This window comes from Carcharodon carcharias, chromosome 1 (assembly GCF_017639515.1).
Source record: "Carcharodon carcharias isolate sCarCar2 chromosome 1, sCarCar2.pri, whole genome shotgun sequence".
Lineage (NCBI taxonomy): Eukaryota > Metazoa > Chordata > Chondrichthyes > Lamniformes > Lamnidae > Carcharodon > Carcharodon carcharias.
Window position 1 is genome coordinate 181,218,059 of NC_054467.1, and position 235,052 is coordinate 181,453,110.

General features: G+C 42.7%; 1 protein-coding gene across 1 annotated transcript; it reads right to left on the reverse strand.

The window, feature by feature from the left end:
- Positions 1-224: 224 nt before the first annotated feature.
- LOC121275700 (sodium channel protein type 3 subunit alpha-like) lies at positions 225-204,778 on the reverse strand. Its single transcript, XM_041183284.1, has 22 exons — positions 204,749-204,778; positions 193,360-193,445; positions 191,032-191,235; positions 189,661-189,721; positions 186,858-187,002; positions 184,958-185,146; positions 169,201-169,312; positions 166,931-167,178; positions 162,968-163,153; positions 151,675-151,858; positions 137,870-138,039; positions 132,238-132,493; positions 128,268-128,437; positions 116,961-117,332; positions 108,899-109,072; positions 106,644-106,760; positions 79,654-79,926; positions 77,386-77,439; positions 62,271-62,412; positions 52,169-52,272; positions 11,211-11,481; positions 225-1,231 (listed from the first exon to the last, which is right to left on the reverse strand). Exons 2-22 carry the CDS (start codon positions 193,376-193,378, stop codon positions 225-227), a joined length of 4,458 nt encoding a protein of 1,485 aa, XP_041039218.1. The 5' UTR covers positions 193,379-193,445; positions 204,749-204,778.
- Positions 204,779-235,052: the final 30,274 nt, after the last annotated feature.

The window sequence follows — 235,052 nt, forward strand, 5'->3', positions numbered from 1 at the left end:
ATCCAGTTCCAATGTCATAGGTGAACTTTCCCAAATAAACGGAATACTTAGGTTATAAAGTCAAATTCATGCATAACAATGACACCAGTGGAATGTAAAAATGTTGGATTAACAAACGTAACGGTGACCAATGTTAAGCCTCTCAAAGGTTCTTTTTTTAACCACCAAAGATACCCATATCTTGTGAAGGGCTTCGCTTTGCCACAGTAAACGTCAACTGAAGATCATGTCAAAGGCGAGTTCGGTCTGCTGGAACGTAGACTGCGAAGCGATTTTCTTAGCGAGCTGTAAGAACTTTCAAGTTTCTTTTTGGCTGTTTTATGGTATTGACGGACTTGCCACTTTCGAAATGCTTTCTGGATGGTCAAGGCAGCCTTGAACTCCTTTCGAATCATTAACGTAGTAGTGATCGTTACCATGGTGCTACGAATAGGGAATACTTTCATCGACATTTTATAAACATCCCCACTGAGTTTTTTGAGTGGCTCTGACTCGGTTACTTTTCCGACGATAACAGCACTGAGAGCTTCCAGGACGTCCAGGCAATGCAGCATGTTGCCATTGGTCAATGGTAGATTGAGAGCCGCAAGTTTCACCGCGTTAGGCTTTGGTATTCGTAAAGGAGATTTCAGCTCATTTAGGAAATCGGAGAGTTGATCATATGTAATGAATTGTGTCGCCTTCACATCATAATTACTCCAGACCTCGTAAAACATATCGACGTCTTCATCAGTCACTCCAGCGAGTTCTTGCTCTTGGGCTTCGTGGAAGTTTTCTAAAATGACAGCGACGTACATATTGATTATCACGATATACGCGACAACTATGTACGATGTCATATACGTGAATGATACAAACTGACGCTGTACAGGAGAATTAATCATAACGTGAAGAATCTCATTCCAAGCGGCGGCTGTTGTCAGTCGAAATAGAAGCATCATACTGTTTCCAAAAGTTTCGAAATTCACCATGTCGTTAATTGGTGATTCTCGGGGAAGATCTCGGAACAAGCTCATCCCCAATATAGAATAAATGAACATTACAAGGCCCAGGAGCAGTCCAATGTTGAAGAGAGCCGGGATAGATATTACCAATGTAAACAGCAGTTTTCGAATTCCTTTCAAAGATCTTACCAACCTCAACAATCGCGCAAGTCTTACAATTCGAAACACCCGTAAAATAGTCGGTGAAACGCCTTGCTTTTTGGATGCGGATGAGTCCAACAAAATTCCTGAAGGAATGATGACAGCAGAGTTATCAGTACATAAGAGAGGGCGGTTAAACACCAAATTATCTTAAACACACACTAGAATTATCAATCCGCATTAGATTGGAGTTGATTCTATCAAAACAAACCAACCCCAAATAACATTTTTAAAAATCTCGTCAAAGAATGACACATGGATAGTGTACGGGTGCAAGTTGTTCTTCCTTATCTCGGGATTGTTAAATTAAGAAAAATGGTTGCATATTCTGCGATTGTCTGTAGAGCGATTATAATATTTAAAAACAAAGCTTCGCGCGAAAACTCTTAGTTCTGATACGACCCTGCACTTTAAAAGTACCCAAGCGAATCAGCCCAATCTGAACCAGTTCAAGAGCAGCAGAGTGTGCCTTAGGGATTTATCGCTCTTATCCGGTTTGAAATATTGAACACTGAGCAGTAGAACTAAAACAAAGGAAGCCAGTTTGCAGGCTTTTTTTGCGGAGTGCAATTGAAAAAACAAAAGCAAAATACTGTCCGTATTGGAAATCTAAAGTAACAGAAAATGCTGGAAATGTTCAGTCCGTCAGCAGCATTCGTGGAAAGAGGAGCCGAGTTAACATTTCGGGTCGGGCCTTTCATTCTTTCTTCTGTTCTGATAAAAGGTCACCGCCCTGAAAAGTTAACTCGGTTTCTCTCTCTCTCTACAGGTACTGCCAGACCTCCTGCGCGTTTGCAACAGTTTTGTTTCTATTAACGTTTTTACGAGTATCGTTCATTAAATAATCGTTAGTCGTGTTGTACATGTCGTACTTGCTGTAAAGTGTGGCTTCACTATCCGCTAAACGTTCTTCAACTGACTATTCGTCCCATTATTTCATGAACTTTAATATTGCTCGCGGGTTCTGATTCTGCAGTTATAATTGAACCTACTTCATTCCAAAACAATGTATCACGCTAAACTCATTTGCGAATATGTAAACATAAAGACGTATAAGGGCTACACATTGAATTATGACATGTTCTCAGGTATTTGTACTTCTATTTATATTGAATATAATTCATAACATAACGATATGATGTGAAATAAAGTCTTTTTTTCACAGTATTCACACTGGAATAAACTGCAAATTACACAGAAGAGTAATAACTACTCAAGAATAGTTAACTGTTTCGAAGACAAGTCACATTGTACTGGAAACGTTAACTCTGTTTCTTTCTCCACAGAAGCTGCCAGACCTGCCGAGATTTTTTCCAGCACTTTTTGTTTTTATTTCAGAGCTCCAACATCTGCAGTACTTTGCTTTTATAATAACTACTTTGTTCCCTTAAATGTTTTGCTTTGTAGAGATATAGTGAGGGTCAGTGCTAATATTAATGTTAACTACAGCCATACTGACGATATCCATCTGTGTTATTGTAAATATAGATTTATCTTTGAAAAAAATCACACATATTAATAATAATTGACATTACACCAACCACCCAGATAATATCTGATGAAAGTGAAACAGTCACAGTTAATTTCATTACATATTTAACCAGGACTGAAATCAAAGTTTTCACCATATCTATTAAAACAAAGCAATCTTTGTGTATGTCTTAAAAGGGCTGACAGATATATTATTGCTTGGAATTTGTTTATGATGAAGGATTTATAGTGCTTTTGACATGGGGAAATCATATAAATTCTATAAATTAAGATTGAATAGAATTATTTGATAGTTTTCTTTAATTTAGAGCACTTCACTCCTATGAGGCTATGCTGCTTAATTGCAATCTGTCATTCTGCTGGCAATTTTAAAAAAATGCTGTAGAAATATTTTTGTAGCTTTTACAGAGGTTGACTGAAAGCAAAAACAGATTGTTATTGGGTTGATTGGGAGTATTTGAAATATGATCCACAAAACATCCATACTAAAAATTGTAACATGAAAGGAGTAGAAAGTTATAATTTAAGACCTCAATATCAATGCCATGGAAGTGATACACATGTGGAGGGGGCCCAAAACAATAAATGGTATTTATCCAAGATTGTTGAGCACGCCTGGTGAGAAGACTGGTGAGACACTAACAGCCATTGTAACGGAGAAGAGAAATAAATGAACACTGGGCACATTATAAATAGGTTAATGTGGTATCCATATTCAAAAAGAGTGGTAAATTAGGCACAGGCAGTTACATATCCATTAGTCTTACTTAATTTCCATGTACAATAATGAAATTGATTTGCAGGAGGAAACCTGAGGATTTTCTGTACTACACTGACCTAGCAAACAGCGGGCACCATGGCTTTAAGTGGGAAAAATTCTGGCTGATGAAATGCCCTGATTCTTTTGGGAAGTGACAATCCAAAACAGAGATGGTAAATTTGCAATGCACCTAGACATTCAAAATGTAGTTATTAAAAGTACATTTGAAACATTACTAGTTAAGATCAAAGGTCTGGGAATTCAAAGAAGCACTTGCATTTATATAACATCTTTTATGTCAATTAAATACTTTTGAAGTGTAGTTACTAGTAAGGTAAGAAACATTGCAGCTAATTTATTTGTTCATGAGATGTGGACATAGCTGGAAAGGCCAGCATTTATCGCCCATCCTAATTGCCCTTTAGCAGGTGATAGTGAGCTGTCTTCTTAAACTGCTGCAGTCCATGTAGTGTAGTGTATTAGGAAGGGAGTTCCAGGAACTTTGACCCAGTGACACTGAAGAAGATAATGACCAGATAATCTGTTTTCGGGATGCTAGTTGAGGAATAAATATTGACCAGGACACCAAAGAGAACTCCCCTACTCTTCTTTGGAAGGTAAAATAGATAACAATGGTTACTGGTTAGAAGTGTCACACTTGGGCGGAGATATGTACTGACTAAGGTGGGCAAAGCCCATTGTTGGGATCACCACTATTTTAATTTACATCAGTTACTTTTTTAAACTCAATGTGAATTGATTAAACATACAGATGATATCAAACTAGGAGGGGCAGTCGTATAAAAATAATTAATTCTGAGTATTAGTTTGCACTAGTCACCTTGAATCTGTAGGTCAGTATCCATTCTTGCATCTTTCTCTTCTTGTTAGAAATTATTCCTTCGCTTATGCATTCAGCCAACTTAACTAGCATCACTGTATCACATTGTTGGCTACTGAAATGTATTCAAAGGATTGTATTACAGCTATTGTAAATTGATGCTGTTTCTGTAAGGCTGCCTGAGGAACAGTAGAAAATGGGCCAGAGAGAGAGGGTCCATCCTCTAACCACTATAATGTAGCACCCACACTACATGCTGCAAGCAACAACTCTGGAATATCTACTCCAGGAAAAGGATTATTTTTAGAGCAGGCAGCGCTGGGTGAAAGATCCAGCATGAATGAGGAGCAACAGCAGGATGCTGAGAAATGGGATTGATGGGCTACTTTCTGAGCACCAACAATTCCTCAGGTTCTGTCAGCATGTGCAAAGTGCCCTGCTAACTGTACCCTCACAGAGATCTTTGGCTGCATCACAGAACTTCAACTCCACCTGAGGCACGTGGCTCCTCAATGGCATCTACAGTGAAATTCTCTTGACAAAGAACTTAAATGCCGCGGACAGCTTTCTCAAGAACACCATATGACGCTACAAGGGTCTTTGGCTCCCAATTCTTGAGTCAAATCTCATTGAGTTCTCTTCAGTAACGAATGGTTTGGTCAGGAATTTGGTGTTTGGCTTTGATGATCTCACACTGGGGGCCCAATGGCCTTGAAGTTCATGTGCTATACAGATTGCGGTAGAATAATAACTGACCTTGGATCTATAAACCATGGTACTCTGAAAAAAGTAAATGGTAAAAAATTCAAGGCAACTGTGATTTTTATGAGCATGTGCAGCACCTTGCCAGCCATAGAAGAGATCCTGTGATTGCCTCTCTGATGAACTATAAATGTAAGGGTAAGTGTACAAGGTGGCATGTTTCATGCATGTGACTATTTGGGTAAATACATGTCCACCTTACTGTTCCTGACTTGACACCTTCATCCTACTGCTCCCCAAGGATAAGTGAAATTCCGAGAGGAGTGCCACACTATGCACTAAACTCAGGCAGAGTATCTGGAAGTGAAGCAAAGCTCAATTCAAAAACAAGCAATAAATTAAACATCTAGTCCAAATAAACTGATAAAATAACAAAGGGAGGAGCAGAACCCTGCAGACCAAGAGGCGGCATGGCCTCCTCTGCACGCAGAGGATGAACCCCACAGAGCTGTTGGTCATAGGCACATCACTAGACCCAGGGTCTCAGATGGTGCACATGCTACCTGCAGATGAGCGAGAACCAGTGTCACTGATGCCTGCGCATATTAAGGGAACTGGTCACACACATATGCCACCTTCTGCATGATTTGGCACCACGGGGACTCGGAGGACATCCACTGCCAGTGCAGTTAAAGTTACTGCTGCACTCAATTTCTATGGCAGAGGCTCCTTCCAGGGCTCCACTGGGGACCTTTGCAGGACCTCGCAAGCCTCTATCCTCAAATGTATCCAGGAGGCCATGGATGCCATTTTTTGCTAAGGCATAGAACTTTGTCAACTTTGACACAGGTCAGGCAAGCCAGGAAGCAAGAACACTGGGATTTGCTTAGATTTTTGGATTTCCACAGATGCGGGGTACCACCGACTGCACCCATATGACTCTTAAATCTCCCTGGCAACAAGCAGTCCAGTATATGAACCACAAAGGCTTCCATTCTCTCAGTGTTCAGTTGGTCTGTGACCATAACAAATGGGTCATTCAGGTCTGTGCACAATACCCTGGAAGTGTCCACAACTCGTACATCCTCAGCAGGTCTCAGATCCCTGACTTCTTCTAGGGACAACACAGGATGGCTCCTTGGGGACAAGGGCTATGCACAAAAGATGTGGCTGATGATGCCCGTGTGATGGCATCAGACACTTGGTGAGAGAAGGTACCACGAGGCTCATGCAGCAACCTGGAGTTTGGTTGAGCACACCATTGGCATCCTGAAAATGAGGTTCTGGTGTCTGGACAGATCTGGTGGAGCACTGCAGTACACTCCCCAGAGGGTGTCATGAATCATCATGGCTTGCTGCATGCTACACAACCTGGTGATGCAAAGTGGAGAGGACCTGGATGATGAGGAGATGGAAGAGCCGCACATCTCCTCTGATGAGGAGGAAGTCAAAGGCGATGAAGATCCTGAAAGGCGAGGGTGTAGGTGATGAGGGCATTGCACTGGCCAGACAAGGCAGGCATAATTGTGAAGCCCTCATTGCCGCAAGGTTCCAGGAGGATGATAATGAGATGCAGTGAGGACAGTCCTGAGATCTTCACATTACATCTGGGAATGTCTGACACTGTTTGGCTGAGGGCAGCGCAAATACGCCCTGTGAAGAGGCTCATATCATCGAGATGCTGCTGAGAAACAACGGCCACATGGACTTTAAGACAACTTGATCCTTTGGCAGGCTTCATCAACTATTCCCTTCAGCACCACACCTTCACCTGTCAGGAATGGTGTAGAGATGGGGGACAGCCCTGCCTCAAAAGTGCTGATAGCAGACAGAGAACATCATGGACCCAGTGACGCTTGTGGACGAGATTCTTGCAGCAAACACAAGCCACATGGAGGTGCATGGATCACTAACCTGGACAGTGGCTTTGAAGCCAGACAGTCACTGTGCTCAAAAGATTACACTCTGCGCAGGGGAGGGGTCCTGGACTGTGACAGTAGCATTCATTTTGTGCAGGGTTTTGAGTCAAGGACCTGGCTTGTGGACCCCCCTCAGCTACTTCCCAGATGTGCCTACGAAAGCAAGGAGAGATAATCAGTGCATGGCAGGGGACTGTGAATCATGGCAACTCACTCACAGCATGTAGATTGATGGATGTTGAATCCTCACTTGGTTGAGCACTGCCGACCTCACCGTCAGCACAGGACTGGGCCAGATCATCGTCAGCCAGCTGGATGACTCTATTTTCAAAGTCTGTCAGGACCTTGGTGTCAGGCACTCCTCTACCGGTCTGCGACCTCTCCATTTTGTTGTGTGCCAGTGTAAGCAGGATGCTTGCAGACCAGATCAGAAGGATGCTTGGCATTAGTGGGTGGTGAGTGGTGCCATGGATGGGATGAGGGCACAATCCGCAGGGCAGATGAAAGTGTGTGTGAGAAAATGAATGGTGATGTCCCTTGAACTGGCAGTGAGTGGGATCCCTATGGATGTCTGATGAGTTTGTGAGTGTGTGAGTTGAGAGTGATGATAAGAGTGACTTACCCTGGTGGAAAGGAAGAGATCATTCAACCTCATTCGGCACTGGGTGGCTGTCCTGTTTTGCAGACTGACCAACGCTGCCACCACTTCCCAAGCTGGATTACTAACCTTGCTTGCTGGTCTTCACCCAGAGTGGGGGTAGAGGACTTCATGGTGGGCCTCCACTGTGACTAGTAGCTGTTCGAGGGAGGCATCCTCAAATTTGGGGGCAGCATATTTCCTCCCTTTGGCAGCCATCAATTCTCAGCAGCTCCCTATCCTTTGTGCAGCTGTGCCTTTTAAATATGGCGCCCAGTTTACTGAAGTGACAGCAGGGCGGGCGAATCAGAGGCCGACATCAGCGATCCAATGCAAAACCCATGCCCCTGCATTTTTTAAACAAAGTGGTGCACGATATGGCAGAAAAAGCCACCATTGCTGTTGGCGGGTCAAACACCGTTTTCCCTGCTTGATATTGGACTTGATGATTTCTGGGACGATTCCACCCTTTGGATTACTTAGAACCATAGAACCATAGAAAGATTACAGCACAGAAGGAGGCCATTCGGCCCATCTTGTCCATGTCAACTCGAGGACACCCAGGTGCCCTTTCTAATCCCACCTTCGTGCACCGGGCCCATAGCCCTGCCGCTTACAGCACTTTAGGTGCAGATCCAGGTACGTTTTAAAAGAATTTAGAGTTTCTGCCTCTACCACCAACTTGGGCAGTGAATTCTAGACACCCACTACCCTCTGCATAAAAAAGTTCTTCCTCATGTCCCCCCTACACCTTTTGCCACTTATCTTGAATCTATGTCCCCTGGTTCTAGAATTCTCCACCAAGGGAGAAAATTCTTATCCTGTCCACTCTATCTATTCCCCTCACAATTTTGTACACCTCAATCAAGTCACTTCTCAGCCTTCTTTGTTCTAAGGAAAATAAACCCAACCTATCCAATCTCTCCTCATAGCTACACTTTTCTAACCCTGGCAACATTCTTGTAAACGTCCTCTGCACTCTCTCCAGAGCTATTACGTCCTTCCTGTAATGTGGTGACCAGAACTGCACACAATGCTCCAGTTGTGGCCTCACCAGTGTTGTATACAATTCCAACATTATTTCCTTACTTTGATATTCTATACCTCTGCCAATGAAGGAGAGCATTCCATATGCCTTCTTTACAAATTGGTCTACTTGAGGGACCTGTGTACTTGTACGCCAAGATCTCTCAATTCATCTACCCCTCTTAGTATATTCTCAGTTATTCTGTAATCCCTGTAACTGACCTCCTTAAATGTATGAACTCATATTTCTCTATGTTAAAATCCATCTGCTACTTTACCGCCCACTCCACCAACCCATCTATATTGTTTTGGAGATTATGGCTATCCTCTACACTATCCACTACTCGACCAATCCTTGTGTCATCTGCAAATTTCCCAATCGTGCCCCCCATGTTCACGTCCAAATCATTAATATATAACACAAACAGCAACAGTCCCAACACCGAACCCCATGGAACACCACTTGAGACAACTGTCCATTCACAAGGGCATCCATCAACCATTACCCTTTGTTTCCTGTTACAAAGCCAACTTGTTATCCAGTTTGCCACATTACCCTGAATCCTATGGGCTTTTACTTTCCTGACCAATCTGCCATGTGGGACCGTGTCAAATGCCTTGCTAAAATCCATGTACACAACATCCACTGCACTACCTTCATCAACCCTTCTTGTCACTTCCTCAAAGAATTCAATCAAATTTGTGAGGCAAGACCTTATCTTAACAAATCCATGCTGACCATCCTTGACTAGTCCATGCTTTTCCACATGACAGTTAATCCTATCTCTCAGGATTGATTCTACTAATTTGCTCACCACCGAAGTAAGACTAACTGGCCTATAATTGTTTGGCATTTCCTTTGATCCCCTTTTAAACAATGGAACTACATTCGCATTTCTCCAATCCTCCGGTACCTCCCCTGTATTTAGACAAGATTGGAAAATCATCCTCAGAACATCTGCTATCTCCCCCCTGACTTCCTTCAGCAGCCTCGGAAACAATCCATCTGGCCATGGTGACTTATCAACTTTCAAGATTTCAACTTTTTGATTACTTCCTCTCTCTGTGTGCCATTCAAAATCTGCTGCTTTATAGATAGACAGCAATGTTATCGTACCAATAATATAATGTTTCAGAATATCTGTGGCATTAAGGTCACCCCCAAATCAATAAAATTAGTATCCTGAATGACACTGGCTCCAGGAAACTGCAGGACTCCCTTTATTCCCCATTGCCGGTCCAGAACCAAACATAATCAAGTATTGAGTGAAAGGTGATTGGTCTGATCTTTATCATCCTTAACTTGGAGATCGAGTTAGTCTTAGTCTTCTTAGTCTCAATCTTAGTCGTCCAGATTGACTACAGTGACTGAAGAGATTATGCTCATTTTAAAATGTTGAATTTCATTAATTAAACAAAATTGTTTCTTATTCTCCAAGAGTTGTTTGTGAGTGCTATAAATAATAAGAGCAGGAATGATGTCATGAAGTTAAGGCATGGATGCAATGTGGCTTAATTTTGGAATGATATTCTAATTTTTATCCGATCTACAATTTTGATTGCTATTATGTGGGTCTTTAGTGAGTGGGAAGCATTTTACTGCAAATAATGTTAGTGGATTAGACTCAATCAGACTTGATCCAGCTATGATCCTCTACTGGTTATAAGGTAATTGGACACTTTCAACTGAAAGGTATAGAAAAGGTTAAGCGATTGCAATTCACAAAATTATCAACATTAAGGGAAAGATCCATTTTGTAATTCTATATGAGAGGTGCAAGGAGTAATTTCTAAATTTCAAACTTCCAAGGAAGAGCCCTGCCTTATGGAAGCATAAATGGAGAAATTCAGGCAGCATTGCACATCAGTTTGCTACCATTTAACTGATATGCAGAAAATCAGACTTGCAATGCAACTAAATTTTGCATATGTACTCCCATTGGGCAAGACTCCAGATGAGGACATTTAGAAAATTAATCCTACAATATGACCTTTATAATGATGCATATTTATGATTTGGAAATAAATTTAATTGATTAGGTCATTTTCCCCCAAATGAAGTTGCCTTTGATTCACAACATCAATAATCCTTTTTCTCACCACGTAAAGTAAATATAATGCTTTTTCAAGGAAGCATCTGTGGCTAGCTACTTGTGCTTTTTTGATATGTGGGCTGAGTAAGGACCACATGGCAAAAAATAAGATATATTATTTACAGACAGCCCAGCCATTGATAAAATAATGTCAGCTATAACTAAAACAAATGAAAGATATCTCCTTGCACATTACACAATGCTCGATGCATGTAGGAGGGGTACTCAATGTAAAGTTTCAAAACAAGCTCTTTCCGTATTATTGTGAACCTAACATTCTACAAAATAAATCTAGCAAATAACTAACAAGATAAAATAATTTTTTTCCACTGCTTTAAGAAAAATACAAGCCTTGGTCATTCAAAAAGTCAATCATGAAAAATATGACCTTGAATTTTATTTGCCTATTTGGTGTGGAGGGGATGATCCTATTTGGATCACCATGAATTTATTCTAAGTTGCTCCTTGCCTGGTTCACCTGGTACTGTACTTGGGTATTTCCCAACAAAATTGTTTTCCATTCCCTCCCTTAAACAATCTTTCCCTAAAATTGATTTTTATCACATCAGAAAGAACAAGAGTTAAATGGGACTTACCTACAAGGGAAAGAACGACGACTAGAAAATCAAAGATATTCCAGGCTTGAGTGAAATAGTATTGGCGTTGGCCTAATAGTTTTAAAATTGCTTCAACTGTAAATAAAGCTGCAAATATTAGGTTGAACCAATTTAAAACTAAGGCGAACATTTTTGTCTGTCCGTAATGATCACATGCCATCACCAGCACATTCATTGTTATTAAAGCAATGGTGAATGGTTCAAACCATTTATGGCTCACTAGCTTGTAGAACTTGAAAAGTATCTTATTCTAGGGAAGAGAAACAAACAAAAATTACAAAATATCACATCAATTTCTGCTACATATTTCAAACAATTTTTGGCTGTAATAATTGCAATCTAATTAAGATTTGACTGACACTACATCAAGAACATAGAAAAACTCACAACCAAAATGAAAATTGGAGAGGCAAGTAAAACCCATATTTTTTTCCACTTCATAATGCCTTTGTTCTGTATCGTGCAGGCAAATATAACTTCACTTATTCATTCATGTGTGCTCTGTCCAAAGGCAGACCTTTGGTTGATTGTCTGTTGATACTTCATCCTGAGCAGTTTTCTTGGCAGTTTTTGTCAGTGGTGGTTTGCCATTGCCTTCCACTTTCAGGGCATGGTGAAGAGGCAGGTCCCCAAGCCTATGCTGTCGGTGTTATTTTGAACCATGTGCTAGCCATCTAGCCAATTGAGCTAACCCTGGTTTTTTGGGCTGGAAGAAGGTTTGCAGTGGAGCTCTCCGGGGTAAGTGTTGGTACCTTGCTTTTCCCGATATATGTTAATGATGTAGATATTGGTGTTCCAGGCACAATTTCAAAGTTTGCAGATGATATAAAACTCAGAAGCATTGTGAACTGTGAGGAGGATAATGTGGAAATTCAAAAGGACATGGACAAGTTGATGGAATGGGTGGACAGGTGGCAGATGAAGTTCAATGCAGAGAAATGTGAAGTCATTTATTTTGGCAGAAAGGACATGGAGAGACAGTATAAAACAGGGGTAAAACTCTAATGGGGGCACAGAAGCAGAAGGACATGGGTGCATATGTACATGAGTAATTGAAGGTGGTAGTACAGGTTGGTAGAGCGGTTAATAAAGCATACAGTATCCCAGGCTTTATTAATAGGGGCATGGAGCACAAGAGTAAGGAGATTAGTTGAACTTGTATAAGACACTAGTTTAGCCTCAGCTGGAGTATTGCTTCCTGTTCTGGGCCCCACACTTTGGGAAGGATATGAAGGCATTGGAGAGTGTGCAGAAAAGATTCACAAGAATGGTTCCTGGGATGAGGAACTTCAGTTATGAAGTTATGAAGTTAGATTGGAGAAGCTATAGAGCTTGGAGGAAAGGCTGATAGGAGGTTTGATAGAAGTATTCAAAATCATGAGGGGTCTGGACAGAATAGATAGGGTGACATTGTTCCCACTCATGAAAGAATTGAGAACGAGAAGGCACAGGTTTAAAGTAATTCATAAAAGAAGCAATAACTATATGAGAAAAACCTTTTCACGCAGTGAGTGGTTAGGATCTGGAATGGAGGACCTGAGGGTGTTTTGGAGGTAGGTTCAATTGAAGCATTCAAGAAGGAATTAGACTGTTATCTGAAGAGGGAGAATGTACAGGGTTACAGCGACAAGGCAGGAGAATGCAACTAGGTGAGCTGCTCATCCGGAGAGCCAGTGCAGACACGATGGGCCAAATGGCCTCCTCCTGTACTGTACTGTACCAAATCTGTGATTCTGTGATGTTGATTCAAACACTACTCTGGGATTTGAACATATCATTTCAGTACTGCACTGTTGGAGATACTATCTTTCAGAGGAGACATTAAATTAAGGGTCTGTCTACATCCTACTAAACACAAAAGAGTAGAGAGTTCTAGTTTATTGGCCAACAGTTAAACCTAGATGGATTGTTGTACGAGCCCATACTTGCAAATTAGCTTCTGATGAATAACAGTGTTTAATTTGTAAGTTGTTCAAATGGCCATGCTATTCTCTTTCAATTCCAAAACATCCTATCTAATTGATTAAATGGCCGCCAAGCAAAGGAAGCAAGTCGGTTGATGTTCTTTCTTCTGATATTTCCTCACAGGTAGTTTCAGGCCATTGTGTTCAGATCAACATCTAGTCTGGGGTAATGATTCTTTGATTGATACCTGAGTCAGGCACAAAGACATCAGTTGAGATTGTGAGTAGGAATCAACTTCAACACCACTCATTCTTTTTAATCTTTTTGATAGGTGGCACCAATGCCTAGAGTTTTCAGTTATGGGTTTACATTGGGCTACATGTACTTAGCAGTTCAATTAATCTACAGCTAGATTCCAACCAGCTGATCTAAGCCAGAAACTCTATGGAGGTATTTCAGCATGTAAAAAGTGAAATGTTCATGGTTCAATAAATATGAAGAAGTAGTTATGGAGAAGTGCTGTTATTGTTTTGATGTAACACAAACAATATAATGTTTCATGCTGAATACTCTTCATTTTGTTATTCTTCATGAAATAACATTCTGTTCACTTATAACCCAAGTATTGGCCTGATGGTCCTGTAGCCTTTATATTCAATTTATCTATCAAAGAATCATGTGGTGGCATGTGACATATTCCAATAGCCGTTGGAATGTGGCAAGGATTCTCAATTCAATTGCTAAATCTTGCTATTGCTTATCTAGAAATTGGGCAGGTAAAGGCACATGCCTGTTCGTAGCGGAAAAAGGGCCACCTATGATTGTTTACATTTAGCATGAAACCCCAAAACACAAATAGTATAAACTGATAAGTGCATCAGCTCTATGTTACTAATTTAGCAAATTAATCACAGACTAATTGAGCCATGCATTTTTTATCTGGGTGAATCAGTTAGGTTCAGATCAATATTAAATGTATAAAATAGTTTGGGAGTGAAGCTCTACATACTGAATTCTGATAAGTGCTTTGAGATCCTAATCAAAATAGTTTCATTTTGGTTTTCCACTGGCTACAACATAACTGATTTTAAATTGATGTCAGCACAGTATATTTTATTTTCAGCTCTATTTTATTCAGCATTTAACTATAACTTTTTTGGTACTATTGCAATTGCATAGATTTTCTCCATCGATTCTTTGTCACAGTGGCTACAGTTCGCAGCAGTATGGATGGCATAGAAACTCCACCCAGCAGGAGTCTGATCATAGAATAGTTGATCTTGGATTCTTCTGAACATAATGCTGTGACTTTCTGAGGAGGTTCTCCTGATTGTCCAATGTGGATTTGTCAGAGGCTTGAGAAATTTTCAGAGAAATGGTTACTGCATTTATGCTATCTCTCTGAGTTTTCTGCAGTCATTCACCAAAGTTATGCTGCACATTTGGGAGAATCCCCACAACAATTCAACCCCAATATACTAGGAAACATTACCTGCATTGTCAAATAGAACATTTATTTTAATTAAATAATTTTAAATAGTTTTGAAATGGTGGGAGTTAGAAGAGCAAATATTTAGACAGATTTCTGAGTGCAAAAGCAATAGGGTAGTCGTTGGGAATTTCAACCACCCTAATATAAATTAGGATACAAACAGCATGCGGGAAGGACACAATTGCTCTGGAGAGAGTGCAGGGGAGATCTACAAGAACATTGCCAGGGCATTAAAATTGCAGCTATGGGAAGATATTGGATAGGCTAGGGTTGTTTTCCTTAGAACAGAGGAGGCTGAGGGGTGACCTAATTGAGATGTACAAATTATGAGGGCCCTAGATAGGGTAGGCAGGAAAGACTTATTTCCCGTAGGGTCAGTCATGAGGGGGCAGAGATTTAAGGTGTTTGGTAGAAGGGTTAGAGGGAACATGAGGATAAACCTTTTCACCCAAAGGGTGGTGGGAGTCTGAAATTCATTGCCTAAGCTGGTGGTTGAGGCTGAAATGCTCAACGCATTTAAAAGGTACCTGGATCTGCATCTGAAGTGCTGTAACCTGCAAGGCTATGGACCAGGTGCTGGAAAGTGGAAGTAAAATGAGTGGCTAGTTTTTTTTTCTCTTTTTGGCTGGTGCAGACATGATGGGCTGAATGGCCTCTTTCTGCACCATAATCTTTCTATGGTTCTATGGTTCTAGTTTCTTTAATTGGGTGTTTTTCCATATTTCAACTGCGATAATATCCTCTTATAACTGATGTAAAGTTCTGCATATTTCATTGACATAATAATCCTGAGGCTGAAAATCTGCAGTGCAGCAACTATGCCAGGATTGTGCCTCACGGGTACCTCCACGAGACACTGACAGACTTTCCAGAGATTGCCTCATTAACATTGGAAACTCCAAAACAAGGTTGGAACCCAGCATATCTAGGTCCCGACTTAATTCACAACGCTTCCATTCCACTCCTGTTGGCATGGCAATGCACTAATTCTTAGCGCTGCAGGGTAGAAATTGATATGTATTGTGCCTGCTTTTCATATCAATTTAGCAGTGGGTCAGCTTTTGCCCAATCTGAGCAGGTATTAGTCCCATTGCCAGGTTCATGGGAGCAGATGCCTAAAACAGTCATTAGTTCATTTGAACATGTCAATTAAGGCCCTAATGTCTGTTAAAGGCCATAAGATGTAGGAGCAGAAGTGGATCATTCAGTCCATCGAGTCTGCTCCACCATTCAATGGCTGATCTGATAATCCTCAATTCCACTTTCCTGCCTTTTCCCCATAACCCTTGATTCCCTTGCTGATTAAAATCTGTCTATCTCGGCCTTGAATATACTTAACGACCCAGCCTCTACAGCTCTCTGCAGTAAAGAATTCCACAGATTGATGACCTCTGAGAGAAGAAATTCCTCCTCATCACTGTTTTAAAATGGGTGCCCCCTTACTCTGAGATTATGCCCTCTGGTCCTAGACTCTCCCACAAGGGGAAACAACTCTCAGCATTTACCCTTTCAAGCCCCATAAGAATCTTATAGGCAGAATATTGCTGTTGGCATGACACGCTGACGCGTAAAATGACACGAGATGACGTCCAGCATGTGTCTCAATGTCATCTTCATCATTTTGATATTGCGTTCAGCGGGCGCACGCCAGAGGCAGCTACACACCTGCCGAACTGTCAACAGCCTATTAAGGCCATTAAGAAAGCAATTTACCTTATTAACAACACTGCCCATCCAAACTTAAAGTTGGTGGGCAGGCGAAGAGCCCAGACGGCCTTCAAGTTTTCCAGGAAACCTCAACCATGGGCAGGATGAGGTTTCCTGAACGTATTATAAAATCAATAAATAAATTTTGTAAACTTCACAAACATGTCCCAGCTCGTGTGACACTGTCATATAAGAAGCCATGTTTAAATAATTTTTCACTTTATTATGTAAAAACTTTTATTATTTACTTAATCTCCCTGAGGCAGCTCCATGTAGCTGTGATAATACTCAAAAAGCTTTCCATTGACCAGGCCAATGTAGTCTTGTAAAGAAGATATAAGGATATTTGTAATGTTATTGGAAATTAGTTTAAAATAGAGTTCTAGTGGTGTCTGTGTCTATGTGTGTTTGTGTGTTTGTCTGTGTCTTAATTGGATTAAAGCCAGCCGCTAGTCTAGAGGCTTTGATGTATACAAGAGAAGTAGGTTTGGAATGTTAATTAGGTAAATTACGAGGTTAAGAGTAAAGGGGGAAATTTGCATTTTTAAATAAACCATTCAAAAGAATGGGTGAAATATTACACCTAGCCCAAAGAAGCCAAACAATGTGCTTATTTTTTCCAAAGCTTACTAATAAAATTGGTGTTATGAAAGAGTTTTATTGTTAGAAGAGGTGAAGTTCAAAAAACCTAGTGATACAATAAGAATTTGCATTCAAAGAGGAAAATATGTATGAAGGAAGAGAAGGGCATTGGTAAAAGGAGAGGGATTCTAAGATCTAAAGCCTCCTGGCTATAAACCTCAAGCTGCTGCCTGCATGGATCCAGAATTGAAAGAAATTCATTTTGAATGCAACTGTCCAGAGAGTGTGCTTTGCCAGGGGTCTGTTTAAATCTATGGGCAGAATTTTCTGCCTGCTGCCAATCTCTGGCGGGTGGGGAGCTGATCCCCGCCAGAGAAGCGGGCCCCGCTGCCATTTTACGTCAGTGGGCCAATTAAGGCCTGCCCAGCGCGACATCCGCCAGGAAATGCTATGCGCTCCCTGTGCAGGCTAGGAGGGGATTCCCCAAAAGTGAGAGTGCGCTCTTTCACGCATGCACACAAAAGAGCGCACATCTCCCTGAGGTTAAGTGCTACCTCAGGGAGATCGCTGACAGTTTTAAAAACATTAAAAATAGAAAAAAAAAATCCTTAACATGTCCCCCTCATGTGACAATGTCCATGAGATGGGTCATGTTCATAAATTACACTAAAACTTTATTAAGCTTTTTAAAACCCTACACGAAACCTCATCCGCCAGTGGATGAGGTTTCATGTTTTTTCTAATTCCCGCCGGGGCTCCTGGCCTGCCCGCCAACCTTAAGGTTGGACGGGCATGTCCTTTAATTATTTCAATGATCCTGTCAATGGCCTAATTTGGCCATTGACAGGTTGGTGGGCCCGCAGCTGATTTTGCCTTCCTGAAAATTTAAGTAGGGCGGGATGATGTCAGGGGTGCCCCTTGACATCATCCTGCGTCATTTTATGCATTGGCAAGCAGGCCCCGCCCCCTGCTTGCTGACAGCAAAATTTAGCCCCATGTATTTTACCGTTGTCTTAATGGAGGTGTAACTGAGAGTCAGATTAATTAGGGCATTTTTTATGAGTTATTAGTGTAATAATTTGTAGACATATATATGTGTTTACAATCTTTTAATTAATAAATGTTTAATTTAGTTTTATAAAAACCTCTTGAGGCTCAGTGGTCTCATTATAACTGAATTCGAAGCCTGCATCGCGAAACATACAAATCGCAAAAATTGGTTATGACAGTTGTTTCAAGTTTTAGCATTTACTATCGGCTGTGTCATAATAAGTCTTCTTGATGGTTGCAGCATGTACTATCTACAGCGGGGGTTTCCAAACAGTGAATTGCAACCTCCAGTGAGGTCATGGGATGAGCAATTGGGCTCATGAGCTCCTCCTCCTCTGAAGCAGCAATGGTCACCATGGAGACAAAACTAGGCCCTAAAGAATACACTGTAATTATTGTCAGCCCTGTGACCTGTTCTTTGGTGAGAAGGGCCATTCTTTTCAGGGAATCCCCACACACATGATTATTTTGATCTTTGATTTGGTCCATTTCTACTGACAATTATAGTTCTAAATGGTACAATTTTAAAGGGGGTGCTGGAACAGAGAAATCTGGATTGATGTATGTACACAAATGTTTGAAGGTGGTGGGATAATTGAGAAGGCTGGAGTGCTGTCCTATCAGTCACTTCTTAAAAACATGAATTAAAAATCACAAAAAAGCTGACACTGGGGGGCACCGGTGAGGAAACCTTCCTCTACAAGGTAGTCTTATAGGGAAAGCTAGCAGGCCTGCTAGGTGCTCTGAAACTGCAGCTGCCCACTGTGTGCCTGCCTCCAGGCAGTTGATCTACCTCTTACCGCCGGGTTGAGAAATTGGAGGCTGGCTGAAAAGTTCCAGTTGGCATCCTAAACTTAACTTTAACAAAGCTAATTCGGCAGGGGGTGGGGACACAGAATGTTAGCAGAATAAGGACACATAACAATATAGTTAAACAATCAAGTCAGAGGGAGTACAGCTGAAATAAGTTTCAAGGGAAGAAGGCAAGGCTGGTTGGCCTCTACTTTAATGCCAGGAGTATTGCAGGTAAAATGGATGAGTTAAGAGTGAGGATTGACACGAGAAATTGTGATATAGTAGCCACCACTGAGATATGGTTGAGGGCAGGGCAGGATTGGCAGCTCAACATTCTGGGATATAGAATCTTCAGGCGAGACAGGGGAGGGGGTAAAAGAGGAGGATGCATTGCATTATTAGTTAAGGAGTCAGTTACTGCAATAAGGAGAGATTATATCTTGGAGGGGGCATCGAATGAAGCTTTGTGGGTAGAGCTTAGGAATAAAAAAAGGGCAACCAGGTTATTAGGTGTTTAATATAGACCCCCAGATAGTCAGCAGGAAATTGAGGAGCAAATATGTGCGTAATTTGTGGAGGTGTGTAAAAACAATAACAATAGGGTAATTATATTAGGTGATTTCAACTTCCCCAACGTTAATTGGGATAGACGTAATGGCTTGGATGGAGTGGATTTCTTGAAATGTGTACAGGAGAACTTTTTAGGTCAATATGTAGAGGGTCCAACAAGGGATGGTGCATTGCTGGACCTAATTCTGGGGAATGAAGCCGGACAGGTGGCTGAGGTGGTGTTGGCGATAGCGACCACAACATAGTACAGTTTAAGTTTGTTATGGACAAAGAAATCGACAAGTTGCAAAAAAATGTCTTGGATTGGGGGAGAGTGGATTTTAGTAAAATAAGGCAGGATCTGGCCAAGGTAGACACAGTTACTCGTGGGGCAATCTACAGAGGAGGGTATTCAAAAAGGAAATGGGGAGGGTACAGGCTCAATATGTTCCCTCTGGGGTGATAGGAAGGAGTAACAAGCCCAGAGAACCATGGATGACCAGAGATATTCAGGAAACGATGAGAAGGAAAAGAGAGGCTTTTAGCAGGTACAAGGGAAGCAAATCAGCAAGGCATTAGTGGAGTACAGACAGTGCAGGGTGGAGTTTAAGAAAGCAATTAGGACAGCAAAGAGGGGATATGCGAAAGCTCTGGCTGGTAAAAGTAGGGAAAATCCCAAGATATTCTATAAGTATATCAATGGGAAGAGGATAATCAGGGAAAGAGTAGGGCCCATAAGGGACCAAGGGGGCAATCTATGGGTGGAGCCAGAGGACATTGCTAGAGTGTTGAATGAATACTTCATGTCCATCTTTACCCAAGAGAATGAGGATGAAGGTATCGAACTCAGGGAGAGAGACTGCGAGCTTCTTAAGCAAATTGATACAGGGAGTCACGAGGTATTGGAGGTGTTGGCAGGCTTAAAAATGGACAAATCTCCAGGTCCGGATGATTTGTGTTCCAGACTGCTGAGGGAGGCAAGGGAGGCGATCGCAGGGGCTCTGACCTGAATTTTTAATTCCTCTCTGGCCACAGGGGAGGTGCCAGAGGACTGGAGAACAGCTAATGTGGTTCCACCATTTAAGAAGGGTTGTAGAGATAAGCCAGGGAACTACAGGCCAGTGAATTTCACGTCAGTGGTAGGGAAACTATTGGAGAAAGTTCAGAAGGAGAGTATCTATCTTCACTTGGAGAGGCAAGGTTTGATCAGGGATAGTCAGCATGGCTTTGTCAGAGGGAGGTCATGCCTAACAATTTGATTGAATTTTTGAGGAGGTGACCAGGTGTGTGCAAAGCCTTTGACAAGGTCCCACATGGGAGACTTATAAAGAAGGCAAATGCACACGGGATACAGGGTAATTTGATAAGGTGGGTTCAAAATTGGCTTAGCTGTAGGAGACAGAGGGTGATGACAGAAGGACACTTTACTGACTGGAAGCCAGTGTCCAGTGGCATACCACAGGGATCTGTGCTCGGTCCCCTATTATTTGTCATTTATATAAACGACATAGATGCCTATGTAGGGGGTAGGATTAGTAAGTTTGCGGATAACACAAAGATTGGCCGGGTGGTTAATAATGAGGTTGAGTGTCTTGGCTACAGGAAGATATAGACGGGATGGTCAAATGGGCAAATAAGTGGCAGATGGAATTTAACCCTGAAAAGTGTGAGGTGATACACTTTGGAAGGAGTAATTTGACAAGGAAGTATTCAATGAACGACATGACACTAGGAAGTTCTGAGGAACAAAGAGACCTTGGCGTGTGTGTCCATAGATCTCTGAAGGCAGAAGGGCACATTAGTGAGATGGCGAAAAAGGCATATGGGACACTTGCCTTTGTCAATCGAGGCATAGAATGCAAAAGTAGGGAAGTCATGTTGGAGTTGTATAGAACCTTGGTGAGGTCACAGCTGGAGTACTGTGTGCAGTTCTGGTCGCCACATTATAGGAAGGATGTGATTGCACTGGAGGGGGTGCAGAGGAGATTCACCAGGATGTTGCCTGGGATGAAACATTTAAGTTATGAAGAGAGGTTGGATAGACTTGGGTTGTTTTTGTTGGAGAAGAGAAGACTGAGGGGCGACCTGATTGAGGTGTACAAGATTATGAGGGGCATGGACAGGGTGGATAGGGAGCAGCTGTTCCCCTTAGTTAAAGGATCAGTCACAAGGGGGCATAAGTTCAAGGTGAGGGGCAGGAGTTTTAGGGGGGATGTGAGGAAAAACTTTTTTACCCAGAGGGTGGTGATGGTCTGGAATGCACTGCTTGGAAGGATTATGGAGGCAGGTTGCCTCACATCCTTTAAAAAGTACCTGTTTGAGCACTTGGCACGTCATAATATTCAAGGCTATGGGCCAAGTGCTGGTAAATGGGATTAGGTAGGTAGGTCAGTTGTTTCTCACATGTCGGTGCAGACTCGATGGGCCGAAGGGCCTCTCCTGCACTGTGATTCTGTGTGATTCTGTGAAAGCTCATAATGATCTGAATTCCTGTCCATCTCATGGGATAGGGTGGCCTTCCTGGACTCGGGGAACAGTGTCCCGAGACTGACACGGTAGCTGGTGTAAGTATTTTCAGCCCCCCACCACTGCCTCTGTCCTTGACTTCGGCTGGGGTGGTGGTGTGGGGGTCAAATATTCAGACCATAGAATCATAAGGGCACAGAAGGAGGCCATTTGGCTTATCAAGTCAATGACAACTCTCTGTAGAGCAATCCAATCAGTCCCAGATGCCTTGAAAAAAATCCTGGGGAAGCAGTTATTTCTAGCAGCCTTCATGGCACAAATGGGATATTCCGGGATGTCACCAAAGCATAGAGGATTCAATTGTGGAATTTTGTCCAAATACTGGACACAGACGCCAGTATAAATGAAGAGTTACAGACAGAAGGAATGAGGATGGAAACCATTTTAGCAGATCTAGATACTATGGCAGATGACAGGGTTGGAGTAGCAATAGTAGGTGAATGAACTCCAGGAATGCTTGGGGAACAGTTAGCAAGTGCTTCAAGTGTGACTCAAAATATCATTGGGCAATGTCCAAACTTGTAGAGCAGGGTTCTCAAAGTTATTCATAACACTGACAATTCAGAAGCTGAAGATGATCAATCTGAAGGAATTGTACTAGTCACAAGAAGCTTTAGTCTGTTTATGAGTGTATTAGTTGTGGATTCATTTAATTGTGCAGTGTTAGGAAGTGGTTGTACATCAACAGTGTATAGAACAGATAAGCTTAATTGCTAGATTTACTCAGCAGTGCGGATTAACATAAGATCAGGGAGTGTCTAAGTTCTACTTGTTTTAGGTTTGGGGATAACAATGCATTGAGGTGTATTCTACAAAGGGTGGTGATTCTATCAAAATAGCTGGAGTAAGCCAATTTATTAGTACTTATGTAGTCTTTAGTGAGATACCTTGTTGTTAAGTAAGCCTTCCATGAAAAAGGCAGAAATGAAATTGATTAGACATGGAACATGATAAAGCTGTTTTTGGAAAGTCAGTGGATCTGCAGTTTACGCAGTCAGAGCATTATGGGATACAATGATAAAAACTGATGTTTTTAATCAGAATGTTAGCGAAATATTAAAGGCATCAGGTGATTAGAATCAGAGATGGAAGAAACAAATTGTCTTAAAGCTGCATAGACAATTTGCTCACCCTTCTTGTCAAAGATTAAAAATCCTGTTAAAGGATGCAGGTATGGTTGATGAGGGGTATACAAGGTTTATCAATGAGATTAATGCAAAATATGAAACATGTTAAAAGTATTGGAGGACACTACTATGTCCTATCCTAAGTCTTCCATTGGCATTTGGCTTTAATTAAGCATAGGTCTAAAGGTGTGGGATGAAGACAAACATTTTCAATTTACAATTTATAGACATGGCAACCAGATTTACTCTTTCCACATTAATACATGGCAAGGACAAAAGGGTAATTGTAAATAAAGTCATGGAGAAATGGATAGGAACTGGACTAGGGGCACCAGCGATGTTTCTGGCTAACAATCAAGATCAGTTTGCTAAGGCCAAGTCTAGAGACATGTGTGAAAACATGAACTTTGGTGGTCATGGAGGAAAGTCCTTTCAGTAATGGACTTTGTGAAGGAATCACAAAGTGATAGATGAAACACTGAATAGAATCTTAGCAGATTAATAAACTGCAAATTGACAATTGCACAGGCTCATTCAAAGAATTCATTCAGACGGTTGGATAGTAAAGCTCCTATCAATTAGTCTGTGGGAGGCATCCCCAATCATCTTCTATGCTGAGTGGTAGTCTGTAATAACTTGATGGAGCAGCAGGTTTGGTGAAGAAAAGGCTAAACTTTATTTAGGAGACATGTAGAAGCGCTTGCACGCTAGACACGATCTCTCCATCAGAAGCCCTGACCACAGGATTACCCACACAATAAGCTTACTGTTCGAAGCCCTCATAATTGAATCATATGATGAATGATAGACAGGAGGGAGGTGCAATACATCTAGTTACTACACTTACTCCCCCTTTAAGCTTCTTACATTTATGATAACAAAAAATGTGAAAAAAGCCAGCAAACATTTGTACAGTCTCTAGTGATTACAAATCAAATCTCTGAGGAGCTTGGTGGAAATGTTTAGAGCAGCGTAGATCTATCGAAGGAGGTTCCTGAACAGGATTAATGGGATCTCGAGCTGCACTAGGAGATAATCATTGGAACTGGGTAGTTCTGTATTTGGCAATTCATTAGCTATATCTGGAATATTAGCTCTAGGACGATCACACGCCTCAGAAGTAGGCAGCAAAACATTTATCACAGATTGATCTTGCATTTGTTGGGATGTTTCTGTAGCCCTAATATGATCTACATGTTTATGTACAATTCTATCTTCGATTTGTACTTGAAAAGACAATGGACCAGTCTCTGAAATGATGGCTCCTGAAGTCCAACAAGGTCCACTTCCAAGATTACGCACATACACAGGACGTACGAGCCTTGCTGTGTAGATTGTGGTTCAATTTTTGATTATTTTGGTTCTGTGTCACCTTCCCCTCTAGATTTAGAAACACCAAGTGTAAACACGTATGCAAATGGCATTTCATAGTAACTCTGACAGTGTGGAGCCCGTAGTAGTATGTGTTGCTGTGTGGTAACTTAGGAGAAACCTGGAAAGGCGAGGCTCTAGAGTACCTCCAGATAACTTCTTCATATCAGCTTTAAAGGTCTGGACAGCTCTTTCAGTGAGACTATTGAATGAAGGATGCCGGAGAGCGGTCTTTATGTGCTGGATACTATTTAGGTCTGTGGATCTCTTAAATTCCATGCTGGTGAAAGCTGTTCCATTATCAGAGACAATAATTTCAGGTAAACAATGTATACTGAAGGAATGACGCAGCTTTTCAAAAGTTGTGGCTAAAGTTAGCCTTTTTACTTCATAGACATTGAGCTATTTTGAATGTACATAGATGATTAATAGGAGCATGGTGCCTAGAAATGGTCCCACACAGTCAATATGCAGTCTAACCCAAGGACAACCATGTCATTCCCATGGGTGAAGAGGAGCTGAAACAGGTAGCTTCTGGCAAAGGGAACAGTGATTAACCATGCCCTCAATGTCACTGCCTATTCCTGGACACCAGACACAGCTACGTGCCAGCATCTTCATCTTCGATATGCCTGGGTGTGCACTGTGGAGCTCTGCCAAGCGTGACTCTCTAACCTGTTCTGGGACCATGACTCTTGAACCCCACAGCAACTCAGTTCAGTGTTTCTGGAATAAAATGGTTGTAAGTTATCAGAGACAAGTGTTCTTGGCTATCCTTGTGAGGTAAAGTGAGTGCTATGTAACTTTAAGAGAATGTAGTTGGTTGACCATGTGACTGTACTGAGCAATTGCTACACAGCAGGGCCTTCTTGGGTGACTGTAAGTCTAGAGCTGGAGGTGGTTGAAGAAGCACACATGGTGTTAGTGCTCTGTTCTCAGTTCCAATAAACCACCAGTGTTTGTTCAATTAATTGGTCACTCTGTCTGTATTGTTTCAAGCACCGACTAATATGTTAATATCAAGGGCGCAGCTGGTGTTCACTGGACAAAGCGATCCCAATAACCAAAAACATAAAACCTTGTAAAACAACGTCTTTGACTTTTGACAGTACTGGGTCTCTGTTCATCCAATTCTTGATCTGTGTGGCACATACAGGTGATGAATCCAAGAAATTTAATAATAATACTAATTCTTGTGGAATGGGTGTATTGACAAGATGATTCCACATTGGCTATATGTATGTCAGGGCCGTACATGAATGTGTACTCACAAGTTGTTGGCATCAAAGCCCAATGTTGGATTCTCGCTGAAGCTATAAGTGGAATAGATTTGTCTTCACTGAATAAACCAGTCAGCGGCTTATGGTCAGACACCATTGTAAAATGTCACCCGTGTAGGTATTGGTGAAACTTCTTGACATCAAATACAACTGACACTCCTTTTTCCAGCTGAGAGTAGCCCTCTTCAGCTTGGGAAAGTGTACTTCAAGTGTAGCCAGCGAGTCTTTTTGATCTGTCCTCCATGAGGAGAAGCATCACACATCAACACTAGCTCTTTAGATGAGTCATAATATACCAACAAAAATGATGAATGAAACAGTTTCTTCGCTGTTACAAAGCTTTCTTCTTGCTGTGAACCCCATAACTAGCGGTGGTTCTTCCTCAGCAACAAATGTTGTGGTGCCAGTACAATGGATAGATTAGGTAAAAAATGGCTATAGTAATTTATCATACCTAGGAAAGATTTAAGCTCTGCCACATTAGAGGGCGATGGTGCATCTTTAATGGCTTCAACCTTGTCTTCAACAGGATGCAGCCACACAGGATCCATTCTGTGACCTAGGTAGGTTACCTGCTTCCATAAATCTTCTCATCATTTCCTTAAGATTGGCTAAATGTTCAGCTTCGGTCAGTCAGTGATGACAATGTCATCTAAGTACACAACCACACGTCGAAGTCTCTGCAGGAGACTCTCCCATGGTTTGCTGAAAAATAGCGTATGTTGATGAAACTCCAAAAGGTAATCAGGTGTACTGGCTGAGCCCTTTTTGGGTATTAAGTGTCATGTATTCTCTTGACGTGCTATCCAATTCCAATTGTTGATAGGCCTGACTCATGTCTAATTTTGTATATGACTTGCCTCCTGCTAACTTGGTGTACAAGTCATCAATTCAGGGAATGGGGTATTTGTCTAACTTTGTCAGTTTGTAGTCACCGTATATACGTATAGTCTGGTCTAGCTTGACAAGTGGGACTATGGGTGCGGCCCAATCAGAAAACTCGACAGACTGAATATTACTAGGTTTTCCAACTTGCACAACTCTGCTTCCATTTTTTCTTTTAGTGAGTAAGGGACTGGTCAGGCCTTGAAGAAACTGGTGTTACCTGGGCATCTACATGAATTTTAGCTTGCATGCCCTTCAGTTTTCCTAATTCATCTTGAAAAACAGTGTCATATTTCTTCAAGAACTCTGGAATTCCATCAGGCTTCAAATGGAATATTTCTGACCAGCCAAGTTTTATTTTCTGCTGCTAATCTTGCCCCAAAAGACTGGGCCCCTTCCTCTTTACGATTATCACAGGCAGTTGGGCTGTCTGTTGTTTGTAGCAGACTGGGACAGCAGCAATGCCTTTGACCTGAATGGATTCTCCAGCATAAGTTCTCAGCTTGGTGGACGTCAACACCAATATCAAGGGCTGACTCCCTTCACTGAGGTACTTGAACACATGCTCCCCAGGAACAGTAGGTGAAGCACCGGTATCCACCTCCATCTGCAGTTGCTTGACATTCACTCGCACTGTCACTGTAATATGGGCTCTGATTTAACAGCAGTCACATGATACAGAGAGTATACATCAGTAGTAGCAGCCTCAGCCTTTGCTGTATCAGTTAGCTCAATTAGATGTGTTTGTTGTTTTGCTCCTTGCCTATCCTTTGTTCTGCACTGCCTAACCAGGTGTCCTTTCCTGTGGCAATAATTGCATTCTGCCTCTTTGAATCTAAAAACATCTGCTCCATGATTTCCTCCATATCTGTAGCAAATGCATATCTTGTTAGCTGATGTTACCATTAAGCTTCCAATGTCTTCGTGCAGTGGGCATAGAATTGTGTTTAAAATCTGCTGTTCTGTTTTTCGTGCCACACTCAGCGCAGGTTCCTGCCCAACATGGAGCATGGCACCATTATCTACATGCTGCAAAACCTCCAAGTCTTTTGTGGCACTTTGCATAGCGAGAGAAACTTCTAGGGCGCACTTGAAATCAACGTCAATTCGATTAGCAAACGACGCTGTGTGCTGTCGTCCTGACTCCACGTGCAAGTCTGTCCCACACATATCATTCAAGGCACCCCTAAACTCACAGTATTCAGTTAACTGTTTCAGATTCACCACAAAGGTAGCAATGGACTCTCCCAGGGCACAATCTCTTGAATTAAACTTGAATTTCTGCACGATCACAGATGGTTTGGGCTGAAAGTGCGTTTTCTCGAGTTCCACTAACTCACTGTACGACTTAGGTCAGGGCAGTTAGGTTTTCAGTCAGGTTATACATTTCGCTTCCACATTCACCCAGCAGGATAGCTTTACGTTCTTCTTCAGCAGTTATCTCGTTCGCAGCGAATTAGAACCCCAGTTGCTTGACATACTGACTCCAATCTTCAATGTTACCATCATATGAATTGATTCTTCCAAACAGCAGCATGATTGCTAAGTGTTGTTCAACTTCGTTTTACTCACCAGAAGTCAGTTTTATCCTCATTGTCAAATGTAATAACTTGATGGAGCAGCCAGTTTGATAAAGAACAGGCTAAACTTTATTTAGGAAACACATAGAGGTGTTTGCACGCTAGGCGTGACCTCTCCCTCAGAAGCCCCACCAACAAGATTACCTGGGCAATAAGCTTATTGATTGAAGCCCCCTTAATTGCATCACATGATGAGTAATTGACAGGAGGGAGGGACAATATATCTAAGTTACTGTATAGTCCTACTAGAGGGGACTGTGGGCAGAATTTTTAGGTCGGTGGGTGGAAGCGATTGGCGGGTCTGGGATCAGCCGGGGATTGGACCGCCCGACTGTGATTGGCCCCTGACCGCGATTTCACACTGGGGGGGGGGGGCAATTGATAGCCAGCCAGCATGAAGCGCGTGCTGAGAAGCTCAGCACTGCTGTGGTGGGGGTGGGAGGAGGGTGGGCACTGATGTCAGCACAGGTGCAGGCGAGTGCTGACAGAAAGCTCCCTGAAGGCAGTGAACTGCCTCAGGGTGCTGAAGACCTGAAAAGCATTAAATAAAGTTATTAAAATCAGGAAAAAAATGTCTAAGCATCACAATCAGTCACCTGAACACAGACATGATAAAAATGCTGTCCATAGATTTTTATTTTTCTTTCATTTAATAATGGAAACCTCATCCCACCCTTGGATGAGGTTTCATGAAAAATGCAGTCAGCCTGGTCGATTCGCCCATCCTCCAACTGTAAGGTTGGATGGACCATGAAAAATCGGAGACAATTGCACCTTTAACAACCTTAATTGGCCTCTTAATTGTTGGCAGGCACACTTCCGACTTCTGTGCGTGCCCACTGACTGAAATATCACGCGAGCATGGGATAACATTGGGACACTCGCCCGACGTCGCCTTGCGCGAATTCGTGTCTGATTGGTTCGGGCACACGCCCGCCCGCCGACCTAAAAATTCTGCCCTATGATTAGTTCCACTTTTTCTGCACATTTGAATGATATACATGCAAGGAGAAGCACTTTCATCAAGGCTGAACATTTGAAGAGCTTTAAACCATTATAAATTTGCATGAGATAGACTCTAATTCTGGGAATATGGTGTATTATAAAAGAGAGGGCCATAAGGACTGGAAAGGTTCTGGTAAGGTAATAGGGCATGATAGTAAGATAGTGGCTATCCAAAATGGTAATCAAATGATTAATTTTCACGCCTCACAGTTAATCGGGATGGATTACAAACTTTCAGAATCTGAGCAGCTAATAGAAGGCGATGAGGGACCCTGTCCTTCTCATACTCATGTGTTTTGCAATGACAGTCCTGAGGAACAGGATACAATAGATCAGAAGCTAGATGGTGGTAGGCTGCATGATCAGGATGCACAAGAGAGGGCTATCACATTGAAAAGCCAAATGCCTAAATTGGGTACTCGATTGACATAAGTTCCAAAAGGGTCCAATGCAGGGATATATTGTGGAATGTGCAGGAAAAGCTATTAGCAAATTTAAATATTGGTTAAATGTTCAAGCTGATGGTCCAGAAGTGAGGTCCATGGACTAGTAGGATGGAGTAAAAGAATGGAAAGTAAAAAATGCACAGTGTGTAGTGGGTCTCTGGGAGAGAGAGAGAGAGATGTTAGAGTAGTTGGCCCGAAATACATCAAAGTGCAAACAAAGGCCACAGCTTGAATAAATTATACAATGAAAGGAGGGCTACAGAACAGTCTTTAGAGAGGACTAGAAGCAGAAGTCCTCATGACCATGAAGTTTTGGTGGCTACCTATCGACTAGAGGATAAACTTAAAAGAGAGGAAAAACTAAAGGAATTAGATAATTGGATAGAATTTGGAGTTTATTTTGAAGTACCAGATTGGGGACAGCAAGCCATGTCGCATAGATGGATTTGTATGGAAAAGGTCCTTTCAGGTGGGACTCATAAGGTTATAGCAAGGTTAGTTGTTTGGGATTATGAAGAGTGACTGGCTGATAGATATGTTAGAATGTGCTCTCCCTCAGAGGAACAGTAATCCTGAAAATCATCTTAGCTTCTTTTCCCACATGTTCGTGGGAGCGTGGATCAATTGACATAAAAGCTATGTTTCTGCAGGGTGAAAAATTTCAAGGAAAGAGTTTCCGAAACTTTCTAAAGAGGCAAGTGATGCAGAAAGAAAACCACGGAAACTAGACAAATGTGTTTTCTCGCGTGAATGATGCCTCAAGGATGTGATATTTTTCAATAAGATCTATTTTGCTAAGAGTGGGCTATGTTCAACTAAAAGCAGGTCCCATAATGTTTAATTGATATCAAAAAGGGAAACTTTCAGGCAGCTTCATGATTCATGTTGATGATTTCTTAAGGGATGGCACTGTGGAGTTTGAAAAATGTTTCATCAATAAGATTAAAGTAGAATTTAATATAGGAAGTCAAGTTTTAGGGGCTTTTAAATATATTGCTTTAGATAGTAAACAGAATAGGTCTGGAGTAACTTTGAATCAGCAATCTTATTTAGAGAATGTCACTCCAGTTAATCATGCTAGGTCATCACAAAAAGATGATATCACACCTAAATAAGAAACAGAGCAGTTGAGAAGCTTGATTGAACAGTTGAACTGGTCATGCACTCAGACAAGACCAAATGCTAGTTTTGATGTACTGGAACTAAGTACAGCGTTGAAGCACCCTAAAGGCAAGGATGTTTTAAGGTAAAATAAAACATAAAAAAAAATTAAATATGGAGAAATGCATACTTAAGTTTCAAAGCTTGGATAACCCAAAGAACATGAAATAAGTTATTTTTAATGATGCCTCTCATGGCAATCTACCTCTTGGGTATTTAAGTGCAGCTAGTTTCATAATATTTTTGGTAGGTAAATGTAAGAAAATTTGCCTTTTAGCCTGGGAAGCTAAGAAAATAAAAAGCTTTGTTAAAAGTACTTGAGCTGCAGCAACACTGGCTCTTGTGGAAACAGTGAATATGGGATTCTATTTGTGAAATATCATAGGGGAAATTCTATATAAGGGTTGTACTGAAAATAGTTTCCCTATTGAATATTACATAGATAATCATTCCCTGTGGGATAAGATACACTCTACAAAAACTGTAAGTGAAAAAAGATTAAGGACATGCCAGCATGAAACAAATGTAAGAGAGGAAGAAAATCCCCAAGGGTAAATGGATTAATGCAAGTCATCAATTACCTAATTGTTTCATGCAAAGAGGTGCGTGTGCCAAGAAGTTAATGGGGTCCTAGAAGAGGGGCATTTTGTAATATAATACTTTATATATTTATTATTAATTGGAAAATTATTCTTTCTTTCAGCTTTGGTGCACTAATTGTTAAGTTTTATTTAAAAAATAGAAGGGAAACTGTTAATTGTATAAATTAAGAGTAAGGATAAACAGGTGGAGGGAATTCATTATCTGAGCACATACAAAGATACACTTATTGACTCCACTGGAGTGGAGAGAAGGCTGAGGAGCTGTACATTTGTAGTGTTTCACTTTATGAGTAAATCTAAACTGAGTAAAGGTTGACTTCTGGTCTCCTCCTTTATCAATTGGCTGATGGAAATTAAACATGAAGATGGCAATTTTAAATTGGATGGATTGGGAGACAAATTTGTCAGCTAACAAAGAGAAGGGTGATGAGAAAACATGATTTGTGGAAGGACAGGCTACGGACATTCACGTCTAGCTGAACTAGGTTTCCAGATTCTGAAAGATGTGAGTCCAGTAAAGACAGCTTTGAAATAGCTGAGTCCGGAGATGACAAAGGCATAGATGATGGTTTCAGCAACAGTTAGGCAATTTCAGTTATGAAGGTGGGTTATGTTAATGAGGTGGAAATAGGCAGTCTTTCTGATAAAGAGGATATGGGGGTGGAAGCTTAGTTTAGGATCAAAAAGGAGGCAGAATTTGGTAATGGTCTGGTTCAACCTGAAACAATGGCTGGAAAGGGGATCAAAATTGATGGTTAAGGGTATAGAGTTTGTGGTGGGGTTCAAAGACAATGGAAATTTTAAAATTAATTTCACTGCTTGCAGTTACATGACTGCATGTGGTTTCACACACTTTGACTAATTCAATTTGGATGATTTTGCAATGCTGTTATACAGTTTATGTTGATATCAAGCTAAAATTGACTTAAATGGATGCAGATTATGTTGTATTATTCATCTATAAATGGAAAAGATAAGATTACATAGACCTCCTACAAAGACCTAAGCAAGCCTTAGAAGAGCTTATAAAGCCAGATAAATGATAATCCAATCATAATATAATAATGCATGGAAACAGAGAAAAATATCAGGCAATTTTAGAAGAAGTCAGTTACAGACCAATCAAGGGTAATTTAAGATGAAAACATCTCAGTATTAGATTATTACCAGAGGCTATGGATAGATTATGGAAACTCCTTGGAATATAACCCAATATGCCCTAATTCTGACTGTGTACAGAAAGAATGTGGGTTAGAAACTGAACTACTAGTTTGGTTAGACTAACTTTCTGTGACCTTAAGTAACGTCATCCAGACATTGAAAATCTGAATTAAAAACGGAAAATGCTGGAGATAATCTGTATTTTCTGTTTTATTTGAGATTTCCAGCGTCACAATAAGTACTTTGCTCTTGTAATTGAAAACCTGAATAAGACTCTGGCACTTTTCTTTTTCATACAATTAATATATATACACCTGGAATTGCAATGAATATTTTAATCTGTAAGAAATAATTTATTATTCAAAATTATATAAATTATTTTGAAATGGTGTCAAAATTCTTCATTACTGAATGACAGTAGCCAATTGAACATTATTTTCGCAGTCAAACTACGGTATTGGTAAAATGCTGGTCTGCATGAAGACCATGATATTGGCCTGAAATTCCAAAAATCTCCGACGAACATCACAGATTACAGTTTAATGGGTCACATTAATTTGTGACAACTGTTCGCTTAATACTGAACAGTTTGACACAGAATTTGCTTGAAGCTGGGTGGAGGGATGATGCAACTGCAGAGATATTTGATTTCCATTTGCTTTTTAAAAATCTTTTCTGGACTATAGTGTTTTTTTTCAATGGATCTCATTTTATTTTTTGACTGGGCTCTAGTAATCAAACTATTTTGTTGCTGATGATTACCAAAGTGTTTTTATAGTCTATTTGGCCCCTCTAGCTATGAAAACTGGCACTGGTAAATCTGAAAACATCTCTCGCTCGCACACATTTCCTTCATTTCTGTTTCATTCCTCCTTCATTTCTCTTTTCTTCATCTTTTGGCTTGGCTCAGTTGTTATATTCTTGCTTTTGAGTCATATGATGATGTTCAAGTCTCAATCCAGGGACTTGAATACGTTGTTTCAGAATTGCTGCCCCATGCATTGCAATAGTAAAAGGGCATAGGGCGGGTTGTCATTAACATAAACCTGTGTTCCAGCTCTCTACTACCTGTGCTGTCTGAAAAGCCAGGGCCTGCCCACCACTGGGGGTTGGTTGCTCAGATTCTCCCCGACTCTAGTGCAACTCTTAAGAAACGTGAACAATCAAAAACAATTTTTTTTATATGCAATCTCTGTTTGCAGATTTGTGTAAGCTCCTGACCTGGACCTCTTGGTGGGCCCACTTCTACTCGGAAACCATTGTATCTCTGGAGGCCAGAATGTCAAGTGAAATACACAGGGTTCCAAATGTGCCAGGCCAATGGGAAATCCAGATATAGAGCATCAACACTAATGGCTCCGGACATCTCTCATTTCCCTCCCACCCACCCCGATGACAATTGCATTTTAAGAGGAAGACTGAGGCTTCAGATGACAGGCTAGGAAAATCCAGGAAGAAGCAGAAACCTTGTGCAACCAGATGCCTGATTTTCAAGAACATAAGTGTAGAAGCAGGAATAGGCCATGAAGGATTACAGTTTCTGGGCTTGAGGTCCTGGGGAACAAAAAAGTCAGTATGAGACACTTTGATGCATCTTGTGTTCAACACAGCGATGATGCAAGAAGGTGGAAGAGGAAAGTTAAAGGAGAGCATGAGAGAGGTTGAATGTTAGACATGCAAAAGGCTCACTTATCAGATGACAAGCTCTTAATTCTATCTTGGAAAAACTTGTCATGGTAAGTGATCCCTTCAGGGACTGAGGGAGGTGTTTGGAGATTTTTGTTATAGTTGGGAGCAGTATTCCAATCTTGAATGGATGTGGGTTTTATAAAAAGTTGAAAAGTGTCTGGCATAGAAGCAGAAATGAACTTCTTTATGACTAGAAGAGATAAAGTGAATTGCATTCATGATCGCAGAAAACACAACGCAGCAGGATATAAATTAATTATTTTACTATTTATTTATGATATATAAGTAACTTTTTTAAAACCATGTCATTAATTGCATATTGGTTGGCCAGTTGATACATGCAACTCTTAATATGAGGGTGGTGGGTATGTGCCTCATGGTGGGCGCCATTTCTTTTTGGCAGGAGAATGCACTCAGAGAGCTGGCGCAGGAATGTTGGGCCGAATATCCTCCTTCTGTGCTGTAACCATTCTATGATTCTATTTTATAGGAGATGATATCTGACGGCACTGACATCAGACAAGCCATGATGTCAGATTGGTGATGACATCAGTCTGGCAATGATGCCAGACAGATGAAATGCCAGACAGATCAAACAGGAAATGATGCCAGATAGGTGATGAGATTGAATGGATAGCACGAACAACACTATTTGTTTTAAATTAGATACATGAACCCTATATGATGTTGTGCCTGTCTTTTGTCAGATTACAAGAAGCAAGGTAAAAAATTATACAAATCTTTGCAAAGTCGGTGAAATAGTTTGGCCACAATGTCAAGCCAATAGGAAAATGAAATGTGGTGTATAAAAGATAAGGGCAAATATAAAAATCTAGAATTTCCATTATGGAACGTTGAGTACAGCCAGCCCTTGCACATTGCACATGCCAACAGTAGGACAGATCAAAAGAATATTGCAGTCAATAAGTGCATAAAAATGACAGAGAAGTATGCTGATACATTTAAAGGCTTGCCATGTGTGGCAGGAATGCAGAGTGTATGATTAACTCAAGCAAAAGTTGATTGAATTAGGGCCAGATAACCAAGGAAGAAGAGTTTAGATCTGCAGGTAGCAGATAATTACAGTGCAACAGAAGCCAGTAAAAGACAGCTACAACACTTATTCAACACCAGCAACATTATAAATAATATGGGTGGAATAGAGCTGATTCTTCAAACAGTGAAACAAATCAGAATTAGCTGGCCAAAAACAGATTGTGAATTGTGGAAATTGAGGTAAATTGCACCAAGTGGACAATGTCCAGCCTATAGCCAAATGTGTCTCTGTTCTGATAAAATTAAAACAATTATACTAAATTATGACAAGGCAAAGGAAAATATCCTTATGAATCAAGTAAAGAACCAAAAGAAACTTATAGCAGTCTGAGGGTAAGAATGCGACAAGCAATGACGTCAAACAGGTGATGATCTGAGACAAAGGAGATGTTGAATGAACAGTTGATCACAAATGCTCAACCAAGCATTTGCCCACTAAATATTGTCGTTTGTGTTTTGTGATAAAGTTCATTATGAGCCAGATGTAATGGAGAAATATAAATAATAAAGCCAGTGAAAGATACAGAGCAATGGGTCAGGAAAATGGTAACAGTAGTTAAGTTACATAGTGGATGAGTCAGAAATACCCTGATGTTAAAGAAAAGAGGAACATTATCCAGTGCAAAACATTGAGGAAGTAGTGTCACAGTTATCAAAGCTAAAATCTTTTAACACGCTTGCTATAACTTTTTGCTATGGGCAAGTACAATTAGATGAAGATACATCAAAGTTGTGCTTGTTAATCCTTTTGGCAGATATGCCCTTTGGTATCATTTCAGCTGTGGAAATTATTTAACACATCATGACACAGGTGCAGCATGACAATGAAGGGGGGATGTCATAACAGATAATATCCTGATTTAGGGAAAGAATGAACAGAAACATGACTAAGATGGAAAAAGTCCTCAAGCTAAATATGAACAAGTGCATGTCTAAAGTAATATAAGCCAGACACATTGAACGCACATTAACAACAAAGGGATTAAAAAGAAGTGGAAGCAATTAAATACATAAGAAAATAAAGCAATAAGATCTGCAATGGTATGTATTGCACAGTGAAATCCTGCCTAACTTGTTGGATGTCACAAATAAATGTTCATGAAAAAGACAACCAGTGCCACTGAACTGAAGAACATGATGGGAACTTTTTTTGATGGAAATCTAGTGCTGAAATATGAAATCGTGACCAAACTAATGAAAATGACCATTTACGTTTCCCATTCAAGAGGATCAAACAATCATTATGCTTCATGAGAATTTATACCAACTCAATGCAGGGATAGTCAAACTAGAGAAAGAGTTTACAGTTCCACCATTATGTCTATCTATGATATTTTGTGGTGGAGAGTGGCCATAAGCTTCTGGAGACAATTATGTTACAGCCAGTTCATTGAACTTTACCTAATGTACAGATTATGGAGAGAAGTTGGTTATTCCTAGCCTGATTTTTGGAGGAAAAATAGAAATTAGGGACCAATTTGAGGGTATGGTCTCCTGCACCTAGTTCCCCAACCCTGGAAGTGTGCTGGGTATCAGAATTGCAGCTAGTGACCTGAGAATGTCGGGGGAGCACAGCTAAAACAGCCATTAGGCTCTATGAACATGCTTATCAGAGAAAGTGGTTACAAAGGCACATGGGAGCTTTGGTTTTATAAATAGAGGCATAGAATTGAAAAGTAAGGAAATTATGATGAACATTTACAAACACTAGTTCAGTCTCAGAGTATTGTGTCTAATTATGTCTAATTATGCTTTAGAAAAGATGGGAAGGTTTTGGAGAGGGTAGAGAAAGCATTTATGGAAACTTATCTAGGAATGAGGAATTTGAGTTACATGGATAGATTGGAAAAGCTAATACTGTTCTCCTTCGAGAAGAGAAGCTTGAGAGGAGACTTGATAGAGGTATTCAAAATCATGAGGTATCTAAACCAGTGCTTCCCAAATTTCTTCCACGTGTGACCCCATTTTAATGCGTCAGAATTTGTGTGACCTCAGGGTGCAAGTTTGGGTGTGTGGGTATGAGAGTTGTTCAGTGGAGGGAGGGAGGCTTCAGTTGTTGAGTGGAGTGAGCGAAAAGGAGTTGAGTGTGCTTCATCTCCCCTCCTTCACCCCCGTCCTCCTTCTTCAACCCCTACATCTTCCCCTCCCCCAGCTTCCCCTTATTCACCCCCTCCTCACCCTCCCCACATTTCCCTCGTGGTGGAAGTTGATGAAAAGGCCGGGTTTCGCCCAGAAAGAAAGACACCGGCCTTTTTTTGCAGCAGAAATTGGGCCTCAGAGAGCAGTTCATTAGGCCACGCTCACCAATAGGGAAATACACAAGGATTTAAATATGCTTCTCAGCTGTCAGAAAGCAGCTTGAACTTCATAGCAGCTATTGCTGCCTCGGAGCTCACTACATCAAAATCTCACATTGTGACCCTACTGTTGGGGCTGACCTACAGTTTGGGAAGCTCAGGCCTAATCAGAGTCGGTAGAGTGATACTTTGGCAGAAGGGTTAAGAAACAGAGGACACCGTTTTGAGATGATTGGCAAAGGAACCAATGGTGACATGAATAAAAATTATTTTATGCAGTGATTGCTTAAGATCTGGAAAGCACTGCCTGACAGTGTGGTGGAGACAGGTTCAATAATGGTTTTCAAGAGGTTTTGAAGAGAAAAATGTTGTAGGACCAGGAGAAAAGAGCTGGGAAGTGGGATCAGCTAAATTGCGCTTATAGAGAACCAGCCTGGGTCTGAATGGCCTCCTTCTGCACTGTAACAATTTTATGATTCTAACACCTGTTTTAATGCCCTACTGCCTAATTTGGCAGAAACTGGGCTCACCTTACAGTGCGCATGTTCCGCTCAGCTTTTTCAGATCTATTCTTAAAGGAAGCATTGGAGCTAACAGAAAAACAGGTAAGCTGTTTTCTCTTACCTCAATGCCAACTCTTCGCCCGGCTCTGCAGGCTGCTGCCAGCCCACGCCAGGACTTACTTGAGGTTCATTTAGTGATTGACCTGAGTAATTTTGCAAAGGCCTCAACTGGTGAACTGGCATGAAAGAACTCATGAAAGGTCAACGACCTGAAACATTGAGCTGGATTTTCACTTTCAAGGTGAGTAGCGAGTGTCTTGAAGTTTCCTGGTTCGGCCCACCCACCTTGGGAGAAAGTTCCTGCAAAGACAGGGTTTTCATTGTAGGATGGGGTGGGTGTGGGCTGCCATTGGGCCAGTTGACCCAGAAAAGGGTTCAGAGGCAGCGTCAGAAACTGTCGGGTGCTGAGCTGGGCTGTTTAACACACCCATCTTGGTGCTCTGGGACTTTAATCCATTTATAATGAAAAAAGTAAGGCCCTTTGGCCCTCATCTCTCACATCCCCTCACCTCCCACACACTCCCCATGCCCCATCCATGCCACCCCATGCCCCCCAACCCACCCCATGACCCATTATGCTCCCATACCAAGGTATTCCCCCCGCCCGCCCCCTATGGCCCCTCATGCTTTGCATGCCAAGCTACGGTCTTTCCATGCTCATTCACCACTATACACTGTTTGAACCAATGGACCCCCAGAGTGGCAACAGGATGTGTAATAACCTCGTTAAAAATTGTTGAGCTTCAACTTTCTTATAAAAAAACCTTCATTTTTACCTCAAGCCAATAAATTGTCAATCATTGTAAAGAACATATTTTTATTTTTTTTGGACTGTGGCTTTAAAATTGGACTGTGGCTTTAAAAACTGCCATGGTTTCACTGGAACAGGATGAGGAATATACAATGTTGCTATCTCCTGGAACAGAGTGTGCCAGGTTGGACAAAATGTTGCTGGAAAAGGGGTCCTGAACTAAGGGGAACTGCCTAGCAACAACATTTTAGTTGTTCCTGATCAGGTGACCAAGGTTTTGTGTGATAGCAGTGAACAGAGAGATCCTAGCCTGCAAAAAGAACACACCTAAAATGTCTCCCTCCTGCGTGTGTAAGATTCCAGTAAATCTACAAGGCTAGCAACCTGACTTTTTCTTCATATCTCTGTAACCTGCTCTCTCTGAAAAAACCCCGGTCAAGAGGAAAAGGGGAAAATCACCAGGGGAGACATTGAAAAGCAAGTTTTCAACCAGTGAATTACAGATTGAAAGTGCTGGAAGACCATCTCATGTCATTAACAATGAACCATAAGGAATCTGGAAGACATCAATCAAAATCAACCCATCTAATCCTGTACTCCAGGTTGGTGCTATTGAACTGTTTTATCTCATCCTTAAAATCCATAAGGAGAATTTTCTCCCCATCGGGCGGGCCGGTCGTGGGTGGGCGCAGGTGGGTGTGGAGCCGATTGCCGCCTGCGATTTGCTGTGCACCGCCATTTTAGGTGGGTGAGCCAATTATGCCTGCCCATCGTGATGTGCGCTCGGTAGCGCTTAGCGCTACCTGTGCGGGTGGGGGGGAGGTGGGAGAGTCAGGGCCTACATTCTTTCACGCATGCGCAGCTCCGTGCCTCAGGGAGATTAACTTCAGTTTTAAAGTTTAAAATAGAAAAAGCTGAAAATCATTTCCACAGTGTCACATGAGCTGGGAAATGTTTAAAATTTTTTTATTAATTCAATAAACCCTTCACAAAACTTCATCCCGCCCATGGATCAGGTTTCATGAAAAATAGGAAGGCCCCCTAGGCTCTTCGTCTGCCCGCTAGGGTTGGACGGGCAGCCCTGTCAATTTGTTTAATTAGATTATTAATGGCCTTAACAGGCCTTTGACAGTTTGGCGGGCGCACAGCTGACTCCGGTGCGCGCCTGCTGAATGGAAGATTGGAAAGGCGCGCAGCAACGTCAAGACATATGCCCGAAGTCACCATGCATCACTTTATGCATTGGCCTGCACGGTCTGCCTCCGCAAGCCAAAGAGAAAATTCAGCCCCATATTTTGTATGTCTTATGTCTGTGTGTCTGTTTGTGTATAGGGGTTAAAAGGGGTAGAGTTTAAGTTATAGAGTTAAAAGTTAGGAGTTCATATTTATTTCTTTTGCCACTGGTTAAAGACAATTTGTTTAATAAACAGATATTTATTTGTTACGTTTACAAACTTGGTGCTTGTATTCTGTTAACCTAAATTAAAGAGTTAGGTAGAATTGGGCAATTTGGTGGTCTAATCAAACTTTTCACATTCATTTCGGCTCGGGGGGCAGTGGGGCTTGATATAACAGCGTACTATCCCCAGTGAGTCGTCACAAAGTTTGTGGGCTTAAGTCCGGGATATTTTGGAACAAAAGACAACAACGATTTGGGTATAGATTTAGCAAGTAATAAAAGCTAAAAGGAAACACCAGGTTTGTACTATCAAAAGTAAGATGGCACTGAAACTGTTAAAACCTTGTTGCAAGTGGAATAGATGTCTCTGACAGTTTTACAAGGGATCCCAAAATCCTACTCTTAAGGCAGGATCTTCCAGTCAGCAAGTGGGGGCGGGGCCCACTCGCTGACATGTAAAATGAAGCAGGGTGATATCTGGTGGAACTCCCGACATCATCCCACGTCATTTCCATTTTCAGGTCGGCAGGTTAATCGAATTGGCAGGCAAATTAAGGGAAAATTTTTCTCCCCATTGGGGGGGAAGTGCGGGAGCAGGAGCGGGTGGGTGCGCCTCCAATTGGCGTCCTTGATCGGGGGCGCGCCTCCGTTTTACTTGAGTGGGCCAATTAAGGTCCACCCAGCGTGACATCTGCCAGGAAACGCTATACTCCCTGTGCGGGTGGTGGGGGATTCCCTCAGCTAGGAGTGCACTCTTTCGAGCATGTGCGGGAAAGAGTACACAGATCTGCCTGAGGCTAAGCGCTGCCTCAGGGAGATCGGCTCCGAATTAAAATTTGCAATACAAATGATAGAAAAATTTCCCTGACATGTCCCCTCATGTGGCACTATCACATGAGTTGGGACATGTCCATAACTTTTATTGAAACCTTTATTAAAAATTTAAATACACTCATGAAACCTCATCCCGCCCATGGATGAGGTTTCATGCTTTTTCCGAAGCCCGCCAAAGCTTCCGGTCTGCCCGTCAGCCTTAAGACTGGATGGGCAGGTCCATTAATGACTTCAATTAGTTTCTCAATGGCCTCAATATGCCGTTGACAGATTGGCTGGTTTGTAGCTGACTTGGCTGCACCCCTGCCGACCTGAAAATGGAAATGACGTGGGATGATGTTGGGAGTTCCACCAGATGTCACCCTGCTTTATTTTACATGTCAGCGAGTGGGCCCCGCCCCCGCTTGCTGACTGGAAGATCCTGCCTTAGGAGTAGGATTGCCTGCCAAAGCTAGGAAGGCAGAGAGAACCAAAGAGATAGCACAGCATTTAAAACTGGAAGGGATACCTGAGAGACCGAGTTCTCCAAGGGGTGATTCATTGGAATGGGCTCAAATTCAGTTCCAAATAAAAAAATTGGAACTAGAGGCAGCAGAAAAGGAAAGAGAAGTGGCATTCCAAAGGGAATTAGAAATAGCAAGGTTAGAAAAGGAGGAAAGAGAGAAAGAGAGAGACAGAGAATTCTAGGCAAGAGAGAAGGTTAAAGAAAGGTAATACCAGCTTAAAATGCTGCCAGTTAAAAAATAGACATCAGGAGGTGAGGCAGGACTTATGTCCAGATCAGAATCCTTGTGAAAATAGTTAAATTTGTCCAAGGTCTTTCAACATTTGAAGAAAGAGATGTTGAAGCATTCTTTATTTCATTTAGGAAGATAGCTAAATAGATGAATTGGCCAAAGGAAAACTGGACATTGCCCATGCAGAGCAAATTGACAAGTGGAGCACAGGAAATATATACTTCACTGTCAGAGGAGGATTATGATGTGGTGAAAAAAGCCATTTTGAGTGCATATGAGTTGGTCCTTGAAGCATACAGACAAAAGTTTCAAAATTTAAGAAAACAGCCTCAGCAAACTTACATTGAATTTGAAAGGATTAAGCAAAATAGTTTTGACAGATGGATACGAGAATTAGAAGTTCTCAGATACACCATTCTCTTGGTAGGATTTAAAAACTCCCTACCTTCTGTAATAAGAATCCATGTGGAAGACCAAAGGGTTGCAACTGTCAGCCAGGCAGCAGTAATGGCTGATGATTATAAGCTGATCCATAAAACCAAACCTTTTTTCCATCAACCCCATAAATTTGAAAAGGATAGAAAGTGGGAGAGTGAAAGGAAGGTAAGAAACCAGGATAAAGAATGGATAGCTGGGAATACTTAGAGATCTCCTCCCCAGATCAGGAAGGAAGGTACTGAGGGTGGAGGTGAAACTTGAAGGCCAAAGTGTTACCACTGTAATAAAGTGGGACACCTTCGTTTAGAATGCTGGAAGTTGCGAGGTAAGCCAATGGGACTTATTGGAGTTTGTAAGAGTGAGTCTGAAAAAGGAACACAAGAAGAAAATACCATGGATCAAATTGTAGCTTTAACTACAAATAAGGCACTGGAGGTAAACAAAGGGAAGATAACCCCTTTTTCATCAAATGATGCAGCTAAACCCATAACTATATTATGGGGCACAGGAGCTACTCAAACTCTTTTGCTGGAGAAGGACCTAGTTTTCCCTCCAGGGAGTTCACTGAAAGCTAAAGTATTGGTAAATAGGATAAGTGGAGAGCATATCCCAGTTCCATTGTACAAAGTGCAATTGCAGTGTGGATTGTTGTCTGGATTAGTGGTTGTAAGAGTGGTTCAGAAATTATCCGTGGATGGATTTGATTTGCTCCTGGGGAATGATTTGGCAGGAGTGAAGATTATAGCTTTGCCCATAATTACAGAAAGTCCGAAAGAGGCCAAAGAGACAGAACTGTTACAAGAACAAGTTCCTGGTATTTTTCCATCATGTGCGGTGACCTGAGCAATGGCTAAACAAAGTCCATCACCAGAGGCCAAAGGAATACCACGAGCAGATGTAGCCAAAATTTTCTTTAAAGACGAGGATAATGCAAAGGAAGTGTTCGGCAAGTTTTTCTTAATTGAGGCTCAGAAAGCAGATCCAGAGTTAAACAAGTTAGCGCAGTCAGCTCACACTGCAGTTGAGGCTGAAGGAGTTCCGGGGTGCTATTACCTTAAAAACGGAGTTCTGATGAGGAAATGGAGACACCCTCACAAGGTCTGTAAATGAGGAATGGACAGTTGTCCATCAGATAGAGGTACTGCCCAAATGTCGTAAGGAGATATTGCGAGTAGCACACAAGATTCCCATGGCAGGACACATTAGAATACGAAAAACCCAAACATCAATAAACAGGCATTTTACCTGGCCAAGACTTCAAAAAGACGTAGTGCAATTTTGTAGAACATGTCATACATGTCAGGTGGTAGGTAAACCTCAATATGTAATTAAACCAGCACCTTTAATACCCATACCAGTTTTTGAAGAACCATTTAGTCGGGTATTAGTAGTCTGTGTAGGACCATTTCCCAAAAGAAAAGCTGGAGATCAATATATCCTGACAACCATGGATATGACAACACAATTTCCAGAAGCTATTCCTTTAAGAACAAATACAGCGAAGGTGGTAGTGGAAAAGTTAACTCAGTTTTTCACTCATTATGGCCTACTGATTGAAATACAATCTGACCAAGGTTGTAACTTGGTGTCTAAAATTTTCCAGGACATAATCAGCAGTTTGGGTATCAAACAACCAAAATCTACTGCTTATCAGGTAGACGCAGGTAGCTATAGAGAGATATCATCAGACTCTCAAAACCATGATTAAGACCTATTGCCATGAATACCTGAAGGATTGGGACAAAGGATTAGATTTCTTACTATTTGCTACCAGAGATTCTCCCAACAAATCTACTAGTCCATTTGGATTGATCCATGGTCATGAAATAAGAGGTCTATTAAAACTGATTAAGGAAAAATTCCTAAAGCAGAAGGATGAATCCTCCATGTTGGATTATGTGTCCATGTTTTTAGAAAGATTTACAGCAGTATATAAAGTAGCACGAGAGCACTTAAAAATCTCACAAGCCAGAATGAAAGAATGGGCAGACAAACATGCTTCAACTAGAACGTTCAAAGCAGGAGACCAAATGTTGGTATTATTACCTTCGTAGGGTGAATCCCTGAAAGCGAAATTCTGTGGCCCCTACAAAATAATTTGGAGGGTCAGTGCAGTGACTTATCTGATAGATACTCCTGATCGTAGGAAGAAAAAATGGTTATGTTACATAAACATGGGTTGAAGCAGTATCATTGCAGAGAGATGATCAGAAAGAGCAAGTGTGCCAGGTAGTAGGAGTAGTGGAGGATGACAAAGACAGTAAAAGTCAGATAGAAGGAGAAGTAGACAGTCTACAATTTGACTAACCAATACAAAAATAATGGGACATTTAGATATTGTGTTCTCATATTTAGAGGAAGGACCACAGGAAGATTTAATAAGGTTACTTAGGAAGTATAAGGAAACTTGTAGGGGTACACCTGGATGCACTATTTTAAATAAACATGATGTGGATGTAGGAGACTCAGTGCCGATCAAACAATATCCGTATCGGTTGAGCCCAGAAAAACGAGCTCAGTTAGAAACAGAGATCAAATATATCCTGGAAAATCAACTGATTGAGTCCAGCCAAAGCAGCTGGAGTTCACTGGCCATGTTGGTTCCTAAGCCGGATGGATCCACTAGATTTTGTTTGAACTACAGGAAAATGAATGTAGTAACGAGGACAGATTTGTACCCAATTCCTTGGTTAGAGGATTGCAACGATAAGGTGGGCAGTGCCTCATTTCTTTATAAAATTGATCTATTGAAGGGGTACTAACAGGTGCCATTAACATCAAAGGCTAAAGAAATATCCAGCTTTGCTACACCAAGTGGATTGTATCAATGTCTAGTCATTCCCTTTGGGTTTAAAAACATCCCAGTTACATTCCAGAGACTTATGAATCAAGTCACAGCTGAAGTACCTAACTGTGTGATTTATTTAGACAGTGTCGTAATATATAGTAACACATGGGAAGAATATGTAAAGCAGTCAGAGGACTTGTTTCAGCAATTGCAGTTAGCTGACTTGGTCATAAATCTGGCCAAGAGCAAATTTGTAGAAGCAAGGGTAACTTACCTAGGTCACATTGTAGGACAAGGGCAGGTGTTGCTGAGAACAGCAAAAATGAACACGCTAACAGAATTTCCCATTCTTAAAACCAAACGAGAAACTATGAGGTTTTTGGGAACGTGTGGATTTTATAGAAAGTTTATGCCTAATTTCAGCGCAAGAGCTGTACCTCTAACCAATTTGTTAAGAAAACAGGCTAAAGTGGTATGGTCAGCCGGATGCCAAGCAATCTTTGAAAAGCTGAAGGCAATCTTAATAAATGAACCAGTGTTGGCTGCCCCTGACTTAAGCCAACCTTTTAAAATGGCGGTTGACGGTAGTGACTTGGGGGTGGGTGCAGTTCTATTACAAGATGATAAATTAGGAGTAAAAAAGCCGGAGGGGTACTTTTCCGAGAAAGTAAATCAATATCAGAGGAAGTACTCTACCGTAGAAAAAGAAACTCTAGCACTGTCTTCAATACTTTAAAGTTTATGTCTGACACAATAACAAGGAAACTCTAATCTACATTGACCATAATCCGCTGGCGTTCATTGAGAAATTTAAAATTTGAAATGCGAGACTGTTTAGATGGAATCTATTGTTTCAACCATTCAATGTAAAGGTTGTTCACATTGCCGGTAGGGATAATGTGATCGCGGATGCATTGTACCGGGTGTAAATTACTGAAATAAGTAGAAGGGGGAAGGGTGGATGAATGAATGTAAGTTTTGTGTTTTGTTGTCCATGTGTCACATACCTTGTGGTGAAACGCATTTTTTAAATGGCGCTTCATCCTCTTTAAGGGCGGAGGCAGGTAAAGAACCTATTTTAATTTTGCTTGGACTGTGGTTTTAAAATTTGACTGTGGCTTTAAAATCTACCATGACTGCAGCTGAAATTCATGTTCACTGGAACAGGATGAGGAATATACAATGCTGCTATCTCCTGGAACAGGGTGTGCCAGGTTGGACAAAATGGTGTTAGAAAGGGGTCCTGAACTAAGGGGAACTGCCTAGCAACAACATTTTAATTCGCTCCTGATCAGGTGAGCAAGGTTTTGTGTGATATCAGTGAGCAGAGAGATCCTAGCCTGCAAAGAGAACATACCTAAAACCTCTCTCTCCTGTGTGTGTGAGATTCCAGTAAATCTACAAGGCTAGCTAACTGACTTTTTCTTCATATCTCTGTATTTGCTCTCTCTGAAAAAACCCCTGTCAAAAGGAAAAGGGGAAATTTGCCAGTAGAGACATTGAAAAGCAAGTTTTCAACCAGTGAATTACAGACTGAAAGTGCTGGAAGACCATTAACAATGAACTGCAAGGAAACTGGAAGACATCAGTCAAAATCAACCCATTTCATCCCGTACTCCAGATTGGTGCTATTGAACTTTTTTTTATCTCACCCTTGAAATCCATGTTTTGTATGTCTTACGTGTGTGTATGTGTGTTTGTGTAAAGGGGTTAAGGAGAGGTCGAATTTAAGTTATAGAGTTAAAAATTAGCAGCTCATATTTATTTCTTTTACCACTGGTTAAAAACAATTTGTTTAATAAACAGTTATTTACTTGTTAAGTTTACAAACCTGGTGTTCATATTCTGTTAACCTAACTTAAACAGTTAGGTAGAATTGGGAAATTTGGTGGTCTGATCAAACTTTTCAAATTTGTCTCAGCTCAGGGAGCAGTGGGGCTTAATATTACAGTGTACTATCCCCAGTGAGTCGTGACAATCATCCAGACCCTTCAAAGTATCAATAGCAGAAACTGCAAGTGCTTGGAACCTATCTTGTGTAAGTAAATATTGTGCAATTAACAGCATAGATCAGAAAGTCAGAGCTGTCAATCATGCAATGTTTTCTCTGGGGATCAGGTGTTTCAACAGCCTAATGGAGATTGCCAGCTCTGGCTCTCCAATCAATGCTGTCAATTGCATAATATTTACTTACACAAGATAAAGAGGTTTCAAGTGTGTGCAGTTTCTGCTATTGATACTTTAAATGGTCTGGATGATTGACACTTTTATTGGCCTGTAGTAAAAAGAAGAATTTTTAAGAAACTAAATTTATCAATGAATGAATTTTTTAAAGCTTCTCTTTTTACACATCCTCTTGTCACTATGAGATTCATTGGTTCTATGCAGTGGATAGTGGGTGAATGGGCATGGAAGTGACATAGCTTGGCATAGGTGCATGAGAGGATATGGGGGCGGGTGGGGGGCATATCAGCTTGGAAGTCCATGAGGAGGACCTTTTGAACTTACCTTTCCAAAGGTTCCTTCATGCATGTGTCACAGCTCTTTGAAAAGCAGGCCTGACTCCATGAAAACTGTGGAGGAGTAGGACACACCTACCCTGCAATGGAGCCGGCCAGGTCAGGAGTTCAGGGTGTGGGATCTTGACCCAGCCCAGTCCTTAAAAGACTCTCCTGAAAACCGGAAACCCTGGGAATGGGGTTGAGAATCCTGGAATAGGGTGCCGGCCACCATTTTCATCTCTGCACGCAGTCTCCCCGACTCCATGAAAATCCTACCCATTAACTCTGTTTCCCTTTGTGTGACTTGCTGAGTACTTCCAGCATTTTCTATTTTTATTTCAGATTTCCAGTTATAGTTATATAGTTATAGTTATACAAGTACACACTTTGAATTTGACATCCTAGTTGATATTTTCCAGGTGGTTATTTTTGAAAAATGTATTTGGAATGCTGTTCTGTAACACTCAAAAAACATTCAGTTGTTAAGGAAGTGTAATTGGCTCACTCCAGTGATGTCAGCCAGGGAAATCCCCATGGAGTGTGCTCACTGCCCAATCTTGATATTGATATTATTCGTCTATTTCCATGCTGGAGGGGAGCCTTCTTTTTTTCAAACAAGTCTGTTGAAAAACTTGCCAGATTTATAAAAAAAGAAACTCAAATGCAATGAGGTATTGTTTAATTTGAAGCTGAACCACAAATCATGTTTTTTTTGTTTTTAATTGGCTGCTGCTGTGGAAAGGCAATCTCCAATTTATTCCTCCTTGTAAGCAAGTGTAAAAATGGGTGCTAGTCTGCACACACATGGTTTAACTTGTATTGAACAAAAAGCCTGTTTTCCCTCTGAGCGTATGTAGCAGGCATAAAAATAATTATAAGGATTGGATGCAAATATACTAATGACTTACTAGTTGTTTTGTGCATTGTGAATTGGAGTGCTTGGCAAAAGTGATGGTGGTAGAAAGTAGGAAGCTGGAGCAGTGGCCTAGACCCCTATTGATCAAGATGAAGCTGCAGAAATAACAGCCCAGAATTTGCTGGAGTGGAGCATCTTACTTTGCGTTGTATTTGTTAGATTTTTCTTCTTCATCCTTCAGGTTGAAAATGTTTTATGCTGAAAATTGCTGAAAGTGAGACCAATGGGATATCTGAGACCTTGGTGACCGATGGAACGAACAATTTATTTCCTTAACAAATGTGGTTTAAGGATAGAAAAAGAAGCAGAGGAATGACAATGAAGGAAATAGGTTGAAATAGAATATAATCAGCTACAGAAAGAGAAATAAAGAAAGGGAAATAAATAAAAACAAAAATGCTGGAAAAGCTCAGCAGGTCAGTCAGTGTCTGTGGAGAGAAACAGACATTTCAGGTCAAGTGACCTTTCATAAGAATTTCAGATTACCAGCATCTACAGTATTTTGCTTTTGTTGTAAAGGGAAAGAGAAAGGAAATTTCTAGGAACTATTTAGTACTGGTAGGAATGAGACTCCACAATTTAAATTATTCCCTTTGTTGGATGGAGAGGCTGAGTGGCATTGCAGGGACATAAATCTCATCAGCAAATGGTCCTTATGCTGTTAAGTACCAGCCCCTCACCACTCTCTGAAGTGAGTTTACTTTTTATTCATTGTGCAAATGCAGCTACTTGTAAAACTTTGAGGGGAAGTTGAGGGTGAGTTGCCATTTTTGTAATGATAATGAAAGGCTGGCGCATTTTGTCTAGTGATTTGCAATTCACATGGTATCTTTTCCTTGCCACATTGCTGGATGATTTACAGCTGAATGACTGGAGGCACCATTAAATTCGCCATTATGTTGGCAACAGATTCTGAGCCAATGGGCAGAATTTTACGAGCCGGCGAGCGGGGCAGGGCCCACTCACCAACGCGTAAAATGATGTGTGGTGACGTTGGGGGGAACTCCTGACATCACCTTGCCCCATTTAAATTTTCAGGAAGGTGGGAGCGCAGCAAAATCAGCCAACTGAGGCCATTGCCAGGGTTAATTAAGTAATTAAAGGACCTGCCCGTCCAACCTTAAGGCTGGCGGGCAGGCCAGGAGCCCCGGCGGGAATTAGAAAAACATGAAACCTCAACCACGGGTGGGATGAAGTTTCATGTAGGCTTTTAAAAATTTTAATAAAGGTTTTGTAAAAATTATGGACATGTCCGAACTCATGTGACATTGGCACGTGAGGGGATATATAAGGGAAATTTTATTTTTCTATTTTTATCTTTTTTACATTTACAGCCGATCTCCCAGAGGCAGCACTTGGCCTCAGGGAGATGAGTGCGTTCTTTTGTGCATATGCGTGAAAGAGTGCACTCTCGATTTTGGGAACTACCCCCCCACCCCCAGCCCGCACAGGGAGCGTGCATAGTGCTTCTGTGTGAACGTCACGCTGGGCGGGCCTCAATTGGCCTGCTAACGTAAAATGGCGGCGTGCCTCCGATCGGGGGCGCTAATCGGAAGTGCACCTGTACGCGCCCATCCTTCAACTTCCCCCCCAATGGGCAGAAAATTCAGCCCAACGTTTCTGAGGAGTGTCCTGGAAGCTTCCCACGGAACCAGCACACTCTGCAGCAGTTTGCATTCTCTGGGGCAGATGGGGGCAAGTGAAGTTAGTATCAGAGGACATTGATGCAGACATTCCAGTGTTTATGCTGTAATGTCAGTCTTGTGGGTTTTCGGGTCCAGTTTTTATGTAAGTACACACCTAGTGGAATTTATTTGCCCAAAACTATAGAACAAGTGTTCTATCTGCCATGTGGGGAAGTTCCAGATTTTTTATTTCTTTTATGTATTCACATGGTCAGCCTTATGGCTTAACTGAATACAGTGAAATAAAAATTAATGGGTACATTCGATATACCTCATCACACAAGGACCTTCATAATATTTACTAATAAAATATACACTTATTTTACATGCAAGCTACTCCATTATCACTTAATGGCTTTTTCTGGTTGTATTATTATTACTGGAGTTGTTGCTAAAGGGAACGAGTCACCTGTTTAACATAGCAGCTCTCATTTATTTTTATTCAGCCACTTGGGACATCAATATTCATAAATTAAAATAAAAATATAAATCTTTGCACGGCCTACCAATAGCACAGTAATTGAACAGTAAAGGTTTTCTTCCTAACAGACGCAAGTTTCCAGAAATAAGATATATGTAAGACATCATATATAAGATAAGCAGAATTGGAAAGGTTTAAGATAGTGTTTTTATTTTAAAATTCCATTCTCTCTGAGCGATAGAGGAACTTTGTCCTTAATAAACTGATAGAGGAAATTAGAAGGTGTCACTTCATTCAGAAACAAGATGGTAATACAACAAAATAATGGTGGGAGGGAGTTCCTGCTATGTGCTCACTGTTGATGTGCTGGTCACAATCTTCCCAGGACCAGCTGGAGCACTGCCCCAGTTGGCTCACTTCAAATGCAAGTTGGGGTCCTGCAATGCACGTGGGACTCCATTTGTCATTTTGGAACAACATTGAATGGAGCATATGATGCCTACACACCACACAATATCAGCTTGCACGCCAGCTGAAGAGGAGTAAAGAAATAAATTTGTGTTTACTTTTGTGGGGTTGGGAATAGCTGCAGTGTTCCTCTAAGCTCCTCCACAAAATCAACTTAGGCCCTTGCTGTTGTCAATTGCCTCAACCCCTCCCGAGATTGGCCCCTTTCACTGCTTGTTCCGCAGCCTGATACCCAAATTCACTCAGGCCAGGATTTTACGTCCCGTGGGTAGGTGCTTGCCTGACCCGATCAGGCAAGCTTCCTGATGTCATTGTGCACTCTCGCGATATTTCGGTCGGCAGGCACGCACGAGAGTCAGCAGCACGCCTGCCGACAATTAGGAGGCCTATTAAGGCCCTTAATCAATCAAGTTATTTCTATTTTTCACTGCCCGTTCAACTGTTTGGTTGGCACGCGGGTGAATTGGCTAGACGGCCTTTGCCTTTTCTACAAAACCTCATCTTTGAGCGGGGTGAGGTCTCCAACAATAAATAAAAAAAAACAAATAAAAATTTTTAACATCATTTTTAACATGTCCCTCTTCATGTGACTGAGTCACACGTAGGGACATGTTTATATCATTTCTAAAATCTTTATTTTTGTGTGTACAGTTCTCTGAGGCAGCTATGTTCACTCAGAGAGCTTTCAGTGGGTGCTCCCTCACGCACACGCAGACTTCAGTGCTTGTCCTCCTCCTTTCCTGCCACCCCGGCAGCGCTGAGGTTCTCAGTGCGCGTTTCACGCTGGCTGGCCGTCAACTGGCCAGCCAGCATGAATTTGTGGCTGGAGGCTGAGAGCAGGTGACGGACCGTTTCCTGGCTGTTCCCGGGCCCACCGGCCATGCCTGCCCGATGAACAGAAATTCCTGCCCTCAGGGTCAAAGTCTAGCCCAGACACACAGATACATTAATAAAGCAAGGAACCAACACTACACATGCAAATGTCAAGATAGAAATCTCCAACAGCTTAATGAATATGAGAATCAAATGTATAATCTGCTAAATCTTATTCGTCATTTCTACAAAATTACAGGATTTTATTAATGCTTAATAGCTAGAAAATAACCATGTATGGTAAAATAAATGCATTTTTGTGTGCCATTTTTATGAATTCTTGTTATCAAAGCATACCTTGGGAGTTGGAATTTTCTTAACTGGTTTAGCCTTAAATAGACGTTTAAGTGTGCCATAAAATCTTCTTTGATCTTCAGTTAGAACTGTAACTAAAGCTCCTTCTTTTCGTGACTGCAACAAAAGCAATGGGAAATTAAGAAATGCATAAAATAAGACAAAATCTTTACTTATCGCATCACAGATTTCAGCTGTGATTACAGCATTTTAACAAAATATTGTCTGCCTTTTGTGAGACGTGCAATTTCTGTTGTGTTTTCTTTGATTTATCAGCACTCCCTACGAGAATATCATTGACAAATAAATATATGCCTGTTTTCAATTACTGAATCATATACGACAATTAAACCAATTCCCAACTTCAACATTAATAAACAAACAACACTGAAAATATGTAGACAAGGTGCCTCAGCTAAATAACGCATGGGCCTGAATTTTTCAGTCGGCGGGCAGGCTCAGCGGGAGCGGGCGGTGGCGGTTGCGTAGCCGACTGCCACCCGCGATTGGCTCTGTGCCCCCATTTTACATGGGCGGGCCAATTAAGGCCCGGCCAGCGTAAGATACAAGCGGTAGCTCAGCGCTACCTGTGCAGGCAGGGGGGTGAGGGAGAGTCGGGGCCAGCGCTCTTTCACGCACGTGCACGAAAGAGCGCTTCAATCTCCCTGAGGCACGGAGCTGCCTCAGGGAGATTGAAATGCTTTTTAAATAAATAACTAAATGGATCAAAAATTCAATTAAACATGTCCCCTCATGTGACTGTGTCACATGAGATGGGACACGTTTTCAGAATTAAAAAAAATTTTAATTCATAAAAGCTTTAGGAAATCTCATCCCACTCGTGGATGAGGTTTCCTAAAAAATGTGAAGGCCGCTTGTCCTTTTCGCCTGCCAACCAACTGTAAGGTTGGATGACCAGTGTAAACAATGACCTTAATTACTTCCTTAATGGTCTTAATAGGCTGTTTAAATATCAGCGGGCACGCAGCTGACTCTGGCGCGTGCCCACCAAACGAAACATTGCGATGATGTCAGAATTCACGCCCAACGTCATAGCGCGTCATTTTAGGTGCTGGCGTGTCAGGCCCATCGCCGCACGCCAACTGAAAAATTCAGGCCATAAATTTTAATCACCGTAGCTAAGGTTCACATTTGAATTGAAAGGAGGAGAAAGAGAATAGAACTGACTGTGTGATCAAATACTAGCAAGTCTTGTGTATATGCATTATTTCGTTTGTTTTTTGGCTCAGTGCAAAATGACACTAACAAAGTGGAAATGGCAAATGGCATGTGTCACAGTGGCTGTTAAGAGTGTTGGGGAGGAATCACATGAGTTATCCTTCATCTGATTTGGGAAGGTGGTGAGACATTAGATATGCAGAAATATGGTGGCAATCAATTCCTCTAAATTCTCGCTTGTTTAAGGGCTTGCTTGATTTTCATGAATGTATTATAGATGGAGTTGAGGAAGGGCTCTCCCATTTTTATGCCCGGGCACGCCAGATGCCAAGTTTCCATGTACATCAATAAAATCTGGCAGAGGACAAGGCCTCAGTAAGAGTTGGAGGTAGGAGTGCATTTAAAAGGCCCACTTACTCTGAAAGCTAGGTGCATTAGGTCCTGTAAAGGCCCTTGTAGTTTTAAAAAAATTTCCAGTTGGTACTTCGGCTTTCATGAACCTTTGGGTCAAATGCAGTTATTTAAAAACAAATATCTTACCTTGAATTCCTTGGCTGGCACCACAGCTTTAACCACAGAGAGTTCTTTGAGTTGGGCATGTTCAGAGGAAAAGGGGGCCAGCAGAAGGGTGTCAAGCAGGTCAGGTTGCCTGTGTGACAGTAAACCCCAGTTTGGGAGACATTGGTAGAGGCTCCTTTTTCTAAAACTAGCCGCTAGCATACCTCCAAATGACATTACAGTCGGAATGCCTGTCAAATCTCTATGCTGGTAGCTTCTTCAGAAACATCCTAATCACTTCCTGTTGCACATTGCATGTATTAAATGAGATGAAGGCATGCGAGGGTGATGAAGAGCTGGTATTGCGGTTTTATCACAAGATGCCACCAACCATTTTTGCAGGCTCTGCTAGGCCCAGACGGAAATGATTGTGGTAACCTGCGCCCTCAGAATCTTGATCAGGAGAGGGTCATTGTGCATTGAGCCAAACCTTAGGATCAGATACAAGGAGATTAGAGCCTACCATGCAGCATATATTCTTTTTTTCACTGAAGTCGGGCCAAGTATATAATGGTGGCCAATCTGCAGGACTGAGTTTACCATTCAGCTGCGAAAGTTAGAATCTACCTCCGAGGTTTTCAATTTTGCTATTCAAAATACATTGGATACCTTAATAATTAATGTCACCACATCATAAGATGCAGAAGTGATTAGAGAAGGAAACATACCTTTTTTTTTAAGGATTATCCTTTGGGTCCAAATATGTAGAGGGAGGTGAGGAAGGAGCAGGGATAGGGTTTGTAATGGCTGCGAAACATGAAAATGAGGGGAATTTAAATTTTTTGTCTTCATTTCCTGATCAAGAACCAGCCATATTGAAAGGCTGGCGGGCTACCATGTGGAAGAGCAAGAGATTGTGGAGATTGTGGGGGCGAGATTGCAAAGGACTTGGGAAGATCAGGGGGAATTATAGAGCTACAATATGGAGTGTAACCATAGATCGCATAGATCACAATGGTAACTGAGTGGATCATGAACAGAGGTGGAAAGTTGGCAAGTAGTGGGTATTTGGTACAAAGGAGGATGGTGGTGTTTCTTCTTGCCTTTAACACTTGTAGTGGTTTATGTAAACTTGAGGGAGTAAGTATTTATAATTTTGTCGGTATTTTAGTGTTTGTTGCAAATTAATATGTAAGCTAAACTTTTAAACCGACTGAAGGTAATTATGTATAAATAAATATAAATAGTGGTATAAATAGAAATTAAGTACCTGTAAATGATGCTTTATTAAATTAATAATTTCAACCATTCAAATTAATTAATTTAAAAAACAAATGATTTAATTACTGCAGTTCCTGAAGATGTTGATCCAGTGAGAGAACCTCAAGTGGTAGAGCTACGTTGCTGTAACTGAAAACCACCTCAGTGACTTAATCTTTAATCACTTGACCTGTATATGTTGTGGATTTAAATGATCTTTGTAAATAGGAAATGAAAAAAAACTAAAGGAGGAAATGCAGTGATTGAAGGTATAATCTTTTCTACTGCCTATTAGGGGTCACATGATTGTTCTTGACGAATGAGACTGAAGGGTGGGTAATCCAGAGGGGGCGGAGCTTTCTAGTTATGGACCTAGTTCAAGCATGTAACTTCTAAATGAGCTCTGTATTAGGGTTATCTGTTTCAAGTAGAAACCTGTCCTGTACGTCAAGTCATTACATTTGGCGACGAGGGTAAAATAGCTCTGACGCTGCACCTCGTCTTGTGAATGTGAATACATCAGTTCTTAGGGAAAAAAGAAAAGCATACTCACCAGTCATGCCACTCTTTGGCAGAATTGACCCTTATGACGCATCCATGAAAGACTGGAGCCAGTAAGTAGAGCGCCTTGGTTTTTATTTTATGGCAAATGAAATAACCGCGGAGGAGAAGCAGAAAGCAATCCTTCTGAGTGTCTGTGGTAGCAAGATACAAAACCTCATCCACAGTGTGATGGCCCTGAATGTGCCCAACTCTAAATCTTTTTACGAATTGGTAGACTTCGTGAAGATACATTTTCAGCCGAAGCTATTGGTAATAATGCAGAAATTTATGTTTAACTCCAGAGTAAGGGCCCCAGGAGAGTCATCACAACTTATATAAATTGAATCAGTTGACTGAGCACTGCAACTTTGGAGACACACTCATGTTGCGGGACCGGTTAGTTGCGGAGATCACGATGACACTATTCAGCACCGTTTACTTGCAGAAGTCAACATCGATTTGAAACGTACCATGGAAATAGCGCTAGCCATGGAAAGTTCCGTGAGGGGCTCACAGGCTTTACTGAGTGTGCAACTTTTTTCAGTTCGGGTGGGAACCTACCGCCGGGCGTGGTGTTAAAACTGGAGAGTGAGAGACAGGCTGCTGCTCAAAAAATGAAAAGGCCTAGTGGAAGCATTTCAGCAGCGACTCTGAAGTTAATTGGCTACAGATGTGGGGGTAACCACGTGCCTCAAATCTGCAGATTCAAGGAGGCAGAATGCCATTACTGCCATACGAAAGGACATGTAATAAAGCAATGCAGGGCGAAATCGAAATAGCCCACAAGACAACGGACCAAAATGAGTGAAGTGAATAATATAACAGAACCTGAAGCTGCCGATACCGATATGTATTCCTTGAACAATGTTAAAGCAGTAGAAACTGAACCAATAACTATCACCATTCAAATGAATGGGAAGCCATTGGTCATGGAGGTAGATACAGGAGTCTCAAGCACAGTGGTGGGAAAGCACACATTTAAATACCTTAATGAAAGTACCCAGCCACTGAATCTGGAGCAAACCGTGGCTCAATTGAACACATACACTGTAGCGTCCATACAGGTAAAGGGCGTCGCCACAGTACCTGAGTCCTATAGGCAAAAGGCAGCCCAGCTTCCAGTGATCATAGTGACAGGTGAAGGATCTAGTCTTCTGGGCTGTGACTGGTTACAAAAAATTAAGTTCAACAGGTCTGAAATATTTCAAGTGAGAATGGGAGAAATTCCTGAGCTATTAAGGAAATATGACAGTGTATTTCATGATGAATTGGGAAAGCTAAAAGGCTTACAAGCAAAAATATATGTAGATTCGGAGGTGACACCCCATTTCTTTAAGGCCATACCTGTGCCTTATGCCCTAAGGGAGAAAGTTAGGGCCATCAAAGGGGTGCCCCCGCCTTCCAGTGTCACTGAGCTCAAGTCTTTTTTGGGCATGATCAATTATTATAGCAGTTTCTTGCCAAAATTGTCAACAGTGTTAGCACCATTACACTTTTTGTTAAAAGAGAATCATTGTTAGTCATGGAATTCGCAACAAGAAGTCTTCGTAAAAGTTAAGAAAGTATCATATTCATCATGTCTACTGGTACATTATGACCCATCAAAAGAATCAATATTAACCTGTGGCGTGGGAGTGGTGTTATCACACAGGATGGATCCGAAAGGCCAATTGGCTATGTCTCCAGAAGCTTCTCTGCAGCCGAGAAGGGTTATTCACAACTAGAAAAGGAAGGGTGATCAGTAATATTTGGAGTGAAGAGATTCCACCAGTACCTGCATGGATGATATCTCACCAATGCGTCGGACCATAAACCATTAATAATTCAGTGAGGATAAAGCCATTCCGCCAATAACCTCAGCAAGAAATCAATGTTGGGTTTTGATATTATCTGTCTATGAGTCTACCTTTATGCACTATCCAGATATGCATATTGCAAATGCGGACACACTCAGTCGTCTCCCGTCATCAGATAGCATTGTACATGTTCCAGTGCCACAACAAGTTGTGCTTATACTGAGTTTCTTGGACTCTTCACCAATGTGTGCGAAGCAAATAAGGAATTGAACATACAGAGATCCAATTTTGTCAAAAGTCAGAAACCTTGTATTGCAAGTGTAGTCGAATTCACTAGTATCTGAAGAGATAAGACCATTCCATGCTTGTAAAAGAGTTAAGTTGTCAAGATGGAATCTTGTTGTGGGGATCAAGAGTCATCATCCCTCCGCAAGGAAGAGAACCACTCTTGACAGAGCTTCACAGTGTACATCCAGGCATTTCGACGATGTAGATGCTTATCTGAAGCTACGTCTGGTGGCCAGACATACTTAGTGACATTGAAAGCACAATCAAGCACTGTCTTCAGTATCAGCAACAACAAGAGTTGCCCGTTTCAGCTCCACTGCATCCATGGGAGTGGCCTGGTCGACCCTGGGTAAGACTACATATTGATTATGTAGTTCCATTTTTAGGCACAATGTTTTTATTGATCGTCGATGCACATTCTAAGTGGATGGATGTGTAAGAATTTAGATCATTGACATTGAGTGCAGCTATTGAAAAATTGTGCCAATGTTTTAGTACACACGGCATACCGGAAGTCATTGTTCCGGATAACGGTACAGTCTTCACTAGTACAGGATTTCTGAGATTCATGAGTTTAAATAGAATTAAACATTTTAAAACAGCACCATATCATCCCTCATCAAAGGGATTAGCTGAAAGACCTTTGCAAACTTTCAAATCAGGAATGAAGAGGTTGTCCTGAGGTACTCTAGAAACTTGACTTTCCCCTTTTGTTCTCAATGCAATGGGTTTAACACGGTCTGAATTATTGATGAAACGCCACCTACGTACAAGGTCAAGTCTGGTGTTTCCAAACTTAGAGGGGGAGGCAGAGAAGAATCAGAGTAATCAAAAATTGGATCACGACATTTGTAGCAAAGCTCGAAAATTTACTGTAGAAGATACAGTTTTCATGTGGAATTTTGGAAATGGACCTAGTTGGGTTCCTGGTACAATAGTCTCTAAAACTGGTCCCTTGTCATTCAAAGTGGAAGTGGAAGTGGAAGACTGGGTTGTCAGAAAACATGTGGATCATCTAAGGAATAGAAAGACACTTAAACAATCAGCTATTCCGCCTGTAATAGATGTCGAACCATTAACCCTGAGGTGACAGATTGACCTAGAATAAACATAGCTGATGTCTCTGTTGAATTGCCTAACCATAAACTGCCACTTTCTAATATGTACCTGACAGGTTTCTACTTGAAACAGAGAACTTTATTACAGATCTCTTTTAGAAGCTACATGCTTGACCCAGGTCCACGGCTAGAAAGCTCCGGCCTCTGGATTACCTGTACTTTGGGCTCATTCGTCAAGAACAATCACATGACCCCTAATAGGCAGTAGGAAAGGTATACCTTCAACCACTAATTAAATACAACTTTAGTTAACTAAATTAATGGTAAACTTTCTCTCCTCGTCCTTCTTGACCTGTCCATTCCAACTAATGGCCCTTCCACAGCCATTCACCCAGTATACACTAGGTAAGAAGCAATGAGCCCTTTGGTAACAATTGCATGTGCAGAACTGTTAAAAACACACCCATTCACAAATCTTCTTTTGAAAAAAAAATCTGCTGTTTCAACAATCCTGAGATCTGTGCACTATGAGTTAGGGAGAAGGTGTCCCAACTCCATCAAAATTGTGGGGGGCTAGGAGATGCCTACCCCCACAATAGAGCTGGCCAGGTTGGGAGTGCAGAGTGCAAGCTTGCTATCTGCGCCTTTATCTCATGCCACCAAAAATTGGAGGTGCAGGAAAAGCGGAGGGAACATGGAATTGGGTCCCGTCTGCCATTTTAAATGGTCCTGAAGTTGTTTTTAATCCTGGCCTGAGCTTTTACTGTTGTTCTCTGTCTCCCTACCTCTTTGTCTTCCTTCAAAGCACACTTTAAAATCTACTTCTTTGACCAAGATTTGGTTCAACTGTCCTAATACTTCCTTATGTGGCTCGGTGTCAAATTTTGCTTGATAATAACTCCTGTGAATCACCTTCGGAGGTTTTACTATGTTAAAGGCACTACATAAATGCAAGTTGATGTTGTTGCATAATATGGAATAGCAACATCAAGCGTTCATGCACTGACCCTTGTAGAATTCCACTCAGCACTTCTCCAGTTTGACCTTATACTTCTCATGTGTCCTCGTTAGTTCCTAGTATTTAACCAACTTCTTATCTGGTTCCATATTTTAGCCTGGGTTCCTGTGGCTTTTAATTTAATTAGCAGCCTTTGATGTGGAACTTCATTGAAAATTTTCTGTAAGTCCAAACAATTACAGATCGTTCCATTCTCTACTTTATCTGTAGAATCCTCAGAGAAATCAAGAAGTTCTATCAGGTTAATCTTTCCTTTGCAAATCCATAGTCACTGGTTCTGACTTAGGATTGAAAACGCAGTACATTATAAAGCATATTTTACCCAGTACTGAGACTCTGAATTAGTCGCTTTCAAAAACATCTACTCTTTCATAAACAATTACGTATTCATGGCTGTCCAGCATACAAATTTGTGCTACTTCTCATTACATAAAGAAAAAGTAAGGCATTAGGGCCAGAATCTACATTAAAATAATAGCATGGCACTTGCCGTTATCTGCAAATTAGACACTGACTTCAGGAGAGAACAGATCTGTAGGTAATACAAAAAACCTCGAAGTTGGTGTGCATGATGCTCCATTCCAACATTAGCTGCTCAAAAAGGACATCTCATTGTCTGCCTTATCATCCAAATGTATTAAATGGTGTGAAGTTCCCATGTGTGCATGGCAGATATAGACTAAACCATGCTACAGAAAGTTGAGACTTGTCCACTTCAGTCCAATTACTCTTTTTTAATAGCACGCTAATTCTTAATTAATGCCAAACAACCTCACTGGCATTGAGAATTAACTTTTACAATCGTGGAGTCTTATTCCTTCAGAGTTTAATTGTTTTTGAAGATTTAAATTTGTTTTACAATTTTTTTCTGTCTCTTTTTCCTCTCTTTCTTAATCCAATCTTTTTCCCCTCTCTTCATTTCACTTTCTGTGGTTTGATGGCATTGAATCCAATATTCTATCTACACTTCCTGGTTCGGAATCTGTGCTGCTCATTAACAATACATCGGATTGGTTAAGGGAACGTACTGTTGCTTGCCCTTTTCACACACATTCCAGATATCCTGAAGAAAGTACTGCACCATCTACATCTCTAATTTACAGCATCTTCCAGTGTGAAAGGTCAGAGAGCTGAAATGGCCAAGGGCAAGTCTAAAAAACAACAGGTCCCATTTTTTCACTGGCATCTGTCATTTATGGCCTAATATTATATAATTATAATAGTTTATGCCATAAAAGACAAGTAATTAGATGCATGTTACTCTACAAGCTAATGTGAACTTTATGCAAATAATACATATTAAACTCCACTCATTGGCTGAATCCTCTTAGGAGTGGCAATCGCCATCGGATTCCCACTGTGCTCCTATTTTCTTGCACAGTGCCAGAGCTTTGCCTTTCTTGTTTGGACTTCTGAACCATGCCTCTTCAGAAGTGCGGAGAATACCTGTTCTCTGAGTCTTCCCTTGTAGTACATAGTACACAATTGTCAGGAGGAGCCAAGTCACATGCCCATTTTACGGCACTTGCTGTTTTAGTGTGGTAAGTCTTCATTCACTAACACACTGAAAAACTTTCAGACACTTAAATAGCTTTTCAGTGTGTTAGTGAATGTGTGAGTGAGGCAAGTGTGTAAGTGTGAAGGGTGATAGGATGACAGGGTGGTAGGGTGCCAGCTAGGTAGGGTGGCAGGTTGGGTAGGGTGACAGGGTGGTAAGTAGCAGGATGGGTAGGATACCAGCTGGGTAGTGTGGCAGGGTGGATAGGGTGACATGGTGGTAAGTGGTAGGGTGGATAGGGTGCCAGCTGGCTAGGGTAGTAGGTGGGTAGGGTGGTAGGTGGGTAGGGTGGTAGGTGGATAGGGTGGTAGGTGGGTCAGGTGGCAGGGTGGTAGGTGGCAGGGTGATTAAAGTGCCAGTTGGGTAGGGTAGTAGGTGGGTCAGGTGATAGGTGGAGGATTTTGTATATTCTTTCACAGGACATGGGCGTCACTGGCTAGGCCAGCATTTTAATTGCCCATCTCTAATTATTAAGTTTAAGGCATCTGTAATTGTTTGGTCACTTTTCAACTTAGAAAATTCACTAGAAGGCTTTTGCCCTTTTAATTATGCATGTTAAGAATTGATTTTTAAAAATTAAGTACTATTTTTGCATCATTATCTTATTACACCAAATGCATATTCCAAGACACCAAAACAAAATGGCTGCCCACAACCCTCTGAAGCTGATTGGAGGCTTTTAGTATCACTTACAGCTATCAAACAGAGCAGGGAGGTGCAGGAACAGAAAGAGAAGAACTTTTAACTGTACTCATTATGTAGATGGTTTGTACATACTGCAGTGAATGGATAAAAAAATATAGAATTTGGTAGTCAATTGGTTCATCCACAAATAAAACAATTATCAATCTTCAGAACAAATTTAAAAGAAAAATGAAATTTCCTTATTAACAATATTTTACAATACTCACCCTTTTATGCATGGTGTTAAAATTATCAATAATTATACCAATGAAAAGATTTAGAGTGAAAAATGTTCCGATGACAATAAAAGCTACAAAGTAGAAGAGGCTGTATGGATTTGCACCCATTTCTGGCTGAAGGTCAATCTGCAGAAGACATTACAAATGTTAGTGTTTATTGCCCAGTGAAATTGTCAATATTTATATTGCAAGGAGTAAAAAAAGACTTCCAATTTGCCTTTAATTTCTTCTAAAATGGCAAAATGTTGATATCCCCGATTATTAGCAATCATTAATTGGTTACTCATCACTCTCAGTTACATGATCAGATTGTAATTAAGTAGCATCTTTGAATGTAAACTCCACAAAATTCTAATGTTAAACAAAATATTGTCCATTGTCTCATATTAGGGATAAAATAAGAATTGCTTTCAAAAGATAACCAGCATCTCAGGGACTCCTCGGGAAATCCTGGGGGCTAAGTTTTCAAGATGGGGTTTGGAATTTGATGCCTGGATAATTTCCGTGTCCTGACACCGCACTGTATCTATGTTGAACAGATGGTGCTATTTTCAAATTGGGGGAGGCAGTGGCAGAGTGGTACTGTCACCAGAGTAGTAATCCAGAGGCCCAGGCTTATGCTCTGGGGACTTCAGTTTGAATCCCACCATGGCAGTTGCTGGAATTTAAATGCAATTAATAAATCTGGAACTAAAATGCTAGACTCAGTAATAGTGACCATGAAACCATTGTTGATTGTTGTAAAAACCCGTCTGGTTCATTAATATCCTTTAGAGAAGGAAATATCCCGGCCTTACCTGGTCTGGCCTACATGTGACTCCAGACCCACAGCGATGTGGTTGACTCTTAAATGTCCTCCGAAATGGCCGAGCAAGCCACTCAGATAAAAACAAAAAAACTGCGGATGCTGGAAATCCAAAACAAAAACAGAATTACCTGGAAAAAATCAGCAGGTCTGGCAGCATCGGCGGAGAAGAAAAGAGTTGACGTTTCGAGTCCTCATGACCCTTTGACAGAACTTGAGTTCGAGTCCAAGAAAGAGTTGAAATATTAGCTGGTTTAAGGTGTGTGTGTGGGGGGGGGGGGGGCGGAGAGAGAGAGAGAGAGAGAAGTGGAGGGGGGGTGTGGTTGTAGGGACAAACAAGCAGTGATAGAAGCAGATCATCAAAATATGTCAACAACAATAGAACAAAAGAACACATAGGTGTTAAAGTTGGTGATATTATCTAAACAAATGTGCTAATTAAGAATGGATGGTAGGGCACTCAAGGTATAGCTCTAGTGGGGGTGGGGAGAGCATAAAAGATTTTAAAATATTTAAAAATAATGGAAATAGGTGGGAAAAGAAAAATCTATATAACCCCCTTTCTGTTTCCCCCTTCCTTTTTTTTCCAATAAATTATATAGATTTTTCTTTTCCCACCTATTTCCATTATTTTTAAATATTTTAAAATCTTTTATGCTCTCCCCACCCCCACTAAAGCTATACCTTGAGTGCCCTACCATCCATTCTTAATTAGCACATTCGTTTAGATAATATCACCAACTTTAACACCTATGTGTTCTTTTGTTCTATTGTTGTTGACATCTTTTGATGATCTGCTTCTATGACTGCTTGTTTGTCCCTACAACCACACTCCCCCCTCCACTTCTCTCTCTCTCTCTCCGCCCCCCCACACACACACCTTAAACCAGCTTATATTTCAACTCTTTCTTGGACTCGAACTCAAGTTCTGTCAAAGGGTCATGAGGACTCGAAACGTCAACTCTTTTCTTCTCCGCCGATGCTGCCAGACCTGCTGAGTTTTTCCAGGTAATTCTGTTTTTGTTGAGCAAGCCACTCAGTTGCACCAACCACTATGAAGCATACAAAAAGGAATGAAACCGGGCAGATCACCCAGCATCGACCTTGGCATCAGAAACAACAATGCCAATCTCGGCCCTGTTGACCCTGCAAAATTGTCCTTAATAACATCTGGGGGTTTGTGCCAAAATTGGAAGAGCTGCCTCACAGACTTGTCAATCATCAGCCTGACATAGTCATCCTCACAGAATCATACCTTAGAGACAGTGGGTGGAATTTTCCATGCCCACTGGTGTTGGTTGTGTTTTGGCAGCGTGAGCGGACAATATAGTGAAAAAGCCAAAAATTGGTTTCAAAACATTGTGAAACCAGGTTGTGATCGTCGACTCAGCCTGTTGATGATGGGCCGTGTTTCCCGCCATCGGATGTCAGGAACCTCATTGTAATACACCTGTATATCATTATAAGGCCAACCCGCTGGAATCATCCCCCCCTCCCCCACCCCCCGCGGATTGTCTGCCCACATTGGTGGGAAAACAAGCCAACGTTGCACAATAGCATATACAAGGTGTGCACTTGGCAGCCTGCACTTTGAGGGTAACTCAGAGGTAATTGCACAGTAACATTGTGCAGTGCTCACGAAGGTCGCCTGTTGGACTTCCTGGTTGAGGCAACTTGAGGGGTGGGGGCAAGGGTTGCCCTGCTGTTGAGGCAACTTGGGGAGGGCAAGTGCTGCCCTGCAGTTGAAGGTAGTGCAGAAGCACATGCCGTGTGGGGGGAGGGAAGCGGCCACACATTAGGGAAACCTTGTGTAAAGTGACCATTCCTCTGCAGGTTAGACAGTTCAGACGTAGCCACATTGACATGCGTGGAGCTGTGCCTCTAGCTTATCTGCCAACTCAAGCAATGCAGAGACATGAAAGTGGCAACAAATGCTCCAGAGCTTTTCACCCCTTGGTTACAGACTTCAATCTAATGAGTGTTTTAGTGGACTGCAGAACAATTAGATGACTGGGCATGTTGTACAATCCCCTTGCGAAAGCTGGCCATGGAGCAGTTGCTGCTGGAGGAGCTCAAAGCCCCTTGCAATGTCATCATTCCAGTCTGGACCAGTCTACCCCATGGTTCAAGCTAACATTGCAGCCTTGCAGTGTGGGTTAGGAGAATGCCTGCGCCTGAGCTGAGAGCACAGCATGCAGTCCAATGGGCAAAGCTGCCGCCAATCAGTCAGGTGGAGAGGGGTGGAAGAGGGTGGAATGTCGGGCAGCAATGCAGCGCACTAAACTCTGGCCATCCAAGTGGATGGGCAATCTCTGGGATGCGTTAAGGGGCCTTCAGACTTAAACAGGGCAGTTCGTACCAAGCTAACCCATACATCTCTCTCTTTCAACCTGCAGGACGAGTTCTGGCGCAGGAGCATGGAGCCTGGTGAACTAGCTGTATGCATTATGGCATATAGAGAGCAGAAATGATGGAGAACAGAGCAAAGATGACAGAGAAGAGAGTGACAGAGGCGCCTGACTGTGCAGAGCGAGGAGCAGCATCCTCAGGGAGAAGGGGTGGCTGGGGCTCCCACACATGCTGTTGAAGAGCCAGAGCGAGCTGTCACTGGTCAGCGACTAACTAGACCCAGGGACTATAGGTGCCGCCTATCATTCCTGCAGATGGCTGAGAACCAGTGTTGCTGAAGACTACGCGTGGTTACGGAACTGGTCAGTCACATCTGCCAGCGACTGCAGGATTTGATGCCCGTGACAGTGAAAGTGACCACAGCGCTCACTTTTTACGCCAGTGGCTCCTTTCAGGGCTCCACAAGTGACCTCTGTGGGATCTCTCAAGTCTTCACCCACAAATGCATCCATGAGGTCACGGATAACATCTTTGCATGGGCACACAACTTTGTGCATTTCGCACAGGACCAGGAGAGCCAGGATGCAAGAGCAATTGGATTTGCCCAGATCTTGGGTTTCCAACATGCAGGATGCAATTGGTTGCACTTGGGTGGTGCTCAAATCTCTGTGACAACAAGCGGTCAACCATGTAAACCGCAAGGGTTTCCACTCGCTGAATGTTCAGCTGGTATGCATCCTACAGGTCTGCAACGGTTCCCAAGGAGTGTCCACGACTCCTACATCCTCAGTCAGTCACAGATCCCTGCAGTCTTCCAAGGTCCACAGAGGCTGCAGGGATGGCTCCTTGGAGACAAGGGCTACTTGCAGAGGACGTGGCTGATGATGCCCGTGCGGCAGCCTCAGTCTGCAGCAGAACAAAGGTAAAATGAGGCTCGTGGTGTAACTCGCAACTTGGTGGAGCAAACCATGCCGAAAATGAGGTTCCGGTGCCTGGAGTGGTCTGGTGGAGCCCTGCAATATAGTCCACAGAGGGTATCATGCTTTGTCATTGTCTGCTGCGCCTTTTACAACGGGGAGAGGAGCTGGCTGAGGAGGAGATAGAGAAGCTGGAGGTCTCCTCTGATGAGGAGAACTTTAACGAGGATGAGAGTGAAGAGGCCCTTGAAGGCAGCGATGACAACGATGAGGTCCTTGTGCTGGCCAGACAAGGCTCGGGAGGCCCTCTCATAGCTGCTAGATTTGTGGAGGATGATGACGACATGCAGTGAGGAGACACCATAGATCCTCACATTGCATCTATGAATGTTTGACTCCAGTCTGGCTTATGGTAGCACACATACCCTCTGTGAGAATGTCTGACTCCTGTCTGGCCAAAGGCAGCTCGTTTGCGCTCTATGATCAGGGTCACATCATGGAGATGCAGCCATGAAACTTTAAAAGGATCTGATCCTTTGTCCGCCTTCAGCACCTGATCCCTTCAGGAGCACAGCGTCACTGGTCACAGATGCTGAAGAGTTGGGGGCCAATCCCACCTTAAAGGTGCTGAGAGCACATAGAGACTATGAGAGAACTCTGTGATACCTGCTCACAACATTCTGGCAGCAATGACAAGTACCATCGAGGTGCAGGCATCAGTGATGTTTCCAGGGAGTGTGAGGCCGGACCATTACTTTGGTCTGAAGGCCGCACAGAGCACAGGGAAGAGGCCCTGGACTGAGACACCAGCCTTTATCTTGTGCAGAAAGGTTTCACATCCAAGTAACATGAACACTTCTCATCAGAACAAGGAGGGAAACATTGTTGAGAGTTTATTTACAATATTGGACATTATGTACATGTGATTAACAGCCATGCCCAGGCTGTGCAACTACATCCTAAATAGCCAAGTGGTTATGGGACTGGGTTTGTAACCCCAAGATCTAGAGTTCAAATCTCACAATGGCAAACTATGAAACAATGTAACTTCATCTAAAACAGATGGAAACGGGTTTGTACTCGAAAGAGTTACATCCTCTTAACGGCTTGGCCTAAATAGCCAAGTGGTTATGGTACTGGGCTTGCAACCCCAAGATCAAGAGTTCAAATATCACAATGGGAAACAATGTAACTTCATCTGAAACAGATGGAAATGTGTTTGTACTCAAAAAGTTACAAGGAATTAAGATGTTAATGAGTCAGCCATTGAGGCTGTGTTAGCTCGAAAGAGTTACATCCTAAATAGCCAAGTGGTTATGGGACTGGGTTTGTAACCCCAAGATCTAGAGTTCAAATCTCACAATGGCAAACTATGAAACAATGTAACTTCATCTAAAACAGATGGAAACGGGTTTGTACTCGAAAGAGTTACATCCTCTTAACGGCTTGGCCTAAATAGCCAAGTGGTTATGGTACTGGGTTTGTAATCCCAAAATCAAGAGTTCAAACCTCACAATGGCAAACTGTGAAACAATGTAACTTCATCTGAATAGGAACAGATGGGGGGAAAAAAAACATGTTTGCTTGGCCTAAATAGCCAAGTGGCTATGGTACTGGGTTTGTAACCCCAAGATCTAGAGTTCAAATCTCACAATGGCAAACTATGAAACAATGTAACTTCATCTGAAACAGATGGAAACGGGTTTGTACTCGAAAGAGTTACACAGCTATCACAATGCTGACTGTGATACAGATCACTCCCTGGTGTGCACCAGGGTTAGAATGCAACCATTTGTGCTTGGCCTAAATAGCCAAGTGGTTATGGTACTGGGTTTGTAACCCCAAGGTCAAGAGTTCAAATCTCACAATGGCAAACTATGAAACAATGTAACTTCATCTGAATAGGAACAGATGGAAACGGGTTTGTACTCGAAAGAGTTACATCTTCTTAACGCTTGGCCTAAATAGCCAAGTGGTTATGGTACTGGGCTTGTAACCCCAAGATCAAAAGTTCAAATCTCACAATGGCAAACTATGAAACAATGTAACTTCATCTGAACAGGAACAGATGGAAACGGGTTTGTACTCAAAAGAGTTATATCTTCTTAACCTTCCTTACCCTGCCGCTACGTCATGGTGCTCCCCGGACATCCACAGCAGAGGTGGTGGCAGCCTGCTGACTGCTATGCCCCATCTGTGATGACCTTAACAGCATTCTCAGGAGGGCTGAGATCTGGAGGGCCCCGTCCTGCTTTCGGGGTCCTTCTGTGGCAGCCTCTTTGACCTGTGTAGTTGGAGCTGCAGGGAACACAGGAAGAGGGGATTCAGATTGGCTGGTTACTTCCAGTGTCACCTGGGTGGGTGGCCCTGGAGTGTGCACCTGCTGATCCTCGCCTGTATGGGTGCCCAAGGGCCCCTGGCTGACTCCTTGAGGAGAAGAGGAAGCTTGAATAAGATCGAGCTGCCCTGCACCCTTCTCGCATCCACACTGTTGGAGGCAGCTTTGGCATCAGCAATGGAGTTAAGCCTGCGCAACAGTGCAGGAGTTACTGCCTGGACCAAGGTTTCCATGGCAGCTGCCATCCTGCCAGTGTTGACCTCTGTGTGTTGACATGCTGGAGCCATCACCTCAGCCTGAAGGCAGATGGACTCCTCCATCGTACCTTGCAACCTGAGGAGTGCAGCAGACTTCCTTTCCTGATGTTCCTGAGCTTGCCTTCACAGCTCCAGCACCATCTGACTCAGATTCAGCAGATTTCTGGCCTCCAGTAGTCCTTCAAGTGCTGTGACCTGGGAAGTCCTTGCCGCTGCCTGCTGCGGATCAGATAGTGCGATGGGCTCACCAGGTTGTGATCCCGGGGTTACTATAAAGCTAGGTCCCACCAAGGTGTGTGTCTCTGCGCTGGTGGAGGGTGTGGGTGAGCGCTGTGACAGGACTTCAGGGAGGGTGCCTTCTGATTCATCTTCCGTGGTTTCTTCAGGGCTTGATTGGGGGCCCTGGGTCATGGACTCCATCAGCTGTTTCCCAGATGTGCCAGTGAAAGCAAGGAGAGATAATTAGTGCAGGGCAGGGGACGGAGGCACAGAATACATCACACATGGAACGGTTGTCTGATGGACGTTGCACTGCTGGGTCCTCACTCAGTAGAGCAGTGTTGACCTCAACAACAGCACAGGAATAGTCCGGATCCTCACCGGCCATCTGGTTGAATCTATTTTCAAAGTCCATGGGGACCTTGATTTTGGGGCATTCCTCCCCAGCTGGCAACCTCTGCCTCTTGTTTTGTGCCAGCTTGTCCTGCATGAATAGAGATGGAGAGAGTGTAAGTAGGACGCCCGCCAAGCCAGATGATATGTATGCCTGACATATGTGGGTGGTGAGTGGTCCCATGGACAGAATGAGGACAATGAAGGTTGTTTTCCCTGCCCGCTACCGCACTTAGTCCAATTCTGGGATGATTCTGTCCAATGTCTCAGACAACACCATCATCATCATGTCCCACTAACAGGACAGACCCAGCAGACGTGGCAGCACAGTGGTATACAGTTGGGAGGGACTTGTCCTGGGAGTTCTCACCATCGGTCTGAACCCATGAAGTCTCATGGCATTCGGTCAAACATGAGCAAGGAAACGTCCTGCTATTTATCACCTACCGCCCTCCCCCAGCTGATAAAAGGGCACTTCTCCATGTTGAATGCCACTTGGAGCAAGCACTGAGGGTGGCAAGGGCGCATAATGACTCTGGGTGGGAGACTTCAACCAGGAGTGGCTCAGTAGCTTCACTGCTGCCCGAAGAGTGCAGGGGGAATACCAGGAGCAGGCTAACCTAAAAATGAGCTTTCAACCTGGGGAAGTTACAACACAGGACTACTTGCATGCCAAACAGTGAAAATAGCATGCGATAGACAGAACTAAGTGATTCCACAGCTAACAAGTCAGATCTAAGCTCTGCAGTCCTGTCACGTCCAGTCGTGAATGGTGGCGGACAATTAAACAACTCACTAGAGGAGGCTCCACAGACATCCCCATCCTCAATGATGGGGAAGCCCAGCATACCAGTGCAAATAATAAGGCTGAAGCATTTGCTACAACCTTCAGCCAGAAGTGCCAAGTGGATGATCCATCTCAGCCTCCTCCAGCAGTCCCCAGCATCACAGATACCAGTCTTCAGCCAATTCAATTCACTCCACGTGATATCAAGGAATGGATGAAGGCACTGGATACTACAAAGGCTAGGGGCCCTGACAAGACTCCAACAATGGTACTGAAGACTTGTGCTCCAAAATTAGCTGCGCCCTTAGCCAAAGTATTCCAGTACAGCTACAACAATGGCATCTACTGTGCTATGTAGAAAATTGCCCAGGTATGTCCTGTCCACAAATAGCAGGACAAATCCAACCAATTACCACCCCAACAGTCTGCTGTTGGTCATCAGCAAATGATGGAAGGGGTCATCAATAGTCATATCAAGCAGCACTTACACTTGGTCAACTTCCTGACCTCATTCCAGCCTTGGTTCAAACATGGACAAAAGAGCTGAACTCCGGAGGCGAGGTGAGACCGAGTGTGGCATCAGGGAGCACTAGGAAAACTGGAGTCAATGGGAATCAGGGGAAAACACTCTGCTGGTTGGAGTCATACCTAGCACAAAAGAAGATGTTTGTGGTTGTTGGAGGTCAATCATCTCAGCTCCTAGGCTGAGATCCTCAGGGTAGTATCCTCAGTCCAACCACCGTCGGCTGCTTCATCAATGACCTTCCGTCCATCTACAAGAACGCATCAGAGGCTGGGAGTTTTGCAGTGAGTAACTCACCTCCTGACTTCCCAGAGCCTGGCCATCATCTACAAGGCACAAATCACGAGTGTGATGGAATACTCCCCACTTGCCTGGATGTGTGCAGCTCTCACAATACTCAAGAAGCTTGACACCATCCAAGACAAAGCAGCCCACTTGACTGGCACCCCATTCATTACCACCAACATCCATTCCCTCCACCACGGACGCACAGTGCCAGCAGTGTGTACTATCTAAAAGCTGCATTGCACCACCAAGGATCACTTGACAGCACCATCCTAATCTACAACCTTTACCACCTAGAAGGACAAGGGCAGCAGATAGATGGGAACACCACTACCTGCCAGTTTCCCTCCAAGCCAAACACCATCCTGACTTGGAAATATATCACCGTTCCTTCACTGTCGCCGGGTCAAAATCCTGAAATTTCCTCCCAACAGCACTATGGGTGTACCTAGTTCAAGAAAGCAGCTCACCGCCACCTTCTCATTAGGGATGGACAATAAAAGTACTGACCTAGACAGTGATGCTCATGTCCGTTGAAAGAAATAAAAGATTGGGCCAGTGTTGAGCTCAATATCCAATTAGTGGTGCCTAGCTTTACCAGCAGGCAGGAGTTGCCTGCAGAGCATAAGTGTCAAAGGCACCACGACAGGGCCTGCCACTCTCTTGTAGGAGAAAGGAGGTAGTATGTCGGAGGGCCAGCAGCCTCACTGCGCACGGAAGTGGCAAAACAATCAATTGAAAGGTACCGCACACAACTTGGTACAAAATTCTCAATGCCAGTGATTCCTCATCATAAATAAAAGTACTTAATTATCTCCCACATTAAACCCAACCGCTATGTTGTAACAGGCAGGAGACCGTTTGGGTTTGGTGATTTATCAGTTGAAAATTGCCTTCTGGTCCTCCCTGGCCCACTAACACACTCCTCAAGAAGCTTAACAATTGGAGGCGAACAGGTTCCTATCTCTCCTGATTTCGCCCTCACTTTGAAACTTCTAACACTTTTAGGAGGCAATGAGGCATGGACATGCCATCCAGCACCGCTATTTTCAAAGTGCATCCACTCTTGCTCTTGCCCCAAGGGAAATTGAAAATCCCAGCCCAGGAGTTAGGCATTAGCGTACAGCCTATGTGAAGTAGATATATTCAGCCCCAATGTGATAAGAAACCAGCAGTGTGTTCTGTACAGCTGCATACATACTTTTTAGAAGCTTTATTTTTTAACTTGATATTTATTGGCGATGTGAAAGTAAAACACAATGGGGATTGCCACTGGCTGATATGTCAAACTCTGTACGAATGGATATTCTCTACCCTGATGTTATTGGTACTTTTACACATTTGTAGAGAAATTAGCACTGGTTCATTAATTACAGCTGGTCTAGTTTGACATCAGTATAGTGAACTTCTGGGCATTACAAAGGAGTCCCTTGAAATGCTGATTATTTTAGGAACATAGGAAATAGGAGTAGGAGCAGGCCATTCGGCCCATCGATCTTGCTCTACCATTCGAACAAATCGTGGCTGATCATCTACCTCTACATCACTTTTCCTTACTTTTCCCATATCCCTTGATGTCATTAGCATCCAGAAATTGATTTCTGCCTTGAACATGCTCAATGATTGAGCTTCCACAGCCCTCTAGGCTTTGGCATTCGAAAGATTCACTGCCCTCTGAGTGAAGCAATTCCTCCACATCTTAATCTTAAATGGCCTACCCCTTATTCTGAGACTGTTTCTAGATGCACGAGCCAGGGAAAACATCTTATCTACATCTACCTTGTGAAGCCTTGTAAGGATATAGTAAGTTTCAAAAAGATCATCTCCCTTTCTTCGAAATTCTAGAGAATACAGGCCCAACCTCCTCAATTTCTCCTCATAAATTAATCCCTCCATCCCAGGGATTAGTTTGGTAACCTCAATACTCTAGATGCAGTCTCACCAAGGTTCTATACAACTGCAGCAAGACATCTTTACTCCTGTACTTAAATCCCCTTGCAATGAAGGCCAACATACCATAAGCATCCCTAATTGCTTGCTGCATCTATAAGGCATAGGAGCAGAAATTAGGCCAATCGGCCCATCGAGTCTGCTCCGCCATTCAATCATGGCTGATAAGTTTCTCAACCCCATTCTCCTGCCTTCTCCCCGTAACCTTTGATCCCCTTACCAATCAAGAACCTATCTATCTCCCTCTTAAATACACTCAATGACCTGGCCTCCACAGCCTTCTACTTGCTAGTTCTTAGTGACTTATGAACAAGGACACCCAGCTCCCTTTGGACATCAAAACTTCCCAACCCCTCACATTTAAGAAATACTCTGCCTTTCTGTTTTTTCTACCAAAGTGAGTAACTTCACACTTATTCACATTATATACCATCTGTCATGTTCTTGCCCACTCACTTAGCTTGTCCAAATCCCCTTGAAGCCTCCTTGCATCCTCCTCACAACTTAACTTCCAACTTAGTTTTGTGTCATCAGGAAATTTTGAAACATTACTTTTGGTTCCCACATCCAAATCATTGTTATAGATTGTGAACAGCTGTGGCCCCAGCACTGATCCTTGTGGTACCCACTAGTCACAGCCTGCCATCCTGAGAATGACCTGCTTGTTCCTACTCTCTGTTTTCTAACTGATAACAAATTTTCAATCCGTATCAATATATTACCCCCAATCCCATATGCTCTAATTTTGTTTACTAACCTCCTATGTGACCTTGTCAAAAGCCTTCTGAAAATCCACATCCACTGGTTATCCTTCATCCCTGCTACAAGTAACATACTCAAAAACTCCAACAGGTTTGTCAAACATGATTTCTCTTTCATAGATCTATATTGACTCTGCCCAATCATATCATTATTTTCTAAGTGTCCAGTTACACATCCTTTATAAAAATTCTAAGAGGGCTATAGTTCTCTGTTTTCTCTCTCCCTTCTTCATCAGGTAGTGGGGTTACAATTGCTACTTTCCAGTCTGCAGGAATGTTTTCAGAATCTATAGAATTTTGAAAGATAACCAACCACCAATGCATCCATTATCTCCATAGTCACCTCCTTCAACATGTAGCTCATCTGCTTCAGCGGATTTATCAACCTTCAATACCATTACTTTTTCGAGTACTACTTTAATACTAATTTCTTTCAGTTCTTCATTTTCACAAATCCCTTGGTTCCCTATCATTTCTGGGAGATTTTTTGTATTTTAATGAAGACAAATACAAAGTAATTGTTTTGTTTCTCTGCCATTTCCCTATTCTGCATTATAAATTTTCCTTTCTTCACCTGTAATGGACCCACATTTGTCTTTTCTAGTCTTTTCCTTTGTCACACACCTAAAGAAGCTTTTACAGTCCATCTTTATGTTTCTCACTAGCTTGCATTCATATTCTCTTTTCTCTTTCTTCATCGGTTTCTTGCTCGTCCTTTGCTAGATTCTTTTTCTGACAACCTTATAAGCCTCTTCCTTTGATTTAATTCAATCTTGAATTTATTTTGATTTACCTTTCCTGTTGGGTTTTTGTGCCTTAGAGGAATGTATATTTGTTGCAGACTATGTAATAATTCTTTAAATACTAGCCATTTTCTGTCCACTACTAAATCTTTTCATGCATTTTCCCGATCTACCATAGCCAAATTTCCCTTCATACCTTCATAGTTTCCTTTGTTTAGAATAAAGACCCTAGTTTCAGAATGAATTATATCAATTTCAAACTTAACATAAAATTCTAGCATAATATGGTCACTATTTCCAAAAGGGTCCTTTACAATCAAGTTATTAATTAGCCCTTTCTCATTACACAATACTGAATCTAAAATAACCCAATCCCTAGTTGGTTCTTTAACGTACTCATCCAGAGACCCACCTTGCACACAATCCAGAAATTTATCCTCCACAGTATTAGTGCAGATTAGGTTTATCCAGTCTATGGGCTGAATCTTCGGCTTGGCAATTAATTAACTAATTAAGCCTATTGAGAAAGCTGCCGGTCCAACCTGAAGGTTGGCGGGCAGGCGAAGAGCCTAGGTGGCCTTTGCATTTTTCATGGAACCTCATCCATGGGCAGGATGAAGTTTCATGAAGGGTTTATAAATTAAATAAATTTTTTCATTAAAGTTCATTGACATGTCCCAGCTCATGTGACACTGTCACATGAGGGGACACGTCTTAATTTTTTTTCTTTTCTATATTAAAATTTTTGGAGCCTAAACTAATTTCCCTTAGGCAGCTCTGTGCCTCATGGAGATTTCTGCGCTCTTTTGTGCGCATATGCAAAAGAGCGCAGGCCTCAACTCAGGGAACCTCCCCCCCTGCCTTAATTGGCCCACCCACGTAAAATGACAGCGTGGACCCGATTGGGGGCACCTATCGGGTCCGCGCCCAACTGCCCCCGCACAACATCCCCCGATGGGGGGAAAATTCTACCCTATGTGTAGAATGAAGTCGCCCATTATTACTCTATTATCCATGTTACATGCACCTCTAATTTCCTGATTTATACCACGCCCAACATTACCACTATTGTTTGATGGCTTTTGAACTTCCACCAATGTTTGATGCCCCTTGCTGTTTCTTAGCTCTACCGAAATGGATTCTACATCTTGATCTTTTAATCTAAAATCCTGTCTCAATAATGTACTGATTTTGTCTCACGTTAACAGTGCTATCCTACCTCCTTTTCCTTTTTGACTATTCTTCCTAAATGTCGAATATCCTTGAATATTCAGTTTCCAGTCTTGGTTATCCAGTAACTATGTCTCTGTAATGGCAATTAAATCATATCTGTTCACTTCTATTTGTGCCTTCAAATCATCTACCTTGTGAATGCTGCATGCATTCGGATAGAGTACCCTTAACTGCCTTTTTAAATTATCTCATATTATGATCCTATTTGATGCTCGCCTTTGCTTTGTCCACCTTCTGTTTCACTTCAATGGTACAACTTGCTTTGCACTAATGAGAGGCATTGAAGAGCCTTTGAAGTACAGATTATTTAACAATTTTGTGTCTTTTTTTCCCTGAGACTATCAATTTCCTCTTTGCCTCAGTAACTCTTGTTTCTATGAGATATAAGTAACCTATATCCACTGACCTGCTTCCAGTCTTCTGCCATATTGTTCATTGTAGCCACTAGGACACATGATGGAGACTTGTAAATGACTGTTCCACATCTTCTCTTATTATTGGGAAATTGCATGGTTCTACTTGACAGCTTAGGTTGGCAGTTCAGCTTGTATTGTCCCACTGCCCATGGTGTTCCAATATGTTGTGTCTCTGGGCCACTTACGCAGATTATTTTTAATAGCTTTTCTTGTAAACCTAACAAGGTCAAGTGTAGTGCCAGGATATGATGTCATGTCTAACAAATTTAATGGATATTTTTGAGAAAATTATTATTTTGTTGATGCAGAAATTTGTGATTATGATATGTTTAGCTTTCATCAATGCTTGATGCAACACTCTGGATTTCACACTCTTGGCCTACCAAAATCCCACTTCAATGGATGTAGCTGGTGAATTAAATGGCCAGCTGCCTCTGTAAACCACGCATGCATGAACACAGTCCCACCCCCCCAGAAAATAGGAAATGGCATGTTGGAGGGTGGGACTTAGAATTTTTGGCCATTTCTGGGATTTTCGTTATGACAGAAAGCCCCCTCATAGAATTGTGTCACCTAAGGAATTAGTCCTCAAAATAGGAATAGGATGCACGTTTCTGAACTAGATTGCAAACTGGTTGACATAGCCAGTGTCATCAGCAAAGTGTCATGTGGATTAAAGATCAGTTCTGAAAAAGAGTCATATTGGACTTGAAATGTTAACTCTGTTTCTTTCTCCACAGATGCTGCCAGACCTGCTGAGTTTTTGCAGCACTTTCTTATTTTATTTCAGATCTCCAGTATCCACAGTTTTTTGCTTTTATTTATCACAAGGATTAATGTTGGGCCTTTGCTATTCATACAGTGTATATAAATAACTTGGAACTTGGGGATAGAAACAAAGCTGTCCAGTTTTCAGATGACACCAAATTGGAAGAATAAATCCAAACGATAGGAAAAGAGACAAATTGAAAATAATGGAATCCATTTAGGTTAAGCATTCGGCTGGATGAGCGGCAAATGACATTTAATGTCATCAAACCAAACATAATAATGCCATGGGATGAAAATAACCAATGGATATATAAACTAAGTGCTACAAGACCCAAAAAAAAAATTAACCTACCCCACGAATGTCAGCAGCATTTGCCATAATTTCTAACCAACCCTCAAATGTTGCCTGTAAATATAAGAATGAATACAAAATGATGTGGTTAACATGAATCTTGTTAAACATGTTAATATTATAACTGAAGCTAATTTTAAATATAGAACTGAATTTCATTACTGAAGTAATTCTACTGATGCAGGATCATTGACCTGGGACATGAACTCCTTTTCTTTCTCCACAAATGTTACCTGGCCAGCTGAATGTTTCCAGTACATTCTGTTTTTATTTCAGATTTCCTGCATCTGTAGTATTTGAATTTGTAATTCTTCTTGGCATCTAAGTCCCAGTTTTTAAAAAATTGCGATGAATTTGCAGAGTGTTTTACTTTTCTCTGATTACAGTATTCTGATCAGTTGCTATGCCATCCAGGTTATGTTAGATATTACATGCTAAGATGAAATCAAAATATTGCAGATGCTGGAAATCTGAAACAAAAACAGTAAATGCTGGAAAAACTCAGCAGGTCTGAAGAAGAGTCATTTGCACTCGAAACATTAACTCTGTCTTTCTCGCCACAGATGCTGTTAGATCTGCTGAGTTTTTACAGTATTTTCTGTTTTTGTGTTAGATATTATACAGGTCCTGCTGCAAGCTGTGGATAAGTAATGTGTTATACTGCCTGTTCCTTGTATAAAGTATGCTTTAATAATGTCTGCTCAGTGAAAAGGCAATGAGGAAAGCTAACATTCCAAAAGCGTCCCTTTGGAGATCAAGCAGTTAAAGAAAATGATTAAATTCAGCACCTTTTTTGTCATTTGGATTGCTTGTTTTCAGTCTCGGGTTAGGACCTATCACCTAGTCCAAAGATAGACTTTGACAGAGTATAACATACTTCATAGAGGTTTCAACTAGGATTCAAAGAGGCTTCCCAGAATGATGTAAAATGTAGCAAATTCCACAAATTTCAAATATGTGTCCAGTTTACATTTTGCAAATTTTCAGACGTGCCACTCAAACCCAGACGATCTGGTCCAAAACTGGATGGGGCACAACTACACCTAGGAGTGTTTGATTTTGAAATGAGGCAATAAAAATAGAAAACAATTCAATTCCCCAACAATTACATTATTTACCCTTTATTGGAGATACACACTTCATATAATCAAATGGGGACATGATTCATATGGGGAATACAAACCCTTATTTTATTTTGCAATAGTGTGGAGAAGGAAAAAAGAATGCAACAACACCAGGAACCTAAGAACGAACAGAATACAGTGAAAAGAGGAGTAAGTGCATTAGAAACCCACCTAGCAATAAAAGGACAAAGTGAATGATGTAGTAAGAGTAATTACTCTTGGAATTAGTCAGCATTTAAACACAGAATAATTAGCTGATTAATGAGGAATTGATGGTTCAAAAGAAAGTTAATTTTTAAAAAACACTCACATGGTCCTGTTATATGGTGCTTATTGTACTAATATTACTGAGGTAAGATTTTCGCTACCAAGGTGAATAGCTTGAGTTGGGAATTTCCCTGTTTCCACAATACTTGCTGTAGTATAGTATAACTTGCTGTTAATAGCTCACAACATCCTAAGACAAACCAGTACTAAAGGGGCCATTAGAGATAATGATAATATCCATGATAGAAAAACATTTAATACATTTCCTTTATGGATTTGTCATAAAATTGGACTATCAATTTCTCCTGTGTATGATTTACTTATATACTTAGAAGATGGGGGGCGGTTATCTTAGATGGCCAGCATGTGGTTCAGAATAATGCCAACAGCATGGGTTCCAAGTCCTGTTCCAGCTCAGGTCAACTTGGGTCCTACTTCCTTACCCTACACCTGAGTGGAAGGCAATGGCAAGCTATCACTGACAAAAGCTATCATGAAAGGCAGCTCAGGATGAAGCAGCGGCAGACAATGAGCAAAGAACCTGCTTTTGGGTGGAGTACATAAAGATTTTCTTCTTACACCAGATTTAAAGCTAATTAAAAGTAAGGCTCAATGAAATTAACAATTTTAGTAACAACCTGGAACAACATGTTTTGTGATCCCTCCTAAATTTTGCCATTCTATAAATGTATGCACCAACACCAGAAAGAAAATTTGTGAATAGTTTCCACACTGTCCCTTGCGTTTCATATGAAAAAGATCACAACGTTGTTACAGTTGATATAAATTCTTCTCAAAAAACATTCCTATGTTTGAATACAGAACATCTTATGGCATAAATTGAAGATCTTTAGCAAATGCATTTTTGCTTACTTACCACCTGGAGCAGAGCCATATAAGCAGCTAATACATTATCAAAGTTGATCTTGGGGTTGACCCATTGGTACCCAATATCTCGATATGCATCACATTCAGATCGATTATTTACAATACTAATGGGAAGACGCTCATTATTTTCATCCACACATTGAAAGAAGGTTCCACCGAAGATCTGAACACCAACAATGCCAAATATCAGCCAGAATACAAGACATACGAACATGACATTAGAAATCGATGGTATTGAAGCAACCAAAGCGTTAACAACAAGCTGTAAGACAAAATAGAAACAGTAAATTGTATATTCTGCAAACTGAACAAAACGAGGTTAGTTTGACAGCAAATCCGCAGTTTACAAAATTAAAAATAATTTTATTTATTTGTTCATGGGATGTTGGCATCACTGGTTAGGCCAGCACTTGTTGTCCACCCTTAATTTCCCTACTTGGAATAGTAATAATAATTGGCTGTAATTCCCGGTGGTGTGGCAATTGTGTCAGATTGCCACCCTGCTTGTAATTACTTACCTTGAAATCCAGCCTCTCCTATCTAACCCGACCTTCTGACTCAAGCTGGGTGAGATCACTCCAGCACAGGGGGTTCCCGAGGCCAACAGTTGAGGGTAGCTCAGTCAAAGGTAAGTAAGTCACACTTCCTTTGTTATGGCACTAACTGTAAGTGTGTAAGGTAAGTGAGCAGTATTGGCGGGGGTGGGGGGTCAGGTGGTCCAGGCGGTGGTTGGCTGGTCCAGGTTGTGCGGGGGTTTGTGACAGGGGTCGGGTGGTCTGGGAGTGGGGAGTCGGGTTGTCAGAGGGGGTGCAGGCTATAGGCCGGGGGAGGGGGTGGGGTTGCAGTCAGGGGGTGCAGTCGGGGGTGGGGTGCAGTGAATCAGGGAGGTGCAGTCAGGTGGGAGAGTGCAGTCTGCAGGGGGGTGTAGTCGGGCATGTGCAGTTGGTGGGGTGTGTAGTCACGGGATCCCATGCAGGTCGGTGGGGGCGGGGGGGTGGTAGGGGCATTCAATGGGGGGTTTGGTGGTGGAGGGTAGTTGGGGGACCTGTCGGGGGTGTTGGGGGGTTTGGGGGGCCTTTGGTGGGGCGGGGATAATAGGGTAAGGTACTGTGAGGGGTGGGGGGATTCCCATGCTGCTTTGAGGGTGTAGTGTGGGGGGGGATGGAGGATAGTTGGGTGTCCCGTGGTGGGGGGTAGTTGAGGGAAGTCATTACTCCCAGAAGCTAGAAGTGGTTTTAATTCTTCTAATATTTTCTGGGTAACTATTACTGTCAGACAGTTGGAACCATCCAAAGTTTGCGATTTAAATCTCATTTTCAGATGTTTCCCAGTGCAGGACAATTGGCTATTGGAACCTTCTGGGCAATTGCTGTGCAATCCTTACTTCCAGGGGTTGGTGGAGGAGGGAAGGCAGCCCATTTCTGGGGTACCACCCACCTCCCCCCCGCCACAAATACACTGCCCTGGAGATTGGAATTTACGGGCCAATGTGATTCAAGCTATTTACCCAACAGTGCTTCATGCGTATCTTTGTAGTTCAAATATATGTCCCAGCATTAGTACTGTATATTAAAAAAGATTTATAATTTGAAAATACAACACTTTCCACAAGCACTTTGGTATAAAATTTGACAAACGTAAATATAAGGCAGATGTCTGTATTTGTCAAATTATCTTGAATGGATATCGGGGCCATTTAGATTCCTTCTGCCCAGCAGATACTGGGCAGAGCTGGAGTTAAAATTCAATGGGTAAATTTACCGCTCTATTACTCCCTCATGGACATTGTAACACAGATGTTTTTTTGGCAGTAAGGTTGATGCATAGAGGAGTGTTAGAATCATATCTCTCAAGACTGAATTTTTCTTTTACATAATGGAAGGACATGGCATTATCTGGACTTTTGGATGCTAACCTGGGATATTTTTAAAAAAGGTCATAAATTCACTTTGGAACTGTCAACAAGCAGGCCCCTTCCAAGAAATCATCTGACCTTTATGGTACATGAGGAAGATTTGGTTGTTTGTTTTGAACAGCAATAACGTTGATTGATGGGGGAAAAAACTGAAAAGGCAAAGGTTGGCAACTTGCTGGAAATCACACGGGGGAGAGAAAAAAACTTCAATTGTGAACCTGCTGGTTTTGAAGGCAGTCTTGTTGGGGAATAAGCTGAGGAAGGAAGGCTCCAATAACTGTCTGTCTGTCTCTCTCTACCGTGCCTGCAATTGTGTGTGGCTATCAACCTGTAGCCAGAGAACCCTCATCTGAGTGTAACTGATCTGCATTGGGACCTGCAAAGCTGAGACCAGTTGGTGAGAACTTCCAGACATCCACTGGGACCATCTTCACAAGAGGGAACTCCAGGTTGACTGCATCAAGAGCCTGTGAACTTTATCCTCTAAAGCCCATCTCTGCAGAGAGACTCTATCTGTTTGTCGTGTGTGTGTGTGCGCGTACACGTGCGCTGGGGGAACTCTTTAGGAAGAGATAGATAGTTTTGTTTTATAATAAACAATTGTTCTGAGTTTATTGAAAGAAGCCTGGTTGAAGACTCTTTTATTCTGGGCACCAGTAGGGGAAATAAACAATTGGCTTTTTTGGTGAGAAAATTTAAACATTTAAATTAATGGTACAGCCTGTGGCATAGTGGGGCTAGATAATATGCACACTCCCCCCATCCTGATGGTAAGAAGAGCCAGGAGCTTATACTGGACAGTCTACTGGGCAGAGAAGCAGCCACAGACCCTCTGCTCAACCTCTGCCCACTCAGCTGCATCATTCACCCTTTCACTTTTGCTCAACAACTCTCAGAAATCCACTTAGGGAATGATGCAGATTGTTGTAATTTTTTTTCACTGTCGTCCATTCCTGAAAAATAGAATATAAATGGTAGTCTTGCGATTGTCCTGATGAATGCAAGACAAAAAGCTTCAATAAAATTATTTTTTCAGCAATGAATACAACGGTTTTGCAAAGCTCACCAAAGATGATGACCCTCCTGAGGAGTGTGAAAGACCCTACATCTCCTGTCCTCTTAACAAGGCATTTATGGCATTCATCTGAGGCATTCAACTGTTGGAGATGGATCACTGACGGCTAATTGCTTGTGTCAAGAAACTATCATATTTTTCTTAATATTACTGTGGGATACTTTAAAGCAGGCTTATGTTGGTGCGTGTGTATGGTTCTGTGCATATGGCTAATTTAATTAAATTAGAGATGATTAGACTACAAGGTTTAAATTAGCAAAGAAGTTAGGTGTAAAACAGGCACTTGAAATGGAGATGAGTAAACTTGGGTGAGATGTCAGCAGAGAATGGTGTGAATGAAATTTACATTTTTAGATAAGTAGGAAAGGTGTTTGATTTTCAAGGGGACATGGAAAATGTTCATAACTGGCAAGATAAATAAGGCAAGGTTATTATGTTAATTTTTCCCAAAAATGCTGGCCGTAATGAGAACATGAAAGATTTTTATATTCTGGGAAAAGTAACTTCTAAAGATAAGTGGAAATAATGGGTTTTACAAATTAAATTGGATAAAATATATTTAAAGAAGGATGGAAGGCTCTGGCCATGTGAAACAGACTTGGGGAAAAAGCCTCTAACCACCTTGCAGAAGTTTGTGTTCCAGTAACCAAAGTTGTGTTAAAAGCCTTTGGAAGTCCATTGTCCAGTGGGTGCTTCTGGTAATATTGCTGGATGAGTTTACAAATTCAGAATCCATTTGGACTGTTGCCTTAAAGGGGGTGTACAGTTGGGAGTCTGGTTAAGTAGAAATTTTGGGAACTGTTATAATTGTATAACTGTAATCCTGTGTGTGTTTAAGTTTGTTCTTCTATTGTTAATAAATGTTTTAATTTAATCTTTAAAATCTCTAAAGATGGCAGTGGACTCATTACTTCTGACTTCAGTGCACAAGCCTTCTTGTAATAAATACAAATTGCAAAATTGTTATGATAGCATGGCCAACTTTCCCCTTGTAGATTTGGTCAGTCTGGCAAATACCACCTGCCAAATCATAACACTTGGACAATGGGACCCTGGTTTAAGATAGCTTTCCAGACATGGCGAGATTTCCTGGCCCCAACCGCCGCCAGGATCGTCCAGTCCTGCCGAAAGTCAATGGACTTTTGGCTGGGCCACTGAATCTCCTGTGGCAGGTCCCACCACATTGGGCCCATAAAATCCCAGCTTTGCAGTAATCATGTTACAATTGGAATATAGGATCATGTTTGAATTACTGGCAGTTGGAGAGAATGACAAGCTTACACGTTTGTGTGTTTTGAGTACATGCTCTCTCTGTAGAACTGAGCAAACAGCTAAGTCTCTTCTGCTTCTCTCTCTTTCCAAACAACTTGCAAGCTTTGGGCCCTGTATGCTACTATTGCCAGCAACAGACAGGCATTTTAAACAAAGAACTCAACTCCACGGCTGTGTCTCCTGAAGAACCAACACAATCATCTACACCTTTAAATCAGAAATATCAAGACCATCGAATTTGGCCTGAAGCCAGCCAAGTCACCAAACTATGAATTGTATACTCTTTACCTTTCTTTTTTACAGACTCTAATTTGACCAGTAATGTGCATTTGTGTGCAAATGTGAAAGTCAATGCCTGTTTTATTCCTTGGGTCATTATAAGTATAATCAAGTTAACCTCTTTGCTAACCTCATGAAAACGTGTCCAAATGGCTCTTTTATGATCACAGAGCAAACAATTAAGTACTCACTGAATTGGCAAGTACAACCTTTTCAAATAAAAATCTTATTGTGGTCAAAGGAAGAGATGGGAAAGAGGGTAGCCATTTGACCCCTCCTCACCTGGACAAAACATATTACAACACATAGAGGAGACACTTACTTTGCTCTTTGTTTTGACATTGAAAGTGTGCTGTGACTTTGCCACATTCAGCAAACATAGCAAATTCTCTACTGTAATGTTTTTCTTTTGTATTCCCAAAAATTTGTGAGTTATCCCATATTTTAGGACTAGCAATGTCATTAATCCAATGTGATGAAACTAGTGTGGAAATAATTTAATTTCCATTCTTAAGGGCCCACAGGAGTGTTATAAACACCTGTCCATCTCCCTCAGAGCCCAGCATGCACAAATCAGTTGTCAAGTTTGGAACAGTTTTGCACAGCCAACAAAGAGAAAATGACTTCATGTCCCTGAGCTGGATTTATTTCCCTGTAAATCAAATTTTTAAAATTGTTTTTTTTAGGAATATACATGGCAGAACATCTGCAACAAAAACATCTGGATTTTGTACATTCTTTAATGCTTATTCCCAAAGCTGAGTTTGAATCTTGAATCTTGGAGATGATGAACATATTTTTATGTCAAACTTTGTAATATCCAGTTCTCCTTTGATGAAAAATCATTTATATTGTGCTTATGAACAAGAACTTGCTTATCTTCAGTTCTTGTTTACCATATTGTTTTATGGGCATGCTAGATATTCAGATGGAATTAAGAGCAGAGCACGCTCCCAAGGGTCAGATGTGGTGAGACTATAATTCACCCAGGTGTTAAAACCAAGGGTTGAATATTCCTGGCTGGATTGGAGGAGTGGGCAGAAAAATAGGGGTGTTGCATTGGGATGGTTCCCTGACAGATGCCTGCTGCCAGGGATGTTTCCCAGGGTGGCCTGGGAATGGACTAGTTGCCCACTTCATGATTTGCATGCTTAAGACTCCAATTAGGGGCAATTTTTCAGTGCCACTGGCATTTTGCCAGTGGTGGAGCAGCTTCCCAACCATGTGTGGAGGCTGTCAGCTAGGGGTTGGCTTCCATGTCGCAGGCTGGAGGGCCCTTGGAGTCACAGAATTACAGAATTGTTATGGTGTAGAAGGAGGCTATTCAGCCCATCATGTCTGTACTGGCTTTCTGGTGCATTTTAACTTGGTGCCAATCTCCTGTCTTTTCCTCATAACCCTACACATTGTACCTATTTAAATAACCATCCAATGTCCTCTTGAATGCCTCAGTTGAACCTGCGTCCACCACACTTCCAGGCAGTGCATTCCAAACCCTAACAACTCGCTGTGTAAAAAGTTCTCACCTCACAGTCGCTTCTTTTACAAAACATTTTAAAATTGTATCCTCTGATTCTCAATCCATTTATGAGCAGGAACAGTTTCTTCCTATGTACTCTATCCAGGCCTCTCATGATTTTGTAAACTTCTATCAAGTCTCCTCTCAGCCTCCTCCTCTCCAAGGAAAATGTCCCAACATCCCCGGCAGAATTTTCTGCTGGTCGGGTAGGCGGGCCCGACCCAATCTCCAGTGGGCGCTGAGCTGATCCCAGCCAGCAAAGCGGGCTGCAGCGCCATTTTACGTTGGCGGGCCAATTAAGGCCGCACAGCGTGATGTCCGTCGGGAAGCGCTCTGCGCTCCCTGTGCGGGCGGGGGGGAATCCCTGAAATCGAGAGTGCGTTATTTCATGCGCATGAAAGAGCGCACATCTCCCTGAGGCTAAGTACAACCTCAGGGAGATCGTCTGGACTTTGAAAATGATTAAAAATAGAAAAAAAAAAATCCCTTACATGTCCCCCTCATGTGACAATGTCATATGAGATGGGACATGTTCATAATTTACACAATAATTTTATTAAAATTTTTAAAACCCTGCAGGTAACCTGTTTTCTCTATTTGCCGCTGGGGCTCCTGGCCTGCCCGCCAGCCTTAAGGTTGGATGGGCAGGTTCTTTAATTGTTTAAATGATCCTGTTAATGGCCTCAATTGGCCATTGATAGGTCGGCGGGCCTGCAGCTGATTTTGCTGCGCCCCCGCCTTCCTGAAAATTTAAATGGGGCGGGATGACGTCAGGGGTTCTGCCCGACGTAATCCTGTGTCATTTTACATGTTAGCGAGCGGGCCTCGCCCCCTGCTCGCTGACGGCAAAATTCTGCCCCTCCAATCTATCCTCATAACTGGAGTTTCTCATCCCTGGAACCATTCTCATAAACCTCTTCTGCACTCTCTCCAATGCATTCACATCCTTCATACAATGTGGCACCCAGAGCTGTACACAATACTCCAGCTGAGGTCTAACCAGTGTCTTAAATAAGTTCATCATAACCTCTCTTGTACTCTATGACCCTATTAATGAAGCTTAGAATACTTTAGAAACAGCTCTCTCTACCTATACTGCCACCTTAAATGACTTATGTACATATACACCGAGGTCTCTGTGCTCCTGCACACCCTTTAGAATAACATCCTTTAATTTTTACTATCTCTCCATGTTCTTTGTACCAAAGTGTATCACCTCACACTTCTCCGCATTGAACTTCATCTGCCATCCGTCTGCCCGCTCAACCAATGTATCAATGTCCTTTTGAAGTTCTACACTGTCCTCCTCACAGTTTACAATTCTCCCTCGTTTTATGTCATCTGCAAACTTTGAAATTGTCCCCTGCACACCAAGACACAAAGATCTAGATTATTTATATGTATCAGGAAAAGCAAGGGTCTCAATAGCGACCCCTGAGGAACTCCACTACAAACCTTCTGCCAGCCTGAAAAATACCCGTTAACTATTATTCTCTAATTCCTATTGCTACTGTCCCTTTTATTCCATGATCTATAACTTTCCTCACAAGTCTGTTGTGTGGCACTGTATTAAACGCCTTTTGGAAGTCCATATGCACCAATTCAATGGCCTTGCCCTCATCAACCATCTCCGTTACCTCTTCAAAAAACTGCAGCAAGTTAATTGGACATGATTTTCCTTTAAGAAATCCATGCTGACTCTTCCAAATCAATCCACAGTTTTCCATCTGACTATTAATTCTATCTTGAATAATTGTTTCTAGAGGTTTCCTCACCACCAAAATTAAACTGACTGGTCTGTAATTGGAGGGCAGATCTTTACAACCTTTTTTTACAACCTTCTGTTTGTTTTTTTGGGGGTATTTTTTTGGCTTTTTTGCTCTGAGGAAGTCATCACGCCAATACTGTCTGAACCAGGCACCAGCGCAGATACTCACATGTCGGTGGGCATTGGTTATTCAGCTCCGCAGGGAATGCACAGCAGTGAGGGCACATCACACTCTCATGAGCTGGCAGAGGCAGAGAGGTCTCAGGGAGCTGACAGTGGGGGCACAGCTGGAGACCAGAACCATGCTGCGTCTGAGACAGATGGCGAGCCTCTGGAGTCATCTATGAAGGTGGCCCCATGCTCCAAAGAGGAAGCCACTGATAGGAAAGGCTGCACCTGTGGCCCAAATGCAGAAGGGGCCTCCCCCCCCTCCTTGAGAGGCCTACCAGCTTGGCCTTTCTGCAATCATAATATAATTTTTTACCTCTGAAGTTGCTTTCATTTTGAGGTGCCCCCACAGAATCTGACCTGCCTCAGCAGCACCTGCCATTCTTGGTGGATCCAGAGCTGCCAATCCTCTGACTGGGTCTGTACATTGGAAGCCCACCTATGAGCATGGAGACGACTAATTAGCAATCTGTCTCCTGGAATATTGCTGAGCTGGTCTTGAACCTCACAAGAGCAGGATCTGGACCCTCATTTGGTTCTGACAACTCTGGGGTCCTGAAGCCAGTGGGAAAATCTGACTCCAATTTTTTAATAAATTCTTTGATGACTATTATAGGCCTATATTGGAGCTTATCCTTCCTCAATGTCTTAAGTTGTTCACATAAATCATGTTTCTCCACTTTTTAGCACTTCCATTAACAAAATTTTGCAGTACACTATGTTTCTAAGTGGTAACTGCACAAAGTATAAAAGTGAATGAAAAGTAAAAGCAAATCATCATGAAATTGTTTTTTGATTCTTCCAAACTTTTTAAACACCTAACCAGCTACTTTATTAGAAGTGCAAGGGACTGAAATTCCATTATACGGTCTCTGTTATTAAAATAAAGTTCACAGATGCCATCTCAAATTGTGAGGACAGGGTCATTAGCAAGATTAGGACATGCACATTAGTGGCAACCATCCCAACATAAGCCTATAATATTGATGCAGCTGCATGCCAGCCCACAGGAAAGAGTTGTGCCAACTCTGTTTCTTCCAAAAGAGTTCTTTGAGTTTTCCTGCAAGGTAATGGAACTCTTCCAAGGTTGATTATCCACTTCTTCCATCATTCCAGTGCCTTTCGTCAGGCCAAATGGGACTAGATCTGTTTTCAGCAAGCGTAAGTGCAGTTGGACTTATCAGAAAACAAACTAGATGGGGTTTCCTAGGAGAGCACGGGAGCTCCCCCAAACAAACACCATTGAAATAGATGAAACCAATAGATTGATCCATCCATAGGTCCCCTTGGTGGAACTTTACATCATTGGGATTGAATCTTAGTGGAACTGGGTTGAACCACATTTCATTCATCACCATTCCAGCATCTTGGGCCTCAAGAATCTAGCAGTGGAAAAATGGCAGAACAGCAGCAGTTGTAAGTCAACTTTTGTAAGTAGCCCTCTGAATGTACATTTTTGGTGATACAGTACAAACAGAAAAATGGTACCAAGCGTGGCAACATGTCACTGACAGTATGGATATAGTCTTCATTTGGAAATCTGGCAGGAGGCCTGAAAAAATATCCATTGTTTAAAGAGAAGTACAGACCGTAAATATTCCTTCCAAGTAGAGTTTGCCCACAAGGGAGAACTGAAGTTAAAACAAAGTGCAAACAATGCTTACCGACACAGAACTGCTAACAAGAATGCAGCAAGTAATGTTTTAGAAGAGAATATAGAAGGAGAATGTAAATTGAATCCATACGTGCTATGATGACAGATTGAATATACTACTAGAAGGAACTTTCAAAGTTCAAAATATTACATCCCAAACAGACCTTTCCTTTCTTAAGGTGCCTTTCACAACCTCAGAATGTACCAAAGTAAATTAGATACTTCTGAAGTGTAGTCACTATTGTAACATAGAGAAATACAGCAGTTCAATTTGCTCATAGCAAGGACCCCAAAAAACTAGGGGAAAATGACCAAATAGTCTATTTTTTAAATGCTATTGGTTGAGGAATAAATATTGGCCAAGTCGTGAGATCTTGTCTGAAATTTGACACCTCTGGCAGAAGGGGTACCACTGCCAGTATTGCAACTGAGTCTCAGCCTGGATTGTGTGCTGTAGCTCCTGGAGTGGTACTTGAATCTATGACCCTCTGTTTCAGAGATGATATTGCTACCACTGAACCAAACCTGACATAACTCTTATATAATGGTGGGGTAGAGGGTGGGAGCACAGCAAACCACAATCCCTATATTTGAAATTATTCAATCTAAATGATGAAAGAAGGTTGATTTTTTTGGTGGTGGGGGGAAGGGGATATGGAGAGTTATTTTTATTCACTCATGGGATGTGGGCATCACTGGCCAGACCAGCACTTATTGCCCATCCATATTTGCCCTTGTTCAGAAGGCAATTTAAGAGTCAACTGCATTGCTGTGGGTCTGTAGTCACATGTAGGCCAGACCAGGTAAGGGTAGCAGATTTCCTTCCCTAAAGGGCACTAGTGAACCAGATGGTTCATATAGAACAATGGTTTCATGGTCATCATTAGACTTTTAATTCCAGATTTGTTTTTACTGAATTCAAATTTCACTATCTACTATGATGGGATTCAAACCCAGGTCCCCAAATCATTACCCTGGGTCTTTAGAATACCAGTCTAGTGACAATACCACTATGCCACTATCTATCACAAATTACATACTCTACAACATGCATGCTATATTGCGGAAACACAGTGATTTCCCTAACTACATAATAATGGTAATGCAGTACTTAAATATAAAAGTGTTCTTGAGTTCTCATACCCTTCACAAATCAAGCAGAATTCAGTTAATGGACATTGCAGTACAATAGCACTTTCCTTACTTACAGCAAATAACAAGAAATTGATAAACTGGAAGATGTTGATGCTGATGAAGATGAGGAATTATAGGAGGTGGTACCAAGCACTAGTGATGAAGGTGTACTGGTGGTGTTGGTTGATACAGGGTGGAATGATCCTCCTGACTTTTATGGGAATCCAGATCTTAGTGGGCCCACTTTCAAACAAAGGCAATTAAAACAATAAGATTATATTGAGAAATCATTTGGCTGGGAGTTGAAAGCTCAGAAATTTACAGTAATCTCCTGGATGAGTCAAATGTGGAACAACAGTTTCCACTCTGCTATCTGTGATTGAGTAGATGGCAACAACAGTGGCATATTCAATGTTACCTCACTTATGCAGATTTTGTAGATGCATCTCTCATGAATATTCATACATGTTTCTACAAGACTTGTGAGTCAAAACTTAAAAATAGAATGATGGCTTGTTATAGATCACTTAGGAATGGTTACAGACAACTAAGGGAGAGGAATCCTGAAATCTGTTCTGTACCCATACCTTAATCATGTGCCAGCAGTGGCTCAGTTGGAAGGACTTCTTGCCGCTGAATCAGAGGTTGTAGGTTCAAGTCCCACTCCAGGACTTGAGCACAAAAATCTTGATTGACAGCCCAGTGTCATACTGAGGGAATGGGGTTCATTAGATGCAATGAAGGATTAAACAATAAATGGCTTGAAATGGCTCCAAAAACAGCACCATGCTCAATATTGAGCAAGTCCAGCACATGAATGCAAAAGACAAGGCTGAAGTATTTGTATCATGACGCCACCACCAAACACACCTTTCCTTCAACGCCTCCTGTCGGCATTCCATAGGGACCATTCCCTCTGGGACACCGTTGTCCAATCCTCCATCACCCCCAGCACCTCAACCCCTTCCCATGCAATAGCAGAGGGTGCAACACCTGCCCCTTTACTTCCCACCTCCTCACCATCCAAGGGTCCAAGCACTCCTTTCAGGTGGAGCAGTGCTTCACTTGCACGTCCCTCAATTTGGTCTACTGCATTCACTGCTCCCAATGTGGTCTCCTCTGCATTGGAGAGACCAAACAGAGATTGGGTGACCGCTTTGCGGAACACCTTTGGTCTGTCCGCAAGCATGGTGCAGACCTTCCTGTTGCTTGCCATTTCAACACATCACCCTGCTCTCATGCCCACATGTCTGTCCTTGGCCTGCTGCAATGTTCCAGTGAAGCTCAATGTAAACTGGAGGAACAGAACCTCACCTTCCAATTAGGCACCTTACAGCCTTCCAGACTTAACACTGAGTTCAACAACTTCGGATCATGAACTCTCTCCTCCATCCTCACCCCTTTTTGATCCCCTTTTTTCAAATATTTTAAAATTTTTATATATATTTTTTTCCCCACCTATTTCCATTATTACTTTAAAAAAAATTATTTCCATTCATTGTTTTATCCCCACCTTTTAGCCTATTTCAATCTTTTTTCCCACACCGTCCCCTCTCCCAAACCCACCCCCACTAGGGCCATTTGCCACTTGCTCATTCTGCTTTCTACTCTTAATGTCACCATTAGCACTTCCTTTAGTCAGTATCACCACCATCAACACACCTTCAACCTTCTGTTTATGACATCTTTTGCAATCTCTCCTTTTCCTCCACTTATCACTGGCCTTCTATCCAGCTTCACCTGTCCCACCCCCCTTAAACAGTATATATTTCACCACATTTTTACTTCTCTTTAGTTCTGAAGAAGAGTTATACTGACTCAAAACGTTAACTTTGTCTTTCTCTCCACAGATGCTGTCAGACCTGCTGAGTTTTTCCAGCATTTTTTATTTTTGTTTCAGATTTCCAGCATCCGCAGTATTTTGCTTTTATCTGAATTATTTGTAACCATCTTCAGATACTGAAGCAGTCTGTGTCTGTATGCAATAATACCTGGACAATATCCAAATTTGGGTTGACAAGTGGCTAGTAACATTTGCGCCACACAAGTGCCAGGCAATGACAATCTTCAACAAGAGACAATCTAACCATTTCCCTTGACATTCAATGGCATTACAATCAATGAATCTCATACCATCAACATCCTGTGGGTTACCATTGACCAGAAACTGAACTGGACTAACCACATAAATGCTGTGGCTACAAGAGCAGGTCATAGGTTTGGAATTCTCTGGTGAGTAACCCACCTGTTGGCTCCCCAAAGCCTGTCCACCATCTACAAGGCACATGTTAGGAGTGCCAGCTAGACATGCCAGTGACTTGCCTGGATGAGTCCAGTTCCAAGAACGCGCATGAGGTTCAACACCATCCAGGACCAAACAAGCTGCTTGATACGCACTCCATCCACCACCTTAAAGATTTAATCCATCCAGCACTGGGCAGTTTGTACCATCTACAGGGTGCGCTGCAGCAACTTGTCATGGTTCCTTAGATAGAGCCTTCCAAACCCTCGATCTTTACCATCTGGAAGGACAAGGACAGCAGACACATGGAAACACCACCACCAGCAAATTCCCCTCCCAGCCACACACCATCCTGACACTGAAATATATTGCCGTTCCTTCACTGTCCCTGGGTCAAAATCCTGGAACTCCCTCTCTAACAGCACTATGGGTGTATCTACACCACAAGGACTGCAACTGTTCAAGAAGATGACTCACAACCACCTTTTTGAGGATGATTAGGGATGGGCAGCATATGCTTGTCTTGCCAGCGACAGTCACATTCCACAAACAAATGAAAAACAAAATGAGGCCCTGTCTGTGCTGTCAGGTAGATGTAAAAATTTCATGACATTATTCGAAGAAGAGTCGGGCAGTTATCAATATTTATCCCTCAATCAACATTTCAAAAACATATTATCTGGTCATTATCACATTGCTGTTTGTGGAAGTTTGCTGTGCACAGATTAGCTGCTGTGTGTTCTATTGCAGAAAACCTTTGGTAAGGATAGAACTAGACCCAATCTTTACAGATTTTTATATTTATTTACAAAGTTACACATTACAATCATAGACCTCCTAACTAACAACCATAATTTCAGTTTGTATCCACTTGTAAGAATTCAAGTGAATCACTGGTTAATGCCCACCCTTCCATTCTCTTCTCTTGTTCATCCTTCAAGCTGAAGATGCCCATGTTATCATTATGGAGTGTTTGGTAGGGTTATGGTGGGTGCATAGGTGACTGCTAAGGCCAATCTGAGTTTGAAAGGTTTTGCTGCAAGTTGGACAGGATAGTGCAAATGATTGAGTTTTAGACAAGTTGCTGGCTTGGAATTCTCTCTCCTGTTTTTCTCTCTGCCCCGATATGCACTTGCTTTCGATGGAGCTTTGCCACTGAACAGTTTTGTTGCATTTGTCGTTTCTAACAGCATGAGAGGGTCATCAAGATGGCAAGATGGCAGTTGATAGCAACCTGTAGCAGCCTGTTGATTGCTTCTTCATTGATAGATGAAGGCCAATTGCGTATGTGGTTAAAATGTTCTACCCATTTTGCTAGAATTTGGGCTTTGTCTCTGAGCAACGTTGACCTGTTGGCACCAAGGATTGGTGATGAACTAGTGGAAGGGGCCGGTAGACAGGTTTCAGGGCATCGTAGAATCCCTTCTGGTCTTTGGAGTCAGCCTAAACTGGAGTTTAGAAGAATGAGGGGAGATCTCATTGAAGTATATAAAATTCTGACGGGGATGGACAGACTGGATGCAGGGATGATATTTCCTCTGGCTGGGGTGGGGGGGGGAAGAAGTCTAGAACAAGGGGTCACAGTGTCTGGATACTGGGGTAGACCATTTAGCACTGAGATGAGGAGAAACATCTTCATTCAGAGGGTGGTATAGAATTCTCTACCAACAGGGCCTGCGGTGGCCAAGTCACTGAGTATATTTATGAAGAAAACAGATAGAATTCTGGACTCTAAAGACATTAAGGAGTATGGGGAGAGCATGAGAGTACGGCGTTGAGATAGAGGATCAGCCATGATCATAATGAATGGTGGAACAGGCTCGAAGGGCTGAATGACCTACTCCTGCTCCTATTTTCTATGACTGAAGTTCATCTGCTTCTGATTCAGCCAAGTTTCTTGCATCTCTCAGAGCTTGCACTGGACAGTCCTGCAGAAATTTTGGTAGGCATTGTGCCTGTATAGTGAGGTCTCGTCATTGAGGTAAACCCTGTAGAGGCGAGGTTTCTCCTCTAGTAGTTTCTGGGTTACCTCACTGTCTTCATCAAACCAATCTTACGAACATACAAAATACGAGCAGAAGTAAGCCCCTCAAACATGCTCCGCCATTCAATAAGATCATGGCTGATCTATTTATGTTTCGAATTCTACATTCCCATTTAACCCCCAATAATCTTTGGTTCCCTTGCCTAACAAGAAATTATCTACCTCCACCTTAAAAATATTCAATGACCCCACTTCCACCACCTTCTGAGGCAGAGTTCCAAAGTTGCTCAATCCTCTGACAGAAAACATTCCTCCTCATCTCTGTCCTGAAAGGGTGATCTCTAATTTTAAAACAGTGACCCCTAGTGCCCACAAGAGGAAACATCCTTTCCACATCCACCCTCGTCAATACACTTCAGGATCTTATATATTTCAATCAAGTCGCTCCTCACTCTTCTAAACTCCACTGGAAACAAGCCTAGTCTGTATAACCTTTTCTTATAAGACAACCTGCTCACTCCATGTATCTATTTAGTAAACCTCCTCTGAATCAGCTCCAATGATTTTACATCCATCTCTAAATAAGGAGGCCAAAACTGCAGACAGTATTTAAGATGTAGTCTCACCAATGCCTTGCATAAGTGAAGCATAACATCCATACTTTTTGTACGATTTCTCTTGTAATAAAAGCTAGCATTCCATTAGCCTTCTTAATTACTGGCTGCACCTGCATATTAACCTTTTGTGACTCATGCACTAAAACACCTAGGTCCCTCTGCACCTCCGAATTCTGCAGCCGTTCTCTGTTTTTATTCTTCCTGCCAAAGTGAACACCTTCACATTTTCCCACATTATACTCCATCTGCCAGATTTTTTCCCACTCACTCAACCTATCTATATCCGTCTGCAACCTCCTTACGTCCTCTTCACAACATACTTTCCTATATATCGTTGTGTCATCTGAAAATTTAGTTACCATGCTTTCACTCTCCTCATCTAAGTCATTGATATAAATTGTAACAAGTTGAGACCCCAGCACAGACCCCTGCGGGACTCTACTTGTCACATCCTGCCAATCAGAAAAAGGGCTATTTTTGCATTCTCTCTGTTTCTGCCAGCCAGTCAATCATCTCTTCATGAAAGTATGTTACCCCCTAGACCATGGGCTTTTATTATCCACAATAACCTTTGATGTGACCTTATCAAATGCCTTCTGGAAATCCAAGTACAGCACATCTACAGATTCCCCTTTATCCACAGCCTATGTTACTTCTTCAGAGAGCTCCAATAAATTGGTTAAACATGATTTCCCTTTCATACAATCTTGATGCTTAGGAGGGATAGGGCCAAGGGTCTCTAGAGCAGTGGAGCACACTATATCTCTAAAAGTCACTCAATCATCCTCAATGCATTGACTGTCCTTTTTCACTGTACACAGGCGGCTCTCAAGTTTCTGTGAGAGAGATTCCTTCATGACTACTGTTTGAGCCTTGAGACATTGAGACCCTTCAGGCCCTTCATGCCCTGGGTTGTTGAGTGAGGCAAATCTCAATGTTTATCTTTGAAATGATAAGACAGTTGACAGTTCAACAGTTTACATAGCTTTCATTATACACACATCCTGCCTGTCTATCTACCTGGTGATGACATAGTCATATATTGGAAGGCAACGCATAGAAAAAGGGCGCATCCAACACATCTTGCTGCGATTAGGGTTCAGAAAACTATGTGGGTGATGAAGAGCTTATGCTCAGCACAAATCTTCAGCAAGAGGAGATCATTGCTGTTACAACTGCCAACCCCATTTTTTTCCAATGAATCTTCCCATGCCTGATGGTCTGCACCAACACTTGTGTTGGAGTCACCAAGAATGATTAGCTTGTTTTACTTTGGCACAGCAGCAATCAAGGAGTGAAGTTCATCATAGAATTTATCTTTGACTTTATTAGGGTTTGTCATAATCGAGGCATACACACTGATCAGAGTTGCTTGCCTGTTGCCTTGCGGGGGTGTTTAAGCACCATCAGACAATCATTAACACCTTTGGGCAGGCAAGTCAACTTAGTGATGGGATGATTCATTATAGCAAAGCCTCCACCAGCTTTGTGCCATTCTTCTTATCCATGGCCACTCCAAAAGAATGTGTCACCTGCACAGATTTCCTTGTGCTGACCCTCCTCAGGTAGAGGAGTCTCGCTGAAGGTGTTGTATCTATCCAGCTCTCTATCAACAAGAGGTGAGCAGTGTGATCATGAAAAGGGCTGCTCAGTCGTTCAGGGGGCTCCTGAATTTCATTTCTGCATCCTTCTAGTAAAAAAACAACCCTATGGCTTGAGCCGCCTGTGTGCAGGTTCATGGCTACAGCTCCCATAGAATCCACACCTGTTGCTGCATCACTCACCAATTGCCTCAGGACTTGTGACAGCTAGATGATGGATGACAGATGAAAGAATGATTTGCACGTGAGTGGATTATAGTAAGGGAGAGCTGTGTATTGTCAGAATCACTCTGTCATCCTGACCTACCTTGGTCTTGTGGCAAGATGAGTCTAGACAGCTGGAGATAGATCTGGATGGAGTGGGTGACCAGGATGTCTTTCTTCTGTGTCTTGTTGAGCTCTACACATTCCACAACACAGTGCTGACCCATCTTCAAGACCGCTGGACCTGAGATTGGTCTCATCCACCCAGTCTGCCAGAATCAGTCTTTGAATACCAGGGTAGACAAATCCCTAAGTTGCCAAGGGTAGGAGACTGAACCCACATGTCAAAGCAGTTTACCCTGGTGTTGTCAGTGTTGCATACTAACAACTACTTTCAGCCACAGGTGAGAGCTGGGTGCAGGTGAGACCAAGAGAGGTTAAGTCACTCCAAAGAGTGTGGTGAGCTTGCCTGCCTACCTGTGAGAGGTGCTACCCCTCCTTTACGCCCAAAATATCCACTACCTACATACAATTGAACACAAATAATATATGATCAACACTATTTCCTACATTACAACAGTGACTACACTTCAAAGCACTTCATTGGCTGGAAAGGGCCTTGGAACATCTGGTGGCTGTCAAAGCTACTATCTAAATGCAAATCTTTCCTTCTATTCTCACAAAACTACTGACCACCTAAGTTCCTTTCTTGGCACCCATGTTAGCTGATATTGTTAATTTTCTCTCTGCTCAGGTACTGTTCCTCTTCTGTTCAAATCTGCTATCAGCACTTCTCACCAACAAAAAAATGTATGATTCCTCTTTCTTTGTAAACTATCACCCTGTCCCAACCTCCCTTTCCTCTTCACAGACCTTGGACATGCTGTCACTGCCCAAACCAGCATTCAGCTTTGCTGGAACTCCATGTTTGAATCCGTACAGTTAGGTTTCTGTCTCTGCCACTGTGCTAACATGACTCTTATCAAAGTCACAAATGCAATGTGACTGTCCCAAAGATAATCTATCCCTCCTTGTCATTCTTGACCAGTCTGCAGCTTTTGACATGGTTGACCACAACATCCTCCTCCAACACCTCTCCATCTGGGTGGGACTGTTCTGTCCAGACTCCTCATGATTTTGAATACCTCTATCTGATCATCTCTCAATTTTCTCTTCTCGAAGGAAAATAGTCCCAACTTCTTCAATCTATCTACACAACTGAAGTTCCTCAGCCCTGGAACCATTCTAAGATGCTGTATGCTTTATTAACGGTTCTCTCAACTTGTCTTGCCACCTTAATGACTTATGCACATATATCCAGGTCCCTCTGCTCTTGCACCCCCTTTAGAATTGTACCCTTTATTTTATATTGTCTCTCCTTGTTCTTTCTACCAAAATGAATCACTTCACATTTCTCTTCAATGAATTTCATCTGTCACTTGTCCGTCCATTCCACAAACCTGTCTTTGTCCTTTTGAAATTCTACACTATCCTACTTACAGTTTACAACACTTCCAAGTTTTGTATTATCCACACATTTTGAAATTTGGTGTAGTGTCCACCAAGGTCTAGATCATTAATATATATCAAGAAGAATAAGAGTACTAATACCAACCCCTGGGGAACTCCACTACAAACCTTCCTCCTGTCTGAAAAACATTAATTAACTGCTGGTCTCTGTTTCCTATTGCTCAGTTAATTTCGTATCTATTTTGCTCCTGTCCCTTTTATTCCATGATCTCTAACTTGGCTCAAAGGTCTGTTGTGTTACACTTTATCAAATGCCTTTTGGAATATCCTTATCAGCCTTCTCTGTTATCTCATCAAAAAACATATACAAGCCAGTTAAACATGGTTTGTCCTTAATAAATCCCTGCTGGCTTTCCTTAATTAACCCGTATTTGCCCAAGTGATAATGAATTTTGTTCCAAATGATCTTTACTATAAGCTTCCCTATCACTGAGGTTAAACTGTCTGGCCTGTAGTTGCTTAACTTTACATCCTTTTTTTTGTTAGTATTGTTACATGAGTGTAACATTTGCAATTCCTCTGGCATCAGCCAGACTCACTAAGGAATACTGGAAAAAACCTGCAGCACAATGTCGCAAAATTTTGGTGTACGTGCTCTCCCATGGTCACTCACTGTTCTTTGTTGGTTAGCACTAATATGAATGATGAAATGCCTTCAGGAACCGCAATACACCTTCTCTTTAAGAGGTGCAGGCTAGCTTTAAATATTGCTAACAAGTATTGGTTTTAGGCACCCCCGTTTAGGTATATAGCAAATCAACAGTGTGATTAGTGCTGGCTGCAAACAGAAATCATGTAACTGAGCAAGAATTACAGTCCAGTTAACCTAACGTCAGTCTTGGGGAAAATGCTGTAATTTATCATTAAGGAAGTCTTGGCAATGCACTTTGAGAGTTTTTGAGGATGTAACTAAATGTAGATGTAGCATATGTAGATGTAGTAGATGTAGATGTTGTGCACTTGGATTTGTGAAAGATATTCAATAAGTTGCCAAACAGAAGGTTAATATGGGTGAAATATCTTAGCATGGATGGAGCATTGGTAAACAGACAGGAAGTGAGTAGGGGTAAACAGGGCATTTTCAAGTGGTAGGCTGCATCTAGTGGAGTGCTGCAAGGATCAATATTGGGGCCTCAGCTATTTACAATCTATATTAATGACTTAAATGAAGAGACCGAAAGTAATGGATCGAAGTTTGCTAATGATCTAAAGTTACGTGGAAATGAAAGTTGTGAGGAGGAAATAAAAAGGCTACAAAGGGACATAAATAAGTTAGCTGAGTGGGCAGATGCAGTTTTGTGTAAGGAAGTGTGAGGTTATTCACTCTGGTAGTAAGAATTAAAAAAACAGAATATTTTTTCAAAGGCATGTGACTTCTAAATTTTTATGTTCATAGAGACTTTGGCATACTCATACAAGGAACACAGAAAGTTAGCATGCTGGTAAAGCAAGTAATCAGGAAGGCAAATGGCATGTTGGCCTTTAATGAAAGGGGGGTGGATTACTAGAATATGTAAGTCTTGCTACAGTGTATAAAGCTTTGTTGAGACCACAGCTGGAGTACTGTGCACAGTTTTGGTTTCCATAACTAAGGAAGGCTATACTTGCCTTGGATGTGAGGTTTACTCAATTAGTTCCTGGGATGAGAGGGTTGTCCTTTGATGAGAGACTGAGAAAATTGGGCCTATGCTATAATAATAATGGTATTTTATTCAAGAAGCATGTTCACAGCCCAACGGCTGAATTGCAGTGTAACTTACATCAAAAAATTCATATAAAGGCTAAGTAATCAGGTTAAAAACATGCATTCATGTAACAATGATGCATAACTCTCTGGAGTTTAGAAGAGTAAGAGGTAATCTCATTGAAACACTGAAGTTGTTTCCCCTGGTTGGGGAATCTAGAACATGGGGGCACAGTCTCAGGTTAAGGGGTCAATTATCTAAGACAGAGATGAGAAATTTCTTCACTTAGAGGGTTGTGAATCTTTGGAATTCTTGACCCAAGAGGATCGTAGATACTCAATCGTTGAATATATTAAAGCTGAGATAGACAGATTTTTCATAACTCAGTGATCAAGGGATAGGGATAATGAGCAGGAAAGTGGAGTTGAGGCAGAAGGTCAAACATATTGAATGATGGTAGGCTCCAGGAGTTAAATGGTCTGTTCCAGCTCCTATTTCTTATGTTATGTTTTTACATCAAATGGGCACAGCTTAATTGCGCACCTCAACCCCAGCACCGGTTTTTGGGGGCTATCTAATTTAGCTCTGGCTGTCTTTTGGATGACACTTTGAATGTAAGCTCTCTCTGACTGTTGAGGTAGATGTAAAAAAATATCATGACACTAGTTGAAGAAAAGCAGTGGGTTTTTCCTATTGTCTTAGACAACATTCATTTCTCAACCAACAGCACCAAAAATGATTAACTGGCCATATATTTCATTGTAGTTGTTGGGATCTGGCTATGCATAAATTGACTGCCATGTTTGTATGACAACAATGCTAATTAATTGGCTTTGAAATGCTTTGCGATGATCTGAGGATGTGAGAAGCACAATATAAAAGAAAAATGAAGTATCTGTACTTGCATTTATATAGCACCTTTCATGCCCTCAGGATGTCCCAAAGTGGTTTACAACCAATTACCTACTTTTGAAGTATTGTCACTGTAAGAAAAACAGCAGCCAACTGGTGCACAGCAAGTTCCCACAAACAACAATATGATGCTTACCGGATGATCTGCTTTAGTGATGTTGGTTGAGGGTTAAATCGTGACACCTATGCAAACTCCTGTGCTCTTCCTTGAAATAGTGACATGGGATCTTTTTTATCCACCTAAGAGGGCAGATGGCGCTTTGGTTTAACATCTCATCTTCACCTCTGACACTGCAGCACTCTCTCAATTTTGAACTTGAGTATCAGTCAGGGTTTTGCGCTTGAGTCTTTGGACCTCAATCTTTTGACTCTAATGCATGAGTGGTATGACTAAACCAAGGGTGACACCAAGCATATGCATTCCTCTCCTTATTCATTAAAGCAGCTCAGTTGATCTCTAATGGATTTTTTTCCATGCAAATGTTCTTTTTATACTCTAATCCCAGCAGTAAGGGTCTATTTCAGCTTCACTGATGATGGTACTCCAATTAATATGTTCTTCTCAATTGCCTTAATTTTGTACATAAAAGCTTTCTGTACTACTAGGTCATTAACATCAATACCTTTTATTTCCAGTACAGAACATGTACGATACATAAATCAAAAATACTAATCTGTGGTAAAACAAATGAAAAACATATTTAAAACTGAGGGATATTGTGGTGGTACAGTGCGTTTCAGATGCTCTGTGCTGTAGAATGATACTATGCTGACATTTGATCATGATTCCACATATGGGAAGAAGATTTCTCTGTTTGCTATTTGTAGTGAAATTGTAAACACATGTGTAAAGAATGCATTTATGATTTCGCTACAAATAGCAAAAGGACAAAATCTTCTCCCAGCATGGATGACCAATTTCAGCCTTTCCATTGTGAAAATGGTGCTAAGCCACTTAATCACAGGGAAACAGAGAAAATCAGGAATATTAAACCTGATCTTGTGATAATCTTGTGATAATCATTGAGTAGGAAAGTAGAATGTCGAAAGTACTGAACAGTACATATGTTGAAAGTTCAGGTTATGAAAAGTCACTTTGAATTATATCAGTCCAATTAGGATAACATGCAAGAACATTTCCTTAAAAACCTTGATCAAAAATCAGTAATTGGCTCCATTTACATCAGCACGGGTTCTGAGGTGGAATTTCCTGTGGGTGGGTGGAATCAGGAAGTTGCACTTGAAATTGTGCACCCAATTTATCAATTTCTATTCACACTCAGATTCCACGATCTCATTAGCAACTGGCAGAATGTAAAAATGGGAATTAATTAGCAGAAATCAGTGTAAACAATTGGGGCCAGGGGAAACTCGCTTAACTCACATCATGTATTCCTTCATTATGTATGAAAATTACAATTTCATGTCATTTAACTAACATTCGTGCACATTACAGTAAGTTCAATGTGACATACATTAATGTCATAAAAATATATTCAATAGAGCTACAGGAGCCCCAAGGACCTGGAAATGGTGGCCAATCTGGGTGGATCACTAGCTTAGAAGAGCTATAGTGAGGCATTCATAGTGGGCAGATATACCTCATTCAGTGCCTGGCACTGATTCAGCAAACAACCTGCCATTTTGGACCTCACAGGTCCCATTAACATCCTCTCTTAAATTATCCCAGCTCTTATATGTGTTCAACTGGCCAAGGAACATCCTACTGGTGCTATTTAAAAGCACCAGATTGGGACTTTCACATGAGATGCTTTTGCTGCAGCACATTTAGTACAGTGTTCTGCTTTATTGGAAAAGTAGCCACTTTATTTGAGTCAGAAGGGAATGGTGCTGGATTTTTCCAAGGCGTTGAGTAGAGTTTGAAGGCATGCCGGCAGAAAGCTTCTTATCACTCATGGGAGCTTTAGTTGTGGTTCTTTTTGAGCTGCAGCATAGTAGGGAGATGAAGCACAAGCTACAGAGAGGGGAAGCTGTGCACAGAGGGAGGAAGAGGATGACAGTCAATAGAAGGCAATACACGCCAATGGTCTTCAGGGAGCACTTCACCTACAACTACCGCAGGCAGGGGCAGACTAAGGTGGTCACAATTCACCAAGAAGATGGTGACTGACTGTTTTACCTTCTCCGACTCGACCTGTAGCTGCAGCAGGTTGAGGATGGTGCTGCCAGTGGCCGTCAAAATCATTGTGGCCTCAATTTCTAAGCCTCAAGATCCTTCCAGGGTGGAGTTGGCAACAGCATCAACATCTCATCATGCATCACTGCACTACAGAGGTCACTGAAAATATACACAAGTCTTGTCTCTAAGCAGACAGAAGTAGGAGGAGCAGCCAGGTGTCAGGTTAGTGGGATTCCCAGTGTTCCAGGGAGCCACCAACTGCCTGCATATGGCTCTGTGGGGAAGATGTGCCAAAAACAAAAAAGGATCCATTCCGTTCACGTGCATTTGGTGTGCGATCATGTTAATTTGATACAGACTGGCAGCAGTCATGATACTTTTATCCTGCACCAGTCAGCTGTTTCTGCCATATTCGAGCTACCACAATGACCTAGAGGGTGGCTGCTTGGTGACTAGAGCTATCCTATCTACATGTGGCTCATGACATCTCCTCCATCTGATCATAAAGGACAGTGCTTGCCAATGAGAACCATGCTGCAGCCAGGAACATTGTAGAACAAACATCATTGTTTGAAAACAATGGTTCAGCTCCATGCTCCCCTTAGGGTGGAGCACCCTACAAAACTCACTGCAGCATGTCCCAAATTCATGGTGTGTGCCATAAAACATGGTTCTCATGAAGGTGCAGTTCTTGATACCAGATTTTCAGCAATCACCTCTGGAGGAGAGGAGGGAGGCAGGAGTGGTGGGGAGGAGGAGCAGGAGGACAGGAAGGAACCATTGATGTGGATCCAATGTCTGTTAGTGGCTCACTAGGCTCTGGTTCTCCTGAATACATTCCCCACACCATCATTGGTCCACAGTTCTCCTCCTTTCCATCCATCTGCTACTGACTATCACAATGTTTTCTTGGCTAAAATCCTGGTAGAAAAGGCACCACAAAAACCATCTATAACAATTTTATCCAACTATTCTTCCAGTAATATATCCTAAACTGAACTAACACCCTAGTGATTTCCCTTGGTGCTTGTTTTGTGGGTGCCTTTACCTGTCCTATTAGTGCTACCCCTGTGGCTGCAGCATGGCTGGTGGAAGGATACTGAATTTCAGTGGGGGAAGCTGCAGATGGTCTTGCAGGATGACCTATAGCAACTGTGACCCTTGAGGGCCTGGCTTTAGCCTGCACCATCTTGGCATAGCAGCAGCAATCTGGGCTGACTGGCCGACAGGCAACAGCAATTGCACTGTGGAAATAGTTTTTCTGTATCTCCCCTATCTGTTTTTCTTAATATCTTGAAAACTTTGATCAAATCATCCCTTAATCTTCTAAATTCCAGGAAACGCAACACCTGTTTGCATAACTTCATCTTGTAATTTAACCCTTAGAACCTGGGTATTCTTCTGGTAAATCGATACTTCACTCCCTCCAAGGGCAATATATCTTTTCTAAGGCGTGGTGCCAGAACAGAACACGAAACTCCAGGGATTATTTATTTTATATATATTCGTTCAGGGGATGTGGGCGTCATTGGCTAGGCCAGAATTTATTGCCCATCCCTAATTACCCTTGTTCAGTGGGTATTTAAGAGCCAACCACATGGCTGTGGGTCTGGAGTCACAGTTAGGGCAAACCAGGTAAGGAGAGAAGACTTTTTTTTATTATTCATTCATGGGATATGGGCTTCGCTGGCTGGGCCAGCATTTATTGCCCATCCCTAGTTGCCCTTGAGAAGGTGGTGGTGAGCTGCCTTCTTGAGCCGCTGCAGTCCATGTGATGTAGGCACACCCACAGTGCTGTTAAGAAGGGAGTTCCAGGACATTGACCTGGTGACAGTGAAGGAACCACTCATCACTTACAGCCAGTCCAAGTACCTACCCCTCAGCCAATTTCCTAACCATGTCAATAATTTGCCTTTAATTCCATGACTTTAATTCCAATCTCTTATGAGGGACTTCATCAAATATGAAATTTCAGTAAATGGTACAGATGCCTTCTCTTTTATACAAATAACCCTGTTGCTGAAATTTGATCCAAAGTCACTGCCAGGGCAGACTGATGGGTGGCGTTCCATACATGCTGCATTTTGGTGTTGCAGTTTTTGGTCTGAAATTTCAGGCCTGGCGAGTTAGCAGTGGAGAGACCATTGCCGGGAAAGTGGGTAACCTGCAAGAATGACATTCTGTAATATAGTAATGAGTTGTTTAATCACAAGGAGTGAGGAACAGACACAAAGAGTAGTGATGATCATTATAAGAATGGTTTACAGTAGGAAACAGCTGCTTAATGCCAAAGATAAAGGCTGGAATTTCCCGGCCCTGCCAGCCAATTGACTTCAGCGGGTTCAGAAGATTTCCCCCCCAGCAGGCGGGACTAAAAGATCCCGGCCAAAGTATACAGGTCAGTACATTGCACTTGCAGCTGGAGCTGTACACACTGAGGGAAAGATAAAAGTACAACTGATTGGATCAAAGAAAATCATATAATTTGTGTAGGAATTAATAATACAGAGGCATTTAAGGGCACCTATATGGATCATATGGTATCCTGAGTTTAATTAATCAGAATATGCAGCACAAAAGCATAGAGGTACTAAACAGATAAAAATTGTTGGTTATGCTGTGGTTTAAATATTTTAGGAAGGTAAGAGAAGAAGTTGAGCTAATACCAGAGATAATTGTTTTATTTTATGAAATAAAACTGGTGTCCCGCGAATGCATAAAATCCAGCGTGATGACTTGGGTCGCAAACCCGATATCAACACGCTGGTTTCCCATAATACAGTAGTCAGGCGGGTGCTCACCCACCATTTTTTAAAAAGTTCTTTAATGGGAAATTGAGTTTGTTAACGAGCCAACTGATGCGAATATTACACTGCCCACACCATAATGCAGTTGACATGGGCAGGGGGAAGAGTGTTGAGTCTGCTTTTCCACCAGATGAGATGGAAAAGTGGTAACGGAGGGGTACATCCTTTGAGAGGTGCCCTATCTGCATCAGGGCCACCCCCCTAGATGGCACACCCACTTTGTGCTTCCCCCCACACCCTGGACCCCGGCCTCCAAAACCTGACACCCCCACCACCACGCCCCCATCTTCCCCGAGGGCGGCCGATCCTAAAACGTCTAGACTCACCTCACTCCAGGACCCATGCTGTCTTCTTCATGGAGATGCTTACGGTGCCAGCAGCGCCTACCACTGATTGCTGGCAGCTCTTGAGGGCGGTAAACTTATTTAAAACTTTTTACAAAGTTAACTGAAATAGAAGTAGATGCTACCAACCCTCATTCCTTCCCAACGAGAAATGGCTCGCAGAGGCCTCAAAGCACGCAGTGTCCTGAGCGATCTTAGTGATTTGAAGGCTTGAATGCTGTTGCCTAACATACTGAGCCACCCTATCTGTAAGAAAAAAAATAAGTCATTGTCCATGTTGCAAATTAATTATTTTGCATGATTATTTAAACACAGGTAAAACATATAAAAATGTATTCTCTTACTTTTCAAACTATTTCTGATATTTGAAGCTTCTTGGAATTTCATCGGGATCAATTTTTCTTACAGAGAGGTAGATGGGTGTAAGTCGAGCTGAGTGCGGCTCCGTTTCGGCAGGGACGGGGCCGTAAAATGCGGCACGCCATTCTAAACCCCATTGACTTCAGCGGGAACGTAAAATCCCACTGCCGTAAAATTCTGCCCTACTATGTTGAAACGTTTTGTGTTGAGGACTCGTATTTTGTAATGTATTTTAAATTGAAATATAACTCCAGAAGAAAGTTGTTCAGCCACATGTAGCGCAATTATATGGTGTAATTTTTTGACATATTGTACAAATTATGACAAATTATGAGTATTGTTCCCCTTTTGCTGACAGCATTGCAAAATGGCGAATCTTGATATGCAAGCTCATAAACAGTCTGTCAACAGGCTATTTTAATGGGTGGTATCACAGCTGAACCTAATTCTGTCCTCTCCTGACACTTGCACAGATGCACTTTCTAGTAGGAGTCACGAGATTGTTGTGTGCTGCAGGAACTCTAGCTGATTTTTTTCCCCTCTCCACAAAATTATGCGTTTTTTTATCATTTAATTATTTATTTTAACAGACATACTTTAAGGCCAGGATCTTTAGGTCAGTGAGCGGAGGGCGGGGCCTGCCTGCTGATGTGTAAAATGACGTGGGATGATGTCGGGCGGAACTCCCATCACCCTGCGTCATCTCAATTTTCAGGTCGGCGGGTGCTCAGCTGAATCAGCTGTGCGCCCGCCAAACTGTTAATGGCCAATTGAGGCCATATAAAAAGTAATTCGGATAATTAATGGACCTGCCTGTTCAACCTTAAGGTTGGAGGGAAGGCCGGGAGCTCTGGCGAGCTTCAGAAAAAGCATGAAACCTCATCCATGGGCAGGATGAGGTTTCATGAGGGTTTTTAAAATTTTAATAAATGTATGCTTTTGTGTCACATGAGGGGACATGTCAGAGAAATTTTATTTTTGCACCTTCACTATTTTTAAATTTGGCACTGATCTCCTTGAGGCAGCATTTAGCCTTAGGGAGATGAGTGCGCTCTTTCGTGCACATGCACGAAAGAGCGCACTCTCGGCTGAGGGATCCCCCCACCCGCACAGGGAGTGCACAGCGCTTCCTGGCGGACGTCACACTGGGCGGATCTTAATTGGCCTGCCCACGTACAATGGCGGCGTGCCCCCGATCGGTGGCACGCGCGCCTGGGCCTGTTCCTGCACTTTCCCCCCAATGGGGGTAAAATTCTTCCCTAAGGCATACTAGATAGATTTTGCTAGAAACTTAGTGGCACCGTAGGCTAATGTACTTTGGTACTATATGCCATGAAGTGCACAGTCTTCAAGTTTACTGCTGTGATTTCAATGCAGTGAGCTTCTGATCATGCTTAGCCCACTAATGAGAAGCACCAACCAGAGCTAAAGCAGTCCTCTTCTGGGACAGAGAGAAAGTTGGTGGGGAAGTTACCTTGTTCAGTTTCCCTCTGTCTTCTAGAGGGCAGAAGCTGTTTCCCAGCCAGGAAATAATGCATGGCACTGGGGAACTTTCAAAAAGGCAAAGAGATAGTTGTAATAAGAGGAGGATTACAAATAAATAAAGCGAAGAAAAACAAAATCTTCTGAAGGATGTTTCTAATCAAAATAATTTGTTTGGTCTTTACAACTCTGTTTACTCTTTTTAAGACATTTGTCTGCAATGTGATAATTCACTGTTGTAACTATGTAGCTAATCCATAGATGTGTATCAGGTGTTTTGTGCGGAGATGTTACTCCAGGCAATTCCCATACAGCTTACATTTGTTAAAAAGACACATTGTCCTTTGAACATTAATGTCTTCTGAATAAACAACCATGCTACATGTTGTGAAATGATGTGCAGATGCTATCTCATAACTGCAAGCCTGAGAACAGAAGCAAATTGCATTTTTACTAATAACATGTAAAACAGTCGAACCAAGTTTAAGATTTTTAAAAATTCCCATAAAGAACTTCATACGAATTAATAAACAAAAACTTACCACAACAAGAAAGAAATCCAGTAATGTCCAGACGTTTGAAAAATAGTCTGTAAGACCGAGGCCTAGCACCTTAACAATCATTTCAAAATTGAAAAAGAAGGTGTAAAAGTAATCCAGGTACTGCAGTGCCAGCTGGACCTTTATATCATTTTGCAAGTATTTATCATCTAAAGTCTATAAAGAAAAAAAGAAACATTCCAGCAATACAATTCTTCCAATATAGAGGTAGTTAGGACCTTTGAATGTTTTTTTTTGGTACAGCAATTGGAAGGATGTGTTAACACATTGGGGTACAGTTTTCCCCATATACAGTACTTTATGCGCTGAGATGGCCAAGATGGGTTTAGCCACCTTTAGCCCCTGATACGGTCTTGGTAAAGGAGTTGAAGTGACAGGAATAACTGCTCTGAGGATTGTTAAGGCCATGATTAACTATTAAATCTCCTGCCAGCACTTATTTAAAAGGCTGCAAGTCATTTTATTGCCTAGTGTTTCAATTAACAACCTCTCCTAACAGCAATCTGCTGAACAGGAATAATGTAGTTGTTACCGGGGCTTTCTGGTGCCACTTAAAGCCATACTCAGCTTTCACTGTTCACATGCTGCAGGAGATAGACTGTGTTTGAAGAAGATTTTGAAACGGATTGGGAGTCTTTCCGGGACACTTTGTCAAGACTTTACCAATGCTCTGACAACAGTTTCTGAAATTCTCTAAGGACTTCATGTAAAGAGAGTGCTGTGCCACTCTACCTTATTGGAGACCTTAGAGAAATCATCAGGAGAAAGAGAGTGCATGGTCTTAGGGATCCTGCTAGGGGTCTCCATTTGTCTGGAGGAAAAATGAGAATCATGAGGCCTGGCAGAGCAGCTCCAGCTGCTGCAGGAGAGGGAGGGAGACGTGGGACTGGAAGACAAGGTGGAAAAGATGGTGTCACAAATTGTGGCTCTCATTAGTATCTTACAATGTCCAACATTTTAGAATTCTGTATCCTTCATTGTAGGGTCCCAAGGCTGAGAGATAAACATAGGCTGCAGACATTAGAAAAACAAAGAAGGGGATAAAATTAAAGAAAATGCATGGAAAAATAAAATTAAAAAATCCTAGTGAGGACTGATATTTTCTTTCAGGCTTTCACTGATATTTGAATCTCACAGTTCAATAGCAGAGAACAGGAAGAAACTGTTGAAAACTATAATACAGAAAATGACTAAGTACTTAATTAGGAGTCATGTTATATTGAAAGGATTGGAAACACATTCAAAGCATGTTTATAAGGTTTTAAGAAAGTACAAAAAAAAGTCTTTCAGCAATGTCATGGATTGATTAGAAACAATGCAATGAAGCGAGCAGGGAATGTTTTCAAAATTAGCTTATGATTTTGCATAAATGGAACTGTGTATAATAGGCTTAACCCACTGTTTGAGAAGTGAATCAACCTACAGTTGCTATTGTGCATTTGAATTTACACCAGCACAAATGTATTATTGATGTAGCTCTAGTTAAAATCCATATAATTTGCCTGATCTATATTATGAAATAGAGGTCAAACCACAGTTGGTCTCAGATGTAATCCAGTTTCAAATACCAGCACAAATGGGGTATTATTCAAATGCAGTTCAAGTTTGTTAGCCACCAACAGTGATTGGTATCTGACAGCTACCCAGGCAAACAGCTGCAGCTTGCTGTCTTCCTTCAAGATTCAAAAACAGGGGAGAGGCTGCAGGAGAAGAGTCACCATACATATATAATATATATATTATATATATTTATACATATATATGTATATGTACAGCTGTACAGACGCTTGAAGAATCTGTTTGTAATCCTTGTAGCACTAAGCTGTTGCTTTGATGTGCATTTTGAAAGGAGGCAGGCACACCTGATTGTGTTACCGTAATTCAGTCAGCACGCAATAAAGCATTCAGTTGGACTGCAGGACTTTTAGGTTTCTGTCTTAACTGAGTTAACCTATATGTTTTGAATGGGCCATGCAGGGAAGAGGGTTACAAAATGCATTAAATAATGAAACAAAGGCTGAGTGCTTAAAATAGCTCTATCCCTGTTTTAGAATGGGGTTTCCTTATGCTATATTCACTTATTTTACTTTTTTATATAAAGGGCTTGCTTCTCTTCACATAGGAACAGGAGTAAGCCAGGTAGCCCTTCAAGGCTGCTCCGCCATTCAGTTAGATCATAGCTGATCTGTTTCTTAACTCCATTTACCTGCCTTAGCTCCATACCGCTTAGCTAACAAAAATCAACTGATTTCAGTCAGGAAAGTTCCAATTATTCCAGCATTCACAGTCTTTTGGAGAGAGAATTCCAGATTTCTATCACCCTTTCATGAAGAAGTGTTTCCTGATTTCACTCCAAAATGACTTAACTCTAATTTTACCATTATGTCCCCTCAATCTTGATCCCTCCAGAAGAAATAGTTTCTCTCAATCTATTCCGTGGAATCCTCTTACATTTTAACACGTTAGATCTTCTGATTTGTACGTGAAACAGTGGCACAATATACTGGATTTCTAAACTACAATTGAACAAAATATTTCAAGAGAGTGGTCACAAGGTAAGGTGAGCAACCCTCAAAAAAAAGAAAAAAAAAAGACTTGCATTTGTATAGTGCCTTTCATGATCTAAGGACGCCACAAATCACTTCATAGCCTATGAAGTCCTTTTTGGAGTTCAGTCCCTTTTTAATGTAGGAATTGCAACAGCGATTTGCTCACAGCAAACTCCCACATACAGCAATTTGACAATAATTAGATAATCTGTCTTTGTGATGTTGCTTGAAGGATAAATATTGGCCAGGACACCATGGATATCTTCTCTGCTCCATTTTGAAATAGTGCTATGGGACATTTTCTGTCATCCTGAGAGGGTAGGTTGGGGTTTAATGCCTCATCTGAAAGACAACAACTCTGACAGTGCAGCAGGCCCTCAGTCCTGCATTCAAGTGCCAAATTAGAATTTTGTGCTCAAGTCTCTGCAGTGGAACTTGAACCCACAAGCTTCTGTCTCAATACCAACTGAGCATAGCTGACACTAAACTGTATAGCAAGCTCCTGACCTAAACTGTGCTCTAAATTGTGCTTTAAATGTGAAGGCTAGAGAAACATTTCATTCTCACTCAGCTCCTAGTGACAAGTTAAGGTGACATCAGCACAAGCCCGAGATGAAAAACTAATTTACCTCTTTCTGTTGGAGGTCTGAATTGATGGGACAGAGAGTGAGAGGTTAGAGGCTCAAAATGTAAGAAGGATCCTTTGTAAGGTAACAAATGTATTTGTCCAATAATGTGAAAAGTGTTAGAGGAATCTCCTGAAGTATGAGAATTGGCGAGGATTTGGGCAGAATAAAAAGTTAACAGTTATTCAGAGGTGGAGAAGTGTTTGGAATGAAGAAGGAAACCAGGATTCTTGAAGAGGTTTTAGTAATGGAGGAAATGTTGGACTCAGTTGGAGGCATTATGAGGTCAAGATATTGATAGATGTAGAAGTATGAAGCATGGAATTATTTTTCACATAACTAACTGAGCCACTTCTAATTAGTCCATTGCTTAATATTTCTTAATGACTAAAGGATTGAAATTGCTCTGTGCTATAAGTAATAACAAATCTCATTAAGATGTATATAAAATTGTTTTGTCAGTTATTCTAACAAAGGCATTATCCTATTTGTCTTAAATGGGTTAACCACATTACATAGAACTACATAGAACGTGCAGGATAGGAACAGGCCATTATTCTCAACTGGTCCAAAGTAGTGCTTACAACAACTTGCATTTATCTGACACCTTTACAGTAGTAAAACATCCCAAGGTGCTTTGCAGGAGTGTTATCAAATAAAATTTGACACTGAGCCTGGTAAAGAGATATTGGAGCAGGTCTTTAAAAGCTTGGCCAAGGTTGTAGATTTTAAAGTCTGTCCCAAAAGAGGAAAGAAAGGTGGAGAGGTTTAAGGAGGGAATTCTGAGCTCAGGACCTTGGTCCTGAAGCATGGTTGCCACTGGTGGGGTCATTAAAATCAGGGCTGCTCAAGAGGCCAGAACTGGAGAAGTGCAGGTATCTCAGAATGTTTTAGGTGTGGAGGAAATTACAGAGACAGAGCTGAGGGGGCAAAGTCACAGAGGGATTGGAAACCAGAATGAGAATTTTAAAATTGAAAATTGCTTAACCGGGAACAAATGTAAGCCCATTAGCATGGGGTGAAGGGGATTTGATGCAAGTTAAGCCATGGGCAGCAGAGTTTTATATGATGCCAAGTTTATGGAGGGTAGAATGAGTGCATTCAAGTTGTCAAGTGTGGAAGCAATAAAGTCTTGGATAAGATTTCAGCAGCGGCGAGAGAGTGGGCTGATGTTACAGGGGTGGAAATAGGCAGTATTAGTGATAATGAAGACATGTGGTTGAAAGCTCACCTCAGGGTCAATATAACACCAAGATTGTGAACAGTCTGGTTCAGTCTCAGACAGTTGCCGGGGAGAGGATGTAGTGGATGGCTAAGGTACAGAGTTTCTGGCGGGTCCAAATACAATGGTTCCAGTCTTCTTAACATTTAGTTAGAGAGGGAATATGAGAATTAAAGAACATTCAGGTGTAAAGTAGAGCTGGGTGTCATACTTGTGGTAACTGATGCTGTGTTTTTGGATAATGTTGCGGAGGGGCTGCATGTAGATTAGAAATAGAAGGAAGTAAAGGATAGAGGAGCGGGAAGAGAAGCCTTTGCAAGTGATAATGTGGCTATGATTAGATAGATAAGAATGGAGTTAGACAAGTGCATTCACCCAGCTGGATTAGAGTGGAGAGGTGGTGGAAGGGGATGATGTGGTTAACCATGTCAAAGGGTTCAGACAGGTCGAGAAGGACTGGGAGGCACAGTTTACCTTATTCACAGCCACATAGGATGTCATTTATGACTTTGATAAGAGTCATTATGTACTGTGGCAGGGGCTAAAACTGATTGGAGGGTTTCAGGCATGGAGTTCTGGGAATGGTGGACATTGATTTGGGAGGCAACAGCATGCTGAAGGACTTTGGAGAGGAAAGGGAGGTTAGGGATGAGGTGGTAGTTTGCAAGGAAGGAGGGATCAAGAGTTGGCTTTTGAGGAGAGGAGTGATGATTATACTCCACACGATCTTTCATATACTCCTATTATCTTTTCCCACGTTTCCTCTATTTTCCCTCTCTTCTTTTCTCCCTTATGCTTTCTTCATTGCTACATGTAATGCTCTTTCACCCTAATTTCTTCCATTTTGTTTTATCCCCACCTCTTCTTAAGGCACAGCCTATGCTTGGATATGATTCAATGAACAAGGCTGCATTCTGGTGCCTTATCCAAATGACAATTATTCGTGCATACCCCTAGACAATGAGCATCTATAGCATATTTGAAATAGGGCTTTACAGCTAAGCGTGGCCTGTCCTTATCTAATGCCTCCACAGACATTTTCTAGCAAACATCCGTTGATTGAGATCATGAGTATGATGCCAGTTACTTCTGTCCCTCCATAGCCCATGGGTACTGAGGATAATGTGATGGCTCTTTTACCAACTTGGCTAAGATCAGGAAACTCTGCATAGACCAGAAATCAAAGCTGAGTTCAGTTTTGTATTGGGCAGTTAAGTTATTAACTGGACATCAAGGTACGGACAAGGTATATTCCCACAAAGGCGAAAGGTAGGGCAAACAAATCCAAAACACGATGGATGATGAAAGAGATAGAGATTAAGATGAAACAGAAAATGTGTGCTTATGACAGAGGTCAGTTGGATAATACAATTGAGCACCAGGCCAAATATAGAAGATGCTGTGAGGAACTGAAAAGCAAATAAGAGAAGCAAAGAGAGAGTATGAGAAGAGACTGGCAGCTAACATAAAACAAAATCCAAAACTCCTCTATAGGCAATAAATAGTAAAAGAGTGATAAACGAGGAGTGGGGCCAATTAGGGGCCAAAAAGGGGATTTAGGCATGGAGGCAGGAGGCATTGCTGAGGTATTATATGAATACTTTGTACCTGTCTTTACCAAGGATCAAGATGTTGCCCAGGTAATGGTGAAGGTGGAGGTAGTTCAGACACTTGGAGGGAAGTTATGGCACTGGCAATAATTTTCCAATCTTCCTTACATTCAGGGATGGTGTCAGTGGATTGTAGAATTGCAAATGTTACATGCTTGTTTTAACAAAAAGGATATAAAGATGAATGCATCTGCTATAGGCAAGTAAGTTTAACCTCTGTGGTGGGGAAGCTTTTGGAAACAATAATTCGGGATAAAATTAAGTCACTTGGGAAATTATGAATTATACGGGTTAATTAAGGAAAGCCAGCACAGATTTGTTAAGAGAAAATTGTCTTTAACTAATTTGCTTGAATTTTTGGTGAGGTAACAAAGATGGTTGATGAGGATATTGCTGTTGATGTAGTATACATGGATTTCCCAAAGGCACCTGATAATGTGCCGCATAAAAGATTTGAGAGCAAAGTTAGAGCTCAAGGAATAAAAGAAGCAGTAGCACATGAATATGAAATTAGCTGGGTGACAAGAAAGAAAAAGTAGTGGTGAACAGTTTGTTTTTCAGACAGAAGGAAGGTTTGTAGTGGAGTTCTCAAGGGGTTGATGTTAGGACTCTTGCTTCTTCTGATATATATTAATGACCGAGACCTTGATATACAGGGCACAATTTGAAAATTTGCAGACAATGGAAACTTGTAACAATTGTGAACTGTAAGGAGGATGTGTAGGACTTCAAAAGGACATGGACAGGTTTGTGGAATGAGTGGACAAATGGCAGAAGAAGTTAGATGCAGAGAAGTGTGAGGTGATATGTTTTCGTCCAAAAAATACAGAGACAATAAAAAATAAAGAGTTTATTCTAAAGGGGGTGCAGAAGCAGAGACCTGGCTGTATATGTTCACAAACCATTGAAGGTGGCAGGACAGGTTGATAGAGCTCTTAATGAAGGATACACCATATTGGGTTTTAAATAGAGGCACAAGTTACAAAAGCAAGAAAATTATGTTAAACCTATACAAAACACTAGTTTTCCTCAACAGGAGTATTGTGTCCAGTTCTGGGCACTGAACTCTAGAAAGGATGTGAAGGCATTAGAGAGGGTGCAAAAAGATTGACAATAATCGTTCCAGGGATGAGGAACTTCGGTTACGCAGATAGATTGAAGAAACTGGGACTGTTCTCTTTGGGGAAGAGAAGGTTGAGAGGTGATTTTATAGAGGTAATCAAAATCATGAGGGGTCTAGACACAGTAGATAAGGAGAAACTGTTTCCATTGCTGAAAGGATCAAGAACCTAAGGGCACAGATTTAAGGTAATTGGCAAAAGAAGTGATGACAACATAACAAAATTTTTTTTTACATAATGAGAGGTTAGGATTTGGAATGCACTGCCTGAGAATGTGATGGAGGCAGGGTCAATCGAGGCATTCACGAAGGAATTGGATTGTTACCTGAAAATAAAAATTGTGCAGGGCTACGACGAGAAGGTGGGACAGTGGCACTAGGTGAATTGCTCCTGCGGAGGGCCAGCACTGACACCACAGGCTGAACAGGCCTCCTTCTGTGTTGTAACCATTCTATGATTCTATGATCAAGGAAGAACATTAAGTTCTCAATGTACATCAGGGATAACTTCTGAACAAGTGGCATGTTTCTCCTAGGTTTTACATAATTGACATAATTCCTTAAATACTAAGTGCTATGGATGCTAGATATATGTAAAGTATCGGCATTAGTGGAATCATGTAAGAACATTAATTGTGACTCCGTAAGTTCTATTGTATAATGATCACCTGTGTTGAAGCTAAATAAGGTACCAAGATTTCTGGGTTTTTAGATATCCTAGCAATCAGGTTTTTGAGTAAGCATTTGATTTGGTTACAGATGAAAGCAGACCTGGTTGCCAAAAAAATCAAATTCAAATATAAAGCAGCACCAGATCCAAACAAGGGCATTGTAATGTGATGGTTTTGTGACCTCTAGTCCATAAATGCTAAGACTAAATAAAGCAATAGTTTTTCTTTCAACCTATTAGTACTTACCAGTGTTAATGTACTCAAAAGTATGACAAAGAGTACACTCCCATCAAACACACGATTATTCACCAGTTTGAACATCAGTGTCCTCACAGCCAGGAAGAGTTTTCCTATGAATGTAGTTTTAAGTGGATTACAACAAGTACATTTTTCAGTGCACATGGTCGGCAAGCAGGGTTGCATTATTTTGACTTCTGTTTTGATTTCCTCATTCTTTGCGGCTTCTTCTTCAATTGAACATGCTTGCTTTTCATCCTCTGTTTTATTATCTTCACTAATATCATTTGACTGTTTTGCTATATCTGGGCAATTCATGTCCACAGCTGGTTGAGACAATTCACTTTCCAAATCCTGTTGCACTTCCTCCACTGTCTCTAGCTAATGTAGTAAAGAGTTATGGTTGAACAACTTTACCAAAAGAACATACGTTGCAAAAATGATGAATATTACAAATTAATTCTTCCAGATATACATAACTACATAATAGGATGTGACAGGATCTGTATTCACAGTGTTTAATAATGAGCTTATATCAGAATATAAACAGAAAATACCTGGAAATAATCAGCATGCCCAGCAGCATCTGTGGAGAGAGAAACAGATGGTGGAATTTAGTGGTCCCAGCGATGGTGGATCAGGAAGTGGGCAGCACTTCTGCTCGTGGTGGGACTGGCTGGACAAAGGTGATCACATGGTGGCCGGCCAATAAATGTGGTGAAGGTATGGTACCCGGCCAATTTTGCGGCAGGATGGGCAGGTAGTCACCAAACCCGCCATCAGCTAACAAAGTCAGAGGTCTGGGCGCCATTGTTAAGCAGCACCTTGACATACTCACAGTGATGACAAGGCAGCAACTCCAGTCATTCAGAGGCTGAAGGGATCCAATTCCTGACCAAACCTCCAGGCTCAGCCTTCTGCTCTGCAACTGAAACCCAAGATCATCGCCCTGATCTCCAGACTCAGCCTTGTTCATCCTGATCAGTGATGGGCCTTGAGAAGGGAGAGTCCATCTGACACAGAGCAGAGAAAGGGTGGCCATGTGGTTCAACAATTCCTCCCTGCAGGTTCTCCTTCAGGCTGCTTGGGAATGATGGGAGCTGTGCTTTCTCACCAACGGCATCAGGAGGACCTCCCACCTGAGCAAGGAAGCTTGAATGGAGATTTCAGTGGAATTTAGCAGTCGTGGGGTCCACAGTCACACCTGGATGAATGTAGAAAGTGGATCCATGACGTCTTTCACACCACCAGGGTGAGTATAACAGAAACATTAGAATAATGTGGCTCCCATTAGGGCAACAAGCAATGTGTCTCAGTGAGGGGAGGAAGCGAGAAGATGGGCAAAAGAAGCGTAAAGCACGGCAGTCAATGCAACATGTGGCCCGGATGTATGTGGGTGAGAAATTACAGCTCATGCTTCCATCATTGTACAAGTGGCGTTAGAGTGGAATGTGGATGGATTACCCAGAAAGTGCTATTTTCTGTCAGAGGAATGCTTGCTGGTAAGGGGTTAGTTGTCCAATGAGTGGAGACTCATCTTCCTCTTCTGCCTGCAGGAGGAGTGGCCGACATTAGAATGCTTACACGTACCGTGGAGGAGGTGGTGGACTTGGCTGGAGAGCAGGATGGCTGTGCAATTGTGGATGGCAAAGCAGAAGTACAGAAAAAAGAGTGAGGAGGCATCAACCTTAGTGTTGAACAGTGGGCAGAAAGGAGATGCATGTCAGAGAGGGATGGTTAGGGGGATTGTGAATAATGCTTTCTGTTCTCCAATGTAGGTCCTTGTATTCTGGAGGTACAGCCTGATTCATTGTTTGTGACCCTGCAATCCATCTCTGAAGAGGAGAGCTTTAAAGCATCAACGATGCATCGTCACATCTTTGCCCTGCAACCTCTACCAGCAAAGATGCAGCCGCCTCTGTGGGAATGTGATTGTGGTTAGTGTTGGGTTGACAATCTGGTGAACAAATTACAGACATGCTGGAGCAGCTGTTGGAGGCTGTGAAGCTGAGGGTCCTGAGAGTTGGAGAACAGATGACGGGCCACATGAAACCTTCTGGAGATGCAGCGACATGCAGGGGAACATCTGGTGGAGCTGCCAGAGGCATTGTGTAGACATGCTGACATTAAAGGAGGACAAGCACTTGACTTTCTCCATGAAGAGGTTGGTGACTAGGCTATCATGAAGAGCCAGATTCAGCAGACCAGTCAGTAGCTGTCAGATATGCACTCAGACCTGCATATCATCACGCTGGTCATGGGCTGCTAACAGCATTGGATAGCCAAGAGGAGGACGAGGTGCCTAGACCTCCTTCCAGGTGCCCCTGCTCCTCAGGTAGTCAGGGAAGTGCCATTGTGAACTGAGAGGGAGGAAGAGCACCAGCCTGTTTTTCATGGGTGTTCCTCTCAGGTTTCTCCAAAGGTTAGCAGCTGCTCCTCAGCCCTCTGCTAGTGACCCCAGTGCCCCCAGTAGCAGTGGCCACAGGGGATATACCTGCACCAGTGCAGGAGCAAGGCCCTCCATTCCTGGGGTAACCAGAGGATGGCCGCCAAGGTCATCTCTGGCATCGAGGCATTGCACTTAGCAGCTTGCCTTCACCTCAGATTTAGATGTCAGGTTTGCATCACATCGTAGTGATTGTAACGGTAACAGAAGGAGCAGGTAGGTGCACCAGGGTGAAACGTGTTCAGACTTTTTATGACCATATATGTTAGTGTTTGATTAAATAGCCATGTTTATTTTATTTGTGTGTGTTGGCTGGTCTTATTATCATGACCTAGTTAGCAGTGCAAGTGCCTGTAGAATAAATAGCAAACCTGTGTGGTTAAGGCGGAGTAGTGATCTCCCCTTGGTTAGGGTGGAAATCATGGAGTAGCTTGTTGACAGACATTGGCGAGTCGCTCTCAGGTGGAGATGCAGAGACCTTGTGGGTGTAAGTTCTGGAGCATAAGGCTTTATCAAAGACATCATGGCTGATGGTAACTGTTGAGAATGAAGTCTGACAGGCCTCCCTGTGACTTTCCATCACCCTCATATCAGGTGCAGGAGTCCCAACCGACTGGCCTGCCTGCTCTGATCCCTCCTCCCCATCCTCCTCACCAGATGGGCAGTGGGGCCCCTCCAGGTCCGTTGTTGGCAAGGCCTCGCCCCTCTGCTGTGTGGCATTGTGTATGCGTAGCAGGCGACTGTAATCCTGGAGACCCTCTGAGGTGCATACTGCAGAGGTCCACCAGACTTGTGCAGGCAGCAGACTCATTTTTAACAAGCTGATGGTCTGCTCAGCAGTCGCCCTTGTTGATCCATGGGATTTATTGTAGCATTCCTCCGCTGGATCTGGAAGGTGCTTCAATGGTGTCATCAGCCTGATCTCTAACCACTAACACCCAGATTCTCTCCATCCAGCTATGCAGGGTTCTCGAAGAGCTGTGGCACCTGGGAGTCGTGTTGAATGTATGCATCATGAGAGCTCCCAGGGAACTGAGCACACACCTGGAGGGTACGTCTCCTATGGTCGCACACCAATTGCATGTTAATGGAGTGAAACCCTTTGCTATTGATAAATGATGCAGACTGGTCCCAGGGAGCTCTGATTGCCACATGTGTATACTCAATAAGCCCCCCTCTCTTGTGGGAAGCACATGATGGCCCCAAAGCCCACAGATCTTTCAACCTGACTCTCTGGGTCTGTTCTATATCAAACAAACTCTCTGGCCCTTTTAACCAGGGCATTCATCATCTCTTTGATGTGCGGCTGCCCATGTTACCCTGTGGAGTCCTGGAATGAGTTGCTGAAGAAGTTTAATCTCACTGTCACTTTCAAAGCCACAGGCATTGGCTTCCCTCTGAGTGCCAGGGGCTGCAGGTCATCATGCAGCAGAGCACATAGGTCAATGATGGCCTTCTCAAGACATCTTCAATCTCCACTGGCAGCAGCTCTCAGGCATCTGCAGAATGGAGAGATGAGACATGTAGACTCTGGGACATGGCAATGACCTTTGTCTGACTAGCCCCTGGTTTACTCTCTCCTGACCACCCTCAGCATCTGGTCCAACTGAGCTCCTTGATGGCCTTCTGCAATTTGGGCCTCTGGAGCCAGTTCCATCCTTACACTGTGCTGCTTCTCCCTGCCTGTGCCTCCAGGAACACAGGGTGGATGAGACTCATGTTACCTCTAGAGTCTCAACAGTTGTCAGGACCAGGGCAAGGGTGTGTCTCCCAGAAGTTCCCCAGCCTTCAACAAAAACCTGGCACTTGTGGTTGATTTGCCTTTTCCACAGCCACAAAGATCCAGCAGCCAGTGTGACCTGCCCTCGACCTCCCTATTATTACCCTCAACCTTCCTGAGATCACCCTGTCCTCCCTGAGATCACCCTGTCCTCTCTGAGATCACCCTGTCCTCTCTGAGATCATCCTCGTCCAACCTGAGATCACCCTGTCCTCCTTGAGATCACCCTGTCCTCTTTGAGATCACCCTGTCCTCTCTGAGATGACCCTCATACCCCCCAAGCTCAGCCTCAACCTCCCTGCGGGGACCCAGTGATCCCTGCAATGACCCCGTCCTACCCACAGTGAATCTTGTCTTCCTGCAGCAACACTTGTCTTATCCACAGTGACTCTTGACCTCCCCCACGATGATACACAGTCTCCTCTCCCCTCTTCCAAGGACATTTCTGAGTAGTGGCAGGCAGTTCCAACTGCCTCACCTTCCACCTCATAGACTGACTCGCTTGCTTACTGCCAGCTTTAACCAACCGGGAAACTGAAGGCCCGTGATCCCCGTATGTCTCACACTTAATTTCAAGAATCACTATAAGTTCAAGTTTAATGAGTATTAATGACATACACAGCCATTGAAATGACCTTCCTGCCATGTGGCGTCAGTGTTGCTGTCCCACTTCATGCGGAACAGTGATTCCTGCGTGATTCAACACCATGCCAACCACCCCCTGCTCGCTCCCTGCTCCCTCAACCAGATTTACATTCTGCCCAGAGTTAATGTTATAGGCAAATGAACTTTTATGAGTGTTATAATAAAACGTCATCAGCCTGAAGCTTTGAGGATAATTTCAAACTCCAACCCTCACACTTCATGTTGTAATGGAGAACGGATGGGTGGGGGAAGGGGACAAAACCACTTATAGGAGATGGGCTGTCAGTTAAATATTTTAATGAAGCTGCATGCCTCAGATTTTCTCTCTTTTCAAACTTGAACATTAACTGGCCATGTTTTCCAGGTCCCAGGAAACCTGGCAGCTAAAGGAAGGTGTGAAGATCTGGGTGGAAGGGGAAATTGCTTTTTCAGCACTGCTGTGGACCAGGAGGGGCTGGAATGCTTCCTCCCAACAACCAAGCAAACCTGCTGACCTCTCCCCGACAATTGCTGATCACCTCAACATGTGAGCATTGATAAGTCACTGTAAACAATGATAAGCCCCGACGGTTAATGGTCTTCCTCCCATGATCACTAATCTTGACTCAAACATGGATCCACCTTCCTGCAATCATTGATCCCATCAACTCCACTATTTCTGATTTCAATCTCTCTCCAACCCCCTGAGATCATCCCTTGACACTCCAAACCATGTTGTACACACCACCCCCCAACCCCTCATGGTCTCTATCCTGAGCAGCAGGAAGCCTACCACAACCTGGGCTGCAGCCTTTCTCTAGGAGCCTTCTCTGTGTAGTAACTGAACTTATCTTGTTATCTATCAGGGATCACGTGATGTTCTGGGAGGCTCCGAACAATGAGCTCTAAGTGCGGGCAAGCCGGGGGCGGGGGGAGGTCTTCCTGATGAGAGTCCTGATTGAACATATAGCACCTGAAAAGCTCTCTTATTAAAATTTATCTGTTTCTTGTTGAAACCTGTGTGCTCCTCGATTCATTACATTTGGTGACGAGGTTAAAATAGCTCTGACTCTGCACACTGCCCCGTTACATCAAATCTTAAGATAAAGAAAAGACTACTCACCAGTCATGCCACTCTTCAACAGAATTGATTCTTTTGATGTGACTATGGAAGACTGGAGCCAGTATGCAGAGCATCTTGGATTTTATTTCGTAGCGAACAAAATCAATGCGGAAGAAAATCAGAAATCCATCCTTTTGAGTGTACGTGACAGCAAGACATACAATTTCATTCGCAACCTGACGGCCCCAAGCATGCCCAATTCTAAGTCCTTTTATTAGTGAACCTCGTGAAAATGCATTTCCAGCCAAAGCCATCCATAATAATGTAGTGTTTCAAACTTAATTCCAGAGTTAGGGCCCCAGGAGAGTCCATCGCCGGTGTACGGTTAAAAAAGGAAAAATGTACATTTCAAGCGCCAGAAGTTACAGTCACAGGGTCACAGTGTGGATCCCATGGGTTTGAATCCAGTAGAAGAGGAAGTTCAGGCAATAAAAGATGCGCCCTCATCATCCAATGTAACTAAACTTAAGTCCTTCCTGGGTATGATCAACTACTGTAGCCTCTTCTTGCCTAACTTATCAACTGTGTTGGCACCATTACACTTGTTGTTAAAAATGAATCACCGTTGGTCATGGAATTCACAACAGGAAGAAGCCTTTGTAAAAGTAAATAAACTGTTGCATTTGTCTTGTTTATTGGTACACTATGACCCATCGAAAGAGTTGGTGTTAACATGTGATGCCTCTCCTTATGGTGTGGGACCTGTGTTATCATATAGAATGGAAAATGGATCAGAAAGGCCCATTGGCTATGTCTCCTGAACCCTCTCCACAGCCAAAAGGGGTTATTCCCAGCTAGAAAAGGAAGGTTTATCGGTGGCATTCAATGTGAAAAAATTCCACCAGTACCAACATGGGTGACATTTCACCTTTGTGTTGGACCATAAACCATTACTGGGTTTATTCAGTGATGATAAGGCCAAACCACCAACAGCATCAGCAAGAATACAACGTTGGGCTTTGACTTTATATGCGATTAAGCATAATTTTATGTACCACCTTAGCTTACACATTGTAAATGTGGACACACTCAGTTGCTTCCCGTTACCAGATAGCATTGTACATGCTCCTGTTCCACAAGAAGTTGTACTATTACTGAATTTCTTGGATTCTTTGTCTGTGTGTGCAAAGCAAATTAAAAACTGGACAAACAGAGATCCAATATTGTCGAAAGTCAGGGACTTTGTTTTGCAAGGATGGTCAAATTCACCTGTAACTGAAGATTTGAAACCATTCCATGCCAGAAATACAGAGTTAAGCTGTCAAGATGGAATTTTGTTGTAGGGTTCAAGAGTTTTCGTCCCATCACAAGAAAGAGAACCACTCTTGACAGATCTTCACAGTGCGCATCCAGGCATATTAAAGATGAAAATGCTTGCGTGAAGCTATGTCTGGTGACCAGGCATTGACAGTTACATTGAAAGCACGGTCAAGCACTGTCTCCAATGTCAGCAACAACAGAAGTTGCCTGTTTCAGCTCCCCTGCATCCGTGGGAGTGGCCTGGTCGATCTGGGTTAGACTACATATCGATTATGTAGGACCATTCTTAGGTACCATGTTTTTTGTTGTTTGTAGATATACATTCTAAATGGATGGATGTATACGAAATCAAGTCAACAACATCGAGCACAACTATCAAGAAGCTGTGTCACTGTTTTAGCATACATGGCCTACCCAAAATTGTTGTTTCTGTTAACAGTACAGCCTTTACCAGCACAGAGTTTCAGAAATTCATGAATCTGAATGGAATGGGACATATTAAAATGGCCCCTTACCATCTTTCATTGAATGGTTTAGCCAAGAGAGCTGTACAAACTTGCAAGCCTGGTATGAAAGGTTATCAGAACGTGCTCTAGTATCTCAACTTTCTTGCTTTCTTCTCAGTTATTGTATTGAACCATGAACACAGTAAAGCTCGCACATTCAGTGTCGGTGACACAATATTCATGGAAAATTTTGGAACTGGATATTGTAAGAAGTATTTGGATGTGCAATTGTGATGCCATGGCATACAAGGATATTGGCTTAGTGCTGGAAAATGGGATTAGAATATTTAGGTACTTGTTTGACCAGTGCAGACTCGATGGGCTGAAGGGCCTTTTTCTATGCTGTAGACCTCTATGACTCTCTGACTCTATTGTTGGGTTCCTGGAACCATTGTCTCAGAGACTGGTCCATTATCTTTCCAAGTCCAAGTGGAAGATAGAATCATTCGTAAGTACGTAGATCATATTCTTGCAAGAGAGACATTCCAACCTCCAACTATTCTGTCTGTGATTAACATCAAACCATCAATTCCTGAGGTGACAGATTGACCTAGAATAGACATGCCCGATGTCTCTGTAGAGTTGCCAAACCCTGAACTGCCACTTTCTGATGATGTGTCTCATGTTGCAGTTCCAGATCCTGTTGAGGAACCTCAAGTGGTAGAGCTATGTCACTCTAGCCGTAAAAGGAGAGCACCTCAGAGACTTGATCTTTAACCACCTAAAGTTGTATATATGTATATGTTGCTGGATATATATATATGGTTCCCTGTAAGTAGAAATTGTGAAAAAACTAAGGGGGAGGGAATGTAGTAACTGAGGGTGTAGCCTCTCCTGCTATCTATCAGGGTTCACGTGATGTTCTGGGAGGCTCCGACCAATGAGCTCTAAGCGCGGGCAAGCTGGGAGGGTGGGGCTTCCTGATGAGAGTCCTGATTGAGCATGTAGCACCTGAAAAGCTCAGTGTAATAAAGTTTATCTGTTTCTTGCTGAAACCTGTCTGCTCAGTTGAGTCATTACACTTACCTGGCAGGGAGCCAAGCCTGTCAATCAGGCTGGCTTGTTTGAGGGAAACCCATTTAAAGAAAAGGTAAGTTTGGAGGCCAGGAATCCTCCTCCCTGCTTGGACATCCCACCCCAGTGAATACTGGGGTCATTAACCCTTGCTTCTTTCTCCACAGATGTGACCTGACTTGGCAAATGTTTCCAGTATTTTCTGGTTTTGTTTCAGATTTCCAGCATCCACTATATTTTGCTTTTACTGCACTTATGCTTATATTGAGGTCTGAATATGCACTAACCAAATAATATTAGAATATATATCATTCATTGTTGCTTGGAAATGTTACTGCAGGATTTGTTGCTCTTAGCAATTAAAACATGATTGTTTGTAGTTCCTTGTTGTGAAGCAAATGATACCATAGCACTTAAAAAGATTAACAACTCTAGTAAACTCGTTGGACAGTATAAGGGGAGCAGGTTGGCAGAGGCTCACTGGAGAAGGATCAGGGCTAGCCTTTCCTCTCTAATAAGCGTACTGCTACCCTCTTATTCTTCCTTATAAAACATTCATGTCCTTGAAAACAAAAGCTTCCTCATTTATGATTTCATCCTCAAGGAATGTATGACATCCTGGACTGAACCAAAATCTGGTTCACAGCTGCCAATTCCTTTCTTCTCAACAATGCTGCCCTGTCTGGATTCAAATCCCCAATTTAACCTATGCTGCAGTGCATCTCCAAATCCTCTCTCAGTCTCTCTTCCTACTTATTTGGTTCCTTTCTACATTTGAACATCCTTTCACGACATAATAATAGGGCATATCCTCTCGGAAATAATTCTTTTGCCTTCAGCACTCAAACCCTCATCCGTAATTTCTGAATCGCCATTGCTGATAATTGTGCTTGGGATGGAATATTGGGTACGCCCACAGCGTACATTGCAACCCTGTGTCCCACTGTGTTAAGCATAACTCCTCATCTTCTGAGTGCTGAGTTTGCCTAGCAGGGATGTAACTGAGGCAAACCAGCATTGTTCATCAGGCAAATCTGAAAAATTGCACTAAGTTCCTCACTGTTGTGAATAGTATGGACTAAACTTGCTTCTTGTCCATATGAAATGCAGTCATAAAACTTGCCATCCTTACCCTATCTGGTCTATATGTGACTCCAGTTCCACACAAATGTGGTTGATTCTTAACAGCACTCTGAACTGATCCAGCAACTTAGCTGTATCAAACCACCAAAAAGACTGCAATGGTTCAAGAAAAATGCTTACCACCACTTCCTCAGGACCACTAGGAGTGTGCAATAAATCTGAAGAATGATAGGTACTTCATAAAACAGTAATGTTTAAATAGAGAAGTGGAATTTAGTTGACCAGGTTCATAGATTAAACTTAGTAATATAGCCTATAGTAATATAGCCTATAGTAATAGCCTATAGACTATATTACTAATTACCAATAGGTTGCTTATATTTTTTTCTAGGTGCCTGTGTGTCATAAAAACTGGAAGAGAAAATTTAAACAAGACAAATAAGCAGCATACATTTCATTCTGGCACCTTCAATCTCTAAGCTGTGTCTGGAATCTCACTTACAAAATGTCTGCACATTTTCTTATAGAACAATTGTAACTGCACTTCCGCAGTCATTCATTGTCTTGAAACATTTTAGGATATTTCTCCGAAACACAATAGGATCTTGCCAATTTTATTTTAAAGGCTTGTTCCACAATGTTAAAATTAATTGAAATATAACGACCTTGAAGCTTCAACACAAATCAAGGATGGATTGGCTGTGTGCAGCAAGAGTTTGGAATGGAACCTGGTTCCACGAGGAGCAAAAACAGAAAATGCTGGAGAAACTCAGTAGATCTAACAGCATCTGTGGAGAGAAAAAAAGCAGGAGCTAACGTTTCGAGTCTGTATGACTCTTCTTCACTCTGAAGGAGAGTCATAAGGGCTCGAAACGTTAACTCTTTTTTTTCTCTCCACAGATGCTGTTAGACCTGCTGAGTTTTTCCAGCATTTTCTGTCTTTGTTTCAGATTTCCAGCATCCGCAGTATTTTACTTTTATCTTACTGGTTCCATGAGGACACTGTTTTATCACTCCATCTATTTTCCGGTCAAGGGATATGGAAGATAGGTGGATCTTCCGTTCCTCCCACAATGTTGGGGGTTGCTCCAGTGATACTCTTGAAATTATACAATTTAAAGACCTCAGCAAAACTCGGGTGACCTAGGTCTCTTTAGGGGTTTTTGAAAGGCTTTAAACTTTTACAAGACTGAGGTGATTAATTTCCTATTGCCAGGAGGAAGCAGAAGACTCCAAAGTTTGTTTTTATATTTGGTTCAGAAGGGACTGACAAGTATGGGCTGGGGTAGGAAATGGTGGAATGTCCTCTTACCACAAAAGTGACACTTCCCTTGCAATTTGAGACAAAGACCTACTGCAAAATGAATTCTATTCTGCCACTTCTTCACTGCTGGAACTGCCACAGTGGAATTTTGGGCCCGGTGATTACAAGACTAGATATTAAGTCCACATAATGTGTAGAGGTGCATTCATGTGTTACCATCAAGACGGCTGATCCATTTTCATACTTCCGTCCGCCAGTAGCTGGATCACACATTGCACTGATTGTAGGCACTTCATTTTCGCCTATTAGAGGGAGTGCACCACTACAGAACATTGGCAAAGCTGCTGGCTCAACAGTGCTTGATGATTTTATTTCATTTTGCGCATCTACGAGAAAGAACATATAGCTTCAAACAGAAAGATACTTTGCTTATCATGGAGTATCATCAGATTTGAAATTTGCATAACAGAAGTCAAAATTGAAAAATCAGCTGTCTTACTAATTTCCTCATGAATGTTTTATCAATGGCAAACTCCTTCACTTTAAAACAGCATTACATTATTATTTGTATAGTACCAGTACCAGAAAGGTCATCTTCCATTGCTCCCAGCACTAGAACAATGCTCAGAAAAGAGCAATCTGGTGGTCTTACTGCAGCTTTGAAGATGGTCAACTTCAATGCAATTTCCAAGTTTTACAATACATTTTTGATAGCACCAGCACCAGAGTAATGGTTACAAACAAACAATGACTTCGGGAGTCGTGGAATAAAATGTATTTGGGATCGACACTGTTGCACGGAAAGGTTGGTTGTGGGTTTGTGTCTGTGATTCTCATATGCTGAGCCCTCAGACTCAAGCCATGTTGAGAGACATCGAGTGGAACATTCAGTTTATTCCAGTCAAAGGGAATGCAACTCGGACAGAGGTTGCAGGTGGCAATTGTTGTTGGTACAACAAGGGTTATTTTACTAGAAGGCCACAATGGATGATTGATGGGAAGAATATAGCTGCTGTTTGTCTATTGTTACCAGTGTGAAGCCTGAGCCATTTTGAAGAACAGGCACAATTTATATACAGCTGGTGAACTGAATGTTGAGTGAAGCCTTTTGTTTAATTCCATTAAAAATTGATTCAGATTTGCTGTGCTGTATACTGACTTTTTAAAAGGGATGATTTCTTAACAAAGTAAATGAGATCAGAGCCTCAATATTAACAGGGAGGCGAAATGGTGGGTGGAAGCCTACTAGTGTGCAAAGAAGACAAAACCATGGGAGTAGAGGCCCTCAATCTCAACAGCATGGCCTCATTTAAATAATTCTGGACACTCACTGGCAAGGTTTAGATTGCCTAGCTGGTAGGAGGTAGGGCAGAAGCAAAAGGCTAGCATACAAGTACAGCAAGTAATTCGGAAAGTTAATAGAATGTTATCGTTAATTATGAGGATTGAATATAAAAGTAGGGTGGTTATGCTTCAGTTGTATAGGACACTGGTGAGACCACATCTGCAATGCTGTGGACAGTATTGGTCACGTTATTTAAGGAAGGATATAAGTGTAATAGAAGCAGTTCAGAGAAGGTTTATGAAACTAATACAAAGAATGGGCAAGTTATCTTATGCAGAAAGGCTGGACAGGCTAGCCTGTGTCCACTGGAGTTTAGAAGAGTAAGAGATGACTTGATTGAAACATATGAGATCCTGAGGGGTTTTGACACGGTGGATGTGGAGACGATGTGGGAGAATCTAGAACAAAGGGTCACTGCTTAAAAATAAGGAGTAGCCCATTTAAGACAAAGATGAGAAGAAATGTTTTCTTTCAGAGGATAGTAAGTCTTTGGAACTCCCTTCCTCAAAAGGCAGTAGAAGCAGAGTCTTTGAATGTTTTCAAGGCAGAGGTAGATAGATTCTTGATAAACAAAAGAGTAAAGGGTTACTGGGCATTGGCAGGAGGTTATAGCCAGATCAGCCATGATTGAATGGCGGAGCTGGCTTGAAGGGCCGGGAGCCCTCCTGCTGCTCCTAGTTCATATATATGTAAGGGATGAGGCTGTGATCAGGATGGGTGATGGAGGCTAAGGCTGCACTCGGGGAGTCAGTGATGGTGGTAGGGGAGAGAAAGGGGTCATGAGGTTGGGGAGGCAAAAATGTTTCCTTGAGAGGCTGACTAGGGGAGAGTACCCCTTAATTGTTCTGCCCAGCGTGATGTCCACAAGGAAGCGCTATGCACTCCCTGTGCAGGCGGCAGGGGGAGGGGGATTCCCTGAGCCAAGAGTGCGCTCTTTCGCGGAAGAGCACACTCTCCCTGAGGTTAAGTGCTGCCTCAGGAAGATCTGCTCCTGTGTGAAAAAATTTTAAAAACAGAACAGATAAATTCCCCTGACACTGTCACATGAGTTGGGACGTGTCCCTTATTTTCACTGACACTTTTATTAAAAATTTTAAAACCTACATGAAACCTTATCCCACCCATGGATGAGGTTTCATACTTTTTCTTAAGCCCGCCAAAGCTCGTGGCCTGCCCGCCAACCTTAAGGTTGGACGGGCAGGTCCATTAATCACTTTAACTACTTTGTCAATGGCCTCAATTGGCTGATTCTGCTGAGCTCCTGCCGACCTGAAAATTGAAGTGAGGCGGGATGACGTCGGGAGTTCAGCCCGATGTCACCCCACGTCATTTTATGTGTCTGCAAACGGGTCCCGCCCCCCCACTCGCCGAGCGGGAAATCCTGGCCATGATTTACCTGGGAATGCAATGGGTTGACCTTATATTGTTTGATTCCAGTATTTTAAACCCTGACCCTCTCCTGCCTCTTGTGAAGAGCTGGTGAGGTGGCAGAAGGTGGTTTAAAATTGGGGCCCATATGTTAGATAATTCCTGAAAATAATTTGATGTCAGGGACACATACAGATATTCACACTTTGTTATATTATTCTAGTTGACATATTTGATATCAATGATTTTTAATAATTGGCTTCATGCTTAGTGGTGTAATTTCTACGTCAAATTTTTGATTTAATTTCTAAGCAAGGCTTTATTAATTGTTCTCAGTATCCTATCCAATTATCAGCAAACTATCTAACTACTACCATTAATTTATAACTAACCAGCCATAATAGAGTATACAATTGTATTTTAGTAATATGGTATTTTGTTCAAGAAACACATTCACAGCCCCAAGTCTGAATTACAGTGTGATTCACTTCGAAACTTCATATATGTTGTAGGAAAAACTTAATTTCTAACCATTTTTTGACAAGTAATAATGTTTTACTATATGTATAATGTATAATGTATTAATAATGTAATATTAGTAACTTTGGTAACTGGTTTTTGACATTATTCAAATGGACTTTATAAATGCTAACATTCATTTTAAAATTCATTTTAAAGCAATATTAAATAGCAAATTGCGGATGCTATCAATAATATGCATAGGTTTGCACTCTTGGAGTTATATTAATAATGTGCAACAGCCAACATGAGAATATTCAGGCACCACATAATGGCGAAAGGATCTGCATTTCTGAACCAGACAGGACGGCAACCAGAGAACACAGATTAAGATGATTGACAAAAGAACCAGAGACTATATATGGGAACATTTTTTTGACGTGCTGAGTTGCTGTTATCTGCGGTGTACTGCCTGAAAGTGGGAAGAAAGCAGATTGAGCAGTAACTTTCAAAAGGGAATTGGATAAGTATATTTGAAAGGAAAAAATATATACGTGGCTGTGGGGAGAGAGCAGGGTTTGGGACTAATTGGATAATTCTATCAAAGAATCAGCATGAGCATGAAGGGTTGAATGGCTTCCTTTTGCGCTCTGTCATTCTATGCTTTTATGAATTACAAATTTTATTTTTTTGTGAAGAATACTAAATGTAAACACATTAGATAAAAACTTTGGACTATCAATTATTGGATACATTTGTAAGATATTCCTCTGCTATTTCAACTGAGGTATTGATAAATATTTCTGTTGAATTTGTGAAGATAAGAATGTATACAAATTCAAACATTGTACACAAATATAACCAACAGTAATTTCTAACCAATTGTATTATAATAAATACATTTGAAATATATTTGCAATGCTTCCGCTACATGAAAGAATTTGATAAAAAGCAAAAAAAAGTACAATTTGTTTTGTGCTTAAAGGCTGATATGGAAAGCTCTCAGACTCTTACTCATCTGCTGTCTTGTATTGCAGTTTGATAAAGGAACTTCATCAGAAGGGTGAGCATTGTCTGCTTCTGAAGTATCATTTTGCTCAGCTGGTTGTATTTTACCCAAAGATGGTTTGTTTAGTTTTCGGCATGTTAACAAAAGTAGGAAGCTCTTAATATAATCTTTATATGGAACTTTCTTTTCTTCCTTTGTATTTGCAGTTAGTGTATCCCCAGAAAAGAAATTGAGAAGAAGAGCCAAGAACAAGTTTAGCACCTGCAGAACAGTATTGAAGAATTTAAAATCATTATTAATGGTTATGATGAAAAAGGTAAAATTTCAGAATATGTCTTAATAATGGTTCAGGCAAGGTACATTTTTAAAAGGACAACGGATGATATACGATGGTTTTGATTTCATCTAATCTCTCTTCCTGCTTTTTTTAACTGTTAAAGCCAATAAACAGGTTAATGATAATATTACCCTAAATATTGTGTTCTACCTCAGTTAGATTGTTAGAAGCAGTGCCCAATGGGTGGAAAATAGGTACCCAATTTATCGGAAGTCACTCTTCTGCACCTCCTAATGGGTTATATGTTGCATGGCAGCACTTTCATAAGTGGCATGGTTATATTATATTTTGATTATTTAATCACTTGTTCATTTTTTAATCAAATAAAATTGCTTAATGTAAAAGGAAAATATTGCAGATGCTGGAAATCTGAAACAAAAACAGAAAATGCTGGAAAAACTCAGCAGGTCTGACAGCATCTGTGGAGAGAGAAATGGAGTCAACGTTTCAAGTCTGTATGACCCTTCTTCAAATTGCTTAATGGTTTGAGCTTAAAATGGTGATAGTGGGTGCTAATTTTGGCTAATTATTGGCTACATTTGTAAGACATTCCTTTTCTATTTCAACTGAGGCATTGATAAATATTTCCGTTGAATTAGTGAAGATACGAATGTATACATATTAAAATTCTGTTCACAAATATAATCAACAGTAATTTCTAACCAATTGTATTATAATAACTACATTTGAAATATATTTGCAATACTTTCTCTACACCAAAGTATTTGATTAAAAGTAATTAATTAATCAGAGGCTAATTTTTTATCAAATAAATTTGCTTAATGGTTTGAGCATAAAACAGCAGTGGTGGGTGCTAATGTGTGGGTCTACTACTTATCAAAGACAGGAGGGAGACTTTATGGATTCTAGAAGATAATTTCAGTAGCTAAAATAATTAAGAGAAAATTAAAACAAAAGCAAAATACTGTGGAAGTTGGAAATCTGAAATCAAAATGGAAAATGTTGGAAATACTCAAAAAGTCTTGTAGCATCTGTGGAGAGAGAAACAGTGTTAATGTTTCAGCTCAAGGACCTATCTTCAGAACTGAAGGATGATAGAAAAAGGCTTTGAGCAATGAAAGGGGAAGGTGAGGAAGAAGAAAAAGAGGGCTCTGTGATAAGATGGAGGATAGGAGAGATTAACTGAGAAAAAAATTGCATGGTACAAAAGGCAAAGGGAGTAGTAACGGTTGTAATAAAGAAACAAAAGATACGACCAGAGTGGGTGTGAATGGCAGAATAATGAATAGCGATATCCAAAAGCAAAGACACGAGAAACAGGGTTAAGGCAGGCACATGCAAAAAACGCCAGAAACAATATGTTAGGACAAAGTTTATGGTCTAAAATTTTTGAACTCAATGTTGAGGCTAGAAGGCTGTAAAGTGCCTAATCGAAAGATAAGGTGCCGTTCCTTGAGCTTGTGTTGAGCTTTGGAGCACTGCAATTGGCCAATGACGGAGATGTCAGCATGACAGCAATGTGGAGAATTAAAATGGTAAGACACCAGAAACTTGGGGTCATGCTTGTGCACTGAGTGAAGCGATTCCACAAAGTCTGTGTTTAGTCTCCTCAATGTACGGGAGACCACATTGTGAGAAGCAAATACAGTATACTACATTGAAAAAGTACACGTAAACCACTGCTTCATCTAGAAGCAGTGTTTTGGTATTTGGACAGTGAAGAGAGAGAAGAAAAGGGCAGGTGTTACACCTGCAATGTTTGAATGAGAAGGTGCAGTGGGAAGGGGACAGGGCATTGGGGGTGATTGAGGAATGGACCAGGGTATCACAGAGGGAATGGCCCCTTCAGAATGCTGACAGGGGAGAAGAAGGGAAGATGTATTTGGTAGTGGCATCACACTAGAGGTGATGGGGATGGCGGAGGATGATCCTTTGAATGTGGAGCCTGGTTGGATGGAAGGTGAGGACAAGGGGAACACTACCGCAGTACTGGAGGGAAATGGATCAAACATAGTTAAGAGCCCTGTCAACCATGGTGGGGAGGAATCTTGGATTGAGGCAAAAGGAAGATATATCAGAAGCACTGTTTTGGAAAGTTACATAATCAGATGTGAGGGAGACAGAGAAACAGGGAGAATGAAATGGAACCCTTACAGGTGTACAGCACAAGGAAATGTAGTTGAGGTAGTTATGGAAGTCAGTGGGCTTATAACAAATCTTAATTCATTAATAAAATTCCAGGAATAGAGACAGAGTAGTCAAAGAAGGAAGGGGAAGTGTCAGAGATGGGCCATGTGAAGGTGAGACAAAGGCAGAAATTGGAATCAAAGTTGATAAAGTTTTCCAGTTCTGGGTGAGAGTGGGAATTGGCAGTGATACAGTCATCAATGTACCGGAAAAAGAGTTGGGGGGTTGTTGGCGGGGCAGTGGGGGCCTGAGCAGGACTGGAACAAGCAATGTTCCACATCGGAGGCGGTTCAGAGGAGGTTCACTAGATTGATTCCAGAGATGCGGGGCTTGTCTTATGTGGAGAGGTTGAGCAGTTTAGGCCTATGCTCGCTAGAGTTTAGAAGGATGAGAAGAGATCTAATTGAGGTATATAAGATGCTAAAGGGGTAGACAAAGTAGACGTGGAGCGGATGTTTCCCCTTGTGCGGCATTCTCGAATAAGAGGCCATAGCTTTAGGCTAAGGTTTGGTAGATTTAAATCAGAGATGAGGAGGAATTACTTTTCTCAAAGAGTCGTGAATCTGTGAAATTCACTACCTCAGAGTGCAGTGGATGCCGGGACGTTGAATAAATTTAAGGAGGAGATAGATTTTAAATTAGTAATGGGTTGAAAGGTTATGGAGAGAGGGCGGGAAATGGGACTTGAGGCCGAGATGTGATCAGCCATGATCGTATTGATTGGCGGGGCAGGCTTGAGGGGCTGAATTGCCTACTCCTGCTCCTAGTTCTTATGTTCTTATATCCTATGAAAAGGCAGACATAGTTGGGTTATATATGGGAACCCATAGCAACATTGTTTATTTAGAGGAAGTGAGATGATCTAAAAGAGAACTTATTCAATAAAAGAACAACTTCAGCTAGGCGAAAGAGGGTGGTGGTGAATGGGAACTGGTGGGCCTCCATTCAAGGAAGAAGCAGAGAGCCCTCAGACGTCCTGATGGGAGATGGAGGTGTAGAGAGATTGGACATCCATAGTAAGGTCAAGAAAGCTGTTAGGACCAGGAAACTCGAAATTGGTGAAATGATGCAGTACATCAGAAGAGTTATAAATGTAGGTGTGGAGAGACTGGACAATGGGAGAAAAAATAGATTCAAGATAGGAAGAAACAAGTTCAGTTGGACAGAAACAGATTGAAACAATGGGTCTACCAGGACAATCGTGTTTATAAATTTTGGGAAGGAGGTAAAAGGGGGCTGTTTGGGTTGGGAGGCTATGAAGTGGGAAGCTGTGGTGGGAAGATCTCCAGAGGAGATGAGGTCAGTGACAGTCCTGGAAACAATGGCTTGATATTTGGTGGTGGGGTCATGATCCAATAGGTGATAGGAGAAAGTGTTGGACAGTTGGCACTCAGCCTCTGCCAGTAGAAGTCGGCAATGTTAACTCTGTTTCTCTCTCCACTGATGCTGCCTGACATGCTGAATATTTCCAGCATTTTCTGTTTTTATTTAAGACAACCTTTGTTCTGTTCATTGGCCTGGACACATTACTGAATTACCTTCTAGGTAAGAGAAATGTAGAGTGAGAGGTGTGAACATAACCCAAAATGTACCAGAAACCCAATGGTCACACTTCAGGTAGAGAACCTAAAGCTATTGCCTCAGGATAGGTGTTGTTGGGAGGGTAAACTCTGTAGACCTCAGCAGTGTGAGATCCTGGGGATTTTAACAGTCTCTTGCCTGACACAATTATTGATAGAAAATCATGTGAGATGTAAAACTGGCTGCCAGCTTTCTGCCACCTGTATTTTGCCAGCAATACCATTAAGACTACTCCCCTTAAAACCAATTGCTAATCATATCAAACCTCAGGGAAATGCAAGTGCAAGAGCATCTTCTATAGTCACAATGCTGGTTTGAGCCACATCCTGAAACTCTCAATCTTATGAATGATGTTCTCAGTGCCCTGTACAATGTTAGTTCCTATTTCTCATCTACATGTTACTTATCTGACATCCAGTACTGGATGAGCAAAAATTCCCTCCAGTTAAATATTTGGGAGACTGAAGCCATTGTCTTCGGTTTCCACTGCAAACTCCATCCCCTAGCCCCTGACTCCATCCCTCTCCCCGGCAAATATCTGAGACTGAACCAGACTGTTGAAACCTTGGTGTTATATTTGACCTCATGGTGAGCTTCCGATTATATATCCGCACTGTTACTAAGACTGCCTATTTTAAACTCTGTAACATTGCCTGACTCCTCCCTGCTCATCTCAACACCTGCTGATACCCTCATTGCTACCTCTATGTTTGACTATTCCAACATACTCCTGGTCGGCCTCCCACATTCTACCCTCGGTAAACTTGAAGTCATCAAAAATTCTGCTGCCTGTGTCCTTACTCACACCAAGTCCCATTCACCCCTAACCCCAGTGCTCACTGGCTGATATTGGTTCCTGGTCATGCAACGCCTCAATCTTAAAATTCTTACCCTAGTTTTCAAATCCTTCATTTCTCCTTATCTGTAATCTCTCCAGCCCCACAACCCTCCAAGATAACTGCGCTGATCTAATTCTGGCCCTTGAGCATTCCCGATTTTAATTGCTCTGCTATGGGTGGCCATGCCTTCAACTGCCTAGGCCCTAAACTCTGGAAATCCCTCCCTAAATCTCTCTATCTCTTTCTGAATTTAACATATTGTTTAGTGCCTACCTCTTTGGCCACGCTTTTGGCCATCTGTGCTAATACCTGCTTATGTGGTCAAATACAAGTTGTCATAGTAGATAAACTCCCTGCAATTCTAGAGTCGCAACAAATTACAGCTGCTGTGTTGGTTGCAAAGCTTCCTCAGACAATAGATCATAATAGACTGATAATATACATTCCTTATTTCAAAATTTATGCAAAGCAAAATATACATTTTAATACAATCACAGCTGACTACAGACCAGATTAATGAATACTGAAGAATACTATAAATTAGTATTTAAAAATCTGATTTATAATTGGCTATAGTTAGTTTACTATATTCAAAGGATAATTTTGCATTGCACTCTATATTTTTAGCACGTTTTCCTGTTCCTTTTAAAAATATTAATACCTTAAGAATATTATGCTAAGAACAGTAAATAGGTTCAACATAATCTGAAGCCACACATTATGCGTACTTACCAGAAAGTTTCCAGCTATATATGTTAGCAAGAACAGTGGGAGACAAAAGTACATCTTTGAGCAGCGCATACAGTCATATAAAGGTTCTATCCATTCCCCACATAAAATTCGAAACACCATTATAAAGGAATTGTAAAAGCCTCTGAAATTCCATCTTGGTATTTTGTTGCCTTCAAATGCCTCCTATAATATCAAATGAAAAACATGGGGCGATGTAAAACAAAGAAAGTGATTATCGCAGAATGCAGAATAGTGAAATACTCATCTTATTCTATGAGTGAGAAAGATTTGCTACATCCAGTGTGCTGAAGTCACAAAATGAGTTGTGAACTACTTTATCACCTATGGAAAACACACAACTATTGTTGTTTTCTATCCTGTATTCTGTTAACAATTGGCATAATCCTAGAAATAACTCTTGGTAATGCTAATGGATAAACATAAAATACGTTTATATAACATTCCTCCGTCCTCTATTTTGCTGGAGATGTTAATTCGTTTAAAATAAACAAGCTCAAATCTCTACATTACAACAGTAAACAAAGAAGCATGAAGCATTCATCTGTTAATAGCATCAACAGTAATTTCTAGGTTTGATTTAAGATTTTTTAATGGGGATTGCTACAAGTACTCTGAAATTATGTTGTGGGCTGCCTCTCACCAGATGTAGCTCACAGCTACTTTGAAGGTCCTTTCTATGGGCATTGAGTATTATAATTAAAAAGCACTCTACTTCGATATTATTAGCTTCATAAAGGTCATCGAGTTGGTACAAGTGTTTGATGTCGTGATATAACTATTCTGTTTCTTAAGGAAATTTTCAAATTTATTGTCAGCTGTGATGACACTTGTGCTTTGGGGAAAAGCCTATATTTGCTTCTGAGGTCCCTTTAAGTACAAAATAAGACTAAGAAAATTATGGCATTGTGTTCTTACACTTTTGTGAAGTCCTCATGTGATCAGGGTTGCTATGGAACTGAAGCAAAGGGTATATGGATAACTGATTAGATATTGGATTGCAGCTGATCTCAGAACACAGAAAAGACAGATATCTGTGTCTAGAACAGAACCTGTATTTGAGGGGAACAGAAAAGTTGTCTTTTAAAAACAGCTAATACAGTTAAAAAGGTCAGAAAGCTGAAGACAAGGAGATCAGGGATGGTGGATTAGACAAGACTACTGCTGCTATTTCAGTTTTTTCAGAGCCAACCAGACTGTTTAGCGGATTCAGAGAAAGGAGTCTCTGGAGATTCTTGCCATCATGGCTGTTGTGAACCTAGGTAACGAGGTTCTACCGGGTTGTGCCATTTGGGTGTTGATCATACAGGAACTTTGTATAGAACATGGCTGCTGGCAAAAGTGATTTGATGGCCAAATTGATTTAGAGATAAAGCGAGAGATCCTACGTACCAGAGGCTGAGTTAAAGAACATTGGAACTGCACTTGGTGCCATATGTGTGCAGGGAGTAATGTGGATACTTGTGGTTTTGTAAGAAATATCTTTGATATATTGACTATTAAAAGTGAAATATTTGAAATATAATTTTCCTGTTAATTAATGTTTGAAGTGTGCTGATTTTGGTTTGATTGTTACAGTTAAAGTTTTAAAAAGTGAATTTGTGTCCATCAGTTTTCTTTTTCTTGGCATTGTGAGGATTCCTTTCTTTTAAAAAAGTTATCAGACTCTATGGGGATTGTAACACAGCCTAAATACAGTCAAGTATCTAGTTTATATTTTCTACGCAAAAAATGCAAAATATGCAAAAAATGGTCACTTAGCTGTGGTATAGGAGGTTTTCTGACACATATGGAACTATTTCTAGCCAGCGCAAACTGCACTGTTGGAAGCCTATATCATGATGATAGCATCACTTAAAGCTAACTTGTGCTGCTTATAGCTAGCAAAAAGCAAAAGGGGGAGGTGCATCATGTCTGGAGCAGGTGTGACAGTTGTGCAGAAAATGAGTCTGTCCTGGGAACCATGGAAGAATGACGCAACATAGACAGAGTGGGCTCGAAGGATGTGTGATGCTGTGCTGGATGCCTTGGTGGAGGTGGTGGGAAGGAGGAGAGCTGTCCTGTATCTTTTGGGTGGGTAAGGGGCCCTCTGGACACATATTCAGAAGGCAGTAGAAGCAGATAGCCATGGGGTGCAATGCAAGGAATCAAGCCCCAGAATCTGGATGCAAGCAGTTCATTGACCTCATGCAATTAGTTAAGGTCAGTGAATGCATCTTAAAATGCCTCACAAACACTGCTCAATTCATCACATCCCATTCATTCATTTATCAATAATAAACCTGACATTCATATGCTTCACCTTACCCTCACACAATTAACACTACTACATTCATATACTTCACCTTACCCTCACACACTTAACACTGCTACAAGCCTTACACCCACATCCCACAGGTAACTGGACCATGACCAGCAGTGGGACTGAAATCACTGAAGGTGATGATATCCTCATACCTTATCCTCCTTCTTAGCTCACACCTCCCCCTCATCCCACACTCTCTTCTGAGACGGTGTAAGCATGCACCTCTTTTATTCATCCTTTACCGGCCCCCTCCACTCCTGCCAGCTCCTGCCCTTTCTCCAAACACAAAGTGCAATCTGACCAGGCAGTAGAGAGCAGGAAAGACTGTGATGATGAAGATACATTGTCACTTGATTTCACACTCACAGCCACCAGCTTGGATTTTGACACTGTGCCTTATTTAGAGGCAGGATCTGCATGTGGGAGACACAGGGCATGAGAGGCCTGCAGAGCAATGGGCATGGATAGACACCTTGATTATATCACCCTTCATTCTTCTATATTCAGGGGAATTCAAATCAAGTTAATATAACCTGTCTTCATAATTTAAACTTCTGAAGCCTTGGTATCATTCTTTAAGCACTGATGTCATTCTTCTCCTTCAACCTCCTCTATTATGAAAGGTTTTGATGGGATGGATACAGAGAGAAGGTCACCTCTCAGTCTTGTTGGGAAGAGCATAACTGGAGGCCATCAATATAAGATGGTTACCAAGAAACCCATGGGGCATTCAGAAGAAACCTGTTTACCCAAAGAATGGTAGAAATCATGGGGAACATAGGAACATAAGGACTAGGGGCAGGAGTAGGCCATTCAGCCTGTCAAGCCCATTCTGCCATTCAGTATGATCATGGCTAATCATCCACGTCAATGCCTTTTTCTCACACTATCCCCATATCCCTTTACATCATCAGCATTTAGAAATCTGTCAGTCTCTGCTTTAAACACAGTCAATGACTGAGCTTCCACAGCCCTCTAGGGTAGAGAATTCCAAAGATTCATAACCCTCTGAGTAAAAGAATTTCTCCTCATCTCGGTCCTAAGTGGCTTCCCCTTTATTCTGAAATTGTGACCCCTGGTTCTAGACTCACCAACCTCAATTATTTACAATATATATTAATGACTTGGAAGAGGGAAATGAATGTACTATTGCCAAGTTTGCGGATGGCACAAAAATAGGTGGGATGGCAAGTGGTGAGGGTGACACAAAAAGTCTACAGAGGGATATAGACAGGTTAAGTGAGTGGGCAAAAACTTGGCAGATGGAATATAACGTGGGAAAATGTGAGGTTATGCACTTTGGCAGGAAGAATAGAGGAGCTGAATATTATTTAAATGGAGAAAGACTGCAGAAGGCTGCAGCATAGAAGGATTTGGGAGTCCTTGTGCATGAATCCTGAAAAACTAATATACAAGTTCAACAGGTAATAGGGAAGGCAAATGGAATGTTGGGAATGGAGTATAGAAATAGGGAAGCCTTGCTATAACTATACAAGGCACTAATTAGGCCACACCTGGAATACTGTGAACAGTTTTGGTCCCCTTTTCGAAGAAAAGATACTGGCATTGGAGGTAGTCCAGAGAAGGTTCGATCCCGGGTATGGAGGGATTTTCTTATAAGGAGAGGTTGAGTAGGTTGGGCCTGTATGCATTGGAATTTAGAAGAATGAGAGGCGACTTCATTGAAACATATAAGATTCTTAGGGGGCTTGACAGGTTAGATGATGAGAGGTTGTTACCCCTTGTGGGAGAGTCTAGGACCAGAATCTCAGAGTAAGGGGACACCCACTTAAAACAAAAGTGAGGAGGAATTTCTTCTCTCAGAGGGTAGTCAATCTATGGATTTTTTTTACCACAGAGGGCTGTAGAGGCTGGGTCGTTAAATATATTCAAGGCTGATATAGACAGATTTTTAAATCAGTAAGGGAATCAAAGGTTATGGGGAAAAGGTGGGAAAGTGGAGTTGAGGGTTATCAGATCAGCCATGATCTCATTGAATGGCAGAGCAGACTCGATGGGCTGAGTGCCTACTTTAGCTCCTACGTCTTATGGTTTTATATGATCTTACCTGCATCTACCCTGTCTATCCCTTTAAGTATTTAGTAACTTTCAATGAGGTCACCTCTCATTCTTCAAAACTCTTGAGAATACGGGCCTAGTTTCCCCAATCTCTCTTCATAGGACAGTCCTGCCATCCCGGGAACCAGTCTGGTGAAACTTTGTTGGATTCGCTCTATGGCAATAATCCTACTAAGGTAAGGGGACCAAAACTGCACACAATACTCCAGATGCAGTTTAACCAAAGTTTATTTCCCATTCATTCATGGGATGTGGGTTTCGCTGGCTGGGCCAGCATTTATTGCCCATCCCTAGTTGCCCCTCAGAAGATGGTGGTGCACTGCCTTCTTAAACCACTGCAGTCTATGTGGTGTAGGTACCCCAGCAGTACTGTTAGGGAGGGAGTTCCAGGATTTTGACCCAGTGACAGTGAAGGAACGGTGATATATTTCCAAGTCAGGATGGCGAGTGTCTTGGAGGGAAACTTCCAGGTGGTGGCGTTCCCATCTATCTGCTGGCCCTTGTCCTTCTAAATGGTGGTGGCCATGGGTTTGGAAGGTGCTGTCCAAGGAGCCTTGGTGAATTTCTGCCATGCATCTTGTAGACGGTACACACTGCTGCTACTGTGTGTTGGTGGCAGAGGGAGTGACTGTTTGTGGATGTGGTGCCAATTAAGCGGGCTGTTTTGTCCTGGGCAGTGTCAAACTTCTTGAGTGTTGTGGGAGCTGCACTCATCCAGGTAAGCGGTGAATATTCCATTGCATTCCTGACTTGTGCTTTGTAGATGGTGGACAGGCCTTGCGTAGTCAGGAGGCGAGTTACTCGTCGCAGGATTCCTAGCCTCTGGCCTACCCTTGTACCCACATATGGCTAGTCCAGTTCAGTTTCTGGTCTATGGTAACCCCCAGGATGTTGATAGTGGGGGATTCAGTGATGGTAATGCCATTGAACATCAAGGGGTGATGGTTAGATTGGAGATGGTCATTGCCTGGCACTTCTGTTGCGCAAATGCCACTTGTCCTGGATATTGTCCAAGTCTTGCTGCATTTGGACATGGACTGCTCCAGTATCTGAAGAGTCATGAATGGTGCTGAACATTGTGCAATCATCAGCGAACATTCCCACTTCTGACCTTATGATGGAAGGAAGGTCATTGATTAGCAGCTGAAGATGGTTGGGCGGGGACTACCCCGAGAAACTCCTACACAACTGAAGCAAGACTTCGCTACTTCTGTACTCAAACCCTCTTGTTATAAAGGCGGACATACCATTAGCCTTCCTAATTGCTCGTTGCACCTGCATGTTAGCTTTTAATGACTTATTGACAAGGATTACCCAGGTCCCTTTGTACGTCTTTCTATGGCGTAATTATCTGTGCCTGCTGGCGTCAGGCATTTTTGGTGGCGTGAGCGGGCAAAATGGCAGGAATGCCAAAAATCGGTTTCAAGACATTGTAAAACAGTGTGCAATCATCTGCGCCACTCATCAATGGCGGGTCGCATTTCCCATTGTCAGATGTCCGGAACCTCATTGTAATACATCTGCATATCATTATAATGCCAGGCTGCCAGAATCATTCCCCCATGCTGGATTGTCCACCCCACGCTGAACTGTTTCACAACAGCATCTTTAAGGTGTGCACCTGGCAGGCTGCATTTCGAGGGGGACTTGCAGGTGAGTGCATAGTAATGTTGCGCAATGCTCGCAAGGGTCGCCTGTTGGATTTCAAGGTTGAGGTGGGTTAGGGAGACCAAGGGCTGCCCTGTAGTTGAGGCAACTTCAGGGTGGGGGCAGGGGCTGCCCTGCAGTTGAGGCAACTTGGGGGTTGGGGCAAGGGCTGCACTGCAGTTGAGGTGGGTTGTGGGGGGCAAGGACTGCCCTGCGGTTGATGGTAGTGCACAAGCATGTGCGGGGTGTGGGGGGAAGGAAGTAGCATTGCATCAGGGACACCTTGTATAAAGTGACCATTCTTCTGCAGCTGAGACAGTTCAGATGTAGCCACATTGACATGCTTGGAGTCGGGCTTCTAGATCATCTGCCTGCTGAAGCAACGTAGAGGCGTGAAAGTGCCACCAAATGCTCAAGAGCTTTTCACCTCTTGGGCACAGACTGCAAACTAGTGAGCATTTTCGTGGACTGAAGAATAGTTGGATGACTGTACACGTTGTATGATCTCCTTGCTAAAGCTGGCCATGGAGCAGTCACTGGCGGAATCGCTCACAGCCCCTTGCAATGGCAACATCCTGGTTTGGATCAGTCTCCCCCATAGATCAAGAAAACAGTGCAGCCTCACGGTGCGGGTTAGGAGAATGCCTGTGCCTGAGCTGAGAGCACAGCATGCAGTCCATTGGGCAAGGCTGCTGCCAATCGGCCAGGTAGCATGGGGCAGAGGTGGGTGGGGTTTGGGCAGCCATGCAGCGTGTTACACTCTGGCTATCCAATTGGTGGCCAGCACTCTCCAGGATGTGTTAAGGGGCCTTCAGACTTAACCAAGAGAGATTCTTAGTACACCCAAGCTAACCCATGCATCTCTCTCTTTCATCCTGCAGGAGGAGTACATCAAGTGCATGGAGCCTGATGAACTAGCTGTATACCTCATGGTGTACAGAGAGTGGAGAGGATGGAGAACTGAGCGATGGAGGCACCTGGCTGTGCAGAGGGAGAAGTAGCACCCTCAGGAAGAAAGGTGGCTGGGACATGCCACTAAAGGACCACAGCGAGCCATCACTGGTCGGCACCTAGCTAGGTCCAGGGTCTATGGATGTCGGCTTTCATTCCTGCAGTTGACTGAGAACCAGTGTCGCTGAAGACTGCGCACGTCTAGGGAACTGGTAGGTCACATCTGCCAGCTGCTGCAGGATGTGGCACCACGGGGACATGGAGGGCAACAACTGCCAGTGGCTGTGAAAGTGACCTCGGCGCTCAATTTCTACGCCAGTGGCTCCTTTCAGGGCTCCACAGGTGACCTCTGTGGGATATTGCAAGCCCCCACCCACAAATGCATCCAGGAGGTCATGGACACCATCTTCGCGAAGGCACACAACTTTGTGCATTTTGCTGGGAGTGGGAAAGCCAGGATACAAAAGCAATTGGATTTGCCCAGATCTCAGGTTTCCTACAGGTGCAGGCTGCAATTGGCTGCACTCACGTGGCGCTTAGATCTCCATGGCAACAAGCGGTCAACTATGTCAACTGCAAGGTCAACTGCTGAATGTGCAGCTGGTGTGCAACCTTCACAAATGCATCCTGCAGGTCTGCGCACGGTTTCCAGGGACTGTCCACAGCTCCTACATTCTCAGTAGGTCCCAGATCTCTGATGTCTTCCAGAATCCACAGAGGCTGCAGGGATGGCTCCTCGAGGACAAGGGCCACTCGCACAGGATGTGGCTGATGACACCCGTACGGCCGCCTCAGATGGCATCAGAGCAAAGGTATAAGGGGGCTCATACTGCAACCTGCAACTTGGTGGAGCAAACCATCGGGATGCTGAAAATGAGGTTCTGGTGCCTGGGCCGGTCTGGTGGAGCCCTGCAATGTAGTCCACAGAGGGTGTCAGGCATCGTTGTCGATTGCTGCGCCCTTTGCAACCTGGTGCTGTAACGGGGTGAGGAGCTGATGGAAGAGCTGGAGGTCTCTTCAAATGAAGAGAATGTTGAAGTGGATGAGGGTGAGGAAGTCCTTGAAGGTGACAATGAAGGGGATGAGGCCATTGCACTGGCCAGAAGAAGCAGGCGCGTTCGGGAAGCCATCATAGCTGCTAGATTTGTGGAGGATGATGATGACAAACAGTGAAGTGACACCACAGATCCTTATGTTGCATCTCCTGTCTGGCTGAGGGCAGCGCACATACCCTCCGTGATAATACTCCTGTCATGGAGATGCAGTAGAGGCCCTAGAAGGTGCTAGATTCCAAGAGATGATGGCATAGGGTGAGGTGGATAGATCCTCACATTGCATCTGTGAATGTTTAACTCCAGTCTGGCTTATGACAGTGCACATACCCTGTGATGATGCTCCTGTCATGGAGATGCTGTGGAGGCCCTAATGGTCACTTGATTACAGGAGGATGATGACAACATGCAGTGAGAGCGCTCAATAGATCTTCACATGGCTTCTGTGAATGTTTGACTCCTGTCTGGCTGAGGGCAGCTTGCTTGTGCTCTGTGATCAGGGCCATATCATGGAGACACAGATGTGAAGCTTTAAATGCACCTGATCCTTTGTCAGCCTTCAGCACCTGTCCCCTTCAGGAGCACAGCATCACTGTCCCAGATGCAGATGACATGGTGCCAGACCCACTCAAAGGTGTTGAGGGCACACAGAGAGGATTTCAGAACTCTGTGGCGCCTGCCCATTACATTCTGGCAGTAATGACATGCACCATCGAGGTGCAGACATTAGTAATGTGTCCAGTGAGTGCGAGGTCAGACCATCACTTTGGTCTGAAGGCTGCACAAAGCACAGAGATGAGGCCCTGGACTGAGACACCCCCTTTATCTTGTGCAGGAACCAAGGTTTCACATCTGAGTGACACAAACACTGCTCATCAGAACAAGGAGCCATAGGAAGGGAGAAATTCTTGGGAGTTTATTTACAATAGTGAACAGTACGTACAAGTGTTAACACTCGTGCCCAGGCTGTGTAACTACATCTTCTTAACTTTCCTAACCCTGCCACTACGTCTTTGTGCTCCCCGTCATCCACAGTTGAGGTGGAGGCAGCCTGCTGACTGATGGCCTGTCTGTGATGACCTTGGTGGGCATCCTCTGGAGGATCGAGACCTGGAGATCTGCTTTCGGGGTCCTGCTGTGTCGCAGTGGCACCCTCCTTGGCCTGTGAAGCTGGAGGTGCTGGAGTCACAAGAAAAGGGGCTTCCGATGGGCCGGACACTCCCGGAGTCACCCAGATGGATGGCCCTGGGGTGTGCACCTGCTGATCCTCCTTCCTATGGGTGCCCGAGGTGGGTACTGACTCCTTAAGGAGAAAGGGAAACTGGAGGGAGATCGAGCTACCCTGCACCCCTCTCATGTTGAAACTGTTGGAGGCCAACAATGACATCAGTGGTGGGGCTCATCCTGCACAACAGTGCAGGAGCGATGGCCTGGACCAAGGTTTCCATGGCACTGTCATCCTACCAGTGTTGACCTCGGTGCGTTGGCATGCTGGTGCTATCAGCTTAGCCTGAAGGCGGACGGACTCCTCCATCATGCCTTGCAATCTGGGGAGTGCAGCGGACATTCCTTCCTGATGTTCCCAAGCTTGCCTTCGCAGCTCCAGCAACTAAGGTATGACTACGTTCAGAGACTCATCATCAGACCTGGACTCAGCCAATGAGAGCCTGCCCACCATTGAAACGGTGTGTTTCCTGTGAATGCATAATTAATGTGACGGGATTGGGGCGATACTACGTGAGAAGCTGCCATTGCGACCGTCAGGTAAAATGTCCTTTATCCCACTCGCTACCGCACTTAGTGCAAATCTGGGACAATTCAGCTCCTAATCCCTTACCATTTAGGAAACACTCTGCACATCTGTTCCTCCTACCAAAGTAGATAACCTCACATTTTTCCACATTATATTCCACCTGCCGTGTTCCTGCCCACTTACTAAGTCTGTCCAAATGCTTTGCATCTTGCTCACAAAACATATTCCCGCCAAGCTTTGTGTCATTCGTGAACTTGGAAACATTACATTTGGTCCCCACATCCAAATCATTGTTACATATTGTGAACAGTTGGGGCTCAAATGCTGATCTTGGCGGTACCCATGCCAATGTGAGAATGATCTGTTTATTCCTACTCTCTGTTTTCTGCCTGTCAGCCAATCCTTAGTCCATGTAAATATATTGCCTCCTATCCCATGTGCTTTAATTTTCTAACCAACCTCCTGACTTTTTCAAAAGGCTTCTGAAAGTCCAAGTATACTATATCCATCCACTCCCTTTTTATCAATTCTGTTCATAACATCCTCAAAAAACTGCAACATGATGAACTGCAACAGGGTTCATGAAACATGATTTTCCATTCATAAATCCATGTTGACCATGCCCAATCAGATCATTATTATCCGTGTCCATTTATTACATCCTTTATAATAGATTCTAGTATTTTCCCTACTATTGATGTAAGACTAACATCAGTTCCTCGTTTTGTCTCTCCCTCCCTTCTTAAATAGTGGGGTGACATTTGCAATCTTCCAATCTGCAGGAACCATTCCAGAATCTATAGGATTTTGGAAGATGATCACCAATGCATCCACTATCTCCATAGCTACCTCTTTCAACACTCTGGAATGTAGAATATCAAGGGAGGAATTTTATGGCCCCTCCCACTGGCAGGATTTTCTGATCCCGTCAAGGTCAATGGACTTTTAAATGGCTCGCTGTATTTTCCAACTCCACCCCCACCGTGACAGGTCTGTAAAATTCTGCTCCCGGTCCCGGAGACTTCAGTCCCATTAATTACTCCAATGTGACCATCTTACTAATTTTCCTCAATTCCTCATTCTCCCTAGTCTCTTGTATCTCTAGTTCTGAGAAATTTCTTGCATCTCAGAGAGACACAAAGTAATTATTTAGCTTCTCTGCCATTTCTCTATTCCCCATTTTGAATTCTCCTGACTCTGCCTGTAATGGACTCACATTTGTCTTAGCTAAACCATTCCTTTTTACGTGCCTGTAGAAGCTTTCAGAGTCTATTTGTACGTTTTGTTGCTAATTTACATTCATATTCTTTTCTTTGTCACTTTCTTGCCCCCCTTTGCTGTATTCTAAAATCCTCCCAATTCTCAGGTTTGCTTCTATTTCTGGCAACTTTATAGGCCTTTTCTTTTAATCTTATACAATCGTTCAATTTATTTGTTTGCCGTGGTTTGCTGACTTTTCTTTTTGGGTTTTCGTGCCTTGTACGTAATAATTCTTTAAAGATCATCCATTGCTTATGTACCGTCATACCTTTTAATGTATTTTTCTAATCCACCTCAGCCAATTTGTCCCTCATGCCTTCATAATTTCCTTTGTTCAAATTTAACACCCTGGCTTCAGGTTGAACCGCCTCACTTTCAAACATAATGGGTGGGATTTTCAGGCCCTGCCTGCTGCCAGGAACGTCCAGTCCTGCCGAAAGTCAATGGACTTTTGGCTGAGCCGCTGAATCTCCTGCGATGGGTCCCACCACGATGGGGCTGGAAAATCCTGGCCAATGTAAAATTCTATCATACTATGGTCACTCACTCCTAAAGGTTCTTTTACAACAAGGTTATTAATTAGCTCTTTACCATTACATAACACTAGATCTAAAACTCTGTCACTTCGCGGGTGACACGAAAATTGATGGAGTGGTAAATAGTGAGGGGGATAGCCTTAGATTACAGGAGGATATAGACAGGCTGGTCAAATGGGCTGATCAGTGGCAAATGGAATTTAATCTGGATATGTGTGAGGTGATGCACTTGGGCAGGACAAACAAGGCACAGCAATACATGATGAATGGTAGGACCCTGGGAAGTACCGGGGATCAGAGGGACCTTGGTGTACATGTCCACTGGTCCCTTAAGATAGCAGGACAGGTAGATAAGGTGGTTAAGAAGGCATATGGGATACTTGCATTTATTAGCCGAGGCATAGGATATAAGAGCAGGGAGGTTATGCTGGAACTGTATAAAACGCTGGTTAGGCCACAGCTAGAGTATTGTGTGCAGTTCAAGAATCCGCATGATAGGAGGGATGTGATTGCACTAGAGAGAGTGCAGAGGAGATTTACCAGGATGTTGCCTGTGCTGAAGAGTTTTAGTTATGAGGAGAGATTGGATAGATGGATTAATTTCCCTGCAGCAGAGGAGATTGAGGGGGGACATGCTTGAGGTATATAAAATTATGAAGGGCATAGATAGAGTAGACAGGAAGGAACTTTTCCCTTTAGTGGAGGGATCAATAATCAGGGGGGCATAGATATAAGGTAAGGGGCAGGAGGATTAGAGGGGATGTGAGGAAGAATTTTTTCACCCAGAGGGTGGTGAGAATCTGGAATTCACTGTCTGTAAGGGTGGTAGAGGCAGAAAGCCTCATAACATTTAAGAAGTATTTGGATATGCACTTGCGATGCCATGGCATACAAGACTATGGGCCTAGTGCTGGAAAATGGGATTAGAATAGTTAGGTACTTGTTTGACCAGTGCAGACTTGATGGGCCGAAGGGCCTTTATCTGTGCTGTAGACCTCTATGACTCTATAAAATAGCCTGTTCTCTAGTCGGTTCCTCAATCAATATATTATTCTAGAAAACCATCCCTAACACACTGCAGAAACTTGTCCTCCACAGCATTAGGTTTACCCAGTCTACAAGCAGATTGAAGTCACCCATGATTATTGTATTACCCATGCTACATGCCTCGCTAATCTCTCCTGATTAATACCATTCCCCAAGCTACAACCACTGTTTGATGACCTATGAACAACTCCTGCCAATATTTGCTGCCCCTTACTGTTTCTTATCTCCACCCATATTGAATCCACATTTTGTTCTTCTGATCTGAGATCCTCCCTTACTAATGTACTGATCTCATCCCTTTTTATCAGCGCAACACCTTTTCCTTTTCACCTGTTCTTCCTAAATGTCCAATATACTTGAGTATTCAGTTCCCAGTTTTGGTCACCCTGTAGCCATGTTTCGGTAATGGCTATTAGAACATATGCACTTACCTCTATTTGTGCCTTTAAATCATCTACCTTGTTGTGAATGCTGCAAGCATTCAGGTAGAGTGTCGTTAACTTTGTCTTTTTAACATTATTCTGCATTCTAAGTTTAGTTGATGCTTGCCTTTGTTTTGCCTGCCTTCTAATTTCACTTGCCACTTCTCTACTTCCCGTAGCTTTACTTCTTTCCAATTTGACTTACTCCTAGATTTCCCACCCCCTGGTAAGCTGGTTTAAACCACAGGGGGCGGTTGAAGTGAACAGTATAGATGCATTTAAGGGGAATCCACGCAAGTTTATGAGAAAGAAAGGAAGAAAGGGTTACCGATGATAGATTTAGAAGAGAAAAGATTGAGGAGGCTCGAGTGGAGCATAAACACTGGACTGGTTGGGCCAAAGTTCCTGTTTCTGTGCTGTATATCCTATGTAATCCTATATAATCATGGTCTGTGCTTTGTCAAGCACTACCTCCTGCAACTTTTAACTAACTCAGATTGAATGTATCTTTGTAGGAGTGGCATTGTGATGTTTTCACTTGAGGATGCTTTGTAAGGCCAGCTCTCTGCACCATATAGAACATCTCTAGAGCAGTATATATCACAAAATCACATTATTAGAATCAATTTTTAATTAAAGCTTAGATAAATTGTAGCGTGTTATAATGGAATTGATATATTTATCATTAGAATCTGAACGATCACCTAGTTTAACAACCAAACAAAAGCGTAAGACTTTGTAATATACTTACTTTATTTTCATAATCATGCCCAACAAGCTGCATTCCTATTACAGTGAATATATAAATTACTATGATGACTATGAGTGTCAGATTTCCCATCTCTTTCAATGATTTGAATATGATGTTGATCAATGTGTTTAGTGTTTTCCAGTTCTTTGCTAGTTTGAAGACTCTAAGCTGTTATTAAAAGAAAGCAACAACATTTATAATAGTTAGAATTTTCAGAGGTTTCACAATGTGACAAGAATAAAAACATTTGATAACATGAAGATGTTTTAAAATTCATCCGATTCTGTTTAAATAAGTACTTCAAGATTTTCATATCTTCTAATGAATAATGGCGTGAACTGAAACCTTGCCTAGGGCATGTCAAGTATGTTACATTTCAATGCTAAACTTTCAAGATACAACAGAAATGACATCTTCGTCGAGAAGCTATCCATTTTGGAGAAGGTGGTACTGGCAAGTAATGACAAAGAGCTGAAGGAGAACAAGCTTGCCTGCATGTTTAATTTGCCCTGAAGGAGATAGTGCTTGCCATCATTGGATGGGACATCACTGAGGCCATGGTCACTGGCAAGGCTGGGGAAGGATTCATGGTGAGGCTATTTGCATACTTAATTTTTCTTCTCTCATCCTACCTCTTTGTCCCATGATTTCTGTAGATGTGTAGGCATACATTAATTACTTTCTCCTCTCCCCTCACCACAATCAACCATTAATCCTTTCTCATTTTGGATAAGAAGGAACTGGAGCCTTTACAGTCAATGAAGGAAGACAGTATTTCAGGGGATGGAATAGAGAATGGACCTTGATAAAGACAACTGGCACTAGTGCGTGGGAGTCAGAGTGGGGAGAAAGAATAGTGCAGGGGGCAGCTCACCTCAGTAAGAGCCGCGTGATCAGTGAGCGGAGACTTCGGCCAGAGTGAGATAGAGACCGAGTGAGTATATTTCAGAATTTGGTTCAAGTGGGAATTTGGTGCATGGGGGGAAAGAGGAGCTGTAGATAAAGTTTACTGCAAGAAGTGTGACTTAGAATAGAGTGCTGGGAGTTGGGTAATTAAGTGAGTTAGGGAAGGGAGGGGAAGAGGTGCTCTTTTTCTTTCTAACTTTCTCAGCCTTCCAGAAGTGATTGTACTGTACTACAGGGGAAAAAGCTAGTTATTTGGTGAGAATCTGGTAAGTGACTAAGGTTTATTCTATTCCTAAGGTTCAAAACAGTCTAGTAACTGGTGGTAAGGTTAATAAAATATGTAAAAACAACAGAAAAATATATAATTGAATAAAATAATTAAATAGTTAATTAGACCACCTTAAGGATGTCAGGACAGGTGATGTGTCACAGCTGCAGCATGTGGGATTTCCTGGATGCTAGTTTGAAGGTTGAGCAGCTTCAACTCAGATTTTATGAGCTGGAGGCTGAACTTCAGACACGGTGGCGCATCAGGGAGGGGGAAAGTTACCTGGATTCTTTGTACCAGGAGGTATTCACATCTCTTAGGACAGGGTCTTCTACAGGGTCAGTTGTCAGGGACAAGATAGTGTGACTGCGAGTGAGGCAGGTAAGGGGTCTCAGAGGGCAGGAGCACTGAAGTGTGAGTCTCTGCAATTGTCCAACAGGTTTGGGGTTTTTTCAGCTTGTTTGGATGAGGGTGGGGGCTGTAGGGTGGATGAGCTAATTGGCCATAGCATTGTGGGACAGAAAGCCATTCAAGTGGGGGGAGCAAAAAGGAATGTAGTGGTAGTGGGGAATACTATAGTCAGAGGGATTGACACCGTTCTCTGCAGCAAAGAGCATGAGTCCAGACAGCTGTGTTGCCTACCCAGTGCCAGGGTGCAGGACATATGCTCGGGGCTGGAGAGGAACTTGCTGTGGGAGAGGGAAGACCCAGTCGTTGTGGTCCATGTAGGTACCAACGACCATAGGCAGGACAAAGAACGAGGTTCTGCATAATCAGTGTGAGGACCTAAGCATCAAATTAAAAAGCAGAACATTAAAGGTCATAATCTCTGGATTATTATCTAAACCACGTGCAAATTGGCATGGGACAAACCAGATGAGGGAGATGAATGTGTAGCTCAAAGACTGGTGTGGGAGAAGTGGGTTCTGGTTTGTGAGGCACTGGCACCAGTACTGGGGAAAGTGGGATCTGTACTGTTGGGACAGTCTACACCCGAACTGTGCTGGGACCGGTGTTTTTGCGAGCCACGCAACTAAGGAACTAGAGAGGCTTTTAAACTAAATAGTGGGGGCAAGGGATCAAATTTGAGAAGATGTGGTAAATCAAAGAACAGAGACAAGACAAAAGAGAAAGGTATTATTATGGGAAATGAAAAACAGACCATGACAGGAAGGGTTAGAGAGTACAAATCTGACACTAAATCAACAGATGAAACTAGAGATTACAAAAAGAATAAAAGGATAAAACTAAAAGCTCTGTATTTGAATGCACGTAGCATTTGGAACAAAACAGATGAACTGAGAGTGCACATAGAAATAAATAATGATGATTTGATAGCCATTACGGAGATATGGTTGCAGGAGAACATGGGTTGGGTCCTGACTATTGAAGGGCACAGGTTATTTAGTAAGGACAGGAAGCGAGGAAAAGGGGTGGCTCTGTTAGTTAATGATGGTATTTGCACAATAGATAGGGATGATTTAAATTCAGGAAACCAGTGTGTGGAAATGGTTTGGGTAGAGATGAGAAATGGTAAAGGCAAGAAGTCACTTGTGCGGGTTGTGTACAGGCCCTCTAACAATAACCACATGGTAAGGTTGAACATAAAGGAAGAAATAATTGGAGCTTGTCAGAAAGGCACGGTGATAATCATAAGAGATTTTAATCTACATATAGACTGGAAAAGACAGATGGGCAAAGATAGCCTGGATGAGGAACACGTGGGTCCGAGACTAAGTTTTTACACTTAACTAAGGGCAATTATGAAGGCATGAAAGCTGAGGTGGCTGAAGTGAATTGGAAAAAGGGATAGGTCAATAAAGATGCAGTGACTAATATTTAAGGGCATATTTTAGAATACACAGAATATATACATTCCAACGAGTAAGAAAAAAATCCAAGGGACAGACACACCATCCATGGTTAATTAGAAAGGTTAAGGATAATATCAAACTTAAAGAAAAAGCATATAATTATGCAAAGACAGTTTTCACTATAGAGGATACAAGTAACAGCCCAGAAGCAGCTATAAAACAGGGAATGGAAGTAGGGAAGGAAGTCAGGAAAATTACTATGGAGTGGTACTGAGTAAATTGTTGGAGCTGTGGGTTAACAAGAGCTCGGGTCCTGATGGATTTCATCCTAGGGTCTTAAAATAATTGTCTAGTGAGATAGTTGATGCATTGGTTTTAATTTTCCAAAACTCCCTGGATTTTGGGAATATCCCATTAGATTGGAAGATAGCAAATGTAAGTCCATTATTCAAAAAGGGAGGGAGACAGAAAATGGGCCAGTTAACGTAACATCTGTGGTAGGGAAAATATTAGCAGCTATTATTAAAGAAGCTATAGAGGGCACTTGGATAAGCTCAAGGCCATTAGACAGAGTCAACATGGTTTTGTGAAAGAGAAATTGTGTTTAACCAATTTATTGGAATCCTTTGAGGAAGTAACATGTGCTGTGGATAAAGGGGAACCGGTGAACGTACTGTACTTAGATTTCCAGAAGGCATTTGATAAAGTACCACATCAAAGGTTTTTGCGGAAAATAAAAGCTTATGGTATAAGGGATAACATAATGGTATGGATAGAAGATTGCCTGGCTAACAGGAAGCAGAGAGTGAGCATAAATGGGTCTTTTTCAGAATGGCAAGATGTAATGAGTGGTGTGCCACAGGGATCAGAGCTGGGAGCTCAACTGTTTACAATTTATATAAGTAACTTAGATGAAGGGATTGAAGGGATGATTACTAAATTTTCTGATGACACAAAGATAGGTAGGAAGGTAATTTGTGAAAAGAACATAAGGAGGCTACAAACAAATATATATAGCTAAAGTAAGTGGGCAAAGATCTGGCAGATGGGGTATAATGTGGGAAAGTGGGAAATTGTCCATTTTGGCAGTAAGACTAAAAGAGAAGCATACTATCTAAATGGTGAGAGATTCCAGAGCTCTGAGGTGCAGAGGGATCTAGGTGTCCGAGTGCATGAATCACAAAAGTCAAGTATGCAAGTACAGCAAATAATTAGGAAAGCTAATAGAATGTCATCATTTATTGCGAGGAGAATTGAATACAAAAGTAGGGAGGTTATGTTTCAGTTGTTCAGGGCACTGGTGAGGCCACATCTGGAGTACTGTGTACAGTATTGGTCACTTTATTTAAGGAAGCATGTAAATGTGTTGGAAGCAGTTCAGAGAAGGTCTACCAGACTAGTACTTGGATTGGATGGGTTGTCTTATGAGGAAAGATTGGACATACTAGGTTTGTATCCACTGGAGTTTAGAAGAGTAAGAGGCGACTTGATTGAAACATATAAGATCCTGAGGGTTCTTGACAAGGTAGATGTGGAGAGATGTTTTCTCTTGTGGAAGAATCTAGAACTAGGGGTCGCTGTTTAAAAATATGGGGTTGCCCATTTAAAACAGAGATGAGGCAAAATATTTTCACTCAGGGTCGTAAGTCTTTGGAATTCTCTTCCTGAAAAGGTGGTGGAAGCAGAGTCTTTGAATATTTTAAAGGCAGAGGTGGATAGATTCTTGGTAAGCAAGGGGGTGATAGGTTATCAGTGGTAGGTGGGATGCAGATTTGAGGTTACTATCAGATCAGCAATGATCTTACTAAATGGCGTAGCAGACTTGAGGGGCTGAATGGCCCACTTCTGCTCCTTGCTCGTATGTCCATATTTTGCACATTAGTTCTGCTGTAGGCAACAACAAATGGGCACTTTGATGAAACAGGCTAGAGAAGAAATCTGATGGATTTACACACCCGAATGCTCAATGCCTTGGGAATCCTGTCAGAAACGGGATCTCAGTGTCAAGGAGTTGGCACAACTTGGCATTTTCCAACCTGGAATGGGTCATATCCATCAGCACAATTGTGGGACCCAACAAAATGCAGCACCTGATAGCAGATGTCTCAACTTATATTGCAGAACCAACAGTTTCTATCAAAATCTGAGCGTTGCAGTGGAAACTCAGGTGAGTCAGATTGCTGCCACCATGGCTGTGGAAAAATGTGTTCAAAGGTGCTTCCAAGGTGTCACAGTGCTCCACCAGTGTGGTCTCCAACAGGGTACTAGGGTTGCTAAGGTGGCCTGGGAGAAAGGCAGTAGCTCCATGGATTAAGAATCTGCTGTCTTTTCTCAGGAGGACAGCATACAGACTCCCACACTTGCCGGCCCACCAGGCCCTTGCTGTTGCCTGTTGGCCAGACTGTTGCAGCCCAGGTTGTAATGATGCTGTCTGAATTCAGCACTTCTAACCCAGAACTGCTTGAGGTCACCTTCCAAGACCATCTGCAGTGTTCTCAGCTGACGCTGAGCAGCCTTCCACCAACCATGCTGTAGCCACTGAGCTAGCACCTGTAGCAGTATAAAGAGAAGCAAAGGCACCATGGAACAGACACTGAGGGAACATAGCAAGGATGATTAGTTTATTAGTGTCTGCATTACATCATGATTTAATTTATAAATTTGGATTAGAATATTAGAATATTTTGTGTTGGCATTGATTTTTGTGGGAAAGGAGACAAAGTGATTGAGAAAGAGAGGGCACAGATTTAAAGTAATTGGCAAAAGCAGCAAAAGCGACATGAAGAGAAACTTTTTCATGCAGCAAGTGGTTAATATCTGGAAAGCACTGCCTGGGAATGTCATGGAGGCAGGTTCAATCAAGGCTTTCAATAGGGAATTAGACTGTTTTCTGAAAAGGAAGAACGTGCAGGGTTGCGGGGAGAAGGCGTGGGAATGGCACTAGTTGAATTGCTCATTTGCAGAGCCGGTGCAATGGGTTGAGTGGTCTCCTTCTGCACTGTAACAATTCTGTGAAGGTCAGTGACAGAGTAAAAGTAAGGAAAATGAAACTGTTGGCTAGTGGGGAATTATGGTTGAGGGTTACTAGTATCAGTCATGAATAATTTGCTTTTTTGGAACTTGGGCAAAAAGGAGCTAGCTATGTTGTAGCCTCCCTCCTTTTTCCAATCCCTCCTCCTCATGTTACTCAATGTCGCTCCTTCTCCATTTCTTCATGCTCCACCTTCCCTTCTCCTCCATGTGCTCCTGCTTCTCAATTCCTTTGTCTGATAGCTGGTGAGAAGAACCACTCCCTTATTATGGAAAGGTTGTGCAGCATGCAGCGTAACACCATAAATCTCGAGACCTGCTTGGCTGAGTACTGCTGGATGCCTCAAGAACAGTCTAGGCAGCAGTAGAGTTGCCTGAAGACTCCACGGAGTGCTCTATAATATTCCTTGTGGCAGCATGGCTTTTATTGTAAGTCTGCTGTGCTGGACTGGAGTCATGAACCATGACATGTGGAAAACCCTTGTTGCCCAGTAGCCACCCTTTGATTTGCTGTTGTGGATCAAATCAACTGGCACAGAGGACTGCTGCTGATGATTTTTGGTCCGTTTTCAAGGTGATCTGCAGCAGTCCCTTTAAGGACCACTGGTTGGGTCACTGTATGTCGGTGGTATTCACAAGAAAAATTTCCAATTGGGAGCTTGGAAACTTTTAATTAGGCTGCAAGTAGAATTTCATATATACTTATTGGCCTGAATTTTTCAGGTGGTGGGAGCAGGCGGGGACGGTTGCGAAGCTGATCACCGCCCATAATTGGCTCCATGCCGCCATTTTATGCGGGCGGGCTGATTAAGGCCCACCCAGCTTTAGACGTGAGCCGTATCAGCGCTACCTGTGCGAGCAGGGGAAGATAAAGAGTCGGGGCCAGCATGGCACTGCCTTGGGGAGATTGAATTGTTATTGTAATTAATGAATAAATGGTTTAAAAATTTATTTAAACATGTCCCCTCATGTGACTGTGTCACATGAGATGGGGCATGTTTTTATATTTCGGACATTTTTAAAAGTTTAATTAATAAAAGCTTTAGGAAATGTCATCCTGCTTGTGGATGAGGTTTCCTAAAAAATGTGAAGGTCGCTTGGCCTTTTAGCCTGCCCACCAACCTTAATGTTGGACGGGCAGTGTTAACAAGTACCTTAATCACTTCTTTAATGGCCTTAATAGGCTGTTTACATATCAGCAAGTGCGCAGCTGACTCTGGTGCGCCCCCGCTGAACGAAACATCGCGATGACGTCTGGACACACGTGCGACACCATTTTAAGTGTCGGCGTGTCAGGCCCATCCCTACAGGCCAACTGAAAAATCCTGCTCATTGTGATTTATTTCTTCAAAAAGGTATCTTAGTATGTAAGACATAAAAAATAATTATACAATGTCAACACACCATAACTATATACAGTTTGCCAAGTGTGATCTAACCAAGATTCGATATACATTGAGCATAGCTTCCCTACTCCCTTGTGGGAGAGTCTACGTCCAGAGGGCATAATCTCAGAGTAAGGGGTCACCCATTTAAGACAGAGATGAGGAGGAATTTCTTCTCCCAATGGGTAACAAATCTGTGGAATTCTTTACTGCAGAAGGGTACAAAGGCTGGATGGTTAATTATATATTTATATATATATATATTAAATATATATTATATTTAATCAGTAAGGATATCAAGGGTTATGGGGAAAAGGCAGGAAATTGGATTTGAGGATTATCAGATCAGCCATGATCTCATTGAATGGCGGAACAGACTTGATGGGCCAAACGGCCGACTTCTGGTCCCATGTCTTATAGGTCCTACAATCAATATTTGACCCAATGTTACCAATTGAAGCTGCCTACCTGTATGGGGCAGGAGAACTGTTTGTCCATTTTGTGGCTGAATGGGCTGATGGCTGTGCAGGTGCGCAATACACATGTGCAAAAACAAAAGACACAAGGGCAGAGGCAAGAGGAGTCTGTCCAGCAGTCTCCCAGCCACTGCCTAAGAAATACAGGACAAATGGGATCCAACAAGCAGCACATAGAACAAAAGATGAAATTACAGGACAGTCCTATAAAATACAGGATGGCTGGTCATCTTGCTGAGCCTATGCATCCTGTAAGCAGTCCATCTTGCATGTGTTCCCCTCAGAGGCCCTAAAGCTTCCTGACAGTTCTCAACCTGCTGCTGCTTCTGCTCCTTTTGCTACTCTTTCTGCAAGCAGAGTTGAGAGACCTGGATGAATCCCATCTTCTGCAATGCACAATCCCCTTTCTGGGCTTCTTACAATTTGCAACACAGAAAGAGACCAATGTTCCAGCTGCATTTTGTTGTTGTTTGAGCTCCACATGAGACTCTGCTCATCCTCCTTCATCTAACCCTATCAGTGTAGCCTTTTATTCCTTTCTCCCTTATTTATTTATCTATCTTCCCATTCAAGGCACCTATGCTCATCACCTCAGCTGCTCCATGACAAAGCACAATTCATATTCGAACGACTCTCTGTGTAAAGATGTTTCTCCTGAATTCTTCATCGCATTAGTGACTATCTTATATTTGTGGCCTCTAGTTTTGAAGCTGAATATTTTCAGCTTCTATACCCTATCAAACCCTGTCATAATTTGAAATATTGTTACTCTCAGCCTCAGCTAATCTGTCCCTCGTGATAGTTATAATCCATTTAGTTCTGGTATCATTCTTGTAGTTCTTTTTTGCTGTTACTGTTCTCCTCCCGCTGGGCAGCATGAGTTAAAAAGGTTTGATTCTTTTCTTCTTCCCAACTAATTTAATAAACTGGTTGAAATTTATGACCAAGTTACTTCAGAAGTTATTAGACAAAGCAAACTGAGTGAAAATAAAAGGTAGATCAGAAATGAACACGGAAAAGCAAAAATATATTTGTTATATCCTGATGCTATTAATATTATGCTTGTAACTTTACAGGTCAGACATCTGTGCAATGTAAATTAAACTATTGGATAGGATGAATGTTTTAAGGAGATTTTTCAAATAGAACTTAAATTATACATGGTCTTCTCCTCTGCCAATTACTTAATGTGAAATGCCTTTCCCAGGTCATATTGTCTGATTATTTATCGAAAATCAAAGTTCCAATGTTAATACAATATAGTTAACTTTTTTTTTCTAATTTTGAGTTGATTTCCCTACCATTATTCACTGAAGTGGCAGAGATTAAAAAGAAGAAAATGCACTAACGATAGGAATCTGACGTAAAAAGCAGAAAATAGTGGGATACACAGCAGGCTCATCAGCAAATGAAAGAAAAAACAAACATTTTAATGGTGGTTCACCAAATGTATGCTCCTGATGCCAGAACTCTGGAGGGTTTGAGAAAATATGAGTATACTTTCCATGATTTCCCATTCAAAATTGGCTTTATTTCATGCTAAATCGCTATCCTGTAAGTCCTGTTCCAAATTGCTGAGATGCTGGTTATGAGTGTAACTCCTGTGATAGGTATACAGCAGGAACAAGGTAACTATCTTCTAACTGAGTAAAATACTCCAGTTTCTCCTGGTGCCACAAAAATAATTTAAAACTTACTGGGGAGAATTTTCTCCCTGTCGGGCGGGCTGGATGGGAGCGGGCATGGACGGGCGCAGAGCTGATCACAGCTTGTGATCAGCTCCATGCCACCATTTTACGTGGGCAGGCCAATTAAGGCCCGCCCAGCGTGACACACGGCCAGTAGCGCTTAGCGCTACCTCTGTGGGCAGAGGGAAGATGGAGAGTCGGAGCCTGCGCCCTTTCGCTGCCTCAGAGAGATTAAGTGCATATTGAGATTTTTCAATAAAGAAACATAAAAAGTACTTACGCATGTCCTCTCATGTGACAGTGTCACATGAGCTGGGACATGTTTATGAAATGTGAAAAAAATATTTATTTACTTAATAAAACCTTCAGGAAACTTTATCCTGCCCATGGATGAGGTTTCCTGAAAAACGCGAAGGTTGCTTGGGCTCTTCACCTGCCCGCCAACCTGAAGGTTGGACAGACAGCGTTTGATACTTATGTTAATTGGTTTTTTAATGGCCTTAACAGGCTTTTGACAGTTTGGAGGGCGTGCCGCTGAACGAAAGATCTGAATGACGCGTGGTGATGTCGGGACATATACCTGACATATGCTGGGCCTGCCCCCGCACGCTGATGTAAAAATTCTCCCCACTATTTTTGGTCTTTGGTTGCACTGCCAGTCAAACTGGTCAGATCATAAACAGCACTCATTCCATCCACTTATCTCCAATATATGTCATAGAATCCCAATTTGCATAATAAAAGGGCCAACCACCTGAAACCTGAGGACACTTTGGCTGCTGAGGGATAGGACCCTTTAAAAATGGTGGTAGCTGAAGTGTTGGCATTAGGATGGCAGTAAAATCTACCAACCTCCATTTTGTGACCATTGTTCATGTTGATTTGGCCAAGTTAAAGTTGTCTCAAAAAAAGATTTCATTACTGAAAAATAACTCTCTTGAATACTTTTAATTGTTCCCCCGATGTACCCATACAATTTAAGGTGAGTTGTCTTGCTCATGGTACTCTATGTGCTGCTTAGCATATGTTCCATGGCTACAATTCCAGAGGAAGTCCACCAGAACAGCCACAAATTAGGACAGAATCCAGATATTTTATGTTTCATTCCCAGTTCAGCAATTCCTCTATGGACTTGTGCCGGCAGAGCCTCCATCTACAACTGAAATACCATCAATATTGTGTGAATGAGATGAGGGGTGGAGGCTATGTAAATCCAGGGTTCCTGCTTCCCAAACCTCAGTTGGGAGGTAGACCTGTATAGTGCTGGTGGAGTATGTCTGAGTCCGCCCCCTACCAGCAACCCACCAAAGTTGCCTGTTCAACTTCAATGCAGATAATGATGAAGGTCACAGGCAGCCATTGGGATGAATGAGGTGCTAGATTTAGAGGTTTCTCTATTTACCCTGAATAATGCATATCTGGTGAGCTAATGCAAACATAGTAAAAGCCAGTGGGTTCAGGACAAGAAAGCAGAAAATTGTTTCCTATGTAAGGTTTTATCAACAAGATCTAGCTAGCATGTAACCGACCAATATAATTGCCATTCACATATTCTATAAAGTCAACAATAGTTACCTAACAGTAGAAATATATTTTTAAAACATATTCACAGAAAAATGTTAAAGCATTTTCAATACTGTAGCATATGGACTGCAATTGTAGCAGAACAACTTAGTAAACTTTTCGTAGAGACAAATAGAAAGTGCTTACCATTCTCAGTGATCGTATCATGGAAGGTTTAAGTGTCGGAATATTTATTGTGGATAGTACCCATTCTAAGCAAGTCAGCAGAACAATAATAAAATCAAATGTATTCCATCCATTTCTCAAATAGGACATAGGATTTAGTGCAGTCACCTTCAAAATTGCTTCTATTATAAAAATAATTGATAAAACCTGTATTAAACGAGAAACAATTATTGAGAATGAGTAACAAATCTAAAAATAAGAGATGCAATGGAGGGTTAAGGCTTTAATCATACTTTAATAAACAGAATGTTGGAATAAATGCTGTGTGTGGTGGATGTTCGCATAAAATTCCTGTCTTTGCTATTTTACTGAAGGTTTAGTAAGATAGGTATATTACACCCAATTGTTTTCAGAAATTCTTACACTCTTTACTATATTTCCAATTTACAATAGTGTAACAGTGAAATAAATACTAAATTATTTAATTATAATACTCTGGTGTATACGTATATATCTACATATAATTTAAAAAGTGGACTAGAAATTGGGGCTTTGCATTTTGTGACCTTCCTGCACCCATTGCAGTGGAGATAGGCAGCAGGCAGATGTTCCATATTTACTCTATTGGAATGTTGGTCTGTGCTAGCTTCCTAAATGCACAGCATACGCTGATAGCACATGATGCAGCCACCTTGCTCTTCTTAAGGGCAGTTCATCCCTCTTCAAGGGAAGGCTCAGTGAATCACAAGAGGCTTTTCCTGAATGCTGGTGCTGCAATTATGAAGAAGAAAATCGGAACACTAGGGTAGAGAGAGGGCTCCCAAACTTATGGAATCAGTGCTGCAGCCCTTAGCTTTGGGGGTAGACAGGAGGAGAGACATCATGGTTCTGCAGGGGGCAGAAAGCCCTCAAGGACTATCCTCAGAAGGGATTGGGAGCAAATAACCAGGGAGATCAATTCTCAGAGACTGGACTTAGGCACCTGGCAGCAGTGCCTCAAGAAGTCTAATGGCCTCACTCAGGTCCTTAAGGTCAGTGAATGCACTTTCCCGTGACATTCCCTACCCACTACACCACCAAACTCTCACATTGCTGAATACGCCACAACCCCATGACTCACCCATTAGCAGTCCCTAGCTCCTAACATCCAGATACCCCATCTCACCCTCACAGCCATTCCAATGATACTAGCCTCACACTCAGATCCCATTGCCTCCAGCTATCCAGCTATGACAGATGCATCACCCAAACACACTGCAACACAATAACTGGCATTCTTCTCTATCTCTCTTTCAGGACAAGGTGGCACACAATAGAAGAGAGCTGAGCAGAAATGATGAGGGACAAGGACACCAGAGTCTCCTGAGTCCAGTGGAGGAGATGATTCATCTCAGTGATAAAGCCCATGGCATCCATTGTCACTGACAACACTGAGGCTGTCAATATATTTCTGCCTTATGTTTCTTCTCATATCCCAGCTTACTGCTATCTGGCATGATGTGCAAGCTGCAGATGGTGTGACTCTGGCAATCTTGCATTCCACCCCCGTCCTCCTCCATCACATCAATATTCCCCTTTCTGAATTCCTGCTTTCAGACACCCAAGAACTGCCAGCTGCCCAGTCATAGCAACCCTAGGAGGAAGAGAGAGCAACAGCATTGCACTAATGGAGAGACTTCATCGCTTCATGTGACACTCACAGCCACCAGCTCAGATATTGGCACTGCATGCACATTAGACACAAGTATAGAGTTGAGATCTGCAGATTGCGTGGCACTGGTAGTGACTGGGCTACAACCAGGAGAGAGGAGAAGATAGTCTTTGTGCCAGCCCACTGGAAGGCGAGGTTGCAGACAAGTTCTGCTACAGGGATCTCAGCTGAGGACCTCAATGGGGGAGCATACAGGAGAACATTGATAATGATGCATACCAAGATGTTGGGTGCATTGGCTGGCCTGCCAGACAATCTCCAGTGACTGTCATGGAGCACGGAGTAATCTGGCTCCAACTTGGCTGAGACATTGTGCAGATCTTCCCCTTTCCACAGCCTCTGCACCATCTCCCTGCTGTGCAGCTAACCCAGAAGCACTGCTACTACTGCTCCCATATTTGTTGCACATTTGTGTGGACAGGTCACCAACTCCTCTGCTCTACCTCTGTGAGGATTCAGCAACACTCTGCCAAATCCATAGTACTTTCAGACAACAGCAACAATAGAAATTGTTCTAAATTACCTTAACTGCAAGTTGTGTGCCTACCCCTTTAAATAATGCTATTGCCAGGCCTCTCTTCAAGCTGAATGCAGATGTGTGACAAGCGAATACATTGAATGGATCGACAGGGTTCTAGTTCGCAAATAGAGCGTCAAATCAGCCAGCTTGGCTGAGTGACATCATGACAGTACCAATTCAGAGGTTTCCTTCAGGGGCTGAGCATCCTTCCCAGCATGGAGTACTGTGTGGGCCACACTAGAGGCAGCTAGATGCACAGCCTGTTCCACTTAGAGGGCCTCCGGTTTCCATTGCACCATTTGCAGTCACGCTACATACCCAAATATCAAGCCCTGTGTAGTTAAGGAATTTGAGGAATTCCAGCACAATTTCTCTCTGATTAAATATATTTATACTTTGGTGCTTGTATTTTGTGTTGTGAGCCCCCATCCAAAATTAATTGGCAGGATCCTGTTGGATAAATAACAATGTGTTAAAGATGCTGTCATATATGCACAAATTGGCCAGCCAATTCATGGGATTAAGAAATATGTTGTGAGTTGTGATTCTGCAAAACTGGCCAAACAATTAACAATGCTTCACACAATTAGCATCTTACTCTTAGATTCCTAGTTATTTTTAGCAATTTGCTGGAATTGCACGTTAATAGTCAATTAAACTCATCACAGAACATTAAGTCTGGTAATTAACAGTGCAAGTACATTTTGAAGGATGTAATTATGATTAATGCAGTACCAATCAATTTCTGTTGCAGAAACTGAACAATTTAAACTGTGAAGTTTCATTCCTTCAGGTGCTAGATTGTTCTTGGAAATTTTAACAATACCAAATATTCAATTTTTTTTCTTAGTTTCCTTTCAGTCTCTACTTTCTCCCTTTCTTAATCCAATCTTTATTTCTCTTTTTATTTCTCACTCTGATTTGACTAATCCACTCTCTGTTCCTCTGTTTCTTTTAAAATCTTTAAATCTTATTGATAAAGGAGATACAATATTGGTCCATCATTCACTAAGATCCCAGATGCTCCATTATACTGACTGTGCCACATAAAACTCGCACTTCCAGAAAGTTATGGAGCAAAAGATTTTTAAACCGAAGGATGCAGATAAGAGTCTCATGCAGCATGAGGTGAGCGCCCAGCTCAATGAGATCCAGCGTATTAATGAATTTATAATTTTACTTTATCTCAGTCTATTAGCAGAAGTATGACTTCATACCTGTTTTGAAGTGAAAAGTCGGCCCTATTCGACCATAGAATTTGAACTGGAAAATTTTGGCATTGAAAACGTATGTTTGGACTCATCTTGATGCAGTATCTGTACTTGAAAATGGTTTTTATCCATTTTTATTGGTCGGGGTTTTAAGTCCTAACCTCAGCCTAGAGCCTAAGGTGGGCTCTACCTTAGCTCCTAGAGACCAGGTATGATTGATCTGACCAGGTGTGTCTCCACTAACCACACACTGGATCTCACTGAGTACAGGATTCAGGAACTCCTGAAATAGGAAGTCCCCACACACACATGATGATGGCTGTGTTTGGAATGGGCAGAGACTCCAGCTCCAATAGTTCATCGCGCAAACTGTGCATCTGGGTCCTCGCTTAGATTTTTACCATTCTGGTGGACTACTGCCAAAACAGAAACATGCCAGAAAGGCTGTAGAATTTTGTGGCAATCAAGTCTTATTTCATTGAATATTGTAGATAAATCACATACCTTGTGCTTATGATGTGCTTATCTTGCACAATACTTACAGTGTTCCCACTTTCTAGGGCATGAGAGTAAGGTGCTTGATGGTAGTCTATCGACAGCAGAAGGGTATTTATTAGGATGCAGATAGTAATTACCCCTTCAGAAAGTGGGTGTGAAACAATCATCATTAAATAATCCTGCAGCCTTAAAAATGTTGGACAACAGGTCCAAGAACAAAACTTCTGCTTCAATCTTTTTTTGAAGGAATAACATTTTGACTTCTTTTGTTTATCAGTTTCTTCCTCCTCATCTGCAGGAAAAATATAAAACATTCAAAAGTGAAAACACAAACACTGACCCAAACAAAAGCAAAGTACTAAGAATGCTAGAAATCTGAACTAAAAACAAAAATTGCTGGAAATATTCAGCCCGCCTATCAGCATCGATGGAGAGAGAAACAGTTAACATTTCAGGTCGATGACCTGCCATCAACAGTTTTATACTCGCTTAAATGCCGGGTAAAATATAATTGACCAACAGTGAGCTAACTGACAGGTATTGAGCTACTTAGATTCAGCTTCTTAATTTCATCAAAGTGAACTTACATTGCTTGGATGAGAAGTTATCAACCTGAAACTTGTCTTTTTCTTATACATTTCTTAGGTCTGTATTATTTAGTGCAGGTGGTGCCTACTGAATCCTCAAGGGAGGCCAGATGCAGCAGAGAGGACTCAAAATCAAATGTACAAATAGACCTAAAATTAATGCTGGCAGGTTCTTTAAGGATGACCTGAACAAAATGGCAACTGCCATCTTGCGCAGCATCGTGGGAAAAACTGTACTTGCATAATATAGCTAGTCTCCTGTTTTCAACCAGCCCCACATTCCTCAAATCCCATTAGCAAAAATCATGAATGACTGCTGAGCTCTGTCCCTCCTCTTCTTTAAATTAATCTTGAAGCCTGGAAGATTTCTGTGGAACCAAACTCATCTCAGGCCATTAGCAGAAAAGGGATCAGAGGCTGTCAGCTCCCTGCCTGGTCACTTGATCCCAACAGCTAGATTATAAAGGTTTGGGAGAGCACATCTGTGATCTCCCACTCTTACGCAAACAGCATTAATAATGGGTTATCTCAGGCTGAACTTCAGAAGTTCTGGGTTCAAAAACTATAGAAGCCCAAGAATTAGCATTTCTTTTAACTCTTTCAAGGGATGTGGGAATCGCTGGCTGGGCTGGCATTTGTTGCCTATCCCTAATTGCCCTTGAGAAGGTAGTGGTGAGCCGACTTCTTGAACTGCTGCAGTCCATCTAGTGCGGTACATCCACACTGCTGTTAGGGAGGGAGTTCTAGGATTTTGACCCAGCGACAGTGAAGGAACGGCGATATATTTCTAAGTCAGGATGGTGAATGGCTTGGAGGGGAACTTCCAGGGGATGGTGTTCCCATGCATAAGCTGCCCCTGTCTTTCTAAGTAGTAGAGGTTGCATGTTTGGAAGATACTATTGAAGGAACCTTGACGAGTAGCTGCAGTGTATCTTGCATATGGTACACACTGCTGCGACTATGTGTCAGCGGTGGAGGGAGTGAATGCTTAAGTTGGTGGATGGGGTGTCGATCAAGCCAGTTGCTTTGTCCTGGATGGTGTCAAGCTTCTTGAGTGTTGTTGGAGCTATACTCACTTTTAAAAAAAAAATAATTTGACTTTAGTACTTTTCATTTCCTGGTTGGCTATCTGTGAGAATTTTTTAACGCAGTTGGTTACTTGGACAGCTTGATGACATCACTGCAATCCAACAGTGGCAATTCCATTCAATTATGCTACTAACCATTGCTAGTCAAATACCTTGACTATTGGCAACCGTTGCCTAAGTTCAAAAGAAAATTAATTTCATTGTTGTCCGTGAAGTTGTGAAAAATTTAGCAGCTTACTGTCATTCTAACCTGATGGCTAAACAGTACTTAGAAGGTTTGCTTTCAGAGTGAAATGTAGACACACTAAGTAGCTGTTGCTAAAACAAATTCTGATACCTGTAGTGTCTGTTTTACACTCTGCCACATGAAATATATTTTCAAACTAAAATATGTTTCTAAATTCCAAATAGTCTTGGGTGGAATGTTCTCTCCAATTTTGTGATCAATAATAAAGCCCTCACTTCAAACTCAGAAATGTCCAACATTATTTATCCCAAACTTAAGTATTTTCAAAATAGAGGCTAAAGTAAAGATTGTAGATTTAAGTGAAAAGGGTAGAAAGTACTTATGTGCTTAACAATACAAATGCCAATACCAATGAAGACAATTGATTCACAAATAATCTAATGTGAACTCACCAAGCTGTGAAATTTCTGTTGCCCACGATATTATAGACTCCATTGAGAAGCCCCGAGTCAGCTTTTTTCCACATTGACGAAACCGTTCTTTCGGATTAAGATCTTTTGCGCGCTAGAAAATAATTTAGCAAACATAATTATTGAGCAAGCGTGAAACGCGCCCTGAGAAAGGCTCAGCACTGCTGGTGGGGGCAGGAAAAGGTTGGGCACCGACATCACCACGGGTGCTGGTGAACGCTTCCACTGACAGACAGACAGACAGACAGGAGCCTCAGGGAGCTGCAGACCTCTCAATAATAAAGGAAAACACAAAAATACTGCAAAAAATATCCATGCAGCACAATCAAGCACCTGAAAGCATACCTCATAAAAAAAGTCCCCAGATATTTCTTATTTTATATCCAAACAGAGATTTCATCCCGCCTTTGGATAAGGTTTCATCAAAAATGTAAAGCCCATCTGGCCGATTGGCCTATCCACTAACCATATCGTTGGACGGGCCACGAAAAATCACTTACAATTGGGCAATTAATGAGATTAATTGCCTACTTAATTGTTGGCGGGTATGCTAAAGGTTGGAAGAGGGCCTGCCGAGCGAAATATCATGTGAGTACATGACGATGTTAGGATGCTTGCCTGATATCATCTCCTGCGATTTTATGCCCATTCAGGTCAGGCAAGCGCCCGCTCGTGGGATGTAAAATTCTGGCCTAGAAACTACATACATAGGTACAGTAAAGGTTCATGCTAGCAGCTGTCTCCATGTTTGCTTCTACACATGGCTCTGTCCAACACCACACTGACCCCTAGGTGTGGGTCATGTATTCATTTAATCACTGTGTGGGTAGTACTTTACTCAGTCCCATGTCAACACCTTATGTGCCAGAATATACTACAGGTGTAAGAACTCTTGAGTTGAACTGGATGACAGTAGCTGCATGGAAATGAAATTGGCTGAGTGACAGGAAATGAAGAGTAGTGATGAATGGTTGTTTTTTGGACTGGAGGAAAGTTTATAGTGGAATTCCCCAGGGATCGGTGTTAGGATCCCTGCTCTTCTTGACATTTATTAATGACCCAGACGTTGGTGTACAGGGGCACAATTTTAAAATTTGCAGATGATATGAAACTTGGAAATACTGTGAACCATGAGGAGGATATTGTAGAAATTGAAGAGGATATAGTTGACAAATAGGTGGACAAGTGGCAGATGAAATTTAATGCAGAAAAGTGTGAGGTGACTCATTTTGGGAGGAAGAGTGTAGAGAGACAATGTAAAATAAAGGGTACAATTCTAAAGGGGCTAGAGGAGCAGAGGGATCTGGGTATTAATGTTCACAAATCACTGAACGTGGCAGGACAGGTTGAGACCATTGTTAATAAAGCATATGGCATCCTGGGCTTTATCAATAGGTGCATAGAGTACAAAAGCAAGGAAGTTATGTTAAACTCTATAAAACGCTGCTTTAGGCTCAGCTGGAGTACTGCATCTAGTTCTGGGCACCACACTTTAGGAAAGATGTGAAAGCATTAGAAAGGGTGCAGAAAAGATTCCTGAGAATGGTTCCAGGGGTGAGGAACTTCAATTATGTAGAAAGTTTGGAGAAGAGAAAGTTGAGAGGAGATTTGATAGAGGTATTCAAAATCATGAGGTGCCTGGACACAGTAGATAGGGAGAAACTGTTTTCATTGATGGAAGGATCGAGAACCATAGGGCACAATTTTAAGGTAATTGGCAAAGGAAACACTGGAGACATGAGGAAAAACTTATTCATGCAGCTAGTGGTTAGGATTTGGAATGCACTGTCTGAGAGAGAAATGGAAGTAGGGTCAACTGAGGCTTTCAAAAGGGAGTTGGGATCATTATTTGAAAAGGAAAAGTGTGCAGGGCTACGGGGAAAAAGTGCAGGAGTGGCACGAGGCAAATTGCTCTCTCAGTGGGCCAGCAGAGATACGGCGGGCTGAATGCCTTCCTTCTGTGCTGTAACCATTCTATGATTCTAGGTTTTCAAACCCGTCACAGGATAAAAGAGCGTTAGGAGAGCTGAGATGTGGGTCAAAAAAGTGCAAAGGGAGTGGTTGAGACACAGGATAAGAGTGCAAGGAGAGTGGACCTGCGTGAGAAGGGCAGTGGTGGTGGGAGATAAAAGCTGGTGGCAGAGAGCCCCTTCAACCTGTTTCTACCTGTCAGAGTCAAAGTGTGACAGCATAGGAAAACAGGTAGGTGATTGGTGGATATCTCTTCCGTGTCTCTTTCGATTAGCCAAGTGGTCTAAATCAGGAGACATTATTACAGCTGAAGAGTATAGTTAAGAAATTCACATTAAAATTAATTAATTAAATAGAATAGAGATGGCTGGGCAGGTGATGTGTTGCAACTGTAGTACGTGGGAGCTGGTGGATGCCGGTGCAATCCACGGTGACCACATCTACAGCAAATGTTGGCTGCTCAAGGAACTTTGACTCAGAGTTGATGAACTTGAGACTGTGGACACTGTGACACATCAGAGAAGGGGAGAGTTACCTGGACACCAAGTTTCAGGAGGAAGTCACACTCCTTAGATTAATTATATCAAATTTGGACCGTGGTCAGGGACAGGAGTGTGTGAGGCAGGTATGGGGATCCAGAACTTAACTTTGGAGGAGCCTGAGCCCTTGACTCATAGGTAAGAAGTTCTTGCTCCCAGTGTGGACGATCGCACAGACTGCTGGGAGGTTGAGCGAACTGACCATAGCACCGTAGTACAGAGCACCATTCAAGTGGGGAGAGAAAAGAGAAATGTAGTAGTAATAGGGGATAGTATAGTTAGGGGAATAGATACTGTTCTCAGCAGCAAAGACAGAGACTCCCGAAGGCTAAGGTTAAGGACATCTCTTCTGGGCTGGAGAGGATCTTGGAATGGAAGATAAAGGATCCAGTTGTTGTGGTCCACGGAGGTACCAACAACATAGGTAGGACTAGGAAAGAGGTTCTGCTAAGGGACTACGAGCAGCTCGGGGCTAAATTAAAAAGCAGAGCCACAAAGGTAATAATCTCCAGATTACTACCTGAGCCACGTGCATATTGGCATAGGGTAAATATGATTAGAGAAGTAAATGATGGGCTCAAAGATTGGTGTGGGAGAAATGGGTTCTGATTCCTGGGCACTGGCACCAGTACTGGGGAAGGGGAGAGCTATTCCATTGGGACGGGCTTCATTTGAAGTATGCTGGGACCAGTGTCCTGGCAAATTGTATAACTAGGGTTGTAGAGAGGACTTTAAACTAATTAGTGGGAGGGACGGTTCAATTTTAAAAAAATTCATTCATGGGATGTGGGCTTCGCTGGCTGGGCCAGCATTTATTGTCCATCCCTAATTGACGTTGAGAAGGTGGTGGTGAGCTGCCTTCTTGAACCGCTGCAGTCCATGTAGTGTGGGTACACCCACAGTGCTGTTAGGGAGGGAGTTCCAGAATTTTGACCCAGCGACAGTGAAGGAATGGTGATATATTTCCAAGTCAGGATGGTGAGTGACTTGGAGCAGAACTTCTAGGTGGTGGTGTTCCCATCTATCTTCTCCCGCTGTCCTTCTAGATGGTAGCGGTCGTGGGTTTGGAAGGTGCTGTCGAAGGAGCCTTGGTGAATTCCTGCAGTGCACCTTGTAGATGGTACACACTGCTACTACTGTGCATCAGTGGTGGAGGAACTGAATGTTTGTGGGTGTCCTCCATCAAGCAGGCTGCTTTGTCCTGGACAGTGTCAAGCTTCTTGAGTGTTGTGGGAGCTGCACTCATCCAGGCAAATGGAGAGTATTTCATCAGACTCCTGACCTGATGATGGACAGACTTTGGGGAGTCAGGAGGTGGGTTACTCATCGCATGATTCCGAGTCTCTGACCTGCTCTTGTAGCCGCAGTAATTATATGATTAGTCCAGTTCAGTTTCTGGTCAATGGTAGCCCCCAGGATATTGATAGTGGGGGGTTCAGTGATGGTAATGCTATTGAACATAAAGTGGCGATGGTTGGATTCTCTCTTGTTGGAGATGGTCATTGTCTGACACTTGTGTGGTGTGAATGTTACTTGCCACTTGTCAGCCCAAGCCTGGATATTGTCCAGGTCTTGCTGCATTTGGACATGGACTGCTTCAGTATCTGAGGAGTCGCAAATGGTGCTAAGCATCATGCAATCATTGGTGAATATCCCCATTTCTGACCTTATGATGGAAGGAAGGTCATTGATGAAGCAGCTGAAGATGGTTGAAGGGAAGTTTAAAAAATCAAAAAGAAATGAGAGAGCAGAGGTGCAGCATAGTGAAGAGACAAATGATAATCAAAGTGTAATAAGATGGGGCAGAAAATATAAGCAGAAGAGTGCAGTAGAAATTAGAACCAGAATGAGAAATAATGGTAAAAAGTCAAAGCTTAAGGCTCTTTATCTGAATGCACAAAGCATTTGTAACAAGATAGATGAGTTGATGGCACAAATAGAAATAATTGAATATGACTTGATAGCTATTAGATGATGTGACTGCAGGGTGACCAAGACTGGGAACTTAATATTCAAGGGTATTCGACATTACAGAAAAATTGGCAAAAGGGAAAAGGAGGTGGGGTAGCTTTGTTAATAAAGGAAGGTATCAGTGCGGTGGTGAGTAGTGATATAGGTGCAATAGATTGTGATGTGGAATCAATTTGGGTGACAATAAGGAATTGCAAGGGAAAGAAGTCACTGGTGGGAGTTGTCTATAGGCCCCTGAAGAGTTGCCTCACTGTAGGACAAAGCATAAATCAGGAAATTATGGAGGCATGTAAGAAGGGTGCTACAATTGTCAAGGGTGATTTTAATCTGCATATTGATTGGGCAAATCAGATTGGCAGAGGTAACATGGAAGATGAATTTGTAGAGTGCACCAGGGATTGTTTCTTAGAGCACCGTGTTGCAGACCCTACCCAGAAACAGGCTATTTTAGATCTAGTAATCTGTAATGAGGTAGGATTAATAAGAGATTTTGTAGTTAAGGATCCTCTAGGGGCTAGTGATCACAAAATGGTAGAATTTCAAATTCAGTTTGAGGGCGAGCAACTCAGGTCTCAAACCAGTGTCCTCAACTTAAATAAGGGCAATTACAGAGGTATGAAGAAAGAGTTGTCTAAAGTGGGCTGGGAAAATAGACTAAGGGGAAGGTCAGTGGATGAGCAGTGGCAGACATTTAAGCAGATACTTCATAAAGCTCAGCAAAAATTTATCCCCGTCAGAAACAAGGACTCGATGAGAAGGATAAACCACCCCTGGTTAACAAAGGTGGTCAAGGAGAGTATCCAATCAAAAACTAAGGCATACAAAGCGTGAAAACTAGTGGCAGGCCAGCGGATTGGGAATTTTTTTAGGAATCAGCAGCAGATAATTAAGAAGCTAATGAAGAGGAGAAAATTGATTATGAAAGTAAATTGGTAAGAAATATAAAAACAAACAGCAAGAATTTCTATGGGTATTTAAAAAGAAAGAGAGTTGTTAAAGTGAGCATGGGACCCTTGGAGGATGCGACTGGAGAATTGATAACAGGGAACAGGGAAATGGTAGATAATTTAAATCAATATTTTGCATTGGTCTTCATGGTGCAGGACACTATAAACATCTCAAAGATATCAGATAAGCAAGGAGCAAATGGGAAGAAAGATCTTGTAACAATCTCTATCACGGAACAAAGTATTTGACAACCTAATGGGATTAAAGGCAGGCAAGTTGCCAGGACCTGATGGCCTGCATCCAAGGGTTTTAAAGGAAGTAGCTGCAGAGATAGTGGAGGGATTGATCGAAATATTCCAGAAGTCCCTGGATTCTGGGAGGGTCCCAGCAGATTGGAAAACTGCTATGTGATGCCCCTGTTCAAGAAGGGAGGGAGAGAAAAAGTAGGAAACTATGGGCCAGTCAGCCTAACATTTGCCGTTGGGAAAATGCTAGACTCCAATAATAAGGAAGAAATAGCAGGGCATTCAGATAAGCTTAATGCAATCAAACAGAGTCAACATGGTTTTGTGAAAGGAAAATCATGTTTGACAAATTTGCTACAGTTCTTTGAGGATATAACAAGCAGTGTTGATAAAGGGGAACCAGTAGATGTAGTGTATTTGGACTTCCAGAAGGCAATCGATAAAGTGCTACATAAAAGGTTACTGCACAAGATAGGAGCTCATGGTATTAGCATGGATTGAGGATTGGTTAACACACAAAAGGCAGAGAGTCGGGATTAATGGGTCTTTTTAGGGCCAAAATTTTCCATTTGACGGGTAGGCAGAGCAGGTGCAGACGCGGACGGGCATGACCCAATCACTGCCCGCAATTGGGGCTGCACCGCCATTTTGCATGAGTGGACCAATTAAGGCCTGCGCATTTCCGACTCCAGTGGAGAGCAGGAATGTGAAGGTTGCGGCGGGCATGTACAGACCACTGGGTCCAATGGTGACTCGGCAGTTTGTTTAAAAGAAGGTCTGGCAGCCTCCTGTAGGCTGTTCGCTATGGCCAGCTGCATGGGATCTGCTCAGCAGGTCAATCTGGAGGGAAGGGCAGAGGAACAGGGCAGGCTGCAGGGTCTGCCCCTGGAGTAGGGCAGGCTGCAGGGTAGGCCAGCGGGGGGCCAATGTGCCCCTCGCTTCTCTGATGATTGCCTTGCTGCCCTTCTTGAGGAGGTGGCAGCACAGCAGAGGGTGCTGTTTCTCCAGGATGGGAGGAGGAGGCCTGCCCACATGACAAAGCGTGCCTGGGAGGAGGTGGCGGAGGTGGTGAGCTCCCGCGATGTGGTACAGCGCGCCTGGATCTAGTGCCGTATACACTTCAATGATTTGTTGCGCTCTGGAAGGCTAAGTACCATGTTGGCATTGGGCATTTAACCCAGCAGGTAGCCTTAGTCTTTGAGGGCCCCCCCCACCCCCACAAGTCTTACTGTTGTGACTGCATTGAATCATGTTGGGCATTTCTTGTATGCTGGATGGTCAAGCAGATAGTGACCATGCATAAATCAGCCTCAGCGGTTCATGAGGAAATGGGTTCTCCCCCACACTATGTATTGCTCTTAGTCGCAAATGACTAGTCTGGGGTCAACCTGCAGGAGATGCAGCTAGGCACATGCTCAGAACTCCAACACGTCCTATTCACGGTGATGAGATTGTGAAAGGGGAGCTTCAAGGTCTCGTGGCCAAGAGCCATCTGCTGCCCTTGATGCTGCACCTAGTTGCGCCTCCTTGCCATAGGAATTAAGACTTTGTGTTTCTTAAAGTGATGGACGCAGAATGTGTCCAAGGTGGACATTGGGGGGAGGGGAGTTGGGAGCAATCGTACTATATTTTTGTGACTGATCAGCAATAGCATGGAGAGGAGGCATTGGAGGCCTGAGATGGGCTACTGTGGTTGAGGTGTGGCATGCACGTGCAGAGTACATGTGCAGTTAGCCACAATGAATGGTCTCCTCTGTTTTTCAGGAGAAAAATGCTCACAATGCCTCTGAACATTTGTGGACTGGAGTTGGCCAGGCCCAGTTGCTGATTTTGAGCCGTTTTGAGCAGGAGGCCCTGGAGCTTGAGAAGCGCCATGCATCCAGGTCACAGGTGTCAGTGAGACTGGGGTGGAGTGGCCAGGTATTTGATGTCCACAGTGACATCCGCTCTGTCTTCCCACCATCCAAAGCACTGGTGATTGTTTGAATCATTATTGTAGCAACATTGCTCATTCAGAGACTGATAGAATCAGAGATGTGAGTCATAGACAAAGGTCCCTCGGCCCTTCGAAGATGCACGTGTCAAGCACCTTCCAAAGTCGCCTTATCCCATTTCTGACCACTATCTCCATGGCCTTGTATGCCAAGGCATTGCAGCTGTACATCCAAATACTTATTAAGTTAGGAGGGTTTCTGCGTCCACCACCCTTTCAGCCAGTGCGTCCCACATTACTGTGTGCAAAAGTTGCTCATCACCTCACCTGTCAATCTCATGCCCCTTACCTTAAATCAATGTCACCAGGTTACTCATCCCTCTGCCAAGGGGAAAAGTTCCTTTCTGTCAACCCTATCTATGCCCCTCATAATGTTATAAAGCTCAATAATGTCACCCCTGTGCTCCAAGGCAAAGATCCCCAGTCTATGCTATGTGTCCTCAGAACTCCAACTCTCCAGCCCAGCATGCATCCTGGTCAGCGACCTCTGTACTCTCTCCACTCCAATCTCATCCCTCCCATGAAGCACTGGTTACAACTGCATGCAACATTAAAGGCAGCATAAACTAATCATTCCATATCTTCTCTAACTTCCAAAGGCTGTGGCCTCGGCAACGTTTTCTGCACTTGCAATATGACCTCCCTGTTTCTACATTCTATTCCTTGGCTAATAAAGGCAAGCATGGCATTTACCTTCTTAAATGCCTTATGTACCTGTCCCGTTACCTTAATGGGCCTGTCGACATGTCCAACAAGATCCCTCTGATCCTCCTTACTTTCCACGGTCTTACCATTCCTCATGTATTCCCATACCTTCTTTCTCCTGCTCATGTGCATCACCTCACACTTATCTACATAACATTCCATTTGGCATTCCTTAGGCCATCTGACCAGCCTGTCTGTATCCGCCTGTAATGTTTGGGCCTCCTCCTGACTATTTGCCACCCCACCAATCTTTGTCTCCATAGGTTCTGGAAGGTTGAGCGCATAATGAGCCTGGGGGAAAAGGATGAAGTGTGTCACTGTGTGGAAGCTAACTGATCCACTGTCCTTGTTGTTATTTTCAGCATCATCAGAGCCTGGCGACCACGATCTATTGCAGATACCCCCTCTCACACCTGAGGGCCCTCAAATGTCACCTGGGTCACACCATTTCTGTGAGGCAGGCACCAGCGCAGCGACCACCACCTCGGTGGGCATTGCAACATCGGCTAGTGTCCCGGGCATAGTGGAGCTGGCACTTCACAATCGCTGGAGGAGATGGCAGGGACAGAGAGTGCTGATGGCACCAGCAGCTGGAGAACTGCAGGGGACCAGGCACGTGCTGAGTCGGGGCGTGATGATGTGCTTGTCCGCGAGGCAGCAGCTGCAGGAAATGCTGCCGGGTGTGTGGGAGCAACTGGGAGTGATACATGAGGCTATGCTTCGCTTGGTGTCTGGTGGTGGAGGAGTCCACGCAGAGCATCACTGATGCAATGAGCCACACGGCAGAACATCATGCTTCCTCCATGGAGAGAGTGGCGGCTCTCATGGAGAGGGGCTTCCAGGAAAACAAGCAGCTTCTCCTAGGGTTACGCTCAGACCTGCAAGCCCTCACAGTGCCAGTGGCCACAGCTGGTCATTGCCAATGTGGGAGATGGTGTGGGCTTCAAGCTTCGCTGCTCATTGCCCCTCCATCAACGGTGAGCAGGGAGGTCTGGGATGACCTCACGTTGGCAGAGCAGCTCCCTGTCATATCTGCGGGCTCCTCTCACGGCGCTCCGGATGAGGGCAACAACTGCTCCGCCCCTCTTCCAGTGACTGCTTCATCGGGTGAGGCTGCAACGACTGGGGAAATGCCAGCTGTAGAACTGGCAGATCCCTCCCAGGCAGGGCCAGCACAGGCTCCACGTGCCAGAGGACGGCTGCCAAGGTCATCAAGGCCAACAGGACAACAGAGTCAGCAGGCTGTCTCAGATGCCACTCCAAGCGATGGGGTGGCACCAAGACGCAGCACCCGTAAATGTAAGCATAAGGCACCTTAGACACACCACAGGTTTCTCACTGGTACTTTTGTGTTGGCCCTAGATTAGGGAATTATTATTTTTTGATGTCTGAAAAACATTTTGCTTTCAATTTGTTTGACCATATGATGGATAAAATTAAATCCAGATGTGTTACCATGGCTGAGAGTGGGTCCTTAGTGCTGCATTTGTATGTTCCACATACATGTCATGAGTGCTTGAGTGGACATTGAGGTTTGTGTCCAAAGCCCTTAGTTGCAGCTGATCAAGTGGCAGATGTAGCACTTAAGCGCCAACTATGGAAGTGCTAGGCAAGGTTGGTCCTCCTGATCCATTTGTGTGGAGCTAGCTGAAGGTTCATAGGATTAAAGTCTCCCGGGTGTTCTTGCCTCCTTGGTGTAGTCCTGGGTCAGTGTTTAGCCCCTCATCATTCTCCTGTGCTTCCTCATCCTCAGAATCAGTGCTGGACTTATCGTGTGCAACTGTATCCACTGCGTCAACGTCTTCATCATCCACTGCGTCCCCCCTTCCAGCACCAGATTGTGGAGAGCGCAGCAAGCACCACTATCACCGAGACACAATCTGGGGGGTACTGGAGTGCGCCCCCTGAGCGGTCTAGGCATCGGAAGTACATCTTGAAAAGACCGGTGGCTCTCTCCACCATAGCCCTTGTGGAGGTGTGGCTCCTATTATACCGCTGCTCAGCTTCTGTTCTTGGATGGCGGAGAGGCGTCATGAGCCACCTTCAGAGGAGATAGCCCTTGTCACCCAACAGCCATCCATCCAGCCGAGCTTGAGCACTGAAGAGCCCCGGCACTTGGGAGTGTCTGAGGATGTAGGCGTCATGGGGGCTTCATGGGTACCTTGCACAGACTTGTAGAATCAGCATCCTGTGACCACACACTAATTGCACATTCATGGAGTGGAAGCCCTTCCTGTTGACGAAGGCACTGGGCTTACCTGTTGGCACCTTGATGGGCACATGTGTAACGTCTGGATGCGGGGGAAGCCAGTAATGGCCGCAAAGCCTCTGGCTCGCTGTGCCTGACTTGCCTGGTCACAGCGGAAGTGGATGAAGGTCAATGCACGACTGAACAGAGCGTCCATGACCTGCTAGACACAAGTGTGGACAGTTGATTGGGAGACACCGCAAAGATCACCAACCGAGCCCTGAAAGGAGCCAGAGGCACAGAATTTTAGGGCAACTGTGATCTTCAGAGCCGCCGGCATGCAGTGTCCGCCCACACAGTTAGGAGAGATCTCAGAGCCAATCATCTGACAGATGTAGTTGACTGTCTCCCTTGGCAATCGGAGCCTCCTTCGGCACTGCACCTTTGTCATATTGAGGTAGCTGCTTCTCCACCTGTATACCCTGGAAGCAGGATAGTGGAGTTTTCTGCGGCCCCTTCCATCTTGGACTACCTCTTGTGCCTGCGCCTGTACTCCCAAAGGTAGTTCCCCTGAAGGCTGATTGTGCACTCCTAGCCTCCTCCTTATTCTAGGCCTCCCTTCCTCTTCAGAAGAGCTGCCTCCAGTGGACATGTCAGAACCCATACCCAGACTAAAGGGAGGCCTCCAGAAAGCTGCAGGCCCGATAAAGTTTCCTGACTGAAGAGTGCTGTGCCGACGGTTCAAAGTACACAGAAAGCTGCTGGAATCCATTCTGAACTGCTACAGATCACACAGGCAAGTTTAAAAAGCTTGCTGCAATAAATACTCCCAGACCAGATTGACAACCCCACTGAGCCCTCTTATCCTGCCCGTGGATGAATTTTATTAAAAAGTTGCTTACCTGCCTGCCTGCTGCGCCCGTGCCTGAAAATCGGCATCGATTGACGATTTAAGGGCCTTAACTAACCTATTAATTAATGGCTGGTGTGCATCGAACTTCATCGTGCGCCCGCCCAACGAAATATCACAATGGTGCGTGGTGACGTCGGGATGCTCGCCCGATGTCACCACGCGTCATTTTATGCCTTAACTTGTGGGGCCCGCCCCCTGCACATCAAGCAGAAAATTCTGCTCCAGGTTGGAAACACGTAACTAGTGGAGTGCCAAAAGGATCAGTCCTAGGGCCTCAATTATTTACTATCTATGTTAATGACTTGGAGGAGTGGGCAGAATGTAATCTATCCACATTTGCTGATGATACAAAAATAAGTGGGAATGCATGTTGTGAGGACATAAGGAATTTGCAAGGGGATCTAGAAAGGTTGAGTGAGTAGGCAAAAACTTGGCAGATGGAGTTTAATGTGGCAAAGTGTGAGGTCATGCACTTTGGTAGGAAGGATCAAAAGCCAGACTATTATTTAAATGGAGAGAGACTCCAAAAATATGCAGCACGGAGGGATCTGGGTGTTCTTGTGCATGAAACACAACAAGTTTGCATACAGGTGCAGTAAATAATTAAGAAGGCAAATTAAATTTTGGCCTGTATTATTAGGTTGGAGTTTAAAAATAGGGAAGTCTTGTTACAACTGTACTGTATACAGTTTTGGTCCCTATATTTAAGAAAGGATATACTGGCATTGGTGGCAGTTCAAAAGAAATTCATTAAGCTGATTCCTGGGATGAACGGATTGACTGAACAAGAACGGCTAAACAGGTTAGGCCTATATTCATCAGAGTTTAGAAGAATGAGGGGTGATCTTATTGAAATGTACAAGATTCTGAGGGGTTTGACAGGGTAGATGTTGAGAAGCTGTTTCCACTAGTGGGGGAATCTCAAACTAGGGGACATAGTAACAGAATAAGGGGATGTTCATTTAAAACTAAGATGCAAAGGAATTTCTCCTCTCAGAGGGTAGTGAACGTCTGGAATTCTCCATCGCAGGGAGTTGTGGAGGCTAGATCATGGAGTATTTAAAGAGGAGGTAGATTTTTGAAATATCGGGGAGTTGAGGGTTATGAGGAGCTGGCATGAAAGAGAGTTGAGGCTTAGGGCAGATCAGCCATGATTTTATTGAATGGCGGGGCAGGCTTGAGGGGCCAAATGGCCTACACCTGCTCCTATTTCTTATGTTCTTATGTTCCATGGTCTCCCACCTCTCTACCTCTGTAACTGCCTCCAGCCCAAAATCCTCCAAGGTCTCTGCACTCCTCCAATTCTGGCCTTTTCCCATCCTGGTTTCGTTTGCTCCACCATTGCCAGTTATGCCTTCAGCTGCTTTGGCTTTATCTTTGGAATTCCATCCCTAAATCTCTCTGCCTCTCTTTCCTCCTTTCAGACTGTCATTAAAACCTTTCTCTTTGACCAAGCTATTACCTCCTAATGTGGCTTGACATCAAAACCTTATTTGATAATCACTCCTGTGAAGAGCCTTGAGAGTGTTTTACAATGTCAAAGGTGCTATTTAAATGCAAGGAATATTATTAAATGAACAAAGTGAAAACTGATCGCTCATCTGCTGCCATCTTGTGGACACAATTTATAGTTATCTTTCAGCGCGAATGGCTTTCATGGTGAGCTCATTTGTCAATTTTTTTCTTCCTCCCTTTAAGAAGATGATATCCTAAGTTCACTGCTTTCCCTAAACAACTGAATTCAAATCACACTGCCTTGGGAGCAGCAGGGACAATGTACATTTTACTGCTTTATTGATAATCAGTCATGGTAACAGCGAGAAAGGGTGGAAAAAATCAGGTCTACCATTGCCTCACTTTCCTGTAGCCACTAGAAATGCTGCTGACCACCACCCTTTCAACTCACTGCATGCAAATGGCAATGGATGGGAAGGGCCTGGGTCTACATCACATTTCCTTGCATCCACCTGCTACTTCCAGGGGTTGCCATATGGAAGGTGACATTTCATCCTGGAAAGTGACTCTAAAGTTTCCTAATGGAAGGGGAAAGCTTTATGGCTGCCACTTCATCCTTCAGTGTGGTCCCCACTCATTTAGCTGTGTGGGTCTCTGTTGAGGGCTACAAGGTGGTCTGCAGGGCTCTTGTTCTTCTTTAAATATCTGGCCAGCCCTTCTGGTGCTGCAATTAGAGTCCCATTGCTGCACCACCATGACTTTGTGGCCATGCGGGTGATGAAGCCTAAAGCAGGAAACTTGGCTGGACTAGCAGTGGTGTCAGAGCAGTGGGGCCAAGTCCCAGCGCTCTCCACACCCCTCCATTTAGAATATAGGAGAAGCAAATTCAAAGCAACATGTGAAGTGCCTTGGGACATAGAAACATACATAGAAAACAGGAGCAGGAGTAGGCCATTTGGCCCTTCGAGCCTGCTCCGCCATTTATTATGATCATGGCTGATCATCCAACTCAATAGCCTGCTCCCCCTTTCTCCCCATATCCTTTGATCCTTTTCACCCCAAGAGCTATATCTAATTCCTTCTTGAAAACATACAATGTTTTAGCCTCAGCTACTTTCTGTGGTAGCAAATTCCACAGCTCACCACTCTCTGGGTGAAGAAATTTCTCCTCATCTCACTCCTAAATGGTCTACCCCTTTTCCTCAGACTGTGACCCCTGGTTCTGGACTCCCCCATCATCGGGAACATCCTTCCCGCATCTACCCTGTCTAGTCCTGTTAGAATTTTATAGGTTTCTATGAGATCCCCCCTCATTCTTCTGAACTCCAGCTAACTGACTCAATCTCTCCTCATATGTCAGTCCTGCCATCCCAGGAATCAGTCAGGTAAACCTTCACTGCACTCCCTCTATGGCAAGAACATCCTTCCTCAGATAAGGAGAACAAAACTGCACACAATATTCCAGGTGTGATTCACCAAGGCCCTGTTTAATTGTAGTTAGACATCCCTGTTCCTGTACTCGAATCCTCTGTCTATGAAGGCCAACATACCATTTGCCTTCTTTACCACTTGCTGCACCTGCATGCTTACCTTCAGTGACTGGTGTACAAGGACACCCAGTCTCTTGCACATTCCCCTCTCTCAATTTATAGCCATTCAGATAATAATCTGCCTTCCTGTTTTTGCTACCAAAGTGGATAACCTCACATTTATCCACATTATACTGCATCTGCCATGCATTTGCCCACTCACTCAGCTTGTCAAAATCACACTGAAGCATCTCTGCATCCTCCTCACATCTCACCCTCCACCCAGTTTTGTGTCATCTGTAAATTTGGAGATATTACATTTAATTCCCTCATCTAAATCATTAATGTATATTGTGAATAGCTGGGGTGCCAGCACCAATCCCTGTGGTACCCCACTAGTCACTGCCTGCCATTCAGTCACTGCCTACTCTTGTTTCCTGTTTGCCAACCAGTTCCTATCCATCTCAATACATTTACCCCCAATCCCATGCGCTTTAATTTTACACACCAATCTCTTATGTGGGACTTTGTCAAAAGCCTTCTGAAAGTCCAAATAAACCACATCCGCTGGCTCCCCCTCATCAATTCTACTAGTTACATCCTCGAAAAATTCCAGTAGATTTGTCAAGCATGATTTCCCTTTTTTCTTTTATAATGGACTCTAGAATTTTCCCCACTACCGACGTCAGGCTGACTGGTCTATAATTCCTTGTTTTCTCTCTACCTCCCTTTTTAACTAGTGGGGTTACATTAGCTACCCTCGAATATGTAGGAACTGTTCCAGAGTCTATAGAATCTCGGAAGATGACCACCAATGCATCCACTATTTCTAGGGCCACTTCCTTAAGTACTCTGGGATGTAGATTATCAGGCCCTGGGGATTTATTGGCCTTCAATCCCATCAATTTCCCCAACATCATTTCCCTATTAATACTGATTTCTTTCAGTTCCTCCTTCTCACTAAACCCTGTGTTCCACAACATTTCTGGAATGTTATTTGTGTCCTCTTTTGTGAAGACAGAACCAAAGTATGTATTTAGTTGGTCAGCCACTTCTTTGTTCCCCATTATACATTCCCCTGTTTCTGACATTTGTCTTCACCAAGCTTTTTCACTTCAAATAGCTGTAGAAACCTTTACAGTCAGTTTTTATGTTCCCCGCAAGCTTACTCTCATATTCTATTTTCCCCTTCTTAATCAATCCCTTGGCCCTCCTTTGTACCATGTTAAGGGAGCTATATAAAAGTTGTTTAATTTAATTTCTTGTCTGTTCTGAGACATACCAGCAGTGCTTTCTGTCGCCTTAATTCCAAAATCCGTTCCTCCTCTTCCTTTGCTTCTTGTTTTCTTTTGGCTTCCTTTTCATAGGAAGCTGCCACGACTGCCAGCACCAGATTTACGATGTAGTGAGCACCAAACATGACAACAACTATAAAGAATATAATGTAAAAGGCTCCACTAGCACGTAGTACCTGAAATGAGTTGGAGGAAAGTAAATTCTTCAACGTCAACATAAAAAAAGACAAAAGATGGGTGACATGAATAAAACTTTAGCATAGATGATTATACCACAACCACTGTACAATGGTTAGCAATCGTTACTTGGAATTTTCCTGACGGTTGCATGATGGCCCCTTGTAATGTGCAGTCTAATTAAAAATTTATAAAAGCATTTTTTTTTATTGTAGTTGTCCTTTGACCAAAGCATTGGAGTAGGTTACAATTGTGGTCCAGGGTGAACAATGTATGGTGCACTTGGTGGTAGTAACTAAACTTTCTTGTGTGGCTTGGGTTGTGGATGGCCTAGGGGATTGATTGCAGAGTGGCAGTGGTGTTACTATGTACCGTTGTTGTGCTTGCCTGGGTGTATCAGCTCCGAGCTGGATTTTATTCTGCCAACAAGGATTTGATGGAAACCCTTTAGCTGGAGCTGAGCATATCCCAAATGCCAGGTGCATGGTCTAGCTTTTTGCTGGTTGAACCAGCAGTGGGCTTCAAAGGTTCTCCTGGTTCAACCTGAGGCCTACGTGATTTTCTCAAATTGAACCAGAGTGGCCTAAATTTTAAATTTCAGTGGCCGATCAACCTAGTGGACTGGCTGACTGCTCAGTAGCACAGATTGGTGGTCTAATCAATTCTAAAGGCCGAACATCATTACCATACCCCTGCAGGCCATGTTCTAGGAAAGAGGTGTCAAGGCCAACACAATGTTGTGAGGCCTGAAGTTGACGTGGACCAGAGAGGAAGTGGTGTTGGGGGTTGGTGGTGGTGGTTGGGGTGGGGGGGGTGTGTATCAAGCATCCTTACACAGGGGCAAAGGGAGAAACCAGTGCAACAGTAGCCCAGGTGATTTCTGAACAGCTCATAAGCTCCACAAAATAAATAAAAGCTTACCTCTGGGCTCCTCTATGCTAAATGCCAACTGCAAAAGGGCAGAGAGTGCTTAGTACACACTCCACTCAGTTCTGTCCTAACAAGGACCCAGGTTTACATATTAAAGGGGCCTCCTTTCTGGAATAAATAGATGGCTCAGTCATCCAATGTCAGGCCAGCTTGAGGATGGCAGCTGGAGTACCGGCTCAAACAGGGCAGTAAGCCATTGTCAGACTGCTACTGTCCTGATTACATTAGGCAGCCTGAGGTAACATCCAATTCAATGCTGGATGGAAGTCTTTTTACCACCACATAACAGGGATGCTCTGATGGGTTACAATTAGGAGGATGCCCAATGTCTTTCTTCTGTTAAACGCTAAGGGCATCACTGCTGGTAGGTAAAAGAGGCGGTATTCCAGATCTGGTTTGATTGGAGAATTGCTGCATTCTCCAATTGCCAAGAATTGCCAAGCAACCCCTTTAACAATCGCAACAAATAACAACCAAAATAAACATGTAAGTGAATGAACGAAAGAGGAAAAAGAACAAAAGCAAGTTAAGTATTTAACTTAATTTCAAATCAAACTTGCTTGAACAGGGAACGATATATTAAGTTCAGACTTATTGTTCATCCAGTTATTTATATTCCAGCTGCTAAGCAAGTCCTCACTAGTAAGGGATTATGAGGCAACTGGAAACTGCAGTGCAAGGGGTAGTGGGAGAAAATATATAGGATTTATTGCAACTGATTAAATACAACTGAAATGTTTTATAAATAAATTGCAGTAGATTTCTCATTCGAATACATACCAAGTTATATGTGTTTTCCCAGTAGTCCAGTGTGATGAGTTGGAAGGCTGTAATTAATGCCCATCCAATATTATCAAAATTTGTGTATCCACTGTTTGGATTGAATCCTACGCCAGGGAGACAAGTAAAGTTTGTGGGACATCTCCTGTAAAGTGGTGATATATAGATTCACTTTGGTGTAATGCTTGTGCCTATGGAGTTAACAACTAATAAAATAGGTGGCAGCCATTATGATATTTTTAATCAAGCTGGAAACAGTACTGCAAAGCCTCCATCCAGCCAACAGCAATTCAGATTACTATTAATAGTAGCCTTATATTGGTGCATCAGTTCAACATTTGTCCCAACAAATTAAAAGTTTAAGAGTATGGTGCACCTCATTCAGAAAGGTGGCATCACCGACAATATAATGATTCCTCAGCATTGCACTTAGCCCAGATCACACACTCAGATAGAATGATACAGCAAGGAAGGAGGCCTATCCAATAGTCCATTACAGTACTCAGTTCCATTACAACTCCTTGGAAAATGAAGCAGTCTGTGCCCGCATGCAGCAAAATCTGGACAACATTAAGGCTTGGGTTGATAAGTGGCAAGTAATATTCATGCCATGCAATTACTTTTTTTGAGTACAGGAGCAAGGATGTGTTACTGCAACTGTACAGGGCCTTGGTGAGACCACACCTGGAGTATTGTGTCAGTTTTGGTCTCTTTATCTAAGAAAGGATATACTTGCCATAGGAGGAGTGCAGCGAAGGTTCACCTGACTAATTCCTGGGATGGCAGAATTGTCATATGAGGAGAGATTGGGCTGACTAGGCCTGTATTCACTGGAGTTTAGAAGAATGAGGGGGGATCTCATTGAAACGGACTGGACACACTGGATGCAGGGATGATGTTTTCTCTGGCTGGGGACTGCAGTACAAGGGGGTCACAGTCTCAGGATATGGGGTAGATCGTTTAGGACTGAGATGATTAGAAAATTTCACTCAGAGGATGGTGAACCTTTGGAATTCTCTACCACAGAGGGCTGTGGAGCGCAAGTCATTGAATATATTTAAGAAGGAAATAGAAAGATTTCTAGACTCTAAAGACATCAAGGGGTATGGGGAGAGAGTGGAAATATGGCGTTGAGGTAGAGGATCAATCATGATCATATTGAATGACGGAGCAGGCTTGAAGGGCCGAATTACCTATTCTTGCTTCTATTTTTTTCTAAGTATCAGACAATGACCACCTCAAACAAGAGAGAGTCTAAACACCTCCTCCTGACATTCAAAGCATCATCGCTATATTCCTCCACCAGTCAGGGCTACGCTATCCATCATGGAATTGGCTTGCAGTATTCTCTGAGGGTGAATGGGAAAAAAAATCACAGGGAAATATCAACAAATGACCTGGAGTACTGTGGACCTGTTTCATCAGGTATCACATTGCAGAGTCTGCTATGGAAGGTTGACTCAATTCCAATCTTCCATCACCAGTCATCTCATTTTAGAAATGTAGAAATATAGAAAATTTACAACACAGAGGCAGCTTGTTCAGCCCGTCATGTCTGTGCCGACTGAAATAGTTATCCAGCTTAATCCCATATTTTAGCTCGTATGTTATAGCATATTATATGCATAGCCAAATATTTTTTAAATGTAATGAGAGTTTCTGCCTGCATCACCCTTTCAGGCAGTGTGTTGCAGACTCCCAGAGATTATCCTCAACATCCCTCTAAACTTTCAATATCAATCCCTTGAAATCTATACCACCACGCCCTACACCACCACCCCTGTCCAACTGCCACCCCCCCTCCCCGCCCCGTGTGCCCCCACTCCCACTTCGCAACATTCTCATAAATCTCCTTTGTACTATCTCTGTAATCACATTCACTCTATAATGTGGTGACTGGACATGTAAGCAGTACTCTAGCCGTGGCCTAACTAGTAGTTTATACAGTTATAGCATAGCTTTCCTTCTCATATAATTCCATGCCTCGACTAATAAAGGAGAGCGTCTTGTATGCCTTCTTAACCACCTTACTACCTGTCCAGTCACCTTCAGGGACCTGTGGATAGGCATCTCAAGCCCTTTCTCCTCTACTCTTCTATCTTTTATTGTGTGTACCCTTGCATCATTTGCACTTCCCAAATGCATTGCACAATACTCCCAGACTGAATTCCTTTTGCTACTTTTTTGCCCACTTTACCAGTCCATAGATACCTTCCTGCAGTCTACAGCTTTCTGCCTCATTTTCAACCATAGAAGCAATTTCTGTATCATTTGCAAACTTTTTAAGCATTCCCCCTACATTCAAGTCTAAATCACTGATATATATATCACAAAAAGCATAAGACCTAGTATTGAGGCCTGTGGAACCTCAATGGAAACAGTTCCGGTCAAATAGGAGCCAATGTAAGTTAGTGAGCACAGGGGTGATAGGTGAATGGGACATGGCATGGGTTAGGGTATGGGCAGCCGAGTTTTGCATAAGCTTAAGTTTATGGATGATGGAAGATGGGCACCTGACCAGGTGTGTGAGGGTATAGCCATGCCTAGAGGTAACAGAGGTATCAATGAGGGTTTTAGCAGTACACCAGCTGAGGGAGGGGCTAAATTGGGCAATGTTAGGTGATCTTAGTGATGGCGTGGATACATGATTAGAATGTCCTTCGGGGTCAAATACTACACCAATGGTCTGGTTCAGCCTCCTATGGTTGACAGGGATTGATGGAGTTGAGCTGTTCCTTTAACAAAAACTTCACCTCATTGTTTAACTTCAGCAAAGTAAATGTTATAGTCAAGATGTGCTTACCCAGTGCCTGTTCCATTTCCACAAACCATGGTGTCAACATCTTCAATCACAAGCCAGTTAGCTGTAAAAATATATAGAAGTCTATTTAAAATGGGAATATGGAGTGAAATGGATAATAATAAAGTTTGTGAATGTGCGATATTTTATTTTGTGGTGCCATTTCTTTTCTTTTCCCAATACAAATATCTAGCATTACCCATATATTTTTCATATATGTTAAAAATTAGTATGTCATTGAGTCAAACAGACAAGAAGAATCCTTGTGCCGTTTTAGCTGATCTTGGCATCAGAGGGCTGTAAAAATTGCTTTAAATACCCTTGAGCTGGGAAGAGGGGGAATAAAAATCAATCAGGGTTCCAATTTCTAGGCTAGCCCAATGGCTCATTTGGATTATCCAATGAATAACTCAGCCACACAAATCAAGTTCAATACCTGAAATGAGTTTGCTGACCCCGGCCAGGGAATGACAGCAATCTGGTTTTGGAACATTAGCCAGCGTTCCAGCTTCATCATTACTCAAATGATCTCCATTGAAAGTATGCATAGGTGGAACTTAGGTATGGATAGGATCTGCTGTGGTTGAATGATTTGTCGAAATTCATTGTCAAGAGGAAAATGGCTCCTTACATATAGCACTGAAGAATCCTCATTAAACCATAATTCAGCAAGGAGTCAATGCCTTTGTGAATGGGGAAAGGTGGGGTTGGAATCAGCTGTGTGGACCTTATAAGAAGAACAATAACTACTTGTGGATAAAACAAGGAAGAGCTTAAGAAGGTAGTTGGCAGTGGAGAAAGTAATAGTTTTCAAACAATCCCTATACGTACTCACTCATGAAGGTCAATGACCACTAGCAGTGCAGCATATGGAGCTTGGACACTGGGCACTGGTCAATTAATAAAAAGTTTGAAGGGATTGTTGCAATGTTAAGTCACACAACACACAAAAGGGGCAAATTGTTGTCCTTTTATATTTGTTGTGGTCATGCTGAGTACTCGTGATGGTGGCAGGGGGTGGAGGTGAGCGGTGAAGCGGGGTGGATGGTTGGTGGTGTGTCCACACCAACACAATGCTACTCCAATTCTAGGCCAAACCAGCCACTCTGTCCAACCGCAAAGTCTCACCTTGTAGGTGCGCAAAACAAATAATGAATGCTACAACAACACAATGTCAAGATGTCATCGACATCTGTTTGGCCAATTCTGGACCTAATAGAAAGTGAGTAAGAACCCTGTACATTGTACATTTTACAGTTAATTAAAAGACAGATGTAATTTCAAACTTCGAAAGGATTTATAACTAGGATGTTCAGATAGCAGCAATCTTTTATCACCAATACAGCATTTATATATGTATGATCTAACACTTACATTTGTTTTGAATATAATTTCCCCATTCTCTATGAGTAATGTTAATCCCAGGTGCCAGATTTTTTATACACTTGTGTGTCAGAACGCCTTTGAAAATTTGAAGTCCAAACAATGCAATTATTAGGAGGACAAACATCATGAGAAGAAGGACCTCCATTAGCAGCCTGGCAGACTTGAATATAGCACCAATGATAGTCTTTAGCCCTGCAGAAACAGTTAAGTTTTGCATTGAATGAAACATTCAGAAAATTATATCACAGTTGTATTAAAAGTGGAGCCTGTATTTAGATTTAGGATTGTGTAGGCATTTCTGGTGGTTATTAGCTGTTAACTACATGAATTACTATTCTACGGCTAATACGCAATATTGTTCTTATATATTATTAGTTCTTAATGAACTATCTGTATTAGGTTAAGCCAGCCAGTGAATGAAAAAAAACACTTTTTCTGCTCTTTAAGAAACCATGTCCCTAAATAACTATGCCTTGTGATATACTCTTGGGGTAATTTGGTGGCAGTTTACCAAAGTGGTTTGAATCTTGGCTGGAACTTGGATACACTAAGTTGGGCCCTGGCATGGCATTCCAATTCAGGCTTGTAAGGACTAAAGCCTCTTCTTACATCTAACAAGGTTAATGGAACAAAAAAGAATGAGGACAGCAGCAGAGATTTCAAATGCCACAATTCCTCTGTTGCTGGTCTCCAGATCTGAAGGAATAAGGTTGCCATTTGTACATTATACCAGGCCACAGAATGGCAGAAGCAGAGGCCAACTATGGATCAAAACCTCACACTTCCTAGCAGGCCACTCTTCAGTCAAACTTTCGGGTTCACTAATATGGTTAAATATGGTGGTTTAGATGCACTCTGACTGGTGCAGTTGTTGCCACTGTCTCACAAGGATCTCTCTCTGACCATGAAAACTTTGGTGGGGTCAGGTGTAGAGATGTTTGGCAGGTACACTCAGCACTTAGAGCTGAATGTTCAAAAGTTTCATTTGTTTCATTAGCCCGACTGAACGTTGCAGCATAACTAATTGGGTGGGTTGAAGTCTCGGTTTGTCCAGCTTGGCATAGTGCAGTTACAACAGCATCTTCCAATAGTTTGTTGTCATTTGCATCAGACTCAAAATGGGAACACAATTGTGATCAAGGGCAGAATTTTTCCCCTATCGGGGGGAGAAGTTCAGGAGCGGATTTGTGCAGGCGCTCCTCCGATTGGCGTCCCTGATTTGGGGCGCACTGCCATTTTACATGGGCGGGTCAATTAAGGCTCGCCTAGCTTGACGTCCACCAGAAAGCTCTATGTGCTCCTTGTGCGGGTGGGGGGTATTTCCTAAGCCAGGAGTGCGCTCTTTCGCACATGCATGTGAAAAAGCGCACTCATCTCCCTGATGCTAAGCGCTGCCTCAGGGAGATTGGCTCCAAATGTAAAAATGTTAAAAATAGAAAAATAAAATTTCCCAGATGTGTCCTCTCATGATTTGGGACGTGTCCATCACTTTTAGTAAAACTTTTATTAAATTTTTAAAAACCTACATGAAACCTCATCCCACCCTTGGATGAGGTTTCATGCTTTCTCTGAAGCCCGCTAGGGCTCCCGGCCTGCCCGCCAACCTTAAGGTTGGACGGGCAGGTCCATTAATGATGTTAATGAGTTTGTCAATGGCCTCAATAGGCCGTTGACAGATCGGCGGGCACATGGCTGATACAGCTGAGCCCCCGCCGACCTGAAATTGAAATGACACGGGGTGACGTCGGGAGTTCTGCCCGATGTCATCCCGCATCGGCGAGCAGGCCTCACCCCCAGCTCACCCGACCGGGAAATCCTGCCCCAAGAATTTAAAAGTTAAGTAGGTAAATATGTGCTTGCAAGTACTGATCAATTCTTGACCTACGGAATCGGTCAACCTCAAAGCAACTGGGGCTGGAGGTGGGAGGTACAGGTGAGGCCATGATTGCCCCATTGGCTTCAACACTGAGTTACTTTGTATTCCAAAGGGAGATTAAGTTATGCACTGCTCACGTGCCCTTGTATGAGCCAGTGGCTTATCCAAGCCATGAGGCTGATCCAAATCCCAAGATTCGGAATGTTGTCTCCAACCTGAGTGGGTGAAGATTAGCGCTGCTGCCCCTGTGCCAGAACAGTGGACCTCCAGGAATTTTGCAACTGAGGGTTTTATTCTTTGTGATAATGGAATAGTGAAGTTACATGTCCAACAGAAATGAAAGACTTAAGAGTGCGCAATTGAATTGCTGTTACTAGGCATAGGTATGTTGTTGACTGAATGTTCTGTTTTACATTGCATAATTGTTCAAATTTTCTCACCGGGTAAAATTGCAATCATCTTAAGTGCTCGGAAAGCTCTTAATGCTGATAATCCAGGAATTGTTGGAAATGCCAGCGTCAAATAACTGAAAATAAAGAAAGAACATAACGAGACCTTGGTAATCACAACAGGGCTGGATTCTGAGTTTAAACCACCACCAACATGGAGTTTCACATATTGGCTGAATTTTGGGAAATTATGGGGCTGACAAGCAAGCCACTCACTTTTGGACAATGATCCCCTGTAAGTCCTTGTATTTCTGACAGTAATTTTGGGTTATGATTGGTTTTGTCAGCGAAGATAGTGTGGCTGGTCAAAAATCTTACTTGCCTTTTGACTTAAGTATTCATCAACTTAAGTTCATAAATATCTGGCAAAATTAATTTTCTACATCATGGCTGCCACTTTCTTTTTCAGGAGGAAAGAATCCCAGGGAATGGTACGTGTGACTCTGCATGTAAAACATTGTCATAAAATCAACAGAGTGCATGTATTGTGCCATTTCCACATCCTATGAAGTTGTAGGACCTGTGCCAGTTGGTTTTGACTTGAAACGAAACTAAGGCTGTATTAGCTACAAGATTTCTTAACTTTAAAAACCTATATGTTTGCAAGTTTGGAGGACAGTAGAGTGTGATTGTAATGTGTCAAGGGTATGCATTTTTTGGAGTGAAGTAAACTCGACTAAGTAGGTAACCTATCCTTCTGAACTAACCATCCTCCACGTACCGTAGGACTGTGTATCAGTAGTGCTGATTCAGGAGGGAGAGGCCCTTACACAAAAGGCTTGATACCAACTCTTGGGATAGACCTGTGAAAGATATTATGATTTTTAGCTGTCAAATCTAGATAGTAGTGCTTAGTAAACGTATAGGGATTACTCCATGAGGCTGACTTGCATATACTACAAGTTGGGGTCCAGTTGAAAAACACCCAGGAGAAAGTCATGAAATGTCCCTTATCCTGCCTCTCAAGATTCTTTGCTAGGAAGATGGCAACACATCTGAATATACCCTGCCTTCCAATCAGTGATTGCTGCTTGGCTGATGAATCACTTGAGGTGAATGATTGTTGGGACTTTTGAAAATACTTTGTACATTAGATGACTCTGTAGTCAAGTAAGAAAGAAAGCAATGCTCCACTTCCATCTTTTAAAAAAATTTTTTCACGGGATGTGGGCTTTGCTGGCTGGGCCAGCATTTTTGCCCACCCTTAGTTGCCCCTGAGAAGGTGGTGGTGAGCTGCCTTCTTGAACCTCTGCAGTCCATGTGGTGTAGGGAAACCCACAGTGCTGTTAGGAAGGGAGTTCCAGGATTTTGACCCACCGACAGTGAAGGAACGGCGATATATTTCCAAGCCAGGATAGTGAGTGGCTTGGAGGGGAACTTCCTGGTGGTGGTCTTCCCATGTATCTGCTACCCTTGTCCTTCTAGATGTTAGTGGTCGAGGGTTTGGAAGGTGCTGTCTAAGGAGCCTTGGTGAATTCCTGCAGTGCATCTTGTAGATGGTACAAACCGCTACTACTGTGCGTCGGTGGTGGAGAGGCTAAGTGTTTGTGGATGTGGTGCCAATCAAGCAGGCTGGTTTGTCCTGGATGGCGTCAAACTTTTTGGGTGTTGTGGGAGCTGCATTCGTCCAGGCAAGTGGGGAGTATTTCATCACACTCCTGACTTGTGCCTTGTAAATGGTGGACAGGCTTTGGGGTGTCAATGTAATCTGTTTTAGTATTAGATAAAACAATAGGAATAATTTCTTGGTTCAAATGAAACTGGTGAAGGATCAATCTGTTAGAATGTCAAATCAAAAATCTCCAAGTGTTTATTTTAAATGTGATAAAATTTTCTGTCACTATCACCTTTTCAGGAAATGCATACCAGACTCTCACAGCCGTCTGTGTGAAAATATTTCTCCTCGATTCTCCTCTAATTCTTCCACCAACTAATTTAAATCTATGCTTCTTGGGTCTTGACCTCTCTGCTAAGGAAAATACTTCCTTCTGCCTAGGCCCCTCATAATTTTGTACATTTCAATTAAAGTCCCACTCAACTTCCTCTGATCCAATGGAAGTTCCCCTCCAAGCCACTCACTATCCTGGCTTGGAAATATATCGCCGTTCCTTCGCTGTCGGTGGGTCAAAATCCTGGAACTCCCTTCCTAACAGCACTATGGGTTTCCCTACACCACATGGACTGCAGAGGTTCAAGAAGGCAGCTCACCACCACCTTCTCAAGGGCAACTAAGGATGGGCAAAAATGCTGGTCCAGCCAGCGAAGCCCACATCCCGTGAAAAAATTTTTTTAAAAGATGAAAGTGGAGCATTGCTTTCTTTCTTACTTGACTACAGAGTCATCTAATGTACAAAGTATTTTCAAAAGTCCCAACAATCATTCACCTCAAGTGATTCATCAGCCAAGCAGCAATCACTGATTGGAAGGCAGGGTATATTCAGATGTGTTGCCATCTTCCTAGCAAAGAATCTTGAGAGGCAGGATAAGGAACATTTCATGACTTTCTCCTGGGTGTTTTTCAACTGGACCCCAACTTGTAGTATATGCAAGTCAGCCTCATGGAGTAATCCCCATAAGTTTACTAAGCACTACTATCTAGATTTGACAGCTAAAAATCATAATATCTTTCACAGGTCTATCCCGAGAGTTGGTATCAAGCCTTTTGTGTAAGGGCCTCTCCCTCCTGAATCAGCACTACAGCCTATCCAAACATTCCTCTTGCTAAAGTTCTCCACTCCTGGCAACATCTCTTCTGTACCCAATGTTATGAATGTCAAACTTACCTTAACGCTGAGAGTGCGGAGGTCAGGAACTTCAACTCCTGATGGGCCTCAGAGCTTTTGTGCTTGTGCAGATTAGCAGCAGGCTGCATATGCACAAATCGGCATTGTTATATTTTTTTGGCCCAATGCAATTATGCATAAGGAAACAGCATGAAAACCCGGGTCAGGTGATTTGGAGTGGAGCTCCATGGCCAGCAAGTGTCCCAGGCAAGGGAAAGGGAGAGGGGACAGGGAGAGGTCTCAAAAGGAAATCCTAGGCAAGGGAGAGAGGGAGGGACAGAGACAGGTCCCAATTAAGTTAAGGGAAAAAGAGGAGCAGAGAAACAGGGTCCAATCAGAGAAAGGGCTATGGGTAGCAGACTTTAAGTGAAATGGGTTTGAGAGAAGCCCCGGTAATCAAAGAGGGCTCAGTAGAAGCCCTGAACATCCAATTAGGCACCGAATGTTTGTGACTCCATGCTGTGGGCCATTCAGGCAAAGGTACGTCTTTGGAGCAATAGTGTTCTTCTCAGCGCAGCTGAAGGTCTGAAGTTGTGTTTGTGAGTTGGTGCTTGAGTGTATACTCAGGCATCCAGGGAAACTGAACCTTGGAAGGTGAGATTGAAACCCTGCAAGGTGGACCATTGTTGAAGTCGTCCGAGTTGGAGTGACCTTTGGAGAAAATTCCAAGGCAAGATCTTTGAAGGTGTAGATTGGAAACTCTCGTGAGAGAGGCAGGTCTTCAGTGAGATTGGTTGAGTCACAGTGTTACTGACATCTGGGTGGGTTGTTGAGGAATCCATGGAATCTGTTTTGGTCACATTGGCCATTCAATGTGTAGCATGGTGTGTCCGACCATAGTTGGCTTGTTAATTCACATGTATCTCATACTTACCCTGAATGTTAGAGTATAAGATAGACATTGTAAACTGTTTTATTTTTCTGACCTTGTATAGTAAAATTTATTTTTGTTTGTTTAAAACCTGTGGAATCTTGTGGCTTTATTCACCAGGCAAGTATCTTGAATCTCAAACTTTGTCTACTTTAAACAAAATGTTATTGGTCCCTGGTTGGATCTTACCAAAAACCCGGGGGTCTGCTAAAGGATTGTAACATAAATTGGGCGCTCTTGGGGGACTTCAAATCCACAGACGAATATGAGTGCTGGTTCTTGCTGGGGTTAAGGTTGATAAGATTTCCATGGTGATTTTTACTATACTGAATTTTTATGACCAGGATGGGAGGGCTGCACAGTTTCTCTAATCCCAATACTCCACAGCTCACAGCATAAATGTAAATGTTTAAGTTACTCACCAAAATGGGCAACTGTTTACTTTCACTACTGTTAGACCCAGAATAAAAGGAACTTTAACCAGGCTTCCTTGAATAATCTCAAAATAATTGATTTATTATGAAAAAAATCTTTTTCTTTAAAACAAGTTACAAAAAACTGGTTAATTTATAATTTGTAATTTGGAAGTGTAACTATAATACCCCTTTGAAATCTGAACAGACAGGCAAATACACACAAAACAAAGGATAAGACAAATAGGGTCTCTGCGGAGGTTGGCATAAGGAGGAAAAATGTTTCCACAATGGGGACACTTTATGGAAAAGGATTAAGTTCAAAGGGTTTTGACACTGTCAATATGGTGGTTCTACATGTGAAGATGGCTCACTGATTACAGTAGATGTCTGGAAGTCTTTTCCAAAGTGTCTTTGCTGAAACACTGTTTATGGGAAACCTCGCTTGTTGCAGCTTCGCAGGCCTTCAATTACATGCCGAGATGAGAATTTTCTGGCTGAAGGTGAACAACCACTCCAAACTCCAGGCAATGCAGGGAGAGACAGAGAGAGAGAGAGAAGCAATCTTCCTTCTCAGTTTGCTCCCAAGGCACACATTGAATTATAAAAAAAACATGTTCAGACAGAACTCTTCCCAGGTCAGGTGTTTTTCACCCAATCAGCATGGGCCTACAGCCTGGAAACAGCAGCTTTTTTCCCCAACAGCAATTAAAGCTCAAATACGAACAGTTCTTATTTACCCAGATGCCTTGCTGGTTATTTAACTGAAGTCACGTGATTTATTGGAAAAAACAGCCTACTCACAATCCAAGGTGAACTGGACCTTTTTTTAAAAAGAAATCCAGGTCAATTCCCAAGAAAGTGTTCTGATATTCCAATGTCCTTCCATTTTTTTAAAACACATATAGTTCTTGGAGATATGGATTCCCAACAGAATGAAAACCAGAATAGCTTTGTCAATTGCTACGACTTTCCTGGAGGGGGAAGATTTAACTCTGCGTGATAAGCAACAATTAACCAAGGCTAGGTTAATTGCATTAGTAGAAGAGGTAGAGTTAAAAGCAGGGACTAAGAAAGTAGATATAATTGAGGTCGTCGCACAGCATCTGAAATTAGAAGAAGGAAGTGCTCATCCAGATAGCTGTTCAACTGAGTTAGCTAAAACTCAGTTGCGGATGATGCAGCTTGAGAAAGAGAAAAAGAAAAGAAAATCAGATTGGGAAAAGGGGAAAAACAGAGCGAAAGAAATGGAAAGGCAAAAGCTTGAGCTTGAACTCCAGCGAGAAAAATAAATTAAATGGTATGAACTGGCTTCAGAAAAGCTTAAGTTACATGGTTTAAGAGAAGCTGTTCCAGTCAATAAAAATACTAAGAGTAGACAATAAAAGGAATGTAAAGAAAAGTATATTTTCATTGCTGTGAGATTGGGCATGTAAAACCAAATTGTTGGAAGCCAAATGAAAACTAGTGGCAGTAATAATGATGCCTAAGGAATCTTTAGAAAAGGTTGTACCAGAAAAGGAAATGTGTGTTAAAACAGTGTCGATGGTACAAGTGAAATGTGTTCACTTAGAACCTAATAGAATGGGGGAATCTGGCTTAGGATGGTAAAGGGGATTCTCCCTTGAATGCTTTTTTATTATTCATTTATGGAATGTGAGCATTGCTAGCTAGGCCAGCTTTTATTGCCCATCACTAATTTCCCTTGAGATGGTGGTGTTGAGTTGCTGAAATGAGACAGGTTGCTCAAGGTTATAGAGGTTTTGCCTCACAGGGAGAAGTATTCATTTAATTCTCCAATAAGTAAACAAAGCAATATTTTGAGAGCTACTGGGGCAGAATAATCATTGATGATAGCTGGTGATACAATTTGTGTTCCAGATGGTTTGATGAAAGAGAAAGGATTGATAGGGGGTCTTTATGGAACTTAGGAACTTGTTCCCTTATGTAAAGCTAATTGATGAAGTGACTTAGTAAGCAGAATTGTTACTATGACAAGCGTTTCTTGTTTACCTATGGAAAGGATAAATTTTATACTGGGTAATAATTTGGCAAGTTTGAAATTCTTACCATCTCCGAGAGTTTGGAGAGAGCCAGCTGAGATGAGAGAAACAGAGATTTTGCAGGAGGAATATCCTGGATTGTTTCCCGGTTGCATGGTAGCTAGAGCTTGAGCTTGTAATGCTAGACTGGATGAAGTGAAAAAAAATCACTAACCCAGGAAGCAGAAAAGTTAGAATTATAAATGAGGAATGTCAAAGGCTGTGTGAGAAATTGGGCTCTGCTATGGACAAACTGGTCAATGTGGAAAGCCAACTTTCATGCGCGAAAGATGAGTTTGCTAATGAAAATTGAGAACTGGTGAGAAAATTGGAGTGTTGGTCACAGGAGGTAGAACAGTTGAATGAGGACTTGAAACATTTAAATGTTAAACTTGTAGAAGAAAATTCAACAAAGGTCTTCAAGCAAAGCTTGATGCGCTTCAAGTATCATAGGTCTCCTTGAAACTCCTTGAACAGGAAAAGGAGTTGCTGATGAATCAAAACAATTGGTTGAATGCAGAATTAAAAAAACCCAAAACTAATGAAATGTTGGAACTTCATTGCAAAAAGAGCAGTGAAACTCTTGAACTTTGATGCTTTGTCCTGTACCACTGGCAGGGCAGACCCAGCAGTAGTGGCGGCACAGTAGTGTATAGTCGGGTGGCAGTTGCCCTGGGAGTCCTCAATGTCAATGTCCAGACCCCATGAAATCTCATGGCATCAGGTCAAACATGGGCAAGGAAACCTCCTGCTGATTACCACGTACCTCAGCGGATGAATCAATGCTCCTCCATGTTGAACATGGCTTGGATGAAGCTCTGCAGGTGGCGAGGGTCAGAGTGTACTTTGGATTGGGGACTTCAATGTCAATCACCAAAAGCAGCTTGGTGGCACCACTACAGACCAAGCTGGTTGAGTCCTAAAGGACCTAGCTGCCAAACTGGGTCTGCGGCAGGTGCTGAGGGAACCAACAAGAGCGAAAAACATACTTGACCTCATCCTCGCCAACCTGCCTGCCGTAGATGCATCTGTCCATGAAGTATGGGTAGGAGTGACAACCACACGGTCCTTGTCGAGATAAAGTCACATCTTCACATTGAGAACCCTCCATTGTGTTGTGTGGCACAACTACTGTGATAAGTAGGATAGATTTTGAATAGATCTAGCCATAAAGATTGGGTAACAATGAAGGGTTGTGGGCCATCAGCAGCATCAGAATTGCACACAATCTGTAACCTCATGGCATATCCCCGACACTTCCGTTATAACCAAGCCCGGAATCAATCCCGGTTCAATGAAGACAGCAGGAGGGCATGGCAGGAGCAGCACCAGGCATACCTAAAAATGAGCTGTCAACTTAGTGAAGATACAACACAGGATTACTTGAATGTCAAACAGCATAAGCAGTAAGCGATAACAGAGCTATGCAGTTCCACAACCAATGGATCAGACCTAAGCTCTGCAGTCCTGCCACATCCAGTCATAAATGGTGGTGGACAATTAAACAACTCACGGAAGGAGGGGTTCTACAAATAGCCCCATCCTCAATGATGGGGGAGCCCAGCACATCAGTGCAAAAGATAAGGCTGAAGCAATTGCCACAATCTTCAGCCAGAAGTGCTGAGTGGATGATCCATCTTGACCTCCTCCTGAGGTCCCCAGCATCACAGATGCCAATCTTCAGCCAATTTGATTCATTCCATGTGATATCAAAAAACAGTTGAAGGAACTGGATACTGAAAAGGCTATGGGCCCTGATAATATTCCAGCAATAGTACTGAAGGTTTGTGCTCGAGAACTTGCCGCACCCCTTACCAAGCTGTTCCAGTATAACTATAACACTGGCATCTACGCGGCAATGTGGAAAATTGCCAAGGTATACCCTATACACAGAAAACAAGACAAATCCAACCCGACCAATTATGGTCCCATCAGTCTACTCTTGATCATCAGTAAAGTGATTTAAGAGCTCATCAACAGTGCTATCAAGTGGCACTGGCTGAGCAATATCCTGCTTATTCTCACTCAGCTTGGGTTCAGCCAGGGTCACTCAGCTCTTGATCTCATTACAGCCTTGGTTCAGAGATGGACAAAAGAGCTGAACTCCAGAAGTGAGGTGAGAGTGACTGTCCTTGACATCAAAGCAGCATTTGACCGAGTGTGGCATCAAGGAGCCCTAGCAAAACTGGCGTCAATGGGAATCAGTGGGAAAACTGTCCACTGGTTGGAGTCATAGCTAGCACAAAGGAAGATGGTTGTGGATGTTGGAGGTCAATCATCTCAGTTCCAGGACAACACTGCAGGAGTTCCTCAGGGTAGTGTCCTCAGCCCACCCATCTTCAGCTGCTTCATCAATGACCTTCCTTCCATCATAAGGTCAGAAGTGGAGATATTCACTGATGATTGCACAATGTTCAGCACCATTCATGATTCCTCAGCTAGCGAAACAGCCCATGTCCAAAGGCAGCAAGAAGTGGACAATATCCAGGCTTGGGCTGACAAGTAACATTCGTGTCGCACAAGCGCAAGGCAATGACAAACTCCAACAAGGGAGAATCTAGCTATCATCCCTTGACATTCAATTGCATTACCATCACTGAATCTCTCATTATCAACATCCTGGGGGTTACCATTGACCTGAAAATGAACTGGACTAACGATATAAATGCTGTGGCTACAAGAGTAGGTCAGAGTCTAGGAATCCTGGGGTGAGTAATCCACCTCCTGACTCCCCAGAGCCTATCCACCATCTACAAGGCACAAGTCAGGAGTGTGATGGAATACTTTCCACTTGCCTAGATGAAGGCAGCTCCAAAAACACTCAAGAAGCTTGACACCATACAGGACAAGGCAATCCCTTATTTTGGCACCCCAGCCACCACCTTAAATATTCACTCCCTCCTCCACCATTGCATAGTGGCAGCAGTATGTGCCCTCTACAAAATGCACTGCAGCAACTCACTAAGGCTCCTTCAACAGCACCTTCCAAACCCACAACCTCTACTGCCTAGAATGACAAGGGCATCAGATGCATCATCACCTGCGATTTCCCCACCAAGTCACTCACCATCCTGACTTGGAAATATATCTCCATTCCTTCACTGTCACTGGGTCAAAATCCTGGAACTCCCTCCCTAACAGCACTGTGGGTGTACCTACGCCACATAGACTGCAGTGGTTCAAGAAGGCAGCTCACCACCAGCTTCTCAAGGGCAGTTAGGGATGGGCAATAAATACTGGCCCAGCCAGTGAAGCCCACATCCCATGAAATAACAGATAAAAAAAAATTGCTACCGTAGCTTGGAAATCCTTCTGTCATAGTCATTACCTTTTAACAGTCTTTCTGGCAATTTGATCTTCTTTGGGTTTGAATCTAATATTTTTTTGCACTCCCAAATGGAAGAGGAAATGTTTCCTGCAGTTATTGAGACCCTGGACTCGATCACTACCAGAGTGACCAAGAATAGGAAAATCGGAATATAGGGGGTTGGAAAATACTATTTTTATCCATCTGGTTGACACCTGTGTTCAAACAACAAAGCACCAAATGCCTGTCCAACTTTCTTAAAATTACTGATCTTATCAACCTCCTGAACTGTCTATTGCAGACATTTACAACCCTGTTTGTGCAATAATAATATCTACTTTGTCCATATTTCTTTTTCTCAGCTTCATTCCATGTCTCTTTGTTGTTGTTGGGCTATGATAATTTAGGAAAGAATAGCTGAATATTTGAAACAAAGGAAGATACAGGGCTACAGAGAGATGGCAAGAACATCGGTTAAAGATATTGGCTAATTTTGGACTGCTCTTGCAAAGGGATGGTTGCAAAGAGCATGGTTTTCGAAAGGAGAGGGATAGCGCCTGAGGAAATGGCACAATTTTCAAGATCAACTAACATGAGGAGTAGAAGGTAAATTGGGTGGTCAGCAGCTTAGTAGGCATGCGGTCAAGGGAGCAGAAAATTAATCTCATGGACAAACTCATCCTGGTGAGGGCTGATTTGGGGAGATAGGAGAGAAACCAGCGAAAGACATAAATTCAGGGCTCGAGCAATGGGAAGTCTGGGGAAGGCTTGGCTTGGTGTGAAAGAGGATAGAGGGAACCAGGTAAAGCAGCCGAATGGGCTATCTCAATCTTAAGAGACTGAGCTAAGTCCATGAGCTCCTCACAGATGTTGTTGGAGGAGAAGGTGGAAGGAGTAAGCATCTCCATTGAAAACAATAAGCTTCATACTTGGTCTGAGAACTAAGTTGAATCTGGATGGTCTCTGGAAGTCATACTACGGCCTGGACAACAGAGTACCTGGCTTATTGTATGGTTTCCCAGGCTCTACAACTTATGTTTTCCCTCTTCCATTCTTTAAGGGTCATGCTGCCTCTTGTTGGTAACATCAGAAATGGTTCAGCAGGGAAGGAGACCTAATCTGGCAGTTCTCTATGCAATTTGAAAACAGATTGAAAACAGCATATTTTTTCATTATATAATGATGAAATACATTGAACAAAAAGATACTCCACTTAAGCTTTCCCTTAGCATTACATGATTTGGAAATCTTGTTGTCACTCACATCCCTTTCAACTAGGAGGAAGAGAAACTGGATTCTGAGTTATTTCACACTGAGCTCACGCAACTCCCAGCAGCCAGATAATAGGCATTGGCAGAGTTGTAAGAGCAGTTTGTTCTTAAAAGTCTCTGTCAGACACAAGCACATTACAATGTTTAGCTCAGACTGGTCCAAAAACATGGACCCTGATATTTTCAATAGAAATGTTTGGGATTGTTATCCATCAGTGGGATAATGGAGGAAAAATAAAATGAGCATAATTTTCAAAAGGGGTGGGGGGGGGGGTGGAAAAGCAACAAAAATGCAAATAAATCAAATTTAGGGAATGAGTGCCATGCTGCTGATATTCTAGTAATATGGTTGATGACTAAAATGCTATTGATTTTTTTTCAAAAAATACCACTGTAAGAAGGTGTAAAACATGGGGTTTTACCTTTTTATTCTTTAAACTATTTTATCCGTTTACATACTTTTTAAGGTCATTCTGTTTTTCAAATAATTCTGAAGTTAATGGTGTAAAACCTACTTTAATGTCACTGAAGCAAAAAATTAAACCAGGAATCAGCCCCCTCGGGATGAGCCTTGGACAATTACTTACAATTAAACTTGCAACTAAAAGTTGCAGTTGCAAAACAACTTTGAAATGTTCCTGAAGAAAGAAAATACACTCATTACCTTTAGAACAATAACAAAGCTTAACTTACGCCAACAAAACTACCGTAAAGTCCAACCAGTTCCAGGGATTCCGGAGGTATGAAAATGTATGTAGTGCGAAGCCCCGGGACAGTACCTTAATAATTATTTCCAATGTATATATTCCTGTAAAGATGAGACTAAACAGATAAATAAAGCATTAAGACAACGTAAACATAGTCATTTTTCTCCAATATAATTTACTCATTTAAGTAAATCTTATTTACTATTTTCTTTAAAGCTCTGGTTGCAATTAGCTTCAGATGTGTATCAAGGGAAGGGTTCAGCACTTAGTGATTGTTGAAAAGAACAACAGAGTCAAAAGAAAGGCAACTGGATGCATAATGGAGACTTAGCGCGCTGATAATAGTTATTATCATTACACAGATGTGTAGGGAAAATGTATTCTCTGGTGGATGGAAATGAAATGTAAAAGGAGGGGCAGAAAATGAACAAAATTTGAACTAAGATAGGAAACGGCTATTTGACAAAAATGCAACTTTTTGCTTATACAAATCTGATCTATAACTTCTTTATTTTGGTTAAGCACAAAAAATCTCTATGCCTATCCATAAGTAACTCATATTTTTCTAAAATGGAAAGCCTTATGTTTTAATATCAAAGCCAATAACAAATACCATTACCAAAGGCATGGTAGGTGAATATATTTCCCAATGTGGAACTAAACTATTCAGATTAGAATAATCTAATTTTGATGCTGAATCACTAGCTTGAAGTAGATACAGGAAAATACATTGCTAGGTTTCCTGTTCCTGATTGCCATATGGTGACTGGAATATATGTGATTGGCTATTTGGTGAGTACAGAGTGGCCAAATAGGCTACTGACACAAGTGGGGATGTACAGTGGATTTAGATAACATAATTTTTTTCTATGCTTTGTGCTTTTCTGATTCTCCCATGTGTCTTATTGTTCTGTCTCAGTATCAGTCTTTGTGTTGCTTCTCTCTCCTGATATTCCTCTGTCACTTTTCAGATTATCGCACTCCTGGTTTCACCTCTTCCCTTTTTTTGAATAGTGTAAGTTCATGTATACTATGGTTCCAGCGGAGAGCCAGATGTCAAGGAAGCACAAGTTGGTTAACCAGTGCTACAGTGTTCCAGCCCTGACAAGTGTGGGTCCTTGCTGGAAGCATAGAACTGGCAAATTAACTCCTCTGTCACTTGCTGCTTGATTTGTTTTCCCACTTCACTCCATGAGAAAGGAAAATGTTCATAGAATTAGTAAATATAGATGGACATCTAGAGAGAGGGAGAGAGGGGGAGTGAGGGAAAACACTAAACCAAAGCTTCCCAATCTAAGTGATTCAGTTGATACCATAAACCAGAAATGGCTTCTAACAATTATCTGAGGCTGGGGCAAGGGAGAGCCTGTAAATCATTCTTAAGTGCCTGTTATATGATTTCCCCTTCAAACTATAGACTGTAGAGACAGTAAGTGCTAATCCTGCCTTCAGCAAAGGGCATTTCATACATCAGCAGCCAGGTTGCCTCAGGCAGCTGATCAATGATGATTACAATTGATGACTGTAATCACTATAAGTTTATTGAGTGATCAAATTTGCAGTTTATCAAGAGAAAATAACTACTATTGTATGTGCTTTCAGTAAATACACAGCAAGACATAGAATGGAGATGATATTCAACCTGGCAATGAAAACACTTTAGGGTAAAATTTCATCTTCACTACATGACAATAATGGAGTGGATTGTTCGCATTATTAAAAAATGCACCTGATCCTGAATCCATTGACATTACCAGATTATGGACCATATAGAATTACATAGAACTTTACAGAACAGAAACAGTCCATTCAGCCCAACTTATCCATGTTGATGTACATGCTCCACATGAGCCTCCCCCCCATCTTTTTTTCATCGGACCCTATCAATATATCTTCTCTCCCTTCCTCCCTCATGTACTTAGCTTGCTTCCTTCTAAATCCAACTATGCTTACACCTTAACTACTTTCAGTGGTAGCGAATTCCATATCATCATCACTCTGAGTAGAGATCACGTGGTGAAGAATAAGATTTACTTCTATGTTTCTTAATCTTTCAATAATTTTCAGCATAAATAAGTTTAACATTTCAATTCAAGGCTACTTACTGAAAGTATAATGTCCACTAAATAAGGAACCAGTCTTTATAAATAAATTTTCTGCCAGACATTTACCATTCCTTATATAAAGGGTAATTTTGTCAAATGATCCTCCAGTCTGCAGTCTGCTTTTATAGGAGTACAGATCAGAGGTAGGGCTTTAAAATTTTAATTGTGTGACCTGCAATCCTATCTAATGCAACATCACACCAAGAATAGATACTAACAATAAATTACCACTAAGATATATTATATAGAATCACATAGAGGTAAATACAGCACATGTTATATACTACACATACTCACTCAAGAATGGCAAAATTTTTATTCATTGCCAGCAATAACATATTCACAAAGATTGTTCCAATGATTATTAAATTAAAAGATGTAATTACATATTAAGGAAAAGTGATCTGAATTAATTCAAAAAAATATACATTTATAAAACAATTTAAAAATCTTGAAAAAAAATTATGTGTCAAAGGACAATTAACCCATTGGTGGGTATATCACTTAATTTTCCTGGACAAACATTTAACCATCATAAATGAAAGTTTCTGAGTTGCCTAATGATGACACAACATAGTGTAAAGCATATTTAGGATTGTATTGATTGATTATATTATATATGGTACTGTTGAAGAACTAACAACAATTGCTAACAGCATCTCCAATGCAAAGTAAACAAAGTAACAATTGTGTGTGCAAAGGTAATAGTTTCCATGGGCATCTCAAAAGGCAATGCTGTCCTTGATGGCAGCTTGAGTAGAAAAAAGGTCTTTTAAGATGGAGAATAGTGGTATTTTATAGCCACTGGTGGAGTCAGATTATCTGCACTGTACAGGGAAACCAATTTTGTTTGTTTGCCTGTAAGTGTATTCCCTGATCATTTGAAAAAATACAGCAACACAAAGGAAGTTCCTGAATCACATTTTTGAAACTAGCTATGTAGTTTGTTACATGAAGTAACATGAAGTTACATGAACTTCATTACATGAAGTTTTATTTTCTGATCTGGAATGCAATGTAACGTGGCTTTTTGCACACCAGTGAAGCCAAAGGCATTCTGTAAGAACCAGTTCTTGATCATATGTCTGCTATCAGAAGAGAAAAGCCTAGAAATTATTCATGCTGGCAAGCTCACGCAAACTGGGCACCATGATTGTTTCCCAAAGGAGAATGGCTAAGCATGTGGCACACCTGACAGGGCGTTGGGCCTTGTTTATATGAGGTAATGAACTGCTGGGCATTATCGGGAAACTCACTGGTGAAAAGGATTTCTATCTCAAGCAGGTACTAGGTGAGGTTGACATTGGTCGAGAGAGGGGGGTAGGGTTGGGTGCTGAGATCAGGAGGTGGGAAGTAATTGAGAGGGAGAAGGGCCTGGGTGTCTGGAGGGGCAGGGTTTTGGTTCTAGTTTTCAGCACCGCAGTGAAGCAGGGAGAAACACTTCTCCAATGCCATGCCATCTTAGTAAACTTAGCATTTTGGTAGTGACCTCCAAATTCAAGCACTCAGGGGCCCAATTTTGCGCAGTGGGGCGGGGGCAGCTCAAAATTGCATGTGCAAACAGTGACTGTTTCAGGTGCAATATCTGGATGTCTTTTTTTTTGCCTTCATCAATATGACACCATTCTGGAATACAATACTTTGTCCACCTGCCATATTTTGGATGCTCAGGTACATATTTTGTGCCTGATAAGCATGGAGATGCTATTGAATGTTTAGACCACTGCCTTCATTGTAATGAAGTTTTATTGAACAGGGGCATCCTTTCTGTGAACTTTTTGAAATGACATAACCTAATACAATACAGAATGTCAAAGTTGTTTTAACAAGCCACTTTAATGTAAAAGGATATTGATGTGTCATTGCACGAAGTGCCACCTTTCTCACTGGATGATCATGTGCAAACAAAAAGAGAGACTTCTGGCAGCTGAAGCGAAACAAGTACTGCGCATTGAATCTCATGGCTAGCACACAGAAGGTCTGAGAAGATAAAAAATAAAAATGAGAAGAAACTGCAACAGCTGTCCAGCATTAGTAGTAGATTGTTGGCACGTGAAAGAAGGATTCAGCAAACATTTCCCATGTTATAATAAGTTATCAGCAGAACATTCATTGACTGAATTTCTCCTTAAACAAATGTTTAAAAATCTTGATGATTTATAGTCCATTATAGTATATATCATTAAAACTCCTAGCTCAACTGCATTTCATTGTGCATGAGAAAGTATATCTTATTTTAAAGGTTAATACATGAAGTGTAATTATTTTTTTATTCATTCATGGGATGTGGCATTTATTGTCCATCCACAATTGCCCTTGAGAAGGTGGTGGTGAGCTGCCTTCTTGAACCGCTGCAGTCCATATGGTGTAGGTACACCCATAGTGATGTTAAGGAGAGAGTTCCAGGATTTTGACCCAGCAACAGTGAAGGAATAGCGATTTACCTTTGCTGTTGGAATTTCTTTCAGCGGACAGCCGCTTGTACAGTTGAGAAGAACCAGGTAACTTGAAAAGCACCAATTACGACTAGAGTTCTTTCCTTGGTATGCCTTTCAAATGAATGCCCAGTTGTGTTTGTTGATGTTGTTTTACAAAATGAGATGACTAAAATGCAAAAATTGCATTTCAGAACTTTTATATACAGGTGTAAATAACCATGTAAATGGTTTTGGCAAAAGGAAGAGGCAAGAATAAACAGGATTGCCTTCATCCTAAGTAAATTCATAAAATGATTGGTTAATAGCATTACAAATATCATAGCCATGAGTCCTGTATCTTTCGGGATCAGTAAAATGTATAATATTCTTTTATATTACGTTGAGGCAGCTGTAGGACTGCAGCAAATATCTGGAATGGTGGGTGGGTGCATAATCCCTGGAATCATTTAAGAAATAATTAGATGTCACAATGGGTGAATTGTAGAGTCTTTCTGCATAGATTAGTTGGCCAGATGGTAATCATCTATAATTATCAGACGATCATATTATCGCCAATGCACCAGCTTCAATAAAAATCTCACTATGATGATATGCAGCAAGCATGGTAGTCTTGGCATAAAGATTGTAGATGAGAGGGTGACAATATTTTTGGGAGAATATACAATTAAACATCAAGCTTAACTTCAATGTAGCATCGCCAATAACTTTAATAATGAAGTAATGGAGAAAAGTGTGCTTGTAATTTAATACAGCAATTTTACTCAATTTGTACTTTTTCTAGAGACTTTTTTGATCAGAGTGAGAACAAAATGATAATGTTATTTAGAAACATCATCAGTCCCAAAAATCAGGGTATACCTCTAAACATAGGCATACCAGAAATAAGGCATTGTCAAACATTTGAAGTATATATGCACATATTAATACTCATTCTGCAATGGCTATGTAAGGCCAGATTTGAAAGAATAGAGACATTGACCATCCATAAGAACAGATTAAGAAATAAAGGAGCAAAATATTGCAGATGCTAGAAATCTGAAATGCAAACAGAAAGTGCTGGAAATACTCAGCAGGTCCGGCAGCAACTGTGAATAGAGAAACAGAGTTAAAGGGTAGAATTTAATGCTCCCCAGGAGTGGGCTAGGAAGCAGGGCCATAAAATGGGGAAGAAAGTTGTGGGGTAGGGAACCCATCACCTTCCTGACTCTTCGTGGTTAAATCCGAGGACAGATGAGTGGAGGACAGTCTTACCACCCGGAGTCCAATTGAGGCCATTAAGTGGCCACTTAAGGACCTCATCCCTCTGCTGCGTATTTTACGTGTGGACGGCAAGCACTACGGTTTGTTGAAGACTCCAGGTGAATCTGCGCCTGGTATGGCATGTCCCTCCTTCTTGGGTATCCAGCCTGATGCAGGGATGATGAGAAGGGAGGGGGGTAAAAGGGCAGGTGTTGCATCTCCTGTGCTTATGTAGAAAATGGCATGTAAAGAAAAGGAGTTTTTGGGGATGACCAAGGAGTGGACCATGTGTTACAGAGAGAATACTCCCTTCAGAATGCTGAAAGGGAAAGGGAGGGGAAGATGTTTTTGGTGGTGGTATCGCACTGGTGGTGGTGGAAATGACAGAAATAGTGGAGGGAGATCCATTGAAGATCGAGGTTTGTGGGTTGGCAGGTGAGGACACGGGGAACCCTTTCAAACTCCTGGGAGGGAATGGAACAGGTTAGAGTAGAAGTACATGGGAAAGAACAGATACAGTCGAAGGCCCTGGCAACCATTGTTGGGGGGAATCCTCAGTTGAGGAAAAAGGAAGACATATTGGAAATGCTTGTATAGAAGGCTGCATCATCAGAACAGATGTAAAAGAGTTGGGTCAGGATTTTCTCGTCTGCATGTGGAGGGTGGAGCTGCTCGCCGACGTGTAAAATGACACGCGGTGACGTAGGGTGGAACTCCCGATGTCACTGTGCCCCATTTAAATTTTCCGGTAGGCAGGGGCACAGCAAAATCAGCTGTGCGCCCGCCGATCTGTCAATGGCCAATTGAGGCCATTGACAGAGTCATTTAACTAATTAATGGACCTGCCCATCCAGCCTTAAGGCTGGCGGGCAGGCCAGGAGCCCCGGCGAAAATTAGAAAAAGCATGAAACCTCATCCACGGGTGGGTTGAGGTTTCATGTAGGGTTTTAAAAAACGTTATTAGTTTTTTAAAAAATTATGGACATGTCCCAACTCATGTGACACTTAGCCTCAGGGAGATGAGTGCGCTCTTTTGTGCCCATGCAGGAAAGACCACACTCTTGATTTTAGAAGCACATAACGCTTCCGTGCGGACATCACACTGGATGGGCCTTAATTGGCCCGCCCACGTAAAATGATGCTGCGCCCCCAATTGGGGGTGCCGATCAGAGGTGCGCCTGTGCGCACCCGCAATTCAACTTTGCCCCTGACGGGGGGAAAATTCTGCCCATGGAGAAACTGGGGCAATGGAATCGAGTCCTTACAGGAAGTGGGGTATGGGGAAATGTTGACAAGGTAGCCGTGGGAATCAGTGGACTTGTACAGGGAGAATTTTTGGCGAGTGGGGGCAGGGCCTGCTCGCTGAGGCGTAAACAGATGTGGGGTGACGTCGGGTGTGCACCCCGACGTCACCACTCGTCATTTAGATTTTCAGTTCGGCTGTGCGCCCGCCGAACTGTCAAAGGCCTGTAAAGACTATTAATTAACTAATTAAGGCTACTGAGTAAGCTGCCTGTCCAACCTTAAGGTTGGTGGGCAGGTGAAGAGCCCAGGGAGCCTTTGCATTTTTCATGGAACCTCATCCATGGGCGGGATGAGGTTTCATGAAGTGTTTAAAAATTAAATACATTTTTTCAATTGAAGCTCATTGACATGTCCCAGCTCAGGTGACACTGTCACATGAGGGGGCAAGTCTTAAATTTTATTTCTCTTTATTAAAATTTTTAAAACTTAAAACTTATCGGAGGTGCCTCAGGGAGATTTCTGTGCTCTTTCATGCACATGCGCACTCCCAACTAGGGAATGCCCCCTGCCTGCACAGGGAGTGCTCAGCGCTTCTGGGCATGCGTCACACTGGGCAGGCCTTAATTAGCCTGCCCATGTAAAATGGCCGCATGGACCTGATTGGAGGCACCGATCGGGTACGCGCCTGCCTGCGCCCGTCTTCGCACAAACCCCCCCTGGCGGGGGGAAAATTCTCTCCAAAGTGAATATTAGTTAATAGCCTCTCCCCTTGAAATGGAAAGAGTGAGGTCAACGAAGGGAAGGGAAAAGTCAGAGATAAACCATGTGAAGATGAGAGGAGTGAAAATTGGAAGCAAATTTGATGAATTCAGGGCAAGAGAAGGAAACAGCACTGAAATGGTCATCAATGTTTACCAGAACATAAGAACACAAGATTTAGGAGCAGGAGTAGGTCATTCAGCCCTTCGAGCCTTCTCTACTATTCTATAAGATCATGGCTAATCTGACTGGGGCCTCTAATCCACTTTCCTGTCTGTCCTCCATAACCCTTGACTCCTTTGTCAATCAAAAATCTATCTAATTCAGCCTTGAATATATTCAAAGACCCTGCCTCCACTGCTCTCTGGGGAAGAGAATTCCACAGACAAATGAAACTTTGAGAGCAATAAGTTTTCTTCATCTCAGTCTTGAATGGGATACCCCTAATTTTTAAACTGTGTCCCCTAGTTTGAGACTCCCCCACAAGGGGAAACATCCATTCAGAATTTAACCTGTTAAGTCTCCTCAGGATGTTAGATTGTTCAATAAAATCACCTCTTATATATTTCAATAAGATGGTTAAATAGATACATAGGATTACATAGGATAAATGGCACAGAAACAAACCATTTGGCCACCAGTTCACATCAGTGTTTCTGCTCCACTTGAGCTCTTCCCATCTTCCCATCTTTCCTCATTTAGATCTACCATTGTAACCATCCATCCCCTTCTCCCTCAAATGCTTGTCCAGCTTCCCCTTAAATGTATCTGTACTATTTTCTTCAACCACTCTTTCTGGTAATAAGCTCTACATTCTTACCTTGCTTTGTGTGAACAAATTTCTTCTGAACTGCCTATTGGATTTCTTGATGACCATCTTATATTGATGGCCACAAGGGGAAACATTCTCTCTGTATCCACTCTATCAAAACCTTTCATAATTTTGACAAACTCTATTAGGTCACGTCTCAGCCTTCTTTCTTCAAGAGAAAAGAGACCCAGCCTGTCAATCCTTTCCTGATATGTATACCCATGCATTTCTGGTATCATCTTCGTAAATCTTCTCTGCACCCACTCCAGTGTCTCTGTATCCTTTTTATAATATGATGACCAGAACTGCCTGTAATACTCTTAAGGGCAGAATCATCCCAGATTTGCACTAAGTGCATAGCGGGCAGGAAAAAAGAAGTTTTACCCGCCGGCTGCAATGGCAGGTTTTCGCATCATATCATCCACTTCCTGGCACATCCCACCTCATTAATAATGCATCTTGCTCACAGCCAGTTCAAGGGACATCACCATTCACTCTCTCACACACACCTTCATCTGCCCTGCAGATTGTGTCCTCATCCCGTCCATGGCACCACTCACCACCCAAACATGACTGGCATCCTTATTAACTGACCTGGGAGGCATCTTGCTTACTCTTTTTCCATCTCTATTCATGCAGGACAAGCTGGCACACAACAAGAGGGAGAGGTCACAGACTGGTGGTAGAATGCCCAACATCATGGTCCCCACGGACTTTGAAAACTGAGTCATTCAGCTGGCTGACGAGGATCTGGACCATTCCCGTGCTGACAGTGAGGTCAGTGGTGCTCAACCAAGTGAGGATCCAGCAGTGTCACATCCATCAGACTGTGAGTTCCCCTGTTCCATGCACTAGTTATCTCTCCTTACTTTCACAGGAGCATCTGGGAAGCAGCTTTTTTAAAATTCATTCTCGGAATGTGGGCTTTGCTGGCTGGGCCAGCATTTGTTGCCCATTCCTAATTGACCTTGAGAAGGTGGTGGTGAGCTGCCTTCTTGAACTGCTGCAGACCATGTGGTGTAGGTACACCCACAGTGCTTTTCGGATGGGAGTTCCAGGATTTTGACCCAGTGAAAGTGAAGGAACGGCGATACATTTCCAAGTCAGGATGGTGACTGACTTGGAGGGGAACTTCCAGGTGGTGGTGTTCCCATCTATCTGCTGCCCTTGTCCTTCTAGGTAGTGGTCATGGGTTTGGAAGGTGCTGTCAAAGGAGCCTTGTCCTGCAGTGCATCTTGTAGATGGTACACACTGCTGCTATTGTGTGTCGATGATGGAGAGAGTGAATGTTTGTGGATGTGGTGCCAATCAAGCAGGCTGCTTTGTCCTGGACGGTGTCAAACTTCCTGTGTGTTGTGGGAGCTGCACTCAACCAGGCAAACGGAGTGTATTCCATCACACTCCTGACTTGTGCCTTGTAGATGGAGGACAGGCTTTGGGGAGCCAGGAGGTGGATCGTCGCACGATTCCTAGCCTCTGACCATCTCTTGTAGCCACAGTATTTATATGGCTAGTCCAGTTCAGCTCCTGGTCAATAGTAACCCCCGGGATATTGATAGCGGGGGATTCAGTGATGGTAATGCCATTGAACATCAAGGGACGATGGTTGGATTCTCTCTTGCTGGAGATGGTCATTGCCTGACACTTGTGTGGCATGAATGTTACTTGGCACTTGTCAGCCCAAGCCTGGATATTGTCCAGGTCTTGCTGTATTTGGACATGGACTGCTTCAGTATCTGAGGAGTCACGAATGGTGCTGAGTATTGTGCAATTATCAGCGAACACCCTCACTTCTGACCTTTTGATGGAAGGAAGGTCATTGATGAAGCAGCTGAAGATGGTTGGGCTGAGGACACTACCTTCTGGAACTCCTGCAGTTATGCCCTGGGACTGAGATAACTGACCTTCAACAACAACAACCATCTTCCTTTGCACTAGGTATGACTCCAACCAACGGAATTTCACCACGATTCCCACCGACTCCAGTTTTGCTAGGGCTCCTTGATGCCACACTCGGTCAAATGCGGTCTTAATGTCATGGGCGGTCACTTTCATCTCACCTCAGGAGTTCAGCTCATGTGTCCATGTTTGAACCAAGGCTGTAATGAGGTCAGGAGCTGAGTGGCCCTGGTGGAACCCAAACCAGGCATCAGTGAGCAGATTATTGCTAAGCAACCGCCGCTTGATAGCACTGTTGATGACACTTCCATTACTTTACTGATTTTGGAGAGTAGACTGTTGGGGTGGTAATCGGCCGGGTTGGATTTGTCCTGCTTTTTGTGTACAGGACATACCTGGGAAATTTTCCATATAGCCGGGTAGCCGAGGGGGTCCTCGAGCCAGGTCCTTGACCCAAGCCCTGAAGACACCTCGGAAGAAGAACCTGATGACACCTTAATTGAAGACCCATCACAGTGCTCACCAATATCCTCCACCAGTGCAAGGACACACACCTTGATGGGACCTAGTTCTAGAGTAGCCTCAAAGTCACAATCTGGTGAGCACATTGCACCGTTTGATCCACAGGAGACGGAGGCAGGGACTTCATAGGTTTCTGTCACTCGGAGGGCTGCTGGAGGCCAGAAATCTGCTGAGTCCGAGTCAGATGATGAACTGGTCATACCCCGTTGCTGGAGCTGCAAAGGCAAGCTCGGGAACATCAGGAAGAGATGTCTGCTGCACTTCTCAGATTGCAAGGCATAATGGTGGAATCCGTCCGCCTTCAGTCTAAGTGATAGTGCTGGCATGCCAATGCACACTGGTTAGATGGCAGCTGCCATGCAGACCTTGGACCAGAACGTTGGTCCTGCACTGCTGCGCAGGCTGGACTCCATCACTGATACCATAATTGGCCTCCAACAGTGTCAATGCGAGACGGGTGTAGGGCACCTTGATCTCACTCCAGCTTCCTCTTTTCCTCAAGGAGTCAGCAGAGGCCCTCGGGCACCCATAGGGAGGAGGATCAGCAGATGTACATAGCGGGGCCATCCACCCAGGTGACTCTGGGAGTTCCTGGCCCATCTGAATCCCCTCTTCCTGTGACTTCAGCAGCTCCAGCTCCACAGGCTGATGACAGTGACACTGCCACACAGCAGGACCCCGAAAGCAAGCCGGGGCCCTCCAGGTCTTGGCCCTCCAGAGGATGCCTGCCAAGGGCATCACAGATGGGGCGTAGCAGTCAGCAGGCTGCCTGCACCTCTGCTGTGGATGTAGGGGGTACACAGAGATGTGGCAGCAGGGTTAGGAAGGTTAAGAAGATGTAACTCTTTCGAGTATAAGCCCATTTCCATCTGTTTCAGATGAAGTTACATTGTTTCATAGTTTGCCATTGTGAGAATTGAACTCTTGATCTTGGGGTTACAAACCCAGTACCATAACCACTTGGCTATTTAGGCCAAGCCGTTAAGAAGATGTCGTTGCACAGCCTGGGCACGGGTGTTAATTATTCATCCATAATGTTTACTATTGTAAATAAACTCAAGAATGTCTCCTTGCTTATGGCTCCTTGTTCTGATGACTAGTGTTCGTGTCACTCAGATGTGAAACTTTGGTTCCTGCACAAGACAAAGGCAGGTGTCTCAGTCCAGGGCCTCTTCTGTGTGCAGTGTGTAATCTTCAAACCAAAGTGGTGGTCTGGCCTCACACTCCCTGGACACATTAGTGATGCCTGCACCTCGATGATGTTTGTCATTGTTGTGGGCAGGCACCTCAGGGTTCCGCCATTCTTTCTTAGTGCTCTCAGCATCTTTGAGGTGGGACTGGCCCCCCATCTTTTCAGCATCTGTGATTGGTGACAGTGTGCTCCTGAAGAGGTCAGGTGCTGAAGGCGGACAAAGGATTAGGTGGATTTAAAGTTTCATGGCTGCGCCTCCATGATATGACCCTGATCATAGAGTGCAAGCGAGCTGCCCTCGGCCTCACAGGAGTCAGGAGGCTATGCAAAGTTCTATGGAGTGTCCTCACTGCATGTCATCCTGGAATTGAACAACTATTAGGGCCTCCACTGTGTCTCCATGTAAGTAGCATCATCAGAGGGTATGTAAAACATACTGGAGTCAAACGTTCACAGATGTAATGTGAGGATCTATGCATGTCGTCATCATCCTCCACAGATCTAGCAGCTATGAGGGACTCCTGAGCACACCTGCCTCATCTGGCCAATAAGAGGGCCTCATTGCCATCATTATTGCTTTCGAGGACCTGCTCAACCTCATCCCCGTCGATGTCTTCCTCATCGGAGGAGACCTTCAGCTCCTCCATCTCCTCCTCAGCCAGCTCGTCTCTTCGTTGCAGTGCCAGGTTGTAAAGAGCGCAGCAGGCGATGACAATTCATGACATCCTCTGTGGACTATATTGCAGGGCTCCACCAGACCGGTCCAGGCACTAGAACATCATTTTTAGCATCCCGATGGTCTGCTCCACCAAGTTGCGATTTGCAGCATGAGTCTCATTGTACCTTCGCCCCGCTGCAGTTTGAGGCCATCGCATGGGTGTCATCAGCCACATCCTCTGTGGGTAGCCCTTGTCCCCTAGGAGCCAACCCTGCAGCCTCTGTGGACCCTGAAAGACATCTGGGATCTGTGACTGACTGAGAATGTAGAAGTTGTGGACACTCCCTGGAAACGGTCCACAGACCTGCAGGATGCATTTGTGGTGTTCGCACACCAACTGATATCCCACAGAAATCACCTGTGGAGCCCTGAAAGGAGTTACTGGTGTAAAAATTGAGTGCCGCGGTCCCATTCATGGCTATTGGCAGTGGATGCCCTCCATGTCTCCGTGGCGCCGAATAGTAGCTGGCAGATGTGACTGAACAGTTCCCTAGACATATGCAGCCTTCGGCGACATTGGTTCTTGGTCATCTGCAGGAATGAAATGTGGTGTCTATAGACCCTGGGTCAAGTTAGGTGCTGACCAGCAACGGCTCGCTGTGGCTCTTCAGCATCGTGTGCAAGAGCTTCAGCCGCCCTCCTTCCAGAGGGTGCTGCTCCTCCCTCTGCACAGTCAGGCACCTCAGTCACTCTCTTCTCCATTGTCTTCACTCTCTGCGCACCACGAGGCATACAGATAGTTCACCAGTCTCCATGATCCTGATGTACTCCTCCTGCAAGATGAAAGAAAGAGATGTGTGGGTTAGCATGGGTGTACTAAGATCCTGTCATGGGTTAAGTCTGAAGGCCCCTTAATTCATCCCAGAGAGTGCTGGCCACCACTTGGATGACCAGAGTTTAGTGTGTTGCATAGCTGCCTGAAACCCTGCCCTCCTCCACCCCACTCCACCTGACCGATTGTCAGCAACTTTGCCCATTGGACTGCATGCTGTGCTCTCAGCTCAGGTGCAAGCATTCTCCTAACCTGCGCTGCAAAGCAGCACTGTTAGCTTGACCCATGGGGGAGACTGGCCCAAACCAGGATGATGACATTGCAAGGGGCTGTGAGCGCCTCCACCAGTGACTGCTCCATGGCCAGCTTTATCAAGGAGATTTTACAATGTGCCCAGTCATCCAACTGTTCTGCAGTCCACTAAAATGATCATTAGTTTGCAGCCTGTGCCTGAGGGGTGAAAAGCTCTGAAGCACTTGGTGGCACTTTCATGCCTCTGCATTGCTTGAGTGGGCAGAGAAGCTGGAGACCCGACTCCACGCATTTCAATATGGCTCAGCCTGAACTGTTTGAGCTGCAGAGGAAAGGTCACCTTATACTAGGGTTCCCTAATGCGTGGCCGCTTCCCTCCCCTTGACCCCGCATGTGCTTGTGCACTACCTTCAACTGCAGGGTAGCCCTTGCAACCCCCCCCTCCAATGCGCTTCAACTGCAGGGCAGCCCTTGTCCCCCACCCAAGGCACCTCAACTTTGAAGCCGAACAGGCGACTCACAAATGCTGCTCAAAATTACCGTGCACTCACCTCCAAGTTCCCCTCAAACTGCAGACCGCCAAGTGCATGCCTTATATACGCTGTTTTGAAACACGTCGGCATGCAATCACACCTTCGTAGGTGGACAATCCAGCTGAGGGGGAATGATTCCAGTCGGCTACCTTACAATGATATGCAGATGAGATTCCCCACGTCCAATGGAGGGAAAAGCAGCACGATCACAAAATGGTTTCATGATTTTGTGAATCTGATTTTTGGCCTTTTCGCCATATTGTCCGCTCATGCCACTGAGCGCTCCTGACGACATCGGGCACAGAAAATTCCACCCATAGTGTGTAAAAATCTATCAATCTCTCTGTAGGGATCTGGTATGAATAGGCTTTGTAGAATGAAGAGTTAACTGCTCTAACAATAGCTGCTGAGCATGTGCATAAGGAATGATGTAATAATGATGTTACTCAGATGAAAATGAAGAAAATCTGAGAGATGAGAGCAGAGGCTCTGTCCTAATGCTCTGTAATTCTGTACATAGTTGAGTATGTAAATAAAGGTTACTTTGAAGGAAGGATGTTTGCCTCCAGCCAGATCTCTTGCTAAGAGTAAGACACCCAACATCTTCCAAGACGACCCAACAATAACAGAGGCTGTGTTGTGAATATACTGGGAACACACATAGGAAGGCTATGACTGATACCCATGATTTCTCATTAATAAGTGTGCAGCTCTTTTTGCGGATGCTTTGAAGAAAGATTAACCATAGTTAAAAACATAGTGACACACGCATGTTAGATCAGGAGAACTGTAGTAATTCTTGTTTTGGGAAATATAGGACTGTAGCTTTAAGAATAATCCTGTGTTGTAAAATCACATGATCTGTGTAAATGAATGTATTAACAGCACAGGGAGTTCTTCTTTCGTTATAGAGTTTGATGTACATGTGTCATTGCTGCTGCTGTCTTGAAAATAAAGTTGTGTTTCCACTTAGGAAAGCTCTCTAAAATCAACTCAATAACAAATTGGCAACAAGGATCGGATCAGATTCGGTGCTGTACCTTGCCCAGCAATTGTGAGTATCTAAGTTTGTTAAAAATAAAAGAAGATATGCTCATCTAAAATGCCACAGTTTGGCAGAATCGATCCCTTTGAGCTAACCACAGAAGATTGGTCTCAATATATAGAATGTCTTGCGTTCTTCTTTCAAGCAAACAAAATCATGGGAGAGTAAAAGAGGAGAGCGATTCTCCTGAATATTAATGGAAGCAAGAACTCCTGTTTAATTCAAAGTTTGACGGCCCCCAGTGCCCCAGATTCGAAGACTTTCAGTGACTTAGTGGACCTCGTTAAGGGACATTTTCAATCCAAGCCCTCAGTCACAATGCAGAGGTTCAGGTTCAATTCACGGAATAGAGCCCCAGGGGAGACAATTGTTATCTACATGACAATATTAAAACAACTAATGAAATATTGTGATTTTGGTGAAACTCTGAATGACATGCTCAGAGATTGTTTAGTATGTGGCATGCCAGAAGACATTATTCAGCGAGGATTGCTGGCTGAAGTGAATCTTGATTTTAGGAAAGTGTTAGAAACAGTGCTGGCGATGGAAAGCTTTATAAGGGATTCACAAGCATTTCAAGGGCTGCAAAATGGTGCCGTTCTCCTAGTCGGGTGGGAACAGTCAGCCGAAAGTGGTGCGAAAAGCCGGGACTCCTCCATGAAGTGGGAAACAGCCCCCGCTAACCGAAAAAATGAGAGGAAACAACGTAGCAACTAAATCTAAAAATAACTTTCCTCGACATGGAAACAATCAGTCTTGAAGCGATTGGCAATTTAAAAAAGTAGAATATTATTTTTGTCACAGAAGTGGACACATAATGAGACAGTGCAAAGAGAGATTTAAACAGGCCTCCAAATAACAAATGAAGCCCATTAAAGTCTATAATGTAGAAGAGCCAGAAACAACTAATTCTGACATTTATTCACTATTTGACATGAAAGTTGGGAAGACAGAGTCAATATTTGTTACAGTGCAAATGAATGGTAAACCATTAAAAATGGAAGTAGACATGGTGGTGTCTACCACTGTAATAGGAGAACAGACTTTCAGATATCTGCCAAGTTGAAAATGTACACAGGTGAAGAAATCCAAGTAAAAGGTATCACCAGAGCAACTGTTCATTATAGACACCAGTCGGCTCAGCAATTAGTCATGTTAATAGAAGGTAGATGACCAAGCCTTCTAGGTTGAAATTGGTTGAGGGAAATTAATCTTGATTGGCCAGTGCGATTTCAAAAGGAAGCTGGAAGAGTTCCTGTCTTGAAAAAGGAACAAGGCAAAGTACTTCAGAAAGAGCCTGGAGAGTCCAAGGACTGCAACAGGATGAAAAAGGAATGTGTAAACATTCAGCAACCTGAACAAATGAAGACTGTCTTAAACAACAACATGGAAAAATAACAGAAGAAACCCAAAGAGACTCTGCTGAATGACAGAGTTTAAGGTGAAGTAAGCGAACTTCTCAAAGAAAAGAAAAACCTGTTGGAAGGCCTTCACACACTACAAGGATCCCTCTGGTCAAAGTTTGTGCCTCTAAAAAATTACGAAGAGAAACAGGGAGAATTTAACACCTCTCTGAACAAACTGAAGAACCAGTTGGCTGGGAAGACACAGCAATATTCAAGCTTCCAGGAGGAAGCCAACAGATATAAGAAGGAGACACAAGAGTTGAATAATCAGCTAAATGAAGCTAAAGAGACTTTGAAAACAAAAGTCAAAGAACTTTCCAAGATGCGAGTAGATAATGAAGTCATTGGTAGCTCAACCACTGAGCTAAGGCAAGTTGAGATTGCACTTGAGAGAAGTCTGGCTGACAGTGAAGTCAAAATGAAAGCTGAGACTAAATTCTGTGGTAAAAAGATGAAGAGACATAAGAAGAGGATGTAGGATTACTAATGAGGCGCCATCATCAGACAAGACTAAGCCTAATACTTCCCAATTTGGAGGGGAAGGTGGAGAAAAGTCAAGGGAATCAAAAGGCGGCTCATGATTTGTATAGTCGTGAGTGACAATTTGGAGAAGCATTATATGTAAAGAATTTCGGTGGAGGACCAAAGTGGCTACTTGGTGAAGTGAGTTCTGTGACCGGACCATTGTCGTATCATGTGGAAGTGGAGGGCTTGATCACATGTAAGCATATGGATCATTGAAGAACAAGAAAGATACCCCAACAAAATGATGTTCCGCCTGAAACCATCACTGAACCAATTGCTCAACCAAGGGCAGACATGCGTGGTGTTTCTGTCAGAGTAAAAGACACTGAACTGCATGTATCTAATGAGGTACCTGATGTTAATGCGGTTCCAGAGAATGTGTTTCCGACAAAAGAATCTGAAGTTGAGGGTCTGTGGATCAGGAAATCATCTGAAAGACTGAAAATGTAATTTCATGACCTGTGTAATGTCATGAGGTAAATATCCTTGTAAATACAAAATGTATAGAAAAGTTAAAGGGGGAAGAATGTAGTAATTATAGTTTTGGGAAACATAGGACTGTAGCTTTAAGAATAATCCTGTGTTGTAAGATCACATAATTAACAGCGCGGGGAACCTCTACAAGGGAGTTCTTCTTTAGTTATGGAGCAGAATTTTACATTTGGCATGCGGGGTCGGGCCCCACACGCCTGAACATAAAATGATGTGCAATGATGTCAGGCGTGTGTACTGAGGTCATCGCACTATCTCTTGATATTTCGTTAAGTGGGTGCGCGCTGGAGTCGGCTGCGTGCCCGCCGATAACTGAAAGGCCTATCAAAGCCATGAACTAGGTAATTAACATTAATTTTACGCTGCCCATCCAACCTTACGGTTGGCGGGCAGGCGAAAAGGCCAAGTGATCTTTACGTTTTTAGGAAACCTCATCCGAAAGCTTTTACAAATTAAATAAAAAGTTTATTTGAAAAATAAAACATATCCCATCCTGTGACACAGTCACAGGACATGATTCATTAAATTTTTAATGTTTTCATTTTTTATTGGCAAAGCGCTTCAATCTCCCTGAGGCAGCTCCGTGCCTCAGGGAGATTGAAGCGCTCTTTCACGCACATATGCAAAGGAGTGCTGGACCCAACTCTCCTTCCTCCCCCCCAAGGGTACAGGTAGTGCTACCGCTCTCAATCCATGCTGGGCAGGCTTTAATTGGCCTTGAAATCGTGGTGCTGAGCCGATCGCATGAGGCGGTCAGCTCCGCGACTGCCCCCGCCGCTTCGGCCAAGCCCACCTGACCAATGAAAATCCTGATGCACACATGTAGTTGCTGCTGCTGTCTGGTAAATAAAGTTAAATGTTTCCACTAAGAAAAGTTGGCTGAAGATCAACTCTGTAACAAGAACATAATTAAATATCTAAAAAGATACAGACACTAGAACTCCTTGGGGATTTCTAATTTAATCTTGCTGCAGCAAATGTAAGCAGTTAAGGATGACATGCTTTTGGTGTTCTGAGAAGTTCTCGGCATGTGATTTATATTGTTATAATTAGTACTTAAATCTCATATACACTGCATTTAAAGGGGTTTATTTCAGTGGCTTATTTTAATAAATTGTATTACCCAGATGTTTCAGTGTTTCCTAGTTCTCAAACTTGTATTAGAGATAAAGGATGTATGACAATGCACTATAATACCTTTACATGAGGACAATAGAGGCGTATGACATTATTCTATATAAACGCAACTGAAATAACTTGTATTTATTATAATGTACCATTAACAACTTCAAGATGTTCGAAAGTACTTCACAGCCAATGATTTGGTGTACTCAAGAACAACAGTTACTTGCATTGACATAACACATTTAATGTGGTAAAATATCCCACGTATCCCTATTTCAAAATGTGGGCTGCTCTGAAGCAACTTAAGAAAAAATTGCCACTGTTGATCAGCTTGGTTTCCATATGGCAATCGATAGTGATTGGGAAATTTGGCCAACTACAATTTAACAACTTATATAAAGCCATGCTTCGTATCGAAAATAACTAATTATTGGGCTGAAACCACTAGTTAAATTTTAAAAGGCTGCAACAGCATTCAAGAAATTTAGAACAACATCTTCTAAGATAGCTGAAAATTTTGCATGTTTGTATCTTAAGCATTTCAAGGCCAGTGAAATGAATGCATTCTGTCTAGAAAACCCATCAGAGACAATCACTTTGGGAGAGTGTGAATGGACCATCTTCTGACCTATTCACAAAACACCCAGGCAATCACTTGTGTTTTCAACTGGGTGGGGAACAGGCTAATTGCCCCTGAGAAGCTGGTAGTGAGCTGCCTTCTTGAAATGCTGCAGTCCATACGCTGTAGGTACACACACAATGCAGTTAGGGAGGGAGTTCCAGGATTTTGACCCAGTGGCAGTGAAGGAATGGCTATATATTTCCAAGTCAGTGAGTGGATTGGAGGTGATGGTGTGCCCATATGTCTGCTGCCTTTGTCCTCCCAGATAGTAGTGGTCGTGGGTTTGGAAGGTGTGCCCTAAGGAGCCTTGGTGAGTTTCTGCAGTGCATCTTGTAGATGGTACACACTGCTGCGACTGCGTGTCGACAGTGGAGGGAGTGAATGTTTGTGGATGGGGTGCCAGACAAGTAGGGTGCTTTGTCCTGGATGGTGTCAAGCTTCTTGAGTGTTGAGGCTGCACTCATCCAGGTAAGTGGAGAGTATTCCATCACATCCTGACTTGTGCCTTGTAGATGGCGGACAGGCTTTGGGGAGTCAGGAGGTGAGTTACTCACCACAGGATTCCTAGCCTCTGACCTGCTCTCATAGCCACAGTATTTATTTGGCTAGTTCAGTTCAGTTTCTAGTCAATGGTAACCCCAGGATGTTGATAGTGGAGGATTCAGTGATGGTAATGCCATTGGGAATCAAGGGACGATGGTGAGATCCTCTCTTGAATGCCTGCTATTTGACCGTCTACTTGCTGCATCTTTAAACAACATCTTTAAACTGTTTTGAAGCCGAATCCTGAGGGACCATCGAGCCCAGCCTGAAATCATCCAAGTCACCAATTTAGAAGATCTGTATACCATTAACTTTTATTGGACTTTGAAATCTGCTTAACCTATCCTCCCATTTTGTAACCTACCTTAGTGTATGTGTGTGTGACCATGTGTGCTTGAAAGTCAGTGTTTTATTATTTTTACTTAGACTGGGTGTTAAGTACAATAACTACTATACTCTTTTTAAAAACCTAGAAAAACTGGTGTGTGTGTGGCTCTCATAGTCACAGCAGTTAAAAATAAACACTCAGTGAATTGGCAAGCTATCCTGTTAAAAAACTATTTTGTGGTCAAACGAGGAGCAGGAAAAGAAGGGAGTAGTCTATCCTTGATCATAACACAGCTTCTTTCTATTAGCATCCTGGACCCAAAGATGCACAGACAAGGGCAGCAGCATGAGCGAGGCATTCATATTCTACTGGTTCTGCTTTCAGAAGGGAGTCATAGAGGTCTACAGCACAGAAAAAGGCCCTTCGGCCCATCGAGTCTGCACCAGTCAAACCAGTACCTATCTATTCTGATCCCATTTTCCAGCACTAGGCCCATAGCCTTGTATGCCATGGCATCACAAGTGCACATCCAAATACTTCTTAAAAGTTATGAGGGTTTCTGCCTCTACCACCCTTACAGACAGTGAATTCCAGATTCTCACCACCCTCTGGGTGAAAAAATTCTTCCTCACATCCCCTCTAAACCTCCTGCCCCTTACCTTATATCTATGCCCCCTGGTTATTGATTCCTCCACCAAGGAGAAAATTCCTTCCTGTCTACCCTATCTATGCCCCTCATAATTTTATACACCTCAATCATGTACCCCCTCAATCTTCTCTGGTCCAGGGAAAATAACCCCAGTCTATCCAATCTCTCCTCATAACTAAAACTCTCCAGCCCAGGCAACATCCTGGTAAATCTCCTCTGCACTCTCTCTAGTGCAATCACACCCTTCCTATAATGCGGGTTCCAGAACAGCAAGCAAGGAAAACTCTTGCTTAACCAGTGGTTTATACAGGTCCAGTGTAACCTCCCTGCTCTTATATTCTATGCCTCGGCTAATAAAGCCAGGTATCCCATATGCCTTCTTAACCAGCTTATCTACCTGTCCTGCTACCTTAAGGGACTGGTGGACATGCAAGGTCTCTCTGATCCTTGGTACTTCCTGGGGCCTTACAATTCATGGTGTATTCCTGTGCCTTGTTTGTCCTGCCCAGGTGCATCACCTCACACTTATCTGGATTAAATTCCATTTGCCACTGATCAGCCCATCTGACCAGCCCGTCTATATCCTCCTGTAATCTAAGGCCATCTTCCTCACTACTTACCACCCCACCAATTTTCTTGTCATCCGTGAACTTACTGATCAACCCTCCTACCTTCAAGTATAAATCGTTTATATATACCACAAATGGCAAGGGATCCAACACCGATCCCTGTGGAACCCCACTGGACACAGGCATCCCGTCACAAAAACACCCCTCGACCATCACCCTCTGCTTCCTGCCACTCAGCCGATTCTGGATCCAATTTGCCAAATTGCCTTGGATCCAATGGGCTCTTATCTTCGTTATCAGTCTCCCATGCAGGACCTTATCAAAAGCCTTGCTGAAGTCCAAGTGGACAACGTCAAATGCATTGCCCTCATCTACACACCTGGTTACCTCTTCGAAAAATCTGATCAGATTGGTCAGACATGACCTCCCCTTAACAAAACCATGTTGACTGTCCTTGATTAATCCCTGCCTCTCCAAGTGTAGATTAATTCTGTCCCTCAGAATTGCTTCCAATAGTTTCCCCACTACGAAGTTAGACTGACTGGCCTGTAGTTCCCTGGTTTATCCCTTCCTCCCTTCTTGAATAACGCTACCACATTGGTTGTCCTCCAGTCCTCTAGCACCTCTCCTGTGGCCAGAGAGGTATTGAAAATTATTGCTAGCGCCCCTGCTATCTCCTCCCTTGCCTCACTTAACAGCCTGGGATACATTTCATCCGGGCCTAGAGATTTATCTACTTTTAAGCCTGCCAGATCACTTAGAACCTCCTCTCTTACTATGCTAATTTCTTTAATTATATCACAGTCCTTCTGCCTGATTTCCACACCCACGTCATCCCTCTCACTTGTGGACACCGACACAAAGTATTCATTTAGAACCCTGCCTACATCTTCTGGCTCCACACACAAATTACCACTATGGTCCTAAATGGGCCCTACTCTTTCCCTAGTTATCCTCTTACTCTTAATGTATTTGTAAAATAACTTTGGATTTTCCTTTATTTTACCTGCCAATGTTTTTTCATGCCCCCTTTTTGCTCTCCTAATTTCCTTTTTAAGATCCTCCCCACACATTCTATACTCCTCTAGGGCTTTCGTTGTTTTGAGCTCTTGGTATCTACCATAAGCCTCCCTTTTTCTTTATTCAATCCTGTATATGCCTCGACGTCCAGGGTTTCCCTGGATTTGTTGGTCCCACCCTTTGCCTTTACTGGAATATGTTGCCCTGTACTCTCGCTACTTCCTTCTTGAATGAATCCCACTGCTCTGACACAGATTTACCTAAAAGTAGCCTGCTCCCAGACCACTCTGGTCAAGTCATATCTGATCTTATTAAAATCGGCCTTCCCCCAATTTAGAACTCTGAATTCTGGCCCATCCTTGTCCTTTTCCATAACAAACTTGAACGTAACATAGTTATGATCACTATCTGCAAAATGCTTCCCCACTGATACCTCTACCACTTTCCTGGCTTCATTCCCTAAAATTAAGTCCAGCCCCCTCTTTTGTTGGACCTTCTACGTACTGGCTTAAAAAGCTGTTCCTTCTAAACCTATCACACTATGACTAACCCAGTTAATGTTGGGGAAGTTGAAATCCCCGACTATTACTACCCTATTATTTTTACACTTCTCTGAAATTTGCCTACATATCTGCCCTTTTATTTCCCTCTGACTGGGGGCTTTTTGTACACTCTCAGCGATGTGATTGCTCCTTTTTTGTTTTTAAGTTCTACCCATATGTCTTCATTTGAGGAGCCTTCTAAGATGTCATCCCTCCTTACTGCTGTAATTGATTCCTTAATCAATATTGCGATATTGCCTGAAGACCCTATATCCTGGAATACTGAGCTGCCAATCCTGCCCCTCTCTCAACCCTCTCTGTGACAGCAATGACATCATACTTCCATGTGTGAATTTGTGCCCTTAACTCATCTGCCTTATTCGTCAGACTCCTTGCATTAAAATAAGTACCATCTAACCTTGCCAAGCTCCCTTGTGCCCTAACTGGCCTACAATTCCTATGCCTTCCAGACTCACTTGTTTTCTCTTCTAATTTTGGCTGCATCTCCTCCTGCTGAAACTCCTCTCAGGATCCTATCTCCCTGCCAAGTCGGTTTAAACCCTCCCCAACAGCACTAGCAAACCTCCCCGCAGGGATGTTGGTCCCATTCCAGTTCAGGTACAACCCGTCCACCTTGTACATGTCCCACCGCCCCCAGAAACGGTCCCAAAGTCCCAGATTTCTAAAGCCCTCCCTCCAGCCACACATTCATCTGGACTAACCTCCTATTTCTATATTCATTAGCGCGTGGCACCAGAAGTAATCCAGAGATTACTAGCTTTGAGGTCCTGTTTTTTAATCTGTTCCCTAGCTCCCTAAATTCTGCTTGCAGGATCTCATCCCTCTTTCTACCTATGTCGTTAGTATCAATATGTACCATGATCTCCGTCTGTTTGCCCTCCCCTTTTAGAATGCTCTGCAGCCGTCCAGTGACATGGTTGACCCTGGCACCAGAGATGCAACATGCCATCCTGGAGTCACATCTACGGTCGCAGAAACACTTGCCTGCACCCCTTACTATCAAGTCTCCTAACACTATTGCTCTTCCCCTCTTTTTCCTCCTCTCCTGTGCAGCTGAGCCACTCACAGTGCCAAGAGCGAGGCTGCACTCCCCAGAGGAACCATCACTCTCACCATTTTCCAACACAGAAAAATGGTTCTCAAGTGAGATGCACTCTGGGGATTTCCTGACTGCCTGCCTGACACCTTTCTTCTGACTGAAGGTCACCCTTTTTTTCTCTGTCTGCACTTCCGTAAGCTGTGGGATGACCATGTCTAAAACGTGCTATCCACGAAACTCTCAGCCTCGTGGATGCACCTCAGTGTTTCCAGCTGCCGCTCAAGCCCTGAATCTCGGAGCTCAAGTAGCTTCAGCTGGTGGCATTTCCTGCACATGTGGTCGGTCAGAGCGCAAAGAGCATCTAGGACTTCCCATATGTTGCAGACAGTACATAACACGGGACTGAGCTGCCCTGCCATGCCTCTAGTTGAAAAAAACCCTTAATTTAAGTTAAATACAGTAAAAAACCATTAAATGTTTTAAGTACTTTAAATAAAAACTGGAACTCTTACCTTTCCTTAGCTTAATCTATTTTAAACTGGAGAAAAAAGCTGGAGAAAAACACTTATCCATTTCTCACCAATCAGCTCTCACCTTTGTGCTGATGTCACTTTTTGAAGCCTCCCTGTACTTGCACTGGTTCTGATCTCTCCACCACTCTCTCTCGCTGTCTTGTGATGTCAGTCTTGTGATTTTCAACAAGAACTGACTGCAGGACGCTTTTCCCAAGCTATTTCACCCCGATGCTGACTGCGGGACACTCTTCCCAGAATGCTTCACCCCGATGCTGACTGCAGGACGCTTTTCCCAGACTGCTTCACCGTGATGCTGACTGCAGGACGCTCTTCTCAGACTGCTTCACCGCGATGCTGTCTGCGGGACGCTCTTCCCAGACTGCTTCACCATGATGCTGACTGCGGGACACTCTTCCCAGGCTGCTTCACCGCGATGCTGATTGCAGGTCGCTCTTCCAAGACTGTTTCACCCTGCGATGCTGACTGCGGGATGCTCTTCCCAGACTGCTTCACCATGATCATGACTGCAGGACATTCTTCTTCCCCATGCAGGAGCAAATGGATTTCAGAACACTGTCTGAATCTGTCATCAGCAGCCTACAATGTAAATGTAGCAATGGACATCTGCAGTTGAGCAGGATAGTTTTACTCAAATTCAAGGTATCATGTAGTGAATAACATCTTCATAGTTATCTTCAGTGTAGTCCTGAAGGAGTGAGTGACAACACACAGTATGGAATTTTCTTAGAAATATGTAAATGACGTTGTTGATATTTTGAGTATCCAAGGCATTGAAGTGTAACTAGATTTGGAAAAGCAGTGATGACCATTCATTCACATTGGAGACAGAATACATTCACATTAGAGACAATTTTTTTTCCATTCATTTATGGCATAGGGGTGTCACTGGCTAAAGCAGCATTTATTGCCCATCACTAATTTTTTTTATTTATTCACATGATGTGGGTTTTGCTGACTGGACCAGCACTTATTGCCTATCCCTAGTTGCCCTTGAGAAAGTGGTGGTGAGCTGCCTTCTTGAAATGCTGCAGTCCATGTGCTGTAGGTACACCCACAGTGCTGTTAGGAAGTTCCAGGATTTTCATCCAGCGACAGTGAAGGAATGGCGATATATTTCCAAGTCATGATGATGAATGACTTGGAGGGGGGCTTCCAGGTGGGGTACTTCCATCTATCTGCTGCCCTTGTCCTTCTAGATGGTAGTGGTTGTGCGTTGGAAGGTTCTGTGGAAGGAGCCTTGGTGAATTCCTGCAGTGCTTCTTGTAGATGGTACACACTGCTGCTACTGTGTGTCAGTGGTGGAGGGAGTGAATGTTTGTGGATGGGGTGCCAATCAAGCGGGCTGCTTTGTCCTGAATGGTGTCAAGCTTTTTGAGTGTTGTGGGAGCTGCACTCATCCAGGCAATTGGGGCCTGTCCATCACACTCCTGAATTGTGCTAGTAGATTATGGACAGGTTTTGGGGAGTCAGGAGGTGAGTTACTCACCAGGGATTCTTAGCCTCTGACCTGCTTTGTATTTATATGGCTAGTTCAGTTCAGTTTCTGGTCAATGGTAACCGGCAGGTGTTGATAGTGGAAGATTCATTGATGGTAATGCCATTGAATGTCAAGGGGTGGTGGTTTTTAAAAAATTCATTCACAGAATGTGGGCATCACTGGCCAGGCCAGCATTCATTGCCCATCCCTAATTGTCTTTGTTTGGAAGGCATTTAAGGGTCAACCCCATTGCTGTGGGTCTGGGGTCACATGTAGGCTAGACCAGGTAAGGACAGCAGATTTCCTTCCCTAAAGGACATTCGTGAACCAGACGGGTTTTTATAACAAACGACAATGGCTTCATGGTCATCATTAGACTTTAATTCCAGATTAGATCCTCTCTTGTTGGAGATGGTCATTGCCTGGCACTTGTGTGGCATGAAAGTTACTTACCACTTGTCAGCCCAAGCCTGGATATTGTCCAGGTCTTGCTGCATTTGGATTTGGACTGCTTCAGTATCTAAGGAATTGTGAATGGTGCTGAAAATTGTGCAATCATTAGTGAACATCCCCACTTCTGAACTTATGATGGAAGGGGGGTCATTGATGAAGCAGCTGAAGATGGTTGGACTCCTGCAGTGATGTCCTGGAGCTGAGATGATTGACCTCCAACAACCACAAACTTCTTCCTTTGTGCTAGGTATGATTCCAACCAGTGGAGTTTTCCCACTGATTCCCATTAACTTCAGTTTTGCTAGGACTCCTTGATGTTGCACTTGATCAAATGTGGCCTTGATGTCACTTTCACCTCACCTCGGGAGTTCAGTTCTTTTGTCCACGTTTGCAACAATGCTGTAATGAGGTCAGGAGTTGAGTGGCCCTGGCAGAACCCAAACTGGGCATCAGTGAGCAGGTTGTTGCTAAGCAACTGCCGCTTGAAAGCACTGTCAGTGACACCTTCCATTACTTCACTGATGATGGAGAGTAGACTGATGGGGCGGTAATTGGCTGGGTTGGATTTGTCCTGTTTTTTGCGTGCAGGACATACCGGGGCAATTTTCCACATGGCTGGGTAGGTGCCAGTGTTGTAGCTGTACTGGAACAGCTTGGCTAGGAGCGCGGCAAGTTCTGGAGCATAAGTCTTCAGTACTATTGCTGGAATATTGTCAGGGCCTGTAGTCTTTACAGTATCCAGTCTTCAGCCGTTTCTTGAGTTCAGCTGGAATGAATCGAATTGGCCGAAGACTGGCATTTGTCATGCTGGGGACCTCCAGAGGAGGCTGAGATGGATCATCCATCGGAACTTCTGGTTGAAGATTGTAGCAAGTGCTTCAGCTTGATCTTTTGCACTGATGTGCTGGGCTCCCCCATCATTAAGCATGGGGCTATTTGTGGAACCTCCTCCTCCAGTGAGTTGTTAAATTGTCTACCACCATTCACGACTGGATGTGGCAGGACTGCAGAGCTTAGATATGATCTGTTGGTTGTGTGATCACTTAGCTCTGTCTATCACTTACTGCTTATACTGTTTGGCATGCAAGTAATCCTGTGTTATATTTTCACCAGGTTGACATCTCATTTTTAGGTATGCCTGGTGCTGCTCCTGGTATGCCCTCCTGCACTGTTCATTGACCCTTAAGAAATGAGTAGCTTGCTCGGCCATTTCAGAAGGCATTTAATAGTCAACCACATTGCTGTGGGTCTGGAACCACATGTAGGCTAACCCAGGTGAAGACAGCAGATTTCCTTCCCTAAAGGACATTAGTGAACCAGATGGGTTTTTGCAACAATCAACAATGGTTTCATGGTCATCATTAGACTTTTAATTCCAGATTATTTACTGAATTCAGATTTCACCATCTGCCAGTCTGGGTTTCGAACCCAGGTCCCCAGAACATTTTTAAAACTTCATTTATGGGATGTGGGCATCACCACAGGATATCAAGCCTCTGACTGCTCTCGTAGCCACAGTATCTATATGGCTAGTCCAGTTCAATTTCTGGTCAATGGTAACCCCCAGGACGTTGATAGTGGGGGATTCAGTGATGGTAATGCCATTGAACATCAACGGGCGATGGTTAGATTCTTATTGGAGATGATCATTGCCTGGCACTTATATGGTGTGAATGTTACTTGTCACTTGTCAGCCCAAGCCTGGATATTGGCCAGCTCTTTCTGCATTTGGACATGGGCTGCTTGAGCTTTACACTGAGTCTCTGGATTAATCGTCCAGTGAAATACCACTACACCACTGCCTCCCCCTGCAGCCCAGTGCTTATGCATGTGTCATTTTTAATAAACATAGAAGCAAAGAAAATAGGAGCAGGAGTAGGCCATTCAGCCCATTCATTATGATCATGGCTGATCATCCAACTCAATAGCCTGCTCCCGCTTTCTCCCCATATCCTTTGATTCCTTTCACCCCAAGAGCTATATCTAATTGCTTCTTGAAAATATACAATGTTTTGGCCTTGACTACTTTTTGTGGTAGCAAATTCCACAGGCTCACTACTCTCTGGGTGAAGAAATTTCTCCTCATCTCAGCCCTAAATGGTCTACCCCATATCCTCAGACAGTCTGTAGTGCACAGAAACAGGGCATTCAGCTTGACTGATCCATGCTAATGTTTATGCTGCACTTGAGCCTCCTCCCATTCCACTTCTATCTCTCTCAGCATAACCTTTCTCCCTCATCTGTTTATCTAGCTTCGCCTTAAATGTATCTATGCTGTATACCTCAATTACATCTTGCGGTAGCAGATTCCACATTCTCACCACTATTTTTGAATTATCTTTGTTATGAAATACAGTTTGAATTTAATTCTATTCCTAAATTTTATTAAAAACAATTCTTTATTTGTGGCTTTACATATTTTGTGAATTCATCACAGCTTGTCTGGTTTTGCACTTGATCCAGACTTAGTGACCATACTCGTGTTGCCCAGTGTTAACTGCTCAGCACCACTGGCTGTGTGTTCTCTTTCATGACACTGGGGCCAGGAAAGGGTTGGCACCAGAACTTGAAGCTGTTGCGTGAGATGTCCCACTCACTCAGATGGCAATTTCCAATTTCTACTTCTGCATTTTCCTGTGGATGCCAGCGCAGCAGCTATGGGAAATATTTTCACAATTCCTCGAGACTGCTTGACAATCGTGGAGGTTTGGCAATCCTAATGCTCATATGGAACACTCATAGTGCAGTTATGACAGGACATTGCAGAACCCTCAATTTCCTCCTCATTTTTGCATCAATGGAGAGAAAATTGCTCAGTGCCAGCCTGCCTATGTGATTCCTTCATCAGAACAGGTAGGCCCAAGGTCCCATTAAAATTGGGCCTTGGGCCTCATTTAAATTATATTGTAAAGCTGCAGATGCATGTAGGGTATCCCTCTAGAGATAAACCAGGTGCTTTGTTTGCTTTTTATTAAAAGAAAGGCTTATAACTGCATCACTACTTTTATTTACCCCTGTTTCCCTCAATGCCACCACCCTATGGATTGAGAACCTTATATTGTACATGCCCGCTAATTTTTAATGATTTATGTATTTAGACTCCTGCATCTCTCTGCTTCTCCACTCCCTCTTATTAGAAAATAGCCTGATCTACCTTTAAGCTTAAAGTGAATGAGCTCACACTTTTCCACACTGAACTCCATCTGGCACAGATTTGCCTACTCACTTAATCTATCAATGTCCCTTTGAAATTTGTTGCTCCCATCTGCACCATTTACTATGCCACCTAACTTGATGAAATCTCTAATCCTCCTCTAAGTTATTTATAATAAGAGTAAAAATTTGAGGCTGCAGTACATTTCATTGAGGGACACCACTAGTTACATGCTGCTCATTTGAGTATATATCCAATA

What these genes read in the sequence shown, in the direction of transcription:
- LOC121275700 (XM_041183284.1), bottom strand. An exon ending in TAAAGTAAGTATATTACAAA is followed by an intron (nt 138,040 to 151,674) that starts GTCTTACGCTTT and finishes AGGCATTTGAAG; the next exon opens with GCAACAAAATACCAAGATGG. An exon ending in ATGCTGCTGACATTCGTGGG is followed by an intron (nt 62,413 to 77,385) that starts GTAGGTTAATTT and finishes TGTCTTCTGCAG; the next exon opens with ATTGACCTTCAGCCAGAAAT.